The sequence below is a fragment of the Catharus ustulatus genome, chromosome 24, assembly GCF_009819885.2.
Source record: "Catharus ustulatus isolate bCatUst1 chromosome 24, bCatUst1.pri.v2, whole genome shotgun sequence".
In the NCBI taxonomy this organism is placed as follows: domain Eukaryota; kingdom Metazoa; phylum Chordata; class Aves; order Passeriformes; family Turdidae; genus Catharus; species Catharus ustulatus.
Genome location: NC_046244.1, coordinates 1,051,092 through 1,259,424, shown reverse-complemented (window position 1 = coordinate 1,259,424; position 208,333 = coordinate 1,051,092). Strand labels below are relative to the sequence as shown.

Here is a 208,333-nt window from a genome sequence, read left to right as displayed (position 1 = left end):
CAGCAGTTGGAAAGCACTAATTTAATAACTTAATTATTATTGTATCAGCATTATTTAGCACTTAGGCAGGGCTCTGCTTTGGGATAACAAAATCTAAGGTTTGTAATTTATTCTGATCTGACCTAATCGTGCAATCATGGGATCACAGAGTGCTGAGGGATTGGAATGGACCATAAGGATTATGCCAGCCCTGCCATGGACAGGGACAATTCCCACCATCGCAGGCTGCTCCAGGCATTATCCAACACTATCCAGGGTTGGGGCATCCACAGCTTCTCTGGAAAACCTGTGCCAGGGTCTCCCCACTCTCACAGGGAAGAATTTCTGCCCAAAATCCAACCAGAATTACCCCTCCTTCAATCTGTAGCCATTCCCCCCTTGTCCCCTCATTGCAGTTCCTCCTCCGGCTCCCCTGCATCCCCTTCATCCCCTGTGATGTCCCCACATCCCTTTCTCCTGTCCCGGCTGAGCATTCCCCGCTGTCCCAGCCTGGCTCCATAGGGGATTAGCTGGGGATTATTAATTCTGCGGTGTCCCGGAGAGCCGGCAGCAGGGATGCAAGGCCGGGGGCCTGGATCTGCTTCACTGGACGTTCGCCCATGAATGCGGGACCCCTGCGGGCTCTGGAGCGCCTTCGGACCCCGGGGCTCCCCAAAAGTCAGCGACCCCCGCCCCGAACCCCGCGCTGGGGACACGTGGAGGGGGCGGCAGCGCGGGGGCGGGGCCATGCAAATGAGTAGCGCTGATATGGAAATGAGGGGGCGTGGCAACGACAGTCCGGTATGGGAGAGGGGCGGGGTTATGGAAATGAAGGGCCGGGTATGGAAATAAGGAGCGTGGCCATGCAAATGAAGCTGTGGCTATGGGCTGGGGGCGTGGTTTGGTGCGTGGGCGGTGCCTCGGCCCCGGCGCGCGGGGTCCCGCCCAGAGCTCTCAGAGCCCTCAGAGCGCGGCGCGGCGGCGGCCGCAGAGAACAGCGGCACCGGCACCGGCACGGCCGCTCCGCACCGCACCGCCGGCCCCTCCATCACCGCCGGCCGCTCCATCACCGCCCCCTCCGCCATGAACTCGCTGCTCTTCGGGGAGATGGCCCGCGCCTTCTCTCCCACCGCCGCCGCCGCCTCCTCCTGCCCCCTGGGCCCCGGCGGCGGCGGCCCCGCGGCGGCCGGGGGGGGCCCGCCGGTGACGGCGGCGCTGCGGAACGACCTGGGCTCCAACATCCACCTGCTCAAGGGGCTGAACGTGCGGTTCCGCTGCTTCCTGGCCAAGGTGCACGAGCTGGAGCGGCGGAACCGGCTGCTGGAGAAGCAGCTGGCGGCCCAGCAGAGCGAGCGCGACCGCCGGCTGCGCTACAAGACCTTCTCCCGGGACCAGGCGGTGCAGACGGACGGCGGGACCCCGCCGCTGGTGCCGCCGCCGGGCCCCGGGCACGGGGCGCTGCCGTCGCCGCCGCACTACGGGCGCCTGCCCGGCACCATCTGGAGCTACACCCAGGTGCGGCGCACCGGCGGCGGCGGCCTGGAGACCGTGCAGGGCCCCGGCGTGTCCTGGGTGCACCCGGACGGTGTCGGGGTGCAGATCGACACCATCACCCCCGAGATCCGCGCCCTCTACAACGTGCTGGCCAAAGTCAAGCGGGAGCGCGACGAGTACAAGAGGAAGTGAGTGATGGGGGATGCGGGCGGTCCGCGCTGCACTGCGGGGAAACGGGGCCAGCCCTCCCCGGGAGCGCTCGGGGACAGCGCGCAGGACGCGGGCACTGCGCTCCCCTCCCGGGGGTCGCTGCGGGCCGGGGATGCGCCCCGGGGGTCGTGGGAGGCTTTTCTTTTGTGGGGGGGTTGAACCTCATCTTGGTACCCTGAAAACTGTGGGATCCATCCCTGGGGGGATGGAGAGCCTGGGTCTTGCAACGAGCATTGTCAGCTTAACTTAAAAAAAAAGTATCCATATATATATATACATATATATATGTATACATCTGTATATATATTTATTTTTTAGAAAGGAAATAATCCGTTATTAATATTGCATCGCATAGTTGCTCCTAAATTTAGCTCGCCTTCATTTTTTTCGCTGTGATTACTCCAGTAGTCGGTTGTGTGTGCCAGCTCCCCGAAATTAGCTCAGTGCTGCAATATTTGGGTTGCAAATACTGCAGGGCAGGGTTTGCACTCCGAGGTGTTGCTCGGAATTAGCCAAAACAAAAGGCTTTGTAAGCTGGAGGTCTCCCCTGGCCTGTGGCGAGCCCTGGGCTGGGAATGGTGATGGATGGCGTTCCCTTGGATTGCTGCTTGGCCGTGGCAGAGATGGAGGCCAGAGGGGAAAAAAAATGTAGTTGGGCTTCTGCAGGGAGATTCCTGCATTGTGTGAGAAGCTGCTGTCCTCCGGCGCTGCCGTGGGCTCTCTCCGCTGGACTTTGGGCATATTTAGCCTTAAAACGCGTTTCCTGCTCGCCCAGCCGGGCTTTTCCCTGCAGACCCCGCTGAATCCGTTCTCGTTTCCAGCATTTGCGTGGCCTGTGCAGCGAGGCCGGCTCGCTGTGGCCAGGTTTGCAGACTGCAGTGAGCTCTCCGCACACCTCAGGGCAGCGGAGCTTTTTTAAGAACCTCCCCTGCTGGAACCAGCCGGCTCACGGACATTTTCTGTCAGGTTTGGCTGCTCCAGGGGGGATCTGGGGCCTGTTCCTTGGAGCTCCTTGGTGCCTCTGTCCCTCGTGGCTGGACCCGCTGGTGTGGGTGGATAAAAGGACTTGGTCTCTGTTTTCCGGCCCGGAGCCGTGGTGGCACGGGGCGGTTTTGCTGTCTGTGCAATGGGAGGAGCAGAGGAAGTGCTGCTGGATGGTGCCTTGGGCAAGGGGGTCCCACGCTGGGTGGGGTGTGGGTTGTGTCACCAAAATTTCGGGCTGCGTTTCCTTTTCCCTGGAGACTTGATTTATTCCTGATCCTGGGGGAGCAGGAGACTTGGGGCCTTCAGGTTCAGCCTTTCTGCTGATACAAAGTTGATTTTTCTGCTTTTACTCGCTTGTGTAAAGCACATTTCCCCCCTCGTCCGTGTTCTTGCACACTCAGGGAGTTGCATAAACCAGATAAATTCAGTGGAGCAGAGGGGAACCTCAGATCTTTATTCTTGCCCTTGAAAGAGGCTTTCCTTGTGGAAAAATAAATTAATATTAATGTGTATCAAGACATCCTACACTGGTGATGTTCGGTTTGCAGTGTGGGTTTATGGATGCTCATTCCTCTGGAACTGGGATTGGTCACTGTTCTGTGACCTTCAGTCCCACATGGACAGCACACAGGAGTTTTTAGGGGATTGCCTTTTTCCTCTGGGGCCTTGAGCTGCCTTGGGTGAGCTCAGGGAGCAAGATTGTGCTGTTTGAATTTCCTGCTGGCAGTCAGGGGAAGCTGCTGGGTTTGATGCTGTGAGCTCTGGGTGCTGCAGGGTTTGTGAGCCATCCTGCAGGGCTTGGGATGGAGTTTGTGCAGGGCTGGTACCTCTGTGTGTGTGTCTGTGCTACATGCACTCTCTGGGGTTCCCTTGTCTTGCTGGGATCCCTTTGATGCTCCACATTTATTTAGGGAGCTGAGCTCTGGGTGGAGCAGGAGCCTTGTGCCTGTCTCCTGATGGGGCTCTTGGGGTGTGTGGAGAGCTGGACACGAGCACAGGCTCCCAGCCCAGATGTGAGACAGGAAAAGGAAGGGAAAGAAAATGGAAAGAAAAGAAGAAGAACCTTTTATTGCTCAATCTAAGAGCCAGCAGAGCCTTTGTGGAGCAGCCAGGCCGTGTAACCTCACCCAGGAGCCACCAGCCCAGAGCCCAGGATCCTTGAACACACAGTGATAATTCCATTTATTTCCTGGGGCACAGGAGGCTTTTCCCCCTTCTCAGGGTGGCCACTTGATCAAGGAGGTTGTGGCTACCAAATGTTTGTGATTTGAAGTATTTGGCTATGAGGAAAAGCCAGGCAGGGGAGCGGGACACCAGGGCAGTGCTGGGTGTCCAAGGCTCACCTCCATGTCTCTGTTGTGTTGAAGGAAAACTCACTGATGTCCCACCTGGGAACTGGAACATGCAGGGGTGGACATGATCCCTTTTGTTTCCTTTCTTTTAAAGGAAAAGCAGCCTTGCTGCTGTCAGACAACAGTGGGACATCATCCAGGATGTTCTCTCCAATGAAATTCTGCCTGGGCAGCTTCTGGGATTAGCAATGGCTTCATTTGGGGGGAATGTTTAATTTCTTTGTTCCATTCCCAGAAATAATTTTCCTTGGACGTTGTAGCACAACAAACTGGAGCTCTGAGAGGGCACAGTCAGTCGAGCACACAGATCATATTTTACCCTGGCTTTTGTTTGTGTCTGAAGCAAAATGTTCCCTGTGAGGAGCCCAGCAGGTATTTCAGTCCAAAACTGCTTTTGCTTTTTCCTCCAGGTGATGATATTTTACCCAAATGATGTATAAATTTGCATCTTTTCTACTTATTGTGCTGCCTTAATCTCATATTTTTTAGCAATGATCAGGATTTTACACAAGATTATGACTTCAGTGTGGAAGTTAACAACTGGAGGAGTTTCAGAGGAAAAATGAAGTTAAATTAATTTTCTTTTTTCCAGCTATGCTTGCATTTAGAAGAGCTTTTGGCCATGGATCTGACTCCAAATCAGATGATTTATTGTTTATCTATCAGATCTTCTGTAATTTTTATCTATTGTACCCTTTCAGCAGGAAAAATCAAAATTGTCTTTCGGCAAAATTGCACTTTTGCAGCTCAATAAAAAGTACTTTCAGGGACAGTTAATTGAAAATGGAGCAGAGTCACATTTTGAAATTTAAAACACTCAGGTGAAGAGATTCTATTTTTCGTGGACATAATAACAATAATAATAACAATTATTATTATTATCAGCCCTTGTGCTTCAGCTGCTTTGAGGTGAGGCTGAGCAGTGAGGGGTCCTGCAGGAGCAGGGCTGGAATCCAGGATTCTGGATCCATGGGGGCATGCAGGGATTTGGCTCCTCCCTGGCTGGGCTTTGGGGTTGATCCTCTCAGGTTATGCAGGAGAAAAGTCTGCAGCTGGGGGTGAGCCCAGCCCTGGTTTTGGGGGTCCTTGTCCCGGTTTTGGGACACTTGGAGCCTCAGCACCTCTGGTGGCACTGCTGGGGAGGGAGCTGGGGAGAAGCAGCAGGATTCTCCCCCAATTAAATCCTGTTAGTCACGGCCTGAGGGGAGCTCTGCCATGCCCAGCTGTGGGGGGGATGCCTGGGATGTGTCCCAGCCCCGGCTCCCTGGGCTGAGGTGTCACCTTCCAGAGATCCCTGGAGGAGCTGGCACATCCCTGAGTGCTGTGACAGTGCTGCTGTGACAGTGGCAGTGCAGCTGTGGCAGTGGCAATCCCTCTGTGACAGTGCTGCTGTGACAGTGGCAGTCCTGCTATGACAGTAGCAGTGACAGTCCCACTGTGACATAACAGTGGCAGTGCAGCTGTGACAGTGCAGCACTGACAGTCCTGATGTGACAGTGGCAGTGCTGATGAGGCTGTGACAGTGGCAGTGCTGCTGTGACAGTCCTGATGTGACAGTGGCAGTCCTGCTGTGGCTGTGACAGTGTTAGTGCAGTACTTACAGTCCTGATGTGAGAGTGGCAGTGACAGTCCTACTGTGACATGACAGTGGCAGTGACAGTGGTAGTGCAGTACTTACAGTCCTGATGTGACAGTGGCAGTCCTGCTGTGACAATAGCAGTGACAGTCCTACTGTGACATGACAGTGGCAGTGCCACTGTGACTGTGTTGCTGTCACAGTGAAAGTCCTGCTGTGGCAGTAGCAGTGACAATCCCACTGTGACATGACAGTGGCAGTGCTACTGTGACAGTGACAGTGGTAGTGCAGTACTTACAGTCCTGATGTGACAGTGGCTGTGCCGCTGTGACAGTCACAGTGGTGGTCCCGCTGTGGCAGTGACAGTCCCACTGTGACGTGGCAGTGGCAGTGCAGTAGTGACAGTTCTGATGTGACAGTGGCAGTGCTGCTGTGGTTGTGACAGTGTTAGTGCAGTACTTAGTCCTGATGTGACAGTGGCTGTGCCGCTGTGACAGTCACAGTGGTGGTCCCGCAGTGACAGTGGCAGTCCCACTGTGGCAGTGGCAGTCCCACTGTGTGCCCAGCCCGTGCTGCTGCCTCCTGCACTCCTCCTGCAGCCGTTCCCTCCCGCTCTCCCAGCCCTTGCACAGATTTGTATATTTATGGTTCCACGATTACTCTTAATTGCTGCAGATATTGAGTCTGCCAGATGTTGGTTGTCTTTTCCAGCACGGGCTTAGCTGGTACTAAGAGTTGAACTGGAAATAATTGTTTTACCTCAGGATGGTATTTCACTGGGAAGATTAATAAAGTCCACTTGGAAAAGAGATTATCTTAAATTTGCTGCAGCTGGGAAGGACAAAGATTATCATTGTCAAAGGCAGCGCGCGTCAAAACTCACTGGGCTTGTTTTTTTTAGAGAAGGGAACTTAATAAAAATGTGCTTAAGATAAGCCCTGGAGGAATGTCTGAGAACTTTTAAGGCTAAAATATCAGCAGTAACAAGATGCAAATGTTCTGCATAGACCCAATCAAAAACAAATAATTTTTTCATCCCCCTGGAGGAATGTAAGCAGCGTGGCAGACCTGTCCCTGCCTCGATTGGTCACAGGGCTGGCAGGAACAATCTCTGTGGAAAGCCACCTCTTTAATTCTGCTATTCCTGCTTTTCTTTTTCTGTTTTAGAGGGATAATTATTTTTCAATGTGGTTTTTCACAGAAATTCCGGATTTTCCACCGCTTCCAGAGCAGCCTGGTCTGGGGGATTTTTGGCTGCCCCTTACAAGATGTGAAGTTTGATATTAACTCTGGTGAAACCTGAGACTCAGGCTTGAAAAGCCCCTTTTTCCCTGGGCTGGGAGAACATCAGTTTTCCTTGTGGAGAAGGGATAAAATTGCCTGATGTGAAAAAGACTCGGCTGTGTGGCACAAGTATTCAGTTGTAATTGCTGGGTGGAAAGTGGCACTGCTTGTGAGAGTAATATTTCCTTAAATAATTCCATCTTTCCTTCTAAAATGCTGCTGCAGAGACACACATTTAGGGTACACACGAGTATCTGGAGCACTCTCACAAATCTCAGTTTGGTTTTTTTTTCCTCATAATGCAGCTGGAAACTGGGACTTCTGGGTTGTAGGGATGCAGGAGAGGGTTTGTTTCCCTTTGATCCTGATTTCTAGCAGTGCTCTGTGGTGGGATTGGGGCTGTGCTTGGAATATTTAATAGACCAAGAAATCTCTGTGTGGACCTTAAACTGGTTTGTAATGGGGGGGCTGAGTGAGTTATGACTGACTGGAAGGAGCTGTTGTTATTCTGAACTTTAAATTGGAATTAAAATAATGAATTTGTAGATGAACCAAGTGGGGAGGAAAATTCCCCCCCTCATGTTGTGGTTGGAGTTTTAGAGAAACTGAGGCTGCCACGTTCCTCAAGGAGAAACTTCCCCTGCTGAAGAGAGCCACAGGGCTGTGTGTGTGTATTTTGAATTTACCTTCACATTCCTCCTGTGACTCACTCTGGGCTTTCTGAAGGCAATAAAACCCCAGGTTTTCAGAACACAGCTCAGAGCTGACTCGGTCTGGGAGCAAACCCCTCCCAACAGCTCAGATCTCAAACCCAAATAATCTCCCCAGATGCTGCAGTGTGGGGCTGGGGTGGAAGCAAACACAGGAACCAGAGATTTGCAGTTTTTCTCGTGGGGTTTTGGAGCAGAGGTGCCTCTGGAGTGCTGGATTTGGAGCTAAGGGAAGCTCTGCAGCCACCTCCAGCTCAGCAGCTGCTTTTTGTGGCTCAGGGCTTGTGCTGCTACTCTGCCAGCTCTCGGGTTGGTTTCCTGCATCTGCTTTTCTCTGACTAAATTTACTTTTTTTTCTGTGCTAGAAATACTCACAGGATGTTATTTTTTGCTCCTGCAGGGGCCCTGTGAGTCCCTTTCAGCTTGGGATATTCTGATTCTAAATCTCCATCTTGGTGTTTAATACCAGCTCTTTTGTTTTGTTTGTTTGTTTATTTGTTTGTGTGAGAAAGGAGGAGATTTCTTCCAGTTTTTTTTTAAGCTTAAAAGCTTCACAATGTCTGTGTGTGCACTGCTCAGAGTGACTGAAACTTCTGCATAGCCTATAAAACATTACTTTGTTCCAAGAACCCTGAAGGGATTAGTGAGAAGTGATAATAAAAGGCAATAAATGATAAGAACTGGCACGAGACTGATATGGCTTGGGAAACAGGGCAATCATGAAATCACAGAGTAGAAGGGCCCTGAAAGATCCAATTCCAGCCCCTCTGCATGGCAGGGACTCCTTCCACTGTCCTAGCTGCTCCCAGCCTGGCCTTGGGCACTGCCAGGGATCCAGGGCAGCCACAGCTGGAAGTGTTTTTCTCAGATTTCTAACCTTGAACCTCCCACTCATACATCTGAAGGGAAGGAATTTGCCTCCACTTCATGATAAATTTAGAATAAGGGACAAAAATAAGATTTTTGTAGTAGGGCAATAGCCTGGGCACACTGAGAGCTTGTTGAATTTCAGATATATTGTCAAAAAAGCCTTAATTTGGGTTGGCCTCTTCTCCCAGGAAGCAGTGACAGATGAGATTGTGTGGCCCAGGAGAGGTTTGGATTGGATATAGAGGAAATTTCCTCATGGAAAGACTCCCAAAGCCCTGGCAGAGGCTGCCCAGAGCACTGGTGGGGTCACTGTCCATGGGAATGATCAAAAAGCCTGGGGATGTGGCACAAAAAACCTGGGGATGTGGCACAAAAAACCTGGGGATGTGGCACAAAAAACCTGGGGATGTGGCACCTGGGGATGATTTGGCTGCAGGCTGCTGCTGGAGGAGTCGTGTAGGAGGGTGGGATCTGGTTTTGATGCCAAAGAAATAAAGAACTTGTCTGGTGTTTCCTAATCTGTCCCCTCGTCCAGAAACAGTTCTGATCAGCTCATCATCAGATCATCCTGCTTCAAATGCAACCTGGAGAAAGCTCAGGTGATTTACCAGAGCTGATTTCAGGAACCTTGGGAAAGACTCGCTGACTTTTACCGGTGCTGTGGCAGGAACTGGCAGCTGGAGCACACACACATTTTTACCACCACTGGATCACCAAGGTGCTTTGTTTCAAGAACCTTTTAAAAATGATTTTCTCTGGTTTCAAAGGGCTGGAGCACATGGGAGTGCTGCTGTGTGTGCAGGATGACATCAGCTGTGGCTCTGCTGTCCTGCAGCAGGGGAGGGCTGGCAGAGAATGGAGCTCTGTGCCCGCTAACGAAGTGTCCAGCTCGTTAGGGAGCCAGGCCAGCAGCACCACTGAGCTCCCAGGCAGGAATCCTGCAGCCCTTTGTTCCTGCAGCCAGCACTCCTCTCCATGTGACTCCTCTGGCTCCCTGTGTCCCACTTCCCCAAAACCTGGAGAATTTGGGTCCCTTTCCAAGGGGACTTTGGGACTCACCGAGTCCCGTGGGCTCTTTGTGCCCATGCTGCTCCTTCTCTCTGGGGACAGCTTCAGGTGTCCCTTCTTTGGCTTTTTCTGCCTGGAAAGCAGCACCATTCCTTGCTTTGAGATGACATTTCCCTGTGTGTGATCAGAGCCTTGCAGCATTAAACCTTGGTTTAATTAATTAAACATTGCTGGGTTTAATCTTCAGCCTGATGCTCATTTCAGAGGGTTTGTACTGAATTTGCACTGAAATCCAGTCAAAAACAAGGCTTGGTGTTACACCCTGCACCTCAGTTCCATGTAACTTCCCAAATCTCTTGATTCTGTGGACAAACCTTTTAATTTTTAAAATTTTAATTCATTTTTTTTTAAATTTTAAAGAGTTTGGGAGCAGGTGGACTTCATGCAAAGCTCTGTGTTTTGTGTTGTGGGCACTCGGGGTGCCTGAGTTTTTTTATCTGTGTGTGTACAGACATGAGCACCTGGAAGAGGGCAGGAAAACCTGACAGCTCCAAGATCCTGCACTGAAAAGGAGAGGAATGAACTTGTTCCTCTTCATGTGGGCAGGGGAAGTTGGTGATTTGCAGTGGCTCATCCAGCCAGGGGATGCTGGAGGAAGTGATGATTTACAGCAGGGCTGGCTCCCCCTTCCCCCTAAATGCAGTGACTCAGGCTGGAATCCGAGATCAAAGGGCTCCTGCTCAGGACTGATTCCAAATCTGTGATTCCACTGGAAAATGCCTCTGCCTGTGGATTCTTACAGGTAAAATTTGTCTCTGAGGGGAGAAAATACAACTATGCCATTTTTATTTATTTTTTTTATAATGAAGCTCCCTCTGTTACAAAGCACAGAAATTCAATTTAACAGGCCCATGTCAGTTCAGTCACAGAATTTGGCCCTGGCGTGTCAAATCTGGTTAAAAAGAAAACCAGGCACTGGTGTAAATTTACTGAATTCCATAAATTGGCAGGGGGGGCATTAATATTGAATGGCAATGGGGATATTTTAATATCAATATTTAATATTTCAGACAGCTGCTGTCATTAAAACTGCTGTGAGAAATTCCCCCTCTCACAGGCATAAAATAAAATAAATCTTGATTTCCCTCTCATCCATAAGGCATTGACCATGTGCTGAAGTCTGGAATTTTTTTCCAACTCTTATCAAATTTTTCCCCCAGATGACTATGCCAGAATCACCTCATTTTTGCCTCTTTCTGCAATTCTTAAAACGCCTCTTTTTTTTTTTTTTTTCCTCTCTTTTTTTATTATTTTGTTTCAAGAAAGTGAGAAAGGGGGAGCACAAAGCAGTTAAAATTCCTTCATGCCCTGGAAAATGCATTCCCACTAATCTGTATTCCCCAGAGCTGCTGGCTGGCAGTGAGGGAGCAGCTTTGCTTGTGCAGGGACAGAGTGACCCTGGGGATGTCCCACGTGCAGAGAGGGAGCTGCAAATAAACCCCTTTTTCTTCCTTCTCCTCCCTTCCTCCTTCTTCCTCCTCCTTCTTCCTCCTCCCCTCCCTTTGAGGTTTCCCTTTGGAGCAGGGGATCCTTCTCTCCCTTGATGTTGTGATGCAGGAGGGCTTTCCTTGCTCACTTTTCTTTCCTTGCTCACTTTTTGTGGCTGGCATTCACTGTTTTTCCACTTTTTATTTAATGAAGAAGGTGGGAGCCCGGTGTGGGGCTGTGGGTGCAGCCCTGAGCTTTGTTTCAGCCCTAAGGGAGGTGTTCCCCTCTTCCCAAACACGGAGCCTTTTCCTTTTCCCAGCGTTCAGGGGAGCATTAATTGCAGTTTGATCTTTCTCCTATAAAGTTCCCAGTGAGATGCAGCTCTGGGCCCGTGGGCAGGGATTTCTTGCCCGTGGGGAGCTGTGGTTTGGGGGGTTGGGTCCATGACTCAGCTCCATTCTCCTGTCATTGTGGGGCACTGCAAGGCAGGGGAATGAGGTCACTGCCTCAGTCACTCCAGCCCTGTTCCTTCCCTTTTACAGTGGGGAAAGGCTGGGAAAATTGGGATTGTTCATCCTGGAGAAGCTCTGGAGTGACCTAATTGTGGCCTTCAGTGCCTGAAGGAGCTGCAGGAAATACACAGAGGGATTATTTACAGGGGATGGAGGGACAGGACAAAAGGGAATGGTTTTAGACTAAAGGAAGAGTGATTTAGATGGGATACTGGGAAGGAATTGTCATTAAATCTACTACAAGAAATTCCCCCTCTCACAGGCAGAAGATAAAATAAATCTTTATTTCTTCTCTTCCATAAGCCATTGACCATATGCTGCAGCATTGGGCAGTCTGGAATCTTTTTCCAACTCTTACCAAGTTTTTCCCAGGGTGGAGAGGCCCTGGCACAGGGTGCCCAGGGAAGCTGTGGGTGCCCCTGGATCCCTGGCAGTGTCCAAGGCCAGGCTGGAGCCAGCTGGGATAGGGGAAGGTGTCCCTGCCATGGCAGGGGGTGACACTGGATCAGCTTTAAGCTCTCTCCAACCCAAACCAGTCTGGGATTCCATGAAAACCAGGTCTGTACTGGAAGTCTGCTGCTGTCCATCCCTTCCCCTTTACAAATATCCCAGGGCTGCCCCTGCCCTGGCTGTTTATGTCTTCCACTGCTAAAAATTCAAGTATTAACAACTCCAGTTCTTGGAAATCTATGCAACTGAGGCAGCAAAGGCAGCTGTTTCATTTGTGTGAATTGAAGGCTGTTCTGCCTTTATATAAATATTTAAAAATGCCTCATCTTGTATTGTATACCTCCTCTGTCACCTTTATTCATGTGCTTCCCCCTCAATGGCAGAGGGCTGTGGTTTAATGGTAAATCTGTAGTCACCACAATGAACTGGGAATCCTGAACTTTGTCAATCAATTGTAGCAGAGGTGATGAAAGCAGCGTGAGCAGGGGGCACATTCTGTTCCTTGGGAGGGCTCTTGTGTGTTCAGGTGTCCCTGGAGCCCCTGGAGAACAGATCATTTCTTACCTGCTGTTAACATTTGTGTTGTTACAATTGTGACACTGCACATTAAATGTCTTTGCCTTTGTGAAGGCAATAAAACTTCAAATGCAGATAGAGGAGTGGATCTATAGGAGCACTGGAGGGCTGCTGTGTGTTCCTCAAGTGCCTCACCCTTGAAGCACAGTTTATTTCTTACCCTCTGTTAACATTAGTGTTGTTACAATCTTGGCACTGCACATAAAATATATTTACATTTTCCAGGGCAATCAACCTCTTCAGATTCAGATAAGGGAAGGGATGCATAGAGGCACTCTTGGGAGTGCTGTGTGTTCCTCAAGTGTCTGCTGAGCCCTTGAAGAGCATTTCATTTCTTACCTTGGTTAATCCTTGTGTTCTTACAACCCTGACACTGCACATGATATTTACATTTTCAAAGGCAATAAAACTTTGGAAATGTAGATAATGGATCCACAGGAGCACTGTAGGAGTCCTGTGCACTCCCTCCTGTGGCAGCGGAACCCTTGAAGAAAAGTTTATTTCTTCTGAGGTCAGAATCTCCACACTGCACATAAAAGCTGCACTTAAATATATTTACTTTTCCAAAGGTCATAAAGCTCTTCACCCAGAGATAATGGATGTGTATAACAGTGTGGGGAGGCTTTGCTGTGCCCTAGGTGTGTATTCTACCTGTCTCCCTGACTCTGGGAGCAGATAAGCTTTATCTCATTTTTTTTCTTTGTTCTTTAGTAGGTTTAGTAAAAGTATTTAGTGCTGGGACAGAGATTAGGGTGAGCCAAGCTCTCAGCTGTGAGTTTGGCTCTCAGTTTTGAGGCTGGTTCTTAAAGGATGTGGTGGAGGAGGGAGATAAATCCAAAGACAAGGTGAGGAGGGCATGGGCACTCCATTATTTTTGCTGCTTCAGGCTGGAGAGCTGCACAAGGGAATGAAAATCGTGCAGTAATGAATTCCAGCAGGTTCCTTTGCACAGAAGGGTAATCCTGATCTATTATCACTTGGTCTTATCAGGGCCTTTCCCAGTGCCCCAGGTGATAACAGCACTGTGGCTGGGCAGGGAGGGCTATTTATAGACAGCTTTTACTCACGGAATCAGAAAGTAAATAAAGGCCTTTTATGAGAGAGGATGTTCTGAGCCTTGTGCAGGTTCCATTCTAAGAGCTGAGCTCAGCCAGTGCATGTTTAATTGCACACTTCAGTGTTGCTTTACAGGATGGATCAGTTTTTCCCAAGATTGGGTGATTTGCCATGGAGTGAGAGGAGATGGGAACATGTCTGGGGCAGCAGGTGGGGTTTGTGTGCTGCTGTGTGGCAGTAGTGGTGCTGTCCCTGATGAGTTTGTGCCATTCCATAAATCCAGGGGTTCATTTCCTTCCTTTCAGCCTGGTGTGTCCCTGAGAGCAATCCTTCAGGAAGGCTGGCAGCTAGCTGGGATGGATTTCCAGATCTAGGAATCGAGGGGACAGCCCTGGTTTGCTGCCAGGGTCACACAGACCTGTCCTGGCTCAGCCTCCTCACCAGAGACCTCACTGGACCCTTGCTGGGACTTGGGACTTCCCTTTGAAGCAATTCCAGTGCCAGGAATTCCCTGCTCTGTCTGGAGAGCAGGAGACCCAGGCCACCACTCAGACATCCACCTGTCCCCTGTCCTTGGCACTGCTGAGGCCACACCTCGAGTGTCCTGTCCTGTCCCCTCAGTTTAGGAAGGACATTGAGACACCTGAGTGTGTCCAGAGGAGGCAGCAGTGCTGGTGAGGGGCTTGGAGCACAAACCCTGTGAGGAACAGCTGAGGGAGCTGGGGTTGTTCAGCCTGGAGAAAAGGAGACTCAGGGGTGACCTCATCACTCCCTGCAGCTCCCTGAAAGGTGGCTGTGCTCAGCTGGGGTTGGTCTCCCTCTCCAGGCAGCACTGACAGAATGAGGGGACACAGTCTCAGGCTGCACCAAGGGAAATTTAGGTTGGATATTAGGAAAAGGTTTTATACTGAAAGTGTGATAAAATACTGGAATTGTATTCCCAGGGAGATGGTGGAGTCACCATCCCTGGATGTGTTTATAAAAACACTGGATGTGGCACTGGGTGCCAGGGGTTAGTTGAGGTGTTAGTGCATGGGTTGGACTCGATGATCTTGGAGATCTCTTCCAACCTCCTCATTCTGTGATTCTGTGAGTTTTCCTTTCCATGAGACTACCCTGAAGTCACAAGGCACTTGTGAAACAAAATAATCCTCACCCTACATGGGAAAGCTTTCCTGTAGTCACAGGCCTGGTGGACAATTCCTCGGAACTGTGATGGAGGAATCTTCCCTGCGGTCATGTGCAGCAGCTGAGATAATGCACTATTTTCACTTGGCAGCCTCCAGGAGAGCTTTCACGAGGTGTTTATAGGGAAGAGAAAGGAAAAACATGCCACAGAAGTTTGCCTGGACTTTCCGACAGCTTAGATCTTATTATGGCCTTAAATCCCTGCTGGAGCTCCTGTGGGAGCTGCCAGGACTTTGGCAAAGTCTGCTGGGGCTGAGAGGCTCGGCAGCAGTAGGAGGTGAGAAATGACAAAGGAAGTGTCCTGAGCACCAGAAAAACACAAATGTATTTTTGAAAGGGTGATGGTGTATATTAGAGCATGCTCTTATGTCACCTCCTCAGAGTGGCTGCCAGGCTGGAGCTGTGTGGAATTGTTCTGCTTTGTTACAGCATGTTCTTGGTTATGATTTCAGATCTGGTTTATTGTTTTGTTTCTCTTATTCTGTGTCCTCCTGTCTGAGATCCCTCCTCTGCACTAATGTTTTTATCAGCTCTGGAAGTCTCATGTGCTCTGGGGATTAAAAAAACCACAACCAACCAGAAAAAAGATCTGAGAATTCAGGGTAAAAGAAGGAAAGGTGAGAGAAGGGGAAATACAGGTATATGTGGAAAATATGAGTTCTTCTCATGCTGCTTGAAGAGTTGAGGGAGAGCCTTGAAAATTAACTCAAGTCTTGTGTTCTGGATTTTATTTTGATGCTGTTGGGATGCTTGGCCCCTGGAGTGAGTCCTGCCAAAGCCTCCTGGTGCTGGCAATGCCCTTCAGAGCCTGTGGGATTCATGACTGGATATTTTATCTTACCCTTCTGAAGGGAGGTGAAGGAATAAGAGTTTGAAGGGGGGAGGGGAGAAACAGGGTGGGACCCCCAGTTTGGAAACCTCAGGATATCCAGGCTGGTCCCATTTCTAGGGGAGGGTGGGAGTTCCAAGTCATGTTTGGTGGCAGCTTGCAAAGAGCTTTTATTTATTTACAAATATTTGCTTAACACTGCCTTGGCTGCAGGTTGCAAGACATGGAAGATTTTTCCTCATATGGGCAAATCCTGCATCTTAGTGAGTTATTAAGACTCTGCTGAAGGCTGGGATAAGATTTTTTTGTAATGTTTAAATTCCATTTTTTAATTTCAATTTTTAGGTAATATTTTAATTCCATTTTTTAATTTCAGTTTTTTTCCTATTAAACTCGGTGCAGGCACGCTGGTGCCTATCTCCTGCTGGTTTATTACATTTGCTGAAGCGAGGAGCACGAGGCAATTCCCAAGTTTTCCCAAACAATGGCTGGATTTTGCAGCGATTATCCCATGACTCAGCCACAAGCACCCCTTCCTTGTGTTGGGAACTCCCTTGTAAACAGCCCAGCTCCAATTTGCAGCTCCAGCTCTGCCCTGTGCTGTGTGCTGGCAGTAATGATGGGGCTGAGCTGGCCAAAGGCATCACACGGCTCTGCTCTCTTCCTCCCCTTTGTCTGCCCGGCCTCTCTGAAGCTGCTTTTGACCTTCCCTACGAGTTTCTCACATTAGCACTCGCACCAGAAGAGTTGGAGATGATGAATAGTCTGGGCCATGTGATGCCTGATGTTATAAATACATATTAGATTATTAACTTTTATATTAATTTTAATATTAAAATGAATGCTGCGTGTTTAATGATGGAAAACTTTGCTGTGTGAATATAGTTTCTTTTAGTTCTGCTATTAACAAAAACTTATTAGTGTGATAAATATATTTTTAAATATATTTTTCTCCTATAACATGGTGATGTAAAAAGCTTTTGTTCATGTAACTAACTCAGAGAATGGTAAAAAGGATAATCAGGAAGTTCTTCACATTCTTGGATTATCCTATCTGGATGAAGATAGGGGTGAGGAACACCAGAACTCCAGGGAAGGAATTTATTGATCAGGGAGGGAGTGTGCACAGGACTGGAGCCACAAAAAAAAAAGCTGATTTACAGGTTGGGGGGGATGATTTTGAATAATGCATGAAGATCTATGAATATGCAACATGTTGATGAATTTAATGAAGTATTTTCTGATTTAGTGTATGCTCCTGGCTGAATGTCAAGCACCTTTTGCTTTATTGTCTTTGTCTCCTATTTGTCTTTTTTTTAAAATTTTACCAGGAAAGTGAACCTCGTTTTTCACACCTTAGGGTTTCACTTTTCTGTTTTCCAGATCCTGAGCTGCTTTAGTGCACAGCTCTCAAACTCCATGGTCTGTCAGCTGCTGTTCTCCTGTTTTATTCAGACAAAACAATTCCTCTCTAGGCCTGAAACTCAAGAACACCTTATTGTCTCAGGCCCTGAAAAGTACAAACAAAATGAATTGTGGGGAGCAAACTGGGGGTAAATGACTTCATTAGCTGAAGTTATAATTAGAGGATTAACCCCCAATATGCAAATGCACCAAATTTATAATTGGCTGAAAAACTCGTGACCATCTTGGGTGCAGCCTCAGAGGCTTCTGACAGCCCAAGGTCTGTGCAAGGCCTTGAATAAATATCCAATTTTATTATCTTCATCTTGTCTGCTCCCTGTTCCAGGCAGCCACTCCAAGGCATCACATGAGTGAAATGGGATTTAAAAGCACTGGATGGGCTCCTTCTTCCTGCCCTGCTCTTGCAGGGTTGACAAAAAAAAAAAAAACTCCTTCGAGATGTGCAACTTCTGCTTCTCCTTTGTGACCCTCTTAATGAAATTTAACCCCCCTGCATCCCATAGGTGGGGAGATAAACAGAACACTTTCTCAGGAGCAGAGAATAACTGGGTTTGGGACTTTTGCAGGAAATTTAAAAAAAATATTGACTTAAATCAGTACTTTCTTCAGGCTCAGCATCTCTGTTCTTTTGCCCTTTGCTGAAGTTTTGTAGGAGTCCAAGATCTTTTGCAGCCTTAATGATTCTAAAGCATCTGCTGCTGTGTTTTGGTAGTATTTTCTTCAAAGACCATGGTCATCAGTGAGTTTATTCAGCTGGATTTTCCCAGCAGTTTTTTATATTTGCCTGTGCTGCAGTGTTGGGCCAAAACACCTGAATGCACAACACCTAAATCCCATAAGATTGCAGCTTGTCAACAGGCAGAGCTGTAAAATAAGTGTAAGTAAATGTGTGTAATAAATAAATGAAATAAATTTTAAAAGGCATGAGGGGCTGTTATGAATGCAGGAGGTTTGTAGTGCTTCTGTTTGCTGGAGGTTCCCTTCCCTGGGAATTGAGGATTTGATAATTAACTTGTAGCCAGCAGCACTGGCAGCAGTGTAATCCTGTGCTTTTCACATTACCTGTTTGCAAAGGAGTAATTCCTTTATCTGCAGTTGTGCCAGCACTTGCACAGGAGTGGGATGTTCTGTGGGGCTGTTCCCTGAGCTGTTCCCTGAGCTGTGGGGCTGTTCCCTGAGCTGTGCCCAGCCTTGGCTTTTTCTGGAGAACATTCCCTGGATCCCTCAGGGCACGGGAGATCAGGATTTGGGAATGTGCACAGAGGAGGGTGGAGCTGCTGGAGGAAACAGTTTGATCAGAGTGGAGCTAAAAACAAGAGTGTGGTACAGAGACTGCTGGAGCTCTGGGAAAATGGGATTCCCTCCCAGTTTTAGTTGAGCTCTGTGAACTCCCCCTCTCCCTTCCATGGGAGGGGTTGGAATAAATCACTCTTTAAAGTCCCATCCCACCCAAACCATTCTCCCTTCCCTCTTTGTTCTCCAGTTGTGCCAGTCCATGAGTTCCAGCAGCACCCTGAGACTCCCTCAGAGGTAAAATAAGAGCACCAGCACAGGAAACAGCCTTGGAAATGTGATGCCATCCTCCCAAATTGAAACCAGGATGTGCTCAGTTTAAATTTGCTTTTTGCTGTTAATAAAAGTCTATCTAGAGAAAGGGAAAAAATAATTGGCTAATTCAGTTCTTTGGCAGCTCACATGTCCCTGGTGTGGCTCTGGTGGCTCCAAGGCTGTCTCAAAGAAACGAGGGCCAGTCCCAGAAATTGGGAGTTTAAAGTTCATCATCATATTTCCCTTTTTATTTTACTTCCTAGGGGTGTCTGGCTTGGAGAGGTTCCTCTGTGCTGCACATTTTCCCCTTGCCCCCTGACATTTTTGTGCAGTGTTACCATTTGTGTTTTTCTGATTGTGGGCTTGTTTGTCCTTGTTCTCTTGGCTGCTTTTCCATGAGTTCAGGGATTTCCCTGTCCCCCCAGACCTTTGCCCAGGCTGCTGTTTCCCACAAGGTTCTTGTTGGGAGTAGTTCTGGGTTGCTGCAGTCCCAGGCAGTGGCTGGGAATGGGAGGCAGAGCTGGACAAATCCCTCTCTCCTTCCCCAGGGGCTGCTGTGCCTCCCCAAAAACTGCATTTCAGCTGTCAAAAACTGCAGCAGATCCCCACTGCAGAATTATTTGTTCGTGCTTAAGAGCCGTGCATTTGTTCAGGGCTTGTAAACACTGTCAGCAAGGTTTGACAGGAGTGAAAAATGAATTTAAGTTGCTGGTGCAGAGGGAAATAAAACCAGCTTTGGCTCTGCCTGCAGCCTGCCGGGGTAAAACAGAGGGAAGGAATCATTCCCTGTGAGGCACAGAGAAGCTGAGGGTTCCCTGGCAGTGTCCAAGGCCAGGTTGGATGGGGCTGGAGCAGCCTGGGATGGTGCAAGGTGGCCCTGCCCAGGGCAAAGGGATTGGAACTGGATCAGCTCTAAGGTCCCTCCTAACTCAAACCATCCTGGGATTCTGTGAAATCCAACCCTGTGAAATCCAGCTTGGTCTGTTATTCCTTGTGGTTTTGGTGCTGGGACAGGTTGGGCACAAATTAGCAGAGGAAGAAGCAGAGAGCAGAGTTTAGTTCACATTCTGTCTCTTATCACATCACAAATGACAGCCTGAGCCTTTCTCCACACCTGGTGGTGTCTTATCAGGCAGAGCAGTTCATGACTAACCCCAAAGCCTTTCTCTGCAGGAAACGTTGTGTTCCTGCCATGGCACAACGGTGGGAGGTGTGATAAAATGTATTTTAATTGCACTCCAATTTCTTCAGTATGGATACTTTATTTATAAAGACTGCACAGGCAGAGAGAGCCCTTTTGTGGTTTTGCTCCTCGAGCTGAAGCAGCTCTGATTTCCTGAGCTCAGGAGCAGCAGAAGGGCCAGGCTGCAGTGGACAGATGCTGTGAGCTTCCATGAAACTTTGGGAAGGAATTAATTAAGGAATTAATTTCCATGAGCAGGTTCTCCTCAGGAGTGTGTACTCCTGGCCATCGTGGGTGGCAGTTGTGACTTTGGGCACTTTTCATGTGTTTAACCTGATAAACAGTGTTTAAAATCATTTATAACATGGAATAAGCTGGGTTCTGTTGCCTTCAGCCTGATCTTTCTCTCCAGGAGAACAAGAAATGAGACTGGGGAAGGGAAGAGTGGGCAGCAGAAAGGAGCTGAGCTGCAGAAATCTTTTCTGGATTTTCTGTCCACGCTTCTCGTACTTGCAGAAGTTCTGGATTCTCCTGTGGAATGACTTTGAAACCAGGACAGTGATTAGATTTTCCTTCACTTGGCTGGATGTGGGACTGACAAAACCTCAATCCCACAATCAGCAGGTCTGTGCATCTTGCAGGGGCTTCCTCTGTTGTATCCAACACTGAGAACACCTCAGAGCAGCCTCACCTGCCGTGCTGAGCCTGTTCTGAAGGAGTTTGGTGTCCCTGTGAATGGATTCCTGTGCAAGGGGCTGGCAGGGACAAGCAGAGGCATCCTGAGCTTGTGCAGGATTCAAAGGCAGTTGAGCAGTGCCTGTCAGAGCAGTGTGGTGGCAGGAATAAGTCACACAGGAGCTCTGCAGCTTGCAGGGTGTGTGAGGCTGCCCTGGGAGCTGCACAGTTCCTGCAGATCCTCCTGCTCTGCTGACAGCCCCATAATTTTCCCTCTGAAGGAATGCAGGCATGGCTGCTGCTGTGAGTTGCTGCTGTTGACCTGTGGTGTCATTAAAGCCAGGTTTTGTTTGAACAGCCCGTGTGGGCAGTGAGGAGACACAAAGGAACCTGCAGATGATTTTTCTTGTGGTTCCAGTAACAGGCTGGAGCATCTTCCTGGCTGGGTGTAATCAGGGGGTGTAATTAGGCAATGTTTTCCTGTACAGTAACTCCTTTTAGCAATTTTCTTCATAAGGAATTGCTGTTCAAAGGTCTGCTTGCTGCTTTAAGTAGAGCCCAAGTCTAGAATAAGGCTTTAATATTAAACCTTTCCTTTATGGTGAAACACCCAACACCAGCAGTGCAAAGGGGGCAGGTTCTGCTCTGCACAGGTTTGATGTCTCACCACAGAGACTTGGGGATAAACTCCCTCATGGTTCTGAGTTCTGCTCTGGGGATAAACTCCCTCATGGCTCTGAGTTCTGCTCTGGGGATAAACTCCCCCATGGTTCTGAGTTCTGCTCTGCACAGGTTTGATGTCTCACCACAGAGACTTGGGGATAAACTCCCTCATGGTTCTGAGTTCTGCTCTGGGAATAAACTCCCTCATGGCTCTGAGTTCTCCTCTGCACAAGTTTGATGTCTCACCACAGAGGCTCAGGGATGAACTCCCTCATGGTTCTGATGTTTGAGAATTTTGATTTTTGGCAAAGAGCTTCTGTGCAGAGGGTGTTGCAACAGGCACAAACACAACTTCATTCGAGTGCTGCATCCTCTGTTCCAGCCAGGCACTAATGGAATCAGCCCTTCCCATTAAATTAATATGTTTTCCATGGAGCCCATCAAGTAACATTTAATTTGCTTCAATGAGGCTGGGCTTGTGGGATCAACATGATCAACGCTTGGGATAATCAGGAAGAATTCCTGTATTGTCTAGCATCTTAAAAATGCTCATTTAGACAGAGGTAGCAATTGGTTGATGCAATTTTATGTCTAAGGAAAATTATCTCTTAGTCAAGGATTCAAAAATCAGAGAGAACGGCAAAATGTTCATTTGTTTGGGGATTTTATTTTTGTTTTTTGTCTCTTTTGTTTTATTTAACAAGACCCAGGAGGCTGTGGTTGCTCTGAGCCTGGCAGTGTCCAAGGCCAGGCTGGATGGGCTTGGAGCACCCTGGGACAGTGCGAGGTGTCCTTGCCCATGGCAGGGGGTGGAATGGGATGAGCTTTAAACTCCTTCCAGCCCAAACCATTCTGGGATTCCATGAAAAGTAAAGAAGGCTTCATAGAGTTCTTTTTTCAAATGAAATCCATCTTGCCTGGTTCAGATCTTTTGAGCTGCTGAAGCTGTTGGTGTTTACAGTCCCCAGCTCCCTCCCAGCCTCAGGAATGGGTTGGGGAGGGAACAGAGGTGGCACTTCCATGGCTACAAATGCTTCAGTGGATCCTGGCTCTGCAGCTGAAGTTTGGTGTCATGAAGGCTTCTCTGAATCCATTCAGGAGATCTGGAACACAATCCTTCCCCATCCCAGAGAGCAAAAACCCTGCCCAGATTCCTGCCCTGGCCAAGGGTTAAATTGTGGATCCTTTAGTGTGGGCAGCCAGGTTTGTCCATCTGAGGGGCTGTGAGTCCATGGCAGTGCAGTCAGTGCTCAGCACGGGCAGTTCCACCCTGTGCTGCTGCAGGGATGTGTGCTGCTGGGGTGGCATTGGGGATGGCATTTGGGGATGGCATTTGTGGGCATGTCCTGCATGCCTGGGCCAGGGCTGAGCAGCTCCCAGCCTATGAGTGCTGTGAGGGATGTGCCCAGCACATCATGGGGTGCCATGGTGCCAGCATGGGCACAGCCGCGTGCTCAGGGCTCTGTGAGTGCCACATGGTGCCAGTGGTGCCAGCACAGACATGACCTCGTGCTCAGGGTTCTGTAAGTGCCACACAGTGCCAGCATGGGCACAGCCTCATGCTCAGGGCTCTGTGGGTGCCATGTAGTGCCAGCACAGACATGGCTTCATGCTCAGGGCTCTGGTGAGTGCTGCATGGTGCCAGTGGTGCCAGCACAGACATGGCCTCGTGCTCAGGGTTCTGTGGGTGCCATGTGATGCCAGCACATACACGGCCTTGGGGCTCCTGTGAGTGCCATGTGGGCACTGGAGCAGCCCAGCCCAGGTTTGGGAGAACAGGACTGGTCCTGGCACCAGGGCACAGCCTCGAGGTGCTCTGAGTCTTGGTACCTGGCTTTGATGCTGTGCCAGAGGAGGTGTCCCTGTCCCACAGGAGAGCAGGGCTGGGAGCAGCTGGTGCCACCCTGGGGTGCTGTGCAGGGAAATCCAGTGGTTCTGCTCCCTGGGGTGCTGGCAGTGGAGGGGGTTTGTGTGTTTGGGAATTGTCAGTTCCTGTCTCTGTGAGCCTTTTATGGTTACTGCTCAAACCAACACTTCTGTTTCCTGTTGTGGACGTCAACCTGACACCTCTGGAGTCTCCTTTCCTTTTCCTTTCCTTTTCCTTCCCTTTCCCTCTTCCTTTCCCTTTCCCTTTCTTCTCATACCATGGTCAAATTTTCTGTTGTTTTTGGAGGTTTTCTTCCCTCCACCACCCTACAAAAAGAGATCTTCCCGAAGGTTTTGCTTATGGAATAAATACTTTGTCATTAAATATGACTTGATGAATGTTTTATTCCTTGAGGGAGGGATATTTTTAATGAAAGAATAATCCAGTTGATACCATCAGGCATCATTAATGATCAGTTGCTCTGTTTTTGCTTTTCTGCCTTGAGCAAAAACATTCTTAGCCCAGCATGTTTGTACCTGGTGCCTTCTGTGAGCACATTGTTTGTTGGTAAAATCAAACCAGACATCTAAAAACCCTCCAAAAGGCAATTACTGAACAGCTTTCAGCAGGGCAAACTTGTCTAAAACAGAACTTGGGGTTTGTGTGAATCTGCTGCCCTTCCCTGGTGTGTATTCCTGAACTGGGGGTGACAGTGGGACAGGAGGAAGGAACAGGATCCCGTTCCCAGAGCGTGGTTTGAATGACACAGAGCTTGGTGTAATTCCACCAACACTGCAGCTGCAAAACCTGGAGAAGCTTTTAAGGGCTCTTTTCCCGAGGTGTCTCCATCTCTTTCTCGGGAGCTGGTGGCTGCACTTCCAATTTCCGAGGGAGCAGATCTCGGTGTGACTCAGCTTTACAAGAACACTGCTTTAAGCAATGCTAATCCTGACTGCTCGCTGTTTTGTTTGCCCAATATCCTTCCCAGAGAGCCGGGCTGTCCTTTGTTCTCCTCTCAGACGTGAGGCAGGCCCGAAGGAATGACAGAATGCTCCTGGAATGTGATGTGTCACATCTGGGAAAAAAGGGCTTCAGAGAAGTCAGACTTGCCCTTTTATTTGTGGTGGATGGAGCTGACACGTCCTTGGAAGGTGGGAAAGAAGGAAAAAAAAAAAAGCCTGGCTGGGTTTGAAACTCATGTTGCTGATCTTTTTTTAGAAGAAATAACTAAAAATGTAATAAAAAGCCCCAAAGTCTGGGAGCTTTGGATGGCAACGTTTCTGAGTCAGAAAAAGAATTTTTGGATGCAGCTGGAAACCATTGCAATTGCTGCATGCGAGCCAAGAAATAAAATGTGTTTGGGGAGCAGCTGCAGAATTCATATCCTGCTGCAAGGATGGGAAGGCTGCTGGATCTCCAGCCATTTCCCCTTGGGGTATTGCAGAATTGTGGAATATCCTGGGCTGGAAGGGACCCCAGGGGTCAGGGAGCTCTTGCTGGGCAGAGCTGGTTCCTCACCAGGTGCTTCCCTTGGGATGAAGGCAGCTCCTGCAGCTCCTGGAGCTGTTGCACACTCTCTGAGTATTTTGGGCTTCATCCCAAAGAGGGGCACCCACAGCCTGCTGGGATTACAATTTGTGGAAGACTTCTCTGACTCCACATGGTAACTGAGGAGAAAAATACTGATTAAAATAAATGACCGGGAGAATAATTGAGTGTGGTGAATAACAAAGGCAGCAGAGCCATAATTGGCATCCTCTCAGTGCTCTGACTCCTGGATTTTGGGAGCACAGCTGCCAAGGTCCCTTTAAAGTCGGGTGTGTGGCAGCAAACACAGGATGATCACAGGAATGAGCAATCTTCTTATTGTCTCACCTCCCTGGAAGCTGAAATGCAGAATTAATCCTGCACTCCATTGTCATCCCCTACCTTCCTGCCAGGCTCCTTCCTCTCTTCTCTTTCATATTCTCCCCAGGTTTAAGTGTGAAGGGAAAGTAAGATTGGCATTTTGAGCTGTTAAATGAGGTTAATCAGCTTGGTGGTGGGTGGGAGGAACGTGCTCTGGGGTTAAGAATTTGATATTAATGGTGAGCAGGACCCTTCTTGCCAGACCTACGAAAATTCCTTCAGTCAGGCAGGAACTTTTAAAAAATCTGTTTAAAAGCTGGTTAGAACTGGTTAAAGATCACCTGATGGTTTTACTGTTGCTGTAATTAAGAGAAACACAGGGGTTGGGGGAGGGTGTGTGGAAGGTGGCACCTTTCCCCTTCTCCCGAAGACACTGGTTTGGGTTTGCTGGGCAGGAATTAGGGCTGTGGATCTCTGCAAAAGGCACAAAGCAAAGAAATGGAGCTGCTGGGATTCCTGCAGGATGAGGAAGGTTGGTCTGAGCAGACTTGGGATGTGGAATTCTGGCAGCTGGGGAGGAACTCGAATCCTTTCTCCTGGCTTTTGGCAGAGTCAGGGAAAACACACAGATGACGTTTTCCAGAAATGCCTCCCTCCCTCTGCAGAAGGCACAGGGCAGGGTGAGGAGGCAAGACCTCACAGAGGGCTGGATGCAGCCAGGATCCCTCCTCCCAAGAGTTAAACCTGGAGAAGCAGCAGATCAATTTTTGCAGCGTCTGCTGGACTCCCATCCACAGCTGGCAGCAGGCAGGAGGGATGATTGCCCTGTAACAGGAGAGGCAGCTCACACATTGCCAATATAATTGCCTGCTTTAATTAATTTCACCTTCTTGCCTCTGATATTAGAATGTGAAAGTCAAAGTTGCTATTTTTATAGCAATGCACATGTAATTAGTACAAAACTCACCCAGGGCATGGAAATCCGAGCTGAAACGTTTGGTGACAAATGCAAATTCCAGCCTAAATATTTTCCTGTGCTTGGCAGTGAATCGATGCTGGTGAAAAGATGCACAACAAGTCCTCCTGCACAAATCCAACTGTCCCAGGCTGCTGTGCTGGATCATCCTGCCCCAGAGCAGCAGGGGAGAGCAGGTGGGGTGGCAATGTCCTCAGAGCTGCAGCCTGCACCGTGTCCTTCCCTGCCCAGACACCCCTCTGGTCCTTTCCTGTTGGTTCCCACAAACCTGGGAGTTCTGAGCTTTCTGTGCTTTCTGGCATTGACCCCCTGGAGAACACTGCTGTGACCTGAGGCCTTGGAGAAGGCTCCAAATCTGAGTGATGGAGTTAAAGTCGTCACTGGGGTGTAGTTGAATAGAAGTGTGTGATTGCACATGGTGAAGGGTTTGCAATTTGAGGTTTTTAGAATATAGTATATAGGTAATATAGTATATAGTAATATAGGTATATTAGAATATAGTATATAGTAATATAGGTATGGGACAAGAGAGAGGATTTGGGGTGCTGTCTCCTTTCTGTCTTCCTCCTCCTTCATGATTTCAGGCAGCAGTTTCTGGTTGGACAGTCAGTGCTGCACTGAGGGTCACAGGAGTTTGGTTATTGGGCCAAAACCACAAATAATAAAGGTGTTAGCTCTTTATTGGACTGTTTATCTTTCAAAGACCTTGTAACCAGCTGGATTCAGCTCCATTTTGCTCACTTTTAGCTGGTAGCTAGAGGTGTGGCAGAACTCTCTGTACTTTAGATAAGATTTAATAAACAACCAAGCCTGAACATGAGAAAATTCATCTTCATGTTTTTAATCCTGACTCTGAGTGAAGACAGAAGAAAATGAAAACAAGCAGCTAATTAAGCAGTGCAAATACCACCCTTACACTTTCCAGGTGGGATTAACTCTGCCCTCTGAGGGCAGAGCTGTGTCCAGGGCACAGTGCTGCTGTGGGCATCAAATCAGCCTCCAAGGGTCATCCTGCACTCCAGCCATCAGCACATGCTCTGTGCCTTGGGACATGGGATGAATTTGTGCCTTTGGGGGGTTTAACCACTGTCTTTGCTTGGATTCCATGGATTTCTGGCCTCTCAGTTCCTGGGAACTCTGAGAAGTGTTGTAGCAGCAGAAGGCACGTGGGAAGTCTGTTCACAGGATTCTTTTTGATCTGTGGGATCCAAAGTTTCTTTTCCAGGAGTGTAATTCCTGTTGTCCCAACAGACCAGGCAGGTGTGGGGTGGCTCTGGTGCCTGTTCAAAGAGGGGCACACACTTGGCTTTCCCTTTCCCCCCAAACTCAAATCATGTCCATGGATGTGTATCATCATTCTTCCAGAATCTTTCCACTTCATATTGTCACATTCTCTAAAGGGTTGCAGTGCTTAAAACCAGGATTTTTTTTAACACTTAAAAAAATAATTGTAGGACCCCAGAATGATTTGGTTTGGAAGCAGCCTTCAAGTCATTTTGTTTCACTGCCTTCCACATACCAGGCTGCTCAGAGCCCCACTAATGACCTCAGACACACTGTGGGGTTTAATTAAACAGGTTTAGCTCTGTCTCCTTCCCTGCCACACTCAGTTGGGCACCCACACAAGTCTCTGAGTGCTCTCCTGGCAGTTGGGCTGGGATGTGACTGGGGCATGGAGATTATTGAGGATTTGGGTACAGAAGGCACAGGAAATATGGATTGCTTGGACTGAACTGGGAAATTGGAACGGTTTTGATTGACACAACTTCTCTGATTCTTTCTGGACCAAAAACTTCCCACCTTATTTGCAGCCAAATATCAAATGAACTGAAAGAGGGGAAATTTAGGTTAGAAATGAGGAAGGAATTGTTCCCTGTGAGGGTGGGCCTTGCTCAGAGGAGCTGAGGCTGCCCCTGAATCCCTGGAAGTGTCCAAGGGCAGGCTGGAACAGCCTGGGATAGTGGAAGGTGTCCCTGCCATGGCAGGGGCTGGAATGGGATCTTTGAGGTCCCCAAAGCTCTGTGATTCCCTGGTTGTGCTGTGTGTGACAGCAGCAGGAACGCTGGTCCCAGTAAAAGTGGAGACAGCTTTTCTTCCCTCCCAGACTCACTGTTCTGCTTTGAGGGAGACCATCTGCTCTGCATTTGCAGTAACTGCCATCCTCCCACAGCTAGCAGCACACTTGTGATTCTGAGGGGAAAACCAACTTTTCTCTATAATTAACACTTTGCACATCTTGTCTTTCAGATGGGAAGAGGAGCTGACGAGAAGGATGAGCCTGGAATCCATGGTGGAAACCTTGCGAGAGGTGAGCTTTGGGCAGTTTGGAGTGAGAGGTGCTGGGGTTTGCTGCACCTTTTGTCATCCTGCTCAGCATTTTATTTGTGTTTGAATGAAAAATCTGCCCTCTGGCTAAAACAGCTGTGCTGCTGCAGAGGACAGTGCTAACGTTGGGGAGCTGGAGCAGCAAATGAAGTTTGTGACAAAGTGGGAGGAGAGACTGGAAGTTACAATGGAAGATAACAATTACAGTAATTTCACCATTATAAGCTGCACCATTTTGACTAAAATTTTGGTCTGAACCCGAAGTGTGATTTATAATCAGGTGTGGCTTATATATGGACAAAGAATGAAGAATTGCTGTTTTAGTTTGGAGGACAGGTGTCTGCTGAGAAAGGCAGGGGCTTCTCTTTGAAATGGAGAATGTAAACCCCCTCCCTCCAAATTATTATAATTTTGAAATCAAGGGGCTTTCAGGCAAAAATATGGGAATTAGGAATAACAGTTCTTTACTAATAGTTCTTTCTATTAAAATAGAAATACAGTACTACAAAGAAACAAACTCCAAACCCTGACACAGTCAGAGTACAACCTGACACCCGTCAGGCAGGGTGTTGGCAGCAGTCCCATTCCATGGTGGCTGCATCCTCCTGCAGTGACAGATGTGGCTCAGTTGGAGCAGTGCTCCTGTACAAGGTGCAGTTTCCCTCCGGAGCTCCAGTGGTGATGTGGAGAAATCCGGTTTTCCTCTGGAGTCCAGTGGAGAAAGGGGCTCCCTTAGTGTCCCAAAACCTCTGTTTTTATCTTGGTAAGAAATGTTGGGCTCTTCCCCCTGGCTGGAGCAACTCCCAATGGGATGCAGTAATTTTATCAGTGCCACAGTGGGACTCAATGGCCATGAGCAGAAAATGACTGGCTGGAGGAAGGATGGGTTGTGAAAAGATAAAGAACAATGCCCTGCCTGGTTTCAATGGATGGCCCATTAGCAGAATATCTCCCATGGAGATCAGGATCAGTGCCCCCATCCTCAACAGATGGTGATAGAACAGATACCTTTGATCACACTCTGTATTGTAATGTGCGGCTTATGATCAGGTGTGGCTTATAATCGTGAAATTACTGTAAATTTCACTAAATAATTATGTTCCATTCTAGTCCCCTTTTTTCCTGGTGCCTTGCCAGGCCAGCCTGCTCAGGCTGAGTGAGGAGCTTTGCAGGGCTCTCCCCTCTCACCTCCTGAGTGTTTTCCCTTGCAGGAGGCACAGGAAGCAGAAGCTCTCCAGGAGGAGCTGAATGAGAAGATTGAGAGGCTGAAAGCAGAGCTGGTGGTGTTTAAGGGTCTGATGAGTGATGTAAGTACAGAGAGCCCTCTGTGGGTCTGTGTGTCCTGCACATGGCTTCATCCAGGTGATTAGTGAGTGCTGCTGTGTAATTGTAATTAGCAAGTGCTGCTGTGTAATTAGTGATGGCTGCTGGGATCTAATGCATCGGACAGATCCCCCTTCCCTGCTTCCTGTCTGGTCTGTGTGGAGATGCATTAACTGCTGCTTACCCCATAACCAGAACTCTGCCCTGCCCTCCCCACAGCTGCTGGGCAGCACTCACATCTGGGAAAAAAGGGTTGGAGAACTCCCAGATTGGGCTGCAGGTTCAGCTCTGTGCAGCTCCAGGAGCTGCTGGCATGGGGACTTTGCCTGGAGTCATGCAAGAAAATCCTGTTCCTAAAGGAACACTTTGTACTGCAATCATGGAATGGTTGGTGTTGGAAGGAGCTTAAACACTGTGTTCCACCTCCTGCCATGGGCAGGGACACCTTCCACTGTTCCAGGCTGCTCCAGCCCCATCCAACCTGGCCTTGGGCACTGCCAGGGATGGGGCAGCCACAGCTCAGTGTACCCTGTGCCAGGGCCTGCCCACCTTCACAGGGAGCCACAAGTGTTTCCCATCTCCCCTAATGAAGCTCTGAAAAGATGAATCCAGTAATGGTGGTTCAGGTATTGGCTTTGCTTCCAGGGCTGAGGTTCAATCTCATGGCTTAAAAAAGAAAAGAAAAGAAAAAAAGTCTTGTTTTCTCAGGAATTTCCTCATGTCTCGTTAGATACTGAGTTCTCTTCTAAGCCAGAGGATCTTCTAGGCACTGACGGGATAAAATGCTTTTATTTAAAAGTGAGAGCATGCAGATATCTGGAAAGATAAGCCAGGTGAACATTAAGGTGCCTTTCTCAGTAAGTCTGAGGCAGTGCTGAAGCCACTTGTGTGAGGAATAAACTCTGTTACGCTGATTTATTCTGTAATTTTTGCACACAACAGCCTTCTCCTGACTTCACATAAACCTGCAGAACCTGCTCCCAGGTGTCAAATCCATTCTCTCAGGGCCACTAGATGTGCTCATGGGAAATTTGGCAATTAGCTGTGTGTCCTTCTGGTGGTTAATCGAGGGTGGCCGTGCTTGGTGAGAGCCTGGGAGGGAGAGGCTGCTCGGCCTGACTTCATTCAGGGAGCAGCTGCTGCTGCCCCGTATGTGCAGAAAGGGAGGAGGTGCTGAAGGCAAACATCCTGCTGGGCTCAGGGAAAGTGCTCTGGGCTCTGCAGGCTTCAGGGGATCAGGGAACCCAAGGAAAGCACTGGCAGTGTTTGTTTTGAACCTCACTGGGCAAATATTTAGAAGAGAGAAGTGCAAAATGTTGGCACGTGGCTCTTTCCTTCCTGCAGATAAGGATCACCAGTTCAGTGGGTAAGGTTGTGTTGAGTGTGACAGTGTTGAGAGATTTATTTTCCTCGGTGTGTCTGGAAAACACAAATCACCAAAGGTGGTTCACAGGGCCTGGAGAAGACTCTGTAATAATTTGAAACAAAAGAAAAGGTGGGAAAAAGCAAACCAAACCAACAAAAAGCCCAAATATTTCCTCTTAGAAAGGGGATTTGGTGTTTGAGAATGGTCTGCAAAGGGTTTTTCCACTTTTGTGTCCCAGATGGAGGCATTGCTTAAGAGTGGGATTGTCCAGGAGAGCAAGTCTCCACTAGGATGGAAAATGTGCTTTGGGGGATTTTTAATGCTCCTTCCTTCATAAGGAGCCAGATGTTCTGTCTGAGTGGGAGTATCTCAGCAATTAGAGCTACTACAAGGCAATATTTTTCACACAGATTTCCATGCAGAACTTTTGCTGGGCTGGAAGCCAGGTTAGTGCCAGTGAGGAGTGTTCTCTGTGCCAAGGTTTTCATGGATCCCTTTGGATCCAGTCACAATTTGCTGGTTCCATGCTCTGTGTGCAGTTGTGTGGAGCCTGGATTCTGGTTTAGCAGCAGCTTCTCCATGCAGGCACAGCTTTTGTGTCTGGGAGAGGGGAAGTGTTGTATCCTCACCAGGATTTACATTTCATTCTGTGCTCTGCACATGCTACACAGGGGGGTGTTGTCCATTTTTAAAATGTTATTTATGGAATCCCAGAATAGTTTAAGATGGAAAAGACCTTCAGAACAATGCAGTCCCACCCCCTGCCTTGGGCAGGGACTCCTTCCACTATCCCAGGGTGCTCCAGGCCCAGCCTGAGCACTTCCAGGGCTGGGGCAGCTCAGCTTCTCTGGGCACTGCATTGTCCCGGCCCTGTTCTGACCCACTGAGGTTCCCCCTTGCCACACTGAGCAGTTGTTTTGGGGTGGGTGCAGGTTTTTTTTGGTGGCAAATCCCTCTGTGATGAAACTTTCTTAGGATCAGGGGCGAGCTGTGGAGTCCTGAGACTGCCCATGCTCTGCCTGGCCGAGAGCAGGGCGTGATGTTTAACACTGGTGTGGCCTGGGGTTCCAGAGATACTGTGGGGTATCTCTTCTTGCCTGAACTGTGTAATAATAGAAGATAATCCCTGCTGTCCTTCCTGCAGCCCATGACAGACCTGGACACAAAGATCCAAGAAAAGGCCATGAAGGTGGACATGGACATCTGCCGCCGAATCGATATCACGGCCAAGCTGTGCGATGTCGCGCAGCAGCGCAACTCGGAAGACGTTTCCAAGATTTTCCAGGTGATTAGGCCCTGAATTTTCCACAGGCTAGGGCAGGAGGGAGCAGTGATGAGTGATGTGGTCCAGGTCATTTGTCTTTTCTTGAGCTGTCTCTCTGTAGTAGCCGTATTTCCCCGCTGTCTGTCAGTGTAGCTCTGCTGCAGGAGCTGCTGCAGCACCAAGAGCACAAAGTGCAGAGAGTTGAACAAAAAAGGAGTTCCAGGAGGATCTTTAAGCCATGCTGTGAGTCTGATGTTAGTCTGCACTGAATGAAGGGAAAAAAAGCAGTGTTACAGGGTCTAGGGTTGTATAATTCCTCCCTCCCATTTGTTCCCTTCACAAGTGAGAGGTTTTAAGCTCATGGAACTGTCATCTGAATGTTCTTATTTCTGGCTCAAGCTCCATGGCCAGAAATAACATTTCTGTGATGGTGAGCTCTGGCTGCTCCAGCTGCTTTCCTTGGAGCTCCTTGGAGCTGGAAGGAAAGTCCTTTAATTTGCTCCACAAGCAAGTGGTGACAGCTCTGCCTGGATCAGGGCTGTCACTCCCAGTGCAGCTGGTCTTGTCACAACTGCAATTTCAGCCCTGATTAATCCACCTTCCTTCTGCTTCCATCTAAAAGTGTCTTGTTCAGGCTTTCAGTAAATCTGGTGCTTTTCTGTGGATAGTGATAGCACACAGTGTGCTAAGTGCTGTCCAAAAACACTGAAAAAGTTCCTTGTGGTCTCTGCTGGAGAAGCTGCTGAAATGTTTGATGGTTTTCCCCTTGTGTTCCCCAAAAGACTCAAACCTCCTCAGAAGAGAATTATTTCTCTGGCAAGTTGAGCCACTGTATGGTGCCAGTGCCTCTTTCTTGTCTCTGAGGAGAATTGCTGAGGCTTTCTGCTCAGAGGTGACTGCAGAGCACACTCTGGTCAGGCCTGCAGGGGTTAAAATGACCAGGAAAGCAACACCTTGGAGAACAAGGCTGACAGGGGATGCTTTGTGTGCCAAGAAGAGAGAAAACTGTTCTAGGTTGGGAGTGGATTATGTTTGTGGTTCTGGCACCAGCTGGGAACATCCCCTGTATTCCCAGCCCTCTGGGATCCTGTGGGATCTGGGAGCATCCTGTGTGTTCCCAGCCCTCTGGGATCCTCTGAGAGCATCCTGTGTGTTCCCAGCCCTCTGGGATCCTCTGAGAGCATCCTGTGTGTTCCCAGCCCTCTGGGATCTGGGAGCATCCTGTGTGTTCCCAGCCCTCTGGGATCCTTTGGGATCTGAGAGCATCCTGTGTGTTCCCAGCTCTCTGGGATCTGGGAGCATCCTGTGTGTTCCCTCTGAGCCCCTTGCAGGGGTGTCCCTTGAGTTCCCTGAATTTCATTTCTTGGGGGCTGTCCCATGGCTCAGCCAACTTTCCTTGTGTCCTGAGGATTCTCAATCTGTTGCTGCTGGGGTGGGCTGGCCTGGAATCAAGGCTCTCTGGAAAGGTTTCCTGTCTGTTCCTTGCTGGGGTTCCGTGCTGGAGGCCACACCTGTGGTGGTGGCAGGAGAGGGAGAGTTCTGTCGCTGCTCTCTGCCTGGGCACTGCTGCCCCCTCTGCTTTTCCCTGGCTCATTCCAGCCTCTGCATGGCCTCTGGCAGGTCCCAGGCCGGGCCCAGTGAGCACATGAACATCCCCAGAGCTCTGGCAGCCTACAGCTCGCTTTGCTCCTCCCAGCTGCTTCCCTGTGCTCCGTGTCCAGCGCTCCTCACAGCCCCAGCAGGGAATCCCTGCACTCCCCAGGAGCTGCTGGGCAGCCACACCCACTCACACCTAACTCCTCTCCTTGCACCCCAAATTCCCACTGCCCTCAGCTGGGCCCTGTAGTCACTGCTGCTCTCTGCACCCAAGGTGGCCTCCAAGAAGAAGGAGAGGAAGCTGACGTCGGACGAGGAGCTGTCGGAGCAGGACGCCGACAACGGGAGGTTCTCGGACGACGAGGTCAGCTGCTCCCTCAACATCACAGATGAGATGAAGAGGATGTTCAACCAGCTGTGAGTGTCCCAGGAAAACTGCTCCTCACAGGCAGCCTGAGCCCCAGAATCTCTGAGCTGGCAGCATGGCACAGGCCAGGAGGGTTGGGGGAAGTTCAGATAAAATGAGCAGATTTCTGCTCCTCCCTCAAGTGGGAGGAATTAGGGGATATAAAAAATACAAACTAGTTTTGCTACCCTCTGTTGTTGCAGAAGAGGAAAAACACAATGAAAAAGGGTCAGAACCAGGAGTCTGTTCTGCATGTTGGGCTGAATATTTGATTTCTAGAGTTTGCTGCTGCTTGGCTGGATAGAATTTGAAGTGCAGTGGATACAAACCTCTCAAGTCTTCTGGGATGTTTTTCAGTTGGGCTGTTGGCAAATGGGAGTGGTGGATCTGTCTGGAAGATCAGTGGACAGTGATTTACAGATGTCAGGAATATCGATGTTGTCAGCTGTGCTGCAAAGTCCAGTTTCCCACACTGGAAGAATTGGAAGAATTTATTTTATAAAGCTTTACCCCAAACCAAATTCCTGCCACAAAGGAAGTTCGTAGCAGCCCAGCAGAGACTGTCAGCACCTGGGGCTGCTCTGAGCAGTTCAGGGGGTGGCTGGAGGTCAGCAGGGCCAGGATGGGGGTAGCCACAGCCTGCTGAGGCTTTTGGGGGTCTCTGCTGTTCTGTTTGGCAGAGAGGAGCACCAGGCAGCACCGTGGGTGTCCCCTGCAGTGACAGCAGAACCCCCAGAGCTTTATCCCCAGTGCAGGACAGGATTTGTGTGGGATGGTCTGAGAACCACCAGCTCCTCTTCTGCTGTCAGACACTGCCAAGAGTTCTGCTTCAGAGGGAGCCTTTCCTCCTTTCTGCCTGAATTCCCTGTGTGGGAGGGATGGTTTTTGCCAAAGGTGTGGATGATTCCCTGTTAGGACTCCTTTCAGATGGCTTTAGACCCTCAGTAATAATCAGTGTAATATACACAGATTTTTTACTTCTCCACTGCTAAATTCAGTGTGACAGCAGGCAGTGTGTGGATTTTTTAAAAAGGGCAGAAATTAAAATGTACCTGCTAGCTTGATCATGCATTTAGGTGTTAATTTTGTTCCCAAATCTGCTGTGTGATACCCAGTTGTTTTTGGTCCTGCTGATGAAATTCTTATCTCCTGGTCCTATTACCCATGGCACAAAGTGCTACAGGAACCTTGCTTTATCAGACTGGGGTGAAAGTGTTGGTGGCTCACTGGGGTCTTTGTGAAGTAGAAAATAATAGCTTAGAAATAGATGGAAGAGCTGGTGTCACTAACAGAAACAAACCAACTTGGTTTTAGCTGTAATGAACTTCATGTTTAAGAATTAAGTAGTAAAAAATCCAGACTGCAGTGTGTGAGGTTAGCCCAGGAGCCTTTGTGCTCTCTGACCAGGATAGATCTTGCAAAAGGAAAATGATTTGAAACAGTGGAATTGGAAAAGGCTCAGTCATGAGTGTCCAGGTTTTTTTAATGACGTTTTACAGTGCTGCTGATCCAGACAAAGCTCCTGTCCCTTGCCAAGCTGTGCAGCCTCCCGGGACATTATCGGGCTCCTTCCCGAGATCTTATCAGCTCAGAGGAAGTGAGCTAAAGCCATAAAAATGCATCAGCCTGGAATCCAGGCTGCTTAGGGAGCAATTCTTTGTCAGGGCTACTTAACCGGGATGAGGAGCTGCTACTGCTCTGTGCTCTGTGCTCTGCAACTTTCCTTTATTGCACAAGGTTTGAGCAGATAATGGTGTGAAAGGCCAGAGCTGCCCAGTGCTGTGCCCTCAGCGGCTGCTGCAGTGTTTGTGCTGCTCTGCACATCTCTGGGGCTCAGCCTTTTCAGCCTTGTTCCTTTTGGACCTTGTTCCTTTGAGACCCCAGCGTGTTCCAAGGGCTGCAGGGGAGCCCTTGGCTGAACTCCCCCGTGAAATCAGCCTGGATTTGGGCCTTGGAACATCCCCCAAGCTGCGTTTGGGCTCCTTTGCCGTGGAGGAAAGAACAGCTCCAAACATTCCTGTGGTTTTGCAGACAGGGGAAGCTACTGTGCAGCTCCATCTGGAGGGCAGAGCCAGGCCTTGTGCTCGGAGCAGCAGCTCCAACAAGGACCTTTTATTCTGCTGAGGGGTGGCAGAGAGCCCAGAGAGAGGGGTTTGGGCAGTGGCTCAGGCTGTTTGTAAAAGCTGTGAGGATTTCCAGCCGCTGCATTGTCCCCTCATTCAGCTCTCATAGCCCATTTTTCTAGACAATTAATTAAAGGACTGAGGGAGTGGGGCTGGAGTGGGTTGGTAATGCCTATTCTGCTCTCTCAGCCGTGAGACTTTTGATTTTGATGACGACTGTGACAGTTTAACATGGGAGGAGAACGAGGAAACTCTGCTGCTTTGGGAAGACTTCACCAACTGCAATCCCTCCATTGACCTCCAAGGAGAGGTGAGTTCATTCCCATTGTTTTCTCCAGCTCTTCTCTGCAGAAACTCTCCTTCAGCTTTTTTTGTAGCCATTTGTGCCTGTGGGTGTTTGGTGATCTAGTTTGCCACACAAAACCGACTTTGATTTTAAAATCCTCTTTCTGCTTCCTCTCTGTAGTTGTTTTTCACTCTGCAACCACTTTATTGGCCAGACTTTATTTCCTTGGCTCCTTCAGACTGAGTACTTAAAAGTACTGAGTGAGAAGTGAAGGATCCAAAGTGTCTGTTCCAGGAGCATCAGGAAATGTCACCCTTTTTCTAAAGCTCTGGGCTGACAGGATGGAAAAAAATACGAGGAAAAAATTCTTCCCTGTGAGGGTGTGGAGGACAGGGCACAGGGTGCCCAGAGCAGCTGTGTCTGCTCCATCCCTGGAAGTGCCCAAGGCCAGGCTGGGTGGAGCTGAGAGCAGCCTGGGACAGTGGAAATTGTCCCTGCCTATGGCAGGGGGTGAACTTCAAGCTCCTTGCAGCCCAGACCAGTCTGGGATTCCATGATCTTCCACAGCACCTCACTTCCTCTGTGCATTATTATTCACTCTTTAATTGTGGCAGTATGTGGAGTGCAGGGCATGGGGGTGCCCAGCTGTTCCTGTGCTCTGGGGGAGGTGTTGAACAGTGTAAACCCCATCCCAAACAAAGAACCTTTGCTTGCAGCACCACAGCAAGCCCCAGGGATCCTCTGGACCCATGAATCTTGTGCTTCCCTCTGCCCAGTCCGTGGGGATCTGCTGGCAGAGGTGGATAATAAACAGCTTCCTTTTAATCCTAAAATCCCTGGGAAAGGCAGCTAATTCAGCCACTCCTGAGCTGCCTTAAAGCAGCCTGGAGAGGGCTGGGAATAGGCTGGGAATGACAGGGAATGGCTGGAAATGATGGAATGGGATGGGAATGGGCTGGGAATGACAGGAAATGGCTGGAAATGATGGAATGGGATGGGAATGATGGAATGGCTGGGAATGGGATGGGAGTGGGATGGTAATGGCAGGGAATGGGCTAGGAATGACAGGAAAAGGCTGGGAATGGGATGGGAATGATGGAATGGAATGGGAATTGGATGGGAATGATGGAATGACTGGGAATGGGATGGGAATGGCAAGGAGCAGCCTGGGAATGACAGGGAATGATGGAATGGCTGGGAGTGATGGAATGGCTGAGAGTGGCTGGGAGTGCCTGGGAATGGATGGGAATGATGGAATGGCTGGGAATAGCTGGGAATGATGGAATGGCCGGGAGTGATGGAATGGCCGGGAGTGATGGAATGGCCGGGAGTGATGGAATGGCCGGGAGTGGCTGGGAATGGCTGGGAATGAAGGAATGGCTGGGAGGGGCTGGGAATGATGGAATGGCCAAGAATGGCTGGGAATGGCCAGGAGGGGCCGTGTTGCTGCATCCCTGAGCAGCACAGAGCAGGAGGTGGGAAATGACCCCGCTGCCTCCCGGGCAGGGAAATGCTGAGGCAGCAGCCCCGGGGATGTTGCCTGGTGCTGCTGCCAGGGCGTGCTCAGGTTCGGGTTCCACCTCTCTGCTCCTGGAGCATCCATCCGCAGCTCCCAGAGCCCTGGGGATTACTGGGAAGTGCTGGGGCTGCAGAAAGCGCGCTGAGCTGGAGCAGAGCGTGTCACAGGGATAACAGGAGCACGGGAGCGCGGTGATAACGAGCACAGGGAGAGTGGCAGGGTGATAACGAGGAGCCTCACACAGGAATTAATGACAGCTCATTTGCACACGCCGGGCGTGCCTGGCAGAGCGCAGCAATAGCGCCGAGCCCGGGCCCCGCGCGGGGAAACTCTAAAGATTTTAAGAAGCTTAAATCCTTCTAAATGAAAATTATACAAGGAAAGGGTAGATTTGGCTTGTAGATGGAGGTTCAGAATAAAGACTGCTCCGGCTGTGCCTGCTCTTTAACATGTGCTTTACATGCCTGAATCTTCCTTCCGTGGGTTTTATTCCTTTCGAGTTCTTACACGCTGCCCTCACCACCTTCTTTTCTGACCTTCCTCCTTAAAGCTCTTCTGCATATAAAAGGATCAGTGGGATGATTCTTGTAACTCCAGGCTGGATAGCCTGGTGTGGGTACCAGGAATGAGCCCTGTAAATCTGCTGCAGATGTGGCCAAAGCTGGAAACCCCATTAACATTCATTGGTGCGGTTGTGTTAAATCGAGGATAAGTTTTGAATGGAAAACAGAGGTGGTTGAAGACCTGAAAGAGGGAACAGTGACACTGTGGTGCCTTTTTGGGCAGCACGAAGCAGCTCTGTGTGTTTGGGAGCCCAGAGTGTGCTGTCAGTCCTTTAGCACAGCGTTTGTTCCTGCTTTATCCAGCAGTGCAGGAATTCCAGTGGGAATCCATGCATGCACAGGAGGTGCTGCAGAGTGATGATATGTAACTGGAAAATGAGAATTCCAGTGCAGAGCTGTGAGTAGCAGTGTGGTCAGTGCAGAGAAAATTAAAAGTTTCATGGCTGGAGAGCAATTCCAGTCTGTCCAAGTGTGATCAGGCTGTGAAAGGCTCAGGAAAATCCAGGGGGTTGGTGCTTTGGAATGCATCAGGTGCATGGGTTTAATTGCTGGAGCTTTGATCAGACCTTGCCTTTGTGTGTCCAGAGCTGTGGTCATGGCACAGAAATGTATTTTCCTGCTATTGCAGATTGAAGAAGAATATTCCTTGCCTATGAAAAAAAAGTCTTTAAAAATAACCTGCATTTCCAGGGGAGGTTAAATAAAATCTTCAGTTCTCTCCTGAATTCCTTTATTTCCTTGCTAATTCTTTGTGTCTTTCTTTCCCCTGCAGGAAGAAAACCTGGGAAACTTGATCCACGAAACAGAGTCCTTCTTCAAAACGAGAGACAAGGAATACCAGGAGACAATAGGGCAGATAGAGGTGAGGAAGGGGAATTGTTCCTGCTGGATGGACACAGCACAGCTCTGTGCTCTGGGGTGTCCCAGAGGGAAGCAGCAATGTCCATATATCCAGGAATGCAAAGGCATTTCCCTCTGGTGTGCCCTGGGGATTTTTCTAAATGCCATTCTCTGAGCTATTATTGCTCCATACTTCAGCACTGAGCATAAATCTGAGGCTGGTGGAGAGAGAACCTGCAGAACAAAGGAAATAAAACACACTATGATTCTTTTTTCCTCCTTTGTTCTGCATGTCCACCCTCACCCTGGGAAACGCTTCCCAGGACCTGGCCTCACAGGTTGCCAGAAGCAGCAGCTGGAGCTTCTCAAAATCCCTGTCATGCCTCGAGCTGCTGTCATTAATTACTGCCTGTTGACAAACAAGGTGCCAGGAGCAGGAAGAGCCCTCCAGGGCTGTTCAGAAGCAGTGGGAAGCTCTGACTGCCCTTCCTGGGCTCATGGATGCATTGGCAGTTAGGAGCAGTGAGGTGGAATGTGCACTCTGGGGTGTTTGGGTGGGCTCTGGGCAGCTGAGACATCCCCAGCAGTGTGAAAAGTGCAGGAAGCTGGGATTGCACCTCACCTGAAGCTGATTCTTTGCCTTTCTTTCCTCCAGCTGGAACTGGCCACAGCCAAGAGCGACATGAACCGGCACCTGCACGAGTACATGGAGATGTGCAGCATGAAACGGGGCCTGGACGTGCAGATGGAGACCTGCAGGAGGCTCATCAAGGGCTCAGCTGACAGGTAAAAGTCCTCTGCTGCGCCAGGAGCTCCTTCCTCCTGCTCTGATACCTGCAGGCTGCCTAGAGCACAGGCTAGAGAAATAAAGTGGGTGTTTATTAAAAAGGCCTTCAAAGGATTGGGCAGTGTAAGAGCCTGGCCTAGGCTGCACCCCAGATGGATGAAGGGTCACGAGTTTCCACACTTTGATAAGTTTGGTGCATATTACATCTGCTATTTGTATGTATCCATTTGCAATTGCAGCTTCAGGTAAAGAAGTCACATTCTCCCAGTTTGCTCCCCCCCAGTTTGCTGTTGTTTGCACTTTTTGGAGCCTGAAGCTGCAGTGGTGTCCTTGGTTCTCAGGCTAACTAAACTTGGTTCTTTGTCTGACTAAACTGTAAAGAGAACTTGCTAACACTCTATATGAAGCTCAGAGTTATCCACTGATGGAGTACAGAATCTGAAAAATAGGAAAGCTAAAACTTAAGTCATCAGTTCCTCCCAGCTTGGGCTAAAGGCAACAGTGTGACTTCATGGCTTTGTCCTTTGGAGACTCTTGTGTCCCAGGATGAACCCTGAAAAGAGAACTGCAGCAGGGTGTGGGCTCCTGCACCCTGTAACAGCCTCAAGGGTTCAGCAGCTGCTCCTAAACACAGGGAGCTCCAGCTTGGCTGGACTTCCAGTCTTCAACATCTCAGATTTAGAACTCTTAAAGCCCCAAATTAAATCTTGACTCTGGACTTACATGAAGAACTTCTTTTTTAATCTTCTCATGTGTTAAGAACCTTACACTATGAGGGATTTCTCTTATCTCTTGCTCAACCCCAGTAGAACAAGATGATAAACTTTCAATTTTCAGGGCTCTGGGTATTAGGGATGCTGAGAGTCTTTGCTCTCCATTTCCCCATCAGTAAAGCAGGGACAACCTCTGTGTTTGAGTAGGGGATGGGTGGGGTGGTACCTTGATTTTACTACTGATATTTACTGTAAACCCAAAATTTAATGTTATTAAAGGGATTTTAAAATCGCTTGGGGAAATACCAGTGTTTAATGTTAAAATTTTAAAATAGTATTGGGAAGGGAAAATGACTGTTTTATTTTAAGATATTTTTTTCTTCCTTCTGTCATTGATACTGACTTTCCTGGCTGCACATTTCCCTGCAGGAATTCTCCATCCCCCAGCTCAGTAGCCAGCAGCGACTCAGGAAACACAGACGAGATTCAGGATGACTTGGACAGAGAGACGGACGTGGAGCCCATGGTCAGCTGATAGGAAGTGGGAGCATTCCAGTGAAGGGGAAGATGGAGAGAAAAGATTCCAAACCAATTGCTGGGGGAAAGGTGAAAGACTTGAGAGCCCCTGCAGAGGGACTCTGAGGACTCATTCCTACACGCATCCCCTCCCACCCAAGGATTGGTGCTGTACATTTCTATTGTTCTACAAACCATAAATGCAGAGTCCTGTAGGAAAACACGGTGTTTTAATTGTGCCTTTGCCCCAAGCTGAGCCACTTTGAGCTCCAGTGGAATATTAATAGCAGGTGTTTTTATAAAATATATTATTATTTAAAAAAAAAACCCAACCAAAGCTGGTAGCAGCGAAGGATGGTGCTGCAGAGGCTCTGGGTACTTCAATAAGCTGCTGGATTTATTGAGCTGCTGCACTGATTGGCAAGAGCAACACTGGCAAAAAGAGCAGCAAAACCAAGACAATTGTGGTGCAATTACCAATGTCTGGCACAAAAATTAAAAAAGAATTGCCTCCAAATTGAACTGCAAATGTTTAAAAATAACAGTGGGTTTGGAGACAGCTCATAGGGTGAAGCAGTTCTACAAAATTCAGAGGATTTTCTTCATCCCAGCTTTTGGGGTGAGGGAGCCTTTGGGATGTGTCCAAGGTTTCTGCTGGACTCCAGGACCTGGAGGAGCAGGACTCAGCTCGGTGGCAAAGCAGGGGGGCACAGGAGGGGTCACTGGTGGGGGGACTATCACTGAGTAACTACTATGCAAAAACAAAAAAAAAGCTCGCCTTATTTATATGGAATGTTTGGTCCCTGCTGGGCTACAGTTATCCCTTGGGAAAAGGAAAGCTAAACCCACATTTGCACACTTAGATGTCTGTAGAGCTTCTTTAGAGGTGGAATGTCCTATCACAATGCCTTTGTTTCCAGTGCTTGGATTAGGAGGGGACTCAGCCCTTCAGGTCCATAGTGGTTTGTGTCTTTTTTCAGGTTTTTTAATTTTTTAGTGTTTGCAGATTTTCCTTTGCAGACAGAGAGGTAACTCCATTTTATGCTGCTTCCACATTGTGTACAGTGGGGTAGGTGAAGCATCAGGATAAACTGACAGAGATGTAGGCTGGAGACAGGACTTTGGGAGAGCTCCAGACCACTGTTCTTCAGGAAAGCTGAACACTGGGAAATGCTGTAATCCTTTTTAGGGCATAGTAAACTGAATCCTAAAGTGCTGCTGCCCTAGAACTGGGGAGGAACAGCCACGTGCTTTCTCTGTGAGAAAGTGGCAAGACCTTGGCTTTGTCCATCTTTCTGTATTTTTACCCAGGAGAAGCAGCAGCAGAGTCAGATCACACGGTGGTGGCTGAGGAAACCCCAGCACCACCGAGCTCTTCACAGTTAGAATGGGAATTGTAGCACCTGAGCCAGGTAAAAACAGGGTATAAACCTCAGCCAATAACTTTTTGTTTGTTTTTAAACCAAGATTGAGAGTGTAGTTGATACTGCCCAAAGCCAGCTGTGGGGTTAAGCAGTGGTTGGAGCTCAGAGTAAATACCAAATGTGTTTGTTTTGCCTGCCAGGAAGTTTGGAAAGTGCTGTGCAGGAGCAGTGCTGGGGCTGGAGAGGGAAAATCCCCATTTCAGCTCCCTCTCAGTGTTCTGGAAAGGCAGAGTGGCCAATCCTGTGAACTTCTTGTGTGCTGTTCCCAAGCCTCTGGAGTACTGATCCAGGATCTCTGGAATTGCACTGCCAGCAGCCAGGCAGTGCAGAGCCACACTCCATTCATAAAGAGCAGGGGTGCTTGGAAAATGGCTCATTCCTGGTGGCCACTCCTCAGTCTGGCATGGCCACAGAGAGGGGCAGGACCTGGGGGTTCCTGGTGGAGCTGTGGGCACAGGAATGTTTCCCCTCCTCCTGGCAGCTCCATCTCCTGCCTGGACACAGCACAGCTTTGAGGCCACGTGGGTCAAACGAGCTCCCTGCCTTTTCCAGACTGGGAAGGAGGGACTGGAATGATCAGGATCCACAGTGTGGAGGGCACAAGCCACAGCTGATGGCTTCTGTCCAAGCCCGTGGATCCAAGGATATTCTGTGGTGTCCTTACTGATGGCAATGCTCAGTGCAGAGTAGGTGACAACTCCTCCCTGGATCCTGGGGTGAGGGGTTTCCAAAGCCTGTTCTGTGCTGGAAATGTAGATAACTTTTCTGGGAAAGAAACCTCATTCCTGTTATTTCTTAGGTGGCCAAAGTGGTAAATGAGATTTTCACTAGGGCTGGGGGTGGGTGGGGGAATTTGGAATATTTTTTGGGTGGGCTGGGACTGCATGTTTGAAATCCGCAATTTTAAGGGTTTTGAACTTCAGCTACTCCTGAGGAGCCTCCCCTGAGGCTGAGGAAGTGTCTGCCAAGGCTGCATGTCTTGTGATGCTTCAGTAGCTTTGCTCAGCACAGTGAATCAGCTCCTGGAGCCTCCCTGGCTCCCTTCCTCCCAGGAATGCTCCCAGAGCTGCCCCTGGCTCCTCTCACCTCAGCAATGCTCCCAGAGCTGCCCCTGGTTCCCTTCCCCCTGGGAATGCTCCTGGCACCACAGACCCAACAGCTGTCAGGGCTGTGCTGCCATTCCACTCTGGGATTGTTATTTTTCTTAAAACTAACCATCCCAGTAGGAAAGAGGCTGAGTGTTCCCAAACCCAGGAGCTGTCGTGCTAAGGGCAGGGAAATCCTGAAGCAGGAATTGGGGTGTAGAGTGGAGAGAAGCACACCTGTAGTAAGTGCTCAGGGCAGGGAATTCCTGGAGCAATAATTGGGGTGTAGGGTGAGGAGGAGCACCTGCAGTGAGTGCTGAGGGCAGGGAATTCTTAAAGCAGGAATTTAGGTGTAGGTAGGAGCACACCTGCAGTGAGTGCTAAGGGCAGGGAATTCCTAAAGCAGGAATTGAAGTAAATAGTGAGGAGGAGCATCTGCAGTGAGTGCTGAGGGCAGGGGGTCAGGATTTGGGGTGTAGGGTGAGGAACACCTGCAGTGAGTGCTGAGGGTCAAGATTTGGGGTGTAGGGTGAGGAGGAGCACACCTGCAGTGAGTGCTGAGGATCAGGATTTGGGGTGTAGGGTGAGGAGGAGCACACCTGCAGTGAGTGCTGAGGATCAGGATTTGGGGTGTAGGGGGTGAGGAACACCTGCAGTGAGTGCTGAGGATCAGGATTTGGGGTGTAGGGAGAGGAACACCTGCAGTGAGTGCTGAGGGTCAGGATTTGGGGTGTAGGGGGTGAGGAACACCTGCAGCAGGGTGGGTGTGAGGGGTGTGGGCTGCAGCACAGGTGCAGAACTCACGTGCATGCTGGTGATGTGTAGGACAGTAGAGGTTCCCACGGGTGTTGGTGTCTTTGTTGTAACCACATGTAATCCATTTTTCAAGAAGAAAAGGTGTTTCCATACTTGGGGTCGGGGTTTATTTCCATTTAGGCTGGACCAGCCTTTTGGGGCAGCTGGGGTTGGTCCTTGGGGTTTCCTTGAGGTTGTTGGTTCCAAGTCCAGCTGTGCTGCTGCTCCTGCTCCGTGTGTGTGGCACCACTCCAGAAACCAGATCAAAGCTTGCCAGAGAAAAAAAAGAAAAAAAATTTAATTGTAAAAATGCTGGAAATGATTTTGATGACCTCTTTCTTTTTTCCTTTGTAAAGCTGTAAATACTTTATTTTTGTTTTCTATTCTTAATGCGGTGTCATATTGACACTTTTTTAGATTTACAATCAGAAAATCCTCCTCATTGTTTCTCATTTTTTAAAAGGGGAATTTCAAGGAAGCAAATTTTTTTGCTCGTTAGCAGTGTAATAATAGATCAAATTCCTAAACTGGGTTTGTACAAAAATGTTTTCAGTAAACAAATAGCAGTTTGTGGATGCATGTTGTTCAAAAATGTCCAAAGAATAATGTGGTACAAACATGTTTTTCAAAGACTTAGTGATCATCTTAGTTCACACAAGGAAAAAAGCAAAATTCTTTTAAAAAAAAAAACTGTTTGGGGGGGAATGTAATGAAATTCATCTAAGCTAAATGTGTAATCTATTTATAAAAACACAGTATATATTCTATTTTTTAAGAGGTTTTTAAAGTGCAGACAGATTTCTGTTGGCAGATGCAATTGCTCCCTTGTAAAGTCTCTTCTGCTCTCATGGGACCCCCAAATTCTCTGCTGGTTCCAAGAGTCAAGGTGGAAATAATCGGGCCAGGTTTGCCTGTGGAGCACTCACAGGTCCATTCCTCCAGGGGAGGCTGCAGCTTCTGCAGCTTTTCTGCCTCTGCAGAATTGTTGCTGTGATTTTTATTCCCTTCCCTGTGATTTTGTTCCCTTCCCCTGGCTGGGAGGATGCTCCTGGGAAGGGTCAGGATCTCCTGAATCCCAGGAGCACAGCAGGACAGGGGTTAAACTGCCCCAGCCTGGAGGATAAATTCTATTTGTCTGTACCTGCAGAAATTGGGATTAACTCCACAAAACAAAACAACAGATGGGAATCATGCCTGAATATGCATCCAAAGCTGCTTCTAAAGTGAGATTATATTAATTTTCTTTTCCATGATCATTCCTGCCAGCACAAACACGAGCTGGCTGCCGGGTCCAGCCTTGGCTGAGGAGAAGCTGTGGCTGCTCCCAGAGCTGCTCCTGGTGTTTCCCTTGGCTCTGGGAACACGGCAGGGATGTTTGTGTTGGAAGAGCTGCACTGCTGGGAGCTTTCACTTTGGAGTGCTTCATTTTAGAGCTGAATGTTTAAGGAATGATTTATCCCAGCTAAATTGAGACATCCCAGCACTTCCACTTCCACTTCCACTCCCCAGTGAGGATTTTCCACCTTTGGCTTCAGGACTTTTGGGTTTTTTATCCTTCTGCACGCATCCAGGGCTCAGCTCACACAGCTTTTGAAGCTCTTTGCCTTTGGTGTTGCCACCCAAATGCTGGATTTTAAGCTTTGTAGTGGGATGTAACTTGTGTCCCTTTTGAGTTTTAACTGAGAAACAAAACTATCAACAAGGTGGGAACAGCAGAGCAGAGGTGAGCTGGAAGCACTGCCTGCCAGATTCTCTGTGGGAATGGGATCCCAGCCCCTCTCCCTGCACAGGGAACACCCAGGGCTTGGCCAGGCCCTTGGCAGAGCAGTGAAGAAACACTTGACCCTTCCCTTCTGTTTTTGTGTGAGTTCAGTGTCCTCAGACCCTTCTGCATTTGCAGGAGCCTTTCAAAGCTTCTCTTTTGAAGGAGCAAAACAAATTGTGTTTAATGTGGTATTTGATTGCAGAAATCACCATTCCCCCCTAATTTGAGGCACTCCAACAGTGAAGCACTTGGGAAGAGGGTGCTTGTGGGTCTGGCCAGCTCCCTTTTTTGGGAAATTATGATGTTAGTGCTTAAATAACCGCTGGGATGGCTTCAAACCCAGCTCATCTCTGTGGCAGAGCAGCCCAGACCACGGTGCCACAAACCCAGGGGAGCTGCCCAGACTGCCACCCCCAAAACCCCAAATTTCTGTTTTATTGCAGAGGCCTTGAGGGCAGTTCAACCTTGGTCACTAAAACACCCTCGTGTGTGTAACGTGGTTTCACCAAAAAACTCACAGTCCAGTCCCTAAAACACCTCCTGTGGTTGAAGTCAATGTAGCGACCTTCTGCCAAAAATGATTATTTATTATTTATCGTGTTCCAGTGGAGGGTATTGATACCTCTTCCCTCCTGCTGTGTCACTTCTTGTCAGTGCTCTTTAGGTCCTGTAGGAGTTTCTTTTATCCCCATGACAAGGAACTACTGATGGTGTGGGAACACCCCTGGTTACCGTCCCCATGTAAATATTGTGCTTTATATTCTGTATATTAGCTAATTTTAATGAAAACGACTGGACTGATGCTGTTGGAGCCCAGGTGGGGCAAGGCTGGAGGATGACCCAGCTCCTGGGATGGGACTGGAATTTTGTGCTGGGACCTGCAGCAGCTGCCATGGGACACCACCAGTGGATTTGGGACTTTGAAACGCTTCAAGAATCCAACCACGGCAGGAGGAGCCCTGAGAACTCCCTCAGCCAGCACCAGAACCGCCTGCACTCCTCTGAGCTCGGTGGATTTGCTCCATTTTCCTTTTTTTAGTGCCAAAAGCGACCCCAGCACCCCCTCCCAGCTGTGCTGGTGGCTCTGTGTGCTGCTGTGGTGTCCAGGCAGTGTCCGTCCCTCTGTCCATCCTGCTCCATCCCTCCGTCCTGCCCGCACAGGGCTGGGAGCTGCCCATGAATCAGGTCCCAGTCGGTCTCTGGTGATGAGGAAAACCACAAAAAACTCAAATAAATACCAAACTCCTGGTTGAACGGCTCTGCGTGTTCATTCTTGGCGTGGAAAACTCCTCTAAAGCAAAAGGATTTGGGGTCTGAGGAGGGAGGGCCCATCCTCGTTTCCCAAAATCTGCCCAGCCCAGGTGATCTGGGATCCTAAAATAGCCCGAACTCCTCTGAAAATTGGGGTCCTTCAGCTGCTGCTCGTGAACCATGACTGTCCTTGGAAATTAAAGCACCTCAGCCTTCTCCTGGCCCTGTGCGCCACTTGGGGGTTAAAATCGCCCTGTTTTGGTAATTCTCAGTTGCTTTTCTCTTTCTCCATGCCCAGCTCCTCTCCCACGGCCCGGTCCCGCCGAGCCCCAGCCGTTCCCTGTCCCCAGGCCGTTTTTGTTGTTGTTTTTCCCGAATTTCCCTTTTTAAAATGATTTTTGGCTCCTTCCCGCGCCCCGCCCCCTCCCACGTGCCGCGCGCGCCACCGCCCCTCGCTCCGGGCGCAACCATCCCCGCGCGGGGGGAGCGCGCTGCTGGGGACACCCCACGGGCACCCCGCGGGCGGGGGGGACACGGCCCCCACCCTCACCTGCAGCGAGCGGTGTGCGCGGGGATTCTCCTCCAGACCGCCGCCCCTGGGGTTTTATTAATTAATTAACTTGATAATTAATCAATGCTTGTGTCTCCCCCCGTGTCTTCATGTGTCCCCCCCCTCACGGTGGGTGGTGGCGGCGGCGGGCCGGGAGCGCGGCGGGGCCGGGATGTGGCGGCGGCTGCGGGTGCTGAGGGACTGCGGGTGAGTGGGGGAACCTAACCTAACCTAACCTAACCTTCCCTTCCCTTCCCTTCCCTTCCCTTCCCTTCCCTTCCCTTCCCTTCCCTTCCCTTCCTTTCCCTTCCTTTCCCCTGCCATCACCGCTGCCAAACGCAGGCACTGTCACCCCTTAGTTCCCCTTGTTTTCCCGTCTTTCCGCCTTTTCCTGCACTTGCTTTCCTCCTTTTTTCCCATTGTTTTTCCTCCCCACCCCCGTTTTTACCCGTTTTCCCCAATTTTCCCTTTTACCATTGTTTTAACCTGTTTTCCACCTGCTTTCCTCCTGGTTTTCCTCCTTTACCCCCTTGCTCTCCCCCCTTTCTTTCGTTTTCTCCTTTTCTCCTTGTTTTTTTCCTCCCCCCGTTTCCCCCCTTTCCCGTTCCCCCCTTTCCCGTTCCCCCCTTTCCCCCTCGTTTCTCCCCTTTTTCTCCATTCCCCCGTGTTTCGGTCTCTGGCGCTGTGACCCGGGGCTGGGCAGCTGCCAGGTCCGGCCGTGCCGGGGCAGCTCGGGGGTGCCCGGCCGCCTTTTGCCCCCGGACTTTGCCAGGAGCCGGCGGAGCGTTGCGATGTTGGAGCAGCCCCGATCGATCCGGCGCTCTCACTGTGCCTCGTCTCCTAAAAATGCTTTTCCAGCGCTTTTTCCCCAGCCAGGAGAAGGGGTCATGAGCTGGGGGCGAGCTCCGGGCTCAGCTCCCGGCTCTGGCATCACCGTGCAGCGGGAGGGATGGAGCAGGGGCTGGGCTGGGCGGGCAGCCCGGGACTGAGGCGACCCAGGGATTGAGGCATCTCCAGGACTGAGGAGACCCTGGGACTGAGGTGACCCCAGGGTTGAGGCGTCTCCAGGACTGAGGCATCTCTGGGACTGAGGCATCTCCAGGACTGAGGTGACCCTGGGATTTAGATGACCCTGGGACTGAAGTGTCCCCCGGGACTGAGGTGACCCCACGATGATGGGGAAGGAGGGAAGGGGCAATTCCAGTGGTTCCTGTACTGGGAAGGGACAATTCCAGCGGTTCCTGTCCTGCTCCTGTCGCAGGCGGAGATGGCAGCACCGCCCTGCCCTCCAGGTGACCAACGAGCCCATCCTGGAGTACAAGCCGGGGAGCCCCGAGCGAGCGGCGCTCCAGAAGGTACCAGTGCCGGGATTTTTGGATTTTTAGGGCTCGAAGGGCCCCGGGCTCTCCCTGGTGTGACAATCCCATCCTGCCCAGCTCCTGCCCCTTCCCCATGGGGACAGCCCTGTGGGCACCCCATGCCCAGAGCCTCTTCCCAGCTCCCTCTGCCCGTGGGAAGGAGGGAGGGAGGGCAGCTGGAGGGGTGGGAGCTCCCACCGTGCTCTCCTCTTCCAGGCCCTCGCTGACCTGAAGGGCAAGACCGAGGAGATCCCGTGTGTGATCGGGGGGGAGGAGGTGTGGACACCCACGGTGAGGTACCAGCTCTCGGTGAGTATGGGGAATTCTCACTAAATGGGGCAGAGCAGAGCAGGGGGGTCCCTGCAGGAGGATCCTGGGACTGGTTCCTACAGAGCCTTTTCTTCTCTTCCCAGCCCTTTAACCATGCACACAAGGTGGCCAAGTACTGCTACGCCAGCAAGGTGAGTGCACCTCTCTGTCCTCCCTCTTCCTGGTTGTTTTTGGGGGAAGCAGCAGCCCTTGGCCTGGGTTTTGGAAGTGAAATGCATTTTGTGAGCAGGGAGGCTCCAGGAGCCTTTCCAAGCCCCAGGGATCCTGGAAAAATCCCACACCAACAGCTGATTCGGGGCTGTGATGGCACCAGTGGTTTGTGCCTGGGGTGGGTGATCCCTTGCTTTCCCCTGTGACCTGGTGGTGGAGAGGAACCTGCAGAGCTTCCTCCTTGCTGCCTTTCCCCCTTTGCCTCCACAGGAGCTCATTAACAAAGCCATTAATGCTGCCATGGCAGCGAGGAAGGAATGGGACCTGAAGCCCGTGCAGGACCGGGCGCAGATCTTCCTGAAGGCGGCTGACATGCTGAGCGGCCCGCGGCGAGCTGAAGTGCTGGCCAAGACCATGGTTGGGCAGGTAGGGGGCAGGAGAAGCTGGGCTGAGCCAGGAGGGAGCTGGGGGAGCAGGGCAGGAAGGCTGCCAGGGTGGGTTTTGGCAGTGGGGGTGGCTGGAGGTGCCCTGTGAGGGGACACAGGGTGATCCTCACTCCTTGCTGCTCCTGGGAGCAGGATCAGCACGAGGCTGTGCAGGAGGCCCCGTCTTTGGGAATTGAGCCTGGGAGGGGCACCCCCAGACAGCACTGCTGCATTGCCCCTTCCCTTCATGGCCTGGAGCCTCTCCCTGCAGGGCAAGACCGTGATCCAGGCCGAGATCGACGCCGCTGCCGAGCTCATCGACTTCTTCCGCTTCAACGCCAAGTACGCGCTGGAGCTGGAGCAGAGCCAGCCCCTCAGCGTGGACATCAGCACCAACTCCATGGTGTACCGGGGGCTGGAGGTGAGCTCAGCCCCCCTGGGCCCCACGGGGTCACTCTGGGGCACGGCATGTCCCAATGTCCCTTCTCCCTGTCCCTCCACAGGGGTTCGTGGCTGCCGTGTCCCCCTTCAACTTCACGGCCATCGGGGGGAACCTGGCAGGGGCTCCGGCACTGATGGTGAGTCTGGGGGGACAGGGGACAGGATAGGGGGCAGGGCAGTCCAGGGAAAGGTTGGGAGAGGGATCCCAGCCCTCAGGTTCAGCTGGGCTGAGCCTCCCTGGGGCTGTTCAACAGACACACCTGGGGCCTGCTGGACCCCTTAACCCAATCAGCAATTAGACTTTAATTAAAACATCCCAGTGCCTGCATTTCCAGTGTGATGGGGGAAGTGTTGGAAAAGCACAAACTGCCCTTGTGGAGTTTTTGTTCTGAAGCAAGATGTCTTTTCCTTCCCAGGCTGGGATCTGGGAATAAACACAGCAGGGTTTGATTTCCTGCCTGGGCTCTGGGTGCTGTTGGGACATGAAAGTGTAACCAGTTTGTAGCTGCTCAAATTCTTCTGGAATGACAGTTTTTGTGTGCAGTGGGTGTGTTAGGGCTGAGGAAAGCAAGGGCAGGCCCTGGCTCTGCTGTTTAGACAGGAGGGGCCAGAAGGTGTGAAAAAATATCCCCAAAAAAATCCAGTTATTTGGTAAAAAGCATTTCTGTGCATTCCCACTCATGTTCCAGTCCATGGAGCACTGGATCCACCTGTTACTGTTACAGTAATAACCTGGTGAATTTGGGCCAGGAATAATTAATTTATTGTTGCACTGGGAAAGAAAATAAAACAACAAATTGTCTGTGGCTCTTTGCTAATTAGTTTCAGATTTCCTGCTGGTCCCAAAGAAGCTGGAGGAGCTTTTAATTTGGGAACATCACATTGAAAACCATATTTGAATAAAGATTTGAAGCTGTCACTTGTTTAGGGCAGGAATGGGGGGGACAAGGAGAGGGTGAAGCCACCATAGAGCTGGGAAGATTTCTGGGGTGAGAGAGGTCCCTCCCAGCCCAGGATCTGGGAGAGCCTTGGCTTTGGGAAATCTGCATCCCAGAGCAGGTGAGCCCTGCTGGGACAGGACAAACCCATGCTGGCAGCTCTGAGTGACAATCTGGGACATCCCATGGCTCACCCAGCTCCCCCTGCCCGGTGTGACAATGAATTCCCACCGGGATGTTGTGATGGAATCCCCTGGCTGGCCCTGGGCCTGGAGCAGAAGGCAGCAGGACATGAGCCTTGAGAAGCTCAGCAGCAGGGGGCACCTGGAATTAAAGTTAGGAGAAAATGCTGCTTGGTAGGGGGATGTTAATTAGAGCCCAGTGTTTCCATCACCACAGGGGATCAGACACAGGAGAGGTGCACACAGAAATCCTGGGAATGGGATTTCAGGAATTGTTCTGATTTGGGAATGCTGTGTCCAGCGTGGCCTGCATTCCCCAGCTGCCTGCAGGTCCTGGTTTATCTCTCTCCATGTTTGCAGTGGAAGGATCCTGTGCCCAGGATGAGCTTTTCCTGCACAGCAAATCCCAGGAAAGCAGGAGACAGGAGTCCAAAGCTCCCTGTCCGGGGCTGTGACCCCACCAGGCTGTGTGACAGGGACACTGGGGGTCACTGGGGGTCAGTGGCATGGGGCCGGGGGTGGGGTGTCACCAGTGGAGCTCTCCAGCCCCTTGTGCCTGGTTAATCTGGCAGGATTTGGTTTCACTGCCCTGCTGGGCCCTGCCAGAGCTGGTGGCAGCGCTGGTGACAGCAGGAGCACGTTCCTGTGTCCTGGGGCAGGAAGCAGGGCTGTGTTCCCAGCTGCTCTCAGGGAAGGCAGAGCTCACCCCTGGAAGGGAAGGTGTGCAAGGCTGGCACAGAGAGCAAAGGGGGAATTTGTGCCCTGAGCTGAGCAGGGCATGCCCAGCCTGGCCCAGCAGTGCTGGGGTGAAGGTGAAGGTGGTGCTGCCTTTTTCCCAACCTGGAAATGAAACTGGGAATTATTTTAGTAGGGAGGTGGCACAAGAGCAGATCTGTATTTGAAGGCTTTCAGGGGCAGTTATGGAAAGATGTCCACAAAATCCCACCCCCCAGGGGTGAGTACATTTTTACAGGTTTTAGGAAATTGCCATAACTGATAAACAACATCAATTGGGAGGACAGGTGGTGATGCAATTCCCCCCAGGTCAGGCCCCTTCTCTGGAGCCCCCCTCAGCACTGGCCATGGAAGGGATCTCAGAGTTGTTCTCAGCCTGGGTTCCCAGGAAGAACCAAGGTTCTGGGAGGTAAAAGGAGGATTATGAAACCTCCTACTTTATCTCTTAACAGAGGTGTCAAGTATTTATGTTAGATGCCATGTCCTTCTTTGCTCCAAAATCTCTAGAACACTGGGATTCAGAGCAATATTAGATCAACTTTATGACTTTAGCTTATATTAAATCATATTATTTTGTTTATGAAGTATTATAATAGTCACAGATGAATGACACAGATAACTACTATAACTAAAATTATAACAAGATGAGTTTATGCTGAAATTTCATTGAGCTTATGGCATCATCAAACAGCATCAAAACACTCATCAAAATGAAATTTATATCCTAAATATACCAAGTGTCTGCTAAGACAAAAGAAAGTAAACAAGTCAGAAAAATAAAAGATCAGATTTTACCACCAAAATCCAGTAACCAAGAAGTGTGATTTTACAGTAAAAGGATATGCTGTTAACTAATTTCAAATTTATTAACTTCAGCAAACCAGCTTACTGATCCAAATTAAATTGGTGATGTACTGAAGAGAAAAAAAAAAAAAAGAAAAAAACCAAGATACTTGCCAGGTACTTCTAGGGGCTTGGAGCTTGCATTTCTGCTTAAGTAAAGGCCATGCAAAAATATTGGGAAAACAAGTCACTCATACAATAGCTGCACCATTTTGACTAAAATTTTGGTCCAAACCCAAAGTGCGGCTTATAATCAGGTGCGGCTTCTATATGGACAAAGAACAAAAAGTTGCTGTTTTAGGAGGACGGGTGTCTGCTGAGAAAGGCAGGAGCTTCTCTTTGAAATGGAGAATGTAAACCCCCTCCCTTCAAATTATTATAATTTTGAAATCAAGGGGCTTTCAGGCAAAGATATGGGAATTAGGAATAACAGTTCTTTTCTAGGGAAATTAAAATAGAAATACAGTACTACAAAGAAACAAACTCCAAACCCTGACAGAGTCAGAGTACAACCTGACACCCTGTCAGGCAGGGTGTTGGCAGCAGTCCCATTCCATGGTGGCTGCATCCTCCTGCAGTGACAGATGTGGCTCAGTTGGAGCAGTGCTCCTGTACAAGGTGCAGTTTCCCTCCGGAGCTCCAGTGGTGATGTGGAGAAATCCGGTTTTCCTCTGGAGTCCAGTGGAGAAAGGGGCTCCCTTAGTGTCCCAAAACCTCTGTTTTTATCTTGGTAAGAAATGTTGGGCTCTTCCCCCTGGCTGGAGCAACTCCCAATGGGATGCAGTAATTTTATCAGTCCCACAGTGGGACTCAATGGCCATGAGCAGAAAATGACTGGCTGGAGGAAGGATGGGTTGTGAAAAGATAAAGAACAATGCCCTGCCTGGTTTCAATGGATGGCCCATTAGCAGAATATCTCCCACGGAGATCAGGATCACTGCCCCCACCCTGAACAGATGGTGATAGAACAGATACCTTTGATCACACTCTGTATTGTAATGTGTGGCTTATAATCAGGTGTGGCTTGTGTATGGACAGAGAATGAAAAGTTGCTGGCACCCGGAAGTGCGGCTTATACTCAGTGCGGCTTATAATAGTGAAATTGCTGTACAGGGTACTGGGAAAAGGAGTCACTGATACAATGGACTAAGAGCTCCAAATAGATGTGTGAAGAGTGCAGGGAGCACAGAAAGCAGGAACAGGCAGTGAGTGCCTGCCAGGCTGCTCTGGGATGCTCTCACAGGGAATTGAGGAGTTGCTGCTGAGATTTCTCTGTTCTCTCCCCAGGGGAACGTGGTGCTCTGGAAGCCCAGTGACACAGCCCTGCTCTCCAGCTACGCTGTCTACAAGATCCTGCTGGAGGCTGGGCTGCCCCCAAACGTGGTGCAGTTTGTGCCCTCGGATGGCCCCGAGTTTGGGGACACTGTCACCAGCTCTGAGCACTTCTGTGGCCTCAACTTCACGGGCAGTGTGCCGTAGGTGGGGTCTGGGCAGGGAGGGGCTGGGCTGCTTGGAGTGCCAGGGTGCTGCAGCTGGCAGGGCGTGGCTGCAGGGTTATATCGAAATAAGGAGTTAAAAGTGGTGACAGAAAGTGTCTGAGCTGAGTTTGTGCTGGTTTTAGTTGTGGGGATGAACTCGGGGCACAGGGACAGCCAGAGGGGCAGTCACACTTCCAGGGGTGCTTTGAGGCTGATCAGGGTGTGTTTGTGCCCAGGTGGGTTTGTACCCCAAATGGGTTTGTACCCAGATGTGTTTGTACCCCAGGTGTGTTTGTACCTGAAATGAGTTTGCTCCCCAGGTGTGTTTGTACCTGGGTGGTTTTACACCCCAGGTGTGTTTGTGCCCAGGTGGGTTTGCTCCCCTGGGCTCTGGCTGCCCCCCATGGGCTGTCAGAGGTGCTCAGGGGTCCCTGCAGGGGCTGTAAGAGCCTGGGACCCCTCCCCAGGGCGAGGCCACGCTCGGGTGAGCTCGGGCTGGGCAGCTCGGGAGTCACAGCTCCGTGTTTGTGCTGAGCCTCCCGCTGCGAGGCCATTTCCATTTTTATTGTTTTCCAGCCGAGGGGTTTGTCACAGTAAGGCCTGAAGGGAAGGGGGGAAAGGGGAGGAACAGAAACTTCTGGATGCTCACTCCTGTGCTCTTCCCTGCAACAGTTTATTTTTAAAGCCATGGAGCTGCTGTGTGGAGACTTTGATGCTTGTGCTCTCAGTCCCACTCCCCTGTGCAGGGCATCCCTTTTTGGGGGCATTTGCCATCAGGGCATTCCATTTTTTGGAGGGTTTTCCATCAGAGCATGTTTATTTTTGGATACCTGTTCTCTCAGTCCCACTTCCCTGTGTAGGGCTTCCCTTTTATGGGGAGGTTTCCCATCAGGGCATCCCTTTTATTGAAGGGTTTTCCATCAGGTCATCCCTTTCCTGGGGTGATTTGCATCAGGGCATCCCTTTTTGTGGGGGATTTTTTATAAGGGCATCCTTTTTTTTTTCTTTTGGAGGGTGTCCCATCAGTGCATCCCATTTTTTTCGAGGGTTTCCCATCAGGGCATCCCATTTTTGTGACCATCAGGTCACACCCCCCCGTGTGCAGAGCCAGGGTGCCCTGCCCAGCTCCTCTCTCCTTTCCAGCACTTTCAAGCGCCTCTGGAAGCAGGTCTCGGAGAACCTGGATCGCTACCGGAACTTCCCGCGCCTGGCAGGAGGTACCAGCCCCTCCTCCCTCCTTTCTGGGGGTGCAGGGGTGAGTGGGACAGGATTCCCTTCCCTGTGGGCTGAGGGAGCAGGAAATCTCTGGATAAGCATTCATATTGTGGCAGTGGCATGGGATGGGATTTTAGGGTGGCAGGTGGTGGTGGGACCCCAAAGTTTGGAAAATTAGGTTGGTCCCTTTTCCATGAGTTTTAGCTGCCTGTTGTGCCCCCAGGGCACAACATCCCTGTCCTGATGCCTTTTGGGGCTACCTAACAACAGAGGCCACACAAAACTAAGGGAATAAAAAGCACTTGTATTTATTGAAGGGCCTTCAGGTGCATTTAGGGCAGACAAAGCCCCCCCAGGGGCTACACCCAGAAATGGACCATGGGTCACAGGTTTTCACACTTTTATAAGTTTGGTTCATTTGCATATTGGGGGTTAATCCTCCAAATACAGCTTCAGGTAATGAAGTCATTTACCCCAGGTTTGCTTCCCCAACTCCCTTTTGTTTCCATTTCTGGGGGCCTGAGGCACTGAGGTGTCCTTGATTCCCAGCTAAGAGAGGAATTGTTGTGTGTGCCCAAAATGGGAGAGCAGCAGCTGTCACTGTGTGTGGAGTTAGAGTTATGCTCTATATAATATATAATATACTTTTATATATTATACAGTATACACGAAATATTCTATATAGTATATGATCTATAATTTATTATTTATTATTTTATAGATATTATATAAATTCTATTATAATATGTATTATATATTAATATATATTATAACATGTGTATGATATAAAATATATAATAGTATCTATTATTAATATAATATATACTATTATTATGTATTATTATCTATTTTATATATTATATATTATGTGTTATATAGTATATATTGTATCTTATAACTAATATATAATATATATTATTTATATACTACATTGTATGTTATATATTGTATATTATCTAGTATGTAGTATAAAGTATATATTATATAGTATATATTTTATTGTATAATTTACATTATATATATGATACACAGTATAGTATTACAATATATATATAATATGAACTATAATAGGATATAATATGATAAATATAAATATATATATGTGTAATAAAGACCCTCAGGATTACAAACACATCAACCCCACAACATCTAAAACCCCGAGCCATCCATCCCTCCCCAGCCGGGAGAGCCGAGCCCTCTGTGCCCTCCCGGGCTGTCTCCGCTGTGCCCTCTGTGCCCTTCCCGTCTCTCTCCATGTCCCTCCCCGGCTCTCCCCGGTGCCGTTCCCTTGCAGAGTGCGGAGGGAAGAACTTCCACGTGGTTCACAGCTCAGCGGACCTGGGCAGCGCCGTGCACGGCACCCTGCGCTCGGCCTTCGAGTTCGGGGGGCAGAAATGCTCCGCCTGCTCGCGGCTCTACGCGCCCGCCCGCCTCTGGCCCCGCATCAAAGAGAAGCTGCTGGAGGAGCACGGCAAGATCAAAGTGGGAGATGTGAGCGGGGCTGCCGGGCTGCTGAAGGGCTTTGCGGCTCAGCGGGAGGCTGATGGGATTAGGGGCTGCGGGAGCTGCCTGCTAATTCCCATTGAAGGCGGCTTTTCATCCCTCTGGCCGCCCCTCGGCTCCCGGCCGCCTCAGAAATGAACTTGTCGGGGCTCTGGGGGGGCTGGTTCTGCAGGACACGGCCCGGTTTGGGGAGCTGGGGGGGCTCGGGGTGCAGGCTGTGCTCTCATCCCTCCCCTCTGCTCTCCCCAGCCCACCCAGGACTTCGGCACGTTCTTCTCGGCGGTGATCGATGACAAGGTGAGCGCAGAGCTGCCCTGGCTGTGCTACACGGGGGGACAGGGACCAGCTGGAGCTCCCTGTGAGCTGAGCCCTGTGTGCCCTGCTCCTGGAAAGTGAGAAAATTCCCTCAGAAATGCTCCTGGACTGAGTGGTTTGTGTGCATTCCCTGCTCCTCAACTGAGGGGTTTGTGTGCATTCTCTGCTCCTGGATTGAGGGGTGTGTGTGCATTCCCTGCTCCCGGACTGAGGGGTTTGTGTGCATTCCTGAACCTGAGGGATTTGTGTGCTTTCCCTGCTCCTGAACCTGAGGGGTTTGTGTGCATTCCCTGCTCCTGGACTGAGGGGTTTGTGTGCATTCCCTGCTCCTGGACTGAGGGGTTTGTGTGCATTCCCTGCTCCTGGACTGAGGGGTTTGTGTGCATTCCCTGCTCCTCCTGAGCTGGGAGGGCACCGACAGCAGCGTGCCCTGAGTGATCCAGACCCCCTTTTACACCCCAAATCCCCTTTTAAACACTCAAACCTCATTTCAGACCCCCAGGCCCCCTTTTAAACTCCCAAATCTCCTTCCAGACATCCAATCTCCCTTCCAGACCCCAAACCCACTCTTTTCTTGTTATCCCCTCCCATCCCCTTCCAGACCCCCCAATCCCCCTTCCACACCCCCAAACCCCCTCTTTTCCTGTCCCCCCTGACCCAGACCCCCTTGCAGACCCCAGCCCCCTGTCCTGCTGTGCCCCCTGACCCCCTTGCAGACCCCAGCCCCCTGTCCTGCTGTGCCCCCAGGCCTTTGCCCGGATCAGGAGGTGGCTGGAGCACGCCCGGAGCTCCCCCAGCCTGACGGTGCTGGCGGGCGGCGGCTGCGACGACAGCGTCGGCTACTTCGTGGAGCCCTGCATCGTGGAGAGCAGCGACCCCCGGGACCCCATCATGAGAGAGGTGGGACCCCAAATCCAGGGACCCCATCATGAGAGAGGTGGGACCCCAAACCCTGCAGGGACCCCAAACCTTGCAGGGACCCCATCATGAGAGAGGTGGGACCCCAGACACTGCAGAGAGAGTTGTGGGATTCCAAATCCCTGCAGGGACCCCCAGGACCTCATCATAAGAGAGGTGGGACCCCAAACCCTGCAGGGACCCCAAATCTCTGCAGGGACCCCAAACCCCTGCAGAGAGAGGTGTGGGACCCCAAATCCCTGCAGGGACCCCAAACCCCTACAAGGACCCCGTCATGAGAGAGGTGGGACTCCAAACCTCTGCAGGGACCCCATCATGAGAGAGGTGTGGAAGCATCTGGGGGGGTCCCATCCCAAATCCCTGCTCTGGGGTGAGTTCCTGCTTCGGGATTGGGCCAGTCTGGGAGATTTTGGGGCCAATCTGGGAATTTTGGGGCTGATCCTCACAGTGTGTGTGTTTTGGGGCTGATGCACGTTAATTGTGTTGTTCTTTGGGCTCACAGATTTTTTGGGCAGATCCTGATGGGTTGTGTTGTTTTTTTGGGGCCAATCCTGATGGTATGTGGGTTTTTTGGGGGCTATTCCTGACAGTTTTGGTATTTTCTGGGCTCCCAGGAGATTTTTGGGCCAATCCTGATGGTTTGTGCTTTGGGCTCACAGATTTTTTGGGCCATTCCTGATAGTTTGTGTTGTTTTTCTTGGGCCAATCCTGATGATTTATGGTGTTTTCTGGGCTCCAGGAGATTTTTGGGGTTGATCCTGATGGTGTGTGAGTTTTTTGGGGCTATTCCTGACAGTTTTTGGTATTTTCTGGGCTCCCAGGAGATTTTCAGGCTGATCCTGATGGGATGTGAGTTTTTTTGGGGTTGATCTTGATGGCATGTGTGGGTTTTCTTGGGCTGATCTCATGGTTTGTGGCATTCTCTGGGCTCCAGGAGATTTTTGGGCCGATCCTGATCCTTTTTTGGGATGATCCTGACAGTTTCTGTGGGTTTTTGGGGCCGATGCTGATGAGATGTGTTGTTTTCTGGGGCTCATCCTGATGATTTGTGACATTTTCTGGGCTCTCAGGAGATTTTTGGGCCAATCCTGATGATTTGTGCTGAGGAGAGTTTCAGGCTGCTCCTGGTGGTGTGTATGGAATTTTGGGGGGTGATCCTGACAGTTTTTGGTATTTTCTGTGCTCCCAGGAGATTTTCAGGCTGATCCTGATGGGCTGTGTGGGGTTTTTTTGGGGCCAGTCCTCACAGTGTGTGGTGTTCTCTGGCTCCAGTAGATTTTTGGGTCGATCCTGATGGTCTGTGCTGGTTTTTGGAGCCGACCCTGATGGTGTCTGTTGTTTTTTGGAGCTGATCCTGACGGGTTTGGGTATTTTCTGTGCTCCCAAGAGAGTTTCAGGCTGCTCCTGATGGTGTGTATGGAATTTTTGGGGCTGATCCTGATGGGTTTGGGTATTTTCTGTGCTCCCAGGAGAGTTTGAGGCTGCTCCTGGTGATGTGTATGGCATTTTGGGGGCTGATGCTGATGGGTTTTTGTATTTTCTGTGCTCCCAGGAGATTTTCAGGCTGCTCCTGGTGGTGTGTATGGAATTTCGGGGGCTGATCCTGACGGTTTTTGGTGTTTCCCGTGCTCCCAGGAGAGTTTGAGGCTGCTCCTGATGGCGTGTATGGAATTTTGGGAGCTCATGCTGATGGTTTTTGATATTTCCCGTGCTCCCAGGAGAGTTTGAGGCTGCTCCTGATGGTGAGTATGGCATTTTGGGGGCGGTCCTGACGGTTTTTGGTGTTCCCAGGAGATTTTCGGGCCCATCCTGACGGTGTTCGTGTACCCCGACGATCGCTACAGGGAGGTGCTGGAGCTCATCGACACCACCACCCCCTACGGCCTCACGGGGGCGATCTTCGCCCAGGACAAGTGAGTCCCAAAATTCCCGAAAATTCCCCCAATTCCCCTGAGATGCAGCTCTGGGGATGCTTTTCCCATCTGGACTAAGTCACAGATCTTCTCTCCAGAGCATTTCCCACCAAGCTTGTGCTGCCTTTGGAGGGAAAGGGATGGTTTGGAAGTGGTTTCTTAGCCCAAAAAAGCTTTTTTGTTCAGTGGAATTATCCCAAAGGAATGTTTGGAGCACATGGGGGGTGAACCCACTCAGCAGGAGGAGGGCAAAGAGTGCTGTAACCTTAGAGAGAATCACCCAAAATTATCCCTAAATCACCCAAAATTATCCCAGAATTACCCAAAATCGCCCAGAATTATCCCAGAATTCTTGGCTGGAGACACCTTAAAGCTGATCCAGTGCCATGGCAGGGACACCTCTCACTGTCCCAGGCTGCTCCCAGCCCTGTCCAGCCTGGCCTTGGACACTGCCAGGGATCCAGGGGCAGCCACAGCTGCTCTGGGCAATGAGGGATAATGATCTTTGTTTTATAACCACAAAACTTAAGTAGAGAAAAAAACTGGAAAAAAAAACCCAGAGAAGGGAAAATGCAGGAGCTGTGTGTGTGAAACATCTGAGACTTGGAACTGAGCAGGAGGGGGCACAAACTCCTCAGGAGGAGACAGAATCTCCTCTCTAGGGAACACAAACACCTCTGGAGGGGACACAGACTCATTTGGAGGGGGCACAGACTCCTCTCTGGGGAACACAAGCTCCTCTCTGGAGGAGCACAAGCTCCTTTTTACCCAGTTCTGGTGGCTCTGCAGCAGGCAGAGCTCAGGGCTGTGCCTGTCCTTGTCCTGTGCTCAGGGCTGTGCCTGTCCTTGTCCTTGTCCTTGCCCAGGAATGTCATTGAGGAGTCCCGGAGGTTGCTGCGTAACGCCGCCGGCAACTTCTACATCAACGACAAATCCACGGGGGCCGTGGTGGCCCAGCAGCCCTTTGGGGGCTCCCGCATCTCAGGTGACACCAGGGCTCCTGGCTGGGCCCTTCCCAGCTCCCTCTGGGTCCCTCCTGTCCCCTGGGTCCCTCCCATCCTCCATGTCCTTTCTGTCCTCTGTGTCTCGCCGTGTCCTCCTGTCCCTCCCATCCTCCATGTCCTTGGTGTCCCTCCATGTCCTCCTTGTCCTTCCACGTCCCTCCTGTGCTGTGTCCCTTGTTCTCTGTGTCCCTCCTGTCCCTCCCATCACTTGTGTCCCCTGTGTCCTTCCCATCCTCTGTGTCCTTCCCATGTCCCTCCTGTCCCTCAGTGTCCCTTCTGTGCTTGGTGTCCCTCCATGTCCCCATCTCTCTGTCACCTGTGTCCCTCCATGTCCCTCCTGTTCTCCATGTCCTTCCATGTCCCTCCCATCCTTCCTGTCCCTCAGTGTCCCTTCCGTGCTTGGTGTCCCTCCATGTCCCCATCCCTCTGTCCCTCCATGTCCTTCCCATCCTCCATGTCCCTCCCATCCCTCCTGTCCCTCCTATTCCTTTTGTCCTGTGTCCCTCCCATCCTCTGTGTCCCTCCGTGTCCTTCCCATCCTTCATGTCCCTCCTGTCCCTCAGTGTCCCTTCTGTGCTTGGTGTCCCTCCATGTCCCCATCCCTCTGTCACCTGTGTCCCTCCATGTCCGTCCCATCCCTCCTGTCCCTCCCATTCCTTTTGTCCTGTGTCCCTCCCAATCTCTGTGTCCCTAAATGTCCCCCTCAGTGTTCTTCCCATCCCTCCATGTCCCTCCTGTCCCCCTTGTCCTTCCTGTGTTCCCCGTCCCTTGTTCTCTACATCCCTCTGTGTCCCTCCTGTCTTCATGTCCCTCCCGTCCCTCCTGTCCCTGTGTGTCCCTGCCACCCTCGTGGTGTCACCAGCTCTTTGTGCCATCTCCTGACAGGCACCAATGACAAGCCTGGGGGTCCCCACTACATCCTGCGCTGGACGTCCCCTCAGGCCATCAAGGAGACGCACGTGCCCCTGCGGGACTGGCGCTACGCCTACATGCAGTGACCCTGGGGACAGCTGCCAGCCCTGGGGACAGCTACAGGTGCCAGCCCTGGGGACAGCTGCCAGCCCTCACTGCACTGAAACTACTGATCTCTAACCTGTCCTACTTAGGAGCTATTTAAAAAAAAAAAAAAGTGTTATTAAATTGTGAAGCTCGGAGCTCCTCGTGGTGTCCTCGCTCGCGTGGCACTTGGGGACACGATGGTGAATGTGGCAGTGGTTGGATTGAATGACTTTAAAGGTCTTTTCCAACCCCAGTGATTCTGTGTGAGCATGCTTAATTAGGTCAGTCCTTCATTAAGGGGTGGCTGCAGAGGCACAGCTGGACCCCAGCTCCCTTTCCCTCCCAGCTCTCCCGTCCCCAGTTGGTTCCCTCTGCACAGGGCTGAGCAGGAATCAGAGCAGGACATGACATCAGTGTCCCTGTCCCTTGTATTGAGGGTGTCCCTCCCTGTGTCCCCACCACCCAAATCCCTGGATTTGGGAACATCCACAGTCCCCAGGTGTCCCTGCACCAGGGCAGCCGGGCTGGTTCCACCCCTGAGCTGGGATTTCTGCTCAGCCCTGAGCCCCTCACCCCCCACACAGGCAGGGCAGGGCAGCAGGAGCCTCGTGCAGCTGCTTGGAAATGAGTTCCAGTGCCTTGTCCCAGCTCATCCCATCCCTCAAAGCCCTCAGCCTGCCCAGACCCCCAGCTGGGCTCAGGGTGGGGCAGAGCAGCAGCAGCAGCACCCCTTGGTGCCCTGGGGACAAGGCCAGGCTGCCTCTGCTGTTCCCAGTTCTTGGCTGCTTCCCCTGCTCCCATCCCTGTGTGTGCCCTGGGAGTCGTGGCAGAGGTGTTGGGATGTTTGGGGAGCAGGAACCATCCTGCTGGAGCTGCCTGGGAGGGTGAACCCTCCTCCCCACCCCTGGAGGAGCAGGAGCTCCAGGACCCCCCTCCCATCCCAGGCAGCTGCTGTCCCACCCGACCCCATCCCCAGGCTCTGCCAGCTGCCAACATCAGGCCTTAAACCAGGTTTAATTTGGAGTTAAACCTGCCTTAAACCAGGCCTTAAGCTGGGCCTGCCCCTAGGGTCTCCCTCAGCCAGGGCTCAGTGATTCCTGCAGTGCCAACAGGAAAAGGGATCTGCACCACGAGGCCCTGCCTTCTCCAGCTTCAGTTCTAATTCACAAATGTGTTTGTTTCTAACCCTTAGCATTAATTACTGCTCAATTAGAGTTTGCAGGTGGCTGGAGCCCTGGCAGGGCTGCTGGGATGAGCACTGGGTGTTGGGGTCAGTGGTGATACTGACTGTGCAGGGCAGGGAGGAGTGCCTGCAATTCCTGTGGATCCTGGCTCAGCTAGAAAAATGTGCAATAAAATCATTTTCAAGCCTCTTTGCCTTGCTTTTATGAATTATTTCTCCAGGGTGCTGTCAGACAAAGAGCAGAGAGTGAGTTGGCATTGGGCATCTTTAAATAAAATCAACCCAGCTTTAAATTTTCTGCTAAAACGATGTTCCTCTGCTTGGGGAGAGGAAGGCAGGAAAAAAACAAGGAGCCTCATTTAGAATCCCAGGATGGTTTGGATGGGGAAGGAACCTTAAAGCCCACCCAGTCCCACCCCCTGCCATGGGCAGGGACACCTTCCACTGTCCCAGGCTGCTCCCAGCCCTGTCCAGCCTGGCCTTGGACACTGCCAGGGATCCAGGGGCAGCCGCAGCTGCTCTGGGCACCCTGTGCCAGGGCTGCCCACCCTCACAGCCAGGAATTCCTTCCAATATTCCATCTCACCCTGTCCCTTCCAGCTTAAACCATTGTCCTTTGTCCTCATCTGTGTCACTCCAAAGCACCTGGGTGCTGCCTGCTGGGGGGGCACGAAGGAGCCCCAAAACCCACCCCAAACTCCTGGAGGGCAGGAGAGAGCTCCAAACCCACCCCAAACCCTGACAGGGAGAGAGAGCCCCAAATCCCAGGAAGGAGAACACCCCAACCCCCCAGCAGGCAGGAGAAAGCCCCAAACTCACCCCAAACCCTGCAGGGAGGAGAAAGCTCCAAACTCACCCCAAACCCACTCCAATCCCTGGAAGAGAGGAGAGAGCCCCAAACCCCACAGGGAGGAGAGAACCCCTCCACCCTCCTCCCTGACTGCTGGGATTGTCCCCAAACCATCACCCCGATGTGACCACAGCTCTGTCCTCTCCAGCCCAGTCACCTCCTGCTGCCTGTTTGGGATAAACCTCCCCAAATCTTCCCCATCCCTGGCCCTTCCCAGCCTGGCCAGGGCCCGTTTCAGTCTGGTCCAGGACTCGGCCCCAGCCCCTGCCCCCAGCTCGAGCCTTTCACGCCTCAGGGCCGCGGTGTCAAGTGGATTTTTGAGCCTTAACTCTGAATTTCATGGCTTTTGTGGCTCCAAATCAGGCCCCTAATGCCATTTAAACGTTGGCTTTTGGGAGCTGATAAACGCCGGGGTCGGTGTGGGCAGAGTGGGGAGCTCCCGGCTCCAACATCCCTGGGATGGGAAAAGGGGCCTGGGGAGGCTCGGGGGGCTCGGGGTGACCCCAGCAAGGGGCAGCAGCAGCTCTGGAGTGCCCCAGTCCCAATCCCTGGCTCTCAGCATTCCCGGTGCCAGGCTGAGACAGAACTGCAGAATTTCCCTGGATAACCCCGGCTCCGGCTGCTTCTGTCAGGGATGAGTGATGGATCAGCCCCGCCTCGGGAGCGGGGCCGAGCCGGGATGGATCCCAAACCCTTCCCCTCCATCCCGGGAACGCGGGAACACCCCGGGCAGCGGGAGAGAGGGAATGGAAAACAGAGAGCCCGGGGAAAGGAAAGGGAACCGAGGGGGAGAGCTGGGATCTGTGTGGGATCAGCTGGGATCTGTGTGGGATGGGCTGGGATCTGTGTGGGGTGAGCTGAGATTTGAGTTGGGAGAGCTGGGATCTGTGTGGGGTGAGCTGGGATCTGTGTGGGGAGAGCTGGGATCTGTGTGGGATCAGCTGGGATCTGTGTGGGTGAGCCAGGAGAGGAAGAGGAGGAGGCTCTGCCCAGGGAACAGCCCCTGCTGCCTTGGCATTGAGTAGGGAAGCTTCTGCTTCCTGGGTGATTTAAAAATTTTCAAAAACCCAAAAAACAAACAAAAAACCCCTAAAATCTCCAACAAACAAACAAAACCCAAAACCACAAACAAAGAAACACACCCAATTACCCAAACCAACAAAACAACCCTCTAAATACCCAAAAAACAAACCAGAATCAAACAACTAACCATCAAATAACAGAAAACAACAAAAAAACCCCCCCACAATCAACTCCCCCCCAAAAAAAGCCCTTTAAAAATTACATTTTTATTTAAATTTTAATTTTTTTTAAGTCCAAATTGCCTGGATTGCTCAAAAGCGACCACCTCAGTTTCTGCCCTAATGCTGTTCAAACAGCGTTCACCAACTCGGCTTTTTAAAATGTGATTTTTATTTATTTATTTTGTTTAAAGGAAAGGTTTAACTTTAAGGGGAACGCCTGCAATTCCCCTCGCTGGGAATGGCTGCAGCTCAGGACTCATGGGGCTGGAAAGCCCAGGGATGTGGGGCACAGGACACGGAACCTGAACCACATCTTGGTGGATTTTGGCTCTGAGGAACAGAGGAGACCCCTGAGGGTCAATAACGAGCTCTCAATGCCTGCCCTGGGCAGCAGGAGCATCCAGTGGGGAGATGGCACCAAATTTTCTTGTTTCTGGAGCCTCTTTGTGTTTTAGGACACGTCGGGGTTCCTGCAAAGCTCCCGGTGGAACCCCCCAGTTCCCACAAACTGCTTTGGGGACACATTCAGGGCTCCTTCATTTCCCAGCCTGATTTCCTCCTAAAACCCCTAAATGCAGCGTTCCAGGGCTGGGGTCCCAGCGGTTCCCTCTGGATTTGCGCCTGTGGGGTGCAGGGGCAGAATTCCCGGCTCTGGCCGAGGCACTTTCCCCTCGTTATCCGAGCAGGGGCTGGAAAATCTCCGGGCACAGGTGTGGGGTGCAGGGCAGGGCCAGGCTGCGGGATAAAGGGAATAAAATCCCACAGGATGCGGCTTCCAGGGCACGGCCAGGGGCTCACGGAGCGAGGCTTCCCCAAAAAACATCCCCCCCTCTCTCCCTCCCTTCCCACTCCTGCGGCTTTCCGGGATTTTTGGGAACAGCCCGTGCCTTCCCGTTTTTCCATCCCCTGAATAAAAGGATGATGAGGAGAAAAGAGCCACAGGAGGGGGGGTGGGGACAGGAGAGGGGAAAACTCAGCACGGGGAGAGCCAGAGCCCTGAGAGTCATCCCGGAGCTTTTCCAGGGACACAGAGCTCCCCGCGCTGGATTTCCTCTGCTTCTGCCTGATTTTATTTCTCCCTTTGGCCATTTCTGCCCGGGGCTCTCCTGCCCGGTCCTGGGGTGCTTGGTGGCTTTGGAGGAGTGGAGAATCCCCGGGGGCTGCGGGCAGGAGGAGTTTGCAGTACAGGGAGTCAGCGGCAGATGGAGATCTTTATCCCGCTCTCCGCAGGAAAACCCAGAAAACCAGCGGGAAAACCGGGAAAACCAACAGGAAAACCAGCGGGAAAACCGGGAAAAACCGGGAAAAGCAGCGGCTCCCGCCGGGCTGCCAGCCTGGGCTGGCTCATCCAACGGGGCTCCGACCCAGAGCTGATGGGGGGCAGGAGGTGCCGTGGCCGGGGTGGGTTCAGACCGCGGGGGAAGGAAGAAAAGAGCCGCCGGGTTCAGCTCTGGAGCCCGATTTTCCCACAGGGAGGGTGGGAGGAAGCCGGGAAAGAAACAGCGACGGCAAGAAAGGGGAGAGGGTTTGAGGGCGTCGTCGCTACTCCACAAGCAAACCGGGGGGTTAAGAGCAAGTGCCTGCACTCCCCTTCCCCTCCAAAAATGCTGCGAAATTACGGAGAGGCTTCTAATATTTAACATTTTTGTTAAAGCCCCAGGTCCTGGAGTCATGAGAATGCGGCAGGATGTCAGCTTCCAGCTAAAACAAATAAAGAGGGGATTCACCAGCCTCAGGCTGACACCGCAGAGCGGGAAGGAGACTGAGCCCACCTCAGGGCAGGGAAAAAACCTGGAAAATAGAGGGGCTGGGAGCCTCTCAAGCATCCCCCCACTCCTTTACCGAGCACTGCGAACCTCGGGGTGCGTCCCTGTGGGGGCAGAGCCCTCCTTCCCACCTGGAAGCACTCCCGGATCCCTCCTGCCGGGCTCGACCCCTCTGCCCGGCGCTGGGAGCCGGGGATGCTCCGGCGGGAGCGGCTCTGACGGGAGCAGGGCTGAGCCATCCCTCCGCTGTCCCCGGGGAGCGCTTGTCTGGGAGCCGGATTCCTCCGGAGCCAGCCTGCCGGACAGGGGAACAGGTGACGGCGGCTCCGGCCCCCCCAGCTCAGCGGGGAACCCCCAGGACATCAATCACTGCCCGCCTGGGCTCGGCACGCAGAGCAGGAGGTTCCTGCCAGCGGCGGCAGAGCTGGCCCGGGGTGGATTTGGGATTAGCACAGAACTCGGCCAGGCGGGGATTCCGCAGCTCAAGGGCCGAAAGCTGCGGCCCCGGATCGGCCCCGGCACGGGGAGAGGCTGGAGATGGAAGGGGGCACGGGAACCACCCGGGATGGGCACGGAACCACCCGGGGAGGGCACGGAACCACCCGGGATGGGCACGGAATCACCCGGGGTGGGCACGGAACCACCCGGGATGGGCACGGAAGTGCTCAGGGCCGCCCTGACCGGTGGGATGGGACCTTGGAGGATCGGAGCCTATCTGCTCCGTGCAGAGCCCTCCGAAGGGATGGATCCTGCCCATCCAGAGGGATGGATCCTGTTCCTTCCAAAGAGATGGATCCTGCTCATCCAGAGAGATGGATCCTGTTCCCTCCAAGGGGATGGATCCTGCTCATCCAGAGGGATGGATCCTGCTCATCCAGAGAGATGGATCCTGTTCCATCCAAAGGGATGGATCCTGCTCATCCAGAGAGATGGATCCTGTTCCCTCCAAGGGGATGGATCCTGCTCATCCAGAGGGATGGATCCTGCTCATCCAGAGGGATGGATCCTGCCCATCCAGAGGGATGGATCCCTGCCCATGCAAAGGGATGGATCCTGCCCGTGCACAGGGCTGGATCCTCGGCCAGGGTGGGCAGTGGGAGCTCCAACCTTTTGCCCCCGGTGGCGGGCACCATTCTGCAAACAGCAGTGCCCCCAAATGCCACATCCTCATCCTCCTCCTCATCCTCCTCATCCTCCTCATCCTCCTCATCCTCCTCATCCTCACACAGCTCCGGGCCTGGAGCACAAACCTCATCCCCCTGGATGCTTTTCCCTTTTGTCACGCCCGGGGCTCTCTGCCCCCACAGTCCCTCTCCGGGGGCGTTATCCCCTAAATCTGCTCCTGTCCCTACCACCCAACCCCCAGGCTCAGCAGCAGGGCAGAGACCCCTCCTCCCCCCGCACACCCCAGCCCCTCCCTCCGCATCCCCCTCCCAGCCCTGGCTCGGCTGTTTAAAATGTATCAGCGGTTCCATCTCAGCTGCTGTTTTCCATCCCTCAGCGATAAGGGATCTGCGTGTACACAGCACCCAGGGAACGCTCCGCTCTTCCCATGGATATTCCCCCCCGGGGCCGATTATCCGCATCATCCCAGCGGCAGCCCCGCTCTGCCCTTGTTTTTTTGTGGCCGATTTCCACCCCCCCACGCCACCCTTGGGTTCTTTGCCCCCGCCCCGAGTGGTGCTCGCAGACCTGAGATCACAAACCTGACATTTCTGCGGCGGTGCCGCAGTGCCAGGCGGGCAGAGCTGCCGGGGACAATCGATTCTCCCCGCTCCGTCTCCCGGTGCCGTCCGAAACATTCAATCCACGTGAGATCAGCCCTTCCCGCAGCTCCCTCCGCGCTTTTCCCCCGGTTCGGGAGAAATGTGGCACCCCAAAAACGGGGAACAGCTACTGGAGCCGGGCAGGAGGGCCGGGAAAGGGGAAGGGGAAAGGGAAGGGGAAGAAGCAGCTCGGAACAGGGAAAGCCGTGCCCTCTGCACGGACAAACTGGGCTGTGCTGGGATGGCAAACTGGGACCAGTCTGTGGCTCCTCCAGTGCCACACCCGCAGCCCAGAGCGGGGCGATAATGCAGGGAAAAGGGAATTCCAGCCTGGGGAAAAGCGCACGATGGAACCTGGGGGCTTGTAGGGAACAGGGATAATTGGATTTTGGGCTCCCAGAGAGATTCGCTGGGTCCCAACTCCCCTGAGCTCCAGAGGGTGCAGCTCAGTGCTCAGGGGCCGGGCTGGAGGCTGTTCCCATTCAGAGGTGTTCCCGTAGGGATTCCAAATCCCTTCCTGCAGGAATCCCTCCAGGCAGGGCGGTGCTGTATCCCTGCGGCCGTGGGGAACTTGAGGCACAGCACCGGGAGCGCGCCTGGGAAGGGGCTGGAGGCTCTGGAATCAACAAGGAGAAATCTGCGGGAAGTGGTGAGATGGGAGCTCTGGGAGCTCCGGAAAGCCAGGGGTGACATCTCCTCAGTCCCTGCCGTGCTCTGCACCCCACAGCCCCTCGGCGCCTCGCGTGGAGCAGCTGCGGGAGCGGAGGAGCCGGAGCGGGGGTCAGAGCCCAGCCCTGGGCCGTGGGGAAAGGCGGTGACGCCCGTGCCCCAGGAATGCGGCCCCCGGCTGGCCCCGAGCCCATCCCGCTGGCCCCAATCCCGGCTGGCCCCAATCCCGTCCCGGCTGGCCCCATCCCGGCTGGCAGCGCGATGTGCGGGGACAGCTGTGCCCGCGCCCGGTGACATCACCGCGGCTGGGGAGCGCTGCCTCGGCCCAGGGCTCCTTCTCCAGGGCAAAGAGGGGGGAAGGAGCCCGTGCTGCCCTTAACCCTCGGCTTGCCGGCAGCTCCGGCTCCCGAGGAGGAGAACGGGGCGATTCCCGCACAAATCCCGGCGCTGGGACAAGGGCGTGACCCCGACACCGGACGGAGAGGACGCCCCAGCCGGGCTGGATCACGGAATGACCGCGGTGTTCCCCCCTCCAGCTGCCCAAAACCCAGCTGCGGGCTCTGTCTTCTCAGCCCCAGCTCTCTGCTGGTGCCTCCAACCAGGGAATGCCGAGGGGAGGAGGGAGGGAGGGAGGGAGGGAGGGATGGGAGGCAGCTCCAGCTGGATGCAGGCGGAGGGAGAGACCCGGAGCGAGGCTCGGAGCTGCTCCTGCTGCCCTGGGCTCCTCTTCCTCTGCAGCTCTGCCCTCTGCTCGGGGGGCTGCACGTCAATCATGGGCAAAGCCCAGGCCCGGGGTGGTTTGGCTGTGCCTAGGGAAGGAGGCTGGTGGCCAGGAGCTGTGCCAGCACCCGCTGCTCCACCCAGCAGCGAATTCCCCGCTCCCGGTGCCTCCCCGGGGGTTGTGCATTTGCAGCTCGATTTGCTAAGCAGGGCTTTGTTAGACTCTGCATCGTGTGGACACTGGGATTGTACTGGGGTGAGGTGTGAGGGCAGCTGAGCCACCCCAAATGTGCTGCCACGTGTGGTGAGAAGGATTCAGAAATCACAGAACCATGGGATGGTTTGGGATGGAGGGACCTCAAACCCCAACCACTGCCCCCTGCCATGGCAGGGACACCTCTCACAGTGCCAGGCTGCTCCAGGCCTGGCCTGGAACACTTCCAGGGATCCAGGAACAGCCACTGCTCCTCCTTCAGCTCCAGCTTCTCACAATCCCAAACCTTGCCCTGAGCTGCCGCTTCTCCAAAATGACCCGGGAGTGATGTCTGAGCCCCAACAGAGGCTGCTCCCTCGGCTCCCCTTTCCATCCCTGGCTGGAAATGACTGAGATGGGCACAGCTGGGGTGGGCACAACTGGGATGGGCACAACTGGGCCCAGCTTTGCTGCTGGACTGGTGAGGAGGGACTGGCTCGGGTGGGATGGGACATCAGCCCTTGAGAATGTGACCCTCCCGGGCTGCTCCGCCTGATGTTTCCCCTGGAGCCATCAATCAGGGCAGAGCCACGATCGGGTTTTACAGCCAGAGCAGCTCGTGAAACCCAAGCTCGGCGTGGCAGCCTCTGCTCGGCTCCCTGGCAGGGCAAGGGGAGCCTGGGAGGGGCTTTAACCCCTTGTGAGGGTCCCTGGAGCTCAGGTAAACCCCAGCATTTCCCCTCCTCCACCCTGTGCTGGTGAAGCTCTGCACAGGTAACACACACAAAGCTCCTTCCCGTGCCATTCCCAGCCCACATCCCCCAAAATCTGCTGAAAACCTCCTAAACCAGCAGATCTGCTGCTTCTCCGCAGCTCCCACCCAGCTCCAGAGCCCGGGATATTCCCAGGGTGCATTTGCTAAAACAGACACGGCACAAGCAGCTGCTTCGTTCCCTGAGCTCTCTGAGCAAAGGTATGCCTGGAAAAGCGAAATTCCTGTTAAACACAAAGAAATGTGTGCCTGGAAAAGCGAAATTCCTGTTAAACACAAGGAAATGTGTGCCTGGAAAAGCGAAATTCCTGTTAAACACAAGGAAATCTGTGCCTGGAAAAGTGAAATTCCCGCGGGTAGAGCCGCTGTCCCGGTGCCTTTGTTCCCCCTCCCTCCCCTCGGGGAGTTTGTTCCTGTCCCGGTTCTCCGGGAACAAAGCGGTTTTCCCCCGGGCCGGCCATGGAACTGCGGGAATTCCGGGAGGTTTTTGCAGCCAGGCCATGGATTGCTGATCGGGAATGAGATTCCCGAAGCTGGAAGTGACCCTAAGTGTCGGGGGAAGCGACAGCTCCCACCGGGAATGAGTGTGAGAGAGCAGGTGGTGGCTGAGGTGGGGACGAGCTCCTGGGAAGGATTTGGGATTTGGCTCCCTGCATCCCAGAGATCCTGCTGGCAGTGACAGATCATAAATCGCAGATCCATGGAATGTCCTGAGCTGGAAGGGACCCAATGAGATCACTGATCCACCCCTGCACAGGATCCCAGCAATTCTACCCTGGCATTGCTCTGAGAGCTCTGGGATTGTTCCGGAAGCTCTGGGATTGCCCCTGGAGCTCTGGAATTGCCCCTGGAGCTCTGGGATTGCCCCTGGAGCTCTGGAATTGCCCCCAGAGCTCTGGCATTGCTCCTGGAGCTCTGACATTGCCCCTGGAGCTCTGGCATTGCCCCCGGAGCTCTGGCATTGCCCCTGGAGCTCTGGCATTGCCCCTGGAGCTCTGGAATTGCCCCTGGAGCTCTGGGATTGCTCCTGGAGCTCTGGAATTGCCCCTGGAGCTCTGGGATTGCCCCTGGAGCTCTGGCATTGCCCCTGGAGCTCTGGCATTGCTCCTGGAGCTCTGGCAGCCTCGGGATGTCACCATTCCCTGGGCAGCCTGGGCAGATTCCTGATCCCATCCCAGCCCTCCTGACACAGCTCCAGCCACCCCTCAGGTTCATTTTTCCACGTAAATGAATAAATCTGACTGGGGAAGGAGCTGAGCCCGCAGTGGGTGGTTCCACACGATCAGAAATAGGAACTGGCTGATTAACCCAGGCTGATTAACCCAGGCTGATTTCCAGGGCCGAGCATCTCCTGCCCAAACACAGCAGGGATGTGCAAAGTCACGGCTTTGGGGTGAAGTGATGATGGGGGATCAGCTAAAATCCCGGCCCTGACCCATTCCTGCCTCGGAGGAGCCTGGAGTGGAGGGGTTTAGGCCATTCCAGGATTAAAATGCTTGTGCATGGCCTGGCTGCTGCTCCCTGCCCTGTCCCGGCCCCTCCTGCTCCTCACCTGGCCCAGGATTGGGACAGGGAGCAGCTCCGAGCAGGAATTCGGTGCTGGGAGCCGGCATTCTGTTCCCTGCTGAGGGGCAGAGACTGAGCACGGAAGGAGGGAGCAGGGAGGTGAATTCCTCACCATTCCTGTAGGGAATTCTTTGCCCAGCTGGGGGGTTCTAAGCCCCTTGGAGGACACGGAGCGCCCACCCAGGTGTGATCCTGGCCCTTGGGAGCTGCCCCCTCTCCCATTGCCGGACCGAGCCCTGTCCCCGGAGCCTCCCAGCGCCCCCAGATCCCTCCCTGTGCCCCGAGGATGAGGAGGGGGTGATTTGGGGCTGCGGGGAAGGTGATAATTCCCCGCTAACACCTGCATTTACCGCCTCCCCCGCTGGCAGCTCCTCCTGACGGCGCTGACAGCTCGCCAGAGGCTCCCGCTGATGTTTTCCCCGAGCTGGGCAATGTGGGGAGCAGCTGCTGCCGGGGAGGGTCTCATCTTTCTGCTCCAGCCCGGGAGAGCCCGCCTGGAAGCTTCCCCAGCTCCCGATTTCATCGGGAACGCCGCGGCTTTGGCAGCGCTTCAGTCCCTGCCCCTGGCCCGGCTGGGGGGAACCAGCTGCGGCTCCTTCTCACAGCCTGGGAAAATATTCAGGGCTCCTCTTCCCCCGAGAGGCCTGAAATCCAAGCGGCTGCAGCTCCGGTTCCCCCTCCATCCTTCTCCTGCTCCTTTTCCATCTCCCTTTTCTCACCCCAACCTCACGGCCCTCGTGGAAAATCCAGAGCTCATCCCCGCTTTCCTTGGGGACAGCAGGTCACAGCGGTCACAGCGGTCACAGCAGGTCACAGCAGGTCACCCATCCCATCCAGGTCACCCACCCCATCCCCTGCATGGAGCCTGATTGATCCCACACCTCCTCTCCCTAAAAAATCTAACCTGTTCCCTCCCCAACGCGTTATTTTAGCACAGTACAGTAATTTCACAATTATAAGCCGCACCATTTTGACTAAAATTTTGGTCCAAACCCAAAGTGCAGCTTATAATCAGGTGTGGCTTATATATGGACAAAGAACCAAAAGTTGCTGTTTTAGTTTGGAGGATGGGTGTCTGCTGAGAAAGGCAGGAGCTTCTCTTTGAAATGAAGAATGTAAACCCCCTCCCTCCAAATTATTATAATTTTGAAATCAAGGGGCTCTCAGGCAAAAATATGGGAATTAGGAATAACAGTTCTTTACTAGGGAAATTAAAATAGAAATACAGTACTACAAAGAACAAACCCCAAACCCTGACACAGTCAGAGTACAACCTGACACCCGTCAGGCAGGGTGTTGGCAGCAGTCCCATCCCATGGTGGCTGCATCCTCCTGCAGTGACAGATGTGGCTCAGTTGGAGCAGTGCTCCTGTACAAGGTGCAGTTTCCCTCTAAAGGTCCAGTGGTGATGTGGAGAAATCCGGTTTTCCTCTGGAGTCCAGTGGAGAAAGGGGCTCCCTTAGTGTCCCAAAACCTCTGTTTTTATCTTGGTAAGAAATGTTGGGCTCTTCCCCCTGGCTGGAGCAACTCCCAATGGGATGCAGTAATTTTATCAGTCCCACAGTGGGACTCAATGGCCATGAGCAGAAAATGACTGGCTGGAGGAAGGATGGGTTGTGAAAAGATAAAGAACACTGCCCTGCCTGGTTTCAATGGATGGCCCATTAGCAGAATATCTCCCACGGAGATCAGGATCACTGCCCCCACCCTGAACAGATGGTGATAGAACAGATACCTTTGATCACACTCTGTATTGTAATGTGCAGCTTATAATCAGGTGTGGCTTGTGTATGGACAGAGAATGAAAAGTTGCTGGCACCCGAAAGTGCGGCTTGTACTCAGTGCGGCTTATAATCGTGAAATTACTGTAATCCCAGCCATTCCAAAATACTCCCTAAATTTACACCCTCATTTTCCAGCTCCCTCTGTTTGCTCAGGGAATATTTTTCTGAGCTTTTCCAGCTCTCAGACACAGAACCTGCAGGAGGAACCTCCCAGTCAACGATGAGCTCCAGCCATGCCCCTCACCCTGCAGTTGGACACGCTGCTGATCCCTGTTTGATAGAGGGGGAATTCGGGTCCAAAGGGGTTCTGCAGATTCCCAGCCCAGATTCCAGTCCCTGTCTGATAGAGGGTAATTCAGATTCAAGAGGTTCTGCAGATTCCAGTCCCTCTTTGACAGAGGGGGATTCAGATCCAAGGGGATTCTGCAGATTCCCAGCCCAGATTCCCAGCCCTGTTTGACCGAGGGGAATTCAGACACAAGGAATTCTGCAGATTCCAGTCCCTGTTTGACAGAGGGGGAATTCAGACCCAAGGGAGTTCTGCAGATTCCCAGCCCAGCAGGGTGAAAATGGACAGAAATTCCCAGATCCCCAGGACAGCTGTTTGGGGAAGTTTATCCTTGTTTTACCAGGAGGAACTCCCCAACAATGTGGGGATCCTATTAAAAAAGCACCAATTTTCCCCAGCAGGGAGCTGAGGCACCACCAGAGCTGCTGGATTTTCTGTGGATGTCTCAGTTTTGTGAGGAATGTTCGGCATCAGAGCCAGGTAAGGGATGCAAAATAGGTCATGAAAATGGCTGAGCGAGCAGTGAGCCCCTGGAAATTCATGTCAGCACCTCAGGCTGGTCCCTTCCTCCTGTAAAATCTGACTTTGGTGGGAATCAGCCTGGCAGGGAAAGGACCTGGCTCTGTCCCAGGGCTGTTGAAACTCCCACAAAACGTCCCAGGATTGGAGCAGTGCTGCTTCACTGCCGGTTTGTGCTGGAGAAGGTGCAGGCAGGGGATGGGGATGAAACCTCTCCATGTGGAAAAGGTGCTGATTCCTGCCCAGGAATTTGCTGGCATCAGGGAAGAGGTGCAGCTGTACCCAAGGGATGAGAGTAGGGCAGAGGGTGTGGCTGGAGAGGTTTGGGAGTCATGGAATGCTGGAATGGTTTGGGCTGGAAAGGACCTCAAAGCCCATCCAGTGCCACCCCTGCCATGGCAGGGACACCTCCCACTGTCCCAGGCTGCTCCCAAACCCATCCAGCCTGGGCCTGGGCACTGCCAGGGGTGCAGGGCAGCCACAGCTCAGTGTAACCTGTGCCAGGGCCTCCCCACCCTCACAGGGAATAATTCCTTCCCAATATCCCACCTGCCTCTGCCCTCTGGCAGTGGGAAGCTAAGATTTTAAAACTTTTTAAAAGCTAAAACTAAAGAAACCCAACATTTTGTTCCCTTTTTAGGTGAGTTTCACATTTCAGAACACCCAGCTGCCCATTTTGGGCTGACCTGGTGGGACACAAAGAGCTCACACCAAGAACTTTGGGCAGGTTTGCACCTTGCAATGTGGGAATGTGGACTCAGGATCTCATATTCCCTTTATTTGACACCAATTCCACCACTTGGGGCTACCCCAGCAGCTGAAGGTGGGGATCAACCCCATCAAACAGCCCCATCCTGGGAGTTGGGTGCATCTTGATGTCCCCATCCCCGGGGTTTGGGTGCAGCCTGGTGTCTCCATCCCCATCCCCATTCCCATCCTCATCCCTATCCATCCCCATCTCATCCCCATTCTCATCCATCCCTATCCCCATCCCAGGGGGTTTGGGTGCAGCCTGGTGCCCCATCCCCATCCCTATCCCCATTCCCATCCTCATCCCTTTCCATCCCCATCTTCACCCCCATTCTCATCCATCCCCATTCTTATCCCAGGCTTTGGGTGCACCTTGATGTCTCCATCCTGGGGCTTTGGGTGGAGCTTGATGTCCCCATCCCCATCCCAATCCCCATCCCAGGGAGTTTGGGTGCAGCCTGGTGTCTCCATCCCTATCCCCATTCCCATCCTCATCCCTCTCCATCCCCATCTTCATCCCCATTCCCATCCTTATCCCCATCCTGGGGTTTGAGTGCAACCTGGTGCCCCATCCCCATCCATCCCCATCTTCATCCCCATTCTCATCCATCCCTATCCCCATCCCGGGGGGTTTGGGTGCAGCCTGGTGCCCCATCCCGGTATTTGGTGCAGCCCAGTGTCCCATCCCCATCCCGGTGTTTGGTGCAGCCCGGTGTCCCATCCCCATTCCCATCCCCATCCCGGTATTTGGTGCAGCCCGGTGTCCCATCCCCATCCCGGGAGTTTTTCCTGCCCAGCACACCTGGAACACGGGGGCTGGCGCAGCGATGGCAGCGGTGACAAACAAGGCAGAACAGCGCATGTGACGCCCCGTGAATTAATCAGGGAGCGGGACCGGCGTGCTGGGCAAACAAGCGCTGGAATTGCGTCCCCAGCCTTGATTAAATTAGAGAGCTCTCACTGACACAAACAGCCTCGGTAAACAGGGAACGGCCCTGAGCCAGAGGATGAGCAGGAACCTGACAGGGCAGGGAGGGAGGGAGGGAGGGGCAGGGAGGGAGGGAGGGAGGGGCAGGGATTTGGGAACGGGCAGGGATTTGGGAACGGGCAGGGATTGGGGCACAGATTTTGGCAGGGGTAGGAATTTGGGTCGGGGCAAAGATTTGGGAACGGGCCGGGAGGGAGGGAGCAGGGATTTGGGCATGGGGAGGGATTTGGGCACGGATATGAGGCAGGTATTGGCATTTGGGATTTGGGCACAGACAGGGATTTGGGCATAGGCAGGGACTGGGACACGGACACAGATTGGGGCAGGAGGGAAGGGAGAAGGGGGAATGGCCAGACAGGAACGGGGCTGCAGGGGGACAAGGGGAGGCGATTTCTGTTTCCCTGAAAAGCTGGGGTGGAAAGGAAGGAATTTCTGTGAATGAGGAGTGAACAGCGCGGGATCAAAAGTCACCAGTGAGGGCACCTGGGGGAGGGCAGTGACCGCTTCTCCTGCCTGAGGAAACAGGAACCCACGAGGATGTCATGGATCCAAACCAGCCCCAGGCATAGACACAGCTCCAGAGCAGCTCCAGGCAAAGGCACAGCTCTGGGCCCAGCTCCAGGAAAGCTCCAGAGCAGCTCCAGGCACAGGCACAGCTCCAGAGCAGCTCCAGGAACAGGCACAGCTCCAAGAACAGCTCTGGAACAGCTCCAGGAACAGAAACAGCTCCAGCTCCAGAAACAGCTCCAGGCACACAAACAGCTCCAGAACAGCTCCAGCCTGGCTGAGTTCTGGAGTGTTCCAGCCCAGCCCTGACAGAGGCTCCTGGCTGAGCTGTTGATGGAAGCTGGGATCAGTGCCCTGGGATTTTGCTCCCCTGTCAATGCCAGGTTCTCTCCTCACACCGTGCCCTGTCCTTCGTGGGCAGCCCCTCCCCCGTTTTGCTCATTGGGGTGAAAATTTCGGGATAAATCAGCAATGACCTGAGTGATGGTCAGCATTCACATCAGCACTGAGGGCTGTGGGAGCAGAACCCACCGAGCCTCCTCTCCTGCATTTCGGGAGCTCTTTATCTCGGAATCACCCAGATAAAACCAATGATTTCTGAAAGCCTGGTCCCTCTCCACAACTTCCCAGAGCCCAGCCCAAACCTGATCCGAACAAGGAAGCCCCAAAAATGAGGGAATCTTGGAGAAAACCTCCAAGAGCGACTCGATTACAGCCGGGAGTGAGGAAAGGGATGGGAGAGAAGAAGTGAGGAGCTCTGGGATGGGCGTGGGGCGAGCCCGACCACTGTGGGAGATGTGCCTGGAAGGGATGGGGGGTTCTCCATAGAAATGTGGCTGTGGGAGGGACCCTGCAGCACAGCAAACTCCTCAGCAGCCCCAGGGAACACAGCTAGAGGCATCCCAAAATCCGCCCCGGGGCTGGGAACGGCGTTTGGGATGAGATAAAGGAGTTCCTTTGCAAACACCTCGTGGAGCATCGGGAGCACCTGCGAGGGTGGTGCAGAACCGAGTCCGCTCCCATCAATCCATTTATCCCTGACCCCCCTCACATCCCCTCCTCTTCCTGCTGGGAACTTCACCAGAGTTCAGGGCTTCTTTTCTCTTTCTTTCCTTCTTTCTCTCTTTCTGTCTTTTTATATCTTTCTCCTTTTCTCTCTGCCTCCATCCCTTCATCCCTTTCTCCCTTCTTCTTTTTTCTTTCTCTCTGCCTTCTTCTTTTTTTTGCTTTCTCTCTCCCTTTCTCCCTTCTTCTCTTTTTTCCTTTCTCCCTTTTCTTCTTTTTTCTCTGTTTTTCTCCCTCTCACTTTCTCTCTTTTTTCTCTTTCTCTCTCCTTTTCTCTTTCTCTCCATCCCTCCATCCCTTTCTCTCTCTCCTTTTCGCTCTCTCTCCATCCCTCTCTCATTTTTTTCTCTCTTTCTCCCTTTTTTCTCTCTCTCTCTATCCCTGCATCCCTCTCTCATTTTCTCTCTCTTTCCCTCTCTCCCCATCCCCGGTAGCCGGAGCCAGAGCCGGTCCCTTCCCCGCCCTCCCCAGCCCGGCTGCGGCAGCGAATTTCCAATTTTCAGCTCATCTCAAGGTCGTGCCAAGAGGCGCAGAGGCCCTGGTAGGACATAATGGCAGAAGAATTGTAAATGTTGCTTTTAGTGAATGCGGAATGAGGCAGGGCCAAGGAGGGGAAATTTTCCATTCGGCCTCAGCCCCGGAGAAGGGAATGCATTTTCTGCCGCCCGCGCCGCATTAGATTTCCAGAGGTGCCCGGCACCAGGTACATGTCATTAGTAACACTTTGCGTGGTAATGAATCCTTTTATTTCCCTTCCACACAGCTCATGAATACATAAAGAGCCGCTCGGAGCCGCATCTGCCTCAGCTGCGGGAGCCTCTCAGAACTTAATTCCGCATCCTCTGCAGCCGGGTGGCGAACCCAGCTGGGGCCAGCCTTAAAGGCGCAGGTGATGCCTTTTGGGGCTACCTAAACACAGAACCCAGACTCAATTAGGGGAATAAAGAGTACTTGTGTTTATTGAAGGGTCTTCAGGTGCATTTAGGGCAGATGAAGCCTCTCAGGGCTACACCCAGAAATGGACCATGGGTCACAGGTTTTCACACTTTTATAAGTTGGTCCATATGCATATTGGGGGTTAATCCTCCAAATACAGCTTCAGGTAATGAAGTCATTTACCCCAGGTTTGCTCCCCCCAACTCCCTTTTGTTTCCATTTCTGGGGGCCTGAGGCAGTGAGGTGTCCTTGATTTCCAGCCCAGAGAGGAATTGTTGTGTGTGCCCAAAATGGGAGAGCAGCAGCTGTCACTGTGTGTGGAGTTAGAGTTACACACTGCAGAACTGCAGGGTTACAAACACGTGAAAACAGCCAAGATGAACTCCTGAGGCATCACAGGGAGTTTGGCAAAACCTCCCTGAAATCCCGGCCCGGAGCAGGGAGCCATCCTTGGGTTCGCCCCGAGCATCCCCAGGGCTGGAGCTCCCTGGCCGAGCTCTGGTTTAACTAAACTCGGCTCGGTGGAACTTTGGGTGACCAGCAGAACAACCCTTCAGCAGGGAGGAGGTGATGGCCGGGGCTCCCGCAGGAATTCCAGCGGTGCGGATCCCCTGGGCAGGGGAGGGGCTGCGGTCACTGCACTTCCCTTTGGAGCCCTCGGAGTTCCTAACCACAGGAAATAACAATCAAAATCAAATTAATAAATAACACAAATATAATGATGGGAATGATAATGATGGTGATGATAATAATAATATTGATACCCCATTTTACTCTCCACACATCCCCTCGGGGCTCAGCCTCTGCAGGAGCTGCCAGAGGTGGCTCTGAGGGCAGGAGGATTCCCCAGACAAACCCTGTGTGTAAAGCTGTAACTGCACCACTTCATTAATGGCTTGTCTTCATTTTCTTCTGTCTTCACTCAGAGTCAGGATTAAAACCACAAAGATGAACTTTCTCATGTTCAGGCTTGGTTGTTTATTAAATCTTATCTAAAGTACAGAGAGTTCTGCAACACCTCTAGCTACCAGCTAAAAGTGAGCAAAATGGAGCTGAATCCAGCTGGTTACAAGGTCTTTTAAACCTAAACAGTCCAATAGAGAATTAACACCTTTATTATTTATACTTTTGACACAATAACCAAACTCCTGTGACCCTCAGTGCAGCACTGACTGTCCAACCAGAAACTGCTGCCTGAAATCATGAAGGAGGAGGAAGACAGAAAGGAGACAGCACCCCAAATCCTCTCTCTTGTCCCATACCTATTACTATATTCTAAAAACCTCAAATTGCAAACCCTTCACCATGTGCAATCACACACTTCTATTGAACTACACCCCAGTGATTTTAACTCCATCACTCAGATTTGGAGCCTTCTCCAAGGCCTCAGGTCACAGCAGTGTTCTCTAGGGGGTCAGTGCCAGAAAGCACAGAAAGCTCAGAACTCCCAGGTTTGTGGGATCCAACACCCCTGGAGTTTGGCTGGAAATGAAATTCAGCCTCAAGCCTCTGGCACCCCCAGCCAAGGCCTCAGGGACTCTCCTGAGCTCCTTCCAGCCATTCCCTGGAGGCTCTGGAGCATCCCTGCCAAGCCATCCCTGCCCCAGGGCAGCCCAGGAGCATTCTCAGCTGGAAAAGTGAGACTGGGAAGGGTTTGGAGCTTCCCAGGTGTGATGGAGCCATCAGAGAGCTGCAGCTCCCCCCAGAAATGGGAGGGTTGGAAAATGGGAGGGTGGGGAAATGGGAGGGCTGGGAAATGAGAGGGTTGGAAATGGAAAGTTTGGGAAATGGGAGGGTTGGGAAATGGGAGGGCTGGAAATGAGAAGTTGAGAAATGGGAGGTTCAGGAAACGGGAGGGTTGGAAATGGAAGGTTCAGAAATGGAAGATTTGGGAAATGGGAGGGCCGGGAAATTGGAGGTTCAGGAAATGGGAGGGTGGGGGAATGGGAGGGTTGGAAATGGAAGATTTGGGAAATGGGAGGGTTGGAAATGGGAGGGCTGGAAAGGAGCTGGCTCTGGGCAGCCTCAGCTCTTCCCAGCCTGGCCACGAGTGAGCTCGAGGGATCCTTGTTCCCCTGGAAAATGGTCAGAAATCCGGGATTCCCGGCGCGCCCAGAGCCCGCGGGCTCAGCAGGGAGAGCACGGAGCCTCCCAGCAGAGGGAATCCCTTGGGAATTCGAGCAGAGCCCGAGCCGGGGCTGGCTCTGAGCTCCGGGGCTGTTTGGGAAGCGGCTCTGGAATGGGAGCGGGGCTGGGCCAAACTGTCCCTGAGCTGTCCCCGAGCTGCGACAGGCAGGGACAGCTCGGCAGGGACAGCCTGGCCGGGGACAGCTCTGGGGACAGCTCTGGGGCTCGGGACAAGGACAGCCCGGCAGGGGACAGACCTGGAGTTGGTTGGGGACAGGGACAGCTCTGAGGGCAGCTCTGGGCTGAGAGCTGGGGACAGGGAGAGCTCCAGACTAGGGACAGCTCTGGGGTTAGGGACAGCTCTGGGGACAGCTCCAGGGCTGGGGACATCTCTGGGGACAGCCCCAGGGAGAGGCAGGGAGGAGTGGCTCTGTCCCAACACCCAGAGTGGACTCGGACTCGCTTTTCTTGCATCCCATCCCGATGGAGCTCTGGCTTCCAGCAGCGGCTTGATGGAGACACATCTGGGTTAATTTGGGTTAAAATCCGCTGAGAATGGGAATGGGGATTGGAATGGGAATGTTCCCAGTGAGGTCAGGGGTGCACGGACCCTTTGTTTGGGTTAAAGGAAGGAACTCTGGGGAAATAAACCCCAAACACCAATAAAACATCAAATCCCAATAAAAACCCCAAAGCTGAGCCCCAGCCTTACTCACGGCCCCAGGAAGGGCTGCCCTGGGCTCAGACCTATCCCAGGAATGCTCTCAGTGTTCTGGGGCCTCTCCTGGAACTCATTCCTGAATTCCCATCATGGATAAGGAATCCCCATCCCATCCCATCCCATCCCATCCCATCCCATCCCATCCCATCCCATCCCATCCCATCCCATCCCATCCCATCCCATCCCATCCCATCCCATCCCATCCCATCCCATCCCATCCCATCCCATCCCATCCCATCCCATCCCATCCCATCCCATCCCATCCCATCCCATCCCATCCCATCCCACTGCCCTGCCCTCTCTTCCTTCCCCTCCTCTCCCCTTCTTCTCCTCCTCTTCAAGAAAAAAAACTCCACAATTTTATTTTTATTTATTGAGTGCAGGCCGAGCAGCTTCAGCTCCTGCTAAAAAGCTTTTTCTTTCCCAATTATGAATAATTTCTCAGCTGAAATTATCGATCGCCTTAAAAATGCTGCTCAGCACTTCTGTGCCCTGATGCAGCTCTCCAGCCCAAAATCAATATCTGTTACTGGATATCAAGGGCTGCCAGGTTTTCCAGATGAAGGTGGGGAAAGTTAAAAGAATATGCTAATAAAAAATGAAATTATTTATAGTGGGGGCTGATTCTGAGGTTGCTCCATTGCTCCTGTCCCAGAGCTGAAAGAATGGAATTTTATTAATTAAATCATTCCCAGCTCCTTCTCAGAGCATTCAAGCACTGAACACCAGGATTTCCTCACAGACAACTCAAAAAATTCCAGATTTTGATTAAAAATCCCCTTTGGGAGCTGTGTCAGCCCAGCAGCCACAGGGGCCGCTCACCACCACCAAAAAATTGATTTTTTTGCCACAAAAATGCTCTGAATTTCCAAACTGAAATGGAACCAATCTTCCCCCTTCCCTTCTTGATGTGCTGCTGAGCAGGACATGGATCCCAGAGTGGGAATTTTGGAGTGAAAGCTCCAAATTTTGGGAGTAAAAGCTCAGAAATGGGGATGGAAGTCAATAAACATTGAGGGAACCAAGGCTGGAGGGAATCCAGTGAGGTCCCCAATTCCTGTGGGGACACTGCAGGCAGGGACAGGGATGGAAATCACAGGGAAAAGGGATTTTATTCCATGGAAAACAAGGGTTGGGAGCTGCTGCTCAGGAGAAACCCATCCCTGGTTTCCTGAAGGAGGAAAAAGGGACAAATCCACTCGAGCTTTGCCAAAATCTGCCACAAAGTGGCACAAAAACCTGGGAATGATGGGAATGATGGGAATGTTGGGAATGATGGGAATGTTGGGAACGATGGGAATGTTGGGAATGTTGGGAATGATGGGAATGTTGGGAATGTTGGGAATGAATGATGGGAATGTTGGGAATGTTGGGAATGGATGATGGGAATGTTGGGAATGTTGTGAATGTTGGGAATGTTGGGAATTTTGGGAATTATGGGAATGATGGGAATGATGGGAATGTTGGGAATGATGGGAATGAATGATGGGAATGATGGGAATGTTGGGAATGGGCAAACCAGGAGCCCAAAATCCAGGATTATCCTGCCCCACTCCAGCAAAATGGATTGAAATGATCGAAATACAGGCAAGTTCTAAACTCAAAGGGAAGAGGGAACTCCCAGCCTGGGAAAACACAGAAATCCTGGAATGGGTTGGCTTGGAAGGACCTGTAAGCTCATCCAGTGTCACCCATGGGCAGGGCCAGCACTGTCCCCATCTTGTCCTTGGACATTCCAGGGATCCAGGGCAGCCACAGCTCCTGTGGGAATCCCAGCCCAGCCTGGAGCTCTTCCCAAAACCCCACCCCAACCCCTCTGGACACGTTCTAGGGAGGAATTAAAGAAGGATAAACCCAGCCCAGCTGCACCCTCAGGCCCTGCCTGTCCTCCTGATCCAGCTTTATTTGAAGGGTTCCCTAAAAAAGAGAGAGGACAAAGGGACAGAGCTGTCCTGGGATGTGTGACCTCGTGACATCTCCATATCCAGGGAAAAACTCAGGGAGGATTCTCAATAATTATGTTTTACCCCACAAATTCCATTATATTTTCTGTATTTTAACACTGTAATTTCTGTATTTTATCCCCAAAATTCCCCTTCCTATTTCTGTATTTTACCCCTAAAATTCCCCCTATAATTTCTGCATTTTACCCCCAATTTTCACCTATAATTTCTGTATTTTATCCCCAAACTTTCCCCTATAATTTCTGTATTTTACCCCCAAAATATCCTCGTCATTTCTGTATTTTTACCCCCAAATTTCCCCTATAGTGTCTGTATTTTACCCCCAGTTTTCCCCCTATAATTTCTGTATATTACCCCCAAAATTCCCCCTATCATTTCTGTATTTCCCCCCATCATTCCCCCAGCCATTTCCATATTTTCACCCCAAAATTCCCCCTCTCCCTCCTTTCCAAGCCTTTCCTGCCTCTCCCAGCGGATTTTCCTGGAGAGGGCTGGGGAGGAAATTCCCCCCTTGCCCCCCAAATTCCAGCTCCTCCCGCGATTTCCCAATCCTGTCATTCCTGCTATCCCCACCCCTCTCCCTCCTCCTGCCCGGGGTCAGCGCCCCTCTGATCCCCCTTGTAGCCTCAGCCCTGCGAGGGGAGCATAATGGAAAAATAATTAAAAAATAAAAGGAGAGGAATCCAAGGCGGGCGCGGGGAGGGGGCGCGGGCGATGCGCGGAGCCGCCAGATAACCGGCAGATGTGATTTTTGCAGATAAGCGTAGTAATTTAGATAAATCTCGAGGCTTTAGAGCCTTTCGCTTGCGTCCCTTTTCTTTCTGTCTGATTTTTTTTTTCAATTTTATCTCGCGAGTCAAGAGGAGGGGGAGCGGGGAGGAGGGAGAGGGGGGGAGGTTTAATCTTTGGGTAGTTTTTCTTTTCTTTTTAATGTGTTTTTCCCCAGAAGGTGGGATAATGGGAGCCGCTCTCCCCCCACGCACACTCACACACTCACACACACACACGCGAGCCCGGGCTGTGTTTTTTAAAAGCAGCGGACAAAAATCAAAATATTTGAAAATGTATTTCATGGTAATTATGTCATATTTCATGGGCTGATGCCACTACTGAAAGAGAGCCTGAATGCCTTAATTTGTATAGAAATTGTAATCATTTGTTCATTTCAAGGTGAAAATTGCATTTTTTAATTTAAATTGTATCCTGCGTGATAGTCTATTATCTAGTAAAATTGTCTCCATGTCTGAATGCCTTATATGCAGCTGCAATGCTTGTTACAAATCCAGTTATATTCATAAAAGCTTTGTCCATGTCTCGGGAAATGTGAACAGTTTCTTCTGGGTTTCTTCTCTCCCTTTTTTCCTTTTTTTCCCCCCCTCTTCCCTCCCATCCTCATCCTCCCCCCTCATCCCCCTCGGATTTTTTTTTTCGTTCTCCTGTTTGAAATAAACCCAAATCTGCCATTAATAATAATTAGCCTGGCTCTGTACAAAAGGCAATCCTGGGTGGAATTCAGGGTGAGGGACGTGCAGGAATCAGCCAGGATTCCTGGATATTTCATTTATTTATTTCATTTATTTCTTTTATTTATTTATTTCCCAGTCAGCCACTTCCAGCTCTGGGAGAACTGGAGAAAAAAAATTAAAATAGGATGAGAGGAGGGAAAGGAGAAAGGAGAGAAAGGTGGAGATGAGGGAACTCAATCCCAAAGGAACAGGGAGAGCCCCTCGCTGGGGCTGAGAGAGGCATCGAAGGCAAATTTTGGGATTTTGGAGGTTTGGGAAGGAGAAGGGCACTTTGCTTGCAGCTCCTGGATTTAGGAGAATATTCCCAATATTCCCCATCCGGAGATGCCCTGTCCCACACTGGTGCCTCTCCTGGGATCTGAGCTGTTCCTGGGGGATTTTTGGGGGTGCTGGAGGGAAAGCAGAACCTGGGGAGGGAATTGTGGTGTCCGGGATCCCCCAGCACCGGGAAAAGCGGGATCTGCTCCCATCCCCCGGGGAATTCCCAGAGGGAATTGTGGTGTCCGGGATCCCCCAGCACCAGGAAAAGCAGGATCTGCTCCCATCCCCGGTGCTGCCCTGCCCCCGGGGAATTCCCAGAGGGAATTGGGGTGGAGGGAGCCACAGGGCCCCCAGACGGGTCTGCTGCACCCCCAGGGGATTGGAAGGACCTGGAAAACTCCAGGGGGGGAATTCCTGCTCCCCCAGGCTGCTTTTCCCTGGGAATGTGGATTCGGGAATGCTGCACCTCGCCCTGTTCCCTTGCCATCCCAGTCCCTCCCCCTTTCCCGGGAAAACTCCAAAAACCCCAAAAAGAGGCAGTCTGGAGCAGAATTGCTGGGAATGCTGGCCCAGGGATGAGGGAAGGGCTGGCAGGGATGTTGTGGGAATGCAGGATGAGCTCTGATGTTAAAATTCCAGGCTGGTCTGCACCAGGTGAGCGCGAGGCCTGGCTGGGCCAGGATCTTAATTACAATTAATCCTGAAAAAAGAAAGGAATGGGCCTGGTGCAGAAATCCTTCCTGAGGGATTTAATTCCCTCCTATGTCCCTGTCCCTGCTCAGAGCTCCCTGATTTTATGCAGGGCCACAGCCCAGTTTAATAAGGCCCGGGAGCTGGAACCGCTCGGGAAGCGCCGAGAGCTCCGGCTCGGGGGGAGCTGAATCCTCTGGGATCAGCAGTGGGGACAGGGATGTGGGGTGGGAGCTGGGAGTGACCCTGGGCTGCCATAAAACATCCTCTGGGATCAGGGACAGGGAGCTGGATATGGAGTGGGAGCTGGGATCACTGGGATCGGGGACAGGGACTGGATATGGGGTGGGAGCTGAGAGTGACCCTGGAGTTGTGGGATCAGTGGGATCAGGAGCAAGAAGCTGGATATGGGATGGGAGCTGAGGCTGTGGGATTGGGGACAGGGAGCTGGATATGGGATGGGAGCTGGGAATGATCCTGAGCTGCCTTTAAACATCCCTGGGATCAGCAATGGGGACAGGGATATGGTGTGAGAGATGGGAATGACCGTGGGGCTGTGGGATCACTGGAATCAGGGACAGGGACAGGGATTGGGATATGTGGTGGGAGCTGGGAGTGACCCTGAACTGCCATAAAATATCCCTGGGATCGGCAATGGGGACAGGCATATGGGGTGGGAGCTGGGGCTGTGGGATCAGGGACAGGGACCTGGATATGAGGTGGGAGCTGAGAGTGATCCTGAGCTGCCATAAACATCTCTGGGATCAGCAATGGGGACAGGAATATGGGGTGGGAGCTGGAAGTGACCCTGGGATTGTGGGATCAGTGGGATCAGGAGCAGGGAGCTGGATATGGAGTGGGATCTGGGAATTACTCTGGGGCTGTCATAAAATATCCCTGGGATCGGCAATGGGGACATGGATATGGGGTGGGAGCTGGGAGTGACTCTGGGGCTGTGGGATCACTGGGATTGGGGACAGGGAGCTGGATACGGGGTGGTAGCTGGGAATGACCCTGGGCTGCCATAAAACATCTCTGGGATCAGGGACAGGGAGCTGGATATGGAGTGGGAGCTGAGAATGACCCTGGGGCTGTGGGATCACTGGAATCAGGGCTAGGGACAGGGATATGGGGTGGGAGCTGGGGCTGTGGGATTGGGGACAGGGACCTGGATATGAGGTAGGAGCTGGGAGTGACCCTGAACTGCCATAAAATATCCCTGGGATCAGCAATGGGGACAGGGATATGGGGTGGGAGCTGGGTATGACTCTGGGGCTGTGGGATCAGTGGGATCAGGAACAGGGAGCTGGATATGGGGTGGGAGTTGAGAGTGACCCTGAGTTGCCATAAACACCCCTGGGATGAGGAATAGGGAGCTGGGAGTGACCCTGGAGTTGTGGGACCACTGGGATCAGGGACAGGGACAGGGATATGGGGTGGGAGCTGGGGCTGTGGGATTGGGGACAGGGACTGGGATATGGGGTGGGAGCTGGGAATGACTCTGGGGCTGCCATAAAACATCCCTGGGATCAGCAATGGGGACAGGGATATGGGGTGAGAGCTGGGAATGACCCTGGGGCTGTGGGATCACTGGGATCAGGGACAGGGAGCTGGACATGGAGTGAGAGATGGGAGTGACCCTGGGCTGCCATAAAACACCCCTGGGATCAGGGACAGGGACAGGGATAGGGGTGGGAGCTGGGAGTGACCCTGAGCTGCCATAAAATATCTCTGGGATCAGGGACAGGGACAGGGATAGGGGTGGGAGCTAGGCGTGACCCTGAGCTGCCGTAAAACATCCCTGGGATCAGGAATAAAGAGCTGGAATAGGGAGTTGGGAGTGACCCTGGGGCTGTGGGATCAGTGGGATCAGGAACAGGGAGCTGGATATGGGATGGGAGCTGGGAATGACTCTGGGCTGTGGGATCACTGGGATGAGGAACAGGGACTGGATAGGGGTGGGAGCTGGGAGTGACCCTGAGCTTCCATAAAATATCCCTGGGATCGGCAATGGGGACAGGGATATGGGGTGGGAGCTGGGGCTGTGGGATCAGGAACAGGGACTGGATATGGGATGGGAGCTGGGAGTGGCCCTGAGCTGCCATAAACACCCCTGGGGTCAGGGATTGGGAATGGGAGGTGCTGAAATGTGGGATCCTGCCCCAGGCTGGGCACGTTCCCTGCGGGATTTGGGAATGAGAGGTTTGGGAATGGCTGGGTTAGGGGATATGCACCTAAAATATTTACCTACAAGAATATTGATAAAATACCTAATATCCACATTAATACCTCAATAAAACACCTAAACCAAATACCTAAATAACACACCTTAAATAATGCCTAATTAAGTATCTAAAATAACATCTGGATAAATTACCTAAAATAATATGCAAATAAAATTCCTACTTAAAATACCTAAAATAATACTTACATAACATATATAGAAAAAATGCCTAAACACACCAAAAATAATACTTAAATAAGTACTAAAAAACACCATAAAAAACCTACTAAAATGATGCCTAAATAAAATACATAATGCCTAAATAAAAACCTGAATAAAATACCTAAATAAGTACCAAAAAGAGCCCTAAAAATCCCTAAAGTAATATCTAAATTAAAACCAGAATAAAGGTTGGGAGGGAGGAGTGCTGGGCTGCTGGGCTCATTTTCCCACAGGAATTCCAGGGAATTCCACTTCCAGGGATGCCCTTTGGGATGGATTTTCTGCATTCGTGAAAATCAGGATCCCAAAATGGCCCCAAAACCAACACAGAATTCCAGCTTGCCCTTGGGAATCCCTGGTGATAGAAAAAAGGGAGAGATTGAAACTGCTTTAAACCTTCCCCTAAAACATTTCAGTTTCATAAGAACCTTTTCAAATAGGTTGAATTGCTTAGTTTTAAATTAAAAGTGAGGGGAAAAAAAGTTTTCTTTAGTTTGAGCTTCAAAAAGGTTCTGAATCCCAGCTCAGAAAGGCAAAAATGTTTCTTTTTTTTCCTTCTGGGCTGTTCTTCCCTTTCCTCGCCCGCCTTCCAAAGGAAAAAGGAAAGGAATGAGGTGGGAAGGGTCTTGACATGGAAAAGAGATTTGTGTATTCCTCAAATTCCCTCTGAGAACAGAATGGGATTGCAGCATTACAGAATCATGGAACTGAAGGACCAGAGAACCATGGAATTGTGGGATTATAAAATCATGGAATCACAGAATTGCAGGATCATGGAACCATGGAACTGTAGGATTATGGAACCATAGAATTGTAGGATTATGGAACCATGGAATCATGGAATTGTAGGATTATGGAACCATGGAATTGTAGGATTATGAAATCATGGAATTGCAGGATTGTGGATCCATGGAATTGTAGGATTATGGAACCATGGAATTGCAGGATTATGGAATCATGGAATTGCAGGATTATGGAACCATGGAATTGTAGGATTATGAAATCATGGAATTGCAGGATCATGGAATCACAGAATTACAGGATTATGGAACCATGGAATCCTGGAATTGCAGGATCAGACAATCATGGGATTGTAGGATTATAGAATCATGGGTCTGCAGGATTATGGAATCATGGAATCACGAAACTGTAGGATCAGAGAACCATGGAATTGCAGGATTATAAAATCACAGAATCGTGGAATCATGGAATTATAGGATTATAGAATTATAGGATCAGAGAACCACAGAATTATAGGTTTATAGAATCATTGTACTATAGGATTATAGAATCACAGAATTGTAAAATCATAGAATCATGGGATTGTGGGATTATAAAATGACAGAATAATGGAATTGTTGGATTATATAATCATAAAATTATAGGATTATAGAATCAGGGAATAATAGAATTGTAGGATCAGACAATCAGAATTACAGGATTACAGAACCATGGAATTATAGGATTATGGAATCATGGAATTGTAGGATCAGAGAATCATGGAACTGTGGGTTTATAGAATCTTAGAAGAATAAGATTATAGAATCACAGAATTATATGATTTTTATAGAATCAGGGAATAATGGAATTGTAGGATCAGACAATCATAGAATTACAGAACCACGGAATTGTAGGATAATTAATAATGGAATCATGGAATATGCTGGGCTGGAAAGGGTCTATCGGGATCATCGAGTCCACCAGTAACTGTGAGAATATCCAGGAAAATAACGGGAATATTCAGTTTTTCTGGTTGAGAAGTTGAAAAGGAAAGTGTGAGTTCCCCCTCCAAGGGTTTCCCTACAAAACTGCAGAGCAAGGATGGAATTGTTGATATTTGGGGTTTTCCCGTGCTCGGGATTAGAATCACTCAGGACTGGGCTCCATCCAGCAGCAAAACACAGAATTCCAGGGGAATGTCAGAATTCCAGGGAAATAACAGAATTCCAGGGAAATGTTAGAATTCCAGGGGAGTATCAGAATTCCAGGGGAGTATCAGAATTCCAGGGAAATGTTAGAATTCCAGGGGAGTATCAGAATTCCAGGGGAGTATCAGAATTCCAGGGAAATGTTAGAATTCCAGGGGAGTATCAGAATTCCAGGGGAATATCCAGTGGGGAGGGTCAGAGGAGGCTGGGGAGGCACAGAGGTCTGGGGACCAGAGGGAAGAGCTGTAATTCCCAGATAATAATAATAAATAAACCCCCTAAAACAAAGCAACACCCCCCCACCTAAATCAATATAAACAATAAATAAATAAATAAACGATAAATTTTAAAATTATGTATGAATAAATAAAAATAATAAATGAATAAATGAAAAATAGTATAGAATAAATTATAACTAATAGCTATATAACTAACAAATAATAATAAATAATCAATGTCACCGTGTTTTTAGTGTCACTGTGTTTTGAATGTCACTGTGGTTATAGGGATATTGTGTGTCACCATGTTTTTATTGTCACCGTGGTTATAGTGTCACCGAGTTTATGTCACTGAGTTTGTGTCACTGTGTTTACAGTGTCACCATGATTAGAGTGTCAATGTGTTATAGATGTCACTGTGTTATAGTGTCACCAACCACGTTTCAGTGTCAGTGTGTTACAGTGTCACCGTGTTTCAGTGTCACTGTGTTTGTGTCACTGTGTTTATAGCGTCACTCATTATAGTGTCACCATTTTGTGTCACCATGTTTATATTGTCACCATGTTTGTGTCACCGTGCTATAGTGCCACCATGTTTATAGTGTCACTGTGTCTATAGTGTCAGTGTGTTTATAGTGTCACTGTGTTTCAGTGTCACCATGTTACATGTCATCATGTTTATAGTGCCACTGTGTTTTGGTGCCACCATGTTTCAGTGTCAGTGTGTTTCAGTGCGACCGTGTTTATAGTGTCACTGTGTTGTAGTGTCACTGTGTTTATAGTGTCACTGTGTTATAATGTCACTGTGTTACAGTGTCACCATGTTTTAGTGTCATGTTTCAGTGTCACCGTGTTTCAGTGTCCCTGTATTTGCGTCACCATGTTAGTGTCACCATAGCGTGACATTTTGCATCACCATGTTTATAATGTCACCGTTTTGTGTCACCATGTTTGTGTCACCATGTTTTTAATGTCACCCTGTAAGTGCCAACATGTTTATAGTTATAGTGTTATAATGTCACCGTGTTGTAGTGTCACCGTGTTACATGTCGTGTTTATAGTGTCACTGTGCTACAGTGTCACCATGTTACAGTGTCACCATGCTTATAGTGTCACCCTGTTTGTGTCACCGTGTTTCAGTGTCACTGTGTTTATAGTAGCAGTGTGTTTATAGTGTCACCATGTTTCAGTATCACCGTGTTTATAGTGGTAGTGTATTTATGGTGTGACCATGTTTCAGTGCCGCTGTGTTTATAGTGTCACTCTGTTATAGTGTCACCATGTTTATAGCATCACTGTGTTTTAGTGTCACCATGTTTTAGTGTCACTGTGTTTATAGTGTCATCATGTTTTTGTCACCGTGTTTCAGTGTCACTGTGTTATATTCTCACCATGTTTAGTGTCATTGTCACCATCTCATAGTGTCACCATGTATATTTTCAGTGTGTTTATGCTGTCACTGTGTTTCAGTGTCACCATGTTTATATTGTCACAGTGTTTCAGTGTCACTGTGTTTATAGTGTCACTCTGTTATAGTGTCACCATGTTTGTGGCATCACTGTGTTTTAGTGTCACCCTCTTTCACTGTCACTGTGTTTAGAGTGTCAGTGTGTTTATGGTATGACTGTGTTTCAGTGTCACTGTGTTTATAGTGGCAGTGTGTTTATGGTGTCACTGTGTTTCGGTGTCACTGTGTTTATAGTGTCACTCTGTTATAGTGTCACCATGTTTATAGCATCACTGTGTTTCAGTGCCACCATGTTTCAGTGTCACCGTGTTTATACTGCCACCTCGTTATAGTGTCACTGTGTTAGTGTCACCATGTTCATAGTGCTACCATGTTTGTAGTGTTACCGTGTTTTTAATGTCACCGTGTTACAGTGTCAGTGTTTATAGTGTCACTGTGTTTGTGTCGTGTTTACAGTGTCACCATGTCAGAGTGTCACCATGTCTATAGTGTCACCCTGTTTTTAATGTCACTGTGTAACAGTGTCAGCGTGTTTATAGTGTCACCGTGTTATAGGGTCACTGTGTTTATAGTGTCACCATGTTTCAGTGTCACCCTGTTTGTGTCACTGTGTTTATAGTGTCACCGTGTTTTTAATGTCACCCTGTTTTAGTATCTGGACAAACGGGATCCCTTCCCTGCCACCCCTGGATGTGACCCTGTGGTGTGCAGCGCTCGGTGCTGCCCTCAGCAGCAGCTCCTGCTTTTCCCTCCAAAAAATCCAGCAGGTCCTGGTGGGGTGAGGGTGAGAAGGGGCTCCTGGCAGATCCCGAACACGATTCCCACAGGAATCTCACGGGAGGGATCCAGGCTGGGGCTGGGGATGGTTCCCACATGAGGCTGAGCCTCTCTGGCCATAGTTACAGTGATACTGGGGTTCGGGGCAGCACGGTGCCCTCAGCTGCACCCCAGAGCTGGGGTTCCCCCTCATCCCTTCCAGGTTTGCCAGGGATCCCCAGTGAACCCCTCAGAGCCCCCCAAATCTCCACCCTGGGGGTTCCCCAGTGCCAGCCCCATCCAGGCTGGGCCTTTGGCTCAAGGCTCCCCCAGTTTCCTGTTCTCCTCAGAAATGTGGACTGTCCTGGCACTGGGAGCACCTGGGGGGTTTGGGGGTCTCAGAGAGGGACTGGACCAGGGGGTGCAGGTGAGGGGGGGCAATCCCAAAGCCCTCGGGCTTCTCCTGAGCCAGGGGCAGATCCCAGGCTGGCAATTCTGGCCCTTTATGCTCCCCAAACCCAAACCCAGGAGTGTCCACCCCACATTTGCTGTTTCCAGTCCCACATTTGCTGTTTCCAGTCCCACATTTGGTGTTTCCCATCCCACACTGGGTGTTTCCCATCCCACATTAGGTGTTTCCCACCCCACACTGGGTGTTTCCAGTCCCACATCTGGTGTTTCCCATCCAGGGGTGACCCCACCAAGCTTTGAGGGGCCACACTGTCCCCTCCGAGGAGGGCCAGCCCCAGAAAACCCCCAGCAGACCCAGGCTCCGCGTGGCTTGGCTGGAGATCAGGTCCAGTTCCAGGGAGCCAAAACCGCTCCAGGCGGGTGCCTGAATCCAGAGCTTTGTTCTCGAGGTTCATTCCTGCTGTGGAGCCCCCAGCCCTGCATCCCCCACAATTTTGGGAATATTTTTCCACTTCTTGGTGCCAAGCCTGGTGTTTAACAAGAGCCAGGTGTCTGCAGAGCTGGGAGTGGAGCGGCCGGGCCCAGCCCGGCCCAGCTTGGCCCGGACCAGCCCAGCCCAGCCCAGCCCAGCTTGGCCCAGCCCAGCCCAGCTCGGCCCAGCCCAGCCCAGCCCAGCCCAGCCCAGCCCAGCCCAGCTCAGCCCAGCCCAGCCCAGCCCGGCCCAGCTCAGCCTGGCCCAGCCCAGCTCAGCCCTACCCAGCTCAGCCCAGCCCAGCCTGGCCCAGCTCAGCCCTGCCCAGCTCAGCCTGGCCCAGCTCAGCCCAGCTCAGCCTGGCCCAGCTCAGCCCGGCCCACCCCATCCCATCCCATCCCATCCCATCCCATCCCATCCCATCCCATCCCATCCCATCCCATCCCATCCCATCCCATCCCATCCCATCCCATCCCATCCCATCCCATCCCAGCTCAGCCCAGCCCAGCCCAGCCCAGCCCAGCCCAGCCCAGCCCGGCCCGGAGCTGCTCCAGATCAATGGATAAAGGCTCAGTTGTGTTGTGAACAGGCCGGGAAATCATCCCCGCCCCAAAATTCAAGGTTTTTTAAATGTATTTGCCCAGCTTTCCCACCTTGCTGTGGTTTTGTTGTTTTTTTGTTTTTTTTTTTTGAGGGAAAACAGCTGGAATTTGCCTGGGTGCGTTGGATATCCCCGAGGTTCCTGGTACGCCAACAACCCAAAAAAGGCACTTGGGATAAATTTTTTTTTTTTTTTTTTTTAATGTATAACAGTTATGCCTGAGTTACAGAAAGACACCTACAGGCAGCAGGTAGTTAAAGCAAAACCAGTTTCTCTTCCTACTAAATCTACTCCATATAGCTGAATAAATTATGGTGCGGTTCCGTATTTACACACCCGGCGCACGGCCCAGAGCAGACGGCGATGAGGCGAACACAGAAGCGACAATCCCGCAGGAATTGGGGGACAGGGAAAGCCCTACAGCGCTAGGGGGACCCGCGGGGTGCCGGGGGAGCAGGTTAGAAGCGTTAAATACACAAAGGAGCCCATCTGCTGTGGCTGTGCCGGGTGGGACGGGGCTGGGGGGACAAAGGAGCCCCCGCGGGGTCAGTGCTGTCCCCCGGGGGTGGCAGGGGACACGGCTGGTCTGGGAGAGCCATGGAGCTGGGAGAGCGTCCCTGGGCATGGCTGACTCTGGTTGGGGTCATTTCTGCTGTGGCCACCTCTGGTTGTGTTCACATCTGGCTGTGGCCACCTCTGGCTCTGTCCATCTCTGGCCATGGTCATCTCTGCTGTGGTCATCTCTGACACATCCATCTCTGTCTGTGTCCTGTCCATCTCTGGCCGTGTCCACCTCTGGTCGAGTCCCTTGGTCCCTTGCTCTGGATGAAGCCTTGGGCGATTTTTGGTCTCCCAGAGTTAGCAACAGCTGAGGAACCGCTTGGTCATTGTTGGGTGGCCCCAGGTGGCCACAGGCAGGTTCTCACTGTCCAGCTCTCCAGGTTTGGTCCCCCTTGGTGGCCCCAGGTGGCCACAGCCAGGTTCTCACTGTCCAGCTCTCCAAGTTTGGTCCCTGTTGGTGGCCCCAGGTGGCCCCAGGTGGCCACAGCCAGGTTCCTGCTGTCCAGCCCTCCAGGTTTGGTCACTGTTGGGTGGCCCCAGTGGCCACAGACAGGTTGTCACTGTCCGGCTCTCCAGGCTTGGTCCTTGTTGGTGGCCCCAGGTGGCCCCAGGTGGCCCCAGCCAGGTTCCCAGTCCGACTGTCCTTGTCCTGTCCCAGCTCCAGGCCCTCCCCCGGCCGTGTCCCCTCCCCATCCCATCCCACCCCCCGAGTTTGTCTCTCGTCAGCAGAGCTGAGGTTGGCAATCCATGAAACAAAACTGAACCAACAGAACAAAACCAAAAGTTACTTTTGGCTTTCATACATGAACAAAAGGAAGAAACAAAAAAAAAAAAGACAAAAAAAAAAGAAAAAGGAAAAAAAACCCGAAATCAACCCCATCCCACCCCAAAGATTCTGGAATGTCTTTTGAAAACACACAATAGGCAAATTTCTACAGTTCATCCCCCCATCCCTTTTTTCTTTTTTTTTTTCTATTTTAAAATTTTTCTTTCTTTTTTTTTTTCTTTTTTTCTTTTTTTTAACTATCACGGCACTCACTGTGGTTTTGATTTTTTTTAGTATATATAAAAAAAAAGTCAACTTTCTATAAACATACAGCACATGACCAAATTTCCCAACTAAATTTACAAAGTGCGACCACGAGGGGAAGGTCAGAGAAGAGCTATTTTGTTCCTCTAGGAATTCTATTTACAGCAGTGCCCGGCTGCCCACGGACTTTCTGGGGAAGGGGATTGGCAGAGAGGTTTCTGCAGTGCTCCCTCTTTTTTATTTTGGGGTTTTTTTTGGGGTCCTGCCCTCGGGTGAGGCGGCCAGGCCCGGCTGTCCATTGGTGAGGAGGGGAGATAAGAGAGGAGATCAGAGCAGGAGCAGCAGCCAAGCGGTTCTGTGGAATGATGGAAACTTTCCTTGTGGCTGAGCAGGAGGCCAGGAGGGTGCTGGGTCGGGAATTCCAGCAAGGAGCAGGATTGGCATGGTGGAATTCCAGCAGGGAGCAGGATTAGCACAGTGGAATTCCAGCAAGGAGCAGATATTGGCACGGTGGAATTCCAGCAAGGAACAGGGCTCAGTCAGGAAGGTGCCCCCAGCTGAGGATCGTCAGTGTTTGGCCTCTGAAATGTTGTTAAATCTGAAATGTTGTTAAATATTGTTATTTATCAGGAAATCTCTCATTTTAGCAGTTCCTGTGGATGGTGCCCAGAGAAACTCCAGCAGGTGCTTCCATCACGGCGTGGAGACAGCCCTGGATCCCTTCGGGGCTCCTGCTGGGAAGGACATTTCAGCCAGGACTGGAATTCTGCAGGGTTCCCTTTTCCTTTAGAGCACAAACCCCACAAACCAGCAGAGGTTTCACTGCTCCCCGAGATTTCCAGAGCACAGCAGGGAGAGGTCTCGGGGTCACCCGACCAGCCCAGGGCATTGGGGCTGCCCTGTCCCCTCTGGGGTTTGTGTCCCTTTGGCCTCTCTCGCACGCGCTGCCCCCAGGAGAGGAGGTGGGAATGGAATTGCTCCCAAACTCTGGGATCCAGGGAATGTTTGGACTCTGTGTTGGGATTTCTGGAGAACTGAGCCTCAGGATTCTGCTCCTGTGTGAGAGGTGCAGGAAAATCCCTCTGGGAATGTCGAGCCTGCGCTGCCAGAGCCGGGAAGCAAAGCTGGCGTGGCTCTGATGGGACACTGGGAATCCAGGACAGGTGAGCTGGTCCAGGTGGCTGCAGGGACAGTGGCCCTGGTGGCTCGTGATGAATGGCGGCAGAGGAAGAGCCCAGGGAGATGTTCCAGATGTTCCAGCTGCCAGAACAGGTTCAGTTGGGTTGGGAATGGGGGGAGAGGCAGAATGGAGGATGAGGGGAGGCTCCTTCAGCAGCCAGAGCAAAACTATTCCCACCATGGGGTCCCTCGGTGCACAAAGGCAGAAATTTGCTGTGAAAGCAGATAACTGAAGGGGTTCAGGGCATCACAAACCCTGACAGCCCCTGGGGACATGGAACTGCCTGTGGGGACGCAGAACTGCCTGTGGGGACACTGTGATGCCTTCATGGTGACTTGGGGATGACCTGGGTTTGTCTGAGTAGGGACAGGAGGTGACACAGGCAGGAGAGAAGAAAAGGTGTGGGGGGGATAAATCCAGAGAACAGGAACAGCTTGGAGGGGGGGAGAGAGAGACATGCTCCAGCAGCAGAGGGAAGCTGGGCTATGCTGGGAGATGGATGGATGGATGGATGGATGGATGGATGGATGGATGGATGGATGGATGGATGGATGGATGGATCTCCAGCTTTCTCCCAGCAGTGATAACACGAATGCCTCAGGAAGGTGAATCTCATCCCTGCAGTGTGGAGAGGGGCAGCTGGAAGCACCTTCCCACCCTGGCTGCTGCAGAAACCTGTCAGGTCCTCTGTCTTGGCTCCATGTTCACTCCTGGTCAGGGCAGCACCTCCAGACCTGGCTCCCATCCATCTCTGGCCAGGGCAGCACCTTCAGACCTGGCTCTGTTCCCTTCCAGGTGACTCCCGTGGCAGAACCCGGCTCTGCTCACTGAGTTCCTGGCCATGCCCTCTTGTCTTCGCTCCTTTGGCCAGCTGAGGGACAGCAGGGCCACCAGGAGCCCTGCCCATGTCCCCAGGGTTTCTCTGCAGCCCCTCCTCGTGCCAGGCCAGCTCTGTCCCCACTGTCCCCGCTCTGCTGCCGTGTCCTGGCGGTGACAGTCAGGTCTGGGATGGTCCCTCAGAGAAGTGAATGTTTCCTGTGCCCTTTGTCTCTGCTCCTCCTGCAGCTGTTGGTGTTTCCCCAAGGTCCCAGGCTGGCTGGAATCCCATCCTGCCCCTGCTCAGCAGAGATCTGGCCCGTCCAGCCCTGCTTTGGGAAGCCACCGGTGAGAAGGGAGGGTAAGGCTGGCCTGGGGAAATTTGCTGTCCCTTGAATAAATGTTCTTCTGCTTTCGTTTGTCTTTGTGGTTGGTTGGTTTGTTTGTTTGTTTTTAACAAGTCCTTATATTTGGTCCATAGGTCTTCTGTGGTCCCAATTTACATCACCCTTAATGCTCAGCTTGGTTATTCCTTCCTATACAACATTCACCAAATTTACAGCAACAGAAAGAAAAGGGGAAAAAAAGGGGAAAAAAAAAGGAAATATTTCTTTTACAAAGAAAACAAAAAAGCGCTCAATTTGGCTTTGACTATGCCAGCTACCTAGGGAATGCAAAGTCCTGGAGTGTGGGGGAATGCCGTGGCCAGGGGCTTTGGAGGGGCGGCTGGGGTTGATAAATGCACCCAAGCCGTTGTCTCCGGCCACAGGAGGAGCCAGGCCCCAGGGGCCGGACTTGCCTCTGGAATGCTCTGGAGGAGCTGGATGCGGGGAGAGCTCCCCCCTCGTTCCCATCTCCGGGCAGCTGGGGTGGAATGGGTCGGGAAGGATCCCCGGGAGCCGTGGGGGTCTCCAGAGGGCTCTCGTGGTGTCACGTCGGGCTCTCAGTAAGCCTGGCCCGTCTCCACCGGCAGCAGCCCCAGCACGGCCGAGTGCTCGCCCAGCTTCATGCGCCGCTGCGTGGACAGGCTCACGTTCTTGGCCAGGTAATCCACGGCGGCTGTGGGGGGAAAAGGGACAGTGAGGACACGGGGCACCTTCGGTGACCAGGACATTCAGCCCTGCAGGACAGCGGGGACAGCTCGGGGCTGTCACACACACCAAGGACCTCCTGCAATGGATGCAGAGCTGGGATGGGACTGTCACACACACCGGGGACCTCCTGCTGTCCTGGGATGGACTCAGAACCGGGATGGGACTGTCACACACACCAGGGACCTCCTGCTCTCCCGGGATGGACTCAGAGCTGGATGGGGCTGTCACACACACTGGAGACCTCCTGCTGTCCCAGGAAGGTCTCAGAGCCGGGATGGAGCTGCCAGGACCAGGACAAGCCCTGCTGGGGCTCAGCACAGCCAAGGGCAGGGGAGGCCCTTGACTCTCTCTGTGAACACCTGAAAAGACCTGAAATTCCACCATGGAAAAAGGGGCTTCTGAGGGTTCGGGATAAACCTTCCAGGCTCCCGCCCTCGGTGGTGCTGCTGGAAGTGATTCCAGAGGTTTCGGTGGAAATTCCCCAGGTTTGGGCTCGGATCTGCCTCGCCCAGTGCTGACTCCCGGCTGTGAGCTCTGCCTGCCTCCCTTCATCCCACGGAAAACCTCTTCCCTCTTCCATCTGGGAAGGGAGAGCAGCCCCAGCCGAGGAAGGGACGGGAGGTCCCAGCTCCCCCGGCTGCCCCGGAGTGAGGGGACAGGGCTGGGACAGGACGGTGACACTGCTCATTAGCCGGGCTTCAGTCAAAGTCCCCCTTCCCGCCTCTAATGGCCCCAATTAGATTAATCAGGAGCTGGCAGGAGCTGCCCGATCGGTGCCAATGAGTAAACAAATCTCAGCCATCAACGTCCTGTCAGCGGCGGGCCCCAGAGGAGCCCCTTCCACGCACCAATCCTGATTAGACTTGGCAGATCCATTAGAATTCCCTTCACGCTCCCGCGTTCCATCACCGGCATCATTAACACGGCCCCGGCCTCTGGGAGCGGCGGCTCCGCCGGCCCCGCTCCCTCCGGCTGGGCTGGAGCGGTTCTGGGAGCGGGAGAGATCCGGGATAACCCAGAGGGACAGCACCTGGCTCGGGAATGGATCCCGGGATAACCCAGCGGGAGCAGCATTCCCGATCCCGGGATAACCCAGCGGGAGCAGCATTCCCGATCCCGGGATAACCCAACGGGAGCAGCATTCCCGATCCCGGGATAACCCAGCAGGACAGTCCCAGGCTCAGGAATGGATCCCGGGATAACCCAGCGGGAGCAGCATTCCCGATCCCGGGATAACCCAACGGGACAGCCCCAGGCTCGGGGATGCTCACTGTGGTGCCTTCACCTTCCGCAGGTTCTGCTCTCACCCAGGACTTCCCCGCTCGCTCTCCTGGTGTTCCAGGGAGCCCCGGGGAGGGCTGGCCCTGAGGGGCTGCAGGGACAGAGGGATTTCACTCCGGGTGTGCGGTGGTGGCTCTGTCCCTGCTGTCACCAGCGCTGGGAGGTGCTGGGGGCTGAGCAGCTGGTCACGGGGGTTGGAAAAGCCCTCTGAGATCACCGAGTCCAGCGCTGAACCCAGCACTGCCCACCCCATCCCCAAACACTGTCTGCGAGCCCTGGATCCATTTCTGGGGACAATTTCAGGGATGGTGTCTCCCTGGGCAGCCCATGCCTGAGCACCCTTTCCCTGCAGGAATTTCCCCCAAAATCCAACCTGAACCTCCCCTGGGGCTCTTCGGGGCCGTTTGCTTTTGTCCCATCCCTCAGAGCCCGACATCCCCCAGCTCCAACCTCCTGCCAGGCTGGGAATTCGATGGACACCCCACCCTCCCAAAAATCCCCGAACATTTCCTCCTGGGCCAGTGGGAAGAGCCCACAGGCAGTGGGGAATCCCAGGCCAGAAATCAGGGATGGGGTTTGTTGGTTTAATGTGACAGAAGCCAAAATAAACCCGGAGATTTAGGGAAGGTGCTCTGGGTGTTTGTTTGTTTAAGTGAGAGGGAAAGTGAGGCTCGGTTTATTTTTGTAGAACTGGGAATAAGGAGAAGTGGGAGGAGAGGGAATTTCTGCAGGCCAGGTCCAGAGGCCACCAAAGCCACCGAGCTCTGATTCCCAAATTTTGGGTTTGTCACAGAGAGGCTGCCCCAACACCATAACCCCCTTCACATAACATCATTTATATTAATTACATTATATATTATATATACCATTACATGATGTATAATCCAAATGATACTTTGTACCATGTAATTAATGTATTTCATCACCTAAAAGGAGTTTTGATGCTCTTGTGCCACATCAGAGAAGGAAGGAACACCCGATCTCAATAAATGACCTCGTGGAGGTCACCTCACCCCGTTGGGCATTTAAACAGAATTTGGAGGGAAGTGAAGAATCCAGAAGGAGAAGGAATTGGAATTATCTGCAAAGCACAACAGGCACCGGGAAAGGCAGGAAAAAACCTCGTTATTCCAAGGTCAACTGCACGTGAGGGGCTGCTCTCACCAGCACTAATCACCAAGGCAAACTGCCGAGAGCTCGTCACGATCGGTGCGACAGAAATCGGGACGGGGAACCCAGGAAACAACACAAAAATTCCTGCAGCAAAGCGAGACAAACCCTCCTTTCTCCTTCCCCCTCTCTCCCAAACACAGCTCGTCCCCTTATTTTATTTTTTACACACATGGGTGTGACTAACGCCTCGCCCAAGGGAATCTTTATTGGAAATACATGGTATCGGAATTTGTTTAAGATTTTTATCAATAGCACGTGTGTCCAGCCCCGCATCCAGAAGCGAGGGGAAGGTCGAGGGGTCACAGATCAAACTCCCGACAAACAAAAAGAGGAGGGGCGGGGGGGCCGCTATTGATCCCGTCTGCCGCCACAGCCGGTTCTCATTGAGGCCGCGGCGTTCAGGACATTAAAGGGCTGTGAGGAGAGCGGGGCCGGAGCCGCGGCCGAGGGAGGAAAGGTCAGCGAGGACACGCGGGGGCAGCGGGAGCGCGCCCGCAGGAAGAGGATGCACCTTTAACCCTCGCGGGGTCAGCGGCGCTGCCAGCGGCCGGGGCAACGCGGCAGGTGAGAACAGCGAGGGGTGGCACTGTCACCCCCCTGGCCACGAGGGATGGCCCTGTCACCCCTGGCCAGGCTGTCCCTGTCACCCTCGGCCACGAAAGGTGTCCCTGTCACCTGGCCAGGATGGCCCTGTCACCCCCGGCCACGAGAGGTGCCCCTGTCACCCTGCAGGGCTGTCCCTGTCACCTGGCCAGGGTGTCCCTATCACCCAGCAGGGACAGCACCCCTGACTGGGCTGTCTCTGTCATCCGTGGCTGGGCTGTCCCTGTCACCCAACCAGGACAGCTCCCACTGGCCAGGCTGTCCCTGGAGACAACACCCGGGCTGAGCTGTCCCTGTCCAAGGGACAAGCTCAGAATCCCAGTTCTAGCTCTAAGGACAGGCTCAGGATCCCAGTCCCAGTTCTAAAAGCAAGCTCAGGATCCCAATCCCAATTCTAAGAGCAAGCTCAGGATCCCAGTCCCGGTTCTAAAGGCAAGCTCAGGATCCCAATCCCAGCTCTCCCAGAGCCCCAGCCCAGCTGATGAACACATTCTGTAGGAAAAGCCCTGGGCTGGGGAGGGCAGGGCAGGCAGGAACACCCTGGGATTTACAAATCCCAGATTTGCCCTGGCTGAGCAGGGTGAGCCAGTCCTGCACCTTTTGGAGCAGCGAGAACTGGGGAGGGAGAAGGGGCTGGGAATTGCTGTTTGCTGATGGGAAGGTCTCACCTAAAACATTTCACTGGGGCTTTCAGATTCGGCTGTGAGGGGAGGAGCAATCCACGAGCAGATTCCCTTTTTTACCTCCAGCAGGACAAACACCCACGGGTCTCACACCCAACAGAGAGCATTTGGGTGTAGAAATCGGTGTATTCAACTGTAGAAATTTTGTAGAAATTGGTGTATCCAGTCCCCCATCCCCTCCCTCACTCCTGTCATTTCCTGGGGAGTGGGAATTCCTCCCAGCACTTACTCTGGCCGTACTGGCCGTACTGGTAGCCGGCCACGGGGTCCACGCTGTAGCTGGTGGTGCTGTAGGTGGGGGGACAGTAGGACTGCGAGGTGGGGAGGCTCTCCACGGACTTGATGGAGTCGCTGCGCTGGCTGCAGCTGGCCGAGATGGAGTTGGTGCTGTCCAGGCCGCCGTGGAGGGGAGAGATGGAGAAATCGGCCTGGGGCTGAGGAGGGACTCCGCTGGGGTTGCTCAGGATGCTCATCACCTGCAGAGACACCGGAGGCACCGTCAGGGGCCGGGGGGGAGGAAAAAAAGGCCACAAAAACGGGGCTTTGGGATGGGCAGAGCCCCAGTGGGGCTGGCAGGGTGGGAGAGCCGAGCTCTGCTCCCACTAAACCCCGGGGCTCTCCCTGGAGCCCTGAACGGGGAGGATGGAGCGGCTCCTCCTCAGCCCACTCGGGTTTTAGGGATGTTTTTTTGCCCGGCCAGGGATGAGCACAGGAAAACCAGGAGAAAATTCCCAATTTTCCTAAAGGGACGCTGAGGACGACCCCGTTCTTGGGAAGTCAGATTTGCAAAGGTCCCCAAGTGAAGCAGATCAAACCCTCGCTGGCTTTGATGCAGCTCCAGGGCCTGAAATTTCCGAGTTCTCTCTGCCCCCAAATGCTAAAGGGTAACAGGTCCTGGTCCAGCTCATTTCAGTGCTCGCTTGGAAAATGTAATTAAATTTGCACACAAAAAAATCTTCTTGCTTTGAGACCTGAACCAGATGAACTAATTGGGTTTTTGTTGGTGTTTTTGTTTTTTTAATTTTTTTTTCCTTTTTTTTTTGGTAGTAAAAATGCCAGATTTGTTCCCGGGGCTGAGCTGGGGGTAAGGCTCTGCCCTTCACACGGGGGATCAGCAGAATTTCCCCGGGGTAATTCCGAGTTAAGGGTGGAAAGGGCTCGCAGGGGAAGGTTCCTGAAGCCTCTCGGTCGTGTCGGAGCTGGGGCGGGGGCAGAGGGACCCGGGGACCGAGGGTCACCTCGGGGGGCCTGCCCGGCGCTCAGATGCCGAGCGGCTCCAAATCTCCGAATTTAGCATAACCTTATTGACATCAATTAAAGTGGCAAATTGGAAATATTTGGAGCCTGGCAAGTGGTAAAATGAGCCCTTTATCCGCCAGCAGCGGCCTGGTGAGCTTTTGTGCCGGTGCTGCATTCTCGGGAAGGACACTGGGGGGGTTTATGGGGCCGGGGCTCCCCTTCCTGCTCACCCCGACACCTTCCCGGCCCCTCCTCCGTGCCCCAGCGGGCTCCGGGGTGAATGCCCAGCCACGAGCTGGCCTCTGCTTTCTAAAGCATCTCCTCCTCCCCCCGGAAGGGCTCGGCAGCGCTGCTAAGATGCTTTGCCTTGATGGAAAATCCCCTCCCCGGGAGGAGAATTTGTCCGGGAGGGGAATTCGGGAGCGGGGGGGCAGGGGGTGTGACCGGACCCCCGTGGAGGGGGAGGGGGTTGGTTAAAATCCTGGAAAATCCATCCGAGTCCGAGAGCTGAGCTGGGGTGTGGGGCTGGGGCAGGGCAATGAGGTTTGAGAGAGGGAAGAGCTCGTTCCCTCCCCCCCACCCCAATTCGGCCTCGTTCCCTGCCCCCCTTTCCAATTCGGGCTCGCTCCCCGCCCCCCCCCCCCCCGCCCCAATTCGGGATCGTTCCTCTCCCCCAAATTCGGGCTCCCTCCCCCCCAATCCGGGCTTACTGACCCCTCCTCCTCCAGCCTTTCCACTCTGCACCGAGCTCAGACTTCTCAGCTGCTCCCCCAAAGTTAAACCCGGCTCAGCTGTCTCCATACCGAGCTTAGCTCAATCGGCTCTGCAGAGTCCCCGGCACAGCTCGGGGTGGGGATTCAGCCCCGAGGTGCCTCCATGAAGATGTTCAGCCCTAAAAATGTGCCCGTGGAGCTCCCTGGCCGTGCCAGCCCAAGGACTGGGAGATGAGAGAAAAGAGCGTTTGACGCTCAGGAGAGTGGATTAATCCAGGATTGGGGTGCTGTCCTGTCCTGGGGGGTGCAACACAGACCCCTCCAGACTCTGCAGGAGTGGGGAAATCACGGCAGGGATGAAATCACCTGCACAATGATTTGTGGGCTCCCCTAAAGCAGGGTCACCAGCCCTGATCTGGCTCAGCCCAAGTCCCCTCAGTTCAGGGCAGCTCTGGGCTGGAGCATCCCCTGGGCTGGAGGAGCTGGATCTGTGTCCTGAGGGACACCCAGGACCCTCAGCTCAGCCCCCGGGCACGGCTGGGGTGAATCCACGAGCAGAACCATGTGTTTAAAACAGCAAAAACGCAGAAAACACAAACGTGGGGACTGTGAGTTATTTCTGGGAACTGCTCCCTCTCTCCTCGCTGCTCCTGAGCTGTCCAGGCCTGGAAGTGCTGCCTGGCTGGGGATGTGAGCCCGCTCAGCCCAGCCCTGCAGGTGCAGAGAGGATTTTGTGCTCTGGAAGCACTCAGGGAGCAGCGGGGTTTGTGCTGCTCTCCCTCCCGGCCACGGCCCCGGCAGTGCCTCAGCTGCTTTTTATTACCCCGAGAAAAGAAACGGCTCCCCAAGCCAGCGAGAGGCACATTAACACTTCCTTTTAGGAAAAAAGGGGGATGTAAAGCAAGGCTGGCAAATGAAACCCAGATTCACACTCCAAATTCAGGGAGCGGGGCAGATGCTTCCACAGATCCTGCTGGAAAAAGGAATTGGCTTCAATCAGTGGGAATCAGGAGCAGTTCCTGATCTCAGCTCTGCCCCTGGAGTCACTCAGCTCCACCAGCACCAGGCTGTGGAGTCCCAGTCCCTGCTCCCCCTCCAGAATCCCTGCAGGGACAGCTCAGCCTGGCCTGAGGCCTCCTACAATGGATGGGCTGAATTTCCCTCTGGAATTCCATGGGGGAGCATCAGGACACTGGGATTCCCTCCCAGGCCTGAATTTCCCTCTGGAATTCTGTGGGGGAGCATCAGGACACCCGGATTCCCTCCCAGGCTGCACAGGCCAGAGGCTGGGGTGGTGGATTGCCCCTGCTGGAGGTGAATTTGGGATGGCCAAGGGGACCCCAACACCTCAGCTGAGCCCCCAAACCCTCCAGTCCCTCTCCAGGAACGCTGACCATGAAAAGCCACTGCCCTTCCTGGACAGACTGAGGGACATTTGGGCCCAAGCTCTGCACAGGTTCAGCCAAAGGCAGATCTGATTTTCCTCACCCCAGGATGTGAAGGTGTTTGGAATATGTGAGGGAACCAGAGATTCCCATTCCTCCTTCCCACCCAGCATGGAAAACCCCACAGAACCCTCCTAGGTCTGTGTTCCAACTTCTTTCCACTGCACAAACTCATTTTCCAGGTCACTTCTGAACTCTGGATACCCTCCTCAAGAATGCAAAGTCCTTCTCCCTTTCCTCTCTGACCTTGCCAGGTTCTAATTTATTACTTCTTGGTGCATTATCATCACTGACTCAAAATCAATACCCACTCCACATCTGCCAGGGTTTATCTGCAGGGGAATCTGCTGCCTGTCCATCAGCAGGACTGACAGCCATCCCTTTCCCTCCCTCTCATCCCTGTCCTCTCCCTTTCCCCAGCCCAAATCCATCCTGTGGGCTCACACTCAGGGCCAAATCCATGCCAGCTACAGGGCCAGGAGCCTTCAGCCTCATCCCTCGCTTTTCCCGAGGTCACCTTTGGGTGGGGATGAGCAGGGAGAGGTGCAGGGGTCCCAGAGTGTTGGGGAGCCTGAGGCTGATGCACAAAGACCCTCCTGGATGAAAGCAGCAGCTCCCCCCTCACCTCCTGCTGCTGCTCCCTCCCTCCCCACCCTCCTCAGCAGCTCCCCCCACTCCCCCCCGGGACGTTTCATCGCTCTCTCCCCTACTTTAAAAGGAGGGGAGTTAAAAAAATGTAATTAATTCCCTCCATTTCTGAGCTGGCCCTCAGGGCCTGTGGCCGTGGAAGCTGCAGCGGGGGAAATGTGCACCCTTTATGATAAAGGAGGCGGCTTTGGGGAGGGAAGCACAATTAGGACCTTGCAGCTGGGCAATCAGGATCCGGCTTTGGGGTGGGGGCTGGGGGGCTGAGGGGACCCAGAGATGGGGACAGATAACAGAGGGACAAGGGGAGGGCAGCCCAAGCCCAGTTTGGTGGCCAGGCCTTGTCCTGGAAGAGCGGGCAGCTGCTCCTCAGGGGCTCCTGAGAGTCATGGGACATCCCAGAGTGACCACAGCTCAGTCCCTGAGGGACATCCCAGAGTGACCACAGCTCCATCCATAAGGGACATCCCAGAGTGACCACAGCTCAGTCCCTGAGGGACATCCCCAGAGTGACCACAGCTCAGTCCCTACATGACATCCCAGAGTGACCACAGTTCCATCCATAAGGGACATTCCCAGAGTGACCACAGCTCAGTCCCTACATGACATCCCCAGAGTGACCACAGCTCAGTCCATAAGGGACATCCCAGAGTGACATCCCCAGAGTGACCGAGCTCCATCCCTAAGGGACATTCCCAGAGTGACCACAGCTCAGTCCCTGAGGGACATCCCAGAGTGACCAGTGACCACAGCTCAGTCCCTGAGGGACATCCCCAGAGTGACCACAGCTCCATCTATAAGGGACATCCCAGAGTGACCACAGCTCAGTCCCTGAGGGACATCCCAGAGTGACCACAGCTCAGTCCATAAGGGACATGCCAGAGTGACCACAGCTCCATCCCTACAGGACATCCCAGAGTGACCACAGCTCAGTCCATAAGGGACATCCCAGAGTGACCACAGCTCTCCAGGGTCCCCAGGTGACCCCTGTCAGCTCCTGAACACACCCAGGAACATCAGGGACATCCAGGGACACACTCAGGGACCTGCAGAGACATCCAGGGAAGGGGCTCCTGGCAGTGCCACTCCTGAGGCTGTGGTGCTTCTTTCCTGGGAATGGGGACAAATCCTCCGTGTCCAGGAAAGGGCTGGGAGTGGGAATGGGATCAGTTGAACCCTTGGGTGTGACACCAGGCAAGAAGCTCCCGGGAATTCTCTGCCGGGGAGGCTGAAATCTCCCTGGGTTTCAGCTCCTGGGGTGCTCCCACTTCACCTCCCCGGGCATGGAGAATCTGCCCGGGAAACCTGCTGGATCTCCGGGCTTTAGGGAGGACAAAGCTCTCCCAGTTCCTGCAGGAGGGAGCTCGGTCCCTGCCACCCCCGGGCTGCCCCAGCTCCTCCCCAGCCCTCCCAGACAGTTTTTGGGGGGCACCCAGCTCGATCTTTCACATTTTTCTTTCCCTGCTCTGTGCAGGCAGAAGGAAAAACCCTTCCCCACATTAATGCTTTTTGATCTCTGTGGATTCATTTCCACTTGGCGGGAAGAGGAAGAGTCGATTATTCCACACATACATTAAATGGGAACAAAATGAAGAGGTGACTGTAGGACGGCTGAAAGCCGAAGAAAGAGTTAGGAGGAGATAAATACACTTTCCCCAAAGATCTCCACTTGAAAGGAGGATAAATATATGCAAATATGCCCCTAGGTAGGACTAAAATGACTTGTGTAGCAATCACTAACACTGCACTCACAAAACCAAGCAATTAATTTCGAATATTTTCTAAATCACCGCAGCCAGCTGAGCTGGATCCCAGCATTCCAAACCGAGCACCCATTACATTCGCTCTGCACATCCACAGGGTGCTTCACACCTCCTGCACCTGGAAAATCGCTGGTCGGGGTCACTGCAGCTCCTGGCATCCAATGGCACTCCCGGCCAGGTTTTGGAGCAAACTGGAGCTTTGTGCTGGGGTTTGGGGGCTGCTCCTGAGGGTCCTGGAGGTGTTTCCAAGCCCAGCCGTTCCCTCAGCCTTCTGCTGGGGTGACCTCGAGCACAGCCCTGCCTCTCCCGGGTGTAACCAGGCCGTGGCTGAAGCCTCCACTTGGATTTTGGGGATTCAAGGCTGACAAACCTGGGGCTGCTCCCCGGTGAGGCTGCACCCTCCAGGTGTTCACCGCCCTCCAGGAGCCCCCACAATCCCACAGCTCCTCCACTGCAAAATCCCGATTTCCTACCCCAAACCTCCACTGGAAAACGTGTGCAGAGCCGGGAACTCTCTTGAGTGCCTGAATCCTGCATTCCCTGCACCCCACGGGATACATCACACCAGCCCCTCCAGAGCAGTCCCGAACAGCGAAAAACCAACCCAGGAACGGCACCGGCGCCTTCCCGCGGCCTCAAACACCTCAGGGAGGTTCCAGCACCGCGGGGAAGGGACCTGGGACACGGCAGGTGACATGAGATGAACGCCTGTGCCCTACGATGGCCCTGGATGGAGAGGGCTCGGGGTGGGATGGAGCCGGGGATGCGATGGAGCCGCGGCAAAGCGGAGCCGTGGGGAGGAGGAGGAGCGGGGAGGAGGCGGTGGGAAGTTGTTACCTGATTGTTCAGGGCTATGGTGAGGTTCCAGCGGGAGCACTGCATCTTGTTTTGGGCACCCTGCTTCTGTAGGGATGTACAAATCACAGACAAGGTCTGAGGAAAAGGCTCTAAGCTACGCGCAAAGAACGGGAAGGGCTCGGCCGAGGGGAGCGGGGGCGGATGCTCCGGGAGGGAGCAGCGGGAATCCCACGAGGGGACGGAAACACCGCGGGGACAAAGCGTCCCCTGAGGGCTCTGAGACATCCCGCGGGAGAAGCGGGGCTGGGAGGGGAGGAGAGGGGAAGGAATTATGTTAAAAACTGCTGGGTCTGGGAACACGAGCCATGGTCCCTGGCTTGGAACACCAAAATCTGCTTCAGGATACCAAACTCTGCTCTGCGACACCAAAATCTGCTCTGGGACATCAAACTCTGCTTTGGGACACCAAACTCTGCTCTGGGACACCAAAACCTGCTTCAGGATACCAAAATCTGCTTCAGGATACCAAAATCTGCTCTGGGACACCGAAATCTGCTTTGGGACACCAAACTCTGCTTTGGGACACCAAACTCTTCTTTGGGACACCAAAATCTGCTCTGGGACATCAAACTCTGCTCTGGGATACCAAACTCCACTTGGAAACACAAGGCACAGTCCCTGGTTTTGGGACACCAAAATCTGCTCTGAGACACCAAACTCTGCTCTGGGACACCAAACTCTGCTCTGGGACACCAAAATCTGCTTTGGGACATCAAACTCCACTTGGAAACACAAGGCACAGTCCCTGGTTTTGGGACACCAAACTCTGCTTTGGGACATCCAGTTCTGCTCTGGGACACCAAATTTTGTTTTGAGACATCAGTCTGTGCTCTGGGACACCAAACTCTGCTCCAAAACACGAGCCACAGTCCCTGGCTTTGTGACACCAGACTCTGCTTCAGGACACCAAACTCTGCTCACAAACACAAGCCACTGACCCTGGGTTTGGGACACCAAACTCTGTTTTGGGACTCTGAAACATGAGCCATCTCCCTGGCTTGGGGACACCCAGCTCTGGTGTCCCCCAGACAAAAGCAGGAAGCAAAGGCCAGGCTGGGTCACCAGGGAGGGAACACGGAGGTGTTTGGTGGGGTGGGGCTGGGGGAGGCCAGCGGGTGCCAGGTTATGGACAGTGATTTTACCGAGCAGGAAACACCAGGAGAGAGAAATGGGAGAGACAAACGAGCACCTCAACACCCCAAACTCCCCCAGGGCTCTGATTTCAGGCCCTGATGGGCAGCTCCCCTCGGGGAAGGGGCGGTTTGTGCTTCCCCACCCATCAGCATCGAGCGCTTTCCCTGATCTAATTTGGATTCTGAGACATTTTATGGACAAACACAGGATCAGTCCCAGCCTTCCCCGGCCTCCTGATTTTTTTGAGTGAGCACAAGCAAACCACCCTGGTGCTGCTTCCATCCTCTGCCTGTTGAATCCTACATTTCTCTGTGAATATTTGGGAAGGGAGAGCCTCAGTGGGAAATCCCCCTGGTGGAACAGGAACCATCTCTGGGACCCTTCACCCTGAATGTTCTGGAATACAAATCATGGCTCGTGGAGCCAGCAGGAGAAAGAAGGAAGGAGAAAGCAGGAAGGCAGAACCACGGGAAACTGGAATTCCCAAACACTTGCAGACCAATGGAGATCTGGGTAATTTGGGGTTGGGAATGGGTTGGGCTTGTGGCTTTTGTTCTGCATTTCTGGGTAAGCTCAGACCCGCTGGGGGCAGCTGGGGAAGGAGCTTTGGGGGCTTGGTGAGGGATACAAAAGCTGAGAAAGGAGCAAACACACCCCAAGGCTCCCCAAAAGCCAGACCCAAACCTGTGCTGTCAGAGCAGCACCACAGGGTCCCCACTGGTCCCAGCAAATCCCAGCTCCTTTAGGAACTTTTATTCCTCCGACAGAGCCAGACCCAAATCCAGGACAAGGTCTCCTCTCCTCCTCCCTCCTCTCCCTCCTCTCATTCCCACTCCGCCTCCCGGCGGTGCCCGCTGGCCCCGCAGCCCTCGGGGCTTCCAGAGGAGATTCCTGGGATGCTCTGAGCCCGCTCCAAGCCTCCGGCAGTGCCAAAGGAGCTGCACCGCAAAAAAAACCCCGCGGATCCCGGCCCGGCCCCCGGCGAGGCTGCTCCGTGTGCTGCTAGCCCAGGGAGTGCAGTGATAGCCCAGGGAGGGCAGTGATAGCCCGGGGAGTGCAGTGCTAGCCCAGGGAGTGCAGTGCTAGCCCAGGGAGGGCAGTGCTAGCCCAGGGAGGGCAGTGCTAGCCCAGGGAGGGCAGTGCTAGCCCAGGGAGGGCAGTGATGGCCCAGGGAGGGCAGTGATAGCCCAGGGAGTGCAGCGATAGCGCAGTGAGGACACTGATAGCCCAGGGAGGGCAGTGATAGCCCAGGGAGGGCACTGATAGCTCCGTGAGCTGCCAGCCCCAGGCTCGTGCACTGGCAGTGATGTCTCGGGATTTCAGCTTTGCTGTTTTCATGTGTTTGTAACCCTGCAGTTCTGCAGTGTGTAACTCTAACTCCACACACAGTGGCAGCTGCTGCTCTCCCATTTTGGGCACACACAACAATTCCTCTCTGGGCTGGCAATCAAGGACACCTCACTGTCCTAGGCTCTGAGAAATGGAAACAAAAGAGAGTTGTAGGGGAGCAAACCTGGGGTAAATGACTTCATTACCTGAAGCTGTAATTGCAGGATTAACCCCAATGTGCAAATGAACCAAACTTATAAAAGTGTGAAAACCTGTGACCCGTGGTCCATTTCTGGGTGTAGCCCCTGCCCTAAAAGCACCTGAGCGGCCTTCAATAAAAACAAGCGCTTTTTATTCCCTAAATTTTATCTAGCCTCTGTTTTTAGGTAGCCCCAAAAGGCATCACCAGCCGCAGCCCTGCCCCGGGCTCCTCTCTGCCTCGCCGCTCCCTGTGATCAATCGAGGGCTGTAATCAGTTAAGCCCGGTTTAAGCGCGGTGTAAGAGACACCAGCTCGGCCCGGGGGCTCTGGGAGAGGTCAGGGCGAGATGAAATCGCGCTGATGAGCCCGGCAAGTGCAGCTCTGGCAGAGCCCCGAGCCCCGAACAGCCCGAGCTGGCCAGAGAAAGGGAAAATCAGAGAAAGGGAAAATCAGAGAAATGGAAAACCAGAGAAAGGGAAAATCAGAGAAAGGGAAAATCAGCGGCGCTCAGCTCCTGTTTGCTCGCCTTCCCCATTCCCAGTATTATTTAAGGAGAGGATTTTCCTTCCCAGTCCACCCCAAAGACTGAGCAGGACCCCGGGCACTCTTTGGGTTTTCTGAGGCTGCCACAGCGGGGGGATTTTTAAAGTCAGGGCCTCTTTATTCTTCACCCAAAGGAAAATCCCAGCTCCCGAATCCAAGCAAAGCCTTTGGCAGCCCCGCACGTGCTGTCCCTGCCCAGCCCTCTCTGCAGCCGGGGAGCGCTGCGGGATTTTGGGGAGCTGCTCGTACCAAACAGGATCCTCCAAACCCTCCCGGAAAATCGGGAATCAGGGGTGAAGGAGCTGCATCCAGCGCGGAGCAGAGTCTGGGGAAAAGCGGGGAGAGGCTTTGGATCCTCGCTGAAATCCAGGATGGAGCAGCACCGCCCCTGGAGCTCAGATGTTCCAGCTCCAGCACCGCTCTGCTTTTCCCTTCTCCCCAGAACGGGCCATTCCCAGGGATGGGCCGGGGAAAAGGAGCCCTTTGTGTTCCCTGGTGGTCACCAACAGCCCCAATTCCATCCCACGCTTCCCAAAGAGGAGCCTGGGGACACCCGGGGACACCTGGAGACACCCCGGAGGCCGAGGGGCTCTTTGGGCAGGACAGGCACTGCCCGAGGCTATTCCTGAAATCGCAGAGCTCATCTCTGCCCTTCAGACCGGAGAAACTCTGCAGAATTCACTGCCCCGCACCCCAGATCCCACCCGGCCCTAATCCCAAACTCCGAGCACACAAAGCGGGTTTGGCTCTGAGCGGGCACTGCCCCACCAGGAACTGCATGGAAGGAATAAAACGCGGCAGGATTGATGAAAAACGGCGCAGGCACGAAAAGAACAGAACAAAATCTTTCCCCCGCAGCGCTGAGAAAGCCCCGAGGGAGCGGGGATTGGATTCTGTCCCTGCCCCAGTCTCCAAAAGCCGCTGGGATGGAGTTCTCCTGCCGAGTTCGAGGTGTTTACTGAAGCAGGGGATGGATTAATCCCTGCCCGGGTATCTCGGCTCTGCCGTACCTGGGGAGGCAGCGCAAACCGCGCTCAATTCCGCTGATTATTTATTTGTGTGCACATCACAAACGGGGAAAATCTTGGAACAACGAGGCAGGAAAGCAGAAGCTCCTGGGTTAACGCCTCCTTTGCGGGCACAATTTGAGCTTTTGGCCACCTCTGAATGTGCTCCGAAATAAAATATCTTTTAGAATGACAAAGCAAAACCACCACGAAGCGATCTGGATCATCAGAGCAGAAAAAGCCTCTTTTTAAACTCCTTTTTTTTTTTTTTTTTTTTTTTCCCTCACGGACGCCATCCGTGGCCTCTAACGAGGCGATTTTTCTGAGGGGAAGAAGAACACCTGGTGGAAAGCGGCAGTGCCAGGGCGCTGCCTCCTTGCAATGAAACCTTTTCCAAGGAAAACAGCCCCGCATCCCCCGGGCGGGATCCGCGGCGCATCCCTCATCCTCCCGCACAAACTTCATTCCTTAACCCCACAACTCCCGGCTGAGCCACGAGATTTTGATGAGAATAACTCCATCCAAAACCCGCAAAAAAATGGCAAATCCTCGCTCTGTGCCCGTGCTGGTGCCAAGGGCAGGAGCGCGGCTGCCACTCCCTCGACGGCTCGAGCGGATTTTGGAGGCACCTCCTGCCGCAGAAGTTTAAAAGCACACAAGGCTCTGCTGATCCCGAGATAAACGCTGGAAAAGGGATTAGAGATACTTAGCGGAGTAGAGGGAAGACTCAGGAAGGGCTGATCATTTTAAAGATATGACTATTTAAAGATAATGATTGCATAAATTTAATTAATGCATTTTCATGCCGCAAATGGCCGTTTTGTAATTAATGTATCTGGCCTCGCTAAGCATGGGAGATCACATCTCCCGCCCCCTCCCCTCGCGAGCCCCCCTCCGCCTCCCGTTTAATGAAAGACAGAGAGCAGATGACAGAAACAATTTGTCAGCCCGCGCGGGTGTCAGATGCCTAATTGGTTGCGCTGAGTTAGTGCGAAGTGAAGGGGGAGAGGGTCGGGGCTGGGGGCTCTTCCCTCTTCATGCCGAGCTCCGGGCTGCCTGTCCGCGCCGGCAGCGAGGGCCGCCAGTGTTCCGTGTTAATTGATGGCGATTAGGACACAGATTGGCTGTGGCAGGCGCTGGGCAGTGACAAGCGGGGGACACCCGCGCACAGCTGGCACTTGTCACCGCGCCTCGCCTGCCGGCAGCGGGGACACTGCGCGTGGTGCTGGCCCGCTGCTCAGTCCTGTCCCGGTTCTATCCCGATCCCACCCGGGTTCCATCCCTGTTCCATCCTGATCCCATCCCGGTTCTATCCCGGTTCTATCCCGGTTCTATCTCTGTCCCATCCCTATTCCATTCCTGTTCCACCCCGGTTCTATCCCTGTTCCATCCTGCTCCAATCCCGATTCCACAGCAATCCCATCCCGGTTCCATTCCTGTTCCATCCCGGTTTTATCCCTGTTCCATCCCTGCTCCATTCCTGTTCCATCCCGGTTCCATCCCGGTTCCACCCCCGTTCTATCCCTGTTCTATCTCTGTTCCATCCCTGTTCCATCCTGATCCCATCCCGGTTCTATCCCTGTTCCATCCCAGTTCCATCCCGGTTCCATCCCGGTTCTATTCCTGCTCCATCCCAGTTCCATCCCGGTTCTATCCCAGTTCTATCCCTGTTCCATCCCAGTTTCATCCCGGCTCCAATCCCGATTCCACAGCAATCCCATCCCTGTTCCATCCTTGTTCCATCCTGCTCCCATCCTGGTTCCATCCCAGTTCCATCCCGATTTTATCCCTGTTCCATCTCAGTTCCATTCTGATCCAATCCCGATTTTATCCCTGTTCCATCCCAGTTCCATCCTGATCCCATCCTGCTCCTATCCTGGTTCCATCCCAGTTCCATCCCGGTTTTATCCCTGTTCCATCCCAGTTCTATCTCAGTTCCATCCCTGTTCCATCTCACTCCTGTCCTGCTCCCATCCTGGTTCTGTCCCTGTTCCATACTCCCATTCCAGTTCCATGCCAGTTCCATCCCTGTTCCATCCCACTCCTATCCCTGTTCCATCCCGCTCCCATCCCGCTCCAGGCTCAAATCCCAGCTCTGCTCCCACCATCCTGCTCAGAGAGGAACCGGGACCTTGGCTCGGGGTTTGGGGCTCTGGGGAAAAGCTGAACCCCCCAAACCAGATCCCAGCTTGGGTTTTATCCACCTTGAACCCTGTCAGGAAAAATCTCCGTGTCCCACCTGCTCCTGTCCCTGCCTCACCACGAGCCGGTTTTAAACCCGAGACTAAGGCTCATGTAAGGACCAGCTGCTGGCAGCTCTTTGCGGGTGCCTTTGCACAAAGTTTGGGGCTCCGGGGAAGAGCTGAACGCCAAAAACCAGAGCCCAGCCCGGGTTTTACCTGCCCTGAGCCCTGCCAGCCTTTGCACCTGAGAGATCCTGGGAAAATCTCCGTGTCCCGCCTGCCCCCGTCCCCCGCCTCGCTACGAGCCGGCCTTAAACCCGAGATTAGGCAGAGCGGAGTTAATGTATGGACCAGCTGCTGCCGGGGCTTTGCTGTGCCCGCGGGTCAGCGGCAGTAAAGCCCCGCCTGATGAATTCTGCCCTGGTCATTATGTGCAGGAGAAAAAACCTCCTGAACCCACAAAAAACGGGAATCTGGAGCTTCCGGAGGGGGAGTGACCCCCACACCCCCGCGGGACAAAGCCCGAGGTCCAAAGCCCTGTTAGGAGTGGGAATTGCCTCGATTCTGGAATGTTCTGTGCTTTTCTGAGAGCTCTGAGCTCATTAAAGTGTTCATCACCAGCAGCAGGCGCGGCAGGGCTCAGCTCACCCTTCCCCAGAAAAACCAGCCCAGGAAGGCAAAAACTCGAGCCCAAGAAAGGGCAAAACTCGAGCCCAATAAAAGCTAAAATCTGAGCCCAAAGAAGGCTGAGACACAAAAGGCCCAAGAAAGGCCAAAACTCGAGCCCAGGAAAAGGCAAACCTCAAGCGCAGGAAAGGCTAAAACTTGAGCCGAAAAAGGGTAAAACTTGAGCCCAAAAAAAGGTAAAACTCGAGCCCTAAAAAGCTAAAACTTGAGCCCAGGAAAGGCCAAAACTCACACCCAAAAAAGGTAAAACTCAACCAAAAAAAAAAAAAAAAAAGGCCAAGACTAGAGTAAAAAGAGCTGTAAAAACTCGAACCCAAGAAAGGCTAAAACTTGAACCAGCCCTGGGGTTTTTTAGAGCAGGAATTTGAGCATCCCAAAAGCTGATGGGCTCATTCCAGCCAGCCTTGGGATAAGTCAAGCCCAGCAATGAGAATTTCAGAGCAGGGGGTGGTTTGGGGTCTCTCTAGGCCCATCCCTGTGTGGGGGTTTGATAAGGTTTGATAAGGTTTGATAAGGTTTGATAAGGTTTTGTCAGCTTTGTTTCAGTGCCACGAACAGGAATGGGGTGAGGAGGAGGAGCTGAGAACAGAAAATGTGGAATTTCCACGCCGGGCCCTGATTTAAACCCACACCCAGAAGCCACAAAAGGAGAAGCTCCTGCTTTAAATCCCAGCTCCTCCTGGAAAAGGCTGACAAAGGGTCAGCAGGTGATGGATAAACGCTGTGGGGAAGATAAACAACATTTTCTTTTAGAGGAAAAACCTTTCCATTGGCATCCATGGAAATGGAAAGGGTGAGGGAGATGCCAAAATGAGGCAAAACGCTGCAGTTTGGGGCAAAGCACAATAAAACAAATGATCCACATGCAATCATTTCTGTTCTTTTGCTTACAAAGAAGGAAAATCAAACTCTCCAGGGAGAGCTGAATGGAATGACCCCGTTTTGCTGTGTCCATCACCCAGAGCCCTCCTGCTTTTCCCTTGTCCTTGGGATGAGGGTTACAGGTGCACACACAGCACGTTCCCACCGCTCTGTTTGTGTCACCTGCACACAAAGAGCAGCAAACCCCCCCAGAAATCACCAGATGTTTCACATCTGGGGCCTGACCTTCTCCCCTCAGGCCTGGCTCTTCCCAAGGAAGCAAATCCAGAAGAAAAGAGGGAGAAAAGCCCGGATTCCTGAATGTTTCCCTGCAAAGCCAAGAGAGCAGAAGCCGAGTCTGGTCTAAGCTTAAGAATGATAAAAAAAGGGGCTGAAAGTGTTGTAGATAAAACGGAGGGATGATTAAAATCCCTTCAAAAAATCCAGCAGGCACAAGCTCTGAGGAATACCCAGAATTTATGGGATTTTCTCTTTCCAAGAACAGCCCTGACACACCCTGGCATGGTCCACTCCTGAATTCTCCCTCCTGGTCCGTGAGGGAATGGGAATGGGGAATCCTGGGGCGGTGGAGGAGGGAGGGAGGAGGTTTATTGTGCCCAGGGATTCCAAATCCCTCCTGGATGCTGAAGGATCCCAAATCCCCTCTCAGCTGCTGAAGGATCCCAAATCTCTCCTGGATACTGAAGGATCCCAATTCCCCTCTCAGCTGCTGAAGGATCCCAAATCCCCTCCTGGATGCTGAAGGATCCCAAATCCCCTCTCAGCTGCTGAAGGATCCCAAATCTCTCCTGGATACTGAAGGATCCCAATTCCCCTCTCAGCTGCTGAAGGATCCCAAATCCCCTCCTGGATGCTGAAGGATCCTAAATCCCCTCTCAGCTGTCAAAGGATCCCAAATCCCCTCTCAGATGCTAAAGGATCTCAAATCCCTCCTGGATGCTGAAGGATCCCAAATCTCCTCTCAGCTGCTGAAGGATCCCAAATCTCTCCTGGCTGAGGGGAAAAGCCGGGTTTAGCTGAGCCGTGCCCGTCACGTCCCCGCCGCCGAGCGGCAAACGAGTTCTGATGCACAACTGGGATTTATTAAATGACATCCAACAACTGTCTCATTAAATCAGGGCTCCAGCGCGGGCCGGAAATCTTAATTTAAAGTGTCACCAACCATCGGAGTCAGGTGGTTCGGGCAGGGCAGAGAAACAAGGGGAAGAAAACGGGGCTGACAACATCGGAAGCGGCCGCTGGTCCACACCCCAATTTTTGATTTTTGTGCTGCTCGGGCCAGAGGTTGGAAAAATCTTTGTTCTGCCTTTGCTTTCCCAGGGTCCCCGCCATGAACGCTCGAGCACCTTTGGGGTGTTTGAGATGCAGCGAAGGTTGAGGCCGAGATTGCCTCGCAATTGAAAACGCGGCCAGCGGTAAATTCAGTTTGTGCGCGCTGGAAAGGCTTCGACTGCCGGGCAGGGGCGGCGGGGGCTGGAGCCGCTCCCCGCGCCCCGGCCAAAATTAAATTTCAAAGTTTAATGAGTTGCGAAGGGCGCGGGATTAAAGCAGCGCGGTGCCCGCAGCGGGAGGAGGGAGCGGGAGAGAGAGGCAGCGGAAAAATCCCACCCAGCCCCGAACGTCAGGGAACAGAGCAAGTGAAAAATGTCAGGGCAAATTGCTCTTGACAGTGTTAATATCTGCACCTCATAGCAATAATTACATGTAAATAAATAGTGAAATAGCTCTCAGCTGGAGGCTGCGCTCCGCGCGCAGATGCCACTCACAGCCAGCTGGGGACCTTTCGCTCCTCCGCGTCCCCCTCCCCTCCCTCCTTCTCATTCTCCTTCCCTCCCTCCTTCCCTCTCCAGCTCCATCCGTGCCAGAGCCGCCAGAGCGAGCGCTGCCGGCCGCGGTTCCGATCTCCGAGCTCTGAGCTCAGCCCTCCCCCGCTCCCTGCGCTCCTTCCCTCCCCAAACCCCGGCAAAACCGCGCCGCTCCAGCCCCTGGCCGGGGAAAAGCCGATCCCGGGGGCCGTGGGGGAAACTCGGGGATGGGGTTGGGGATGGGATGGGATAGGGTGGTGACGGCACAGCCACCTCTCTTCCCAGCACTGGGATTGCTTCTCTTATGCCAAGCCTGGCTCTGGTTCTGGAATGTTTGGATCAGCAGCGGGATGCAGGAAAAGGCCTCATTTCCCCAGGAGATGCATCCCAGGGGGATCCCCGGGGATTTGTCTGCCCTTGTCCTCCCCAAAATCAACTCCACAACCCCTCCCCTGCTGAGGAGCCACTGGAGAACTGCCCAGCCAGGAGAGGACAGAGCCACATCAGGGAAGGGAAGATGTGGAGTGGAGTGGAGTGGCTGCTCACTGTCACTGCCAGGAGGGGTCTGGGGATGAAGAGCAACACCAGGGTGAGCAAAGCTCTGCCACCATAACCTGTGGGGTCCCTGCCAGGAAAGGGATGGATGGTGAGGTCATGGATGGGAGTGGAGATGGGAAAAGGGCTTGGAAAAACGGGATGGAAGTAGAGATGGGATAAAAGCTTGGAAGAGCAGGGTGAAAATGGAGATGGGATAAGAGTTTGGAAGAGAGGGATGGAAATGGAGATGGGATAAGAGTTTGGAAGAGTGGGATGGAAGTGGGAATGGAATAAGGGCTTGGAAGAGCAGCCCGGGCAGGATCAGCAGGTCCCTCTTTGTTGCAGGACATCCCCTGAGCTGGACAGTGAGGCCAGGAGCTCACCTGGCTCCTGGTCCTTGGGAGGGACAGTCACTGTCACCATCCCTGAGCTCCCAGCAGCTCCAAGAGGAAAATTCCCTATTTAAATTATTTATTATTCCCATGGATATGACCTGTGGGTGCCTGAGAAGGGAGTGCTCCAAAGGGCTGAGAGCAAACACAGGGCTGCAGAAATATGGAATTGGTTTGGAGCCAGCACAGCCCTTGGCAGAGCCTCAGGGCTTCAACCTCACATTCACAAGGGATAAAATCCCCGTGCCTCCACTCCTGGCCTTGCACTCACAGCCCCTGGCACCGTGAGCAGGAACATCCCGGGGGGAGGAGATGCCAGGAGGTGACAGGAAAAGGTTTGGATAAAGTCAAGATTTCATTTCAGACCCAATCTCCTCCTTTGGGACAAGTCCTGCACCCTCAGTGCCAGCCCTGCAGCCTGGGAATACTGGGAGATCTAACTGGGAGCTGAGGGCTGTGACTGGGAGCTGTGGGTTCATACTGGGAGCTGTGACTGGGAGCTGGGAGCTGTAACTGGGAGCTGTGGGGCTCTGACTGGAAGGTGTGACTGGGAGCTGTGGGGTTCATACTGGGAGCTGTGGGCTCTAACTGGGAGCTGTAACTGGGAGCTGTGGGCTCTGACTGGGAGCTGTAACTGGGAGCTGTGGGCTCTCACTGGGAGCTCTAACTGGGAGCTGTGGGGTTCCACTGACATCTCTCAGAGCTGAGGGATTATTCCTAAAATAATTTAGGGATTAATTTATTCCTAAATAAATAAGGAATATTATTATTCCTAAATACATCCCGGTATTATTCCCAAATAAATCCAAAGATGTTCCACAACACGAACCCCTGCTCAGCAGCCAAACCCCCACCCCAGAGTACAGTGAATAAAAACCCCAAAATTAAACCCCCAAACCCCTGGCAGGATGGGGAAGCCGTGCCCCACCACACCCCTGTGCAAAGCAGGAATTATTTTATTCCTAAATACATTAGGAATATTATTATTCCTAAATATATTCTGGTGATTTTCCTAAATAAATTCTAAGATGTTCCACAGCACCAAACTCCTCCTCACCAGTGAATAAACACCCCAAAACAAAAACCCCAAAATAAAGCCCCTCAAACCCCTGGCAGGAGGGGGAGGCCCCTGCTCTACCACATCCCTGTGCAAAGCAGAAATTATTCTATGCCTAAATAAAAATTAGGAATATTAATATTATTCCTAAATATATTCTGGTGTTATTCTCAAACAAATCCAAAGATGTTCCACAACACCAAACCCCTCCTCAGCAGTGAATAAAAAACCCCAAATAAAAAACCCAAATAAAAACTCCCAGAACAAACTCCCCTAAAATAAAAACCCCAGAATAAAACCCCAAAAATAAAAGCCCTAAATAAAAATCCCAGAATAAAAACCCCAAAAATAAAAACCCCCAGAATAAAAACCCCCAAAATAAAAACCCCAAAGAAAAACCCCAGAATAAAAACCCCAGAATAAAACACCCCAATAAAAACGCCCAAAATAAACCCCCCAAAAAACCCAAAATAAAACCCCCCAGAATAAAATTCCCAAATAAAAACCCCAAAATAAAACCCCCCAAAATGAAAACTCCAGAATAAAACCCCAGAATAAAAAACCCCAAAATAAAACCCCCAAAATAAAACCCCCAAAATAAAACCCCAAAATAAAAACCTCAAAATAAAACCCCAAATAAAACCCCAGAATAAAAAACCCCAAAATAAAAACCCCCGAATAAAAAACCCAAAATAAAACCCCCCAAAATAAAAACATCAAATAAAGCCCCCAAAATAAAAACCCCAAATAAAAACCCCAAAATAAAAACATCAAATAAAGCCCCCAAAATAAAAACCCCAAATAAATCCCCAAAATAAAACCCCAAATAACCTGGCGCTCCTGCCCCACCCACCCCGTGTGCAGCAGGAGAGCTCCGAGGTTTGAGAAAATCCCCCCAGAATAAAAAACCCTGAAATAAAATCCCGAAACAAAACCCCCAAAATAAAAAAACCAAAAGAAAAATCCCCAAAATAAAAACCCCAAATAAAAACTCCAAATAAAAATCCCAAAATAAAAATTCCCCAAAATAAAAACATCAAATAAAACCCCAAATAAAACCCCAACTAAAACCCCAAGTAAAGCTGGCGCTCCTGCCCCACCCACCCCGTGTGCAGCAGGAGAGCTCCGAGGTTTGAGGAAATTCCCCCCCACCGCCCCGCGCTGCAGCAGCAGCAAACACAGCTCCATTCTTCGAAAAACAAATATGTTCTTTGGAGCTTCCTGCTTGTCAAACACCTTTTTGTTTAGCTCAACAACTAATCCACTTATCGGAGGATAAAGCTGCCAGTGAATCACCACTATGATAAAAGCATGCACAAAATTAGCAAAAATTTGCCTATGGCTCCTGCACATTGAACAAACAGCAGCCAAGAGAAAAAAAAATGATTTTTTTTTCTTTTTTTCTTTTTTTTTTTTTTTTTTAAATAACTGAGATCCCCAGGAGAGATTGTGTCAGATAGAGGCTTTTATTTTGCTGGCAGTTTTTTCCTCTCTCTCTTCTCGCATAACCCGAGCACTGGGGCTGGGAGATGCTGGGAGCTGATATGAGATCCACGGAAATTGGCGCTGTTTGAATAAGCAGGAGATGCAGCCAGGCGAAATTTTAATAAGTTGATTTTTTTTTTTTTTTTTTTTTAGCATAAATGTTCAGGCATTGGCTGCTTCCCTCTCAGGATTCTGCAGCACCTCGAAAGATCCTGAGTTTGTCCTTCCCTGCTCCTCGAGGTGTCCTGGAACGCTTTGGGGTTTGAAATCCACCCTGATGAGGGGATGGGGAAAATCCCTCAAGGCTGGGAGTGCCCTGAGCACGAAATTCCGAAATTCTGATATTCCCAAATTCCGAAATTCCCAAATTCTGAAATTCCAAAATTCTGAAATTCCCAAATTCTGAAATTCCCAAATTCCAAAATTCCAAAATACCGAAATTCCAAAATTCCCAAATTCTGAAATTCTCATATTCCCAAATTCCAAAATTCCAAAATTCTGAAATTCCCAAATTCTGAAATTCTGAAATTCCTAAATTCCTAAATTCTCAAATTCCCAAATTCCCTTCCCTGCCCCTCCTGAGCTCCTGCAGCTCAGCAGCCCTGGGGGCACTGGGATTTCCCCAGTCCCCCAGAGCTCGGGAATTTCCCCAGCGGGGATGTGCAGGGATGTTCTGGGCAGGGTTTGGGGCAGGGTGGGGATTTCTGGCATTTCTGGACACTCCAAGAAGGGGAATAAGGGGGTGAGAGAGGGGCAAACAACTCCTGAGGCTTGGGCTCCAAAGGTGTGTCCAAATAACCCAAAATACCCCAAAACAACCCAAAATACCCCAAAATACCCCAAAACAACCCAAAATAACCCAAAATACCCCAAAACAACCCAAAATAACCCAAACCTCCCTATGGGCCAAGGCAGCATCAGAGTGGATTCATTTTCCTGGGCTCTGACTCGTTCTCTGGGGGTCTCTGGGAGCTCTCAGGGCCTCTCTGGGGCTCTCTGTGGCTCTTTGGGGCTCTCTGGAGGCTCTCAGGGCCTCTCTGGGGCTCTTTGCGGCTCTCAGGAGTTCTTTGGGGAGCTCTGGGCATCTCTGAGGCTTTGGAGGGCTCTCATGGGCTCTCTGGGGGCTTTCAGGGCCTCTCTGGGGCTCTTTGGGACTCTCTGGGGTTCTCTGGGGTTCTCTGGTTGTTCTGGGAGGCTCTGGGGCTTTTGGGGTCTCTCTGGAGCTCTCGGTATCACACGGGCTCTCTGGGTCTCTCTGGATCTCTCTAAGGCTCTCTGGGGCTCTCTGGAGCTCTTTGGGTCTCTCTGGATCTCTCTAGAACTCTCTGGAACTCTCTGTGTCTCTCTCAGTCTCTCTGGATCTCTCAGTCTCTCTGGATCTCTCTAGAACTCTTTGGGTCTCTCTGGGGCTCTCTGAGGCTCTCTGTAACTCTCTGGGTCTCTCTCAGTCTCTCAGTGTCTCTGGATCTCTCTCAGTGTCTCTGGATCTCTCTAGAACTCTTTGGGCTCTCTGGGGCTCTCTGATTTTTGCTGCCTGCTCCTTCCCCTTCCCCGGGCAGCTCCAGCCCTGCTGTCCCCACCCCATCCCCGGGGTCCCTCCCAGCAGTACCAGTCCCCCCAGTCCCCCCAGTCCCCCAGAGCCTCTCCCTCTGCTCCTCAGCCCCACAGGCTCCGTTCCGGAGCTCTCAGGGCTGGCAGAGCTTTTCCCCAAGCCCCGGGGCAGGAGGTCAGGCCCAGCGAGTGTTTCAGTTTAGTTCCAGATACCAGCCTGACACGTGGGCGCCTCTTGATTCATTCCCAGCTCCCCTAAAAGCTCCCGGGCTCAGCCCTGCTCCGGTCCGAGATTGGGGACAGAGCAGTGGGGATGTGGGAGCTCTGTCCGTGCAACCCCCAGCACTCGGCACAGCTTCCCAGAGAGGGAGGGAGACACAGAGACACAGCCCCCCAGTTCTCCCAGTTCTCCCAGTTCTCCCAGTCTGGCCGCTGTGCTGCAGCTCTGAGCCAGCCCTGTCCCCCTGCTGGTTCCCAGTGCCTGCCTGGGCTCTGGGAAAAGAGGATTTGGGATCGAGGGGCTCTGAGGGGGCTCTGAGGGGTCTGGCTGTGCCCCCGAGCCTGGGCTGGCTTTGGTGACCTGGGATAGGGGATTGTCCCTCTCAGAGCGTTGTCACTTAAAGGTGACAAAGAGAGAGAAACTAAAAAAAAAAAAAAATCTTAACTCTGCCCTTCCCGTGGGGATTCGGTGTGGGGCTGCAGCCAGAGAGCCCCAGAGACCCCCTGAGAGCCCTAAAGAACCTCAGAGACCCTCTGAGAGCCCTAAAGAGCCCCAGAGAGCCCCTGAGAGCCCCAGAGACCCCCTGAGATCCCCAGAGAGCCCAGATATCCCCAGATAGCCCCAAAACCTCCCAGATTTTAGAGCCAAAGCATCCCCAGGAACTCCTCTGTGCCCCCTGTGAGGGATTTAGGGTGGGAGGGGGTGTTTGAGCCCAGCTCAGGGTTCATCCAGCCTCTCCCGTGCTGAGGGAGGGTTTTGGTGCTGCAGAACATCTTTGGGCAGCAGGACCAGGCACAGCTCGGATTTTTTTGGGAATAACCCCTCGGCTTTGGGGGATGGCAGCAGAACCCCAGAGCTCCCAGTCAGAGGGCCCAAAACTCTGCTGGGGACACAGAGTGGCACCGAGGCACTGCCAGCTCTGCTCAGCGCCCCCAGAGGGCCCTGCCTGAGCGCCAGGGGACCCCAAAGCAAAGTCCTAAAGGGTGGAACTGAGATCTTCATCTTTAGGGGGTGTGAGGCTCTTTAAAACCGGTTCTAAGCTGCCGTGAAATGGCTCCGGTAGCGCCGAGCTCAGCCCCAGCTGAGATCCCTGCCTGGCCTGACTCTCTGATTGTCACTTTTAGAGTTTCTGTGTGAGCACCTGGGAGAAGGGAAAGCTCAAATATTCCAGGAAGGACATGTGAGCCCTACCCACCTTCCCCTGAGGAGAGACAGCCGTGCAGAGGGGCTGGGACAATCCTGCAGCAGCCCAGAAATTCCCAAATTTTAATTTTGCTTTGCCAGTACAACCGTGACCCTTCCCAAGGTGTCCATTCCACACCTTCCTCCTCCTCACCCAAAATAAATCCCCTCCTTTCCTCGGCAGCACTGAAATTATGCAGAGCCTGGGAAAACCCAAAATTTTGGGCTTTAGTTCCACCAACAGCCCCTGGAGCTGCACAGAGGGACAGAGGCTGGGACAGAGCCTAAAACCCCCTGCTGGAAAGATGCCACCTTAGAGCTGGGCCTAGGAATGAGGTAGGGAAGGGAATGGACATTGCTGGGAGCTGAGGGAGATCAGGGGAGGAATTCCGAATTCCTTTGTTTGCTGAGTCACACGGAGCCTGTGATGGAGCAGAAAACCTTTCCTGCAACTCCCGCCTGCTCCTTTTCCTTCCCTGCTCCGAGCAGCGCTGAGGAAAAGCCCCGAGGAGAGCCCGGGGGCTCCGGGGCTGAGCAGAGCCACGGACGGACCGCATCACCTCGGGAAAAACCCGGGACAAAACCCAGGACAAAACCCAGGACAAAACCCGGGATCCTGCAGGGAGCGGTGCCTTTGGGGAGTGTCCAGTGCAGGGAAGGTCCGGAGCACCAATGGGTGCTGGGACACGGCTGAACTGGATATTCTGGGAATTGCTGCTGGAAGCACCTGGGCAGTGCTCTGGGACAGCACCGGGATGGAGAAAATTCCTGCAGGGCGGGCAGAGCCGGGACCTCGAGCCCCGCGGTGTCACCGAGCGGCCACTCCCGCACTGCTGAGCCGCTGCCACCCGGGTTTAGGGATCCCCATCCCTGTCCAGGAGCAGTTCCCGGCTATCCCCGGCATCACTCCCGCACTGCTGAGCCGCTGCCATCCGGATTTGGGGATCCCCATGCCGGTCCAGGAGCAGCTCCCCGCTATCCTGGGCATCGCTGCCCTGCTCAGAGCCCCAGCGAGGGCGGCTCCTGCAGGAGGAGCCCCCAGCGGGGTGGCCGCACTCGGGCTCGGCTTTTGGGCTCGGGAAGGCCCCTCGTGACTCCTGACTCGGGCTCGGGGCTCAGAGGAGCTCTCGAATCGTTCATTAAACACTGCCAGCCCGCAGGTCCGGCCCAGAGCAGCCGGAGCCCTTTGGGACCTTGCTGGGATGGGCAGCGACTCCAGCAGTCCCAGAGCCCTTCCCAGCACTCCCAGCACTGCCCCCAACACACCCAGTCCTGTCCCCAGCACTCCCAGCACTGTCCCCAGCACTCCCAGTCCTGTCCCCAGCACTCCCAGCACTCCCAGTCCTGCCCCCAGCGATTCCAGCACTGTCCCCAGCACTCCCACCACTGCCCCCAGCACTCCCAGCACTGTCCCCAGCACTCCCAGTCCTGCCCCCAGCACCCCCAGCACTGTCCCCAGCACTCTCAGCACTCCCAGTCCTGCCCCCAGCACTCCCAGTCCTGCCCCCAGCACTCCCAGCACTGTCCCCAGCACTCCCAGTCCTGCCCCCAGCACTCCCAGCACTGTCCCCAGCACTCCCAGCACTGCCCCCAGCACTCCCAGTCCTGTCCCCAGCACTCCCAGCATTGTCCCCAGCACTCCCAGTCCTGTCTCCAGCACTCCCAGCATTGTCCCCAGCACTCCCAGTCCTGCCCCCAGCACTCCCAGTCGTGCCCCCAGCACTCCCAGTCCTGCCCCCAGCACTCCCAGCACTGTCCCCAGCACTCTCAGCACACCCAGCCTTGTCCCCAGCCCTCCCGGGTGTTTCTCCTCTCTGCAGGAAGGGGCTGCAGCACCACACAATGCTCCTCTCGCTCCTCTCTGCACCACTTCTCCTCCTCCCTCCCCGCAGGCAGCCCCCGAAGATTTCTTGCTTCTCCCTTCTCGTTCATTCTTTTTTGCTTTCTTTTCTTTTCTTCCACCTTTTTTTTTTTTTTTTTTTTTTTTTTATCTAAAAATGTTATTTTGTGCCTCCTGAGCCTTCGCCGGCTGGGCTTGGCGTCTGTATCAGCTGGAGGAGCTTATGAGCTTCGTCTCCTCGGATTTAGACTGAAATTTTGATTTTCTGCCGCGCTCAGATAATGTGGAAATCCTGTTCCCCGATATTTGCTGTTTATCAGCGCGGCGCAGCGCGGTTCTGGGGGGAAGGGACCCTCCCCCTCCGCGGGGCCCCCTCGCCCCCCGGCCCCGCCGCTAATGGAGTTTCACTCCGGAGCGAAGCCGCCACAAAAGCCTCATTACGGTGAGCAGGGGAGAGGAACTCCCCGGCCGAGAGGTTCTGCAGGGCTGGGAGGGGCTCTGAGCCTGCGACTGCGGGCCTGGAGTGCCCACGGGCAGCTGGGAGCCTGGCATGGTGGGAGGGGTCTGTGCCCACCAGAGGGCTGGAAAGGAAAGGGTCTGTGCCCATGAGAGAGGTCTGTGCCCATGGAAAGGGGTCTGTGCCCACGGGAGGGATCTGTGCCCATGAGAGGGGTGGAAAGGAAAGGGTCCCTGCCCATGGAAGGGGTCTGTGCCCATAGAAAGGGTCCCTGCCCATAGAAAGGGTCCCTGCCCATGGAAAGGGTCCCTGCCCATGGAAAGGGTCCGTGCCCGTTAGAAGGGTGGAAAGGAAAAGGTCCCTGCCCATGGAAGGGGTCTGTGCCCATAGAAAGGGTCCCTGCCCATAGAAAGGGTCCCTGCCCATGGAAAGGGTCCCTGCCCATGGAAAGGGTCCGTGCCCGTTAGAAGGGTGGAAAGGAAAAGGTCCCTGCCCATGGAAAGGGTCTGTGCCCATGGAAAGGGTCTGTGCCCATGGGAGGGGTCTGTGCCCATGGGAGGGGTCTGTGCCCACGGGAGGGGTGAAAGGAAAGGGTCCCTGCCCATGGAAAGGTGTCTGTGCCCATGGAAAGGGTCTGTGCCCACGGGAGGGGTCCGTGCCCACCGGCAGGGCTGGAACGATGCCAGCTCCAAGGTCCCTTCCCCCTGAACCCTTCCAGGACTCTCCAGTCCCTGTCCCCACCCCCTGAGCGTGGCTCTGTCCTGTGTCCTGCAGGGACCTCTGAGCCACCTCCTGAGCCCCAAGCCAGGCTCGCTCACCCGAGGGCCCTGCAGCTTTCCAGAGCTGGGCTGGGACTGCCTGGGATCCATCCTGCGTTGCCACAGCTCCTCACCCGGCTGGGGTGGCCCTGTCCCTGTGTCCCTCACCTGTGACACTTCTCTGTCCCCTCCATGTACTCCCTGTGTTTGGAATCCCAATCCAAATCCCAGTTCCCACACAGCCCTGCACCCTCCAGTGTGCCCGAGCCCTCACAAACTCAGCCCTGCCAGCGCCCCGAGGGCCACCTGGCAAAGGAGGGGGGGACATTCCCTGCGTGACACGAGCCCGCCAAGCCAAATTAAACAATCCTAAAGAAAATTCCGGGGCTCAGCAGCGGGGGAGCAGCTCCGAGGAACCGCTTAAGTGGCCAGCGGTGGATAAAGCCCGGCTGGTAATGAGGCCGCCTCCCTCTCCTGAAAGGGCTGGTTATTGTCACATAATGGCTCTCCGTGTCGCCGCAGCCCCTCGCGGGGACAGCTGGCATCTCCCTGCGCTCGCAGCGATGTCCTGGCACCGCCACCGCGCCGGGATCGCTCTGCAGCCGCAGCATCGCAGGCGGCACCGGGGGAACGCAGCGTGCGGGAAGGAGGGCAGGAAAAACGGGGAAAAGAGGGGAAAAAAGAAAACAAATAAAGGAGAGGAAAAGGAGACAGGAAGCGCGATAAAGCTCAGCTCTGTGCTCGGCTCTTCTGCGCTGTTCCTCTGGTTTAAAGTGACTCCGCTTCTTATGGAAACGGAGAGGCGGTATTAGAAGGAAAAAAAAAAAAAAAAGCCACCAAGACACAGAGAGCTTCCTTATCTCATGGAGACAGTTGTCAGGAATCACTTTGACTGAGTCGTTTTGTCTCCATGCTTTTTTTCGCTGTCAAGCAGGCCTCAGGACATGGATCAAAGGAGAGGCGCCGAGCGCTCGCTGAAACTTCTGATCCCTTCTCGGAACAGACGCGCGAGTGGCAGACAGCTCCTCTCACATCAAATGGAGGAGAGACGAGAGGGAGCGCACAGGGAGAGGGAGAGCTGCGAGAGGCTCGGGGAGACAGGGGAGGCAGCGAGGGGCTCGCGGTGCCGCTGCGGAGCTCGGAGAAAGCCGGGCCAGCGTCCCCATGGCAGCGTCCCGTCGTGTGTCCCTTCCCTGTGTCCCCATCGGCAGTGTCACCTCTCTGTGTCCCCTCCCTGTGTCCCCATCAGCAGTGTCCCCTGAGTGTCCCCATGGCAGCGTCCCGTCGTGTGTCCCTTCCCTATGTCCCCATCGGCAGTGTCCCCCCTGGGTCCCCAATGGCAGTGTGCCCCCTAGGTCCCCAATGGCAGTGTCCCCCCTGTGTCCCCATCAGCAGTGTCCCACCTGTGTCCCCACTGGCACCGTCCCCTCTGTGTGTCCCCATGGCAGCATCCTCTGTGTCCCCGCTATGAATCCCCAGGGCAACATCCTCTGTGTCCCCTCTCTGTGTCTCCCCTGTGTCCCTATTGGCATCCTCAGTGTCCCCTCTCTGAGTACCCATCAGCAGTGTCCCCGCTGTGAGACCCCAGGGCAGCATCCTCTGTGTCTCCTCTCTGTGTCCCCATCGCCAGTGTCCCCTCTCTGTGTCCCCATCGCCAGTGTCCCCTCTCTGTGTCCCCATCGGCACTGTCCCCTCTCTGTGTCCCCATCAGCAGTGTCTCCTCTCTGCGTCCCCCATGTGTCCCCATGGGCAGTTCCCCCCTGTGTGTCCCCATCAGCAGTGTCCCCTCTCTGTGTCCTTCCGAGGGCCAGCTGGGGCAGGGGTGGCTCCGGAGGGACAGGAGAGCACCCCAGAGCTGTCCCGAGCCGGGCAGGAGCCGCGGTGACAGCTGTGACAGCCTGGTGTCACCTCAGCGCTGGCCTGGGGGGTGAATTCCGACCCAAAATTCAGCGGTTTGGGCTCTTTCCCCTCAGTCCTGCAAACCGCTCTTTGTGACTCCTCAAAACAGCCCCTCCGCATCTGGATCCCCTCTTTCCCCTGCAGCCCACAGCCGGGATAATCTCCCAAATTCCCATTTCCCAAGGCAGCCCCTCCATCTCTACTCCCGCTTTCCCCTCAATCCTGCAAACCACTGGTTTTCCCGTGATTTTCCTCAAAACAACCTCTCCATCTCTGCATTCCCTCTTTCCCCAACCCCACAGCCAGGGTAATTTTCCAATTTCTCTGTGATTTTCCTCAAAACAGCCCTTCCATCTCTGCATTCCCTCTTTCCCCAGCCCCGTGATTTCCCTGGATGTGCCTGCCCGGGCTCCCGACCGCCTTTCAGGTGTTCATTCCCTGAAATCAGATCCCCCTCATCTCCAAAGTGGATGGGTTTAGGGGCTGCCTGGAGCTGAGCGCGGCGAGCTGGGACCCCGCGCACCTTTGATCGCCGCTCTGCTCGCTCCCAGAGCCCGCCGGGATCTGTGATCTCCGGTCCCCGCCGTAAATTGATCCTGTCTGAGGAGGCAGCGGCGGCTTTTGGGCAGCAGAGACCCCGCAGCACCCGCAGATTTCCCCGCACATCCAGCGCCACGCAAGGGGGGCACCACGGCCTGGAACCGACCCCGCACCCGGGAGGCGTCGGGATTCTTCTGGATCTCCTCCCTCTGCGCTTTCCTGGGCACGCAGCGGCTCCTGCCCTGCCCTGGCACCCCCAACTGTCTGAGCACACACTGCAGAGCCATTTCCTGAACCCCAAACTGTCCGAGCCCACACTGCAGAGCCATTCCTGACACCCTAAACTGTCCGAGCACACATCATAGCCATTCCTGGCACCCTAAACTGCCCGAGCACACATCCCAGAGCCATTCCTGGCACCCCAAACTGTCCAAGCACACATCCCAGAGCCATTCCTGGCACCCCAAACTGCCCAAGCACACATCCCAGAGCCATTCCTGGCACCCCAAACTGCCCAAGCACACATCCCAGAGCCATTCCTGGCACCCCGAACCGCCCGAGCACACATGCCACAGCCGCTCCCTGCTCCTGCTCCACACCCAGGGCAGTGGGAGGCTCGCTCCGGATGCTCTGGAAGCTGACGGGACTCCCAGCGTCTCCCTCACCTCACACCAAAGCTCAGCCCAGCATCCTTTTGGGATTTATCTCATCCCATAAACCTCTCCTGAGGCTTTGGGACTGCCCAGTCCTCCTGAGCAGCTCCCCGGGATGCTGCAGGGGTGGATACAGCCCCTGAAATCCTCCCTGTGCTGCAGCCTCTTCAAGGGTATCCCAGTTGGGGTGGGAGGGAATACAAGGAAATGAGAGTTTCCCTCTTCCTTAGAGCACATGGATGGCAAAGCAAAGGGAAAATCAACCCCGCTGTGTCCTGATCGCCCCCAGACACCCCCGGAGCACAGGGAGCGAGGGCACTCACGGTCCCTGCCGGGCAGATTCCCGAGCTGGGATCCGCAGGGACAGCCCCGAGCCCGCGCTCACCTGCGCTCCCCATCCCCGCTCCTGTCCCTTTGGAAGTGACCCCACAAGCCCTTCAGGGAGCAAACAACGAGGGCCAGCTCGGAGCTGCATCCCGAGCCGGCTGCTGTGGGTTTTTCCTCCCCAGGCGGGGCACAGCTGGAACGCACAGCTGGATGTAACAGGCACAGCCGGAATGCGCGCCCCGGGAATGCGCACCCCGGGAATGCGGCGCGTGCCCCCTCCTCCTCATCCCAATTATTTATTCCTTTGATTGCATTCCTCGCTTTTAAGCTCCCCCTCTACCTCGCTCCCCCCTCATTCCGGGGCTGCCTTTTCCCCCGATCCCGGGTCCCTGGGATGTTGTGGCGGCTCCGCGTGCCAGAGGTGGCCGGGGATGCCGGACTGCGGCGTTAATTGCTAATTGCTCATTTTCCCTCCGAGCTCCCGCAGTCATCAGCGTTTGAATCCTCCCCGGCCAAGCCTCGCTTCCCTTCCCGGAGTCAGGAGCCAGAGGAGAGCTGATAAAGCCCGGCCAGCGCTGACCGGATTGCGGCAAGAATTCAGGAATTCCTGTTCCACCCTGGGATTTTGGGGACAGATTTCCATGTCTCAGCTCTGGGTGCCTCAAATTCGACATCTGGGGACTTTCACCTCCCCGCACTTCTTGCTGCCATCGCCCCTGCTCCTCTCCTCAGTATTTTTCCCATTTCTTCTCCCATTTCTCCCTTATTCCTCCCCAGTTTGGGTCCTGCTGCTCCCTGAGTTTGCAGAGTCACGGGGACACACCAACCCCAAACTTCCCACGGGATTGCAGGCTCGGGAACCGACTGTTCGCTCCCAAATCCTTCCGTGCTCCAAATATTTCCCTATCTCAGTAACACACGCAGGGAACAACGCCTGGAGTGGGAATCGCACAGGGACGAGCACAGGGGTGAAGGGAATCAAATCCTGCCCTTTTGGTTCCCGATCGGTTTCCAGCGGGATCAATCCAATCAATCTCACGGCACGGAGAGTGGAGAGGCCCCTGGGATATGAATTCCCCCCTTCCCACCCTCCTCGGAAGCAGCGAATAAGGAGGGATCTGTTTTCACACGGGAAGAATGTTCCCTTCTCCCCTTCTCCCCGTGCCGGCAGCAGAGGCGTCAAACTGACAAGAGCAGATGGGCTTTGTTTGGTGAAATATATCCTCAAAAATACCAGAAACTTTAGTGGAAAACCGCGCGGTTTTCCTGGGATGTGCAGGTTAAAAGTTTAGGGAGACGAAGCCAACGTGGAGCCGCTTTTCCCCGAGGAGCCTGGAGCTGCCGTGCCCCTTTCCCAAACCCTGGCGAGGAAAGGACGCGGATTTTGGGAGAATCCACAAATTCCTGAGGCTGAGGAGGGGAAGGAGCGCGGGGTGAGGGATGCGAGGGATGCTCCTGAAGGGATCAGGATCCTCTGGGGATGCTCAGCATCCTCTGGAGTGCCGGGGGAGGCAGAGGGGAAAGCCGGGACGGGGAAGGGAAACCCCCGGTGTGGGGCGGACCCGCGGTGTTAAAGGATGAGGGAGGAACGCTCCCTACACCCGGATAAGCCGGGAAATGAATCCTGATCCGGCCAAAAGCGAGCCTGGAAAATTCGAGCGAGAGAAGGGTCTCCTTTCAGGGAAACGGGGAATCCTTAATGCTTCCTCCCTCAGCAACTGTAATGCCAGGATGTTCCCAATCTGCTTTGAGGGATGGAAAGATTAAGAATAATAAAAAAATTGCAATAAAATATGTGTGAACGAGGGGGTAATTGTGGACAAATGCAGCATTCAAATTCATTTTTCAGCTCTTTTACACACCATTTCAATCTTATTTTCTGCTTGTTAATGAGATCTTGTTGGTTGGGGTGGGCACGGCTGCCCAGTATCGCTCGGGTAATTGCACATAATTTTCTCTCTACCAGTGATTTGCATCAGATTTTTTTTTTCCTAATTCTTTGCTATTTAAACCCCCTCCTCCCTTTCCTTCCCCCCCCCCCAAATCTCATCCTCTCCTCCCCTTCTTTCTTCCCCTCCCCTTTCTCCTGGCCCAGCAAGGCTCATTTTGAATGCTTATTACAGGCACAGTGTCTCCGACAAAAAAAAAAAAAAAAAAAAAAAGGCACCAGACGGAGAAAGGGATTGGTGGCACCGAGGGAAGGGAGACAGCGCGGCCTCTCTGGAGCCAGGAGAGATCCCTGGAAAGCAGGGAAGGAATTCCCAGAGCCAGAAGGGATCTCTGGAAATCAGAGCCAGGAGGGATCCCTGGAAATCAGGGAAAGAAATTCCCAGAGCCAGGAGGGATCCCTGGAAATCAGGGAAGGAATTCCCAGAGCCAGGAGGGATCCCTGGAAAGCAGGGAAGGAATTCCCAGAGCCAGGAGGGATCCAAAACCCAGTGGCAAACCTGGCCTTGGGAATCTGACTCCAGTCTCCAGCCACTGGGAATGAATTCACTCAGGGAGCAAAAAAATAAAGCCATGGAAAGCCCTGAGAAAATTAAAGCAACAGCTCCGAGGAGGTGAACAAGTTTCTCTTGGCTCTTTGTGTTTCTGCAATTGTCTTAATCCCTGGAGATCCCGCGGGGTTGTTCGGAGATTCTGAGCTCTCAGCAATAACAATTCTGGAAGTGCCTGGCTGCCTTTTAACTCAATTTTGAGCCTTTCCCCAGCTCCACCTGCCCCAAACTGAGCTGTTCTGGCTCTGGAGCAGCCCTTGCCAGACCCTGGTGTTCTGCAGGGAGCGGTGACACGAATTTAAAGCCTGGATCTCAAAGAGCAGCAGGAATTGTAGGAGGCGAAGCAGCACAACAACCCCCCCAAAAACCCACAGAGACACTTGGAAAGGCAGAAGAGACCTGGCAGAGGAGGCTGAGGATGAAAAGCAGCAGCAAATACAGAAAACCTCTGATTCCTTTGCTGTTTGAGGGGATCTCCCAGCATCAGCCAAAGTAGCCCCACTTTTGTCCCGTAATACTCAGCTCAATTCCCTGATTTCCCCTGCACAGCACACGGTTCCTGAAGGGCTGGCAGATCCTGATCAGGACAGAACTGGACTTAAAACTGAGTTTAAGGCCAGGCTGGATGGGGTTTTGGGCTCAGTGGAAGGCGGTTGGGGTCAGCAGAGCTTCAAGGTCCCTCCCAAGCCAAATTCCATGGGATGAGTCTAAGATTTATCAGGATTTGGTTTGTCCCAAACCTTATTCCAGCTCGGGGAGGGACAATTTTAGGCCAGCCCTGGCCTAGGTTGAGCTGGGTCTGAGCTTCAGCATGGTGCAGGGTTTGTTTCCATCCCCAATCCCTGCTCCGTCCCCAATCCCTGCTCCATCCCAATCCCTGCTCCATCCCCAATCCCTGCTCCATCCCCAATCCCTGCTCCGTCCCCAATCCCTGCTCCGTCCCCAATCCCTGCTCCATCCCCAATCCCTGCTCCATCCCCAATCCCTGCTCCGTCCCCAATCCCTGCTCCGTCCCCAATCCCTGTTCAGGCCCCCTTGGGGTCTCTCCTGAAGGTCCTGGAAGGAGCAGGACCTGAGCCACCCCTCTGGGTCCTGGTTTAATCCTGTGGGATTCTCTCCTGGTCACATCTTGGGAAGGTTCCCAGTTCCTTCCCTGTGTTTGGGGTTTAGGATGAGAATGGTGTTGAGCACACCTGGTGAGTTGGGGGTTACCCAGTCCTGTTTATCCCAGCCTCACTCAAGGAATTTTTTCCCTCCTTGTCTCATGCTCTGCTGCTGGGGAGGGTCCCAAAGGGCACAGAGAGGGGGCAGAGCTGAGACAGGTGACCTGAGCTGGCCAAAGGGACCAGGAATGTCCCCATTGCCAGGGTACAAACTGGGAAAGGGTCAGGAAGGGAGGGCTGGCATTGGCCAACAGCTGCATTGAGCAGCACTGGGTTTTCCCTCATTATCATCATTATCATCACTGTATTTTACTTCATCCTCAATTACTGAACTCTCCTTATCTCAGCGCACCAAGTTTTACTTTGGTTCTCTTCCCATTCCAAGGCTGGAAGTGAGAAATGGGCGCTGGACAAGGAGCTGGGTCAGGCTTAATTTCCAGCTGGGCTTAACCCTCACCACCTCAGCCCAGCTGAGTTGGTGTTTTTGGGTGAAGTGCCACAAAATCCATCACTGTGGGATGAAGTAGTGGGAGCTGAAAATTCCCAGCTGAGCTCTGGGATTGAGGCAGAACAGCCTGGGAAAAACTGGGAGGCTCCAGCAGCTGAGCTGGGCTTGGTGAGGCAGGAAAACAGGGAATAAACAATTCCCATGTGAAGGCAATGAACAATTCCCACTGAAGGGAATTAACAATTCCCATGTGAAGGGAATGAACAATTCCCACTGAAGGGAATGAACAATTCCCATGTGAAGGGAATGAACAATTCCCTCCTGAAGTTTGGGCAGAGCTCCTGCAGGATCTGCAATGGAGGGGAGCGTGACCTGGGGGAAGAGCTCGCAGTGCCCACCCCAAATCTCCTTTTTCTGTGTGGGAATGGGAACTCTGTGGTGCCCACCCCAAATCCTCTTTTTCTCTTTGGGACTGGGAATGCCACAATGGGCACCCCAAATCATCATTTTCTGTCTGGGAACAGCAATGCCATGATGGCCACCCCAAATTCCCTTCTTCTCTTAGGGAATGGGAACGCTGCCGTGGCCACCCTAAATCCCCATTTTCTGTCAGGGAACAGGAATGCCACAGTGGCCACTCCAAATCCCCATTTTCTGTCAGGGAATGGGAACTCTGTGCTTCTCCTCCCAGATTCCAGCTGCCAGCACAGCACTGGACACGCAGTCCTGGGGTGACTGGATAGGGAGCCAAAGCTGGCAGCTCCCAGCCCTCTCCTTGTCTAAAGTGCCAAGAAATCTCCTGCTGCTGCCAGGGGGGAAACAAGAAACCAGGCCAGAGACAAATCACCATCATCCTCAGCTCCCAGTTTGGATTTTCCAACCTCCTGAACTCCCTCTTTCCAGCCTCCTGGATTCCCTTTTTCCCAGTTCCTGATCTCCCTCCTTCCAACCTCCTGGACTCCCCTCTCCCCTTGCAGAGAGGGTGGAACTGTGCTGGGATTTTCCTGGAATGCCAGGGCAGAGCCGGATTGTGCTCAGCATAATAAATAAATCACACAGACACCCCCCAAAACTTCCCTAAAAGAGGACAAACCCCAGAGTTCTTCATCCCACTGGGAGCATTTCTCATCTCCTTCCACTAGGAACAGCAGAGGGCTTGGAAAGGCAGGAATTTTTGATCGGGGAATGCAAAGCAGTCAGGAAATAACCTGGGTTAGGCTCTGTGCTCACAAAGGGAACTGATGAATTTCCACACCATTATCTTGGCCCTCACATGATTAAAAGCTCGAGGAAAATGGGAATCTCTCTTCCTGGGGGTGCAAAGCTCTCTTTTCTTCAGGCCTGCCAGATAAAGGATCCTCTCTTTCCCATACAAAGGGCTTATGGGCTCAGGGATATCTGTCCCCAGCCTGAGCCTGGGGGCAGGGGAATTCGGGATTGGGATAAGCGCAGGAAAAGCCACGGTCTGCTCCTTTCAACAGCCCCTGATTCGGTGGCACTGGCCAGGAGAGGATGAAGGGAAATGGAAATTGCAGCGTGGCCTTCTCTGTGCCTGGGGCTCATCCCAGGCATCTCATCCCTGCCTTATTCCCTGGGGATAAATTGCACTTGGGATCATCTGAGTTAATCCCGGGCCCTGGCCCAGCTAACCCGGGCCTGCCTTTGAATCCCAGGCTGTATCCTCTGAGCCTGAGCCCAGTGCTCTAAGAAATCCCTTGTCAGAGGGATATCTGCCTCCTCCCCCCCAAATTTCCCTCTTTGGAGCAATATCCAGCCCTGTGCCAGTCACCTGCTAGTATTTTCCCAACCAGCCCCATCCCAGGCAGTATTTCAATATTTTCCCATCCAGCCCCATCCCAGTCACATTTCAATATTTTCTCATCTAGTCCCATCCCAGCCACATTTCAGTATTTTCTCATCCAGCCCCATCCCAGTCACATTTCAGTATTTTCCCATCCAGCCCCATCCTAGGCAGTATTTGAATATTTTCCCATCCAGCCCCATCCCAGTCAATATTTCAATACTTTCCCATCCAGGCCTATCCCAGTCACATTTCAATATTTTCCTATCCATCCCCATGCCCATCAATATTCCAGCATTTTCCCATTTACTCCTATGCCAGTCACATTTTAACATTTTCCCACTCAAAGCCAGGATATAGGGGGAGAAGCTGCAAAAATTCCCTCTTTCCACTGACACTCTGTGCTTGTTTTCACCTGGTGTCCCTGTTTGTTGGACTCCTCTCCAAAGTGCTGCAGCTTTTCCATTTCTCCTCCTAGCTCCAAATTATTTTGGTTTCCTGTCCTAAATAAACAGATCCCTCTGAAACAACCACTGCCCTTCACACAACTCCACATCACACCAGTGATTGAGAGTGGAAAAAAGGGGATTTGGTGTCCCTCAGGATAAGGACAAATCCTGGCTGCTCATTTTCAGTTCCACCTGGAAACAAAGATGAGCTTGGAGACTCCTTTCCTCCTGCACAGCTCACCTCGTGCAGAGCATCAGCAGGATTGTCTGCACGAGCTGCCCAAACTTAAACTCCAAATCTCCATCTCTGGACTCAGATCTGTGATTTAAACCCCAAATCTCCATCTCTGGGCTCAGATCTGTGACTTAAACCCCAAATCTCCATCTCTGGGCTCAGATCTGTGACTTAAACCCCAAATCTCCATCTCTGTGCTCAGATCTGTGACTTAAACCCCAAATCTCCATCTCTGGGCTCAAACCTGTGGTCAAGCCAGACAAACTCTGGGTCGTGCCTAAATCATCAGCCAGGATAAACTGTGGAGTCAGTCAGGTGTGCTGTCCTTGGGATCAAACTCAGCACTGCAGGGTGCTCTGCAATGGTTTTGGGAGTCAGTCAGATGTGGAGCACTCAGGTGTTCTGTCTTTGGGTTCAAACCCAGCACCACAGGGTGCTCTGGAATGGTTTTGGGAGTCACTCAGATGTGGAGCACTCAGTCAGATGTGGAGCAGTCAGTCAGGTGTGCTGTCCTTGTGCTCAAACCCAGCACTGCAGGGTGCTCTGGAATGGTTTTGGAGTCAGTCAGGTGTGACACAGTCAGTCAGATGTGGAGCAGTCAGTGAGGTGTGGAGCAGTGAGGTGTGAGCAGTCAGGTGTGGAGCACTCAGGTGTGCTGTCCTTGGGCTCAAACCCAGCACTGCAGGGTGCTCTGGAATGGTTTTGGAGTCAGTCAGGTGTGGAGCACTCAGGTGTGCTGTCCTTGTGCTCAAACCCAGCACTGCAGGGTGCTCTGGAATGGTTTTGGAGTCAGTCAGGTGTGGAGCACTCAGGTTTGCTGTCCTTGTGCTCAAACCCAGTACAACAGGGTGCTCTGGAATGCTTTTGGGAGGTGCTCCAGCTGTTGGTGACCCCTCACCCCAACCTGGCTGTGGGAATGACCAGTGCTGAGCTCAGGACAGAGCTGCTGCTCACTAACAAACGAACTAATCACTCTCAACAACTCAACAACAACCACAAGAACAACCCCAAGGGCCAGCAGTGCTCTGCAGTGCCGGCTCCCCACGACGTCCCCGAGGTGTCCCCGAGGTGTCCCCGCTCCTGGCGCCCGCACGAGGCTGAGGACGGTGCCGTACCTGCGGGGAGAGGCCGTTGCTGACGGGGTTCATGTGGTTGGCGGGGGCTGCGGCGTTCATGAAGCTCTCGGAGTAGCTGGAGAAGCTGTGCCGGGCGCCGTAGGCAGAGCCGGAGTCGGCAGCGGCGGCCAGGCCGCCCTGGTGCATGGTGGAGGGCGGCAGCGGCTGCGGCCGGTGCACGGTGCTGCTGCCGTCTGCGGGGACACAGGGACACCAATGGGCTGGGATCCCCATGGGGAAAAACAGGAACCCCACGGGAAAACACAACAACCCCATGGAAACCCCATTGAACACCCCATGGAACATCCAGGAACCCCCGGGAACACCCAACAATCCCATGGAAACCCCATGGAACACCCCATGGAAACCCCGGGAAAACCCATAAAAACCCCCAGGAAAACCCAAGAACCCCATGGGAAACCCCCAGGGAACCCCCATGGAAACCCCAGGAAAACCCATGGAAATCCCCATGGAAACCCCGATGGAAACACCTCGGAAAAACCCAAGAACCCCATGGAAACCCCCAGGAAACACCCCGGAAAACCCAGGAATCCCCAGTGAGCCCCTCCCAGGAAACTCAGGAATGGCAACTTAGCCATCACAGGACCCAGCAGCTGAGCATTTTTTGGGGGAAATGTCTGGGTTTTTGCTTTGTTTTCCCCCCAAAACAGAAGTTGTGAATTCCTTGGTAAAGGCCAAGGGCAGCTGGAATTAAATATTCTTTCCATTGGAATATTCCAAGTGCTGAACCCCAGAATGGAGATTTCCCCAGAGTGAGGGATCACCCACACAACCCCCAGTTCACTGGGATGTGCTCCTTGTTCAAAACTCGGGACATGGGGCCACAGCAGAAGGGATGTGGGATAGAGGAGAAAACGGAGAAATTTTCAGGGAAAAAATGGATTTTCCCAACTAAAGGAAAACCACATGGGAATCTAAACAGCCCCATCCACGGGCAGGATGTCACACAGCAGAGCAGAACCAGTGAGAGAATCACAGGATGGTTTGGGAGGGAATTCAAGCCCTCCAAGCCCAGGATGCTCCAGCACAGCCCAGTGAGAGAACCAGGGATGGCTCAGGAGGGAATCCACGCCCATCCCCGTGCAGGGAAGGTGGGAAGGAAGCCGGGGCTCACCTTGGGAGATGGTGGTGCTGGGGTAGGAGGAGTCTGGCAGCTGGTACGGGGGCAGGGCTGGCATGCCCGCGGGTGGGAAGCCCCCTGGCAGCAGGTGGTTGAAGGCTGCCAGCTGGTTGGCACCGGCCTGCTTGCGCCAGCGCGCCCTCCGGTTGCTGAACCACACCTGGGGGGACAGAAAACACCCTGGGGTGACACCTGAGCAGTGCCTGTCACACTTGGGGGGTCAGAAAACACCCAGGGGTGACACCTGAGCAATGCCTGTCACACCTGGAGGGACAGAAAACACCTGAGCAATGAATGTCACACCTGGGGGGACAGAAAACACCCTGGGGTGACACCTGAGTGATGCCAGCCACACCTGAGGGGACAGAAAGCACCCAGAGGTGACATCTGAGCAATGCCAGCCACACCTGAGGGGACAGAAAACACCCGGGGGTGACACCTGAGCGATGCCAGCTACATCTGAAGGGACAGAAAACACCCAGAGGTGACACCTAAGACAGTCACATCTGACAACAACACCTTCTGCCCAAAGCCAGAGCCAAAGCCAGGCTCAAGCCGCTCCTGGGCACAGACCCTGGGGTGTTCTGGCCAATTCTCACCTCGCCCCTCCCTTCCCTCTCCCCGGGCGGGACTGGGAGCCGGGAGAGCCGCTCCCATCGGGGACAGGGACAGGGATGAGGGGTTTGTTTTGTGAGCCCCTCCCAGCCCCAGAGATGCTCCGGTACCACCTGGCCGAGCCTCGTTATCTGCGGGGCTGGGAATTCTGCCGGAGGATTAAGCGCTATAATAGTGGCACTGTCAGGAGGGATAAATGGCCAGATTAGCATCGTGCTCGCGGTGTTAGACAAGCTCAGGAGATAGAACCGCCCCGCGGGGAGTTCGGGGCTTAGTTCCTCCGACCGAGCCTGCCAGAGCTCTGCGAGAACTGCTCTGCAGCCTCTGCCTTAAAATAAACCCGGCCTAACGCCAGGGCAAAGCTGGGCTCAGCTCTGCTGCGGCACTGCTCCACCCGCGAGGCTCCAGAGGTTTTCTGAGTGTGTATGGTCGTTTTATGGGGGGATTTTCCTTTCTGGGGGGCTGCCCGTGTGTTTATTGGGGAAAATTTCCTTCCTGGGGCTGCCCATGTGTTTTATTGGGGTGATTCTCCTTTCTGGGGGGCTGCCCATGTGTTTTATTGGGGGGATTCTCATTTCTGGGACTGCCCATGTGTTTTATTGGGGGGGATTCCCCTTTCTGGGGCTGCCCATGTGTTTTATTGAGGAAAATTTCCTTTCTGGGGCTGCCCATGTGTTTTATTGGGGGGATTCCCCTTTCTGGGGATGCCCATGTGTTTTATCAGGGAAAATCTCCTTTCTGGGGCTGTCCACGTGTTTTATTGGGGGGATTCTCCTTTCTGGGGCTGCTCACATGTTTTATTGGGGGGATTTTCCTTTCTGGGGCTGCCCATGTGTTTTATTGGGGGGATTCTCCTTTCTGGGGGGCTGCCCATGTGTTTTATTGAGGAAAATTTCCTTTCTGGGGCTGCCCACGTGTTTTATCAGGCAAAATCTCCCTTCTGAGGGTAAAAAGCTCTGCCCAAGCCCTGCCCGAGTCTCCCAGGCTGGGCTGGCTTTGTTTCCTCAGGGAGGGCTCTCAGGCCTGGCTGTGTTTGGGGTTCACAAGGATAAGCTTTCAAGCCAGATGAGAACGCAGCTGCTGGGCTTTGGGAGGCCTCAAGAGCTGCAAAACACGATTGAATTTCACAGCAGTGAGAAAAAAATGGAGCAAAAATCGAGAGTGGGGGGAACCCCCCCCCATCGGGTTCCCAAAGCTGCTCGGCCTCAGATCAGGAGCTGGGCTTACAAATGGGTTCCCACACCTTGGGGGGGCAGTCCCAAACTGCCTTCCCCAAATTCTGCTGAAAAAAAACCTCAAACTCCTCCAAATCCCACAGAACCAACCCAAACTCCTTCCTGAAATCCCACAGAACCAACCCAAACTCCTTCCTGAAATCCCACACAACCAATCCCAAACTCCTTCCCCAAATCCCACAGAACCACCCCCAAATTCCCTTCCCAGACACTGCAGAACCAACCCCAAACTCCCTTCCCAAATCCTGCTGAAAAAAACATAAATTCCCTTCCTCAAATGCTGCAGATTCTCCAAATCCCACAGAACCAACCCCAAACTCCCTTCCCAGACACCCCAGAACCGTGGTCCCACAAGCCCCAAACAGTTCCCTATACATGGTTCCTCATTCCTGAGGTTTTTCTCACTGGAAAAGGCAATTTTCACTCAGGGAGTTCTGGCTCCTGTTCGTGCCTGCTGGGAAGAGTCCCCTGAGCTTCCCCCTGGGGTTTTTTTGGGGTTCCCTGGATGCATTCCCCATTTCCTGCGATTGTTTTGGGGTTCCCTGGATGCATTCCCCATTTCCTGCGGTTGTTTTGGGGTTCCCTGGATCCATTCCCCATTTCCTGGGGTTGTTTTGGGGTTCTCTGGCTCTGTTCCCCATTTCCTGGGGTTGTTTTGGGGTTCCCTGGATCCATTTCCTGGGGTTGTTTTGGGGTTCCCTGGCTCTGTTCCCCTCTCACAGGGGCTGATGGCTCAGGCAGGGCCCAGGCTCCGATTTTTTTGCTGTTTTTGCACAATGAGAACAAGAAACCCCCGGTTCCCTTTGGTGTCAGGGCAGGATCTGAGCGGTTTGTGGGGCCCTGGCAGGTCCTTGGCACCCAAGCCCTCCTTCCCCAGCCCCTCCAGCAGGGTGACAGAAATGGGTCACTCACACCTCCTGGCACCCAAATCCCCCAAATCTGGGACAGAGCTGAGGGGAGAGCTGTGAATGAACCTCCAGGCTAAGGCACTTTGCAATTTATCCACCCTGTCCCTGGAAGGTTCTGGGAGCTGCACAAAGGAATAAAAAAAAAATCACCTAAATAACCTTTTGGTCATGCAAAGAGGTATAAAGATATTTTAAAAATCACCTAAATAGCTTTTGGTCATGCAAAGAGGATCCCCTGCCTTTTTTCTTTATTTTCTTTTATTTTTTTTGTCCTGCACAAGTGAACAATTCCAGTCTGGGACTGTGGGTCTGCTCTGCTCTGCTCCTGTCCTGTCCACACCCTGAGTATTTCTGGTACTTAAAGAGAGAAATAAACCTTGTGTTTGTGGAGGGAAAGGAGAGAAACAGACCTTGTGTTTGAAGAGGAAAAGGAGAGAAAGAGATGTTCTCTTTGAAGAGGAAAAGAGAGGAATAAACCTTCCTGCAGAGGAAGAGGAGAGAAAGAAATGTTCTCTTTGAAGAGAAAAAGAGATGAATAAACCTTGTCTTTGCAGAGGAAAATGAGAGAAATCTTGCAGAGGAAAAGGAGAGAAAGAAACCTCCTTGCAGAGAAAAAGAGAGAAATAAACCTTGTCTTTGTAGAGGAGAAGGAGAGAAACTAAAATTTATTTGCAGAGGAAAAAGAGAGAAATAAACCTCCCTGCAGAGGAAGAGGAGAGAAAAAAATGTTCTCTTTGCAGAGGAAAAGGAGAGAAATCTTCCCTTTGAGGAGGAAAAGAGAGGAATAAACCCTTCTCTGCCGAGGAAAAGAAGAGAAACATTCTCTTTGCAGAGAAAAAGGAAAGAAAGAAAGCTCCTTGAAGAGGAAAAGAAAGGAATAAACCTTTCTCTGCAGAGGAAAAGGCTGGGGCTGGAAGAGCTCCCACTCCAAAAAGATGCAGAGAACAGCACAAAAGATCCAACACCTGAAGCAAAACCATCACCAAGATCTCAATCCAGGCATCGAGAGAGAAGGAGAAGCAGAACCCAGGAATAAAAAAGCCACTCCACCCATTTCTGACTTCCCCAAGGGTGGGAGAGTTTTGTGGGTTTTTTTTTCCCCAGCCAAGAACCAGATGCTGCAAATCCACTGGGGATGAGATGCTCTGGGAGAAGATGTGGAGTGAGATGTTCTAGGATGGGACAGGAGGACTTGGGGTCTCACTTCTGTGATCAGAACACAACTCAGAACAGATTTGTGCCGTTTCATGCCCCGTGTGAGGTGGTTTTGGGCTCATTTCCACTTTAAATGTGTTCAGGATTAAAATCCACCTGTGTGAGAGCAGCACCTCCCGTCCTGCTTCCCACACCCCGTGGAATTCCTTTGTTTTATTCGGAGATAAAGGGATACTCTGGATCCTTTTACAGCCAGGTAGAGTCACCCTGGGGATGAGGCTTTTTGGTGTGCAGTGTTTGAGAAGAAAGGGGAGATAAACTCCAAGGGAGAGGATTATCAGCAAAGAAATCCAGTTCCTAATTACGCTCCTCCTGTGACTCCAGGAAAACTTGCTTTTGGGATTGAAGTCAAAACCCATTTGAGTCCTCACACAGCCCGTGCATGGGGTTAAACTGAGGATAAACCCCCTATTTTTCACATTTTGGGCGATTTCCACACTCAGCCAGCTGAGATTGAGGCTCTTTCACTGGAGCCAAAGCGAGATCTCAGCATTTGTTGTGATGCCTTGGAGTTTAGCTTTTTTATTTTTCAGAATCTCTGCTGCTTGGTGTGTAACTCTGAAACTTCATATTAGGTGTTAGTGAGGTCTGTTCACAGGGGAGTTGGACAAAACAATTTCTTCCTAGCCAGAGAATCAAGGACAACTGGAACCCAAAAAGCAGAAACAAGGGGAAGGAGAAGGGGCTGAGACTTCATAGCCTGGGGCTGTGCTTGGACAATTGACCCCAATGTGCAGAGGAACCAAAACTTATAAAAGTGTAAAACTTGTGCCCAGGATCCATCCTTGATTTGATCTGGGTGTAGCCCCAGCCAGGCTCTTGCACTGCCCAAGGTGAATCCTTCCAATAAATTCCTATTTTTTTTCTATTTTATTCCTTTTGCCCTGTCCAGTCTCTGTTCCAGCTCAGCCTTTCCAGGCATCACTTGGAGCAGCACGGCCAAACAAACGAGGAATGATAGCACAAAAAAAATCCACCTGCACCAGAAGAGATTCCCCAGAGTGTAAAGCAGAGCCTGGCTGGAGGCTGCAGCCCCACAGGCACCGAGCCCTGGCACAAAGCCCCTGCTGGGATTTATCTCCCCGTGCACAGGCAGGGACGTTCCACGGCCCAACCAGGTCGGTTCTGCCCCTCATTTCGAACCCAGAGGAGAAAAAGCAGAGCCTCTGCAGCTAATGACGTTTGCAATTCCTCCTCTTCCCCCAGCTCAAAGGTGGCTCGGGCCTTTTATGCTCATAAATCATTTTATTGGTGGTTGAAATCCCGAGGCTGGAGCAGCTCGCTGTAATGCGAGGTGCACTTCAAAGGGAACCTGAAACAGTTCCCGGCTGCTCGGGGTTTATCAGCCCCCAAAGATTCCCCTGCACGGGATCCTGTTACAGCATAGCGAGCCTGGAGCCTGCCGTGCAGCCTGGGCTGCTGCAGCCAGCTGGGAGGAAGGGGAGGAAGAGGAGGAAGAGGAGGAAGTTTGGGAGCTACCGGAGAGGTTTCTCCGAGGCTGGGCTTACAAAAGGGTTCCCACATCTTGGGGACCAACCCCAAATCCCCTTCCAGATGCTGCAGAACTGATCCCAAACTCCTTCTCCAAATGCTGCAGAGCCAACCCCAAATTCTCTTTCCAGACACTGCAGAGCCAACCCCAAACTCCTTCCCCAAATCCTGCAGAGCCAACCCCAAACTCACTTCCCCAAATCCTGCAGAGCCAACCCCAAACTTCCCCTAAATCCTGCAGAGCCAACCTCAAACTCCCTTCCCCAAATCCTGCTGAAAAAAACTCCAAATTTCCTTCCCCAGACACTGCAGAACCGATCCCAAACTCCTTCCCCAAATCCTGCTGAAAAAAACCCAGATTTCCTTCCCCAGACACTGCAGAGCCAACCTCAAATTCCCTTCCCCAAATCCTGCAGAGCCAACCCCAAACTCCCTTCCCCAAATCCTGCAGAGCCAACCCCAAACCCCCTTGCCCAGACACAGGAATGGGAGCACAGCAGGGACTGGAACAGCACCCTGTATCTGCTGCTTTTGGGGTTTTCTCTGTGGATCACCTTTCAAAACGTGCCTTAAACAGAGAAGTGTGTTCTAAAAACCACTTGGCATTGCTGAGGGGGAGCAGAGATGGGGATGGAAAAGGCTGGGAAGGAGATTTCCAAGGAGTTCTTCATGGCCTGGTGACACCCAGGGCAGCCACTGTGCCACTGCACCCTGCTCCTGGAGCTCCTGAACATCCCTCAGGCCTCCCAGGGATGGGAGAGGAGCTGGGAAATCTCCCCAGCTCATCCCTGCCGGAGCAGCTGCTGCCAGGATGGGGCTGGAGCGAATTATCCCAGCTATGGGTCAGCTCCCACAATTTGTCAGACAAGGAGAGGAAAGGAAGGTCAAGAAGAGCCTCCTGTGGGAGGGAAAAAAAAAATCCTGTTGTGCTCCTGCTCAGCCTAATCAGGACTTGATGTGGGAGAAAGATGGATGGGATGGATGGGAAAATAAATGGAAACAGGGCTGGGAAAGCCAAGGGGGCTGCAGCACCTGTTTGTGCTCAGGCAACCAGGTGGGAAAGGCTCTTTTATGGCCTCAGCACACCCAGAATGTTCCACAGGGGTGGCTGAGGGCCCTTCCCAGCTGCAGAAAGGGAATTCTGCTGGGTCAGGACCTCTCCAGCTCTCCTGGAGCAGAGCAGGGCATTGTCCATCCCACCAAGACTGGAATTCAGGGCATGCAGAGAAGTTTTAGAGAGGAGCTGGGGAGACCCCAGGGGTGTTCCCTGCTCCATACCAGGGTGGGATGTGCTGGTAGGACCCCATAAATCCACACACCACTTCAGAGGGGATGTTTGCTCTGCTGGCCCTGACACCAGGGACATCACTGAGGCCACAGAGAGGATTCCTGACAGAACAGGAAAAAAATAAATCCCAGGAGGACACAGGGATTTGGGACCTGTGGGTTTTTCCCTGCTGCTCCTGCTCAGGTTCAGGACTGAGCCTCTTCCTCTGGTGGGTGATGTGGTGGAGATAAATAGGAAATATTAAATATTAAACCAGGTTAGTGGAGCAGAACAAATGGCTCCTCACAAATGAGATTATCCAAGGAATTCAGTCTGAATTTCTGCTGGTTCCTGGAGGTGGCAGCTGCTTATAGGATTTCAAGGAACAGGTGAGTGGTGTTTTTTGGGGGGAAACCACCTGATTTTGATTAAACAAACCCTTGTTAGCAAGAAATATTTAATTGGGACATTGGTTCCTCCAGGAATGCAATGTTCCTTAAACACTTCCTCAAGGGGATGGGATGGGATGGGATGGGATGGGATAGAGAAGGATCAGTAAACCCCCAGCTCTGCCACCTGATTTAATTTGGGGTTGAAATGGGAGTTCCTCAGCGCAGGGAATTTCCTGGGATCGGTACCAAAGCTCGGTGCTTCCCTCCAGGATTCCCAGAAATCCCCCAGGAGGGACCAGGATCCCAAACCTGCTCCTGCCCTGCTGTGACCACCTGAGTGACCCTCAGGCGATGCTGAGGAGCCAAAAACACCTCTGGGGTTTTCTGGGGAGAGATCTTGGCTGAGTTTTGAATGTAAAATTCCAATCCCTGGCTTGATCACAGCACTAGGAAAAAAATGAGAATCTCTGCACCAGGGAATATTTGTGCAAAACATGGAGAAATTCCCAAGTTGAAAGTGGATAATTTGGACAATTTTATTTTACTTTCTATTTCTTCCTGCTGGTGAAATGAGAGAAAGAAGCAGCATGGGTTGTTGGTAACCTGCCCTAAAAATGGAACAGCTTTGGGAAAACCAGCCCACAACTGGGATTGTGCAGGACAAGGATTAATTCCAGCTCCCCAGCCCCAGGGCTGCTGGCCCTGGTGGCTTTTGTGACACCAGCACTTCTCAGAGAGGTCATTCCTACACCTACCGAAAAAACTCCTGGCAAAAGGATTTTCCTGCTGAAAACCACCCCACAAACAAATCCCCCATTGTTTATGGGAAATGGATTGTTCTGGGAAAAATCCCTCCACCAGGAATGCCAGGGAGAAAAGCTTCAAAGTTGTCACAGAGTCCCTTTTAAGGTTTGTTTCTTTTCCCCACATCAAAACTTTGACATCATCCATGAGATAATTACAAAAACGGGTGAAAAATCCCAGAAAACATCCAAGATCAAAATCAAAGCTGCCACTAAATTAACGCAGTGAACTCCTGTTAATTCCCTAATGCCTGCGACGTTCACGGGTTGTTTTCCGGGCGGGTGGGAAGGGTGAGAATTCTTTCAGTTGAGTCAGGACATTGCGTGGCACAAGGACAAATCCCTGGAATTTGCACTGGCTGACCACTGGCTCATCCCCGGCTCTGCTCAGCCTGGGATTAACCTGTTCACAGCTCATCCCTCTGGAAGCCTGAGCCGGGATCTGCATCCCAAACACCCAAACACCGCCGTGACCCGGCCAAAACCCCGCTCAGCCTCCCGGGATCTGCCAAGAAACCGGAGCCGGGAGCGGCTCAGGGCTCCAGCTCAGGGGTTTATGAGCTGTCAACGTGTCAGAGTTCCCGTTATCCCGACAGCTGCGTGCCCAGCCGGGCTCCAGCCCTGCCAGGAGGGGCTGGCACTGCCGGAGCTTCCCAGGGCAGGGAAAGGGAGTTCGGGGGATGGGGCAGAGGGAGCAGCGCTCGGGGAACTCGGGACTCGGGGAAGTTCAGCACTGGGGGAATTCAGCAAACAGGGGAGTTCAGCACTCGGGGAAGTTCAGCACTCAGGGCAGTTCAGCACTCGGGGGAGTTCAGCACTGGGGGAATTCAGCAAACAGGGGAGTTCAGCACCCGGGGAAGTTCAGCACTCAGTGGAGTTCAGCACTCAGGGCAGTTCAGCACTCACGGGAGCTCAGCACTCAGGGCAGTTCAGCACTCGGGGCAGTTCAGCACTCAGTGGAGTTCAGCACTCAGGGCAGTTCAGCACTCACGGGAGTTCAGCACTCAGGGCAGTTCAGCACTCGGGGAGTTCAGCACTCAGGGCAGTTCAGCACTCAGGGGAGTTCAGCACTCAGGGCAGTTCAGCACTGGGGCAGTTCAGCACTCAGGGCAGTTCAGCACTCACGGGAGCTCAGCACTCAGGGCAGTTCAGCACTCAGGGGAATTCAGCACTGGGGGGAGTTCAGCACTCGGGGGAATTTGCCTTCCAATGTGGGGAAACCAACAGAGGAGCAAAGAGAGAGGACAAATCCCTTTGGGTTTGGGCAGGGAGTGTCAAAGTGGGAATGCAGCACGGGAAAAAAGAAGAGGAAGAGGAATACGAAGAGGAATAGGAATAGGAATAGGAATAGGAATAGGAATAGGAATAGGAATAGGAATAGGAATAGGAATAGGAATAGGAATAGCAATGGGAATGGGCATAGGAATGGGAATTGGATGCAGGAATCGGATGCAGGACTAGGAACAGGAGCAGGAATTGGATGCAGGAGTAGGAACAGGAGCAGGAATTGGATGCAGGAGTAGGAACAGGAGCAGGAATTGGATGCAGGAATAGGAACAGAGCAGGAATTGGATGCAGGAATTGGATGCAGGAATAGGAACAGGAGCAGGAATTGGATGCAGGACTAGGAACAGGAGCAGGAATTGGATACAGGAGTAGGAATAACACCACCCCCAAGCTGTGATCCAAGGGATGAGTGGAACGAGGAGCAGATGTGGGGCAGCTGCTCTCCAGCGCCTCTTTTGGGTCACAGTCCCCTCATCTGCCTCCTCACCTCTGCCCCCAGCCCACACAAGGAGGATGGGCATGGAATCATGGAATGAATCCTGGGGTGGTTTGGGTTGGAGGCACCTCAAAGCCCATCCAGTGCCCCCCCTGCCATGGCAGGGACCCCTCCTGCTATCCCAGGCTGTTCCCAGCCCTGTCCCACCCGGCCTTGGGCACTGCCAGGGATCCAGGGACAGCCACAGCTGTGCCAGGGAGGAATTGCTCTCAGCTATCCCATTTATCTGTCCCTCTTCTAGTTCAGAGCCATTCCCCCTTGTCCTGTCCCTCCAAGTCTCATAAACACCCCCAGAACCCCCACTCTGAGCTGGCCCTGCTGCCTTAGAGCCATTTTTAACCCAAAACTCAATCCTTGGCTTAAAAACTCACTCGAGACAGAAGAGAACCCCCAAGGTGGGGGAAGATTCCCTGCTGCATGTGTCCATGTAGATTTACATGTGTGGAGCTAGCTTTAATTTTTATTTTTTTTTTACCAGATCTTGATTCCCTGCTGGATGTGTCCACGTGTGTGTGTCACTACTTTTTAAAATTTTTTAGATTTTTTTTTTTTGGCACCAGATCTTGACTGAACAATGTTTGGAGACCCTGAGAGGCAGTGGAAGATCTGCCCTGACATCCAGAAAATCTGCCAAGGGCCGGCAGCCTCCCGAGTGGTGGGAAGAGGCTGCTGGTGCCAGGCTGCTGGAATGAGCAAGGCAGCAGGAATGCGCCTCAGAGAGCAGCTGCTGCACAGCCCTGGCAGGAGCCTCCCCACGAGGGCCTGGGAGCAGGGAGGGATTGGGACATCCCAGCTTGGGACTAGGGAAAAGTTCTTTTAAATTTAATTTATTTATTTCTTTTTTTGGCTTGTCCTTCCTCCATTGTTTCTCCCAGATCTTTGGGGAAATTTTGTGTTCTCCCTGGCGTTTTGGGGCTCTTCCCTTCCTCCTCAGCATCACTTCCATGGTGTTCCCTAAACTCTGCTCTTCCTCAAAGTTCCATTTTTTCCCATTATTCACCACAGGAATAACCATTTTCCATCCCCTGCTCGACAGCTTGTGCCCACCTACACCAGGAAGAGCGATTAGGGCAAAATATGCAAAACAAAACTGGGGGAATTCACACATTCCAACCCCGGGTGGCTTCATTCCCTTAATGAGCCACTTTCCCTGGCTCCAAACACCCCTGATCCTGCACGGCCACCAAATCAACACTTCTGGACTCCCTGGGCCAAGATCAAAGCCAAGATCAAAGCTAAATTGTGCTGGATTTCCTTTTCCAATCTCCACAGCCAAGTCTAGAGGGAGGTGACAGCTCCAGGAAAATCCAGGATTTCCCAAGAGGAAGCTGGAGGGAGGTGACAGCTCCAGGAAAATCCAGGATTTCCCAGGAGGGAAGTGACAGCTCCTGTGGCAGTGCTGGGAGTGCTGGACAATTCTTTGGGAAAAATCCTTAACCAGGAGTGGGGGACACCCCCATTCCTGAACATCAGAGGGGAAAACCCCAAAACTCTGGCAGTTCTGGCTGCTGGGTGAGCACATCCCACAGGCAGATCCAGCCTGGTTTCCTTAGGAAAATTTCATTCCAGGAGCAGGAGAGAGCCTGGAGAGCCTTCCCTGCTCCCACAGGGATTCCTGCTGGGGGCACAGACTGCGGGGGTCTCCATTTCCCCACTCCAGACCTCAATCCCTCCCCCTTCCTGCCTTTCCCGAGGGATTCCATTATCCCGGGAATCCTGGTGCTGTTTGCACACGCTGCTGACCCAGCCTTTATGTGGGACACATAAGGGGCTCTGTGTGCAGCTCCCACCAGGGCCATTAATCGTGTCCATGTCAGAATTCCCAGCTCCAAACCCTCCCTTCCCGCTCCTCCCCTCTCCTCCCCTCCCCTTCCCCCCCAGCCCCTGTTGTGCTCTCCAGAGATCCAAGGGGAAAAAAACCAAAACCAACAAAACTTGTCTGAAAATTCACATGTGGAACTTGCAAACTTTGCAAAATCTGATCTGCTGCTCCCCGGGGCGAGGCTGGGAAGTGTGGGATTGCTCCAGGTGGGAAGAAACGCGCTGGAGCCGCGTCCTCTCCGGCCAGCGCAGGGATCGCCTCCAAGGGAAAATGCCAAAATTTGGCTCCTGGTCCCAACGGGGATGCAAACCCTGCAGCTGGTACTGATACAAATCCAGGACTGATACAAATCCAGGACTGGTACAAATCCAGAGGGCCTCTCTGAGTCCGTGGGAATGTGGAACCCGTGGAGCCCGAGAGGCAGAGCTGGGCTTGACCTCGCTCCCACCTTGGAGCAGCCTCACTCATTCCCAGCTCCTCTCCAAGGGGAGGTGATGCCTCAAGATCTTTGCTTTCCCCTCCATCTGTAGCTCTGTAGGACATCAACCCCAGGGTTACACAGAATTTTTTGGTTTCCTTAAACTTTTTCCAAGAGTTTAGAACGAGAATGAACCTTCAAACACATCCCTGAAACGCTGCTGAGTCCTGTTTCCAAGGGGAAGAACCTTTTGTTTCCCAACCACAATCTGAGAAGAAAATGGGGCCAAGAAGTCCTTGGGGCTGACATGGGGGGAGTTCCTGGGACAGATCAACACCCTATTGGCTGTACCTGTCAGAAATCCTAATTAATCACTCTAATTAGATTGTAGGAATGCCATGACTGGCTGTGTCCATGCCTGGATGGAAGTTTCCAATAAAGATCTGACTTTAGTTTGATTGCTTGAACCCCAGTGTGAAGGTTTGTCTCTGTTAGGAGGAGGCAGTGAAGGAGCAGCCGTGCTCCAGGCGGGGAGAGTGGGGTTAGGCTGGGCTGAGCAGGATTAGGCTGAGCTGAGCAGGGTTAGGCCAGGGAAAGCACGGTTAGGCCAAGGAGAGCAGGGTTAGGCCAAGGAGAGCAGGGTTAGGCCAAGGAGAGCAGGGTTAGGCCAGGGAGAGCAGGGTTAGGCCAAGGGAGAGTGAGGTTAGGCTAGGCTACGCAAGGTTAAGTCAGGGAGAGCAGGGTTAAACTGGAATGCGCAGGATTAGGCTGGGGTGCACAGGGTTAGGCTGAGCTGTGCAGGGTTACATTGGGGAGCATGGGGTTAAGCTGAGGGGTGCAGAGTTAGGCCGGGGAGCCTAGGTTTAGGCCAGGATGTGCGGGGTTAGGCTGGGATATGCGGGGTTGAGCTGGGCTGTGCAGGGCTAGGCTGATGTGCACAGGATTAGGCTGGGGATAGAGAGGTTAGGCCAGGGAGCATGGGGTTAGGTCAGACAGTGCTGGGTTAGGCCGGGCAGTGCTGGCTTAGGCTGGGCAGTGCAGGGCTACACCAGGCAGTGCTGGGTTAGGCCGGGCAGTGTTGGGTTAGGCTGGGTAGTGCAGGGTTAGGCCAGGTGGTGCAGGGTTAGGCTGGGCAGTGTTGGGTTAGACCGGGCAGTGTTGGGTTAGGCTGGGCAGTGCGGGATTAGACTGAGCAGCGTGGGGTTAGGCCGGGCAGTGCTGGGTTAGGCCGGGCAGTGCTGGGTTAAGCCAGGCAATGCAGGGTTAGGCCGGGCAGTGCAGGGTTAGGCTGGGCAGTGTTGGGTTAGGCTGGACAGTGCTGGGTTAAGCTGGGCAGTGCTGGGTTAAGTCGGGCAGTGCAGGGTTAGGCTGGACAGTGCTGGGTTAAGCTGGGCAGTGCTGGGTTAGGCCGGGCAGTGCGATGTTAGGCTGACCAATGTGGGGCTAGGCCGGGCTGCACGCGGTTAGGCCAGGCCTTACCTGCACGCGGGCCTCGGTGAGCTTGGTGCGCTGGGCCAGCTCCTCGCGGGTGTAGATGTCGGGGTAGTGCGTCCTCTCGAACGCCTTCTCCAGCTCCTCCAGCTGCTCCGCCGTGAACGTGGTGCGGCTGCGGCGCTGCTTCCGCTTCAGCGGCAGGTCCGGCTCCGACTCCACGTCCGAGCCCTCGTCCAGGCGGTTCCCTGGGGACAGGAGATAAGAGACATCAGCGGGGGGGTTAAGTCTCACGGGGAAAAATATTTGGAAGGGTTAAAGAGCCCAGCAAAGTTGGCAAAATAAAGCTGGAATTGTGAATATTCTGGTTTGGGGTGGAGAGGCTTCGAGGTTCACCCGGTGCCATCCCTGCCATGGGCATGGGCACCTCCCAGGGCACTGCCAGGGACCCACAGCTCCTCTGGGAATCCATTCCACCCTCCCGGGGAGGAATTTCCTCCCAATATCTAAGAAAAGGAGTCTCTCAAGTTCTGGCTTATCTCCTCAGCCATGGGAATTCTGGAATCGCAGACTGGTTTGGGCTGGGAGGGATCTTAAAACTCATCCCATTCACCGCTGCCATGGCAGGGACACCTTCCACTGTCCCAGGCTGCTCCAAGCCCTGTCCAGCCTGGCCTTGGACACTTCCAGAGATCCAGGAGAGTCCACATTTTCCTCAAAAGGAAAAACTCTGCCCAAAACATCCATCTGGACAAAACATCCACTGCCTTTACACTGTTTATGGTATTTCCTACCGTTATTTTCCCCTATGTTGCCAAGAAAACTTTGGAAAATGAAAATTTCTCACAGGAAAAGGGGAGTTCATAGTCCCTGAATCAAATTGTCACAGGGAAATGAACTTCCAGCGCTTGGCTTATTTCAAGGAATTTCCATTTTTCCTTGGAAATTTCTGTTTCAGAGTTGCCCATTTTGTCCTGCAAAGGGCAGGAACTGAAATGTTGTCGATGAATGACGCTTTGACTTGTGTATCAAGTTTTGAGGTTGAAGATTTCAGTTTTTAAAACTTAGGATGGGGGAAAAAAGGGAACAATTGGGAATTTTCATAGATGGGAAAACCTTTTCCAGCTTGGCTTCAGTTGGAGGTTAGGCTGCCCACAGGAGACAGCTCAGCTCTTCAACTCCCAAATTTCCTATGGGATTCAGGCACCATCCATCCTTTCCCAATGTTTAACCAGTCACTCATTCCTCCACCTCGACTTTCCCTGGACTTTTCCCTTTCCCTTCTCCCTGCCTCAGTCCCAGCACCAGGCATGGCCTCCTGGGGCTCTCCTGAACCCAGCTGGAATAAATAAGCCCAGCTTTGCTCTGTGTTTTTGGCTGGAGATCAAGCAGAAGGCCCCACATGGACATTCCAGGTCCTCAGCAGCTTTTGGAAGACCTGGAACTCCAACATTGTCTCTCCTGGAGCATTTCCAGGTTCCAGAGATGTTCCATGGGGGGGTTATGGGATGCTGATGTTGATTTTGGAGGGTCTCAGCCAGGCCAGGGCAGCAGAGAAGGGACAATGGGACACGAGAAACCCTTGAGCTGGGGACAGCTCCAGCCCTGCCACCTTTTCCTTCTTTCCCAAGAAATCAGGGGATTCACTGCATTAATTGATTTTTTCCCTTCCCAAGCCTGGCTGTTGTTTTCCACAGGAACCACCCAGCCTTGCTGAGAGCCAGAACCAAATCGTGCTCACAGCAAAGTCCTTTTTCTTTCGGGCGAACCTTTGCTAATTTAGGATTAAAGCAGGGCTTACGTAAGCTCAGCTTGACCATAAAGCCCCCTGAAGTCTCTAACCGTGTTTTCCAGCCTATTTTTTTCCCCCTTTTTTTGTTCAGCTCCTATATTATCATCACCCAAAAATCTGCTTTTCTTCTTGGCAGCGCTGGGAGCTGCAGCTGTGGCTCCCGACAGCTGCTGGGGAGTTTGAGGGGTGGGAGGCGCAGATCCCCCCGGAGCCGCCTCGTTTGTACCCAGTTCACCACAAAAAGCCTCTGCATTCCACACAAAATTCCTTTTATGTCGCGGGGCTTGTGGGGAGGACGCAGTGTGGGACCTTGGAGAAGGTGCTGGAGCCAGGGCAGCTCTGCTCCAGGGGTTCTTTTGGGGGGAAAATCATCCCTTGGAGAGGTTTTCCCTCCTTTGAGCTCTGGTGTTCTGTTAAATGCCTTAAATACATTCAGCTTTTAGATCTAAACCCTTTGATTTCTGGATCTGTCCCCCAAAATCACTGAGAAACCCCCTGATGGCTTCAGAGGGGCAGCATCTGCTCCACATTTTAAAGATCCTAAAAAATAAAATTCTAAAAAATTTCGGTGTTCTCCCTCACGCAGCCAGAGTTTGTTTCTAAATGAGATTTTTGGGATTTGTCCATTTCCAGGGGTCTCCAGGTGAAGGAACATCTGTGCTTGAGAGCAGCAGGGCTGCACATCTGGGCCCCAGATGATGCAGGGCAGGTAGGAGCCTGCACATCTGGGCCTTGGAGGAGCAAAGTCACATCTGGAAAGCTCCAACGAATTCCCTGGAGCTGCTGACCACAGTTCCATCATGAATGGGCTCAGCTGCTCCTCCCATCCCACTCCTGGGACCCGGTGCTCCCAGGAGCAGGGAAAAGCACCCAGGAAAGGATCTGTGCCAGATTTTCACTTGGGAAGGGAAAATCCCCCCCAAATTTCCTTCCCCAGCTCCTGCTCAAGGATCCCTGATTTGTCCATGGAGTTTTGGGAGAGGATGAGGGATTGCCACCCTCTGTCCCCACCGCGGTGCTGATTCAGGGCTGAGACAATCAACACCAATTCCAGGATAAACCTCTCCATTCCCAAGCTTCCCTAGACCTCCAGCCAGGCCTTGTTCCCCCTTTCCAGCCGTGCAGGAGTCACCACCCACCCCTGGTGACCCCGGGGGCTGGGCAGGGCTGGGAACAGCAGCCACAGCTCCCAGTGCCAAGTGCACGGCTCCAAGAACCCGACCTCAAAGCTGGAACCGAGGGAGCAGAAAACTCCCAGGGAATGCCTGGGACCAGCTGCTCCCAGCTGGAGCAGCTGCTGCTGTCAGGCAGGGATGTGGGGAAGGACAGGGAATGTTTTCCAGCTGGGATGGGCTCTGTGACACCTCCAGCACACCCCAGGAGCAGCTCCCTCACCTGCCGCTCTCACAGCCCCACAGGTCGCTCCTGTTCCCAACCAAGCTGGAATATCCCAGACAATCCATCCCCACATTCTCCCCAGAGCTCTTTGTGCTTGGTTTTCCAAAGCTGTGGAGAATCCCAAACTCAAATTCTTCATTTTTTCCGACCCATCCCTGTGTGAGCAGAGGCTGCCAGCAGCGGGAGCAGGGGGATACCCAAATTTCTGGGGATTTTTGCCACAGGAATGGCCTGGTGGTGTTTTACCCTTTGCTCTGCAAAGAGAAAGGTGCAGAAATTTCCAGCAGCACCTTCCTGGGTGGGAAGGATGAAGGATGGGAAGCAGCAGGCTGGCAGCAGGCACAGCCCCCAGGATCTCATCCTGGGAAAGATTGACAGGAAAAGCTGAGCCGGGAGTGAAAGGAGGGGAAAACCTCCAGCAGGACAAGGAGGAGAACAGGGAAAACTGAAAAGAAAAGGGAAAACTGAAGGGAAAAGGAAAAACCAGGAGAGAGGGAAAAACCAGGAGAGAAGTGTGTAGGTTACAGGACTCACTCTCATCCTGCTGTATTTGGGCTTTTTAAGGAGTGATTCCATTGTTTTTTCATCTCTTTTTCAGAGTAACTGCTCTGCAACTCAGAATGAAAAGCTCAGACTGCCCAAATCTCTTTGCTTTTAGGAAGAAATTGTAATTTCAGGAATAAAAAGTCAGAGCTTCATCCTGGGAGTGGCAGCAAGGACGCAGTGTGGAATCTTCCTGTTGCTGTGAGGGAGATTTCCAATGTCTGGGCAATTTTTGGGAGCCAAGGGGTGAAGTGACCCCGTGGAGGAACCTGGTGAGGGTTTGTGTGGAGCAATGCTGAATCCTTCCCCTTCAGGAAGAGCTGGGAAAAAGGAATAAACCCCCCTGGAGTGGCTGGAACAGTGCAGGGAAAGATGACATAGGGAAGCCTGGCCTTGTCCCAGGGCTCATTCCAGCGTGAGGAAATGTGGGAATTACAGCCCCAAACTCCCAATCCTGAGCAAAGCTGCTGGTTCAGGTTGGGGAACAACCAGCAAGAGCCCTTTGGAGGGGTTTGGAAGAAGCAGGGGGAGGCTGGAACTGGAGCAGGGGACCAGGAAAAGCCATCTGCAGTCAGGCCTGGCTGTGTCCCCTGTCCCCATTCCCTTCTCCTCCTCCTCTCTCCTCTCCAGCCGCAGCTCCTGGGCTCCTCTTGGCCCTGGAGTTAAATTATCCCACAGGATCAGCAGGAACCAGCCCCAGCGAGGCCCTCCAGGCTCAGCCTGAGCCAGGGCTGCTCCACGAGGAGCCCCAGGCTGGTCCTGGAGGCACCGGGAGCCAGGATGGGCGTGGGAGAGCATTCGTTATGGGAGATGGATTGGGGCTGGGGGAACGGGAATGGGGCTAGGGGAATGGGAATAGGGCTGGGGGAACGGGAATGGGGCTGGGGGAATGGGGCTGAGGGAATGGGGCTGGGGGAATGGGGCTGGGGGAACGGGAATGGGGCTGGGGGAATGGGGCTGGGGGAATGGGGGAATGAGAATGGGGCTGGGGGAATGGGAATGGGGGAATGGGGCGGGGGGAATGGGAATGGGGGAATGGGGCTGGGGGAATGGGGCTGCCGGCCACCCCTCAGCACATCCCTGCCTGCTGCACCATCCCAAACATGGAATGGGATAGATGGGAAAGGAGTGGGACTGGGGAGAGAACAGGACTGAGAATGGGACTGGGGAGGGAGTGGGATTGAGAATGGGATTGGGGAGGGAACAGGATTGAGAATGGGACTGGGGAGAGAACAAGACTGAGAACAGAGTAGGATTGAGAATGGGATTGGGAGTGGGATTGGGGACAGAGAATGGGATTGGGGAGGGAATGGAATTGGGAGTGGGATTGAGGAGGGAGCAGGATCAGGGATGGAGTGGGATTGGGGGCAGAGTGGGATAAGAAACAGAGTGGGATTGAGAATGGGATTGGGGAGGGAGTGGGATTGGGGAAGGAGTGGGACTGGGGAGAGAGGGGGACAGAGAATGGGATTGGGGACAGAATGGGACTGGGGACAGAGTAGGACTGAGAATGGGATTTCGAGTGGGATTGGGGACAGAGAATGGGATTGGGGATGGAGTGGGATTGGGGAGGGAATGGAACTGGGAGTGGAATTGAGGTGAGAGCAGGATTAGAGATGGAGTGGGATTGAGAATGGGATTGGGATTGAGGAGGGAGCAGAATTAGGGATGGAGTGGAATTGTGGAGGGAATGGGATTGAAAATGGGACTGGGGAGGGAGCAGGATTAGGGATGGAGTGGGATTAGGGTGGGATTGGGTTTGGCTGGGCTGGTGCTGCACCTTTTGTGTTGCACTTGGCTGCAGCAAGCTCCCCCTGCAGCTGCTGCAGGCACGGGGATGCTCCATGGATCCCACCCAGAGGTGGCTGCCCGGGAAGTCAGCGCAGCCCTGGGAAAACTTGGATTTAATGGGATGAGAGAAGGAAGGAAAACCTGCTTGGAAGGTCCTGGCAAGACCTGAGTGAGAGCCCCACAGAGGATCAGATCTCTCTATCCAGCCCAGCCCAGACCAAGGGACCTGGGATTGTTCAGCCTGGAGAAGGGAAAGCTCCAGAGTGACCTCACTGTGCCCTTCCAGGGCCTGAAGGAGGCACAGGAAAGATGGAGATGGAGAAAATCAGGGAATGGTTTCCCACTGCCAGAGAGGGGTTTAGGTGGGATATTGGGAAGGAATTCCCAGCTGTGAGGGTGGGGAGGCCCTGGAACAGCTTTCCCAGAGAAGCTGTGTCTGCCCCTGGATCCTTGGAAGTGTCCAAGGCCAGGCTGGACAGGGCTTGGATGGTGGAAGGAGTCCCTGTCATGGCAGGAGGATGGGTCTGGATCAACTTTAAGCTGCTCCCAGCCCACCCCATGATTAGGGCTAAGATCCTACCCTGGGGCAGGATGGGGGAATTTTTGGGATTCAGACATGGAGGAATCCCTGGATCCCCCATTCCAGACCATCGGGGCAGGAAGGAAGCAGGACACAATGAACCAGGATCACTGGGATGGGGATTTATCCTCTCCTGGGCTGGACCTGCCCCCAGCAGGAGCTCTCCCAGCCTTCCCAGCTCTGCTTTTCCCCAGGCAGGAGCAAACTGAGCCCATCCAGGTGCAAACAAGGCCTCAAGGAGCCCAAAAAGGCGGCACAGAATTGTCCTGCTACAACTTATTTTGTTCCCAGTACAAACCCCAGAACCCCCTTGTCCCTCCCTCCCTTGGAAAAGTTGGAATTCCTGAATTCCCAAGAAACAGCAGGCAGGGCTTTGAGGAGGCACAAACCCACCCTGTGCTCCCTATTCCCATTCTCAAGAACATTCCTGGGTCTCAAATTCCCAAAACTCCCAGAAATCCCCTTAGCACACACAACAAAACCTTGGGATTCTCTTCCCTCCCTTTCCCAGCCCTTTCCCAACTCTTTCCCAGAGTTTTCCAGACTAACAGAGCACAGGCCTTTGGTGTGGAGCAGAGGCAGAAACCAATCCTGGAATTCTGGAGGTGAGATTTAATCTAGAAATTCTGCACCAGGGGATGGGGGCTGCCCTGGAATAGCAGCCAGGAAAATGGGAAATTTGGGGACCAGCTGAGGGATTTATCTCTACTTCTCTTTAATTTTCCATATTTTTCTCTAATTTTTCTATATTTTTCCTCTATTTTGCTCCATTTTCCTGTATATTCCTGTGTTTTTCTCTATTGTTCTTGATTTTCTCTGTTTCTCACTATTTTCCATATTTGTCTCTATTTTTTTCCTGTATTTTTTCTAGATTTTTTCCCTATTTTCCCATATTTTTCTCTATTTTTCCATATTTTCTCTATTGTTCTCGATTTTCTCTATTTCATTCTATTTCTCCCTATTTGTATTTTTTTTCTGTATTTTTCCATATTTCTTGTTTGTCTCAATTTTCCAAATTTTCCAAATTTTTCTGTTTTTCTCCTTTTTTCCCCCTCAATTTTCCCATACTTCTCCCATAATTTTCCATATTTTTCCCTATTTTTTCTGTTTTCTCTACTTTTCCATATTTTCCCCATATTTCTCCCATATTTTTCTCTATTTTTTTTTTCTGGTTTTCTCTATTTTTCCATATTTTTTCTCTATTTCCCCCTCTCTTTTTCCACATTTCCCCCTATCTCTGCCTATTTTTCTCACCCCAAACCTTCCTCTCACTGCCAGAATTTTCCTCCCAGCTCAGGGATTGGGGATTTTAGGAAAACCCTTGCCCAGGAACACCTGGGATTGGAGATAGACATCCCTAAAGGTCTTTCCCAATCCCTTCCCTCTCCCCTGACCATGGAACACAAGCGAGATTCCAGGCTGGATTTTCCTTAAAGCCTTAATTTGGGATCCACATGGACCCAAAATTCCCATTTTCCCCTGTGAAATTCCCTCCTGTTCAAGCAGAACCTTTGTCCCTCCGAGCTCTGGAGTCACAGCCGTGAGTGCAGCAATGGGAGATTTTGGGAAGAAAAAGCTGGAGACACCAAATTTCCCTGGAATATCCATCCCCAAATCCTCTGGCCAGCGCCAGGAGCTGCTCTGAGCACGGCCAGACCCGGGGCTGGGCTCAGAACGTGCCTTGGCCGGGAAGCTGAACCCAGGGAGGGCTTTTCCAAACCCACAAAGGAGACGGAATTTCATCCCTGCCCAGCTGCTCTTCCCCAAAGCCACGCGTGGAGCCCAAGGAAAGTCAGGGAAGAGCCTGAAATTTGTCCTGATTTACAGGGGGAGGGATCTGATCCTGGATTGGATCCCAGATGTGATCCCAGAGGTTCCCTGTGGGAATAACAGGATCCATGGGGCTGATCTGATCCCAGATCCCATCCTAGAGGCTCCCTGTGGCAATAGTGGGATCCATGGGATGGATCTGATCCTAAATCAGATCCCAGAGGCTCCATGTGGGAATTGCAGAATCCATGGGGCTGATCTGATCACAGATCAGATCCCAAAGGTTCCTTGTGGGAATAGTGGGATCCACAGAGATGATCTGATCCCAGATCAGATCCCAGAGGCTCCCTGTGGGAATAACAGGATCCACAGAGATGATCTGATCCCAGATCAGATCCCAGAGGTTCCTTGTGGGAATAGTGGGATCCATATGGATGATCTGATCCCAGATCTGATCCCAGAGGCTCCCTGTGGGACTAGTAGGATCCACGGGGCTTATCTGATCACAGATCAGATCCCAAAGGCTCCCTGTGGGAATTGCAGGATCCATGGGCTGATCTGATCCCAGATCCCATCCCAGAGGCTCCCTGTGGGTGCAGCAGGATCCATGGCTGATCTGATCCCAGATCCCATCCCAGAGGCTCCCTGTGGGAACAGCAGGATCCACGGGGCAGATCCTGAGGATCAGCCCCCCTGCCCTGCCCCCACACAAACCCAAACCTTTCTGCTCCTTGCAGAGAACAAACCCTCCCCATCCCGAACACTGGGGAGGGAGGGAGGGCAAACAGGGAGCCCCGTCCCCGGCAGCCTTTGTGAATTCCCTGAACATAAACAGATGGAATATCCATCAACTCCAGCCCTCTTTTCTTCGCTTTCAACTTTTTCCTGGTCCTCGCCTCCCTGCCCCCTCCGCCCCTCGCCCTCTTTCTTCGGGCTTTTGTTCGTCCTTTTCAGGCGGCCCGAGGTGATGGGGCCGGCCCCGAGTCCCGGCACATCTGTGGAGTCCATAAAAAGCCCCTCTGGCACTTCAATATTCATGGCCTCGTGCCTGTGGCAGGCGCAGGATCCAGCCCGGGAGAGAGGGAGGGAAGGAAGGAGGTGATGCCTTAGGATTAATTTTCTGTTTTCCAGATCCTGAGCTGCTTTAGTGCACAGCTCTCCAACTCCATGGTCTGTCAGCTGCTGTTCTCCTGCTTTATTCAGACAAAACAATTCCTCTCTAGGCCTGAAACTCAAGAACACCTTATTGTCTCAGGCCCTGAAAAGTACAAACAAAATGAATTGTGGGGAGCAAACTGGGGGTGAATGACTTCATTACCTGAAGTTATAATTAGAGGATTAACCCCCAATATGCAAATGGAGCAAATTTATATATAATTGGCTGAAAAACTCGTGACCACCTTGGGTGCAGCCTCAGAGGCTTCTGACAGCCCAAGGTGTGTCTGTGCAAGGCCTTGAATAAATATCCAATTTTATTATCTTCATCTTGTCTGCTCCCTGTTCCAGGCAGCCACTCCAAGGCATCAAAGGAAGGAAGGAGGGAAGGACCAAGGAGGTTCCCAGCTCTCCCATTCAAAGAGGGGCACCCCAGTGCTCCCCAAACTGGGAGGCCAAGGGAAACCATCTGGGATCCAGGTTGGAGGAACAGCAGCAAAGAGGTGTTGGGAAGAAAAGCTCTGCTCATTTTCTCTGGCATTTCCCCCCTTTTTTGTTTTGCTTTCTTCCCTTTCCTGCTCCAGCCCTGCTGGTCCCTCACAAGGATTCCCCGTGGAGCGGCACAAACACATCCCACAGGGCTGGGAGGGCTGAGTACGGGGAGCCTGCTGGCATCAGGGATGGGAGATCTGATCCCAGATAACCCCTGGATTTACACAGATCCCATCCCAGATAACCCCTGGATTTACAGGGATCCCATCCCAGATAACTCCTGGATTTACAGGGATCCTATCCCAGATAACCCCTGGATTTACAGGGATCTGATCCTGGATAACCCCTGGATTTACAGGGAAGAGTATAAGGTGGGAGATCTGATCCTGGACAATCTCTGGATTTAGAGGGATCTATCTCAGACAATCCCTGATCCTGGGATTCCTGGAGAATCCCAAGCAGGAAACCCACCCCAGCCCCCAGGCTGCAGGGGACACTTCCAGGCATGAGTGTGGCTGTGGCCTGGGGTTGGGAAATCAGGGAGGGAAGGACCAGAGGGGAAAATTCCCTGTCCATGTTTATCCACACCAGGTTTAGTTCCTGGGGGTCTTGGGGCAGCTCTGTGACCTGGGCCCAGCTGCTTCTCCTCATGCCCAGCCCCAGTTTGGGACTGGGACCCATCAGCTGTGCCCCTCCTGGACTGGGATGTGGCTCCAGTCAGAGCCAGGGACACCCTGGGGATGCCCAGCCCCAGTTTGGGACTGGGATCCATCAGCTGTGCCACTCCTGGACACAGCTCTGAGGGGGCCCTCAATCCTGTCCTGTGCTTCCCCTGCTGCTCCAGCCCTGCCCAGACACTTCTGTGTCAGACTTTTCCAGAGAAGAGGAACTAATTTCACCAAAATGGGAAGTTTTGGTGACACCAGGAGTGCAGCAGGTGTGGATGGCGCAGCAGAGCCATCACCCTGCAGGAGGAGGAGAACTTTCCTCTGTGCCCAAAGATTCCCAAATATTCCAATCCTGGAGAGACAGAGCTCCTGGGGCTGCTGGACAATTCCAGAGCTGTGGCAGCCATGAAGAGATCCAGTGCCAGTGGGAGATCCCAGTTCCAAGGAGATATCTCAATTCCAAGGAGATGTTCCAGGGACAGATCCCAGTTCAAAGACAGATCCCAGTTCCAAGGACAGATCCCAGTCCCAGGGACAGATCCCTGTGTCCCTGTGTTCCTCTTCCTTTCCCTTGCCTCATGCTCCATTTGGGAAATCAGGGATGCAGCAAAACTCACGAAGGATTTTTGGAATATCTGAATTTTTTTATCCCCCGGCCGCTCACTGTGTCCCTGTGAGTTTTTGGGTATTACACTTTCTAGATATTTATAAATATATTTCTATACATGTCTATATCTCTAGATATTTATGTATTTATATTTATATATATATATGGATATTCACATCCTCCTGCCTCGCCGCAAATCCCACATTTCCTCCCGCGTTTCTGCTGCCTCCTCTCCCTTTCTCACCACGTTTTCCCCCCTCCTCTGCCCGCTTTTCCCCCCAAAACGCTCCCAGCTCTCCATTCATGTCAGGAACCCCCGGGACGCGCTCGGGAGAAAGGCCCGGGCGGGCCGCGCCCCTGGCAGCCCCCGGGGATGCGCTGCGAGCGGGGCTGTGACATTCGCCCGCGATTGAACCCGGCCCGTCCCTGCCGCGGCCGCCAGAAGAAAGAGAAGAAAGGGAAGTGTAGGGAGGAGAGAATGCGAGTGACAGAAAGAAGGATTGAAAGAAGCAGCGCGAAGAAAGGAAGATATCCCTGCGCCGCGCTCCTTTATCAGCGCTGTCATCTGGAGCAGGGCCCTGCCCGCATTGTCTCACCTTGGGCCGAACAAAAAAAGGGATTTTTTTTTGTGCGGATTCCTTTAGAGCTGCCAGGACCCGCACCTTAGGGGGTCGCGGGAGGCTGAATGTGCAGCTGACAGCCCCGAGCGGCCCCGGGTGATATCAATAAACCCCGACACTCCGCTCTTCAGCACTGCTCATGTGGAAGGTACGGACTGAATATTAAAACCCCCGGGAAGGAGCCCGGGATGCCGCGGGGGGAGGGACGAGGGGCGCGGGGCCGGGAGGGGTCGGAGCCGGGGGATGCGGCGGAGCCGGCCTGGGCAGGGCAGGGGGACGAGGGGAAGGGTGGAGGAACGAGGGGAAGGGAAGAGGAATGAGGGGAAGGGAAGGGGAACGAGGGGAAGGGAAGGGGAACGAGGGGAAGGATGGAGAAAGGAGGGGAAGGGTGGAGGAACGAGGGGAAGGATGGAGGAACGAGGGGAAGGGAAGAGGAATGAGGGGAAGGATGGAGGAACGAGGGGAAGGATGGAGGAATGAGAGGAAGGGTGAAGGAACGAGGGGAAGGATGCAGGAACCAGGGGAAGGATGGAGGAATGAGGAGAAGGGAAGAGGAATGAGGGGAAGGGAAGAGGAACCAGGAGAAGGATGGAGGAACGAGAACCAGAGCGGCTCCTCCTGCGCTCCTGGGGCTGCCCAGAGCCACCAGCTGATGCCTCAGGATTTCAGCTTTTCTATTTTTCATGTATTTGTAGCCCTGCAGTTCTGCAGTGTGTAACTAACTCCACACACAGTGGCAGCTGCTGCTCTCCCACCTTGGGCACACACAACAATTCCTCTCTGGGCTGGGAATCAAGGACACCTCAGTGCCTCAGGCCCCCAGAAATGGAAACAAAAGGGAGTTGGGGAGAGCAAACCTGGGGTAAATGACTTCATTACCTGAAGCTGTAATTGCAGGATTAACCCCCAATATGCATACTTACAAAAGTGTGAAAACCTGTGGCCCATGGTCCATTTCTGGGTGTAGCTTTGTCAGCCCTAAATGCACCTGAAGGCCCTTCAATAAACACAAGTGCTTTTTATTCCCTTAGTTTTGTCTGGGTTCTGTTTTCAGGTAGCCCCAAAAGGCATCACAGCCAGGGCAGGAGTAATAAAGGATGGGGTGGCAGCTTCTCCCACAGGTGTTGGAATTTGGATTCTCCTCCTGACAACAACCCTGGAACCACATCCCCCTCCCACAGAACCGCTCCTACCCTGCCCTGCATTAAAATCGTCTCAGTGAGGTCACAAAAAATCAGATATTTTTGTCCAAAAATGAGTTTCCATCCACAGAAAAGTCCTGGTTTGGTCATGGTATAGAGCACCCGGCCCCAGAGGGGAAAAAACCCAGTTGTGCTGGGATCAAAGTGTGCAGGAATCCCAAATTCCTCCTGCTCAAGGGTCCCTGAGGTGCAGCAGGGAACTCCCAGCCACCACACTGAGGTGTTCAGCAGAGGAGCAAGCACAGCACTGTGGATTTTTCCTGGTTTTTGGCACAAAAAATTCCCTTCCTAGCGCTGGGATCCACCAGGAACGTGCCCAGCAAGGCCAGGAGTGGCTGACGCCAAGGGAGCCGTGCTGAGCCCAGAGCCCACTGAGTCCCACTGGCACCAGGGCTCCATTTCCACAGGAATTTGCCCCAGTTTAACCCCTGGGGTGTCAGACACTGATTTCCCTAAAGGATGGGGGGGCCCAATCCCACCCCAGGCTGTCCCCAAGGCCACCACCCAGGAGTTTACCACGACACAGGACACAGATGTCCCCAAGGCCACCATCCAGGAGGAATCTCCCAAGCTCCCAGTGCCACAGGTGCTCTCCAGAGCCCATGGGCAGTATTTCATGGGCAGTATTCCATGGGCAGTATTCCATGGGGTTTATCCAGGCTTTCCTCAGGAGGGATGACCTCACTTATTGGGTGTTCTGAAGTGTAAAGAGGGACCTTGCAGGAGCTGGGAATGATCCCTTCCCCTCTTGGAATGTGATCCAAGGGATTTTTGGGAGTTGGGAATGATCCCTTCCCCTGTTGGAATGTGATCCAAGGGATCTTCCAGGAGCTGGGAATGATCCCTTCCCTCTTGAAATGTGATCTAAGGGAGTTTTGGGAGCTGGGAATGATCCCATCCCTGTTGGAATGTGATCCAAGGGATTTTTGGGAGCTGGGATTGATCCCATCCCCTGTTGGATGGCGATCCCAGGAGGCAAAGCCTCCCTGGTGGTGTGAGGGCAGAGCTGAGACCTTCCCCAGCTCCCTCCTATTCCAGAATTCCAGCTGAGCATTCCAAAGAGATTCCCAGGGGGATGGAGCCAGGAGGGTGCTGGAAGAGGTGCAGTGGAGGGATGGAAAATGTGGGATTTGAGGTGGGAACAGGGATTTCTGCTCTGCTTTGGAGCTCTGGAGTTTCCCAGTTTCCCACCCAGACCTCCAGATCATCCGGGTTCTGGATGATCTTGGATCATTCCTGGTTGGGTTTTTTTATAAATAAAGAACCAAAACATTTCAATCCCAGACTGCAGAAATGTGTCAGCTGAGTCAAAAAGGAAAATCTCACTTTGTTTCCCAACTCTTCAATGAGATTTTTGTTTTCCTACCAAGCACTGGCTCCATTCAATCCCAAAAATTGAGATTTGAGAAGAAAAATTGTGTTTTCTGCTTCTATTCCCTTATTCCCAGCGATCCTGGCATTTTTCCATTGTTTGAATTGTTTTAACCACACCACAGAAATGGGGACAGCCAACTTTGCTGGTCAGTTTGCTGATACCAAATTTTTGTTTCCCCTGGGACCACAACGGCGCAAAAGGAATGGGAATTTTGTGCCTGGATCCAGGTGGGATCTCTGGGATCCCCCTGGGATCTCTGGGATCCCTGTGGACCCTCAGCCTCCAGGGCAGGAGTTGATTCTGGCTCTCAGCATCTCCTGAACCACGCGTGGGACGGCGCTGAACCAGTTCTGAGCTAAACCATAAACAAAGCCGATCCTAAAAACTATAAAAAGGGTCGGAAACACCAAGGAAACTCCTGGAAAACCAAACAGGGAAGAGTTGCAAGAAGAACATTCCCACCCTCAGCTCAAAAAGTTAAATATCCCAAAAAAAAAACCAAAACAAAAATCCCTTTCTCAGCTCCTAAGGAGCCCACGTGAGATTCCCTCACACATCCAAGCTCCTGGGAATCTGAGATTTAAGAGCAGAAAATATTCCAGGAAAAACCTTTCCGAGCTCCTGAGGTGCCCAGGTGAGATTTCCTCACCCATCCAAGCTCCTGGCAATTTGGGATTTGGCTCCAGGCTCAGAAATCCTGACCCTGCTGGAGCTGAACCCCTCTCCCCCAGCCCTGCTCCCCATTTTCCAGAGCAGAGCAAATTCCCTGGAATTCTTAAGGAAGTTTTGATATTCCTGCCTGGGGAATGTAGGGAATGATTCCATCCTGGACACTCCAGGAACTTTCCCTTCTGGGAGAGGGGAACTGGATGAAGGAATTGCCTCCCCCTGGAATGTGAAACTCTTCCAAACTGCAGGGGTTGGAATTGGCCACATTCCCGGTGTTTTGGGGGGGTTTTCCTCTCTTTTCTGTTTTTCCAGGGTTCCTGCAGCATGGGATTGGGATTGGGATTGGAGGGGTTTTGGGGAGGGAAAACCCGACAAGGGATGGTGGGAGGATAAATGGGAGAAGCTGAGGGTGGGAATTCCTTTTCACTGGGAATAAAACCTGGATGTGATAACTCCAGGCTGGGCTCTCTGGAGACCAAGGTTCCAAAAGGAACGGGTGGGATTCCTGGCACCATCTGTGTGTGCCTTGAGATTCCCAACAAATTATTCCTTTGGAATCCCAAATTCCAGCTGGGAATGGTTGGGAATGGCTGGGAATGGCTCTGGTGGAAGTGAAACCCCTGAACATTCTCTGGAACTCCCACTCCTGAGTCAAGGATTTTGCTGGTCTGCCTCTCTTCCCTCCATGCTCCAAGATTCCCAAAGATTCCAAACCCAGAGAGAGGGAGCTCCTGGAGCTGCAGGACAATTCCAGAGCTGTGGCAGCCAAGGAGAGATCCCAGTTCCAGGGAGAAATCCCAGTTCCTGGGAGAGATCCCAGTTCCAAGGAGAGATCCCAGTTCCAGGGAAAGATCCCAGTTCCAGGGAGAGGTCCCTGTGCCAGGCAGGGAAATACTCAGGAGCCAAACCAAGGAAACCACAGGTGCCCTTGGAAAAACCAGGAATTCCTTTGTTTTCATGATGTTTTCTAAATGGAGGCACAATTTCTCCAAAAAAACCCCAAAAATCTGGATTTGGGAAAAGCCAGAGCTCTGGAAAATGGAAGCCCGAGGGCTGGGATGCTCTCCTGGGATGTTCATTTAAATTCTGGGAAACCCCAATGGGATATTCAGCCTTGGAGCTCCCAGGACCTGACAATGGCTGGGATTGGTTAGGAATGGTTGGGAATGGTTGGGAATTACTGGGAATTACTGGGAATGGTGGGGAATTACCGGAAGTGACTGGAAATGGCTGGGAATGGTTGGGGATGACTGAGAATGGTTTGGAATGGTTGGGGATGACTGGGAATGACTGGGAATTACTGGGAATGGTTGGAAATGCTGGGAATGATTGAGATTGGTTGAGAATAGTTGAGAATGGTTGAGAATGATGGGGAATGGTTGGGAACAACTGGGAATGGTTTGGGATGACTGGGAATGACTGGGAATGGTTTGGAATGGTTGGGAATGGTTGGGATTGGTTGGGAATGACTGGGAATGGCTGAGAACGGTTGGGAATGGTTGAAAATGGTGAGGAATGGTTGGGAACAACTGGAAATGGTTGGGAATGGTTGGGAATGACTGGGGATGGTTGGGAAAGACTGGGAATTACTGGAAATTACTGGGAATGGCTGGGAATGGTTGGGAATGATTTGGAATGGTTGGGAATGGTTTAGAATGGTTGGGAATGGTTTGGAATTGTTGGGAATGGTTGGGAATGACTGGGAATGGTTGGAAATGACTGGGGATTACTGGGAATGGTTGGGAATGGTTGGGGATGGCTGGGAATGGTTGGAAATGACTGGGGATTACTGGGAATGGTTGGGAATGGTTGGGGATGGCTGGGAATGGTTTGGAATGGCTGAGAATGATTTGGAATGGTTTGGAATAACAGAATTCCCTGCCATTTCATTCCCAGAGCCATGGAAAACCCTGGAATTTCCTGATCCACAGGCAAAGAACCTGAAATCCACCTGAATTCCAACACCTGGCTCCAAACCCTCCCCACTCGGGTTCAGCCCAGTTCACCACAACCACAAATCCATAAATTATCCTCGTTATGATAAATCCATAAATTATCCCCAAAGTCCTGCAGGAACGGCACAAAATTCCCTCCAAGAAGCGAAATTCCACCTTTGTATCCTTTCCAATTCCCACAGAACAGCACTTGGATCCATTTCATTCTCACAGCAACAAAGTTCCCCTTCCAACCCTTCAAAATTCTGTCAAAACCATGGAAAAGGTTGGATTGGGTGTCTTGTTTCACGTATTAAAGAAGTTCAGTGATATTTCTAAATTCTGGAATTTTTAGCACAGGATTAAGGCTTAGATCTAAAATATTCCCATGGCAAACTCATCAAAGTAATTCCTTATTACCCCAAATCCCTTTTCCCAGTACCCAACACGCTTCCTTGGAATTTTAGGCCATTCCTCAGAATTTTTTGGCCACTTTGGAGGCTCCCAAGTGTTCGGTGGCAGCATTCCAGATATTCCCCGATGTTCCCCAATCCTGCACAATGTCACCCTCTGCTGACGCCTTCCCAGAGGAGTTTCCACACCAAAAATGGTCGATTTTATCCCAAATCCTGCCCCTGGCAGCTCCAGGGTTGGGCATTTCCCAATGGAAACTTGGGATACTCCAGGATTGCCCCCTGCACCCAGGGGGATCCTCCCAGAACTGGGAATTCCCGGCTGCTGCTGCCAAAAGCTGAGGGTTTTTTTTTTTTTCCCATTAAAAACTGATATTTGATCCCTGGGATCAAATTGTGCAGAGGATGGAAAATGCAGCTGGAAAAGTATCCAAGGAAACACCAGGATGGGGAATGGAATGATGTTTGTGCACAGAAAGAGGAGGGGAAACTCCCAAATTTCATTTTTTCGCCAGCAAAATTCCGCTCTGGGATCTGCAAGTCTGGGAGGAAGCAAAAATCATCTTGGCCAGGTCATGAAAAATCAGATTTTTTTATCCAAAAAGGTGTTTCTGGCCACGGAAAATCCTGATTTCCTCACGACCTCCATCACCTCATTGAATTGTTTTTCTTCAAAAAAACCAGATTTGGCCCTTTTTGGGCCTTTCCTTGAGTTTTAGCAGAGGGGAAACAACTCCAGCTGGGATTTATTGTGTCCCAAAGAGAAGGGAATTGGAAATAAATGGAAATAAATTGGAATAAATTGGAATAAATGGAAATCCAGGTGAGTTCCCAGCAAGGTTTACACCTGGACATAGGGGGAAGAATCCCAGGAAAGACAAACATCCCTATAAAAATCATATCTGTGATTTAGGGGGTTCTGAAAATCCATGCAATGCCAAAATCATGGGAGGGGATGGAGAACAGACCCGGGAAAAGGGATAAATATCAATTAATTAATTGATCAATTAATGAATGCATTGGTTATTAAATAGAAATGTGAGGAAAGGGAAAGGGAAAGGGAAAGGGAAAGGGAAAGGGAAAGGGAAAGGGAAAGGGAAAGGGAAAGGGAAAGGGAAAGGGAAAGGGAAAGGAAAGGGCTGCCTTACTGCCCTTTTGATTAATTCATGGCCCCAATTGGGGTTGACTGAGCCTGGCCCTGCCCCACAGAGGCAGGACAGAGGGACTTCCCTGATGCCCAACCCTGGCACGGCTCCAGCATTCCCTGGATCCTGAGCAGAGATTGGAGCTGTCCCTCCCTCATCTCCTCTCCTCCAGCTGAGCATTCCAAGCGTCCTCAGCCCCTTCCCCACCCTTGTCCTCCTTCAGACACTCCTGGATATTTTCTTCCTTTTATTTCAGCCCTCCCAAACCCACACAGGCATCCCAGGAGAGGGGATGCCTTGGCAGGGAGGGATCAGCTCCAGCAGGAAGGGTTTTTAGGGAAAGGTGTTTTCCAGTGCCGACCTCTGAAATTTGGGGCATGAGGGGTGAGAGGGGGAATGACGGGGTTTGGGACAAAAGAGCGGGGGTTGGATGGGATTTTTGGGATAAATTCTTCCCTGGGAGGGCAGAGAAGCCCTGGAATGGATTTCCAAGGGAAGCCGTGGATTCTCCACCCCTGGAAGTGCCCAAGGCCAGGTAGGACGGGCTTGGAGCAGCCTGGGATCGTGGGAGGAGTGGAACAGGATGGGCTCGAAGGTCCCTCCAAGCCAAGCCATCGCACGATCCCAGGACAAAGCAGGACAAGGAGAGGACAGGAGGTGACAGCGGGGGCGGATCCCGCAGGAAGAGCCGGGTTTGGACGGCTCGGGAAGGGCGACGCTCACGCGGGGACAGAGAGGATGGATTAGAGCGGAACAGCTCCGATATCCCCGCGGCTGGCGAGCAATGAAAACCCTTAGTAGGTCACCCCTGCCCCCAGCACGAGGCTGCTCCCGCCAGCAGGAATTTTCCTCCTCTTTAAATCCCGGCCATTTTTTTCTCCAGTGTCCAAATGCCAAAGAGGGAAATCCGGGCAGGCCACAGCTAAGTCCTAAAAATCTCCTTTTTTTATTTTATTCCCCTTCCCCCCGTTCCTATTCCTTTGGATTCCGACAAACCTCCCTAGGAAGGGCACAGAGCACGAGGCTTTGCTCAGAGCTGGATTCAGGGGTCACCGGGGGTGACTGTCCCCGTGGCCAGCTGGCTCCAGCCACAGCCAGCGCTCCCAGTTCCCAGGAAACACCGGGATGGGCTCGGGGGATGGATTTGGGATGAGCCCGGGGGGGGAAGCAGGGCTGGGAGCAGCCTGGGGTTGGATTTGGGATGAGGACTGCGGTGAGCCCAGCAGGGGAAGCAGGGCTGGGAGCAGCCTGGGATTGCATTTGGGATGAGCAGAGGGATGAGCCCAATGGGGAAACAGGGCTGGGAGCAGCCTGGGATTGGATTTGGGATGAGCCCAAAGGGGAAAACAGGGTGGGAGCAGCCTGGGGCTGGATTTGGGATGTACCCAGAGGGGGAAGCAGGGCTGGGAGCAGCCTGGGGTTGGATTTGGGATGAGCCCAATGGGGGAAGCAGGGCTGGGAGCAGCCTGGGTTGGATTTGGGATGAGCAGAGGGATGAGCCCAGTGGGGAAACAGGGCTGGGAGCAGCCTGGGGTTGGATTTGGGATGAGCCCAATGGGGGAAGCAGGGCTGGGAGCAGCCTGGGACTGGATTTGGGATGAGCCCAATGGGGAAGCAGGGCTGGATTTGGGATGAGCTGCTCAACTCCGAGGTATCAGGCCCTGGGAAGAACTCTTGGTGCCCCAGAAGAGCTGAAATTGTCCCCACAGGGACAGCCCAGGTGGTGCCACAGCTCTGGGACACGATCTGGGAGCTGTCCGCAGCTCTGCAAAGAGCCCAAATTTTGTGGGGCTGATCCCCAAATCCTGGGAAAGCAGCACTCAGCTGCTATAACCCCAAACCACAAACCCCAAAACCCCTCCCAGGCCAAGAGGGACAGAACAAAACATCCTCGGATCTTCCTTTTCCTCACTCCACAGGCAGACCCTTGTGGTTCTTTCTCCCAGTTTAACCAGTCCAGGTCACTTTAAACCCAAACAAACCCCCCAAAAACCCCAAACCCAAACCCTCAGAGTAGGTGAAAATGTGGATAAAGTTCAGGAAAACACCAGGAGCTTTCCAGGGGAGCTCCTGCCACCACAAGCTGCCTTTTCACGGCAGAATTCTCGCTGCTCCCCCTCTCCCTGCCCCGATCCCGGCGACTTCCAAGGGCTCCGATCAATCTCCGGCCCCTTCCCCCGCCTGCTCCCGGCCGTTCCCAGGGAAAAAAGCAGCTTCGCCCGGGAAGGTGGTGGAAAAAATGTGGACAAATTTCTGATTTGCAACACTCTGGGCACGGGCTGATTGCCATTGTTGGAGTGCAAATGTAGAAATAAAGCAAAACGAAGATTCCGGGGTGAGGCCGATGAAAAGCAGAAAACGAGGAATTTTATGGCCATAAGTGGCGTGGGCTAATGGGGATTTTTGAGGCACTGGACCATGGTGGTTCCTTAGCTCCGGGATTGCTGGGAAAGATTCTCAGTTCTTAATTGCTGCCATGTCTCGTGGCGGCTGCCACTGCCAGGGGTGTGCGGGCACCGGGAGCGGCCCCAAAAATCCCAAACCAGCCCTAAAAATCCCAAACCAGCCCTGAAAATCTCAAACTGGCCCTGAAAATCCCAAACTGGCCCCAAAAAACACAAACCAGTCCTGAAAACTATAAACTGGTCCCAAAAATCCCAAACTGGCCCCAAAAACCACAAACCAGTCCTGAAAATCCCAAACAGGCCCAAAAAATTCCAAACAAGCCCCAAAAAATCTTAAACTGGCCTCAAAAAACCCTGAACTGGCCCCAAAAAAATCCCAAACCAACATTGGAGATCTCAAACCAGCCCCCAAAATGCCAAACTGGCCCAAAACAAACCATAAACCAGCCCCAAAAATCTCAAACCAGCCTCAAAAATCCCAAACTCACACCAAAAATGTGAAATCAGCCCTGAAAATCTCGAATCAGCCCCAAAAATCTCAAACTGGCCCCCAAAAAACACAAATCAGCTCTGAAAATCCCAATCCAGCCCTGAAGAACACAAATCAGCACAAAAAAAACCCACACCAACCCTGAGAAACCCAAAGTAGCCCTGAAAATACACAAACCAGCTCTGAAAATCCCAATCCAGCCCCAAAAAAATCCCAGTCCAGCCTGAAGAACACAAACCAGCTCTGAAAATCCCAATCCACCTCTGAAAATCCTAATCCAGCCTGGAGAACACAAACCAGCTCTGAAAATCCCAATCCAGACTGAGGAACACAATCCAGCTCTGAAAATCCCAATCCAGCCCTGAAAATCCCAATCCAGCCTGAAGAACACAAACCAGCTCTGAAAATCCCAATCCAGCTCTGAAAATCCCAATCCAGCCCCAAAAAATCCCAGTCCAGCCTGAAGAACACAAACCAGCTCTGAAAATCCCAATTCAGCCCCAAAATATCCCAATCCAGCTCTGAAAATCCCAAACCAGCCCCAAAAATCCCAATCCAGCCCAGTTTCCCCAGCAGCAGGAGCTGGAATTGAACGGTTTTCCTTGGGGGGCACTGGGAAAAGGCCAAGCTGACCCCAAAAGGATTTAAATTCCTTCCTTCTGTGCAGATCCAGGAAATTTAGGAACTCCAACCTCTCCTACCCCAGCACATCCCGATATCCCAGCTCCTTTTCTAGCCCAGTGTTCCCAGATCCATTTATCCACCCCATTCCATGGCATCCATTCCCTGACCCCCAAAATTCCCTTGGAGCAACCCCACAGGCTGAAATCCAATAAAATCCCTGAAATCTTGGCTTCTCCCTTCCCTTTGCACCAAGAAGTTCAGGAATCCTAAAAGGATTCTCTAAAATCCCAAACATGAGCACGGAGTTTTTTCCCAGGAGTTTTTTTCCAGGAGTTTTCTTCTCAGTGGAGCCCAGGAAAAGGGAATGACACATTTGTAAATGGACTCCATAATCAGCTCAATAAAAATTCCCCAACTTTTGGGAATATGGAGCTTGGAGAGCTGGGTTGAGCAGGCCCAAGAATCCCTGGATTGAATTTGATTTAATCAACGCTTCCCTCTCCATGGGAGCCTTCCCATTTTGGCAGGAAAAATCCAAATTCTGGATGTGCACTTCTCCCCTGTGGAATTATTCCCCACATTCCAATAAAACCCAATCCCAAATCTCCCCTTGCAGGAATTCTCTTGGCAAAATCCCTTCCCAGTTTATTTCATAACCCCCAGAATTGCAACGAGGGCGCTCTTCCCGATATTTTTGGGAGCGGAAAATTCCCCTTCCCTGCAAAGAAGAGACAGAAAATAAAAAATTCCTCTCCAAGGAACTGAGAAATTTCATTCCCTGGGAATGGATTTGCCCTCCAGACTGCTGGGAACAAACGGAATTATCGGGAAATTCCAAATGCTGGGCTGGCCACACTCCCAAAAATGCCAGAGAACAGCTCAGGGAGAAACGTTGGGAAGAGGGAAAAAAGCAACAACAGCAACAACAAAATACAAAAAAAAAAAAAAAAAAAAACAACACCACAAAAAACCAAAAATCAGGCTCCTTTCTCGTCTCTTTTCCTTTGAACCCTTTGGAATAATTCACCTTCCAGAGCCCTGGATTTGCTCCAGGCTTTTGGAGGTGGGAAGCACTTGGGGGGATCAAATCACAACCAAATGGCTGCGGTGCCAAAGGGTTTCCAGAGCCTCTGCAAGAGCTCCCCAGGTGGCTGCACCCCCAACGAGCCACCCCCAAAATTCTGGCGGTTCCTCCCTGCCTGGCTCCCATCCCAGCTGGAATCCTGGCCAGGGCAGAGCTGGGCCCTGAACCTGGAGCTGAACCAGGGACAGCTGGGGGGGATTTGGGGTCCCTGGTTTGGGGAATCGGCCCCAGAGAGGATCCGGGAAAAGGAATGGGAACGGGATTTGGCCTTCTTGTCCTGGTTCAGCTCTGTCCGTGTCTCGGCAGCTTTGGGGACACTGAGAACACTTTGGGGACACTGAGAGCAGCTTTGGGGACACTGAATCCCTTGGGGACACTGAATCCCTTGGGGACACTGAGAGCCCTTTGGGGACACCGAACCCCTTGGGGACACTGACAGCACTTTAGGGACACTGAATCACAGCAGCTTTGGGGACACTGAGAGTGCTTTGGGGACACTGAGAGTAGCTTTGGGGACATCAAACCCTTTAGGGACACCAAATTCCTTGGGGACACTGAGAGCAGCTTTGGGGACACCAAGTCACAGCAGCTTTGAGGACACTGAGAGCCCTTTGGGGACACTGAGAACACTTCGGGGACATCAAACTCTTTAGGGACACTGAATCCCTTGGGGACACTGAGAGCAGCTTTGGGGACACTGAATCACAACAGCTTTGGGGTCATTGAGAGCCCTTTGGGGACATGGAGCCTTTTGGGGACACTGAGCCCTTTGGGAAGACCAAGCCTCTTGGACATAGCCAGGCAGGGTTTGGGTTTGGGTTTGGGGTCTCTCCCCTGGGGACAGGAGCTGCCACTGCCGGCTCTGGTGTCACACCAGGGACTGGGAAGAGAAGGAAGGAAAATTGCCCAGGTTTGGAGTGGATCACACAAATCCCAAAAGTTTGGGATGGGTTGCGCAGATTCCATAGGTTTGGATCACACAAACTCCATAGATCTGAGATGGATCACACAAATCCCAAAAGTTTGGGATGGATCACACAAATGGCAAAGGTTTGGGATGGGGTGTGAAAATCCCAAAGGTTTGGGATTGGTTGCACAAATCCCAAAGGTTTGGGATGGATCACACAAATCCCAAAGGTTTGGATTGCACAAATCCCAAAGGTTTGGGATTGGTTGCACAAATTCCATAGGTTTGGGATGGATTGTACAAATCCCAAAGGTTTGGATCCCACAAGTCCCCAGGTCTGGGCTGGATCCCACAGGTCCCATCAGAGCTCCTGGGAGGAGCAGGGACAGTGACCCCACTGTCCCCTCCGGGGTTAGCACTTCCCACAATGCCCCATTCCCCATTCCCAGAATGCACCAGTGAACAGGGGAATTCTGGGATCACAGCCAGGGAATCCCCCAAAGCCGAGTTTTCCCTGGATATCCTGTTTGGGATGAGCTCTGACCCCACTCACGGGGTGTTAACGAGGCCTATTCCTAATTAACACCAAAGTTGTAGCCCTCCTGCACAGCCCCTGGAAGGGGATTTGGGATATGGGACCACTCAGATGAAATATGGAATAAATCATGGCGGATATGAGATATGGGACAACTTAGAAGATGAAATATGGGATAAATCATGGTGGATTTGGGATTTAGGACAAGCCAGATGAAATACGGGATAAATCATTGCAGATTTGGGATATGGGATCACTCACAAGATGAAATATTGGAGAAATAATGGTGGATATGAGATATGGGACCACTCAGTTGAAATATGGGATAACTCATGGCAGATTTGGGATATGGGATCACTCACAAGGTGAAATATGGGATAAATCATGGTGGATTTGGGATTTAGGACCACTCAGATGAAATATGGGGTAAGTCATGGCAGAGTTGGGATATGGGACCACAAGGTCCCTGTGAATCAGATTTAATGGGTGATAATTCACAGGGATCTCCAACCCCATTCCTGTTTCTGGTGGTGAAGAATTCCCAATTCCCAATTCCCAGTCATCTCTAAGGCCCTTCCAGCCCAAAACATTCCCGGATGATTCGGTGCCACCCCTGGGACATTCCCACTGTCCCAGGCTGCTCCAAGCCCCATCCAGCCCGGCCAGGACTTGGGAATTGTGGAACATTCTGGCAGCAGAGCCAGATTTTCAGCCCTCAAAGCTATGACTCAATTCCGTGGTTTTTAGGGAAAAGAGAGGGAATACCGGGATCAGGGTTGGATTTGGGATTAAATAACCTGGAAATGGCAGAAAATCGAGGATTTTGAAATCCATATCTGTAGTTAAGAGATGAAATTCCTAAAATTCCATAAATCCCCTACTTATGGTAAAATCCCTCCTGTGCGAACTCTACTCCGAGAGTCTCCAAGGAGATCCCAAATCCAGGGAAAGGCGGATTCCCACCGAGCCAACGCTCCCCTTTCCCAGCTGTTCCCAGTTTTCCAGGAGGTGGGAGTGGAAGGATCTCCCACTTTTCCCACCGCGGGGCCGCTCACATGGAGGGAATTAAAGCCGGACCTAAGCGGTTGCAGGTTTGGGAGCCGAGACAATCGGGAGCGAATTTCCAGTGGGGAATTGGCGGCCCCCAGGAGCGCACGGATTAATCGGGAGATGCGGTTGTGAGCAGCGGCCTTTTCCTGTGCCCCAGGAAAACACAAACCCATTTTCCATGGATCAACCCCAATGAATCCCAGACCAGAAATGTGGGGATGTGGGAAGGGGAGGGGGAGCAACTGATCCCTGCTCTGATCCATGGAAATCTCCAATGGAATATCCCGCGTTCCCTGTAGGGAATTCATGGATTTCTCACCATCCACAAGAGATTTAGAGATGGGAAAGGAAGGGAATCATTTCCCAAATAACCAAAATCCCACATGCAGGAGAGAGGGAAAACCCGGGAGGCGCAGAACTCGATGATCCCAGATCCCAAATCCCTCCAGCTCCTCCTCAAATTCCCCCTCAGTTTCCAGAACTCTCCAGAGCAAATAACCAAATTACCAAATAACCCAAATCCCACATGCAGGAGAGAGGGAAAATCCGGGAGGTGCAGAACTCACGGATCCCAGATCCCAAATCCCTCCAGCTCTTTCTCAAATTCCGCCTCAGTTTCCAGAACTCTCCAGAGCAAATAACCAAATAACCAAAATCCTGCATGCAGGAGAGCGGAAAAACCCAGGAGGCGCAGAACTCACGGATCTCAGATCCCAAATTCCTCCAGTTCTTCCTCAAATTCCCCCTCAGTTTCCAGAACGCCCCAGAGCAAATCCATTTCTCACCCTTTGATCCCTGACACTGCCCTCGAGGTTGGTTTGGGAATGTGGGGGAGTTCCAGGAGCCACAATTCCCTCCAGGAGCCACAATTCCTTCTGGAGCTGGGAGCTCCCAGAGGGACATGAGGTGGCACCTCTGGGCTTTCATTCCCTCCCATGTAAGAATCCAAATTATTTTAATTATTTTTCTCTTTTTCTGAGGTGCAGTGCCCCAAACCCTACTGAGGATGCACTGCTGACATTCCCAGAAAATCAGACATTCCCAGATTTTCCAGCTGCTCCTGTTTCCGTGGAACCCTTCCCGAATCTTTCCTTTCTGCCCCAAACCACAAACTGCCCCTTCCTGGATGGAATAAATCTGGGAACATCCATCCCACCCTCAGCACTCCCAAGGATTCCCAGGGGTCCTAGCAGCCCCTAATCCCCGTTTTTTGAGTTAACTGGGATGTGCCCTGGAGCTCTTTGGGGCCCTTTTCCAGCAACAAAGCTCACGTTTGTGACGCTGAACCTGGAAAGCTTCAAAAAGTTTTTGTAAATTAAAATTTTTGGGGGAAAAAAGGAGAAAAAAGGAGATACCAAAAGCTCTGAAGTGGCATTTTTAAGGCATTTTTTTGGGAATGTGATGTGCTTTGGTTTTGGAATTTAATAGGAACAAAATTCCCTCCTCCTCCTCTCTGCACCCCTGACTGAATTTTGCTGCCAACAGGAGCTGGGAAAAACAAATTTGGCATAAATTGTCCTGGAAAACAAGTAAATAATGGCCCTTTGCTCTTCCCACCAGGAATGCTGGCTGGAGCTGGGAATGGCTTTATGGCAGGGCAGAGGTGAGCCCTCAATTGTGTCTTTAATTAATTAATTAAGGGGAGAGCGAGCTGAGCTTTGCTCGGAGCGCTGGAACCCAGCTGGGGGCAGCAGCCTCTTGTTTGGTGCCAGGAATATTCAGGAATGAGCTCCAGGCCCTGCTTTAAAACCCCCAAAGCATCTCAAAAATCCCAATTTGGGGAGTTCAGCACCTTCTAACACCTTCCCAGGGGGTTCCTCGGCTTTTCCCAGGATTTGGGCTCCGTCCGGTGCCAGAGGAGGCTTTGGGAGCTCTGTGGAGCTGATTCCCAGAATTCTTCTTTGCAGACTGCCCCAATCCCTACAATGCTGCTTACACCAGGAATCCTCCCAGGGATGGGATGGGGCTCCTCAGGATAAATCCACCCACAGAGCTAAGCCTTGACGGGCTGAGTTTTATTCCTGGGGTTTCCCTGTGAGCTGATTTTCCTTGCAAATCTCCAGGCCTGCACTTCAGCTAAGGTGAAACTCCCTCTGTGGATGCTACAAGAATTTTGAATTGGGGAATGAAAAGCTGGGGATAGGCCTGCACTCCAGGGATTCCTGCATGAGGTTCTGGCTTTGATTTTGCTGCTGAAATTCCAGGAAAAACTTGGGAAAACCACTCACTTGGGTTGTCCCCAGCTCCTGCCTGCTCCAGGGCATCCCACAAACCACAGTCCCAAAATCCAGGGAATTTCGACCCCTCCATCCATCCATCCATCCATCCATCCATCCATCCATCCATCCATCCATCCATCATCCACCCATCCATCATCCATCCATCCACCATCCATCCATCATCCATCCTCCATCATCCATCCATCCACCCATCCATCTGTCCATCCACCCATCCACCATCCACCCATCCATCATCCATCCATCCACTATCCATCATCCATCCATCATCCATCCATCCATCCAGCCATCATCCATCCATCCTTCATCCATCCAGCCATCATCCATCCATCTGTCCATCCATCTGTCCATCCATCATCCATCCATCCACTATCCATCCATCCATCCATCATCCATCCTCCATCCATCCATCCATCCATCATCCATCCATCATCCATCCATCTGTCCATCCATCATCCATCCATCCACTATCCATCATCCATCCATCCTCCATCATCCATCCATCATCCATCCATCCATCCATCATCCATCCATCCACCCATCCATCATCCATCATCCATCTTCTCCCAGTGCAAAACCACAGATTCATTCCCTTTGCTTTCCCTTTAAAATGGGAATTTCCTAGCCCAAGGCAGAGGGATTTAATGCCTGGAGATTCCATTATTTTCATAGATTGGAACCTCTATTTTCCCCCTCATCCCTGCCCCTTCTGGGATTTTTCCATAGACAGGGAATTTAATGTATCTACTTTAGCTTGGGCTAAGTAGGGAATTCCATCTGTTAACTCCAGATACCGATTTTTTTTAATAAAAAAATCCTTATTTTCTCCTCATCCCCAGGTTATTTAATCCCTAATTTAGTCTGGGATCTTCCCCAGGCTCAGCCTGGCCGGGATTCCAGGCACATCCAGCGGCTCTGCATAAATCCCAGCCATCAGGAATAGCTGTGAACACCTGCTGGCTGGGATCAGCAACAAGTGATAATCCCTGGAGCGACAAAATGGGATCCAGGATCGGCCTGGAAAACACTCCTCGGCTTTGTGGGGAGTTCCTGTTTCCTTTCTTTGCGTTTTTTTTTCCCTCTGAGACCAGGAACAACCCCAAATCTGGGGCTTTTCCATCACCCCACAGCTATTTCTGTTTTCCCCTCCTTATTTGCAATGCTCTTGGGCAAAGGCACCTCCTGGAAAGGGCAGAAGGAAATAATCCAAATATTCCTGTGCTGGAAGGGCTGGAAAGGATCCTGTGTCCTACCAAAAACTGGGAAAATCGGGTCAGTAAAGCCAACAGGATCCCACAAAAAAAACCAGGATGCATTTGCTTGAAGGGTTAATAATAAATAAATAAATAAATAAATTAATTAATTAATTAACCAGATCTCCCTGTTCCTCCCCAAATGAGGGGTTGGGAATGCGCTCGGTTTTATCCCAGAGTGATGCAACCTTGGCATCGTCCCTTTGGGAAGGCAGTGCTGCTTCCAAAGCCCCAAACCCAAACCCAGCTCCCCACATTCCCTACAGAGCCCATCCCCCAGGTATTCCCCAATTCCCAACATTTCCTTTTGCCCACTATTATTTTCTTCTTGGATTGGTATTTTTTCCCTTATGTTGGCACTTTTTCCCCTTGGGCTGGTAATTTTTCCCCTTGGGTTGGCAATTTTTTTATTTTGGTTGCTATTTTTTCCCCCATTGGTTGGGTTTTTTCCCCCTTGAGTTGGTATTTCTCCCTTTTTTTTAATTCCCTGCCCCCCTTGGCTGTATCTATCCTCCCTGCTGCCATTTTGGGGTTTTTTTGGGGGGTCATTAAATCCATCAGTTCTGCTCCTGTGGCTCCAGCCCCTCTCTGGGCTCCTTTGGGAAGCTCCAAGGCCAGGTTTGGAGGGTCAGGACCAGAATCATCCCCTGGAGGGGACAGCAGCTCCAGGCCCAGTGGGGCTGGAAAAGAGAGGATTTGAATATTTGGGGATTTCTTGACCCACCCAGTGCAGGAGTTGGAGCCGTCTCTGTTTACGGACTCTGAGTAGTCATCCCTGGGAAATGATCCCTAAAAATCCCTCCCTGTGGGGAGGTGTCCCAAAAAATGGTCCCAAAAATCCTTCCCCATGGGGAGGTGACACCCCCCATGTGCCAGCAGGGCCCCCTGGGATGGGATCCATGGGGTGGGACCAATGGGATGGGATGGGAACATCAGGACTCAGGGGTTTGGCAGTGGGAGTTGTGCTGGGAATTCTCTGCCCTCACCTTCCCAATCCCCACCCTGCCCAGGTGTTTTTTGGGATCTGCACCCCTGGAAGTTTTTCCAAGGGATAAAGGGGTGACAAAGTTGCTTTTTCCACTGTCCAGGCAACAATCCCCCCTCCCAAATCCTGGCTCCAAGCTGTGCCCCACTGCAAACACACACAAAACACCTCTCCCCTTCAAAGCTTTGCCATTTTTGTCTGAATGAAATCAATGTAATTAATTTTTGTCTGAGGTGCTCTCACAGCTCTTGGGAGTTTTCTGGGAGAACCCAAAGCTGCTCAGTTCCATCCAAATTTGCTCAGCCCTGTTTCCTCCATCCGGGACAGGGTCTGGAGGGGCAAAAGGAGGGGAACCAAACAGGGTTTGGGCATGGATTTGGGGATTTTCCAGGTTTTCCATCCCCTGCCCCTCTCCATGGGATGCTCAGGGAGTTCTTCCCCCCACCCCCCCCCCCCCAGCCCCTCATCCCGGCAGCACAGGGCTGAGATCCAGGGAAAGGAGAGGCAAAAGTAAAATAGAATAAACCCTAAAATAGAATAAACCCTAAAATAAAATAAACCCTAAAATAAAATAAATCCATCAAAGCCTATTAAGTGGAATTGCTCTGTGCAAACCTAATTGACCACGAGGGATCTCTGGGACAGGCAGGGCCATAAATCGGGATTTTAACAGCGGCTGGGGGGAGGAAAAGGGAAAAGGGGGAAAGGAGAGAGGGAGGGAAGGGAGAGAGGGGAAGGGAAAGGGATGGGAGGAAGGAAAAGGGGAAGGAAAATCGTCAGAGGGGAAAGAAAAGGGAAAAGGGGGACGGAAAAGGGAGAGAGGGAAGGAAAAGAGACAGAGGGAATGAAAAAAGGGGAAGTGAAAATGGTCAGGAGGGAAGAGAAAAGGAAAAGGGAGACGGAAAATGGACAGGAGGAAGGAGAAGGAGAGAGGGAAGAGAAGGGAGAGGGAGAAGGAAACTGGAGAGAGGAAAGGAAAAGGGAAGAGAGGAGAAGGGAAAGGAACAGGAAAGAAAAAGGGGAAATGAAAATGGTAAGGAGGGAAGGAAAAGGAAAAAGGGATGGGAGGAAGGAAATGGGAGAGGGGAAAGAAAATGGAGAGGGGAAGGAAACTGGAGAGAGGGGGAAGGGAAAGGGAACAGGGGAAGGAAAAGGGAACAAGGGAAGGAAAATGGAACGGGGGCAGGAAAAGGAGAGAGGGAAGGAAATTGGTGAGAGAGGAAGGAAAAGGACGAGGTGAAAGAAAAGGGAGAGGAAGAAGGAGGAGAGACAGAATGAAAAGGGAGGGTGGAGAAAAGGGATACGGGAAAGGGAGAGCGAATAGGGAAAAGGGAGAGAGGGAAAAGGAAAGGGGGGAAGGAAAAGGAGAGAAGGAAGGGAAAGGAGAGAAGGGAAAGATGAGGTGAGGGGGAAGGAAAAGAGAGAAGGTGATGCAAAGTGAGAAGGGAAGCAAAGTTTGGTGTTGGGGGCTCGCTGCAGCCCGGCCCGGCCGGCGCTGCCCAGAAGGAGCCGAGCGCAGCATATGGCGCAGAGAGCCGGCCCGGGGGGGACACAGCAGCCCCCGGTGCTGTAAGGAGCTATTTATTCCTCCCCCTGCAGATGTCCGTGAATGCGGCAGGAGCAGGGGGAGCAGATCTTTGGGCTCGGGGAGGGAGAAGCAGCGCTCCTTCCTTTTACCATGCTGTTGTCTGGCTTGATCTTGTCACTCCAAAGGGCCCCATTCAGAGGTATTCATGCATCTGCCTCGGGGGGACAATGGCAGCTCAGTTTATAAACTGTCTGTCCAGTTGCCTGCGGCCTTTAGTCCTTTTGTTTTCGCCCCTCTTAATAAACTTTTTGGGGGAGTTCATCAATACGCTTGAATAGCTGATGTTCTCATTCTCAGGGAGGGGAAGAACAGAAGGGCTTGGAGGAGTTTTTTTTTTATTTTTAACAGAGGTGGGGGTTGCGGGTTTTTGCCCCTTAAAGGAGAAGCGAGGCTTGAAAAGCATCAGAATAAACCCGTTAGAAAAAACAAACCCACAAAAAAAAAAAAAAAAAAATCGGAGTCCACCCCAAACAAAACCGCTATTGAAAAGCGATGGGGAAATGCACAACATTTAATTGCCCCCAAACCCCACCCCAAAGCAATTTTCGTCCTGCCGGCAGAATTGAGACGATCCCCGACTAATTTTACAGCTCTGCAAATATTGCGGGCAGGGGGATTGGGAAGGAATTTCGGAGAGCAGCCTCATTTCCAGGGGATTTAGGGCCGGGAGCCGCCTCTAACCTTTCCCCCTCCCGTCCCCCCCCTCCCCCAGCACTCGCAGGAATCGCAGCCCAGCGGATCCATTCCCCCCACGCCCCCAAATCCTCGGGAAGATCCCAAACCCCGAGTCCCCTCCGGAGCCCTCCCCTCTCCCGGCGCCTCCTTTGTAGCCGAGCCCGGGGCAGGGGGGGCTCGGGGCTGCCCCCATTTCCAAGGCACGGCCCCCTCCCCGTGCCGGCTCCCTCTGTCCTCCCTTGATTTCTCTTTTAAGGCGTTGATTTTCCTGGCAGCGCCTTCTCCCTCCCCGCGGAGCCGCCTCGGAGCGGGGCCGAGCCGCCCCCTCCCCAGCGCTGCCTCCCCGGGCAGCCCCCAGCGGCTCCCGCTCAGCGCTTCAAGGCCCTAATGAGTGTTGACAAGTTTAATGAGTTTGTTTTAAAGAGGAAAAAACTGGTCAAGTCGAGATTTCCGAGTCAAATCCATTAGGGGATCCCATTGAAACCTCTCACAGCGGCCCGGCCAGCGCAGGGGCAGCGCCCCAAAACGGGAACCCCCCTCCCCTATCCCGGCCAGAGAGAAACCCCGAGGAGGAGAAAAGGGGGAAACTCATCCCAATAAAACCCCAAAGCCCCCCCTCCACCACGGCCGAAGGGGAGCGTCCAGCTCCGCCAGAACCTCGCGGAACCTCCTCCTTTTCTGGAGGAAATTTCATTAAAGCGCCCGCTGTGCCCCCCGCCCCCTTTTCCCCGCTCTCCCGCCGCTGGTTGAGGCTCCCCCCGCGCTCCCCGTGCGCGAACAGCCCCGCGGAGGTCACGGCGAGTCAGGCAGTCTGACTCGGTGAACTCTGAGCCGGGCGATCAGGGGAGGGAGGGGAGAAGGGGGGGTTCTCCTTTTTCAATTTCGCCACTTCCTAGGTCTCTCCATTGTTCCAATTCCAAACAGCTGCTGGTGCTAATCTTGCGCTTATTTGCAATCGGGGAGGAAGAAATACCCGCGCCCCGGAGCGCGCCGAGATTGGCGCTGCCCGCCGAGCCCCGAGCCCGGGGAGGGACGGGGGGGACAAAAGAGAGCCGGGTTATTGAACTCGGTTTGACTCTGAGCCCTTCGGGTCCCGCTCGAGCCCAAAGCTGGGGCAGAAATCCGGGCAAATGGGGCTCGCAGGTAGCACCGCGCCCCTCAAAGCCGGACCCGAGGGGGGTTTTTATTCTTCCCAAAGGTTAAACTCCTCCATCCACCCCAAGTCTGGGGGGAAAAGCCGAGCTGGGAGCGAAAGGAGCGGCCACAAAAGCCCAGTTGGAGGCGAACCTGGGGAGCTGCGCCCGCGAGGGTTTGGCTCGAGCTGGCTCCGGAGGATTTTATTATTTTTAAGCTGTTATTAAGAGGGGATGGAGAAATTAAAGGGCTGCAGGAACCTCGTGCCAGAGGAACCATCCCGCTGGCACGTGTGGAGGTGGGGGAGCTCTGCCCCGCTCGGGCCGCGGGAGATCCTCTTTAACTCATTTATTGCCCTAATTAACAGGGCCAGGGGTGCCGGGAAACCATTCCAGGCTGCTGGGCACCCCGAGGGAGGGCAGGGAATCACCCCTGACCAGCAGAACCCCCCAGAAACCCAAACCCCTGCCAAGAACCCCCCGGAGCCGGACTCCCCAGACTGGCGGGGGTGGCCCCACGCGTGTCGGGGCCGTTTTTGGGGGGGTTCCTGCCGTGCCAGGGGGAGCCCATCAGCCGCGGCTGGTCCTGCCTGGCCCGCAGCCTCTCGGGGCCTTTATTGGTTTACCGAGGTGTTAATCCCCTCACAATCGAGTTGTCTGACCACGGAGCCCCGTCTCTATTCTTGTTTACATCTAATTACGGCGCTGGAACGCCACTTCCCTTCCCACCCTCCCTCTCCTCCAGATTCCAGCCCCAACTCCCATTCCAGCCCTTTCCAGCAGGTTAAAGCCCCCTCGCAAGTTAATTCCGGCCGGCTGGAATTTCCGAGGGCTGGGAAAAGGGACTTGGGCAAAGCACCAAGGGGTTTGGGCACCCAAAAAATTCTCAGCACCCCCCAGCAGAGCCGGGTTTGGCAGCACCTCGGGGCTCCCCGTGCCCGTGTCAGCGGCATCTCCGAGCTCCCCTTAATTCAATTAATTCAATTAAAGGCCGTCACCCCAGGAAACGGCCGGAGATGCGGCCGGGCGGGCCGGGAGCCGCGCTAACAAAGAGCTTTTGAGCGCGGAGGGCGCGGGGACCCCCCGGCCCCGCGTGTCCCCCGCACCGGCGGCTCCGGGGTTAAACCCGCAGCGAGCTCTGCGCCTCGGCTGCGATAGCGTCTCAGCCCTGGGGCCATTCCTCTAAATCAATTTTCAAAACAATCAGTTTAGGGGCTTTTAATTAAGCTTTAAACCGGCGGTTAAAAATAGCAGTTTACTTCTTTGGGATGCAAACGAGGCGAGCGTAAAAATAAATCAGAGAGACGGGGCCCGCTGCCTTTTGGGATTCGGGGAGACGCAGATTAAACACGTCCCAAGATTACAAGGATTTTTTTTTTTTTCACCCCTTTCTTTTAACACTTATTCTCTCTCGCAGCAGCTGCTCTTTCCCTGCCAGGCACCGAACTGTCCGCACGACCGGGAATGCAAAGGTGGAAAAACCAAAGGTCCCCAGCGCAGCCAGCAGCAGGTTCAGCACTTCTCCCTCCACATCAAGAAATGCAAATAATGTTTTAAAAAAGAATTTTAAAAATTAAACTCGACTCTACGGCTGTGTTTATGGACAGGAGGAAAATCCTCTGAGCGCGGAGACGCGAGCGCAGCAAACTCAGCCCGCTCCCCGCCAGGATGAATTTCGCTTAAGAAGCCGAATTTAGGCTCCTTTGTAGTTTTAAAGCGCATCCTGCAGGTTCTGCCCTGCTCCCCCCCAGCCTCTCCCTTTGTCTCGGACTCCCCTGCTCGCAGGGCCCGGCCCGGCCCGGCTCCAGCACCTTTCAATCCCCTAAAGCGGAGCAGGTTTGGGGCTCCTGGGCCGGGCTCAAACGCAGCTCCTCGCCCCAAAAGCGGCTCTTTCAAAGCACCGCTGCGCCGCGTTGATTAAAGAGTAATTAAGGGCAGCGGGATTCCTTTGGTGCGGATTTCTCCGCTGGTGACCCCGGCAAGTGACGGGATCGCTTCGGGCCGGGCTGAGCGGGGCTTGGGGGTCGCCCTGAGGTGGCTTCTCCTCCCTGCCGGCCCTACTGGGGGTCTCAGCCCTTCCCCACCCTCCGAACCCCCCAATTCCCGGCCCTGCTGCAGGGCCGAGCCCCGGCAGCGAGCGCGGCTCCGCGCCCGAGACCTTGACCCGGTTTGGGGACAAAATCTCTGAGGCGGAGATTTCCCCTGGCCCCCCAGACTTTGGGGTGAGGCTCTCTCGGGGTCACAGCAGGCACAGGACGGCGGGGTGGGGACTCCTGCACCATCCCCGCGCCCCTAAGGAGCGAGGTTTGGGGTTTTTCCTCCTTTTCCCCCCTCTCCCAGCAGGAGGAAGGCACCAAATTCCCCATGGGGACGGGCGGAGAAGATACTTCAAGAAAATTAAAAATCATCATAAGGGGAAAAAACGCCATGCGAGGAAAAAAAAAAAAAAAAAAAAAAAAAAACACAAAAAAAAACCATGAACGGGGTAGGGTGAGAGAGAGAACGGGAACTTCACCCGGGATGGGGAGGGAGAAAACCTTTCCCAGATGGATCCGGGCCTCCCCAACCTCTCTCCCGTCCCTTCCACGCTACTTTCAGGGACTTTCCGCCGCTTTTTTCCGCCGCTGCTTCCCCGAGCATCCCCCCTGCTCCCGGAGCTCCTTCCCCCCCTTCAGATCTCAGCGTGTTTGCTCTTGACTTCATCCACTAAGTCAATAGTTTGGAGATGCCCTCATCCTCAGAGGCCCGAGCCCCCCGTGTCCCCTCCCTGTTTTCTGCGGCGGATAATGGCAGCCTTTTGTCGTGTAATCAAGCTCCCGAGGGGTTGGGAGACAGATATAGATTCTTGGCATTTGTCGGTGAAAATGAAAGCTGGATTAGGCAGAGGCGGCTGCACACTCCATGGTAAAGGACAACAACTATTCCCCCATTGAAAGTCCCATTCTGGTTTGGTTATTTTATCTCTAAAAGTTGTTTGTATTTCTAAAGTGGCCATTGAGGCACTTAGAAAGTGTAGCAAGCTGTAAAGCCGCGCTCGCCATGAAAGGCGGGCGCACAAAAAGGACCGGGGTTAAGGGGAAAAAACAGAGCGGGGAGAAAAAAAATACCCGCGGAAAGAAAAAAAAATACAGGGGAGAGAGAGGAGGGGGACAGCAAAAGAGTTTAAAAAAAAAAAAAATCAAATTCAACCGGGGGAAAAGTTTAAAATCGCCGGGAAAACTCACGGAGAGCCGGCAGAGCAGCGAGGCTGCGGCGCCGCTTTTTCCCTTCCCAGGCGGGCAGGGGGAAAAAAATCACCCCAAAATTTCGGGTTCCTTGCGGATTTGGAGCTGGGGGGATGTTTTTTGCTCCGAGCTCGGCCCTCTCCCAGCTCGGCCCTGGGGTTATTTTATCCCTTAGGATTGATCCCAGCCGAGGAATCCCCGCTTTATCCCCTGGCAGAGCTTGGCCGAGCCGGGCGAAAATTGGGGAATTTCTCCCTCTCTGCTCCGTGAACGTGGGAGCGTTTTCCCTTGGGAATCGCGGGGATTCTGGAGTTATTTTTATATCATTCCCCCCCAAAAAAACATCCCTTGGGTTTCACCACTCGAGGTTGCGCCGTCTCTTCCTCTTTCCAACACCACTCCCACCCCCCTGCGGTGAATTTGGGATGGCAAAACCCGCCTGGTTCGGTTTGTTTATTTAAAAAAAGACAACGAGAAAAAAAAAAATCAACAAACCGGCAAAACAAACCGTTTGTCAAAGCCTGCAAACTTTCCTCCTCCTTTTGCCGAAGTTTTCGGGCGTGGAAATCGCCGCGATCCCGCTGCGAGCACAGCGAGCCCCGCGCGGGGGAGGGTTTGAGGCTGGAAGGAGATTAAGGGGAAAAAACTCCGAGGAAAAAAAAGCAACGGAGTAACCAGGTACAACCCAAATATCCGCATTCCCAGGGAGGGAAAAGGAGGGGGGGAAAGCTTCAAATAGCTCAATTTGCTGCTTTTTAGCATCAAACAGCATCTTCTGCGGGAGTGGCGACGGAATTTCAAAATAATTAAGTCGCCGCACAGGAAAAAAAATTAAAAAAAAAAAAAAAAAATCACGGATTCCTCTGGAAAACGCCGGCGCTGAACACGAGATAAATGTGTCAATAAATAGAAATATTCCTTTAAAATCAGAGTGACCGCCGCTCCCCGTTTAGGGCCGTTCTGAGGTTAGGGGTCATTAACTGAACCCCCCCGGCCCATTCAGGGCAGCGGCGCTTTCTGCTCCCCAATTTAAACATCACTGTCCCCTGGGTGTCCCTGGGTGTCCCTGGGTGTCCCCTGGATATGCCCCGACACCCAGGTGTCCTTTGCACCCCCACCCTTTCCCTCCTGCCTTTAAAACCGGGAAATTAATCGCAATTCAAGCGAACACGGGTGGATTTTGCTCTGGGAAAATCCCAAATCCTCCCGGTCCCTGCGGAGTTGGGGAAGTTTCCCGAGTGGTTTCAGGAGTTTGTCCCAACTCTGAGCCTGCCCAGAACCACCCGGGCGCTTCCAAGTCCTGCTCAAAAAGCGCCGTCTGGAATCAACTTTCCTCCCGTAATTCCCAATAAAAATGCAAATCGACGCGTCCCGGCCACGGGAATAAAAAAAAATTAAATAAATTAAATAAAGGACGGGATCGCCCTGCGCTCCCGAGCTGGGAAAGACAGCGGGGCAGGCGCGACTCCCTTGGAAAATCAGAAAATCACTTTTTTATTGCCCGGGCTCCGCTGGGGTTTGGGCACGGCGGCTCCAGAGCTGTCCCCACCCCCGGCCCCTCTCCCGGAGATGTCCCCGGGTCGCTTTGATCGCGGGGCTGGGGACAAAGGCGGCTCTGAGGGTCGCGGCCGGGGTTCCCCCGGTCCCGGGGGTCAGCCAGGGGCTCCTTCCAATTTTAGCACCGAAAATTCCCGAGGGGAGTGGCTGAAAACCAAGAAGGGCTTTTCCTTTTCCTTTTCCTTTTCCTTTTCCTCCCTCGGCCGGGGCAGGGCAGGCCCAGGGCAGTGGGGTAAAAACAGCACGAGGGAGCCCCTCGGAAACATCCCTGGGGCAGGGAGCGTCCTTTGGGATCGGGGAGAATCTTTGAGGAGCAGAGAGGGTTCTTTGGAGCACTGGGAATCCTTTGGGATCAGAGGGAATCCTTTGGGATCAATGAGTGTCTTTTGGGACCAGGGAGCACCCTTTGGGGGTGGAGAGCGCCCCTTGGGTTCAGGGAGTGTCCTTGGGGAGGCAAAGGAGAATTCCTTCATGGGCCACAGGAGAATCCTTTTGGGGCAAGGGACGAGCCCTCAGTGGGGCTTGTGGGGCAGGTGACACTCCCCATGGGACAGGGGACACTCCCTATAGGACAGGGGACACTCCCTATAGGACAGGGGACACCCCAATGTGGGACTGAGTACACTCCTCTCTCCATGGGGCAGGTGACACTCCCTACGGGACAGGTGACACAGCTTTATGGGACAGGTGACACCCCAATATGGGGCCGGGGACACTCCCTATGGGACAGGGGACACCTCTCTCTCTCTTTATGGGGACAGGTGACACCTCTGTGGGGCTGGGGACACTATGGGACAGGTGACACCCCATATGGAGTAGGGGACACTTCCTATGGGACAGGGGACATTCCATATGGGGCAGGGGACACCTCTCTGTCTATGGGACAGGTGACACCTCTATGGGACAGAGGACAGGGCAGGGGACACCCCCGTGCCCTCCCCGCTGCCCAGATTGCCCTGGGGAGGTGCAGGAGGAGGCAGAGGGAGCGTCCCCGGCCCGGCCATTCCCACACCGCTCCATTCCCACATCCTGCCCTCCCTCCCGAGCAAAACCCGGCTGCTCTTTCCAGGAATCCTTTCCCAGCGTTTCCCCAGAAAAGCCACGCTCCCAAAACCTCCGCGAGCCCAAAACCTCTCGGCGGCCGCGGATTCCATCAGCGAGCGAGCCCTGCCCTGCCCCGGAGCCACCGAGATGTGGGAATTCCCAATGATATCCCAAATTATATCACAATGATATTCCAAATGATATTTCCAATGATATCCCCATTTATATCCCAATGATACCCCAAATTACATTTCCAGTGATACGCTAAATGATATTCCCAGTGATATTCCAAATTTTATTCCCAGTGATAGTCTCAGAGATATTCCAAATTACATCCCAAATTATACTCCCAGTGATATTTCCAAATGATACTCTCAATAATATTCCAAATTATATTCTAAATTATATTCCCAATTATATCCCAAATTATATTCCCGATGATACTCTCAATGTTATTCCAAATCATACTCCAGATGATATTGCCGCTGATAGTCTCAGTGATATTCCCAATGATATCCCAGATTATATTCCCACGGATACACCCAAATGATGCTCTCAGTTACATTCCCAGCGCTATTCCCGAAGGATGAGGACGCCGAGCACGGAACGCGCGGCCTCAGATCCCGCTGGCCCCGGCAGCCGCAGCGGCCGCTAATTAACGGCGCGAGCCGCTGTGATGTGATGAACTTCCTTTGTGGTGCGGCTGTTCCGATAAGGGAGAGCAGCCGAGGATCAAAGGCTCGGAGCCTCCATTTCCTCCAGCGGCCTCCGCCTCTCCTCACCTACCCTGGGCTGCTCCTGCGCTCGGGCTTGGGCGAGTTCCCCTCTCATTCTGCCCTGGCCTCGCCGTCCCGAGGGGATGCGGCTGCCCCCGAGGCGTTCCAAACCCTCCCTGTGGAGCTCCAAACCCTGCTTCAAACCCTCCCCGAGGAGCTCCAAACGCTGCCTCAAACCCTCCCTGTGGAGCTCCAAACCCAGCTCCAAACTACCCGAGAGACTCCAAATCCAGCTCCAAACCCTCCCCGAGGAGCTCCAAACTACCCCAAGGAGCTCCAAACCCTGCTCCAATGATGCCTCGAGGAGCTCCAAACTCAGTTCCAAACCCTCCCCGAGGAGTTCCAAACCCTGCTCCAGTGCTGCTTCAAGGAGCTCCAAACCCTCACCGAGGAGCTCCAAACCCTGCTCCAACACCTCTCCCAGGAGCTCCAAACCCAGTTCCCAACCCTCCACGAGGAGCTCCCCAGGCCCTCTGAGAAGTTCCAAAACCTCTCCGAGGAGTTCCAAACCCACTCCGAAGAGCTCCAAACCGCCTCGAGGAGCCCCAAACCCTCACTGAGGAACCCCAACACATCCGTGACGAGCTCCAGCCCCTCCTCGAGGAGCTCCAAACCCCCTCCAAAGGACTCCAAATCCCCTCCGTGGAGCTCCAAGCCCCACCCCGAGGAGCTCCAAGCGCTCTTGTCCCTCCCGAGAGCCCCGGGGGCAGGGGTCAGACCCAGACGGTGCCCCCAAAACATCACCGTCATCATCACCCTCATCATCCTCATAATCATCAGCTCATCACCATCATCCCCGCACCTCCCACACCCCCCTCCGCTGGCGGCTCCCGCCCTTCCTTCCCCCCTTGTCCCCAACTCCGGGTGACAAATGTCTTTATAAACTGGCATTAGTGACATCCAGCTCCTTTTGTGGCGCGTCCCCGCCGAGCGCCAGCCTTGGGACGAGGCGGGAATGAGGAGGAGGAGAGCAGGAGGGTTTTTTTGGGAGGGGGATACCCCGACCCTCCCTCCCCCCAGCAAAACCGCATCCCCATCCCGAGCTCTGCTCCCTCCGGAGCTGCACCTGCGCTTCCCAACTCCTCCAGTGCTGATTTTTCCCGGGATGAGGGGGCGGCAGGGGAGGAGGAGAGCCCCAAAACCCCAGTTCTGGGAGATCTGGCTCCTGCACAGCCCCCTCAGCGCTCCCCTTCCCCGGCTCGCATCCCTCCTTTCCTGACCCCCTCAGCATCTCCTCGCCAACCAAAAAGCCCAGAGCCCAAACCAGGGTGAAGTTCCGATTTAAGAAAAAATAAAATAAATACCATTTTTTTTAAAACCGCGTGGGGATGAGGAGAGAAAAGTGGCAGCTGATTGAAAAGGGCTTTTTTTCCCCACTTCTTTTTAAGAATAATGTTCTTAAATACAGAATATCTGCAAAGCCCAGGTCTTCGGAGGGGCCCTGATTCGCTTTTTTTTTTTTCCTTTTGTAGCAAACGCAATTTTCCCCAAGATCCTTCACCCTAATGCCGGAGTAAGTCCCTTCCCGCTTCAAGGCCACTCTTATATGTGCTTTAAAACCCTGCCGCGGAAATTCCCCTGAAAAATTTGGAAAAAGCTTCTCATGGGGGTGGAATTTGGGGGGGGGGGGGGTGTGTGAAACGGCGGCGGGGGAGGGGGAGGAAGGGGAGGTTAATCCGGGTTTAACGCCGTGATGCAGTCGCAGGACCAGGGCTCGGCTGATTGTGTTATCTCTCCCCAACATTTGGGTCTCCCATATTTCACCCAGCCAAATAGCTGCGAGGGAAAAGTGCGTATGGAGGCACTCCTGACGCCTCAGGAAAATATGTTATTAATATCTAAATAACTTCCCAATACTGTCTCTAAATCTCCCCTTCGCCACTCCAGATGATGAATTCGTTTGAAGTGTTCTCCCGTCTCATCTTCGCTCTCTCAATCCCCCCCTCCTTTTTTTTTATTTTTTTTTTTTTTTTTTCCATAGCCAGGCTTATTTCAAACTGGTAAATATCTAATTCCTTTAACCACGCTGCAGACACGTCTCTCTCCCCTCTCCCGCGCGCAATTCCCGCTTGGAAAAATCCTCAACGGGAGAGCGAGACCCAGCGCGGCCTTGAGCTGCTCCTTGAGATGATTTCGGGTTAAAAGCGGTGTTTTTTGGGGGAATCTGTTTGTTTGCAGCAGCCCCCTGATCACGCGTTTCCCTCTCAGTCTTTCCTACCTTAATTCCATCTCTGCCCCCTCCCTCCCGGCCCAATTAGGGCCCAAACCTGGGATTAGGACGAGACCTCCCCCCTTCCTTCCTGCGCTGCTCTATCGCAGCTCCATCTCTCCCCTTCGCCCAAAATCTGCTTCCTACCCGCCCTGGGTAATGAAATCCCCTCCAAATTCCACATTAAAACGTCTCCGTAGCGCTTCCTCTGCAGTCCGGGGCTCCCCACCTGCCTCTGATCCCGAGATTTCCCTTCCCGTTCCCCCCTCTCCAGGATGGATCCTTTTCTTCTCCCCCAAAAAAGAGGGGAAGAAGGAAAAAACCCCAACCCCAAAGAAAGCCTGGCTCTCAGACATCTCCCCGATGTTCCTTCGCTCTCTCCCGTGCAGCCGAGCCCCGCTCGCCGCATCCTTGTCTCAAGTTTGTTTTTTCAAACGCCTCGTGTTCGATTATTCTCGTTTATTCCCCTCTCCAGCCTTATCTCTCCTCCTCTCTTCTCTCCTCCCCGTCACACTCGATTTAGGCAGGAGTTTATCTTGCGAACATTTGCCGACTTTGTTTATGTAGCCCAGGTTCCCGTTCCCAAAAGCCACTGTTTGCCTTTGTAATTGTTATCTGTGTTTATTGTTGTACCTCATTTGTCTCAGCTTTTTTTGTGACATGTAAGCTCCGTGTGCGCCCGCATCCAGCCCCCCTCCTCCCTCTCCCTTCTCCCTGTATTTTTTTTATTTCTCTTTCCCTCTCTTCCCTCTCCTCTCGGCCTGAAATATGCACAGAATAACTCAGCCTAAAGCCAATGAATTGCTTGACACCTCCCTATCTCTTCTCCTGCCCCCCATTATTAGAGCTGATCCCGCTCGCAACACTCACAAATCCCGCCTGGGCTCTGTTTGATTAGATTGCCAACCTTTGGTAATCCCTTGATTTGATGAAGTGTCTGCTCGCGCCCCCCCCCCCGCGCTTCTAAACACACATTTACAGAGGAGCCGCGTGTTGGTTTTTAAACCCGCGCCGATTGTTTGCTGATAAATCGGCCCCGCAGCCCCTCCTGCCTCACGCGCGGCTCGGGGAACAAAGCCCCTGCCCAGGTGTGGGGGGGGTCCCCCTTCTCTGTTCGCTCCTCCCGAGCTCCCCCAAATCGGGCGGGACCTTCCAAACCCTCCCCCGCTCCCCAAAATCCTGGCGGGAGCGGTGCTGGCAGCTCCCGGCTGGAATTGTCCCTGTCCCCCCTCCTGCGCTGTCCCCAGCCCCAGAGGAGCTTTTGCTCCCGCTTGTCCCCCCAAATTCGGAACCCAAATCCCACCACTCTCCCAAACTGGGATCCCCGATCCCGCTGCTCTCCAGCTTTTCCCCCAAACTGAGAACCCCAATCCCAGCACTGTCCCGATTTCCCCCAAATTCAGAACCCCAATCCCAGCTCTGTCCCGATTTCCCCCAAAATCAGAACCCCGATCCCACCTCCCTCTCGTTTTTCCCCCAAAACCAGAACTCCAATCCCACCCTCTCCTGCTCTCCCCAAATTCAGAATCCCAACCCCGCCGCTTTTCCCCCAAAATCGGCCGAGAGCACAAACTCGGGGTGCACAGAGCGGAGTGCGGAAAATCCGCTAAAAATCCGCATTTCCACCCCAAAACCCAAACCCGGGGATCCCCGCGGGGCTCCGGGGGGGCAGCGCCGCCCTCCCCGCTCGGGGTGGGGGGACCCTCCAGAGACCCCCCCCAGGTCTGGTCTCAATCAATTCCCTCCCCCCCAGGAGCTTCTGCCCCTCCCCATCACCCCCCGAGCTGCACCCCCCGAGATTTGGGGGTGCCCAATTCCACCCCCAGCGAGGGAGAGAGCGGCGCATCCCCTCCCTGATAAATAACAACATCCCCAGATAACAATAATTATAATAGCAACAACAAACAGTAACAAAAACTCGCTCTTAACAAGGATATATGTATATATATAAAAAATAAACATATATTAAAAAAAAAACCTAAAAAAACCCAAAGTGAAGCCTCATGAATATCCGCCCAGGGCTAGCTGGAGTGAGCCGTTTAAAGATGAAAGTGCAAAGAAATAAAGGCTCAATTTAATCTGCCTTAAAACCCTTCAACTTAACGTTTGTGCTGGGAACTCAGAGAGTGAGTACTGATTGGGGATAAATACATTTCTTAGCATGCCTTGGAGCTATTACACCCTTCTCCAACACAGCTCCCTATTCAACAGCCACAGTTTTCATTACCAGCTCTAATAAGTCTTAACATTATTAAATGCCAAGCAGACGATAGAAAGAAACAGGCGCAGGGTGGAAGCTTTCTTTCCCACTTAAAAAGAGAGAGCATTTAGGGCTGTCTTCCCCCGGCTCCCCGCGAGGAGAACCCGCCACGGAGCAGAAAAAAAAATTTAAAAAAAAAATTAAAAAAAAAAAAGCAAACCCAAAGTTTTTTCGCCTCTTTCCCCCCGCAGCTCTCGGAGGGTGAAGAAGATATTGGTTAAAAAATTAAAAAAAAATTAAAAACTCCCTCGCCCTCAAGCAGTGCGAGGTTGGGTTTGTTTTGGTGGGAATAAAAACCGGGTGGGGGCAGAAACAGCTCTGCTGAGATTTTAATTGCTGGATGTAAAATCGCGTTGTTTTCCAGCAGAAATAGCATTTTTTTCCCGAGTAGAAACCACAGCGTTTTCCAGCGCGCAGCCGCCGCCTGCCAGTGTTTTACAAGCGGGATCATCAATTATCTTAATTGGGGCCATTAACACTTTCCCAGGCGTTAAAACCCGCCCGGGCAGCGGGAAATTCGGAATTTTGGACGCTCCTGTTGGAGCTGTGGCTTTGGAGACGCGCAGGACCCAAAAAACCCCAATTTCAAGCGGTTTTTTGGGATTTCTCCTCAGCGCGACGGCGGGGGCGGCGATAAAAAAAATCGGGAATTGCAGAAAAATTGGAATTTCTCTGCGGGACTGGGAGAGATTGTGCGCGCTCGGAGGGAACGCGGCGCTCCACAGGCTCCGGCCGCGGGAATTTGCCCAAATTAGCCCCCTTTCATCCAGGAACGGGGGCTCGTGTTTGATTTGTCCGCGGCCTCACCCATGAAGGCAGAAGGGAACGTTTTGTTTTGCCTCTTGACACGCACTTCTTGCGTGCTAATCAGGGATAAAAAGCTCCCCGCTCCTTCATTCTTATTTTTTTTAATTTTTTTTTTGTCTGTTCTTTTGGGGGTAAACGAGGGGACAAGAGGGAAAAAAATCTTAACCCGCTGATTCAAAAATAAAGATATTTTTCTGAGCGGCGAGCCTGGCTGAAAACACAACCCCCCCACCCACCAAATCTCCTTTGCCCCCCTTTAATAAAATTAAAAACACCCCGAAAGTGAGCGGGGGGAGCTCCTGGCGGACACAATGGCCCCGATTTGCAAATGAGCATCGCCCCTCTCCCAAATCACAGCAACATTTTGCAGCGTCCAACGGCTCTGCCTTTCTGCAGCAGCCGCTCCGATAATATTACAAAACTATCTAACAGCAGGGAGTTTTGAATAATTTATCTCCCTTTCTTCCCGTCCTCGGCCCTTTGTCCAAAAGTTTTTCTCCTCCTCGCGGAATTTTGAATGAGAATGGACGCGCCCTCCCTCCCCCATCCCTTTACTCCATTTTTAAGGCAGCCTCGGGTTTTTCCCCCTTTTCCCCCCTCTTTTTTTTTTCTTTCTTTTTTTTTTTTTCTTTTCTTTTTTTTTTTTTTTCTCTGCTGTTTGCTTTTGTGGTCAGGAATCTTTTCCTTATAAAGCTTCAATAGACTCGAAGGTCTTTGTAAGTGAAGTTCATCTTCAAGGTTGGGAAAAGAGGGGGGAGAAAAAAAGGATCGGATCCTCTAAAAAATAAAATGAAATAAAATAAACCCCCGTTTGTGCACCTTCATTTCCAACTCGCGTGATCGCGGCTCGGGGGAGCCTTTTCTGCCCCAAAATTCTCCCCCACGTCACCATTGCCCCACTTGTCCCAAACTGGGGGAAATTTGGGAGCCACGGGGGGAGTTTGGGGGCGATTCCCACGCCGGGGCTGGGGGAGGATCCCGCTCACCCCGACAGCGGCGATGCCACAAATCCCCAAAAATTCCAACTCCGCTCAACCCCGGCCCGTCCTCGCGTTGAGCCGATTCGGGAGAAAACCGAAGTTTTGGCAAATCCCAACTTCCCGCTCTCCGGGACTCCCAAAATCGCCGTTTTCCCCCCAAAAAATGCTCCAAACTCCGGCGCTGGTTCCGTGCCCGAACCGAGCGGTTCCAACTCCCCCGTTTTCCCCGACGACTCTCGCGGATTCTCCCTCAAAATTCCACATTTTCATTTTTGGATTTGTTTTGTTTTGTTCTGGAAGCGCGGCGCTGCCCACACTCCAACTCCCGCCCCCAAGCTCGCATTCCCAGCTGGGAGAAGTTGGAATTTTCCTGCCGGGGCTGCGAGGTGATAACAGAGCCTGGCTCGGAGCCTTCCCCGCCAGCACGGCAGGATTTTCCCTGGATCACGTCCCCCGGCTCGTTTCTCATTTCAGCAAAACCTGGATGGTTTTCCCTGGATAATTTTTGCCAGGATAATTCCGGGGTGCCTGGCGGCTCCGGGGACCCCCCCGTGTCCCCTGGGTGCCCGGCGGCGCTCGCGGCTCCCGTCCCTAATTGATATTGATCGGCGCCATCGGTCACCTGTCAGCCCCGGTTCCAGGGGACCACTTAGGCTGCGGCAGCGAAATCTGTTTAACAAATTCATTTACGGCCTCCGAGGTGCCTCTCCCCCCCTCCGGCCATTCCCGACCTTTTTTTTTCTTTTTTTTTTTTTTTTTATGGATAATTGATCCCGAGCACAGCACAGACAACTCTCCCTCCTCCTGGCAGCGCCGCCGGCCCCGCTCCCCGCAGGGATTTTTTTGGGAAAAGCCGAACGGGGAGGCTCTGGAGCCACCCCCGTGGGGCAGGGCCGTGTCCCCGGTGTCCCCCCCGGCGCGGCGCGGGGACTCGCGGTACCTTTGTCGCCCAGGATGCCGTCGATGCTGTGCTTGGCCTTCTTGTCGCCGTCCTCCTCCTTCTTGTCGCAGTCCTCGTCCTCCTCTTTCTTGCCGAATTTGATGCGGAGCACGCGGCTAATCGAACTCACTAAACCTCGGACAGTCAAAGGCAGAAAGGCGAGTATAAGCTGCCTGGGAAAGGTGGGAACCGCCGGGAATGCCGCTCTTCCCGTGGGGATGCACCTGCCGGCATCTCCGAGATCACCAAATTCCCGGAGTGGGATCTGCTGGGCACCACGTGCAGGATGTGCCAACATCCCGGGACAGGCAGGTCCCCAGGGCCACACATGCTCTGTCATCGGGCAAATCCCCAAATTCCCAAATTCCCACAGCCGGGATGGGGCTCCGGGCCTGCTCTGGCCCAGCAGAGCCGCCCCCAAACCCAAACAGGCAGAACAAACCCCCCGACCCCAAACACATCCCTGCAGGCCGAGCTCTGGGATCCGGCCTCGCTCCCCGAGGATCTCTGGACCTCTCTGGACCTCTGGCGATCTCATGGAATCTCACAGATCTCATGGATCTGAAGGAATATCCGGGTCTCATGGAATCTCACGGATCTCTGTCTCGGGATCTCTTGGGAATCTCATGGATCTCTGTCTCGGGATCTCTCGGATCTCTTTATCTCGGGATCTCATGGAATCTCACGGATCTCAAGGAATATCTGGATCTCATGGAATCTCAGGGATCTCTGTCTCGAGATCTCTCGGGATCTCTCAGATCTCTGCCCCATGAGGACTCTGCTGTGCAGCACCACAGCGCAGATCCCAGAGACAACCCGAGTTCCCCTTTCCCCCTGGAATCTGGGGGCTCCTCTGGAGTCCTCCCCCAGCCCCAGCATCCCCCCGGCTTCCGAGGGAGCTGGAAAAAGTTGAGAAAAGTGCTTTGTTTGTGTTTGGTTTCACAGCAGCCAGGGCACAAATCCCCCCAATACCAGGGTTTGCTTGGGATGATTTCCCCTCCATCCAAGCAAAGCCAGGGGGGTGTTTGGATCCTCTGGAAAACCTTTGCCATGGGATAACCATTCCCGTCCAGCATCCCACGGGGCTGTGGCCAAGCTGCCTTCTCACCTGAGGGCACCGTGCTGCGGTCGCAGTGCCCGTCCTTGAGCAACCGGTCCCGGATCTCCCAGCTGAACATCCCGGGGTTCTCCCGCTTGTATTCCTCGATTTTCTTCTCCACGTCGGGAGTCGCGACCTGCTTTTGTGACCAAGGGGCGCCGGGGTGTCCCCGCGGGGGAGAACAGACGGGAAGGGAGGGAGAGCAGGGAAAAAAGCGCTTTTAATTCAAAAGAAGCGCTGAGCGGCGCAGCTCAGCCCTGGCTGCGGGGTTTGGGGTGGAAAAGGGGACTGGGAGCCGGGAAAGGAGGGAAATAAAGCTGGGAATGCGTCCCGCTCCCCCAAATCCTAAAAGTGGGGTCTGTGGGGGCTGGGAGAGCCAGAAGCGTGGGATTAGCCTGAGCTCCGGGGAGGCTGTGCAAGGGACACTTTTTGGGGTGTTTGTGGACAGCCAGAGATTTCCTATTCCCCAATTCCCTGCTCCCCACACCCGGCCGGAATCGCTCCAGCGCGCACCACTTGTTGCACGTGGAAGCAACAAAAAAGAAACCATTTTAATCCATTCATCACCTCACCTCGGGCCCCGCTTTCTCCCCATCGGAGGCCGAAAATCGCAGCTTTATTCAAACCCTCCCCCCCTTAAAAAAAATAATTTTGAAAAATCACAAAAAAACGCTTGGAAAACTCGCGCTGACCCCCGGAAAAAGGCGGAATTTTGGGACGCGGTGCCCGCAGCGCACTCACCCTGGGCTTGCTGCCGCCGATGGCCCCGGGCCGGATGGATCCCGTCTCCTGGTAGCGACAGAGGATTTTGGAGACGCAGCCGTGGGAGACGCGGAGCTGCCGGGAGATCACGCAGGGCCGGATGCCGTGGTGAGCCATCTCCACGATCTTGTGGCGGATGTGGTTGGGCAGCGGGCGCCCGTTGATGAAAACCCCTCCGAGCTGGTTCACCCTGCCCTGGCCCAGCGGGGTGGACACTGCGAGGGACACGGGGGGAAAAACCCGACCCAAAAAAAAGGGGGAAAAGTTAAAATAGAGGGGAAAAATCCGGTGTGTTCTTCCCCACACCTCCCGCTTCTCTCCCGGGATTTGGAGGTTTAAAAAAGGGGAAAAGTCTCGCAGGGAAAGTGCCCTGCGCTCCGTGGTTATCCCGGTGTTTGTTTATCCCGGTGTTTGTTTATTCCGGCACCACGCGGGATATTTGTCTGTGGAAAGTGGGAAAATAAAAATCCCCCCAGAGCCGCACACTCATCCCCGAGACACCCCCCGTGTGTCCATCCCTGTGAATTTGTCCGGATTAGGGATTTCACACCTTGGTTTGAAATCAAAAATCCAAACCCGCACAACAAAACCTTCCCAAAACTTCCCATTTCTCCCCCAAAAATCCTCCCTGCGCTTCTCGCCTCCATTTACCGAGCTCCTCATTCAAACAAACTTTGGGAAATCACCTCTGAAACACCCTTGAGGCACTTTTTTTGGGGTGGTTTGGGGGTTTTATTTTTGGGTGCGTTTCGGGGGTTTTTACCCGCGGCCGCTTCGCCGCGGCCTCTCCGGCCTCTCCTTCACCCCCTCCCCAGTTTATCGAACATCTCGCGCCGCAGATCTCGCAGATTAATACGATTTCACAGGCTGGAAATTAAGGCAAAAAGGAGGGGAGGAAGGACGGGAGGGGGCAGAACTCAGCTGGATAATTTGCGCGAGGCTGGAGGGGGCGAGCGCCAGGCGAGGCGAGAGGGGCGGATTTTTATTTTTTTTTCTTTATATATATAATTTTTTTCCCTCCCCTCTCCTGCTACAAAGAAAAGTCGATTCCAGAAATTGCCTGGCGATTTAGCGAGAATCATGCACCGCTAATTCCGAGTCACTTTGGCCGGCGCTCCCTGGATGTATCATTATCGACAGATAACACTCGAGTGGCCAATTTTACATTCAAGAGCCGCTAAAAGCGCCGGCCGCTCTCTCCTTTCATTATTCCCAGTCATGTTGTGCAAATATTGTTGTAATCCTTTGATCCTTTCCCTTGCCGTCTGTTTTACTTCATTTGCTACAGAAAAGCACTTCAGCAAATCCCCGCGCCCTGTGTGTTTTGCAGTCTGCGTGGTTTTCCGCGGGTTTGCGATTCGCCACTTGAGCACGGGCGGGATGAAATTTTCCCCGCTTTTAATAAATGCGGCCAGAGGTGTCCTGGCTAGAAATTTGCCTTTTTTTTTCCTTTTTTTTTTTTTTTTTTTTTTTTTTTTTTGGGAATGTGTGTGCCTGGAAATAATCGCCCCCCGCGTGACAAAGGCACGGCGGAGGGAGGATGGGTGACACTCGGCGAGGTGACAGCTCCCGAGTCCCCGCTTCGCCAACGCCGGCCAAGGACATCCCGGCTTCCCACTGCTCCAGGAGCCCCCCGGATAAAGGTTTTTATTCCTATTTTCCCCATCCGAAAAGTTAAATCCCATCAGTTTGGTTGTTTTCCCCCGCTTTGACACGGAGGTGAAATTGTCGGGACGTTAGAAAACCAAGCCGTCCAAAAAAAATCCCAAAAAACCAAAAAACCCCCAAAGCGGGAGAAACTGCCCCAAAAATCCTGCGAGATGCCCGGGAATACTCGAAACACGGGAAAACAGCAAAGCAAATCCCTAGAATTCGCGGCGGGAAGGGGCTGGGTAGGGGGTGAGAAGTTGGGAGAATTTCGGGAACCCCCCAGGAGCGGAGTTCAGCCGCTCCCCCCGCCCCGAGGGCCCCTCCCGGGTGATTCCGGAGGGATGGAGCGGCGCTTTTCCAAACCTACACCTTTCAATAATTCCAGAGGGATGGAGCGGCGCTTTTCCAAACCTAAACCCCTCAATAATTCCAGAGGGATGGAGCGGCGCGTTTCCAAACCTAACCCCCCACCATCAATAATTCCAGAGAGATGAAGTGACCCTTTTCCAAACCTTAGGGCCACCCTGATGATTCCAGAGGGATGGAGCGACGCTTTTCCAAACCTAAGGGCCCCCCAATAATTCCAAAGGGATGGAGCAGCGCTTTTCCAAACCGAAATCCCTCCGGATGATTCCAGAGGGATGGAGCGATCCTTTTCCAAACCTAAGCCTCCCCACCCCAAACCCCCGGTAATTCCAGCTCTTTTCCAGGTTTTCCGGACCTACCTTCCAGCGGGAAGCCGGTGCGGGGGTAGTTCTGCCCCGGCGCCGGGCGCATCATCCGCGGCACCGTCCCGGGCAGCGCTGCCATGGTCGGGGGGCGGCGGCGGCCGAGGGGCTCCGGTGCGAACCGGCGCTGGGGGGGACACCGGGCACAACCGGGGGGGCAGCGGGGCCGCCTCTTCCGACCTTCCCAGCCCTTCCAGCGGCTGTAAAACAAGGGAGAAATCTGGGCTCTGAGCGCAAAAAAAAAAAAAAAAAAAAAAAAACCCAAAAAAAAAAACACCCAGAAAACAAATAATAACGACAGCGATAATTTTTTTTAAAAAGCGAAAAAATCAAAACGCTGCAACGCTGGGAATGAGAGGGGTGGGGATAGAGGGGGGGATCACCCACCAGAAATTGCCGGGAAAGTTTGGGGGCTGTGTCCCGAGCGGCCGCTCCGCTGGAATGTCACCCGGGAAGAGCAGGCACAGCCAAAGTTGCCTGGGAGCTGGGCTGGGCTTAGGGCTGGCTCGGGGCTGGTTTAGGGCTGGTTTTGGGCTGGCTCAGGGTTGGTTTAGGGCTGGCGGGGGGCAGAGCGGGGGGAGCCGCAGCCCCCCGGATTCGCTCCGTGCGCTGCGGTTCTTCCTCCTCGCGGCGCGGTTGTGGCAGCGCTGGAGGGACGGAGGAGGAGGAGGAGGAGGAGGAGGAGGAGGAGGAGGAGGAGGAGGAGGGGGCTGGAAGTTGCTCCGGTGGGGAAGTTGGGGCGGTGGGAAGGACGGGCGGGCTCTGATAGGCTCCGGCTCCTTTCTTTTATGGGAAGGGGGATCCGCGCCGGGCCCCGGCACCAATGGGAGCGGAGCCCCTTGCTCCTCGCAGAAGATTTTTTGGGATGTTTTTAGTCATTCTCAGGCTCCTCATGGAAAGCTCGAGCGGCTGGAAAAGATAGCGGGGTGCAGCAGAGCAGGAAAAATTTAGGAGTTGCGCGGTTCTGGTTGTTTGGGGTTTTTTGGCTTTTTTATTTTTCTCCCCCAAGTGGATTCCAGGAGGGGAAAAGCGGGCGGGGCATG

General features: G+C 52.8%; 3 protein-coding genes and 1 long non-coding RNA gene across 12 annotated transcripts; 3 read left to right on the top strand and 1 right to left on the bottom strand.

Moving 5' to 3' along the window:
- The first annotated feature begins 1,014 nt into the window (after window positions 1-1,014).
- On the top strand, window positions 1,015-41,594 carry IFFO2 (intermediate filament family orphan 2). Its single transcript, XM_033079588.2, has 9 exons — window positions 1,015-1,661; window positions 27,999-28,059; window positions 29,288-29,383; window positions 31,910-32,050; window positions 33,900-34,042; window positions 36,344-36,464; window positions 39,295-39,384; window positions 40,018-40,148; window positions 41,292-41,594. Exons 1-9 carry the CDS (start codon window positions 1,063-1,065, stop codon window positions 41,395-41,397), a joined length of 1,488 nt encoding a protein of 495 aa, XP_032935479.1. The 5' UTR covers window positions 1,015-1,062; the 3' UTR covers window positions 41,398-41,594.
- Window positions 41,595-48,368: 6,774 nt separating this feature from the next.
- On the top strand, window positions 48,369-63,907 carry ALDH4A1 (aldehyde dehydrogenase 4 family member A1). The gene is made up of 15 exons (XM_033079685.2): window positions 48,369-48,455; window positions 49,510-49,603; window positions 49,823-49,915; window positions 50,020-50,067; window positions 50,357-50,512; window positions 50,783-50,932; window positions 51,015-51,089; window positions 54,938-55,125; window positions 56,272-56,345; window positions 57,638-57,834; window positions 58,096-58,143; window positions 58,909-59,061; window positions 60,871-60,992; window positions 61,859-61,977; window positions 62,882-63,907. The coding sequence occupies exons 1-15, from the start codon at window positions 48,421-48,423 to the stop codon at window positions 62,992-62,994; spliced, it is 1,665 nt and encodes a 554-aa protein (XP_032935576.1). The 5' UTR covers window positions 48,369-48,420; the 3' UTR covers window positions 62,995-63,907.
- Window positions 63,908-97,423: 33,516 nt separating this feature from the next.
- On the bottom strand, window positions 97,424-207,926 carry PAX7 (paired box 7). Of its 9 annotated transcripts, none has more exons than XM_033079690.2 (11): window positions 207,678-207,926; window positions 207,288-207,490; window positions 204,892-205,127; window positions 204,160-204,289; window positions 203,052-203,186; window positions 156,183-156,382; window positions 142,749-142,914; window positions 141,614-141,807; window positions 111,215-111,280; window positions 104,802-105,048; window positions 97,424-100,797 (listed from the first exon to the last, which is right to left on the bottom strand). In XM_033079690.2, the coding sequence occupies exons 2-11, from the start codon at window positions 207,370-207,372 to the stop codon at window positions 100,682-100,684; spliced, it is 1,575 nt and encodes a 524-aa protein (XP_032935581.1). In that variant the 5' UTR covers window positions 207,373-207,490; window positions 207,678-207,926; the 3' UTR covers window positions 97,424-100,681. The 9 variants fall into 9 exon arrangements, with proteins under 9 accessions (XP_032935581.1, XP_032935584.1, XP_032935583.1 ...); XM_033079693.2 differs by having other exon boundaries at window positions 203,052-203,180; XM_033079692.1 differs by having other exon boundaries at window positions 204,160-204,286.
- Window positions 167,225-173,068, top strand: LOC117006929. Its single transcript, XR_004420043.1, has 2 exons — window positions 167,225-167,698; window positions 172,693-173,068. It is a non-coding gene; the product is annotated as an uncharacterized LOC117006929 (long non-coding RNA).
- Window positions 207,927-208,333: the final 407 nt, after the last annotated feature.

Bases quoted from the DNA above. Each gene is read 5' to 3' on its own strand.
- IFFO2 (XM_033079588.2), top strand. From the start codon at position 1,063: ATGAACTCGCTGCTCTTCGGGGAGATGGCCCGCGCCTTCTCTCCCACC. The intron at 34,043-36,343 runs GTGAGTGTCCCA...CTGCTCTCTCAG, and splicing joins AAGAGGATGTTCAACCAGCT to CCGTGAGACTTTTGATTTTG. The intron at 40,149-41,291 runs GTAAAAGTCCTC...ATTTCCCTGCAG, and splicing joins ATCAAGGGCTCAGCTGACAG to GAATTCTCCATCCCCCAGCT.
- ALDH4A1 (XM_033079685.2), top strand. From the start codon at position 48,421: ATGTGGCGGCGGCTGCGGGTGCTGAGGGACTGCGG. The intron at 58,144-58,908 runs GTGAGCGCAGAG...CTGTGCCCCCAG, and splicing joins CGGCGGTGATCGATGACAAG to GCCTTTGCCCGGATCAGGAG. The intron at 59,062-60,870 runs GTGGGACCCCAA...TGGTGTTCCCAG, and splicing joins GGGACCCCATCATGAGAGAG to GAGATTTTCGGGCCCATCCT.
- PAX7 (XM_033079690.2), bottom strand. From the start codon at position 207,372: ATGGCAGCGCTGCCCGGGACGGTGCCGCGGATGATGCGCCCGGCGCCG. The intron at 204,290-204,891 runs GTGAGTGCGCTG...TGGTCACAAAAG, and splicing joins TCGGCGGCAGCAAGCCCAGG to CAGGTCGCGACTCCCGACGT. The intron at 141,808-142,748 runs GTGAGCCCCGGC...GTGTCCCCGCAG, and splicing joins CAGCACCACCATCTCCCAAG to ACGGCAGCAGCACCGTGCAC.